This window comes from Phodopus roborovskii, unplaced genomic scaffold, assembly GCF_943737965.1.
Source record: "Phodopus roborovskii unplaced genomic scaffold, PHOROB, whole genome shotgun sequence".
Classification (NCBI taxonomy): domain Eukaryota; kingdom Metazoa; phylum Chordata; class Mammalia; order Rodentia; family Cricetidae; genus Phodopus; species Phodopus roborovskii.
This window is the reverse complement of record NW_026126418.1, coordinates 43,208,905-43,439,629: the sequence shown is the minus strand read 5'-3', so window position 1 is coordinate 43,439,629 and position 230,725 is coordinate 43,208,905. Positions and strand designations below refer to the sequence as shown.

The 230,725-nt window shown below is 41.1% G+C and overlaps 1 protein-coding gene across 9 annotated transcripts; it reads right to left on the bottom strand.

The window, feature by feature from the left end:
- Positions 1-6,363: 6,363 nt before the first annotated feature.
- On the bottom strand, positions 6,364-212,867 carry Rbms1 (RNA binding motif single stranded interacting protein 1). Of its 9 annotated transcripts, none has more exons than XM_051184588.1 (15): positions 212,652-212,867; positions 95,291-95,466; positions 51,419-51,477; positions 46,348-46,439; positions 36,114-36,271; positions 34,158-34,237; positions 19,403-19,518; positions 18,415-18,464; positions 18,200-18,293; positions 15,798-15,845; positions 14,869-14,919; positions 12,560-12,670; positions 11,430-11,510; positions 9,830-9,914; positions 6,364-9,123 (listed from the first exon to the last, which is right to left on the bottom strand). In XM_051184588.1, the coding sequence occupies exons 1-14, from the start codon at positions 212,724-212,726 to the stop codon at positions 9,837-9,839; spliced, it is 1,269 nt and encodes a 422-aa protein (XP_051040545.1). In that variant the 5' UTR covers positions 212,727-212,867; the 3' UTR covers positions 6,364-9,123; positions 9,830-9,836. The 9 variants fall into 9 exon arrangements, with proteins under 9 accessions (XP_051040545.1, XP_051040546.1, XP_051040553.1 ...); XM_051184589.1 differs by having other exon boundaries at positions 19,412-19,518; positions 212,652-212,865; XM_051184596.1 differs by lacking the exon at positions 212,652-212,867 and adding an exon at positions 140,087-140,108.
- Positions 212,868-230,725: the final 17,858 nt, after the last annotated feature.

Genomic DNA, 230,725 nt, shown 5'->3' with positions numbered 1-230,725 from the left:
TACTGTACACACATACCGGCATATTGTATACACACATGCATACTACAAACACATGTGCATACTGCACACACATATGCATACTGCATACATATATGTGCATACTGCATCTTTCATACATGCATACTGCATACACACAAGATAAAAACAAAAATAAATTATCAAGATTGGTTTTACTTTCATTCTTCCCCCCAGTTTAACGAGGTACAGTTAAAACATAAAAATCATAATATTCAAAAATAACAACTCAAGCTCAATGAAACAGTTCAAGTTGTAAGAATATCACCATGTGTTTCGAGGCTGGTTCAAGGTGGGAGGCATTGGAGAAGTCCTGGGAGGCTTGGGTCTTCCTGGAGGTCAGTGCAGACTTGGCTTTACAGTCTCAGAGACAGTAACTCCCTGCTGGTATCTTAGAAACACGGCTGTTCCTTTAATGGGACACACACCAAGGTTGGTGGCTAAGAGTTTATTTGCAAGGTCACAGTTCTGGGAGTGATGGGAAGCACAGCTCACTGCATCTTCTTTCTCTCCTGTACTTTTTCTTACATTTCCCAGCCTGCCCAGCACTTTGGCACCCTTCATCAGCTGGCATTTTTTCATTTCCATTCTCTCTCTCCTTTTTGCTCCTATTCTTTCTGTACATTTCCTCTCTGGGTTTCCTACTGTCACCTTTCCTGCTCACTAGCTGTTCTAATCTTTACCATGTTTTCCATGACAGAGATAAGCAGACTTCAGGGGACTAGCTTACGCCAGAGGGCACTCATGTGACATCGTAGGGTAGAGCCCCTCCCAGCTGCCTGCTCTGGGTACAAAGAGTTGCTTCCTTGCCAGCTTGGCCTCACAGGGGGAGGAATTGGAACCTGAGGGAGGGATCCGGGCTGAAAATTGCAGCTTGGGAAGTAACAGAGATGAGACAATGGTTAGAGGGGATTGATCAAGTGGGCAAGTTTATCAAGGATTCTAGGTTTCTGTGTTCAGAAAAAAAAAAAAAATGAAAATGAAGAGGGAAAGGGAATCTTGTGGTGCTGATTTGAAACCAGTGGGTACGAAGGTAGAAATTCGTGTTTTCTAACATGTCCAGTGAGACAGGTGTTAAACTGTGTGCATGTACTCCCTCTGCACTGTTCAGGGTCAAGGATTAGTGACATGTTGGGAACAAGCACTATAGGTCCAGATCTTAGCATCCAAAAGCTAGCCTCTACTGAAAAGAAGTTGAGAGAAACAGATGGTTCTAGCAGGGGCAGAAACAACCAAAATATACCACAAAGAGAGACAGTGCTTATACAATGACTGGGCATATCTGAAAATTTGGCTGCACTGGCCAAACTTTGGATAATTTGGCTACTAAAAGTCTGACTGCTTACAACCCATTGAATAAAATAAGAAAACCAGGATCCCTATTCCTACAGAGAAGGACATAAATAACAGGATGAGAGACTTTCCAAAGTACTTCCCACCAGATACTTTGTAACTGCCAAGTAGCAAAGAGTAACTTTCTAGTATAATGGCTGACAGATGTCACTGCATCTCAGTAAGAAGCAGGTATCTGGAAACAGAGCAAGTTGACATCATGCTTCCTTGATGGGACACAGCTTTACATGGTGGTAATCCTGCCAGTGGTGGATGACCCAGAAATGTCTTACACCGATCAGAGGCTATGACCCCAAATAACTGGTCTATAATCCTCGATTGGGTTGGTCAGGAAGTCAAGGACAGACAGATGAGCTACTTCAGACAGAGGGAAAAGAAAAATGGGACAACTGAGTGCGCTGTGTGACTTCCAACTGGATCTTTTGCAACAAAGAATGAAACCAGCACCACTTTGAAACTTGACTGTGGTCTGAGGGTTTATCCGAGGTAACATGGCTTTCCTTCTTTTCATAGTTGAATTGTGATCACACAGAGTGTCCTTTGTGTGGAGTCATAGGTCAGTAATTTGCTTTCAAATAAATCAGAGAAGGTCTTTGTACTGTATTTAGGACTTGAGTGTTTTTAAAAATCTTTAAATATTTACTACATCAAATGTCATCCCAAAGGAAAGATACACAGTGGCAACAGAAACCTCTCCTTGATTTAGGAGAAGGAATGAGAACTAGTTAACAGTGTTTGACAGCAGGCCCTCTGCTCTCTGTTCTCAGCTCTCAAGGGTCTGCTGGACACTAAAGCAGAGATACACCAACACTTATGAGACTCCTAGGAAATGTGAAGTTTGACATAACAGAAGGTGCAATTCACTTGTTCTCCAGTGCACTGGTTGCAGGAAGGGCCACTTACTCAAACGTGCAGTCTAGTGACAGCTTTGGGTTGCTGCTTCAGGTGAAGAGAAACTAGACAGCGTCCTCAGAGTAGAGCAGGAAATGCTTTGTAAGCTCTAGAAGTATTGTGAGCCCATGCACACTTTTACTGTGTGTGTTGTGTGTGTGTGTAAGAGTAGAACATAGACATGAATGAAGGTGCTGAACATTTGTGCTGTTGTAGAAGAGTCTGTCCTTCAAAGTGAGAGCAGTGGGTGCTAAGCAGGATGAAGTAATGGCCTAAGAGCCTTTAGCTAGAACTTGTAATTCAGCACACTGATCTGAAGCTACAGCCTCCTAGAATCACTTGCAGTGAATAGTCCTTTGCCATGCCCCTTAAGAAATAGCCTACTCAATAAATAGGCATTCAAGAACTATCACAAGTACTTGCTGATCCACAATCTAGCAATTGGGGGCAAATGACTGGCAGTTAAAAGAACACTGTGTGGCAAGTATCCCATATGCTGCTTGACTAGATACAAAAACAGACAACACAATGCCTTCTTGCTATGTCGGTATCTTCAGAGCAGGAGTGGCAAAGAGATGCAAACTCTTTGAACATTTGCTTCAAGACTTGTTTGGGCAAGAGCAGAGCTACTGAACTGTTTGGCCATGTCACAAGGTCCAGGAAGCATGAGTGTTATGGGCTAATTCTAATCAGTGATGAGAAATGCTTTGGTGTGTACGAGCCCCCACTGCTTACATGATCGGAGTCCCTCAGGGCTCTCACACTTACTTTGTTACATTTATCTTGATGTTGCACTTCAAGACAACAAACTTGTATTTCTCCTCAATTGTCCCTTGAGGTATATGGCCACATCCAATGTGTTGTACAGTATCTTAAACTTTTATTTTTTATGCACCTACTCTGGTGCCTGCAGAGGCTGAAAGAGGGTGTCATATCTCCTGGAGCTGGAGTTACAGGTGCTCGGGAGCTGCCTGACCTGGGTACTGGGAACCAAAGCTGGGCCCTCTGCAAGAGTTGTCACAGTCTGAACCACTGAGCCATCTCTCCAGCCCTGGGGTAGTTGTAATGTTAGGGGCCTAGTGGCTTGCATAGTTTCAAAGTGATCTGAAAGTATCTTTTTGTTTATAAAATATATTTTTTTAAAATTCAGAAATGTATCAAAAGTCCCACCACCTTTGCCACAGTCCTCGCCAACCAGTAGGCACCCTGAATACTTTCTCTTCAGCTTTCATACTTAAATGTCTCATACTCAGGGTCATACAGGATCTATAATGCTGTACTTGCCACTTTGGCATGAGCACTTCTCTTGTCATCAAAGTTCACTTCAAAATGACTTCACAGTACTCCCTTGCATGTTTTTAATTATAAATAACTATGGATATTAACAAATCATAACCAAACACAGATTTTTTATGAGCTACAAATTTTAACTCTACGATGTCCTGGGGAAGTCAGGAAGGATCAAGCAAGGCAGGTGAAGCCCAAGGCCACTCCCCGAGGTCCAGTGAGTGATGTCAGCTGAGGTACACGTGGAAGATGGGCTGCTGTCGTTGAGTGTGGAGTCAGCAGTGAGGGCAAGAGGTTAGCTGAGAGGAAATGTTCAATGCAGAGAAGAACAGTGCTGTTGAATGATGGCTGGACACGCCAGAATGACTGACTTCTGGAACAGAATTCTGGCTCATTCTAGTTGGCAGAACCAAAGCTAGGAGCTGAAATGGCAAGAGTTTTAACTTGGCAAACAGGTTTGAGAACTATTACTAGGAGATAGATACTCTGTGAGGTGTGGGGAAGCATCGATAGAGGTGTTCAAGGGGAACAGCTTTAGGTGTAGCAGAGTGTGTGTGGGGAAATGTCCGTTCTCCTTTATGATCTGTGTCTGTATAAATGATGGAATGCCCTAGATCCTATCTTCACCTTGAGTATTTTAGAAGAGCAAATAGCACTGGAGTTTGTGTTTAAGTCACCATCACCTGCTTTTAATTCAGAGCAGCTCAGGGAGACCTGATGGTACTCTTATGCCCAGTTATGTGGCGTGGCCAGGCTGGAGGCGTCCTCTTCTGTCTCTTGGCTTCCTTGAGCCTTACAAGTCCCACCAAAGTCACTCTGCAGTCTAAGCAACACAGCTCACAATGTGTGTTCTTATCCCCATCTCCACAACCGATAAACTTGTGTTTAGACTCTTATAGTGAAGCCCAAATTCAGGCTGTAGCAGTATGTGCTGTGGGGTATTAAACATTCACTGGCAGTTGGCCTGCAACTGTGTCTGGTCTCTTTCTGGGCTCACACTGAAGGTTGAGTAATAAAATCCTCCCTCTAGTGGCTCCAGCTCAAACGGGATCTTACCCTATGGAGATCAAGCTTGAGTGCCTGAGACACTCTGGAGCCTGAGTAGGACTGAAATTCCACTGCTGAGCAGTTGATCCCCTTGAAGGCTAAGCATGCACACCTCCCAGATGGGCCAGTGCGACCCCAGATAACCCCAGATCCTGACCAGGGCACCCACAGCCATAGAGCACATGATCACCATGGCTGAGGATGCTTCTTATTGCTTTGCTATTTGAGGGGAAGAAACTGCCTGCCTTTCCTCAGACCAAAGTTTTGGGTCCTCTGCTTTCTAGCTACATCCTAAGCTTTTTGTGGAGAGGAGGGAGAATGTGATAGGCTGATGCTCTTAAAAACATTAGTGCATCTTTCCCCTTTTGGCCCTACTGGTGGGGAGAGGCTACTGTAAGTTGGGTGTCAACATTAACATTGCCTTTCTCCCATTGATACTGCATGTAATTCAAGATGCAGAATTATAGTATTCACACTCCACTGGATGTAGAGTGCTTCTACTCATGAAGGGCATGGATGCTGGGGTGACCGGGACTCTAGCAGTCCCAATGCTACTACCAAAGGCAGCAATCAAAGATCAGAGAGCAACTGCTAAAAGTTTAACAAAGCCCAAGGTGCCAGGCAACTGAGTGTTTCCTCTAACCTCTGCCATTATTCATAGGGAAGGACACATAAGTATGTGGTTAGTATGCATGGCAGGGTCTACAGCTTACATTCTGAGATGCCCTTTATGTCTGAGGCCATGGTTTTCCAATGCTATGGCATCTGTGTCTTTGAAGCCCTGGTCAGCATCAAGGGGACATGCTTCTCCTCAAGGAGTCAGTCAAGTACCATTGCGTTCTCAGCTGTGGCAGGTAAAGGGATCTAAATGTTATCAGACTGCATTCCAGAGACTGCAGGAATCATTGAGAAATAGAGCCAGGGCCCACAAGATGTGCAGGGAGTAATGATGTACTTACAGTAGAGCCTCATGACCTGAGATCACATGGTAAAAACAAAGAGCTTACACAGATGCCCTCTGACCACCACGTGTGTGCTGTGGCTCATGAATAGCCTTCAACCAAATACACACGCAACAAATGTATAAATGAATATAAAAACATAGTGGAATTTCTTACGCCCTCCTTTAACCACTATGGTAGAGCCAATGGAAAGACGATACTATACAGACTACATTAAAACATTTAGTCCACTGTGGGTAGGAGTCAATTCTCTGTATTTTTGGTCTCCAATAAAGCAAGTCAGGGAGGGAAGAGAGAGCCCCTCACCCCTACTCCATGAATGCTACATGCGGTGCGGTGCCTATTGGGAACGGTAAAGCAAGGCCATTTTTTTTTTTAAAGCTGTGTTTTAAAGGGATGAGATCATGTTGGTATGTCTGGGTTGGCTGCAGATAGGAAAATGTCTGTTTTATATTCTAAACAACGGGCAGCAGTAAGGAAGGGGACCTGATTTTTCAGTCTTTTCTGGGGCTAAGGATACAGCTCAGTGCAAGAGCACCTGCTTAGGATGTCAGAGGCCCAGGGTTGACGCCATTACCAAAGAACATCCAGGAAACCCCCAAACAGACCAAGAGTGGGGTACTTTGGGCTGGACTTATGCCAAGGTGAGATGCGACATCTAAGTTCATAGCACAGCAGGAAGGTTTCTCAACCCCATGGAATCTGATGTAATTCTCAGCTTACTTCTGAACCAATCATCTACTGAGCTGGAGTGAAACCAAATGCTGACATGTGTTTAATCTACCTAAAAAAGACTGACAGGGAGAAATAAAGTTTCAGATGTTTTTATTCAAAGGTTTCTCAAAAGAAATAAAACAGAAAAAGCTAACAATCTGATCAAATGTACAGTTCAAAAATGTCTTTTGGCGTTTAACAAGTCCTAGGAAAGAAAACTACAGAGTCATCTTGAACCGGTAAATAAGTCACCGCTGGCAAGTATGTAGCACTAGTAGAACAAAAATAAAAAATTAACTCTCTTGATCATATAGATATCTCTATGAAAATCTTTTTTTTTCAATCTGTACAAAAGGTCTTTCTTCATAAATTAATTTTTTTTTATAATTTAATGGCTGTCTACTATGTGATGTTTAACTGACTTTTTTTTTTTTCCCCAGTATGTACAGAGGTTGTTTCCCAAATCTGACCCAGACGAGTATGGCACTTAGTTCAGACATACCTAGCAGCAGATTTCCCCTCCCCTACTGACTGAGCTATCATCTTTCTGTCTTAACTAATGGAAAAAATACCAAGTAGTGAGAGCCCCGGGCTGATAAACACACTAGGTACACGGAGGGAGGGGGCTGCATTCAGTCTGGATTTCCACAAAGCAGAACGTTGTTTTAGGGAGCATAGAACCAATAATACCACAACTTTGTTTAAAAACAAAATTAAAAAAAAAAAAAAAAAAAAAAAAAAAGGAAATAGGAACAAAACCAAGAACACATTCTCTTATGACTATGTAATTTTCACTAGAATCTACACTTCTCAGAGCAGCAAGGACGTTTGAAACTATGAAATGTCACTGACATCTATATCAAATACAAGCAATAAAATTTAAGAACTAAAAAATACTCAAAAGAAGTAACTGCTTAGCCCTAGCTCCCGAGCTAGGAGGATTTGGTCGGTGGAAACAGGGAGGGCCAGCAACCTGTCCCAGCACAAAAAAAAAGCCTCTGAGGTAGATAACTGATCATCCACAGCTGACCAGACAAGTACACAGTTTTGGAAGACAACTTAATTTACCATTGCTTTTAAAACGTATGCAATTGCCTTAATAAAAGAGCATTAATAACAATGAATTATCTCATATGTACTAAAGTAGAAATAACTGTATTTATGAATCAGGAATTTCATAGTTTCAAAGTTGGTTTTCTTTACACTTGAACACCTGTAGTGATGACATAGAGTGTGGCACTGCTTGGATTCAAATCTTCCTTCATGCTTTTTTTTTTTCCTTTTTTAAGTTTGTCTCTGTGAGTCCATACATCAGTTAAAATTATAAAACCTAATGCAAAGGTACAAAAAAGGCACATTCTCCTAACCGCAAACTGGTCCGGCAAAAATAAAGAGCAGAGGAAATGTGATGCTGAGACAAGGTGGAGTTACTGGCTACTGGCTCTTCGGTCTTTGGTGAAGTTACCTTTAAAAGTGCCGAGTCATTTTTAGTTTTCCAAATTTACCTACTAGAGAGCAAGTGAGCGAGCAAGAGAGAGCACTAGTAGCCAATCACTTTTCTTCTGTTTGTATCTCAGCTCAGGTCTGAAGAGAAATCCTTACTTTTTAGCTTTTGCCATTTAGTTTCAATAGCAACATCTTTCCCCCCCTCGGTTTGCCAGATCACAGGCATGGTTCTCATTCTAAAGCACTATTGTTAGTATAAAGGACAAAACATTCGGTGACTCCCCACCCCCACCCCCAGCCCCAAAGCTACCTACACTAAATCTAGAACATTGTTAAGTTTTTTTTTTTTTTGTTTTGTTTTGTTTTTTTTTTGTTTTTTTTTTTTCCTGAAAAAAAAAAAAAAAAAAAAAAAAAAAGGCAAAAAAGACTTTACATCACATCATACAGCAGATATCCTAAACTGGTCAAACTATCAGAAGAAACTGTCAGTGCACAGCTTCACAAACAATTTACTATATTAAAAGTCCCCCAGTCAGAAAATGTGTTTCACACAAAACAGATCTCCCTTCTTACACTTTACTACCTTACACGTTATGTGAAAAATCATTAAAAACACCTACTACATATTTAAAAAAGCCAAAATTTCAGCAACTTTTATTGACTACCTTTTAAAAGCCCTATGCTGCTGTTTTACAAGGCGTAATAGACCAGCCCATTTGGTCAAAGCATTCTACATCATTAGTTTGAACTAACTTTACTGAAACAGCTACAGCATCAAAAGAGTTAAGGCAAATTGGAATTCATAGAAAAGGATAAGACACTTCACACTACATTGAAAGAAAAATGGAAAGCTAAGAAAAGACATTGAGGGCAACATTGAGTTATAGCGACACTCGTACGGCAAGCACAGAACACCATGGGTGAAGTCAGACAATCAAAACTTCAGAAAGCCCATCCCATACAGTGGAAAAAAAAAAAAAAAAAAAAAAGACAAATTAAACACAAAATGAACAAAACCACAAAAATCCGGTCATGCACTTGGATAAGTCTTCGTGGTCTTTGTGCATACCCAGAAAATTGAAGTTTTCTTTTTCTCTCTTTTTTTTTTCTTTTTTGCATCATTATATTTGATAAAAATCTTTGTTTTTTTTTGTTTTTTTTTTGTTTTGTTTTTTGTTTTTTACTAAAATAAACCTGTTCAGGGGAACAGCTACTAGATGAATTTAAGGGTTTTATGCACCTTATAGAACTTATAGCAAAAATAGTTTTAGTTGATTTCATTATAAATAACGTTTTTCAAGAACCTGTGCAAAACTGTCAATAATTTCCTAAAGCACAATTGATCAGAAAAATCCATGATTGTTCAGCCTTCACACCCTTCTTCATGTAAGAACTCCCTTCGGTACATCTGGAAGAGAAAGATAAAAGACCAATGTTCTTGCTGATTTAACAAACACAACACAGGGCTTTGTCATCTTTTGTTTAAAAGAGATAAATGGCTGAACAAGATTGTGCTCATCCTTGGTCAGCTAGGGATGTGAGGGTCACTTTCAGTTCCTTGAGTTTGCCTTTCAAATTTGGGATGCAGGATAGTTTTGTCTTTAAGGCAGCCCAGAGCCAACTTGCCATGGGTTTCAAATGAAGAGTGGCTTGATGAGATCAACAGCACATACTGTTTCAAGACAATCCAGAAACTGGATTCCATGTATGGTCATTTTACTGAAATACACATGGTGAAATTTGAATTGGACTCCAGTGAGAGCTGGTGATATAATCTTTTGTTCGAAGGATGCTAACAATCTGAATTCACAGGTGAGATGCTGCTGGCTTTATGAGACTTGATTAAGCAGCATCTTGAGCTGTATCTCCTTAGCTACTATTTAAGCAATAGAAATAGGATGTTCCCGCTACAGGACAGTTTTGGAAATCAATGTTCTATGCTTTATATTTATGTCTTTCTGGGTAGAGGAAATATATATTTGATTTCAATAAAAAGCACTGTCCCTGCAAATTCATAAACGCATTTAACTGGAGGTTTTCTAAGCCTCATTTGATAACAGTACACTAGATGTCTTCATATGAACCCGGAAGTTAGGGAGACTTTTCCCTCATACCTCACAGTTACTTATTGGGTTGAAAGGAATATGGAGAATGGTCATTAGATGTCTCCACAGCCACCTGCTGCTGGCCACTTGCTTCCTACAACAAAGCAGAATGCATGACACATGTTAGCAATGAAACTGTTAACTCTGCTGCTAAGGCCCGAGTCCAAGAACATATACCTTAATACAAACACTCTTTAAAGTGAATTTCAAGTCAAATAGAGCTTCTAAGGCTAATCACTGCCCCAATGCAGCTGAAATATGATAAACCTCCAGTCTAAATGTTTAATTTAAATATTAATCAGAAAAATTTCTTGTCTTCATCTCCTTGGAGCCAGATATAGTTTATAATTCAGTATTTTCAGATTTTAGAGTCTGAGACAGTATGCAAATGTTTCATGTCATAGCTCCCCCTGCCCCTGAAGGCATCAATTGTATGGACAATCAAACTTTCTAATACTTACCTGCTGTAAAGTGTGAATCTACTCAGTAAATGGAAGCAGGGCCTATAACCTTAGCTACTTGTGAGGTAAGGCAGAAAGGGCTAAGTTTACAGCCTGCCTGGATTATAGAGTGACGTCTTGATTTTTAAATGAATGTGGACATAGCTCAATGGCAGTGCATTTTCCTGGCATGTAAGAGGCCCTGGCTGAACCTCTACTAAAATAAGAATAAATCAGTAATAAAACAAAGAGTATTTTGTCTTGTCTCAGTTCAAATTGTGTTTGAAAAATCACAGGTAGGCTTGCTGAAGTAGTTACAGAGAAATTTTTTGTTTTCCATTGTTATGGAGAATTGCACATAAAAACCCGTGGGTTCAGGGTGTTCAAAGTTGTATGATCATGAAAATACTACAACCACAGTTCTCAAGAACCTTTGGGATCTGCCTAGAAGGTAAGATAACTGAACTGATTAATTCCCTTTGAGTCTTGAGGATACACTGCAGGAAAATGTGCTTCCTGTGCAATCATAATTCAGATGTCAGAATCTATAAATGAAATATATATTCCAAGATAATAACCAAGGATAGTAGTTAGCTACAAAAACAGGGAGGGCTGGTCCTCATGCTTGATGCAATTTAGAAACACCAGTTTTTCTTCTGCCGTTTTCTGAATTATGACCGGTTTCTTTCTATAATCATTATCATTGATTTACTCTTTAGAACTAGAATTGTAAACTCCAATTTTATCTTAATATGCCTGTAAGTACCATTTTGGGGAGAATAAGACAGCCTTGCCCTGGTATGCAATATGCTGTAAGATTACAAAGTTATTTGGAGGAAGTTTGGAGATACAATGTATCTAGATGTTGCTATACTTTTGCATAGAAAGAGCGGTTTTTTTTTTTTTTTTTTTTTTTACAGTTGAAAAACAATATTAAGCACACACTCTTTCTATACCTATTTCTTTAGTTATACAGCCCAAGCTGGCCTGCACTCAGGCATCTTCTTGCCTCCATCTTTCTGGTGCTAGGACAACAGACATGTGCTACTATGCCTTGATAAAATATTTGACTCTTGATAGTTTTTTTTTTTCCCCTGTTATTCTATTTTAATGACTCAGATGTAAAACTACCCATCTCCACAAAAGCCACTAGGATGCTCTATACCAACCTCAACGGGAACCGCCGCTGTCTGCATGTGTGTGTACTGTGGCAAGTAGGCTCCTTGCATGGCTGATGTTGCAGGCATGTACTGAAAAGAGAAGGTGATCAGGGTATGCAGCAGCAAGCCATGCAAAATTCAGAGTACTGGAGGGGGTGTAGGGGCCAGGATCCGAGATGGCTATAAAGTACTTAGAAGTCTCAAAGAATAAATATATATGGGTTCTCCTCAAAGCTTAATTACTGCACACGAATATGTCACTTGGTTGGTCAAACTAAAAATGCCATGTTCTTTGAATTTATTAACAACAACAACAAAAAATGTGCCCATGTGAAGGTCATTAATGCTTCTCATTTGAGTAATTCAGTATCATCAGTGTGTCATAAAAAAAATCTGTTCTCAAGAAGCCATTTATTTTCTGATCATTCCCAGAGTGGAGGCCTCATACTATTTGTGTAGAGAGAGATCTGAAGGGACTATTAGCAGGCCCCTGCAGATGTAGCCAGGGAGCCCTACTTTGTCTATTTCAGCAGTCTCATTTCCAAAAGGCAGGTGGGATTTGCAGCCTATTTCTGGGCTGTGCCTTGTCCTGGATTCACTTTCATGAGAAGCTGTTGCTAGTTTTCAGCATAAGAGGACAAACACATTGCCCTTTATACTATTCAGCTACCACAAATACCAGCTGAACCGAATGCTACTGTCCATCTTTTACAGTTGGCCTAGTCCTTATTGAGCCTTAAAACCCAACAAGGCCCTTGGAGTGTAGGGAAACGAGTCACTATAAAAACTGCAATTCAGTGCTGCAACCCTGCATGAAGAACAAATGAGGAGACCATGCCTGCCCTCTGTGACCTGTACCTTGTAACATGGGTTATAAAAGCTAGACATGGGCATGTGCGGGTGTTATGTGGGTGAGAGGTATCCAGAGATGAACTTGTACAGGTCATCAACTGATAAAGAATTTTCTGAGTACCATTTTACTTTGTGGAAGCCGATGCCAGATGGGGAGGGGGCCAGACACAATCTTTGTTATCCTCCCACCCCTCCCAGGCCTATGCTCTCTCACTAGGGAAAGGCAGGGCTTCCTTAATTCACTTTCCTCTATTTGCAAAAACACAGGATATTAATTTGCCACCTACTGTTCCGGTGCTGCCTAGTGACAGATGACTCATTTGCTGGGCCAGAGGGCTGATCATAGAAGCAGGCTGTAGTGACATGGTGTGTTCCATTGAGGGAGTTAACACGGCACCCTGGGAAGGTGAGAAAAGGTGACAAACCCAGGGAGAATTGAGACTCTGTAGTTACAATTTGCAGAAAAAAGCCCTATGCTGAGGCGAAGGTAACCTCCCTCAAACTAAACAGTGGTATCCTCAACAACTACCCCAAATATCTCAGATTACGTTCCTGAAACTGTCATAAAAGAGCTGAGAGGAAATAGCAATTTTATTTCATCCCACTGAAATCCTTGTCTGACCTGACTGTAAAGCCAGATAGGCAGGCCAGTAGGAAGGGCTGCTACATGCTACAAACTAAGGATGACTGGCTGCCAGTGCGGCCAAATGTTGGGGGGGGGGGGAGGGAGAGAAATAGCTTTTGTTTTCTACAGCCATAAAACTAACAAACAAAAATGTGTGATCAACACAGCAGCTTGTTTAAACATGCTTTAGAGATAGCCATCTGGTTCAAGATTAAGTAGGTAGGACGTTCTTCATTTATGGGTATTTTTCAGAACTTCCTATCCCATGTCTGGGAAGCCAATCCAGTTCCATGTTCACTTATTTTGCTGGAAAATGTTTTGCCATAAAAAATCCAATTAAATGTGTGTAAGAAAACAGAGGGAAGGAAAAGATCACTCATCCTGTGATCCCTGTAACAGAACCAAGTTATTAGCAGCACCTAACTGAAAGCTAGATTCTGCATCAGAGAACATGAACAATAGCTTACTTTGGGCTCTTGTTTTTAACTTGGCTTTCTACTAGAAATGGTAACTGCCTTACTGCCATCAATTTTAATGGCTAGATCATGCTATACAGAGTAACCAACATTGAGTTGTTTGGACATGTGTCTAAATTTCTCTACATAATCAATGGATTTTTACCATTCCTCTCAGTTTTGCAATTACTTAATTGTTACAGCATGCTAGTATTGTGTCCTACTCCCTAATACAAACACGTGTTTTGGGATGGCTGAAGTTGACTGCCTTGAAACACACTGGTATTTACTAATCACCGGATAGCAGTTCAGGGCACGAGCAGGTGTTTCATATAGTTTAGATCTGGGTGGAGAATAGTAACACAGGTCTCCTCAAAGAGTTAAAATATATGCAGTAGTTGCCTCTAACTTCACCAAAAAGGAAAAAAAAAAAAAAGGCCATATCTCTTTTTTAGGATACATTATCAAAAAACATAGAACAACAATGATAAGCAGAGGTCTAGACTATGGGGAAGGGGTTTCCTGACCCTTTTTCCTCATATACAGGTACCTCCTATACACTAAGAGTGTACTGATGGCTCCAAACGAACCATCAAGAATCGGGACAAAGACTGCCATGGGTGTAGTATGTGTGGACTTATGTGTTTGTGTATGAGAACAGGTACAAGACACATGTTTTACTTGCGTCTGAATGGTTGCCTCAGCATTTCCTGTTCAGCACTTGCTATTGACAGCTATTTCATCCACATGGTCTCAGATTGCAGTGGTCCATGGTAGAAGGAACTCGAGAGAAATCCCTGTCTCATTTTAAGGCTGAGAGTTGAGTTCTTTTCTTAAACTGTGATGTATTTTGTACATGAAATGCCTAATTGGCTTTGGTAACTAGAAACCAAAGGGCCAATTCTGTGGCCCATTTGTGGCATATGTTTGGGTCACCATGGGCATTCTCAGTCTGGTTTGTGAGTTTGTTCTAAACACTTGTCTTTCACTTTTGTGCAAGAATGGGTTTTGTGCAAGTATAGTGTTTAAAAAAAAAAACCCATACATATTAAGATAACAAATGCTGAAATTGATGAAGACATCCTATTTGCTATATAGGAGGACTGTACTGCTGTCTTAGTGTGTATCCTTTCTCCAGATAGGCTAAGTGACACTGAGGCAAAGCCCTGCCTGGATCGGAATTTCATTTCTAAATCACAAAGAACATAAAAAAGAGCCATTTCTTTCCACACATTGCAAAATTATGTAGTTCCTCAACTAATGGCACCCTTCCAAACTGGCATGAGTAGAAAAAGAATACCTTGCCTCAAATAGGATATATTTTAAGTTCTTATTTAATAATTAATGTGTACCAATAATTCATTTTTAAGACAAGGGTGACCAGCACATTTTAATTTTCTATGTCTGAGGCTTTCCATCCCCTCCCCCACCATCTTTGGTAGAGTGGTTTTAACTCAACAGGCTTCACACATTAGCTTACTTAGATAACACAAAGTCATTAACATGAGAAACTTACAGGATGCTGTAGGATGTATGGTTGAGGTTGCATCCAAGAAGGACTTTGCACCTAGAAAAGGGAGGATTTTGAAAGGAACATTGATTTATACTGCAACAATCTTCTAACACTCTACATTTTTTTTTTTTTTTAATCGTGTTAAAAATCTACAGAAAGAAGATAAGGAGACAATACTATCAATGATTACAAAGGTTAAGGCAGTTAGAGTTCCTGACAAACTGGTCCCTCTAAATGAGATGAAACGATCATTTAGAACCAATGTCAGTTTGCCCACTCAGTACGTAGGTACTGAACATTAGGGACCAAGGAGCAGAAGGCATGGATGGGCTTCACACTTGAGAAAGATACTGTCTGTCTAAGCAAAGGAAATAAACATACACAATCCGAATTAGTGAAGTGTTATAATCAAGATATGAACTACATTTTAGGAATACTGATGAATGAGGATTAATTGTAGAACATTTCATTAGAAACTAACCCTCCAAGCACATACTATTTATTAGGAATAATTGAATGCAATCTCTTTGATAATCGGGAAAACAGGTGTGGATTTTGTGTAGTCAACAATTTCTAGTTAGTGAGGAAAAGAATGTCTGAAATGCAGACCTAGGACAGTAAATGGGAGGTATGCAGATCTTGCCATCAACAGTTAAGTTAAAAGGGCATCCACACAGTAACCCTCCGAACTGAGAAATCAGATGCGAGGGTCAGGTCTGTAGCAGGAAGGAAATGAGCATCCTGCCTGGGAAGAGAGGATGAGTCTGCTTCTTGATGCCCACGGCTTTTCAAGGTCTATGGAATTGTAAGATACATTTCGTTTCCCAGTTCTTATCAGAACCCTCCTGCGTCCTGTCCCTGAGTGTTAACGTCAGAGATTCTACAGAGAGAATACGGGAAGAGTCATGGGGAAAGAATGTAGTGCGATTTACCTTGATAGCAGAGCCCCGATACTTGTTTTCTCTGGTTTCCTTTGCCACCTAAGGCAGACCAAAGTTAAGTGCTTCTGCCTTGTTAACATTGCAGTTATCTGGACTGCAGCCTTTCCCACTGGGGTACTGGTGGTTTCTTGCAGATGCCACTTTCTCAAATCCAACTGCATGAGCATATGGTGGTTTAGTGGAGATGGCCAACTCCGGCATGAGTGTGGGCCCTTACAGACACATCATGAGAGGCAAAGCAGCTCCCTGTAAACCCCGATTTGGGCCAGATACCCCCCACTTTTATATGCTTCTGTGGTCATAATTGCCTAAGCACTTATAGTATTATAGGGTTAGGGAGCTATGATATCTAATTTCATGTTTTTTATCTCAGCAGCAAAGCAGCCATTCTGTTTCCAATCCTCAACAGTCCTTAATTATAAAATGGGAATAATAATCTATCAACCTTTTTACCATTGGTTCTTTGAAAACCTGAAACAAAAAACCCCATCCCAAACTAATTGTACATAAACATTTTTGCTAACACCTTAAAGGGGTCTCTGATTACCTGGGGGCACATCCACTGACTCCGCTTGGCACTGCTATATAAGGATAGGCACCGCCTGAAAGATTATGCTGCCGAGCATCAGGCAAATGGAATGAATTCCACATGGGCCTTACAAAAACCAGAATTCCCCAAGGAGGAAACGAGGCCTTGGAATGGTGGGCTGTCTGCAGCTAGCCTTGTCCAGTTGGGGTTCCCAACACTGATCCAACTTTTCATTCTATAAAACAACTGACAGTTTAACCGCTTCAAAGGGGAAAATCAGTGGTAGAAAGATGGATTAAGAGCTGAAATGTCTACAGCAACATAACTGATATGGTCTTTAGAGTGAGCTCACACTTGCCCTTCTTTGTATCAATACAGACAGGGCAGATCGCCATGTTCAGGGCATCGAAGACTACATTTTAGGATCAGCTGTAGATGTTGCTTATGAAGGGGGACGTACTATATCCACTGGCTCTCACTGAGAGACAAGGAAGACACTGGATCTTAACTTCTCAACAGCTGAAGAGAATAAGTGAGTAAGTGACTATTATGTCCAGAAGACTGACACATCAGTTAAGTAACAACCCAGGGAGGATAAGGGAAAGAAAAGGTGCAGAGATTGGGAGTGGAGGAGGCTAAAGGTGGCAGGCACTGCTGTGACACTCTGCTTTCAGTACACAATCTTTTCCTTTTCATACTGATATTGCCTTATACTGAGCATTATTTAAAAAAAAGTGCTGCTGCTGCTAGCTGACATTATAGTGTATTAATGATATGCCAGTACTCCGTGGAGGCTCTTTACATTCTCTCCCTTTCTTTTTCTTTCTTTTCTTTTCTTTTTTTTTTTTTTTTTTTTTTTTTTGCTTTTCCAGACAGGGTTTCTCTGTATTGTTTTGGAACCTGCCTGGAACTGGATCTATAGACCAGGCTGGCCTCAAACTCACAGAGATCCTCCTGCCTCTGCCTCCCGAGTGCTGGGATTAAAGGTGTGCGCCACTACTTCCCGGCAAGCTCTTTACATTTTCATTCAGTGCTCAGAGAGCTCTCAAGATAATAAGGTGGAAACTATTATTATCCCCATTTTAAAGACGAGGAAACTGAGACTTATAGCTATCATACAGCATAGCTGTTAGATAAGATGCTGTAGTCCCCAATCCCAGATGTCAGGACTACAACATCTAATTCGGTTTCAAAAACAAGAACACAAGATTCCAGCAGTCAATGGAAGAAGAGGTCAGTAACTGAACTCAGACAGTGCTGTCTGGGCCCAGGCAGTACACCTGCTGTGGGGAAGACTACTACAGGAAGACAGAGGCACACGTGCCTCGCTCATCCTGTAATCCCATCAGATCAGTGCCGGACAAAGGAGCTTCATGAGGGTTCACTCCTCAGCTGGCAATATAGTTAAGGTAAAGCCTCTTCACAAAACAATGAAACGGGAGTTAATGGTGGGGGAAGGACTTCAAACCTCAACCACATCGGTTAACATCACCTAATAGAGGCAGTCTGTGTGCTAGAGTTCTGTCTTATCTCCTCCTGCTAGTGAATAAACGCAGGCAGGAGCATGCATTCGCTCTCCAGTTTGTTTCCGTTTCTGGGATACACGATGGAGGGAATACACAGGTTTACCCCAATTCAAGAGCCATCTGTTGATTCCAACCACTTCCCTGACGCTACACTCTCCTCTACAGAAGAGCAAACTGCTACACCAAATAAAAGGCAGCTTGTTCCAAACTAGGTATGCAAGCTGCATCTAATTTGACTTAGATTTCATCATTTTAAAACTGTTCAGAGTTTGAAGACACATTTTAAAAAATGCAGCAGAGATGCATGGTGCACTGCTGTCGGGTCCTGAGGTACAAACCTGGTAGGTAGACACAGGAGATGCAATATAGGGTGTAAGAGAAGTTTGACTGATCATTCGGTTTGTGGCAATACTGTATGGTGAAGGGTAAAATCTAGAACAAACACAAAAGCCTTTATTAAGTAACCCTTTCAACGAATCATTCCGGGACAATGTCTGATGCTTTCCACCATCACTGTCCCTCAAGCCGTGATGCATGTATCCTAGTGACATACCCGTTATGGAGAGCAGCTGTAGTCGGGTCGTAAGTGAGTGTCATTCCAGCCTACAGGAAGCAGAAGGAAACATGAAAATCCACCCAGAAAGGCACTAATTGAAAACTGTATTTTGTAGAGTCTCTGTAGCATATGGTAATAGTCACAGTTGATAAAATTGGAAGTTTCTGTTAGCCAAGCACGATCACAAACTCTTGAGAGTTGAGCTCCATCGTGCCACCCCACACAGCAGCCATTACCACAAGGAGCTATTGAAAACTAAACAGAAACCAATCCTTCCAGTAAAATAGCCAGACATCACATGCTCAGAGGGCTACATGTGGCTATCACTGGACAGCGTAGGTTCAAAACATTTTCTCTCACACATTCTGGGTTCTTTACAATCTTTTAAAATATAAATATTTATTGAAATAAATACAAGGAAGAGGAAGCCCAACAATGCATTAAGAAATTGAAGTTTCTTTTTAAAGAAAGCTTCAAAAGATTGTTTGCCTATTTGTTTGAGAGAGAGAGAGGGAGAGAGAGAGGGAATATATCAGTGGCGGACAGAAAAAAGCATGAAAGCATGATCAGAATATATTGCATGGCACATTTTTGCAGTAAGAAAAAGAATCTAATACAAAAGTAAATAAATAATGACATATACTATTTATTTTAAATGTTAAGGACAGATTCTGAATACTGTTAATGTAAACCTATTAAAAGCTGAACACTCCACACTCAAATGCCTTCATAGTCATCCTTTTACCGACGTGCAGTGTAGCTATTCCCATGGTCTACCTGTCCTCCTGGGGATTGCACACTCAGCAACTCCTGCACTGGAGACAGCTGCAGTCAGATGGCCTTGAGTGACAAGGCCCCAGTAGGAGGATTTAGTCTGGACTGTTTCAGAAGTGTGGCAGTCCAGACCAGATGCCCTTGTAGAGCTTTTCATTATGAGAATATTCAGGATGACACACCCACCCTGAAGTTTCAAGAAAGGACTTACAAGCCTCACCTCTCCTTCTCTGTGCCATGGCCGCCCATTAGGGATGTACTTGTTTGGGTTCTGTCTCTTCTTCTGTCCTCCATCCGCAAACTTGCACAGTAATGGTTCTGTAGGAGCTATGGACATGGGAATATGATGTGAGTACACAGCCATAGGTATGTCTGACAATATGGGAAAGGGCTTCGATTTCAATAGGAGAGAGCTGTTCATGTCAAGGAGGATCTCAGGCCTTGTGACTCCCATGGATGTCAGTGCTGGCCGATGTCCCGAAACTGGAGAGCCAAGGAGAAGCCACCCCTCCACACTGCAGCACCGTGACTCTCTCCACAGTTCCACCATTGGACAGTAAACCCCAAAGAAGCCCGAGCACCCCTCCAGCTTCCCAGACAGCACTCTGCTCCCAGAAGAAAGTAAGCCGGAGTCATGTCAATCACACCCTGCTTCTCTTTACCACTTTTATAGCTGCTTGTGAGTGTGCTGACCACCTGTCTTCTTTCCCTGTCTGTCTTGTTTTGACCAGGGTCCCCAGTCCTATGGTATGACCACCCTGTAGGCATTTATTACATGCTGGTTACATCAATGGGTAAATACGGATGGATCTCATTTGTACTAAAGAAAGCTGTGAGGCGGGAGAGACAATTGTTGCTCTTGCAGAAAAAGACAACCTGAGTTTGGTTGCCGGTAGCATAGGTGGCTTAAAACCACCTATATGTAACTCCAGCTATAGGGGAGCCAATGCCCTTTTCCGGCCTGTGAGCACATGAACGTGCACATAAACAAGAATGAAAAGTTAAGTAACATATATACCCTGTCCTTCTTGTTTAAAGGTTCTCCCATCTCTCAAATCCTCCCATTTAGTTGTTTTACCATCCATTCACCAGGATCCAAAGAAACACCCAAGAAATGAACATTCAAACAAACAAAAACAAAAAAATACACTCACTGAAAATGAGATGCAGGTGGCAGAACAGGCCATCCTTGGCTTTCCCTTCACTCTGCTCTCTGTGATACACAAACCAGCATGTTTTTGGAGTCGTGTGTTTTCCTGCATGTTTCTAGTTACTGCACTAACGGCTCTCACACCTTCCTGTCTGGCTCCCACACTCAGTCCTTTGTCTCTTATGGAACCATGATTATTCCTTTCAAGTTCTCTTTCAAAGTTAAATAACCATGAAGAGAAAAACATTACTTGTGGAGAATTTACTCCTTTCTCCTTTGCCTCTCATTATCCTAATTCATCTCTTATTTTATATCACCATTTCCCACCCACTAATGACAGGGTAGCAACAAGAATGTCTCTTACCACTTACAACACAACACAAGCCGTAAGCCCTTCCCAGTGTCTGGCACTCTGTGTGTATCTCTGGGCTGCCCTAGAAGTAAAGCACTTCTAAGTGGGTGCATTATGGTGTAGATGTGGTTCATGTTTAGTCTATAGCGTAGTAATGTTAGAAGGTAGGGCCTGGCAGGAAGCCCTTAGGGTCACTGGGGCCACACCCTCAGCAGCAGAGACAGTGGTTCTCATGAGCTCTCAAGGTTCTTGTAGAACCTTATCCTGACTGTATGCCATCCTCACTGGAGATGAGCTGATGCTGACACCAGGCCCTTCAATTTCCTGAACTATGACTTAAGAAACCCCTTGTTTATAAAGCCACTCAGCTTCAGATATTTTGTTACGGTAATGAAAAATGGACTGATATAGGATAGGAAGGGCTCATAGTAAAAGTGCTTGACGTGAAAATACCATGCACCCTCTTGTTTCCCTTCCAACTCTAACTCTTCCACCCCAGGCTTTCATGAATGAGGAATCTTATTTAGTGAAAACTGAGCATGATAGAAGATGGATGGGCAGAGGTCAACTGATACAAGGTGATGGTTTTTGAGAAATTCTACAGAAGGTCAACACTTTGATGCAATGAAGCAGGACTTTGTAGTAATCATCAATGGTCCTTTTAACTCCCCAATCGGACTACCATCCAATGGATGGGAACCAGGGCTGAGAATGTGGCATCTGAGCAAAAGTGGCAGATAGAAGACACACCCTCACCACATCTGACATCCCTTTAAGTTACTCTCCTTTGCAGACAGTTAAAAAAACAGCTACTTAAACACCAATACTAAAATCACCCCCTCCCAGGTCCCTACGTGAGTGAGCTTGTGTGCATGACTGGAAGGGGCTGTGGTGGTGGTAGATGACCCAGCTGATGAATAAGGACAAAACAAGAACTCAGTGGAGCCGCGCAAGATCCCTCGTGCTAAGTCCAGTGCCGTTTCAGGTTGTAAGACTTAGTTTCATTTGTGCCCACATTCGTGAGGGTGAGCCTTAGATACCCCGAGGAGCTGGACCTCTGCCCATGCTTACAGTGAGGAGATGCTGCCAGCAGAGGCTTTAGAAAACTAACTCTGGGCTTACTTGGCTTGTCAGAAATGCAAACTATTTTCTTTCATTAGCATAAAGTTCTCCCACAGACAGAACTCATCCTGAAGTTCATCTCTAATCACATAGCCAAGCAGCAAGACCCTTAACACACACTCAGTGTCCACTGTTCTATCTGGGGATAACCTGGTTCTCATGCATGTTTGTTTATGTGGATTCTGCCCTGTCAGAAGGAAATCCTTCTGTGGAGGTGAAGTCCAGAGAGTGATGGCATGTTTGTACATACCTCATTTAGCATGGATGACCTGAATGGAAGGAGCTCTTTTTCAAAGTGAATTATATTTACTACGTTCTTCTGTGCTGTCATTACGATTTTTCCCTCTAAAAGCAAGTAGTTAAAGCAGTGGGCACTGGTGGTGTTCATCTTAAGCAAAGAGTTCCCTACTTTAAAGACCTGTGAGCAGTTAGACGCGGCATGTTTGTCAGACAATGGCCAGCTACTCACTCAGCAAAATCAGGGTACCTCATACTCCATGGGAAAACAACAAAAATCCCAGCAGCTTCCTTCCTCCACCAAATTCTCTTTTTTTTGCTTAGCTCAGTGTCTGCTACGTGACAGATCCACAAAAGCAGGGTGCACAGTAGTCCACAGATCTGTACAGAGCTGTAGCCTCCTCAGGGTTCCAGTTCACTGCAGATGAGGATGTGCCTATCTTAGGAAAGCCCGCTTAGTCATGAATAGGACAGAACACTGAGGGTAGACATATGTGCTTTAATAAAAATGTTCCTTTGAAACAAATACAGCTGCAGGAACAGCTGTCATTCTTTCCTGACACTGCTCCATTGACTTGGGGGGGCACTGTTAAGAAAGAGCCCATGCTTACAAGCTCTTAATGCCTTCCTGACCATAAAGACCACCCACTTGCTTTAGGAAAAGCAAGCCACACAAGGTTGGGGAGTTTCATGGTGTCTTTAGCCACAAAGGGTTTAATTCATTGTAACTGACAGTTGTCTTGACACTGTGCAGCAGTTGGAAGAGTTTGGTTAGAATTTTTTTTTTTTTTTTTTGGGTGGGAAAATAAAACAATGGGCCAGATTGTGTGTGTGTGTGTGTGTGCATGCATGCGCACTCGTGTGTGTGCAAGACTGCTAACAGACTGACGGCCTCACTTCCTCTGCCTCTCTGGTGCTTCCACTATACTGGACTGCAGGTCCTTGGCTTGCCCCTGGGAGCCTACAGTACAGGTTCCAGGCTATAGAATCAGGAGATCCTGTGTGATGGCGGCTTGCTCTACAGCACAGACTCTTAAGGCGGCCTCCTTACCATCCTTCAGGGAGAAGATTCAGGGACACAAGTAACATGCTAGAAGGGCTAGCAATGTGGCCTGGTCAACATGGCTGAGCTTTATAGAATAAGCATGTAACAATCTTTAATGTGGTTATTTTTCTAGAATAACAGTTCTTCATAATTTTCCTTATTTTTAACTATATGCATGTGCCCATGGAGGCCAGAGACCAGTGAGGTGTTGGGTCCCCTGGAGCTGGAGTCACAACAGTGGTGAGCTAGTTAACATGCATTCTGGGATCTTAAGTCCTCTCTCTGTAAAGTACTCTTAACTGCTGAGCATCTTTCCAGCCTTTTGAATAGTAATGCTTCACCTCAGAATGCAGAAGGGTTACTATGGAGTTCTGATGAATGGCGGAATTCTGATGAATGGCTTCAGTGTGTGTTGTTGACATGTGCACACAAGTCTACCTGGTGATGTCGGTTATCTTCTTCCACCTTATTTTCGTAGCCCCAGGGATCCTCATGTCTCTGCCTCCTCAGGGCTGGAACTACAGGCAGATGCTTGCCCATGGCTTTCCTTTTATGTGGGTGCTAAGAATATGAACCCAGGTCCTGAGGTTTATGGGGCAAGGAGTTTATTTATTGAGTCGTTTCCCTACCCCTTGATACACTGTTATTTATCTATTTCACATAAAGACAGCATACCAATAGCCTTTCCCAAGTATGCAAATACTCTTAGGCTGAATTTACTTGAATAAGGTTGAGCTCTGACATCTTGTGTGACTTCTCAGGTCAGATCTCTTATTACCCAACCCAGGGAAGTTATTTTCTTATGCACTGGAATCAACAGGAACATGCATCTTTCAAATTCTGATGGCTGTAGTGTTACCTTGAACACTGCTAAGGGCCATAGGCAGGACAACATGTAGACACTGAGCTCCCATTTCCTGGCCCCTCTAGAGAGCCATCAAAGGTAATGGCAGTATTGGTTTTTCCAATGTTTCAACAGAGGTGGAGCTCTTTATACATGCCAGCTTCTGTGGTGCTGAAACTCCCAAGAGTGTGGCTACACTCACAATGCCTTGTTGCAGTGTCCATCATGTATTAATCAGGTTCCCAAAGCTCAGACTGTGACGGTCTGGGCACAGTTGTCTTTCCTCGACATTTGTACTAAATAACACTGATTGACACCTGTAGTGAGCACTATGGTACAGAACCGGATCTTTGCCAGTTACTGTGTTCACCTAGCTACCTGGCCTCCTGGGGTCAGTTGTGCAGTTCACCAGAGAGGAGACCCTTCCCTCAGTGCATCCTAAATGAGGTTTTCTTACTGTGTACATGCTTGGACGCTGACAGCAATAGCAGCTGGAATGCCCACTCCTTCCATACCCCCCATTTTTTTCTACTCAGTATTTGATCTTAGCCATCGTATTGCAAAATGTAAACTGTCCTTGACAAGCTTCTTCACCCAATCTGGAAGACCAGTATTAGCCACCTTAATTGGTTCTCATAATGATGTCTACTTGAAAAATGCCCCATCATAGGGAGCTGACTCCAGTGGAGAGAAAAAATGGAAGTTTCCAGAAGCTACAGGAATCATTTTTTTTTTTTTAAACTACAGAGCTTTCCCCATCTTTCTACCTCAACTGGCATCAGCTGCCTTCAAATTAAAAAGAAAAGAACAATTTTTTAAAACCTCTGTTTCATTGTGAAACAGAAAAAAAATGAGTCTGGACTTGGTTAAGGGTTCTCCAGAAAATCTGACCCCTGGTTTTTAGAACAATAATCAGAATTATGCTCTGCTTGACAGCAGCTGTCCCCCATCCCCTTTGAACTCTTACAATTCAGAAAGCACCACGGGGCTGCTAACGTTAAGACACACCCTAACCCAGCCATCAGTATTTGGAGGAAGTTCCTAGATCATTTCCACTCTGTTGGGAGTTCATGGCTGAGAACGGAGCGATTTCTAAAATACTTGTTTTGATCTGAAGTTGTAACCTTAGTGTTCCTTGTGTGGAAGTCATTGGCTATGCTGTTCAAGTATTACTGAATGCAGTGAAGTAGAAGAGAATGGTTTTAGCAGTTTATCACATGGCGAACTGTGGAGACACTGTTGGAGCTTTTGCAGAGACACTGACAATAGTCTGGTATTCTCAGTTAGGTTTTTTGTCAACTCGACACACACTAAGTCAATTAAGAGGGGATGTCAAACGAGAAAATGCTTCTATCAGACTGGCCCATGGGCAAGCCAATGGGGCATTTTCTTGATTGATGCCTGGTGTGTGAGGGGCCAGCTCATGGGAGAGAGGAGACAGTGCCACTCCTGAGCCTGTGGTCAAGCCACAGGGAACAATTCAGGTGAGCAGCACCCCTCCATGGCCTCTGCCTCAGCTCCTTTCTTGAGTTCTCACAGTGATACAGTGTGACCTGAGAGTTGTAAGATGAAATCAAGCCTTTCTTCACCAAGTTGCTTTTGGTCATGGTGCCTCATCACAACTAAACCCTAACCAGGACATCTGGTGCGAATTACAGGAGAGAGGAGAAATATTTTCACTAAACCTTCTTTACTGATGTACAAACAGAGCCAAAGTTGTTGACTGTAATTCTAGCCTTTACACTCTTATAATTCAAAGACATAAAATGAATGTGGAAAAACGCTTCATAAGAGAAGAATCCCTATGTATGCTTTCCCTTTTTCATAGAAAGATCTGCAACATTCATATCAATTTCAAGACCTTAGCCACATTGAGTTTTGAGATAAGATAATAAGGAAGAAATTAAAATAGGATGGATATTGTTGGCATTCCTTATTATGGTGAGACTACACAAAAACTGTTACGGCCAGCCATGCATACATGAAGTGTTCTTTTATGATCAACTTTTAAAATAGGATTTTTATTAAAAATTTAAAAATATATTTATTACAAGTTAAAAATATGTCTCAACTAAGAATATGCCAGAAACCACCTAGGCTTTGCTCCTAAAATGTTCCTCGTGAGCAACCATAAATAATTACTCAGCTTTTACATGCATACTGCTTCCTGTCTGTCCTATTTCTAGCCAACCAAGGGGCACAGCTGTGGCTTTCCCCGCAGAAGCTCTCCTTCCCAGGGCTGATGCGGTGGGACCTGATGGCCCACCTGCCTTTTCTCTTCTTACACAGGTGTGAGGAAAGGGGTATTCACGTATTCACAATTGTCTCTGTTCTACTGGGCTTTTTGATTTTTTTAAATTAATTAACTTTATTCATTCACTTCATATCCTGACTGAAGTTTCTCTCCCCTCCTCCTTCCATTCCCTCCCTCAATGTAGAGGATGCTTTTCACCAGGTCTAAAAGCAGCAGTGGTGTGGCTTTCTTGCACCATGATAATGCTTTCTTATCACAGGTTAAATACAACAGACTGAAACATCTCCAATCATGAGTCAAAATAAACCTTCCCTCCTCTATAGGGTCTCTCCAAGGTATTTGTCACAGTGACCCAAGGTCTCACAGGGAAACCCTTGCTCCAGTGGCCATCCACAATCATCCCAGCACAGCAACAATACCTAGTAAGAGCAACTCCAAGGAGAGCACTTAAAACCACGTTCCTGTAGCAAGTGGGAGAGGGAGCATTTTCATAGGTAAGATCATGCCATCTAATGCTACTATGTTCTTGTAGCAGTGGGAGGGAGCAGCGTACCCCAATAGTTATGTATGATCACACCATCCTAACACTACTAGAGCATCACACACACTGCCAGGTATGCTTACCCTGTGGTACCCACTAGACTGGCTCCAGGACACACCGATGCTATCCAAGCCACAGTATATGAGACTGTTTGCACAGAGCCCTTACTTGCCCTTCTGTATATAGCTCTGGATTACTTAACTTACATGACGATGTAAATGCTATACAAGCATTGACACTATATTATTATATCAGGTAGGGACTAGTGAAAATGTTCAGTATATGTGCAATTTTTCCTGAATATTTCCATCCATGGTTGGAAATGATGGAAGTAGAGTCTATGGATATGGAGAACTAGTGTATTTCATTCTAGACCTGTCAAAACATTCTCCTTTTCACAAAGTAAGTACGGCTAAGAAAAACCATGTTTATAAAGGCAATAGAACTCTTCGGGAAGTTCTCTCACATTTATTCCTCCTGTCTCTTGATTTTGGACAATGCCCTAGTGATACCACTGACCTCAGAGCTATGGAATGTGGATGAAGATGGGTTTTTAAGCATTTCTGGGTATAGATCCATGCTGACGAGTCAGAGGCCACAGGAGCAGACACAGAGCAGGCTTGCTGCTGGCTGCACCTAGTGTGGTCACACCCACAGTTCTACTCCAACCTGACATGAACCTGCTGCCTGAGACATGGCCGTGATGGCAGCACAATGTAGACAATAGCACGCACGCACCCACCCACCCACCCACCCACCCACACACACACACACACACACACACACACACACACACCCCTTGCCACCAAACTGCACCAGCAAAGCCATTCTTCCTTAGCACACATGGACTTATTCTACATTCTTCAGAGGTCCAGAAAAATGGGTAGGCATAGCTTCTGCAGTACCATACACACTGTTGTCCTTGGGGAGGAGTGTGCAGTGGCAAGTGGCAGCAGGAGGGGGACAGGGTGTGCACAGTTCCAGCAGTTTTCCAGATAATGCCACAAGCATATTCTTCCCAGACAACATGCCCTCTTCCAGGAAGATAGCAGAAGAGGTTTTGAGACAAATCCCCAAGTGTCGATTATGGCCAGTGTGCATGAAGTACAGGTCCTACTTTGGACACAAATGCTATGTAACTTACTCAAGTTTCCTAGCCTGGTTCCAATGTTCATTAAATAGAAAACCACTACTACATAGTTTCTCCATAATAGGATTTTTAGCTATCAGTACCAAGTAGTGAAAAGCTCTACAAAATTCAATGTTCTCCTACCCGGGAACTTCCCAAGCAAATCTGACCCACTTCAAACCTGCCAACACCCAAACTCAAGGGAAATCTTAAAAAAAAAAAAACAACACCTGGCATTTTCAAGGGAAAAATGGGTGAGGGTGAGGAAGGGTGGAAGAAGAGAACTTACAATTTATAAGCAATTTAAAGAAGCTATTTAAGAAAGAACAAAAAGCATCCTCAAAATATGGTAATAGCAGGAAACTGTGTTAAAAAACAAAAGCATTCAGAAAACAGTTATAATATGCTACCTCAGATTTTTTTTTTTTTTACAAAGTTATGAACATGTTCTGTTATGTCATGGCCCCAGCACAGCTGGCATGGGGAATCCCAATGTCACCTCAGTATAAAAACACTAGTTGGCAGAAGGATGGGTGACATAGAACTGAGAGCTGAGTATTCAAAGATGGACTTTTTTCTTTTTTGTTTTTTTTTTTAAAGCAGGGTCTCACCATGTAGCCTTTGGATGGCTTGAAACTTGCTATGTAGGCTAGAATGGTCTCAATCTCAGATCCATTTGTCTCTGCCTCAAGGACAGGTACCAACATACCTGGTTTGACCTCCTCCATTTAGCCTTCTAGAAATTAGTCTGTTATGTGTTACAGCTAAGATGACTTCACTATTCACTTAGGACTAATCTTTGGGAACTTTACTACTTTTTTAGTTTTCCTTCTACCAGACAGAATGCAACCTACGCACTAACTGGTTCTGCCAATGACTCAAGGCCAGCAGATTCCCTTTGAGGATCCAGAACACCAGGATGAAGGCTGTGTCCGCGTGGGATTCTAGCTGAAGTACGTTTCTTTTCTGAACTTGGCTCCAGTGTCAATGGGCAAACTGCCAACCGTGTGAGAATCCAAGTACTCTGACAGGAACCATACTGGATAATTCTGCTTACGCCAGCTAAACAATGCGTCATCAAATAAGCCACCCTCTGACTGTATTTATGAGATGTTATGTCTACATAGCCATGAGCCTGCAGTATTTAAACATTCAAGAAGGCAAATTTAATGTAACCTCTGACATTTTATTTTCTACCCAATCTGATGGATAATCTCAGGTGCTCCCCGGATGAGGAGAGAGCTGCCCCTGAGACACTGGCTTGCATTCAAATCTCCTCTCAGAATGTGTACAAAAGTAACAAGTCCAGAGAAGCTGAACACCACTCAGATTATTTGTGGGTTCCAACTTGTACTGGGGACTTGTTCTGGGAAAAAGTTGAGTTCACTACAAGAGTGTGCTTCCAAATACCCAAGTCAGCCTGGAGGCAGTCCAGCTTCATTTATATGTCAGAAGCCTGCAAGCAGCTCTGGGATTCGAATGGAGTTCCACATGACAAATGCTCAGAGAAACCACTCAGTGACCCCAGCAGGTACAGGGTGGTATACAGAAATAAGGAAAACAAACGCTCCTGCCCACAATCAATTTGCAACTCAGTCCTGAACCCAGATCAGCACACAGAGAGCTTACCAAGCACTTGCAAATGAAGGAGCAGTAAGCATGACAGGGAACACAGAGGATGCAACCCTGCAGCCATGCTCGAAATATAGATGGGACTCATCGGTCTCTTGTACTCCCTTGGTACAGCTTGGAAGAAACTATTTTCTATCAGCTGCAATGTTGCCCAGGCTCCCACAACCATCCATATGTGGTTTGGAAATCACCGGGTTTTCTCTTGAATGAGTGCGACCTGCAGTTTGTGAACCCACTTCAAAGGAAACAGTCTAATGACAACCAAGAAGTCCTTTAGAGAACAAAGGAAACTGTTACTCAATCTGTGAGACTCTGTGAAGTCTCTTTCACGGAGGGAATTGGAAGATTTTATCTTAAGCTGATAAAAATGGCCCTGAATGTGTTTCCTTTTTCAAGCAACCTTGCTGCTGCATGAAGAATGAACCCAGAAAAGAGGTCACAAGTAGGTACAGATCAATCTCTAGAAGGAACATGAGCCTGGATGGGGGTGTGGGAGCCTGAATATGCAGAGGACACTCAAATTGGCACTGTGCTAAACTCACAGGGCAGGCTTCAACTAGTTTGAGGTTAAAACATTCTCCTTCCTTTCCTTTCATCCAAGTGTTGTTGATGGAAAAAAGAAAACTAACTCAGAGAACAAAAGAAACCTCTTCCACTAGGCTGAGTTCCCCAGACACACTGTCCTTCTAGGACCTAGATTTTATGTTTCAACTGTGTGCCTACGGGCAGTTCACCTTCAACAGTGGCTTCAGAAGTGATGTGCTGTCAGGGTTTAATATTACAAGATCAAGTGTGGCCTGTGGTACTACACACATATAAATTAGTTCCTCTATAAAATGAAATGAAACTGAATATAGAAAATTAAAGTGATTCTCTACTCATCTTCATCAGTTATCCAGTTAAAGATGGAACCTGGGAGCTCTGGGAGCATAAATACCCAACACCAGTTCCCCATGCACAGCCTAAGAGCAGCTGCTTACTACAGTGACTCCTGAATGGAATGAATCTAACTTCAACATACCTTGGAGCTTTCTAGCTGTGTTCTGTGTGACAACCTAAGATACATGTATCTCTTTCTTGTCACTTAGAGATGGGGTCTGACCAACGTTCTATGTTACTCATATTGAATTCACAGGATCTACAGCTCGATTAAAGATTTTTGAATATGAAAGGGGCTTGATAGACTCCATGACAAAGAAGCATTTGGCCAAATGGCACACTTCCCTCCTTTTTTTTGGTTCCTGCATGGTTGTTTACTACAGTTACCCTGGTGTGGGGTAAATTCAAGGACCTGACTCTCTCTACAGGAGCTTTGGGGTTAATTCTTCCTGATGAAGCCAATCTATTGCAGACACTAGTGATCAGAGGGCTGAAGGAATGCCTTGACGTCTACTCCAGACTTCTACTGCTGCAAGAGTAGTTTGGCAAGGCATGGGTATGTAGAGGCAGACGATGATGCTGTAAGAACACTTGTTGCTCCAGCCCCCCAAGCAAACAGATGTTTCTATGCCTTCTGAGCAAGAAGCCTGAGAGTACAGTGGGGGTAGGATATGAAGCAACAGGTGCTTGTCTCCTCTCCTATTCTAACAGCCCCTCTTTAAAAGCAACACGAAGCTGGTTTTGAATTCTGCATGCTGGCAGGGAGCACGCTGGGGACTGACTGCAAACCAGAAGGTCCTTGGGTCTTTCCCATGTGCTACCCTGTTAGGAGCCAGTGTGGTCTTGGTGCTATGATGTAATGCAATTTATTCAAAACTAACAAACACTGCTTATTGCTTAGTATAGCTCAATCACTGCAAAGCACGGACATAGATGAGGAAACTGCTTCTAGGAGCTTGCAGCATAGGAGGCAATGTGAATACATTCCCAGGGGGAATGTGACGCAGCTGAGTCAGAAGATACCTGCAGGGAGAAGACAGGCTCTGAACAGTCCAGAAAGGTAAGGAAAAGATATCCATTTTAATGGGAAGCAAAGACATCAAGGTATAGGAGCCACGGCAGAGTACACAGGGAGAAATGCCAGAGAATGACTCATTATTGAGGACACAGGCCAGAAGGTAGGAATGGAGCAACAGCATTGAGGAGCAAGGTCTCTAGTCACTATGGCCTTTGGGGTCATTCTGGGAATCCTCAGTCTTTTCTTGAGTGGTGATGGGTGTGGAAGCATGGTGAAACAGAAGGATGCATTTTGTCTAAAATTCTCTGGATATATAGGAAGTAATGTGAGAGAGGTCAGGCCAGACAGGAAAAGCCATTGGCAGGCTGCTCTAATGAGGGACAGGGGCATAGCAGGCATAGATAGAAGAAACAGAAATAATTAGGAAGAAACATCAAGGATTTGAGTGATTATTTGAATGGGAAAGAGGAAGGTTAGAGGTGGACAGGAGAATCTAGTCCTGGGTCTCTCTGACTCCACTAACTGAGGTTAAAAAAAAAAAAAAAGGCAAGAACACTAGTAGTGAGGGCAAAAGGCTTAGTTCTGGAGAATAGAAAATTTAGAAAGAGATGAATGAGTGAGACTCACTGCAGGCAGGGTCTGAAATCTCAAGACTTGGGTAAAATCTACCAGAAATCGGGGAAAGTGGCCTGTGTCGCGTCGTCACAGATGACGACGCGACACAGATGACATCAGTCCTTTATAAGGACAAGTTAGAGCTCTAACTCTAAGTCATTGCACCCTAGAATGTGACTCTGATTATAGACAGGAACTTAAAAGCTACTGTCAAAGTTTAAAATAAAAGACATTGCTAGGGTAGGCGATTCATCAGTCATGACTGGTGTTCTCATAAATGAAAGGATGTGCAAAAGGTAGGTGATGTGAAGGGACCCAGGAAGAGGATGGCCTACTGCAAGCCAATGGGAAGTGTGGAACAGCTCCTCCCCTCACAGCCCTCAGAAGGAATCTACCTTGTATTCTTACAGCTTAGACTTTTGGCCCTCAGCATAAAGAGTCACTAATCTATTTTGTTAGAGTTGCCCTAGCAACCAGAATGCTTGCCCAAAGGAATTTAAACTACATGCTAGGAGAAGATGCCAACTTGGAGAGAACTGAGGAATGATGGGAAGTAAGGCTACCCTTTAAAATTGTCCTTGGGAAAAGATGGACTTAGCTTCAAGATCACCAAAGACCAAGATGATTCTAAACATAAATGGATCATCTTCTTGTGGAAAAATCTTGGCATAGAGTAGTTTATATTTCTAGTCACTAAATTCTGTGACTAAAAACATCCATGATAGCTACATTCCCAATTGTTTTGTTTTTAATTGTGATCATTTTGTTAATTTGACAGGATGACTGTGGGCATGTCTGGGGGCAGTCTTAAGTTAAATGATGTGGAGGAGCCAGCCCATTGCGGGTGGCACCATTCATTAGACAATGGTTTCTAAGCTACAGAAAATAGAGAAATCAAGCCAAGCACAAACAAGCAGGCAGGAATTCATCCATTCTCTCCCTGCTCTTGACTGTGGATATGATTCGTGTCCCCGCCACCTTGACTTTCCCATAGCAACAGACTGCAACCTGGAATACTGAGCTAAAATAAGCCCGCTGCTGGTTGCTCTCTATAAGGGTATGATTTTATATATCCAAAATGAAAGTTTTTCATTTTGTTGGAAAAAAAAAGGATATAAGGAAAAAGTAGATACAGTTATAGGAAAGGAAGGCACAGCAAGACCCCAATGGAACAGGATTGCAAACAGCATTAATATCCTTCTGGAAGGAGAAAGGAAAGAGTATAGCACAGGCATATGTCCTCCAACAGAGGATGCAGGAATCAAGGAGGTTATGGTCATCTGTTTTGAGCTGTTAGAGGACTGTATGGGTTGGGGAGAAGGGAGGATGCCGGGGAGCCTGAACTGTAGGAGAGTCTGGTTAATCTTTGTGTGCTACAGAGAAAGAGAAAGTGGTCTACAGCAGGACCATTCCAGTCTCCGCATTTTTCCAGTAGGCTCAACCAACAGTGAATGTACAGGGAAGCCGAGGCTGCCACTAAAGAAAGGACTGTGGCATAAACAGACCCCAGATTAACAAGTCAGTTCTCAGCAACAACAGGAGGAACCCCTTATATTTCAGAACAGGCCAACCAGGAGTCTGGGTATTACCTTGGGGTGTGGTGGTTTTGATTAAAGTCAACACAGGCAGGATGATGCCGGGGAATGACTGAAGTTGAGTGTACATAAAGACCATAGGAGGTGAGGACAGAACGATGCTGAGCTCTCAGGATGTGCCCAGTCCTGGGGAGGCTACTGAGGATGGTTGCAGATCAAAAGAGTCAATTCTATGAGGTTTTGCAAGTCAGTGCATTACTACAAAAGTTGACACTCCAGCTCTTCCTGGCTGGTACACATGTAAATCTTATTTGCCAATACAAGCAAATGTTAAAATGAGAAGTTGCCAGGCAATGTTGGTACACACCAATCCCCCTACTCGGGAGACAGAGCCAGGCAGATCTACAAGTTTGAGACCAGCCTGGTCTACAAGAGCTAGTTCCAGGATAGGTTCTAAAGCTACACAGAGAAACCCTGTCTCAAAAAACAAAACAAAATAAAACAAACAAACAAAAAAAAAAGTGAGAGGTTTTAGATCTGAAGAACCATTGTGTGCTAAAGTTATATACATGCTATAGAAATGATTGACAAATACTTTAAGCAAACAACATACCAGAAACTCCTGGAGGGGTCTTAATGAATTTTCCATTAAAATGACCAATTACAGCTTCGCATTTTTCTGTTGATTCCATCCTAGTCATAGAAAAATAAGACATAGATAAGTAGTACATTCCTTATTGGCATTAACAGACTTTGGATAACTATTGCTTTAGGTTTAGGAAACAAAGGAAATGTAGCAGAAAGCCATGGATATGACAACGAAAAGAAGGCTCACTCCTTCATTAGCTGTTACTTTGGCATCTCTACAGTAAAATAACTGATTCCAGAGTTGTTATAGTAGACAAAGTATTCTGAGTTATAAAAGACATTAAATTACATGAAGAGTGTTTAATAGCAGTAATAAGATATGATTTTTCTAGTGGTTGAGAACTTAAAGATAAATTTATAGCAATTCATAATTCAAAAAGTAATTCATAATTTTCTTAGTCACAATTTTGTGCTACAAACAGCCAGTAAGAATTCTTGTTTTCAAGATGGTATTTCCTTTTATGAACTCTCACGGTAATGGCTTGTGTCAATCAGAGAATGTGCCTTACATGTTTTTAACTTTCACTCCAGGTGGGCTTAAAATTAAATTAGTGAACTTAATTATGTACTCTGTCATCCTGACTTTGGAGGAGGAACTAAAGGCTGGAGCCTAATTTTACAGTTTATTTCACATTTACAGGTGACTAAAAACATTTGAGAAGCACTTCTGGGGACTTAATGACTATGCCTTGCTTTTCTTCAGTGGAGACATTCAATCACCTACTCAAAATTCATTACGCTTTCCTTCACTCAGCCACACCTTAGTCTAGCTAGCAGTGATGGGTCTCTGTAGGTTGGTGCCACTCTATAGGGGTGGCATACTTATCCGTATTCAGAAGAGCACCAAGGAAGGATGACGTGGGACTGGACCACCAAATGTCTTGCCTGGGCCCTTTTCACTAAAGGAGTAGTAAGTGTGTACTACTACCACCAACACAGTTGGAAGGACATTTGAGTTTCATTCCTGGCTGTCTGGCACAATGGAACCAAGCTGATGTCTAAAAGCCATCAGAACCAAGTTGCAGCCCTTGCCTTTGTGACTTAATGGTGAGGCGACAATGTAATGAATGCTTGAACAATCAAATGCTTTCTTGACACCACGAGTTTGTGCTAAGATGTGAATGTCCCTTCCACAGTTAAGTAAATGTCAGCATTTTCCCTCCAAAAATCAGTTAATAATTTAGTGCATAGTGATACTATCTGTTAGTGTCCATTGCTAATAACTTTTTAAATAATTCTCTGTAAAACTCAGCTTTTGTGTAGGGGCTTTAATATTATAAATCTGCCATGAATCAAAGATATTTCCATCTAATTTAATTCTCTAGAAACCAATTTAGCCACTAAAGCATACTTTCTAGGACAGCACAAAGATTCCACAGGAGGGGCAGGGGTGCTTCAGTTAGAACAGTCATTTAAAAACAAACAAACAAACAAAAAACTGAAGAATTATAAACTGTTAATAGCTTCTGAGTTGATGAAATGGTTAGGAATTATATCCCCCCTCTTTTTTTTTTTCTGAATGTCTGAAGTATTTACCTATGAGTATGAATCAGATTTCTATCTGAGAAAAGAATACTGGTTTATCAATGAACCTTGGGAGACTGTTTGTGGATGGTTACAAGCACCTTGAAAAAGGAGTCAAGCTGTCAGGACCATGTGTCCAGGGCCACTGTTCTTATGACAGCTCCAGCCATGAGCCATCGAGTACTTAGTGTGCTCTGGGGAGGGGGGCATCCAGAACTTCCCAAGGCTTGGAAAATCTGACGTGTAAATCTGATGTGTAAAGTAACATGCAACCCAATTCCACAGTCCAACTGGCTCCCATGACCCTGGCTCAGGTGTTCTCTGTCTGGTCATTTTCACTTTCTAGAATGACTTAGCAGGGCTACAACTGTTCATAAGGAGATGGCAGCACACTTACCTGGCAAAGCCAACACCACGGCTGGTACCACTGGAATCACGCAGGACCCTTGTAGAAATAACTTGTCCAAAGGGCTTGAGCATATTTTCAAGTTCTTGCTCATCCATGGACAGCGGCAGGTTAGAAATGTACAGGTTGGTAGGATCTTGTTCCTGTTGCTAAGGTAGAACAGAAAGTCAGCTGTCACATTCCAGCAGAAAGGAGATGTGCATGTTAGCACATGTTCATTCAGCCCCTGGCTCTATGAGTCCTGAGTCCTTTAAGTACTACATAGTGAGACTGTGGTGTGTATGGAATACTACGTCACCTTGGACACTTGACAATTGTGTGTGCTGAATCTCATACAAGCTGCACAGGCCAGGCATGGTCCACAGTGTCATTCTTAGTAGATACGGTATTGGTATCACTGGTCTGCACTGAATTGGAGAGGATGTTCTCACCAAACAATGTCAGCAGCTTGCAGTGACTCCAAGATTAACTATATACTGTTTTCACAAGTCCAGGTCAAGCTCACTGCTATACGGGAAGCTATTGCTGCTAATAATTCAACTTAGAGGTCTGTGAAGAAAGATTCTGGACAGGCTGGGTTTAACTTCCCCTCCACTGCTCCATGGTAGAATCCACACTGTTTTACTGTTCTTCTTTTTCTTGATACACAGTCTCACTACATCACAATTCCCTAGCCTCAGCTTCCTGAGTGCTGGGATTAGAGATGTCTGTGGCATCACACTTGGCTCCATTCTATTTTAAACAGTGATCACTAGAGGAAAAAGGATAGATTCCAACTTAAACTAGAAACTGGAAGCCATAGCAATCGACACAGCACTATGAGACCAAATCTTAGAATCCAGAATAGATGGGGAGGGCAGGTTGGGTCAGTCTTTGTTCCACAAGGGTCATCTGTTATCCACAGGGTATCTGCACCTGCCAGGTACCAGATTAGAAATGTAGAACCTCAGGACCATACTGCATGGGCAGAACAGGAAGCTGCGTATTAACAGGATGCGCAGCTAATTAACAAGCACATCAAGTTTGAGAAGAGACACTCTCATCAGATCATTTCCCATTCAGCCTTCCTTTGTTAAGAGTGGGATCAGCTGGAACCAAAGACAGACACGTGGCTGCACTGTGAGATGACAAGTGACTACAACATGCACATATGAAGAGTATGCTATTTAAGCCACTAGGGGAAGCCCTGCCCGACAACAGGCATATTTTCTGACTAAGTCACCTATGCAACTGAGGTTGGCACAACCTCCATTTCAGATTTTCCTTTGATCTTACATTCCCCTTGCTTCCAGTTTTGAAAATGAACCCAGGGCCTTGAGCTTTCTAGGCAAGTGTCCTAACAAAGAACTGTATTCCCAGGTCTCCAATTTTATCTTTACACATTGAGGCACATGAGCTGACTTCTCTTTAATAAGCACTATTGGTGAAGTCATTAATTGATGTCTTAGCCTTCGGCAACAGAATAATATCCTCATTACGACTTCCTCGATTTTGGAAGTACACTGTTCTAAAATATATGTGAAATATTATGCATGTTTGTATTTGTACCTTAGCATTAAACAAACCTGAAGTTAAATGTCTCCTTTCATATTATTTTCAAGTAATAACAAACACTGACCCTTTATGCCCTGATTGCCTGTTTTTTTATTTTTTTTGAGGGGGGGGGTTCCAGCTCACTGTTAGAGCTCTTGTCTGGCATGAAGCCCTGGGCTTGACTTAAATGTCTTGGTATTCCCAAGAATTAAAGTTAAGAGAAGTATGGACAACGAAGATTGCCCTTAGAACTACCTGATCTAGCTGGACAATGAAGATTGCCCTTAGAACTACCTGATCTAGCTAAGAAAGAAGGAATAGAGTATTTGTTCTGTGCCCTGATGATCCAGGTTCTAGGGTATGTTATGGGCAGGTCCAATAAAAAAATGAAAAATTTCAAAATGTTCAATAGCAACCAACTGAACAATCTCCTTCATGAACCATTCACAGGCCAATCAAAACAGCACCTATGTAGCTGAGATTAGAAGGGTTTAGCGTGGTACCACTGAACAAAACATCCTATTGTCAGCTAGATAAAGTATATCTAATATTGAAAATATGCCAAGTTATTCAAGCAGATGTAGGGCAATAGCACTTGCAGTGTTTCAAAATACAAGGAAAGACAATAAAAAGCTGTTTTCACGTGTTAAAAGTTCTTAAGTTCTCCTAAGGTGGGTCAAGAGAAGGAGCCTTGTCCCCTTATTTTCACTTCACTTGCTGCCTCTACCAACTTCACCAAGTAATCACACAGTTCCTCCAAGAGCCATCTCACTTTGGGTTTAACCTCCCAAGTCTCTGAAGCTTTCTTTGTTCCTGTGAAAACCTACACAAGCAGAGTTACTGCTCCTCGAAAATAGCTTCATAGGAAAAGGGCTCTTCCACTGAACCTCAGGCTTCCCAGACTCTCACTATAAAAGAATGATAACCCCAGTCCCATCTTCCAGCAGCTTACAGATCAAAAGAGGGGGGAAAAACATGTGTGTTGAAGGCTTGGCATGTACAAATCACTTTGGGAGGATGGCTGGGGGCTCTCTCTCTTAAAGATGAGAGAGTTAAGTTTGTTGAGAGAACATGGGACATAGAGAACAAGCTAAGTCAAGAGGCTGAAACAGACTGTGCAGTGGTACCTAGGGAGGTGGCCTGCTTTGTCAGTTTCAGCGTTAGATTTTCTCCTACTCCAGGAGTGCTAACATTGAAGAAAATGACCACATAGCCCTGTCCTAGCGACAAACTTCCTTGAAACCCTGTGCTCTGCCTTAGAGTTCATGCCTATGAGAGTAATACTTGAACAGGCTGAGACAGAGAATTGCTGTAAGTTGAAGGCCAGCCTGGGCTACACAGACCAGCCTAGGCAATAGTGTTAAGATCCCATCTGGGCATCTATTCCCATCTAATATGAGTGCTTCCTTCCACAGCAATTCCAATTAGGAGAGAGATGTGGAACCTGATACAAAGCACCATGTTTTGGGAAGTATTCTCTGGAGGTGTGCTGGGAGAGGTGCAGAGCCACACTCTGCAAAATGAGGCAACAGAGGCACCAAAGTAGGGGAGGGACATGACTAAGATTCCTAAATCATGCTTAGGTACAGAATAAAGCAGGAACTGGCTAATGAAAGGTCATGAAAACACTTTTTAGACAAAGATATACTGCAATGGCCTTAGAGTGTTATGTAAGAAATGCACACAAAATTCTTTAGACTTTTGAAATTATGATTATGAAGATTTCAATGACTTTCTATTCAAGCATGCTCATAGAATTCTTTACACATTCAAGTCTTTTAAAAAGGGGAGTTGACAAGGTCCACCTGAATACTTCCTAATGTGTCTTAGTTGCTTCTGGAATAAATATTAATGAAAGCAATATATACTTTATAGAGTTTTAATTTAACTTGACGGCTCATCATTAGTGGGGGAGACCTCACAAATATTGAAATGGTTAAAAACCTGAAGGGATCTGTGTTTGTGTTTGGCAGGTGGGATGGGGGGGTGTCAATCACTCTGATAAGAGTGACATACAATGGATTAAATATATCTAAATATTTCCTGTGACTAAAAAAATATCCTGGGCATTTGAACTCAGGTGCTAGGCAGGTACTGTAATGCTGAGCCACGTCCCAGGCTTTTGAAGAGTTCTGGTAACAACTTTATCAGTTAAGTTTCCCCATTTGGGATTATCACAACAGCTAGTATTATGTATTCTTTCTTTCCATGTTCAACCCGTCCTGCAAACACTGCCCACAATGTTGCAGTAATTTAAAACTTAGAACACAGAAGAATGGGATGAAACCCCAGGCTGGTTGTACCAGCCACCCACACACCTCAATCAAATTCTCTAAATGTCCATGAAGTCTCATTACTGTATATATTCATAGGAAATGGGACATAAAGTATTTATAGTAATTGGTAGGGTTTTGAATGGAGATTAATTTAGTCTCTTTAAAATCTTTAAACAACCCTGTTTCATTATGTCTAAATAATAAATTGCCGTGTCTAAAAACGTTATTTTGTGAATTACAGGTAGCCAATGGGCCTCTTCTGTCCCCAGGCATAGACTGGGTTCAGGAGCTTTTCTAACACATGGAGAAAGAAGTCTCCCACTGGCTGTGAGAGGGCTAACTGGCACTAATGCTCACTTGAGTAGAAAAGCCAGGCTTTGGAGGTCCCCACATGGTGTACGGCACTCAGTCATCATCTGAAAGAAATTAACAAAACCCTCCCTGTGCTTGTGGAATGGTTCCTAAAATGCAAGAAAGGGACTTGGCAGGAGGAGCAGACATCTGTTTTTGTCTGTTTTCTCTGGTACAGAATAAGTTCACCCACGAGCAGATCGCCGCTGATGGGTGTGTGCCTGCAGACTGCTCAGAGTGTGGTGGGCCTCCGGGTAAGGGGAACTGAATTCCTGCTCATTTGCCTGCTGATTTGTTGAGAAAAATGTGCAAACTTAACTATCCTTGATTGTCTGCTGACCCCCAGCCAGCCTTAGAAGGGGACAAAGAAAGGCCTATAGGAGTCATTCTGTGTCAGTCATGCCTTGCATCTTTTTAGTCAGTTATCTGTCTTTCTTTTAATAGAATCTGCCTTTTCTTTCTTTCTTCCTTTCTTTCTTTCTTTCTTCCTTCCTTCCTTCCTTTCTTCCTTCCTTCCTTCCTTCCTTCCTTCCTTCCTTCCTTCCTTCCTTCCTTCCTTCCTTCCTTTTCCCTTTTGGAAGCAGGGTCTCACATCTGTTTAGCCTAAGCTAAACTATGTAGTTCAGGCTGGCCTCAAACTCATAGCAATTCTCCTGCCTCAACTTCCCACATCCTGTGACTACAGGCATGAGCCATCACATCTGACTTAGAATGGCGCCTTTTATGTGAAAAGAAGACACACATTTGAAACATCTGCTATGTTTCACATACATTGGCTTTCCAAAAAGTCCAAGGCCATTTCTGTTTAAGTTTTGTTAGGGTACTACTCCATGGATGTAATCTCTAAGCACCCCTTTTCCGAATCCTCAGTGTTTATTCAACCATGGGATAAAGCCTTTTCTCTTAATTAGTTAATACTTTTAATCAATAAAGCAAAGACCACATGGCAAGTACTGAGCAAGGCTGTGTAGATTAGAGCATGAATGAGAACTAGTCCCTTTAATGTTCTGTTTACAGTTTGGAAATTAGGTTTTAAGTATCTGTGGGCTCATACCCTAGCCCAGGTACCCAGTGTGTCAAGCAACATTCTAGCTCTGCCTCCCCTCATCTAAGTGCCCCTTTGATGTTTCAGATTACACAAGGGGGAACAACTTTAATATATATATATATATTTTATTTATATAATAAATATATTATATATATTTATATATATATTTATTTTAACACAATGCAGCATCCTAATTAATTCACTAGAAGAAAGTGAACAGTGACTGGCCCCTTATAGTGTGACCATACAAATCACACTTAAACTTCCTTTAGAAAAATTCTTTCCTCAAAAGATGTGTATCAGATAATCCTTGAGTTCATCAGTGTAAGAGAATGAAGTTAAGACCAGGTATTCAAACCCATGATTTTATGGTAGAGAACAAGACATCTGCTTGTACTTAAAAAGCAGTTTCTAACTTTAACGATTAAAAAATCAAAACAAACAAAAGAAACCAGCTCTTAAAAAATATATTCTGCACAATAGTCAGCATCCCTGGACATTGGTCCTCTGTGCGGATGATGGAGAATCATGTCCCCTGTAGAGTGGGGCTTGTTCTTAACCCTCCTGGAAGCTGGCATTCAGAGTGTGTCACTGATATTACCTATAGAGTCAACCTATACCTAAGCCTGGTTTGAATAAATGCATTGTAAAGATTTCTTTCAAACAGAGCCTCTAATACACTATGCTCCTCAATACTAAAGCTGCTAGGACAGTATTCAGGGGCAACCCTAGAAAGGCCCCTGCCTTTTTCTACATGCTGATAAATCAGACTTCTAACTCAGTTTTGACAGTGGGTGTTGGTGTTCCCAGGTTCCACAGCGAGAAAGTAGACAACCTAGTGAACGCCTGCAAGAATCTGGCTACGGTTGGATTAGGATGAGTGGCTGATCATCCAGCTCTTATCTGTCTGGAGGAGACACAGAGGCTGAGAATGACATTTATGTGGAGAGAAAGGCAGCCATGTTCTGGGCCCCCACATGTGGTCTTTTACCCACTCATTAGCAGCTGAGCAACAGGGCTGTCAGCAGGCCTGACAGAAAGCTTGATCTGTACCCCACCAGCTCACAGCATACAATGGGTCGAGATGTATGATTCAAAAGCAGAACAATAGAAAGGGAGAAAGCTGACTGAAGGGGCCTACCAGAGCGGCTGGGAAGTAATTACTCTTTTACTAATGGTTGGCAAAGGTAGATGAGAATGAAGATTCATTGGATGCTGGCTTGGTGATACATTGAATAATCCCAGCATTCATGAGGAAGAATCACCATTCAAAGTCACTCTGGGCTATGTGGTAAGTCCTCTCTCAAAAACCCAAAAGAAGTGGAAGACACTGAGCAGCCTTGGAGTGAGTTAGACTCCCCATAGGAAGGCTTGCCTAGGAGGGCAGGCACAGACAGCTCATCAGAGAAAGGCTGACAGTTAGCTTGGGGGATGGGTAGAGAGCTCAGAAAAATGGTCATCATAATTTAGGAGAAACAACATCTGTGTGCTGCCCGTGAGAGAATGTCAGCCAGACCACATCACTGTTAGGCTGATAGACCTTCCCATCCTCCGCTAGTGCTCCAACTCCCAAGGGTAAGAAAACACAGCTAGGGAGCCGAGACTGGTTAAGAACACACACTGTGAGGGACAGACCTGACTCGGGAAGTGAAATGTCACCACTGTTACCTGATACTCAGAATTTCAGTGAAACAGGACTGTGTATTTAAATTACAAGCACTGCATATCATACATTAATAATCTCTTCTTCAAGTGTTTAGCTTCAAAATATTAATCAAATGTTAAAATATTTTGCATTATTTTAGTATGAAAAAATTATAATACATTACATACCAGTCACAACCCCAACCAATCTTCTAAAACATAATTAGATTTAGCTACAATGTAACTAAGCTCATCCATCATGTCATTCTACAAGTGCACATAATAAATGATCATCGGGATGGAAACCTTCAAAATGCTGCTTCCAGATCACCAAATAATCAATACTGTTGCCAGCAGATAATTGCAATGTAGTCTGTGATGCCCCCCTTGGAACCAGCAACAGCCAAGCCTCACATATTTTGTAGAGCTCTGGGTAGTCTGAAACGTCTATCCATGACCCACATTCTACATGCTGCATATGAAATGTAAGGATGCCCCCCACCTAGAATCTTACTTAAACACTGTGTTGAATGAGGTTGGACAACAGGAATACTGACAGGGATGGCTGTAGATATACTGAAAGAGATGCTGTATTTTATGGCATTTAGGGGAGAAAAATCAAGAGAAGGGACTTTCTGAAAAGGGAAGTTGTTATGGGAGCCATGGGACCTCTCCTGGATATTACTGAAAGAGAAGGGTGGAGCTTTGCAGAGTGAGTTAGGATGCATAGAGGGAAGGACAGAATTGTGGTTTTCTGGTTAAGTCCTGCTTATCTATGTCCAGTCACATGCCAATTAAGGGACAGGGCAAATGTGCCACAAATTGGGATACAGAGCAGACTACCTGTGTTCACAATGTGCTTACAATCTCATAGCTGGTCAACACCCAACTGGGCATGGCTCATATGATAGGCAATCATCTGAAAACAAGATGCTTCCTAGTCAGCTTCTATTTGTTTTAACTCATATTCTGGAGGTGAAGAACACCCAAAGGCCAAATCCATGCCAAGATTATAGAGAATGATTACTTTAGGAAGGGGATCATTTTTATGAGTTCCTGAAACCTTTATCTGTGTCGATTCTTACGCTCAAAGTATGTCTCTATCCTGGCAGCTGTAGAACTGTGAACAGCTAACTTATCTAACTTATCAGGTCTTCTCAGGTGGTACATGTCTTCCTATAGTCCTTGAACTTCCATAAGCCTTCTTTTCTGGACATGTGAATGTTCCTCAGGGAGTGACTGTGTGATACTATTCAGAAGGAGCCAAGGACAGTAACCAATTATTTCCCTCTGTACTTCATAAAGCCCGGTAATAGATAGAAAACTACTGCTCTTTTGAAAAGAAGACTGGAAATAACATACTGCCAAATTTTAGGCTTGAATATTTGCCACAGAAACTGATGCAGAAAAAAAACAAACAAAACAAACCAAAAAACAAACCATAATTATCTTTGTAAATATACTGTAGGTACTATGTACGTATAAGGATAGCTATCATTCAAGCTTACATTTGCTTTATAAAAACCAGGACAGTTAATGTGTCTTTGAGATGTGTTTAGTATATAATGTAAGAGATGCACGGTCCTTCAAGAGTTGCCTCTTTCTTATTCTTACTTATTTTTTTAAATAAAAATATGCACAGTTGGAAGCTACATATGGTAGGTCATGTCTGTAATCCCAGCAGTCAGGTGGTGGAGGTAGATCAGAAGTTCAAGGTCATCCTCAGCTACACAGGGAGTACAAGGGCAACCTGGGATATGGGAGACCCAGACTCAAAGAAAAACAAAACTCACTGAAAGAAAGTTGGAGAACAACCTGAAGTCTCTTTAGTTTTAGGATTATGACTACTGGGTCAGTAATTTTCATCATGCTAAACTAACTTTTCTAAGTTCATCAAATAACTTAAGGCTTTAAGCATTTTATACATTTGGAGGTATTGGTGAACATATGCTACAGTGTACTTATTGATATCAGAGAGGCTGTAGGAGCCAGTGCCCCCTTTCTACTATATTGGTCCCAGGGACTGAACTCAGGTTATCAGGCGTGGCAGCGAGTATGTTTACAAACTGAGCCATCTCTAGCAGTATCTGGCTTTGATGATGACTGTGATATGACACGGAGTAGTCAGTCAATCCATTCACATTTGTAAGTGACATTCCTGGATTCTAGGTTTCTAACCTTGCAAGATAACTAGCAAAAGAGAATAAAACTCGGGGAAAGCATTATGTCTTACAGTAATTAAAACCCAGGCATACTGTGCTAGAATGCTTGTGAAGCATGAAACATATGGTCTCCGTTTTATAGTCCTTGAGTACTTAGGCATATGTCTCACAAGGAGAAATATTTCAACAATATTTCTCACCTAGAATGCTTAGAGTTCACCAGAAATACATCTTGAATAAAGTTCACATAAAACTACATAAACAACCAGCATGTAAAAATCATTTGGCTATTATACAGGTAAAACCGCATCTATGGCGTTCATTTACATCCAACCTCCAATTTGCATAAATCCACGTGTGAGCCAGTTATATATCCCTTCAAATTATGGCATTCTATGCACAATTACCTTTTCTACCTTAGTTGTGTGCATCTGTGTGAGGAGGCCAGACGTTCACATTAGACAACTTTCTCAATAGCTCTCTCCACCTTATTTTTTTGGCAGGGTCTCTCACTGAACCTGGAGTTCACCAATTCAGCTAGACTGGCTGGCAAGCAAGCCTGTGATACCCTCCTATCCCCTGTTCAGCACAGAGATTCCTGAAATATTCCACTGAGCCTGGCTTTTTACATGCCTGCCAGGGATCTGAACTCAAGTCCTTGTGTTTGCATGGTAATCACTTTACCAACCCCCACCTTCCAGTTTCCTCCCCCAGTTACCTTACCAAATGAATCTTCTGATAATCATGCAAAGGAATGGGTTTCACTGTGACATTTCTATACATACATACACACATTCATATAGTATTTTGTTATTTACCCTCCCCACTCCTTATCTCTCTCTGCTGGTCTCTCTCCACTACCCAAACACTTCTCATTCTGCTTTGGAGACATATATATCCCATTACCTTCTCTTAGAGCTGTGCTTTGATGGATTACTTCTTTGGGCAATGAATTATAAAGCACTATTTTTTTTTCAAGAGAACAGTATAGAGATTAAAGCCTTCTGGAATTCTGATTATCCAAGAAAATCAGTTGCTATTTCTGGATTTACTAATGGGGTTATATAAGTTACTATGTAAATATATGCATTTGTCAGCCCTCCTTTAGAATATGAGGAAGAAAGACTTTGCATAATTTCTATTGCTGAGGATGCCTGGGTGCTAAGTGTTAGGAGGGTCAGAGGGGCAGCAACCTTTAGGCGTCCACTCACCTTTGCCATCTGAGCTTGGACTCCACTGGCCTTCAGAGCAGAGACAGCTTTCTGGGCTGCTGCAGGACTATCAAAGTCAACAAAACCATAACCTGAAATGCAAAGACATTCTTCTTAAGACATTACCTTTTGATTATATAATGTGATTTAAAAAAAAAAAAAAGACTTTTGGTTCTGATTTAGGCAACAGAAGTAGATGCCTCCATGGTACAGTGGCTTCAAAGCATCCTTTAAAAGTGTGTGTGTGTGTGTGTGTGTGTGTGTGTGTGTGTGCAGGGGTGTGTGTATATATATGTATGGGTGTGTGTATATATGTGTATGTATGGGTGTGTCTGTAGGTATTGATGGGGACATGAGATTTGTCTTCTTACAGATCTTCTCAGGAGTTCTATAGCTGAGTTGGAAAACACCTGACATTTAAGTTGCTCATCAAGGTAAAATAAAGGGACATTAGGGAGTGTCATGAGAGACAACTTCAGACAAACTTTTAAAGGATATAATAAAAAAGATGGAGCTATATGACTGAGCCCAAAAGTGACAGAAACAAAAATTATGTATGCTATACAATATCCCATAGTATCCTAAGCTAAAGTAAACATGAGCATTTGATACTAAAATACCTAGTGAAAAGTGCTCATTAAAGGAGAAGGTGGACATGCTTCCAGATACCTGAAACAGTTATTTCATCCATCTCTGTGTGAAGACTAAAGACAGCAGCAGCAGGCAAGACACCCCTAAGACAGGCCACTCCTCAGGCTCATTTACCCATGCTTTCACAAGGACTCTTAATGAGCTCAGCATCTATGTTCCAGGCCACAGTGAATCAAAACGGGAGATGAGGAGGTGGAGGGCTGAGGCGGGTATCACTGGAAATATACACATGGATGGCACCTAGCAGGGCAGACTAGCAAGGACTGTCACAGGATAGAGCAAAGAACCCATGACCCTTGTAGATCCATCAGAAACCACTGTGTGAAAGCAGACAATCAGTTTTCATTGCAATAGCTCTTTATACTGAGGAATGGGCAAGCATACTTAGTGAAATTTAAAAGACTAGCTAGAAGCCTAGCCCAAATACTAGCTTTTCTCTGAACTTCAGTCATACGAAATTTTTATATAGGCATATATCTCTATGATACTTGTGTGCATACATGTGTGTACACAGATGTATCCGTATTTCAATTTTTAAAATCTTTGTTTGAGGCAAGGTCTCACTACATAGCACAGGCTACCTGGGACCTGCACTCCTCCTCAGTCCTCATGAGTACATGCACGGCCACACCTGGCTCTCCAATTAATTTAAGTAAGTATCACTGGAAAAAGAAAGGCACAATTTAGTAAAGCAGAGGAGCCAAGCCTACTATTGATCTTTAGAATTTAAGAAGAAATGGTAATTTTGAGAGTGTTGTGCTCAAGTGTCAGGGGGACCAAGCATATAGCAATGAAGTTAAACATAAAAACACAACTGCCGTGACTTAACACCAGCCTCAAAACTTGCTTCTTCGCAAAGTAAGTTGTAACGGAACAGACCATTGGTTATAGAAGTTGACAATTTAGGGAAATTCAGGAGAGATGGATGCAGAAGCTGAAGCAAGCAGCAGCTTCTTTCTTGTACTTAGCATTGGATCGAGAGACTTGATTTGATTGAACCAGTATAGAAATAGCCAGGATGAGAAGAAAAGGGAGGCAGCTGATCCCATCCCAAGCAGACCAGGCTCCTCAACTGCCAGGGTTGGAGACAGGTTGAACATATTTGGGGCTCATGCTAATATGCACCACGCTCAGGATTCTCAGGCAAATTCTGCCTCAGTCTTTCTCATACAACTCCACAATTTCTGGAGATCACAAACAAACACTCCGCTACTACTGATGTACACTTCCTTTTACCAACTCTGCCACCACCAGTAAATTACAATAAGCAGAGCATCTCCACTAGGATGCTATCTGTTGTACTTGAAGTTGCGGTGTGCCTATGTAATAGGACCGTTCTTTGTTTTTATCGTCTTAATAAGAGAAACACACAATTGTCTCATTCAGTCATTGTTAGCATGTGTTTCTGGCCTTTGTCGAATCCTACTCTAGGAATTCATAACCATTTATTGATGGTAAAATAGGTAAACATGCAACCGTGTGCTATCCATTTATCTGTGCTACTTTCAAGTAAAGGCAAGACCTGTAAAATTTTATGAAGAATCTATAGAATTAATTAGATCTCACTGCATAAACAGGGGTGCAGCTGTCTTTGAAGGGGGGCCGCACTAAATTACAGGCAGGTTTGATCACTGATGACCCTAGGAGATTAAATCATCAGGTCCCAGTCATATTCATTTTGCTTACTGAAGTCTGGCCCCATTGTGAGATGACTGAACACGGGCTTTACATTTCTTATTTGGCTTCTATCAAACACAGGTTTGTTCTGCGATAAATTTCTCTGTCTTCTCTTTATTGGCCTGATTTATACTCACCCACGTTATTCTTATATTTAATGTACATTCATGCCCCATCTATAACTCAGTTTCTCAGTGAAGCCTTTGGGGGTTTTCTGTCCTAACCTATTGTATGACATTACTGGTAAAAACCTTTTTTTTTTTTTTTTGCTAAATTTTAACAAAACTTGAAATATAAAATACCAACTGAATTTTCAACAACTAATGCACCTTATCTAGATTTAACATTTTCTTCAGCTTCCCCCCAAATAAGTGACCTTCTACGATCTCTTGGTGTCATGTGTGAACTACTTAAATATATTTAATCTCTAAAAATTGTATTCAAGGTGGTGGTGGCAGAGTGAGGTACTCTCTGTGAGTTTGAGACCAGCCTGGTCAACAAAGCCAAGTTCCAGGACAGGTTCCCAAGCGACAGAGAAACTCTATTTCAAAACAACAACAAATAATATAGTGTTTCTCATTTATAATAATTCTCTATAACCTCTTATGTACTAACTTATCTGTATTCACCCAAACTATCATATGTGAAAGACCTTATACACATGCACATATCATGACCACAGCAAGTTACTATAGGTGGCATGTTATCTGGCTTTCTTATGAAACAAACTGTTACTTCTCATTTGTCTCAACATTAGTTCCGCGTCCGGCAAACTCGTTCTGGCCCGCGTAACTTTATAAACCCACTCTTAATCATCTTCTTCCCTTACTCATATTCCACACTCTACACAGCCACTGATGCACACTACCCAGACACTAGCAAAACTGAGAATCTTGGAAAGAACCTGGCCCCACCCACAGGGTAGTGTTGCCTAAGACCTGCTTGATAAGGAAGGTGTCTAGGAGACTTGCTGGATGGAACATGAGCTCTGAACCACCCATACTTCCGTTTAGAAGCCTCATTAATCTCTCCACTTTATCTGTGAACTTTCCAATCATGCAGCTTTGCATATGGTAGTGGGAGATTAGCTGTCCTTTCTTTTTACTCACACCCTTGCCTAGACTACACTGAACACATGTAGAATTCTGGTTTCTAGGAAATAGGCAGCCATTGGAGAAGAGCACACAGGAGTGGCTTTCAATCTGGCACTAGAGATCAGAGGGGAGGACAGGTCTCTCCTACTCAGTCGGCTCTGCCTTTTCAGCATTATGAACTGCCACATCAGATTCCTCTGGAATGAGAAAGAAAGGAGGAAGGTATGACAGACTAAAACCATTTATCCACTGTGATTTCTCTCCCAGTTTGAAGTATACTTTTAAGATCAGCTTCCTGCTTTGTGCTTGGCAAGAGCCTATTTTTCCTTCATAAAACCAAAAGACGTGTGTGTGTGTGTGTGTGTGTGTGTGTGTGTGTGTGTGTGTGTGTGTGTGTGTGTCTGATCTCCCAAATCATTTATTGATGCTAAATAAGACTAATCTTGGCAACTAAGTGCATGCATTTCTTCATGCATTTGGCTCTCTCTGGTTTAATTTGTTTTAAATATTTATTGGGTACCATTCTACATAAAGCACACTCTATTCACTGTCCTAAGGCAAAACTGCCTTAATATGCCATGTTGATTAAACATGGGCTTAGATATTTGCCACAATAGCTCTTTTAAATCTAGGCACTTTGAAGAGGAGCGAATACAATGAACCACTTCAAGTCTAGATTAAAGGAAAGGACTGGCTTACAAGGGGAGGCCTCACCCTAGGCTTCATTTATGTTCTCTGCCTTTTTCATTGCTAAGCCAATGCCCCATCACTATTACTTGAAAAACTGGGGTCTAATTAATGAGGAGATTTGCCTTCTCTGCCTATTCCTGTCAACCCTGCTTCAATTCCTGGGGTCAGTAGTTAGATTCAAAGTCAGCTGACTCCATTCTTCCATTTTCCTAGAAATCACATGCCTTTTGTTAAGATGCAGGATCATTAAAAGTCAGATGCCCAGAGCATCTGCGCTGCCTGGTTCTGGACGCTTTCACTTGCAGCTCAAGGAGCTGGATGAGCTCATCCTAATTGCATGGAAAACTGAAGGTCAGTGCATCAAATTAATGCAGCAGCATATTTCAAAGGGGCGCGTGACCTCCCTTCCCTGGTACAATTTGGTCAGTGAAAATGGTTCTCTCCTCCCTGCCGCCAATATTGTCAACAGGCATTCAGCAGAGAACAATTGGGAGTATTGAAACATGTAATTAAGTACTGCTTAAAACTACTCTATTCTAATTAATAGAGCCAATTTACACAATATGTAATCTTTTCAGTTCTTTGGTACAGTCCAATGGTCTCCAGTAAGTAGCTCTAATCTCCCCGGGCTCAGGAAAGAAAAGCTATTCTCTAGCTTTACTATCCCCCCCCCCCCCTTTTAGAGGCAGGGGCTAAATGCCAACTTGTATTTTACATGTTAACTCTACTGGCGCCAAATCCAGATTTCTGGCAGATTTCTGGCAAACTGCTAGTTGTGGGGTTTCCAGCCAAAACTCTACGAGGGACAAAACAAACGTAAGCAATATGCTGACTTTGTGCAAGACAGAAACTGGGTGACACATAAGACTTGCTTTTTAACACCGTGAGGTTAATTGTGAAACCTAAGACCGCTCCATCATAAGCTATGACTGAGGAAATGACTGCCCACAGACACGTACCTTTGCACTTGTTGGTCGTCTTATCCAAAATTGCCTTTGTGGAGACGATTTTCCCATATCTAAATGAAAAGGGAACAAGAAGACGCCATAAGGAACTCTTATTCATGTCGAAGTCCAAAGAACACACTTATTTTTTTCCCCCAACATCTGCAAACTTTAAAGCACAAAATGTTCTCTACTAAGGGGCACACAATGAGAATTCTGAACTTAACTAAAATGGAATAGCCAGGCTTCCCCTTTGAAGCTCTGTATTAAGTTTGATGTCTAGCTTTGAAGAACAGGTACTTTCCTGACAATCTTCAGGGAAATAAAAATGCACTATACACTCTATACAATTTTTTTTTTCCTTCTGGTAACATTATGTCTGTGGTCAACTACAAAGCCAAACACAAGGCCACAGATCTATTAAAAGTTCTATGACCCACACAGCTTTTATGATATACAGACAGAGAAAAGCTGTTATATTATTCTGTTCACTGTAGCTCAGCGAACAGTGTGCTGTGTGGTCACAGGCTGGGTGGCAGATGTAGATGTATTATGCTTAACAAACTTAAAAGATAGTGGTAAGAGAAAGGGTTATTTCTTTTTCCTTTGCCAAAGACTTTATAAATGTTACGAATATCAAGTTCTAGCTCAGTAATAACTATTAGTATAGCGAGAATGAATATGCATATGTGTATAAGAGGGACGGTTGAGACATTAAAACATTACTCACTAATTTAATGATTGTGTGCATGAGAAATGGAGTTAAATTCCTTATGGTGTCATAGAAGTTGGGAAGAGGGAAAATGTGGGCTCCTCTGATTTAGTACACTGCTGCTAAAGGTTAAATGTAATTTACGTACACAGGCGGACACTAAACTCACACCCTCTTGGTGTAGACCGCGAGGAGAAGCACTGTTACGAATGCTTGTTTCTAACAACCCAGGGAAGTTTGCAAAACAATATTTACATATTTTAAAATCAAAGTAAACTCGAGAGAAATATGCAGGGCACATTTCCTCACGTATACATAGATAAGTTCTAAAATTGCACTTTCCTGATGGTTAATTTACAAGTTTTCAAACATGTTCTCTTATGCCCTTCTCATGATTGACTTTTGAGGATTAAAAGATGGAATGAGTCTTATTGCTGGGTGGTTGAGCACTTGTCCAGCATGTCACAAACACTCTGAGGCACTGGGGAGGGAGATAAAAGAAACTCAAGTGTCTTAGGTATGATAGGCAGTCTAAGAAATCTGCATCCTGTTTTACACTACTCTGAGTATTACATACTTATACTTGTATGTTAAAAGCAGCTGAAATACATTTGTCTGGAAGAAACAAATGGTCTGAGCTACCTCTCTTGTCCATTCTGTATAATCACGTAGTCAAATGAATTCTAACTGGGCATGAAAGTAAAGATAATTTAAGGTTCCAATGATAATTACATCCAAGAGGCATAATGCAGCACAAACACCTCCAATTCCCTGAAGAAGCACTGAGCATCTGTAAGAGCATCAACTTGGATCACTACGTTTACAAAAAGAGACGTAAAGAAGCACAAATGTCAAAAACAAGGAAAGAGAAGACGAAGATGACCCTTTAGCATCTACTCAACTTCCAAGGTCACATGCTTTGTGATTCCCAGAATTCTCCCATTTGCAGTCTTCAATAAACCATTTCTTAGATTCTGTCACCCACAAGTTTCCAAAAGCATATTGAAGTTGGTATGACTCCAGCTCAGAATTAAGGAGACTGACAGTCACTGAAGTTATGCTACTATGCCCGAGGTCTCAGAGCACTGGCTTTTTGTCAAATAGTAGGAGATTTAGGAGCAGGTCAGGAGTTGGCATTATCCCCTCTGCTGCTGCTGCCTTGAACACATCATGATGGCAAAGACACAGAGATGCAGGGGAATGTGAAGAGGACGACACTCAGGCCACACCTCTGTATGACACTGTCACTCACACACCTACACACCGTGCACTTCTCTTCACCCATGGGAATCAGTACCCACAGGGGTGGCTCTCATTTCATTTCAAGGGCCCATTTGGGGCTTCCATGTCCATTCTACTTCCTTGCCTCCCTCTTTCATTTAGGCTTTGATCCTCGGCCCTTATTTGGACATTTATCCAGAGATGTAGCTAATTAACTTTTTATGATGCCATTTCTCTTTCCTGACTTTAATACGCGCGTGCATGCACGCGCGCGCGCGCGCACACACACACACACACACACACACACACACACACACATTCTGCAAAAGCTTTTGTTTATGTCTTTACTTCTTCTTTTTACTTAAATGGTCTAATATTTTGTTAAGATAGCCAGTTGAGTTAAAAATTGCCTCTTCTAAATTCTATTCTGGAAGCATCTCTAACACACACTCCATCTCCTTCCCATAACTTTATTCAATTACACTTTCGCTCCCCCAGTCTTCCACCGAGCTCAGGTTACCCTGAACTGAACCAATGCAGCCATTCCTGAATGAAGACCTTAACCATGCTGACTTTCTCTGATGCTTCCAAACTCCCCTCCTTCCCTACGCTATCTAGACTTACTTAAAAAACACCAACCAGTTCCCCTGCCTCCACCAGTCCTCCTAAGAGGACCTGTCTGTGTAAATTTACCTCAAATACCACTTTAGACATGTCCATCCCATCTGTCCATTATCCCAGCTTACCCATCTTGATTCCGAAGGACCTGTGCAAATCTTCCTTTCCCAGAAGCCAGTCTTAATTGTCTGACTCACTGAAGAACTAATAAAGGGGATTACAGTTACCTACTATGCCCTTAAAGCTATGCCAAGAACAACGATGAGGTTATGTGTGGTGTTATGTACATGTTATATATTTTATTTATCTTCATAATCTATTATTACTTCCCATTATTGTAAATGCTCAAAAAACAAAACAAAAAATCCTAACAAAACAAAAATTACGGTTTGAACCTAAGACTTTGCCTAAAATTCCAAAGTTCAAAGAAGGTATGGTATTTAAATTTTCATGGCAACCTATTTATGAAGTCATTGTGAGAAGCAGTTGGCCCGTCATTAGCTCAGCTATGAAAGGAGGTTGGGGTGGGGAAGGAGCACATGGATGGACTGGATGGTCACTTCCATTCTGATACTGGCATGGATTTCTCTTTCCCAGGCCAGCAGCTTTTGTTTGTTTCCACATGGAACGGTCACATGGTTCAAGATTGACAAAGAGGAAAGGAGTAGAAGAAGCACTTCTGAAATTTATCAGTTTGACTTTCCATTGTGGTTTTCATCAGCTCGTGGGCCAGGACTGAAAGACAGATTTCACAGAGAGGTAGACGGGTTTCCACTCTCTGTCTTGGGAGTTACGGTCTGCTGGCATCGTGCACACAGCAATGTGATTATTTGGAGTCACTGAGGGGTGCTAAGGGGTTTCCCTTTCATTAAACATCTTCGTGTTGTTCACTCAGAGCATAATGCAAAATGGTCACTGTTGCCCTGATAACTTTACTTGCAGGTAGTTATAACTCAATCTACATTTACTGTCAATCACCAGTGTCCACAAGATTAACAGATGGTTGGGTACAAGTTTATAAAGAAACCCCAACCTTTCAAACTTTCAGCTTCCCTTGTTCCCATTTGCAGCTTTTTTTTTTAGTCATTAAGGGAAAGAGAGATAAAATGTACCAGGTAAATGAGGGCTCCTGATTGGAGAATGCACACTCTAAGAACACCGAGGAGGGACACACCCAAAGAATGCAAAGCCTATGCTGTGTGAATGTCACCGTGTCTATGTTGATTCTTTAGGTTTTAGCCAACTTCAAAGTAGTGAAGCTAAGACCACAACCCTCTCTACCCTCATTATGATGCTGTTTGCTAAGAGTAGCTAATCCACTCTAGATGAAGCACCAGCAGTAAAAGGATGAAGAGTAATTAAGAGGCACGACTGGAGAATGATTAGAATTTCAAAGGGCTAGGGTAACAAGTGAACATTCACATTTAGACCTATTTGCTCATGGGGGCAAGGCTGAAAAACTGCTCAGAATGTACTAAAACTTCTTTAGTTTGCATTTTATCTTTGTTTCTTTCTCTCCCATTTCCATTTACAACTCAAATCAAATATGTTTTAGTTCTAATTTAAAAAAAAAATGATCTGCTGTTGCCATAGCATTCTAATCACAAAAGCAATACATACTACCGGATTTAGAACACAGATATTAGGTTGACAAGATTAAAATCACCCAAAGTCCTAGATCTGAATAGTGGTGCACTTCCTTATAGGTTGCAAGGACACATGTGCAAATGTGTGCACACATACTCTCTTTCCCTCCCCACATTCCATCCCCTCTTCCCCTCCCATGTTAGGGCTTGGGAGACATGTGTCAACACCAACCACCACCAACAGATGGCGATCGTGGTTGATATGTTACCTTAACACTGGTCATTTAAAGTTTAAGGGACTACTTACTGTATTAGTGCCAGACTTGGAATATACTATGATATTGCTAGAGCTGTAAAAGCAATGAGCATATTAAACAATAGTAAAAAGTACTGTGTGCTTATAATGCTAACCAAAAAAGATACATCTGAGAAAGACAAATATTGCTCATGAATATAGGAGGATAGCTTATGTTTACTTTAAACTCATGAAGGCTCCTTAAGAACAAAATGAAAGGTGATGAGACTATATAGATAACATAACATGAAGTATGGAAAATGAGAGAAAATTAAAAACATTGGAAGCTGATGACTTAGTTAATTTAGGGGGAATCAAAGACACTACTTTATACCGATACAGCTCTTATTTTGTGGCATAGACTGTTGAGTGACTGTCTCATAATTTCATTTTCACAACTGTTTTCTCTTGAATAGGTGGTATATGATTTCTACTTTGTATGGTAAAACAGGAGCAGAGTGAGTCTACTCACAACTAATAAGTAGCAAATATACAGGGCAGAAGTTTGCTTTAGAGCTTAAAGGCCATGCATGTTGACAATTACAGAAACTTGGGTCACTAACCACAGATAGGTTCAAAGCAATTTCATTTTGAGTTGCATGCTTTAGATGAGGAAAGGGTAGAATGTCACTGCTAATGTCTCTAGGACGGATGCTGATGACATTCAGAAAGAGGTCACATTGGCCTACCTTGGGATAAGATATTCCCAAAAAATGTATCAGTGAGAGGAGGCACAACTAGTCTTAAAGTTTATAAGGAATAAAGTCATGGATCTACTTCATGGCAAATCTGGGGGCTGTCACCATATCTCTTCTTGTTATTTTGGAGTTGTTAGGGAAAAAGAAAAAGACCTCATATACAAATATACATTTACTGCACTCGGGAGGTAGAAGTAGGTGGATCCCTGAGTTCAAAGCCAGATTACAAAGTGAGTGGCAGGACAGTCAGGGCGACACAGAGAAATCCTGTCTCCACCAAAACAAAACAAAAAGCCCCCAAACTTACCTTTACCTCAGACCTCCCACGTGTACACCTAGAGCTATCGCCTCACCCCCCTCAACCATAACCTCAGTCCTACCCCAATAGGCACAGAGATGATGCTCAAGATGCGAGTTTTCTAGCTCACCCTTTCTGTTGTTCTGTTTTGTCAAGGGCCTCTCAGAAAAAGGGGATTTCCTAAAATCTGCTTTAGCTCATCAAACTGGGCGCTTGGGCAGACGAAGGGAAACAGCACAAATGGCATCCGTTTAACTGAAAAGTTTGTCAGCAAGCAAGGAGGAAAGATTTACCTGCACTATTCTGAATCTCCACTAGCTTAAATAACATTGAGTTGGTAGTATTTTCTTTATTTATTTAGTAAAGGAAGTGGTAGGAGTTGAAGATGAGGTACAAGATGTGAAAATTTTCAATTAGGCAATCACGTTCAAGCAGATTTTCTAAGACTTTGTTTCATGCTGACAATTTTCACGGTTTCCAGAAAATTGGTCTAGGACATGAAAATATTAAGCATCTATAGACATTTCAGTTGTTTCAGCCAAACTCCGATGACCATCTGTGTGTGCTATATGGCTGCTAGGGGTGGTATACATGCAGTACAGAGAACTGTCTTATGCACCCAGAGACAACCCAGCCTTTCCTCAAAGAAAATGTTTGGCAAGAAAAGCAACTTCATACCTGAAGGTCACACAGCTGACGCCCTGGTGGGGAAGGCCAGCCGATCACAGGCAAGACTAGCATAGCTCGGAAGGAGAGATCAAATCAAGAAGGCAACTCACCGATATTCATGGCATGCCCCAGTGCGACCTTCACCACACAAGACCTATGAAAAATGTATAAGATGCCAGATCTACTAGGAAGGGGACAGTGCTTTGAGGGATGTGAGGAATTTTCTGTACAAAACCACCTTGGTACCAAAATAAAAACACAAGGTCTTGTCTGCAGAATCCTGAACAAAGAAGGCACAGATACCGAAGGACTGTCAGGCCAAGCAGGATGGCCTTTGGTGAGCACAGAGATCCACGAAGAACCATGAGCACAGAAAAAGTTTCATGCAAGCCTGTCAGAGAACAACAGAAATCAAAGGTAGGAAGGTCCTGGAATGGCCTGCCTTCCAGAAAAAGGGAACAGATCTTGGCTGCAATTTTTTTTTTTTTTCAACCGTAGAATTAAGTGGCAAAAGCAAGATTTTAGCGAGATTCATCAAAAACTTTATGCCCAAGATCAGCAAAGACAAGTCACGTCTTTTAGTTCACTTTGTATGCCTAGAAATTAGTATGGATGACTGAAGAGAGCAGGGGGTGGGGTGGAGGTGGGGGAAAAGGCCAGCAGAGATTTTAAGACAAATCGCTTCACTGGCGGGGCCTTAAGTGCTCAATTAAACTTCTGAGAAAAACAGTCCCAGGTATCTGCTATGGAGAGTCAGGGGCCTGTTGTGAAGTCAGAAGACAGAGAAGGAGACCCTCAAGTTCACATTTCTGAGCTGTGGAGGTCAGTGATTACAGTCCAGAGCCTGCAGACTGGGATATACTGCAGAACTCAACTCAGCATCATGTGATCTCAGGGGCAGTTAGCCTGCTGCCTTGCGGCAGGTGAGATGATGGAGACATCAGAGTTTCTGGGACAAAGTGCCCCACCACACTTCTTTTTCAAGAGGAAACATACACCTACACACTTGTTTCTTCTCAGCACCAAAAGATAAATACATTCTTCAAACTGAAATGAAATCATCCCTTTACCTACAGAGTTTTGAACTAATAAACAATGGAAACCATTCTCATCAACTTCCCTACACGAAACCAGTATTGTTCATACAATATTCGGCTAGAAAGGAGAAGTGCAGAGAGAACAAACATTAAACTATCTCACAAAAAACAAAACAAAGCAAACAAACAAAAACACACAGTAAAAATGCCCACAGGTGGAGGGGGATAGTCTGTGAAAAATGTATAGCCTGTCTTCTAATAAAAACATTATAGAGAGACATGGATTTATTGCATGGATTTATGATTACAGTTGAGAAGCAATTCTATCACAATCACAATCAAGCAAGCTCACACAGCTTCAGAAGGTCTCAGAGCACACTGATGTTCACATCCATTCCAGTACTATTTTCACAAGTCACTATACAGCTCTTCACAGTGGCAGGTGCTTGCACCCGAATTACTTTTCCCAAATACTAGGTTAGAGAGAACTAATACAATGCTAGAACACAAGGATGTTTTTATATCACACTACTGATCTAAAGTCTCATACACTGATTAATATACAAGTCATAACTTGACTTTTAGGAAGTAGTCTTTTAGGTCTGGATTGATGAAGCCATCAAGATTATTTTTTTAAACTGTTTTCCTCTTCCACTAAAATCCACAATGCATTTCTTCTGCTGCCTTGATAATCTCATCTTATGTAGTAATTTACCATAAGGAAAACTTGGTTGTAACAGACAGAAGGCAGTTACAGCTGCAGAGATGTGGCCTCAAGTTCTAAGACAGCCAATGACCGGCTCTGGGACATTCTTGGTATCCTCATTTATAAAAAAGCCAGGAATACCTACCTCATAGAAGACAGTACAGTTTGGTCCATAATGGCATTTTCCTCCACTCTCTCTCCAAATAAGGATACCAATGATAACAACCTGGACTACTTTCTTAACAAAATAGTCATGTGACCCTATTTTGTAAAATGTTGAGAAAGAACAGACCCACTATTTTTGCATATTTTCAGCACAGTTTTCTTTCCACATCGCATATAAATACTCAACATATATTGGTTACATACATAAAAAAATAAACAGGAAATACAATTTTTTTCCCAGTGAAAGTATTTGGTGAGAGAAAAAAGTGTGTGTGTGTGGGGGGGGAGGACTGGGGGGGGGAGTTGGTAAAACTAGAAGACAACCACTATATGTTGTCTTAGAAAATAGATATGGATAGAATTTTATCCTAATTTAGCTTATAGGATCATAGGAAGGAAAGTACTTTAGGAGTCTAACATGAAATAAAAAACTAGCAGCACAAAGAAAATTACAGAGTGGGGCATGGGAGAAGTCCAAGCAAGTCCTCTTAAATGGCTCTAATATGTTGCACTTAAGAGAAATAAAGCAAGATAGAAAATCTTAGATACAGATAGACACCCAGACACCCAGACACACACACACACACACATACACACACACACACACAAGTCAACCTGTAGAAACTGAAGGTGCTTGCACAACTCCAGCACTGAAAGTCATAAATGACTACTTTTGTTCCTTGTAGGGCAGAATGACAGAGGGCTAAAGCAGGCATGTTTTCTGAAACACTTAGAACAGAATGAAAAATGACCTCAGTGTTATTGATTCTGCCACAAGTCAAGAGCATAGGAGTCAAACTGGATGTTTCTTGGACTTACACTAAAGCTGATACAAAATATGGCATCAGTATATTGATTACCAAGCACACTTCATCCTTTTGGAGGACAGCAATGCTCCATGCCCACAGTCCAGGGAAGCCAGGCTGAGAAGAGACTGAGGAGGGAAACTATCTATCTTCCTTATTTCATGTCTTACAAATCTAAAGATATGGAATAAATGCATCACAGTGAAGGACACACTTGGTCTACATAAGTAAGGAACGCCAGCCAGCAGCTTGACATCTTTAAATTTACTTAGCTCAAAAGGTCACTTGTGACAATAGTTGCGGCTCCAGAGCTGAGCTGAAGGTGAGGGATAAATAAGGCTCCCATATTGATTACCCGCAGGGTTTGTCCCTGAACCACACTGTCCTTCGATACTGCAGATAAAGAGGAGCAAGCACTTCAAAGGCACAAGAGTGGAGACACAGGGGCTCAGAATCTTCTACCACAAGAAAGGCAGAGAGAAATTATCTCTGAATAAAAGCTGAAGTGAAGCAAATACTCTAAAATTACTTCGGTGTCAGTTTCACTCAATTGCCACATCCTAAGTGAAGGTGCCATGCTCACTTTCACTGTATAACTCAGATTCAATGCATTTTCTGGTGTGTGTTCTGTTGTATATGGCAAGGGAGAGGGCTGTGGATAGCAAGGATTTGCTAAGTGCTTATCTACTGTATGACTCAGTCAGTAAGAATTTCCCCAGTCTTGGTTGTTTTGCAAAATCTTGCTCAACAGGACAGGTAATCATGGATTGCAAAATGCTAGATTCTTTGAAAGAACAAAAAAACTCCAGAGATGCTAGAAATGAAGAACTAGGAAAGTAAAAACTAACCGAAAGCCAAGTTCTGGAGCAGCCTTGGAAGAGGAAAACTGGAGAGGCTTGGGGAAATTGTGTATGGCTGTTTCCTCCAAATGGGAATGCTCCCTCCTGGAAGGAGGAGACAGCCCCTCAGACTCAAAGCTATGGGAACTCAGGGCACTCACAGGGCTACCCCACAAAGCTGTATAGGCACCCCTGAAGCAACTTTCCATGCTTTGTCACCCTTATTGGGGTGCGATTTTTGATGATGCTTCTATAACTGACCTTGGTAAACACAACGCCCTCTCCTGGGTAGACAGATACTCATGTCTCCCTGGAAAACTCAACAAAACCAGTGGATTCCTTAACAGCATTAGATTCTGGTTCCATTTGGGAAGTGTTGAGAAAGAGAGGGCTGCTTTATTTGCACTAAATTAAGTTATTTACTCGTAAGTCACATGATGAGATCAGGAGAGATGAAATCTGGTTTGGATAAGTGGTTAACTCACAGAACCAGTGCAGTGTTCAGTTAACACAGAGCAAAGCCTCTAGTGACATCCCATAAGGCTCAGTCCTCAGCCAGCATGTTAAAACAACAAAAAGCCAAAAACAATGACCTTTATCAAGGGATTGGTGGCATGTTCTCAGATTCATAAATGTTCCAGAGCTAGATGGGATGGGGAAGATGTCAGAATACTCCAAAATCTCTTTAACAAACTAGGATTAATACCTCGTTAATGCTGACACCATAACACTCAACAGAGAAAAATAATTCATCCTCAAGCTGTGAAGCGGAACAAATCAACTGTCAAAGGCTTGGTTTACGCACACAGACCACCCTGGGCTTTCTGATGGGGATATGTCATGTTCTCTAAATAGCTACCATTTAGGTTTCATGGACTCTGATTATAAAAGTAGATGATGTTCTGTCCTCTTGCTCAGTGTTCCTCAACCCAGTTACCGAATGATGTTAGCACCAAAAGCTATGCCAAAGTCCTAAACCCTCTGCATGTAATCTCTTGAAACAGGGTCCTCTTTGCAGAAGTAATCAAGATATGTCCTTCTCCCAGGGAGCTGTAGTCCAGTAAGACTGGTACCCCTTTAGGAGGAGAACTGTTGCATGAAAAAGCAGGGGTGTCCAGGTGACGGATGCAGGCCGCAGAGGGTGGGATGTTGCTTTAGCCAGCAGCACTGACAACTGCCTATCACCATGTGCCACGACTAGCAAAAGACAAGGGAGGCTTCTCCTGCGCATGGCCCTCTTGACACATCAAATGTGGACTTCTATCTTTCAGAATTGGAGGATAATGGGTATTTGTGGTTTTAAGTCCCGCCCCCTCCCCTCGTTTGTGGCGCCTGGTGATGGCAGCTGAACAGAAAAAATTTAGCTTTAGTCCAACTGTGTACTTCTCTATAGGTCTTTGAACCTGCTATGCTCAATCCCCACTCTCTGCTCTGTAACACAACCCCTGTGTGGTAAGTGCACTGTCATTCTCCAGGATTCAGCAGCACTTCCCAGAGCAGCAAGCCTCTCCCAATCTTTGCAGGATGAGGTAGGAGTTGCCTCTGCACCATGCCCAGGAGAGCCCATCAAAACACTGCCATGGAGCAGCATCCTCAAACCCATCACACTTGCTCCCTGAGTGGCTCTGTCCTAACTAGGCTTGCATCCTTGGACTATTTGTTTAACTCTTTGAACATGGGGCCTCAGCATGGTGTCCGGTAAATGACAAACATTCGACATTCTGGAGAAAAGAGTGGAGAAACAGTACCCACAGCCTTTCCTTCCTTTCTGAAGATACTCACTGTAGAGGCTCCCATGAATCCAGTTGTGGTCCGAATGTCAAGTGGCCCCACAGAATCTGAGTTTGAACATGTGGACCCCAGTTGGCAGCGCTGTTATGGGAGGTTGAAGAACCTTCAGGAAGCAAAGCCCCTCTGGAGGAAGTGAGCCATTAGGATGGGCCTTTTAAGTGTTATCGTTTGGCCTACTTCAAGTCTACTCTCTGTTTCCTGATCTACCCAGCGATGAGCAAGCAGCCTCTTGCTCCTGCCACTACAGTAGAGAGCTGTTCTGCTATCATGCCTGCCCTCCCTCCATGGTGACCTACCTGTATTCTCACAGGGTGAGCCACAGCAACAAGGAGGGTAATCTTACAAGCTCTTGCAAAAAAGGGTAGGCATATAGGAAGGTCTTATCCTAGAGCAAGCCACAGATGAAGGCCTTATAGGTACTAACCTGGAAGAGGGGACTATAGGGAAGCCATTTTCCATGGGAAACACTGGGAAGTCTGGGGGTAGAGTTTCTAGGGTAAGCCAGGTTACTGCCTGGCAGGGTGGCGTGGAGCACAGGGCAGTCCTTTACAAACTGATTTAAAAGGGGTTACCTGGTCACTGCAGGGCGCCAGCAGTTACCAAAAAGGTTTGTACACTACAGTTACCCAAAAGGTAAATTTATTCTGTGATTTTTTTTTTAACCTTTCTCGAAAGTTCTCACAAGCCTCAGTTTGTTCTTTTCTAACAGAAAACTTTAAATCTAGCTGAGGCTAACTATTTTTGTTTACCTTATTAACAGATAAGTTTTTTTTTTTTTTTTTTTTTAAATCTGGACATGTTCTGTGTTGGATAGCAGGAGCTGAGTTTTCCTGCTTTGAGTGGACCTAGAAAGATCAACAGAATCAATGTCAACAAGAGATAGATAGATAGATACATACATACATACATACACACATACATACATACATGTGAGACCGAATGAAAAAGGCTGGCTCAAAATACCCCTTACAAATCACACTTGGCTTTGTGTAAATTTCACCTTTAAATCGAAACAACATTGTCTATGAACTGAGCAGGCCATAAACAACCAAAGAATTCATACGTGAAAATCCAGAGAGCAGCAAGAAAGCTTGACACTTTCCTGTCCCTGCAGATCAGGCTGCAGTGCAGTGGGCACTTATCAGCAATGGTGTTTCCTTGCACTTCCTGCCACCACCCTGCTGAGGAGCAGAGCAACAGCAGCTCCTCAGCTTCCTGCTTCCTTAGCTGTTTAAACTTTATGCTTAAAAAAGGTCAAGGGCAGAGCCTGGAAAGATGGCTCACTGGGTAAAGCACTGCCCTGCATTCTAATGAAACGAGTTTCATTCCTGGAATCCACAGAAGGGTGACAGGAAAGCACTGGGCCCCACAAAGATGTCTTCTGAAATGTGTCATGGCCTGAGTGTGCTAACACACACACACATGCACAAATGCAATAACAACAAATAAAGAAAATGTAAATGAAAAATAAAACGAGACCTGAATATGAGGGAAGTGTTTCACAAACTTTAGAAGGCCCCTTAGACCCTGGAAGAAATGACTACTTTTCAAAAGGGAGCTAAAATACTAGTGCTGTAAGAAAATCTGAAAGCATGACGTCTATTAATGTGTCACCACGAGCAGCTCTATACAAATACACTATATGTACACATGACACCAACAGTTCTTGTCAAGTGTAAAGTGTCCTTTAATGTTTAAGTGTCCTATCTCTGGAGGGGACTGGCTACAGCACAACTGAGATGGAGGTGAATATATTGTTTGCAGACCCAATCCGAGGTGCTGCTGGGTAATGATGTGATTGGGAAGCAAGCATGGTATACTTTATAAATATATAGGCATGGAACACTTTATACACATATTGTGTGCCATATACAAACATAGGTGAGCTTTCTTTATGAAAGCGTGCACACACGTTCATGTGTGTGGAGAAGTGTGCAGTGGAGGATAGAGGACAAACTCAGGAGTCATTTTCTGGGACATCATCTATGTTCTTTGAGACAAGGTATCTCACTGGCCTTGAATGCACTCATTAGGCTAGACTAAGCTGACTAGTGAGCTCTAGGGCTTCTCCTGTCTCTACCTATCCAGCACTGGGATTACAAGAGTATATGTTACACCCTTACTTTTCCACAGGGTTCTGGTGACCAAATTCAGGTCCTTATATTCACAAGGCAAGCGCTTTATCAACTATTTCTCTAGGACCCCTGAGTCATCTCCCTAGTCCCTGGGGGAGAGGGGAGGTTCTTTTAACTAGAATCAAAAAGAAGGGGTATAACAAGAATATCTCTCTCCTGTTCATTTGAAAAACCACAAATTATACATAATCTCCATTCTGACCCTGATACTACAACCCATTCTCTTAAAAAGTATATGGTTATCTGTCTTGGAACTGAGGTAGAATACCAGTGAAAGCCCTAAACAAAAATCAAGTGCCTTCCTAACTATTCAATGGTTAGGAGTTCAGCTTATCAAAAAAGTTTTCCTTTCCCCTGACCAGGCCCAGCAGGACAGCCTGAAACCTCCCATCAGGCCTGTTCCAAACCACATTCAAAAGGAAGGTGATGGCTGACCCCTTAACATCCTGGCGAGGACTGGCTCATTAATCTATGTGTTTCCTTTCAAAATGCTTGGCTTTGAAAAGAAGGCAGAGGATGCCCATAAGCTGCAGAATCGCTGCCTAGACCTGACTCCCAACTCTTCCACAAGCCTGGATTTCATCACACAGGCAGCAGGATAGAACCGAAAGGCACAGGGAGTGGACAAGAAGAGGCCCCTTTGGGTTTATTAAATGAAAGTGAGGATTTCCTAACCAAGAGACCCTCAACCACAGAGGAATCGGAAACAACTGTGCTGCAAATTTGGAAGGCAGTGAGTGACAAAGCAGTCTTTCTAAAACCAACAAGCACTTCAGAGAGATGAAGTCACAGGACTCTCCCACCTGGATGCTAGATAAAGACGATACAGGGCAGTTCACTTGAAAGGCATCAAATCTAGAACCATGTGTCACATCCCAAGATGCCTACACCTGTTAGTCCATGTAATGATGACTAGTTTGAGAACTCAATTCTAGGAATATTTTTGGTTTTTAATGAGGGCATACCGTGTTACTACCCATAGGACATTCATCTACAGCACCTAGAGACTTCCATTTCTCTGATGTAATGTTCTATAAGGAGATTTTGTATTGTGTGTTTAGGATTACAAATAAAACATGGAGTAAACGAATGGACAATGAGAGATTTGTAATTGTGCTATGTTTATAATGAATGTGTGGGCATTTAGAGTAAGAGTCAGGAAGAAGCTATGCCAAGTGTTTCTGTGATGAACTCTGAGACAGCGGTGACAGTCAACCCGGGAAGGTTTCCACATGGAATCTTGTCTGGACCTTTGGCAGCCAGGAAAGCAGATACTTGTGCTAGTCCACAGGAAGCAGAATAATGCCCAGGGAAATGTTCCAACATACCAAATCTTTCCACTTGCCGGCAGTAGAACCCAGTCAGGCAGACATCATTTGTAGAAAGAATGGGCTTGTGTCCGGCTTCTTCTGGAATTTACTTAGCAGCCAAACTTTAGTGACAGTGTATGTTAAGGAAACAGTTAGCTAAAACAGAACAGGCCATTACTAAGATCAAGACGGGACTCTTGCCACAGAAAGTGCCCGCCAAGGAAATCATGCAATACAACCCTCTGCTTCAGGAAGAATGAAGGCTAACATCCAATCCCTTAGTTATACCATTACAGGGTATGGAATTTATATAAAAACAAGTAGAGACTTGAAGAGATTGTGAGGGAAAGCCACCTCAAAAATAGTCTCTGAATAAAAAACTAAATTCCCAAGATTTATACTGAAATGGAGGGAATAACCCCAGAAAAGGAGGCTAAAAATCCTTTAGCTCACCAAGTAACAAGAGCAAAACAGTGAGGAATAACAACTATGCCACAACAGAAAGAGGCCTAGCCTTACAAATCTGAGAAATGTGATGTGTACACATAAGCACAGCAAAGACAGACAATTACTCCAGGCTAAATGGTTATCTGACTGTCCTGTATATTGCTTAAAAAGGCAAAAGTGTGTGTGTGTGTGTGTGTGTGTGTGTGTGTGTGTTTTCTTTTTGTGTGTGTGTGTGGGGGGGGGGAGTATTCCCTTAATGTAATTTACTATGAAAGTAATGAGCCATCTTTTGATAATGCAGACGTGATGACTTCCAGCTCCATCAAATCCTACTCAGGGGAAGGAAAGCAGCAAAGCAGGGGCTGGGAGCATTCAAGGTGTCCACTGGCTGAGCTGCCGTTGTTGTCACAGTGACACAGCCAACCAAGAGACAGTAATAGGACAGTGAGTTCTAAGGTGGTGTTCAAATGGCTGTGAGAAGAATGCTGGGCTCCTTGAGGCCACAGCAACCATCAATTCCTCCGTGTAAACTCTTACTACCCTTGCTAAACAGAAAGGAGAGCTAAAGTGTGCTCTGAGTTTCTTTTTCATGTGCTCTTCTGATTTCAGAAAGCACAGGGAAGATTTTTTGGAAACTCTTGGCTAATTGGATGTGCAATCCTGATGTAACTAGATCCCAAGTAGCCATGCCAATTAAAAACTTCCCAGTTGAGAAGAGCTCTTTCCCTCAGGGTCGTCATTATGTACTTTTAAAACTACATGTGATGTAGTTTCTAGGTCATATCTATGGATTGGTTCCCACAAGATTCACCTTGCTAGGATCCTATGCATTTTAAGTTATTATTTCTTATATCTTTGTGGTTGACAAAGAGGACAAGTCATTCACTACAAGTATATCTTGGAATAATTGCTAAGTCTGATGTATTTCTGCAAGGACTACAAGTGAATTTAACCTCCATCCAATTAGGGTTATGACAAGGTACAGTCTCCCATTATTTTACACCGAGGAGCTCCCATCACAGTATAAATTCAGTTGAAATTGCTTTTGAAACAGAGACAACATACATCTTAGCCAACTGGCAAAGATGTATTAACTACAAAAAAAAGTCTTCAGGCAGGAGATATGACCATATGATTCTACCAGAGCCATTGAAACACAACCTGCAAACATGCAGCAAAAGCTTTACATCATTTTACCTAAGAAAACCACTACAAATGTGCACAAGCAACTGATGCAAAGATTGCATGGAAAAGTTGTAAAGGATCCAAATACTGGGTAAACCACAGGATAGCTCCTGAATGGGAAGAACATGTCGCTGGTGATGCTGTATGTCCTTGTTTGAGTGAGGGAATAGCCAACACTAAGAAACAAAAGGCCAATTAACCAAACAATAAAAACCAAAAACTCTCTTAGATATAGTGATACACTGTGAAGAACTCATACACACCCCTCCCACAAACCGAGATCACTGCTTTCCACAATATTAGAACCACAGATATAACCATATGTATAATTTAAAATTTCCGAATAGCCACATTTAAAATAAAAAAACCATATAAATTAATTTTAATAATTGTTTCCTTACCAATATACTCCAAATGGCCCCGTTTCAACCTGCATGACTATAAAATGGCAACAAGTAGGGTATCATTTCCCACAAACACTTGAGATCTAATGTGCGTCTCACCAAGGCATCTCTACTTGGACCAGCCACATCGCCACACTAAAGAGCCACATGTGGGGGCTGGCTGCTGCTGTATGTGAAGATCCAGATGTGTTTTGGGCTGGTGACTCTTTCCTGGTTTAATATTTTCCTTACTGTGGAAGGCAGTAGCTTGGCACCATTTCAACCATGGATGTGAGTTTACTGTTATCTTATGTTGATGGCAATTGCTTTAAATTGGGCACAAATCATTAACTTAATCTGACTTCTACACTTGTTATGTTTGTTTTTAATGTTGCGAATATGGATGATAATCACTCACCTTTTGGGACTGATCTTTGAGATCATCTGAATAGCAGTATCTACCTGAAAAGTCCTAGTAGTGTTCCAATTCACTTACTGGGTAAGGTTCTGTATTCATTCACTCTCGGCACTTAGGCTGAATCTTGTGGACAGTCAAGTACTCCCTAGTTCTTTCTTGGTCATCCCAATCCCGGGCCTTTGGTCAGACACTAAAAGTTTACAACTTTTCTGTATAATCTTTTCAGTAATCACCTTGTGCATGAATAGCATATATGATGTGAAATCCTATGTCAGAATGATACATTTTTTTTCTTTTTCTTTTTTTATGGTTGTGAGCCTAGCCTTTAATGGCTGAGCTATCTCTATAGCCCTAGAATGGTATATTTTTAAGAAAGCCTCACTGGACTGAGGTGCCTGCCCGCCCTAAACTGTCTCGTCTATAAGTTTGCCATGACAGACAGACAGACAGATACACACAGACACACACACACACAAATACTTTATAGAAAATATTTAAGAGGAAAGAGACCAAAATACTGGAAAAGTATCCATATTTACTATCTAAAATTAATAATAATTTTTAAAAACCCTAGTTAAGTCTGATACTAGCCAGCCTTTCACATTTGAACCCCATGACACTAGTGGAACAACCTGGCAGCCACTGTCCCTTAAAGCACCTTTCTTGCAAATCAGAAGAGGGCATCCTGTAGGGGATGAGCCAGAACCTCAGATATAGGGCTTGGTGAAGGAAGCTAGGCAGGACTGAACCTCATGTAACTCTAGAAAGCTGTCGTCTGTAGGTGCCAATTTCCTCAGTTGTACAGAGTCCCAGGAGCAATGCCTCATCTGGCACCTAGCAACAGACAGGATTAAAAGCCATGGAGACAGTAGTCAGTCTATAAGTTACAAGTATTCTTCAAACACCTCAGTATCTGAAACTAGCTAATAGTCCTTATTATAAATGAATCACAATTTTATACATATTTATGAAGTACATAAAAAAAATTATTCCAAGAGAGACCATGGGATGAGACAACTGGGAGAGTTGGAGCTTGTGGACCATGCAATTTTGAATTCTTCTGTTACTATATAATGACCACAGCAGAACAAAGAATATAGAATGGGGCACTTAACTTAATATGCTTCATACTAAAAAGTTACATCATAATCAATGATCGACTTAAATATGGTCAAAATGAAAATGCTTATTAAACTCACCTCAAAACAAATCTGGTATTTCTGCATATCAGAATAACAACAATTCAACCCCATCCATCTACCCACCCACCCACCCACCCATCCTTCCACCTACCCATCTATCCACTTATGCTGCTTTTCCCCTCAAATTTAATCTTGTTAGGGATAGGAACTATATCATATGCTTTTTTAAAAATTTTATCTACTATTATTACAATGCCTTTTAAACTACAGGTGATAAGTAAATGGCAGTCGATTTGATTTTTTTTTTTAAATTTAAAAATAGTTAAACTAGAAAGAAAAGCAATAGTTCTAAGAGATGGAAGGGCAAGTACTCCAGGAAACCTGCTGAGCACTCACTGTCAGTAGAGAAGAAGGGAAGAAAACAGCCTTTGTTACATTCCCTGTTTATGCTGGGTGGGCACTGTCCAGGAACTTTATACACATCATCCCATTTAATCTTCATGGCAGTCTGTATGATTCCCATCTTATCTACCAAGAGCACAGGGGCCAGACAGCAAAATCAGCATGCCCAGCCATCTCAATCGGCTGTACAGACAGCCAAAATTTACCCGGGTCTCACCATCAGATCATACTCCTTGCCTCTCATCCTAGACAGTCATCCTAGACAGAAAATGGTCCAAGAGAAAGCCAAGATGCTGGCTTTATGCTATCCAGGCTGTATGCTATCCAGGTCAATGGTCATACTTCCACACTCTCCATGGTCTGTTAACACATCTCTTTTCTTACAGTCTTGACTGGAATTCTAAATTGATGACCAAGTCATTTTAATATTGTTCAGTAAAAAATTTTCAGGCAAATATGAATACTTCAAGCTCTAATTCCTTTGGTTGTTGAAAACAAGAGTTCGGATGCAAATTCTTCTTGTGTTTCTGATGTAGCTGGAAATATACATGTCAAAGCTATGTTGATGCTTTGGGGTAAAATACAAGTTCTGGGAACAGCATTTATCAATGAGTTTTTGCTCCATCTGTAATTGGACATAATGTCACCATACATTGGACACAATGGTGTGTTTATTACATACTATGGGGTGTCTTTTCAAAGAGGTCCTCACTGGAGGTTCTAAATTGGCAAAATGAATATATGTAGAAGCCCAGTGGTCATCATTTTAAATACATACAAGAGATGAAATTTTTAAACGGTGTCTCTACATTCACAAGTATACAATAGCCATCGTGATTGAAACCGATTAAAATAAGGTATAATTATTGAAAGTCAGGCTATATTTTAGTTTATAGGGTTTTATTATTATAGAAAATATATTTTAAACACATACATGTCTTTATATACATGTGAATGATATTTGGATCATCAGTGCTCACTGAACATATACAATATTTAAAACACTAAGAAGCATTGTTTGTCCTTCCCTTTAGAAACCCCTTGGGTTTAGATTCTGATGTGTTAGTCATTCTCACTCATAGACAGGAACAGATAAATATTCAGGGGGAAATGTGGTACACTGTCCTACACAGCTCCAAATAAATCAGCTTCTGGTGACTAAATACACACATACATTTTAAGTGTCAACCAAAAAGAGAAGCTAGTTCATTAGTAACAGGATAATTTTGATTTTTTTCAGCCTCTTGTTCATCTTTAATTTCTCATGCACATTTACTGCTTTTGAGAATACATGTGTCATATGAAACCATAAGAACACGCCATTTCCTTTGCTATAATTTATTACTATATCCACACTATTCAAAGAATACTGAGCAAAATATTTTAAAACAGCAAGACAACTATTTGAACACCTGTCTGATTCTGTACAAGCTCACTGGCAGCTTTTACAAGAGCTAACATTGAGCTCATGTTCTCATGGTAAATATGAGGTTATCGTATTAGAGGGAAGAGTTTCTCAAAGCGCATGCCCGGGAGGCTCGCATTTGTGGTGTCAGTTGGTAAGAGCAGACACACAGCAGCTGACCTCTGAGTACTGGAAGGAAAAGGAAGAAAAGAGGGGCCCTTTAGGAAGCCTTGGAAGAAATCTCAGGAGGCTGAAGCTGGGAGGCACCAGCAGTGCCCAGCATACTGAGGCTTGTGAAATCCAACAGAATACAAAAGGATGAAAACCAAAATCCTGATGCGCTATAGAAAAAGAAAACAGAAACAGCTCTTGGGTCCTGATTCCTGTGTCGAGATTTTTTGTTTTTTGTTTTGTTTTGTTTTTTAATCATACAAAGATTTCTAGGTTAGGTATAGCAGGAATATAGTGATGACAGTAGAAAACGTTTCTTAGAAAAAACTTCTTTTAAAATGGCCAATATTCCCTTCCAAACTGCTCTTAGGGACTCTGGTGTGAGCACATGGAGTGAGGCTTCAGAGTGAGAGAAGTATGTATGACCTGTGATATACGCCGCGTTCTGCCTCAATGCTGACGGAACACTCTTAGAGGAGAAATGGGCTGCACATTTAAATAGTCAGTGGTGCTCAAAGATGATTCTGCTACAGAGACACATCTCTCCAAAGATTATTTTGTCCCTGGTGTTTCATGCCACTTAGTAACAGTAGCCCCCCCCCCTTTTTTTGAGAAAGATTCAGATTTTTAAGATAAATTTCAGTAACTGACAGTAACGGAAAGTTATTCAGAATCCATGCAATCTCAATTAATCTTTTAGAAACAAGTTACTGATTTCATATGCAATTTTGGTAGATTTTTAAGATGGGACTTTTCTGTCAATGGTAAACAGACCAATGACTTAGGCACAATGACTTGCCACACTTACGGAACTTATCTTTGGGAGAGTTTGAGTTGATTCCTTCAGTGTCATTAGAAAGCTACACAAACTCCTTTGATTTAGCTGCAAATGTCTGAAAATACATGACTAGATTAGATGTAAGAAATCTCGCCTTAGATGTTGCTTCACAATGACTTGCCCACACCCATATTTAATGTGACACATGAAGTGAAAGAGAAATCAAAATGTGGCATAAAATTCTAAGGCCATTTTAGAGTACCTTCTGGTTCAGTTTATGACAGAAAACAGATGGTAGCACAGCTCGAATGCCCTAGTCCTCCCTCATTAAGCACACTCCTTTCTAGATGTCCCTATAAACCAGGAAAGAGTCCTCAGATAATACCTAATTAGCATGTCTATTTCTGTGGCAGTGTAATGGGATTTAGTCCTCCTCTCTTCAATTCTGCTTTCTTTGTAGACTCTGAACTCACTACCTCACAGGGACAGGGTTCCCTTGACTCTTTGAGTGTGCTAAGGGAGGATTCTTGCCTCAGAAGCTGATCCAGGGATCAGCTTCCGTTTGGGGACTGGGCTGGGCCTGCACACTTTTTCTTGCTGCAGGAACGGAACGGTGGGTGTCCAGGAAAGAGGAAGTGGCTGAAGGGAGGAGACCAGGCAGAAACATGTGCAATGATTAGAAAAACAAAACAAAACAAAAAACAACTGGAAATAACCTGACTACATAGAAATCATTAAGAAGCCCATAGTGCCCACTCAAATAAAATTATTATAGTTTTTGAAGGATATTTAATGGCATGAATAGTTTGACTATATTATTAAGTAAAAAAAAAAAACACCTATGTTCAATATAGTTCTATTCTGATATTACTATCATCCATCCACTTATACGTGTACATATTAAGACTATGCCTCACTTTGTAGTCCACACTGGTCTTCAACTCTTGTTCATTCTTAAGTGCAGGGTTAACAGATGTGTGCATATGAACATCCACCTACTCACACACACAAACATACACACACTCCCCTTGACCTCAGGAAAACTAGTGACTTTACCATTTTATAAGAGCAAGGTTATCATCTAAAGTAAGAGATCATTTTACAAAAGGGAAGAAACAGCATTGTGAAATGAGACTAAACTAAGTATGTACTTAGTTAGCCACTGGAACAAGGATCATGATTTCAAATATAACATCCCATTAAGTGGTCACTGAGGTCCATTTAACACTATTCGTCACTCCTCTAAGACATGACTTTATTTCAAAGCTTTAAAAGAATCCATGTATGTATGAACATTCTTATGAATCTTCCAGTTTTCTGAAAACTTAACTTGGAAGTTTTGCCTTTTCATGAAGCAGTAGGCATGTATTGATTTCTTTAGTTTGGAACCCAGCATGAATACTTCCTTAGGGTCCAAACCACAATGCCAGGCCATGCCAGGAAGAAAGCTACTGGCAGCTGAATGGGGAAAAAAATATTCACTTCAAACTATCCAGAGAGGGGTAAAGCTGGACTCAAGAATTCTTTTGTAGGGAAGCAGATTTCCAGTGAACATTCCTAGCAAAAATCAGTGTGACCATCAAAGGAACTGCCAAAACAGTTGCTCTGCATTTCCAAAATTCTCTGAATGTCATTACAGAGAGAGAAAAGGTTAAATTTACACTATAAGGGAAAACTGGCTTTGTTAGCATGAGACCACATTTTGCAGTCTCACCATAGCCAATGACAGCAATGGCTTTGTTTTAAGTCTGCACCCGGGACCTGAATCAGAGTAATGGGCCTGCAAGTTCTGTTACTAAACCATTGGACTACTGGTTCTAATTAATAACACACAGAGCTATTAATGTGCATTACTGCCATTGTGGGAAGTTCTGACCTCTGCTCTGCATCACCTGGAGTAAAACTCAATTATCATAGGGAGAAAATGGGAGTGAAGATGATAGGAGATGGCTTCTTGTGAGGCACTGTGATTGTAAAGTACTTCTTGATAACATTGGCTCTGCCATTAGCACAGTAATTACAGAAAACCCCTTACTAAAATCTAAAAATAATTCACCCAGAACTCGAGACCACAATGTATCCTTTCATGTGTTATTAATTCAGCAAATTATATGGCATAGTTTTCAAAGCTTTAGAACATGAGTTATAAGAAACTTGAGTGAAATTAGGTAATGTTTATAACAACATTACAGGACCTGCAATTGTATGTTTAAAACTGTATATGAAATTTTCTATCCTATCACTTGTTATCCAAATCTGCATCCATATATTTTGGGGATACTACTGGCTATTTCTGATTGTCTCATGATATAAACTTTGATAAAAGTAATTAGTTAGGAATCCAAAGATCTTGGAACTAAGGTAATGGCTTATTTTTTTTTTTTTTTTAATTTGAAAGCTGTATTTTTAAAGTCAACACAAGATCAATGAATTGATTCGGTTTGATACTTTAATTTCGAGACTACTCATCATCTTACAGTCCTTACAGCAGCTAGTGAGTAAAAACAGGTGAGCAGTAAGTAGGACACTGGGGACGCGGCAGCAGGTGTCCCCACCAAAAGAAAACAGTTTGTCCTGCAGGAATTGCAACCTCAGACTAAGCATTTCCCTCTCTGGATTCTTTCAGGTTGGCTGCAGTCAAGGGCAGAGGCAAGAGACACACTTCTTCATGTCCTCCCGTTTCTAGGATGCTTCTGATGAGCACAGTAATCTATTATTCTAATACATGGAGATACTCAGGTGTTCTACAAAAATGCAAGCTACTTTAAAGGAGGCTATCAAATTTTAGTTTTTGAGAAGTGTATTGAAATGGCAAAACATTTCTCAACTAAATCATTTAATAACTATATATTTGGAGCCTACTGTGTGTCAACAATCAGTGTAGATGCCAGCTAGGACAGAAAAGAAAACCCATCATTACAACACAATTGGGTCAATGTCAGATACAATGGCCAAACCCAAGCTTCTCAAGCATGCTTTCATGAAATAAGTCTCCTCTTGATACACTGCCATATTTTGTGTCTCTATTTAAAGACCATTTTAATCTCATTTTGTTATCTATACTTCAAACATTCGTGAAATGTTGAATAGGCTCAAGAGACTGACTTTCCCTGTTGAGCCTATTACCAACATAAACGATAGCGTCATTTGGTGCAATGCTTGATGAACAGTTAGATGCTCAAAAAATCAAACCAGACAGGTGACCCATCATTTCCTGTTAAAGTACTATGGCATGAATAATATTTTACTAAAGCATCCAGCTATGTGTGCTGTGAGGCTGGTGGTTTATACGGCAGCTAGCTAAATACACATACAGTTGCTAAATACAAAATAGAACATTCTTTCCCTATCTTACTAAAATGGCCACTGAGCCTCAGGAACACAAAGTCACATGGTAATTTCAGCAGGAGTGAAAAGTAAACCGTGTTCCTCCCCATTGGGAAGCCCATGCTAAGCTGAACACCCTCTAGGACAGGCAGGCTCTGAATCCTGCTCCTAATAGTCAGAAACAAGAACGCAGCTGCAGCTCAGGAAAGGGGCCAGCGCAGACATTTCCACACCATAATTTCCTGGTTCATTAAGAGTAACTGGAAACGTTGGAGGTGAAGGAAAAACTAGCTATCAGCATTTAAAGGCAGAAGGAGTTAGCCCACAGGCAGGGTGTTAGTGTCCCCCCACTACTGTGACAAGTTCCTCCAAGGGGAACTGAAACTACCTACTTCCAAGAAAATTAAGAGACTTGAAGTCGGGGACATAAATTCATATTCCACAGAACATAACCCCACTTCCGCTTAAGAAGCGGAAATTATTACTTGGTGTGATGTTCTGGGCTCATCTATCCAAGCCTTGGAAGTAACTGGCAGATCCCAGGCCTGCAATCAGGTACTCTGCTTCTAAACTAATTTCGAATCATATGCTGTTTTTTTTTTTTTTTACTTATTCTTGGAACAGACATAATGTACAGGTAAGTTACATCCCCACCCCTTCAAGATAGGGATTCTTTGTGTAGCCTTGGCTGTTCTTGAACCTGCTCTAGAGAGTAGGCTGGCTTCAAACTTCAGATTCTGCCTCTGAGTGCTGAGATTAAAGGCATGCATCACTATCACCCGGCTGAAAGTTACATTCTTAAAAACTCCACTCAGGGATCAGAGGTGCCTGTCACCCTGCCCTGGTCAGATGCTATGTATTTTCTCAGTTCTAGATCTCTGTGTGTTCCTTTTTTTTTTTTTTTTTTTACAGTTCTTATCAAAGACAGGTACAATACTAGTCACCATCTCAATTCTACTCTTTAGCATGGACATTCTAGTCCAGATGTGAGTCTAAGTGTACCCAGTGTCTGGCAAGATACAGAAATGGTAGGCAGTAGCCAGCGAGCCTGCCTGATGTTGTATGCAAGCCTAAATAAAGAGCCTGATCATTCTTCCAAATGAGTGGTCTACTTTGCTATTTTCCTAAGATGGGCATTTGTTTACCAAAACTACAAAAAAAAAAGAATCTGAGCACAATACACAATTACCACAGAGAATAGGTCAATCGCCTTCATATGTAGTCAGCCTGTGCCTAACCTCCAGTGCTGTCAAGCTGACTCACATCTCTACCCTGCTCACCCTCTTACAGCACATCTCACCAACATGGGAATGGGGTAGAAGTGGCCACCAGGCTAGAGACTGAGTGCTGTCTTAAGACTCACATCATGACTGGATCCTCCATTTGTTTTAAGCTGCTCTTCAAAGTGCAGAGTTTCAAAGCAAGAAAAGGTATGGAGAAGCTGTCGTTCTTATTTTACACACTAACAAAATCTCTTGAATATTATAGGATTGCAAACAAAACGTCTTAAAGCTACCTTCCAAAAACCAACAAAAGCAACACATATTTGTTCAATTAGGTTACTTAAATTTAAACACAACATAAATATTATATTGAAGTATGCTTTAAAAAATATTGCAAGATGACAAAACAAGATTGTTTCCTAGAAATACTCAAAAGGAAATCCCTTTGCTATTAGCAAATCAAGCAAGCAACAAACAATCCCCTGCCCCCACAAAATCAGTGCAAAAACAAAGTAAGAGAGTACTCATTTGTGCTTTACATTAAATATCAGGGCTAGCATGTAGTACAGCCCGTGGACTGCTTGCCTAGCATGGATACCCTAAGATGAGCCCCACTGTCTCATAAACTGGGTAGAGTGAGACATGCCTCTAGTCTCAGTACTCAGCAGATGAAGGTCAAGACAACAGGACCGAGGCCCCCTCAGATACACAGTGACTGTGAGGCTAGTTCAGGCTACATGAGAGTCTGTTTGAAGGAAGAAAAAAGAAATGAGTCCCACAGAAAATCTCAATGACTGAACTGCAGGGAGAAAATTGTTTTTCCTGTCAATGCAGAAGGGAGACCAGGGAGGTCTTTTCCTTTCCAAGGGCCAGCGATTAATCACGTGGAGTACAAGAGCAATATTCTATTGTCCCTGAAGATCTAGTAATTCATAAGGTTTAAAGTTTCACTGAAAACCCCAACATCATTGCTCACAAGGTACTTTGAACCATATAACAAACCCAAGTAAATCTAACTTTGTCCAAACACAAGGCCCTCAAACATGCTTTTATACAGCAAGTGTTCCTACCACACACTATGCTTCTTTGTTGAAAAGCTATTTTGACCTTATTTTTATCCCTTCGTAACATCCATGTGCTATCCAGTGATGCAAGAGTATCACCACAATAATGGACTTCATTGATAGGAAAGATCAAATGAGATTGTCAAACTAGAAAATTATTCTAAGCAAAATGGTGGTGAAGACAAGACCATAGCAAGACTAATTAGTTCCTTCTTAGAGGTCAACAAAGACTAGACACACCCCCACTCAGAATGGTATGGATGAAAACTACTTCCATGTCTATACAACAATTTCTAGTCACAGAATGTATAATTTCCAGGTATAATTTTACTGATCTATAAAGCCATATGAAAGCATTCTCTCCTGTACTGTGACATGAATTATGTTTCCAAACTAAGCAGCTCTGTTGCAATCCATGGTCAATTCTTCTAACGCAAAGCATACCAGAGAGGCTGTGACACTCTTGGCCTATTTGGAAGGCATATTTATGTTTCATAAATCCCTTTCACATTCACTATCTCAATCTTAATTTAAAGCTCATGGTTGAGAAAGAGGCTAAAATAATCAGTAAAAATAACCAGACATTTTCCATTGCAGAGAGAATGGGGGTTGAGCAGGGGTGACTATATCTGGGCTTTGACCCTTTGAGAACAGAACAACAGCCAGCATAGTAATTATCTCTAATGTTATTACTTAAAACAAGTTTTTTTAAAAAAATTGTTACTCAATTAAAGATCATTATTGTATCTACTGCACTTAGCATGCAGAGAGAAAGGAAGCTATTATAATGACCTATACTGCCTAATACTTTAACAACAAACGTTTGATGGCCCAATGTTCTCTGTAACATATTTCAAAAAGCTGACCCACTTAAAAAATACCCTATTAATAAGAGTAACACACATATTTCTAGATGACACTTCTCATTAATTTCTTTAGGAAAAAAATGTATGCATTCTACTTAGGGTTTCTATTGCTGTGATGAAACACAAGGATCAAAAACAAGTTGGGGAGGAAAGGGTTTATTGGGTTTACACATCCACATTGCAGTCCATCACTGAAGGAAGTCAGGGCAGGAACTCAAACAGGGCAGGCTCCTGGAAGCAGGAGATGATGTGCAGGCCATGGAGGGGTGCTGCTTGCTAGGTTGTTCATCCTGCTTTCTTACAGAACCAAGGATCACCAGCCGAGGGATGGTACCATCCATGAAAGTCTATGCCCTCCCACACCAATCACTAAAGAAAATGCCTTACGGTTGGATCTTAATGGAGCCATTTTTCCAACTGAGGCTCTCTCCTTTCAGATAATTCTAGCTTGTGTCAAGTTGACATAAAACTAGCTTGCACAGCATGTATCTAACTTACATTCACACATACAAATGTGTGCACATACACATGACACACAGTTATCAGTACGTGAATGTCAGTTTGCCTATGCACGTACACAGTCTCAATTAGCTTATAAAGCAACACATAGTGAAAGGTAAAGATCTAAAGAACCCATGACAAGGATATATAACACAAGACAAAAGCAAGGCGGGAATGAAATGATTTCTGCAAAAGCCTGTTGTTTCAGGTGTAAGGTTTCTCCCTGTGGTAGCCGAGTCTGAGGAGTTTGTTTATCTAATGACTAGCAACTGGAGCTGATCAAATACAGGAAAATGACCTGGAGACAGAAAATGCCCGATTGACAAGAAGTCTATCCCAAGCTGTTTTACAGCACACATATAATTTGATGATGACTGGCCCTGATAATGACTTTCAAGAACAAGTGTTAACTGAATCACATAGAAAGAAAATGGATTTTAAAGTATCCTGTTGCCTTGAGAAAACCAACAGTAAGGTAAAATGCCACAACCAGAAAACCAGGCTAATTAATACCATGTGTATTTATTTCTTGGTGATACTGGAAGATAGTCCAGTTAAGGATTAGTTGGGGTTACGCATGTTTCATGAAGGGAGGAGGATTTAATATGTATATACACAAAACCTGAAACTAGTGGTCCTGTGGGGGAGGGGAGGGCTGAAGCCAAGCAGGAACAGTGTCCTCATCAGCATGTTAGCAGCTCCACTGAAGAGAGGAAAGGAGCTAGCATGTGGTCTCTTTACTGTTGTTTCCTGATCTCTGCTGATGTCACCAAGGAAGTACCAGCAGCTAACAGTGACCAGTTCCTTGTTTACCATCCTTTAATCTATTTAGTGACTGGTGACTTGCCTTAGAACAAAAATTAAATGATGCTACAGAAACACGAGTAACAAGATAACAGTAAGCAGATGGGAAAAACAGGATGGGGTACAAAAACAGAGTTAAGTCTTCCTTCACCATATCTGTAGCAGTCTAGCAAGGGGAATTGACGGATTCTATTTGGCCATCAAGATATACTTCCATATAATTTGGGCTCTAATCTCACACCCAAATCTTCCTTAGTGACATATATAGAGTCATTCCATCCATTACTGATACTTGCTTATAATTCCCCCAACAATTTGTACAGCATGACTCTTAATATTCACGTTTGTGTTCCGTGTTCATGGGCGTCCATGAGTACATGCTTGTATGTGTGTGTGTGTGTATACTGGTATGTGTGTGTGTATACTGGAGGACAACCTTGAGTGTGGTTCTCAGGAACAGTATCTGCCTCCTTAGAGATGGAGTCTATCATCACCAGTTAGGCTAGACTGGCCGGCCACCAAGTCCTAAGAACCACCTTTCTCCACTTCCCCAGTAATGGGATTAGAAGGGTACAAGCACAGCAGGCGTTTTTATGAAGCACTGGAGACTGCATTCCTTCTAATAGTCAGATGCTTTACTAAGCCATCCCCCAGCCTCTGCACAGTACAAATATTACAGAGTGGCATCTTGATGAGTGAGCAAGAGGGAAGTACCAGGAGAGGAGGAGTGTGAGGCCCAAGGGAGTCAGCTTAGTTCCTTTACCAGGTGGCTAAGGCAGGCTGCTCAGCAGGTGACCCAAGCAGAGCCTTAAAGAGCGGATGGAGGGAGTCAGGGGCCAAGCAGAGAATACCAGTCCAAGAACTGGAAGGCAAAAACGGATCTGGTATGTGGATAAACACAAGGAGTTCTCTATGGCTGATGTGAGAGAGTAGAATAGAGGCCAGAAAAGTCATGGGGAATGGACAAAGGGCAGGCAGGGCCTATAGCCACACGAGTCTTTGTGGAAGTCTCAATGGAGACAAGCAAAAAGGAAATGGAGACAAGGAAAAAGCCATGTGGAAGACACCAAGATGCTGCTTGGTCATGACACCATTCAGACCCAAAGCCTACCCATTCATTTGTGCAGGCAGGGACAGCAGTGGAGCACAGAGATTTCAGGCACATGCCCAGAGAGGTTTAGCTCCATTGCTCATCGTGGTAAAGAACATGCAAAGACATGTTCGGATTGGGACAAGTCTACAACTGTTACACTGTGGCCCCAGCATGCCTAAGATTGCACTGCTGGGATGTTTACGAGTGATGAGCGACACCTGTGCAGAGGGGACGGCCTCTACTGTGCTGCGGTCTGAGATGCCTGGAGAAGTGTGAACTTGTTCTTCAACATGGCCTGAAAATTCTGCTCTCAAACTCCGCATGGTGGGCTCCATGCAGCAGCCCCTACTCAAATCGTACCAGAGGTCAGAAAACCATCCAATCTGTGGGAAAATTCAAGGGCAAGGGCTCTGTGAAGGTACATGAAAAATCCTGGAATACAGATGATTTACCATTATTGGGACTGTAGGTCAGGAATGGCACACTACCACAACAGTCACCCAAACAGAAAGGCAATGTGTAGGACCAGCTATTTCCAGGAGATGCCCCTTCATGGAATGCAGAATCCCAGCCCACTGTAATTCACAGGCTGGAACCAAGGATTCTAAACTGTGATTTTTTTTTTTTTTTTTTTTTTGGGGGGGGGGGCGTCCTGCTCTGCAGCCCAGCTGGCCTTGAATGCAGAGAGGTACCTCTGCCTCTGCCTTCTGAGTGCTGGGATTAAAGGTGTGTGCCACCACATCCTGTACCATTGTGTGTGTGTGTGTGTGTGTGTGTGTTCTTTTTTTTTTTTTTTTTTTTTTTTTTTAAGGTAACTAAAATACATGTGAAATAAACCTCTGGGGCTGGCTACAAGTCCTAGCTGGGTTGTTTCCTGCCTTTAAAGTTAAGAAGAAAAGCAATGAAGTGAGTCTCAAGTGAGGATGAGCAAAATCACACACCATATGCACAGACAGACACACACTTTTCTTCCTTTCACTAAAGATGTCAATCAAGCAGTGAGCTGCTGTGAGTAACAGTTTTGAGTATTTGCTGATTTTAATGATTACGACAGTATCCAGGGAATGGCTGTGCATCTACTCTTTTCTTTGAAGGACTCTTAAGAGAAGGAATCAGATTTCCTTTCCCGAGGAATGGCTGGCCATCAGATGTTTGAAATAGCAGCAGTATTCCCAAGAAGCCACTCTGATAAGAGTAATGACTGCTATACAAGCTGACAAAAGGTGATGACCAAGCAATGTTCCTTCTCCTACAGCTTTAGAGCAAAGAGTCAGAGAGCATGGGGAATATTTATGTATATCTCTTCCCCTCAAAAGGTCAAGGCTTCTGGAAAATATATGTGCAGTTTATGTGCAGGACAGAAATAGACACAAAGCTAAAGGTGAACAGAAGTAAAGCAAGGACCACATTATTCCCCAGATACAAGATCCAGATAGTGATTTCTTTGGGACTGGCAACACTGGCTTCATCTCAACTTAGAATGTCTTAGTAGTCAAAATAAGACTGGGAAATAATTAGGAAATTGAGTGTTCATTAGAGTGAAGCCCTGAGCCAAAGGGGGCTTTTATTATCTCAGCTCTGTAGAAAGTACATAATTCCTCAGCGTAGGCAGGTGGTGGGTGTGTCTTTCTGGTGGCAATACCCTGTATACAATGCCAGTTAAATGACTAGGACCTGAGCCACATGCAGGTAGTGTTAGGGTTAACATATAAAGCTATGATGACTTTGAATCCCCCAGTGAAATCTATGGTCCCTGGACTGATTATCAAAATAGCCTCTGGGCAGGTACTATATCATCAATTTTTTTTGCGTTACTATTACCTCTTAACCTTTAAATGTGACAGAGGATAGGAAATGTGAACAAATGAATGACACACTTTAACACGCTGATGACTGTGTCTCTATTAAGTTGCTTCATGTGCTGATACTGGGTGAACATGTTTCTTGTCATCTCTTTGGTACATTTGAACTTATACATGAGTCACTAAGAAAGTTTACTTTGCCTTACTATTTTTTTTTTTCAATTTGGTGAGTTCAAGCCTGTGCATGTCCATTCATATAAAACTGTACCAACGACCTACATACACATCACTCTCAAACAAATACCAGGCCAGAAAGCAGGTACAACTGGTTGGCACAAATCCTCCCAGCATCCAGGGACCAGTTGTGTAACAGAGAACGGCCTTCCAGTTGAATCAGGATGAAGTGACATCATGGGCTGGCATGGGTTCTAAGTTTTAGGTGCTCCTGTCTCACGTTTACGCCTACTATGAAGCATGTGGACAGCTCTGTTACTAGGAATTCATAGGAACAAAATGTTCTCATTGTGTCTACCTTCTGGACCAAATTAATTCAAAAGTCTACTAAGAAAATGAGATTAATAACTGTCAATTGTCCTATTTTAAAACTGCTCATGCACGTGATTAATAAATCCCCCAAAGCTGTACAACCAAAATCAGAAAAGTTAGTTAAGACATTGTACACTCAATCTGTCATTACTCTTGTTAAGTCAGTGTCACCCAGGAGCCCTTATCTCAGACCTATGAGTTGGCCTCACTGCTAAGTTTATAAATGTCACACATTTCCACTTACAAAATATGACAAAACCACTACCTTTAAACATTTTAATGTGAGCTTTTGCTTAATATTTCATTTTACCTGGGGGAGGGGGGTTCCTGGTCAAGACATTGCTGTTGTAGGCATAAGAGGCCATGAGCTGGGTGCGCCTCCCCCCCCCCCATGACATGCACTGGCAGTAGAGAGGACACAGTTATCTCCTAAGGAAGAAGTGGAGGTGCAGTTGTTTCACACTTACAAGCAAGGGCTCAGTTGAGTTTTTGGTTACTCAGCCAATGTAAAGCATCAAATCAAGATCGAGTGTTACAGAAGACACAGAATTTGTTCTGACCTGGTCAGCTCCTCATCAGTTATATTCCAGGAGAGGCCCCAGTCAGAACCTGTTCCTGGGAGGCTTTAAAAACCAATCAAACAAACAAACAAACAAACAAACAGATGGGATAGCACTAACCGGAGCCCCAAAATAGTCTGAAAGCACTGGGTGCTGCAGACACTATTAAAAGACATACTAGTTAATTTTGATCCTGGCTTTACAGGGGAGAAACCTTCGGCACACAGAGTTGAGCAATTTGCTCAAGCAAGGGGCGTGGTCAGGTAGAAAGCTGCACAGTGTGGGGCACTGCCTCTCTCTACCCTGACTCAGAAGCTAAAGGAGAGTCTGGGCATGCAAGGCTTCCTTCTCCCAAGCACTCCTTCTTTTTCTTCTTTCGTTAAAGGTCTGAAGGGGTTGGGACAAACACAGAAGTCATCCAGAGGGTGTTTCATAATCTAATCAAGGGGTAGACATAGTAAGCACTCCTTCTTAACAGCAAGATGACTAGGAGATACAGAGTTCTTGGTTCTAACTAGAAGGGGCAAGGGTCCAATACATTTTTAAATCAAATGCTCAAACTCTTTGGCCTCAAACACCTGAGTGAAAATTAACTAGTATGTCTTTTAATAGTTAATTGTATAGTATCAAATGTCAGTTAAAACTAATGAATAAAAGGATGGCATGGGGAAAGTCTTAAACACAACAGTCCTCCTTTGTAGTGAGGGCTCACTAATCCCATCATACCCCCTCTGATACCATGGTCTGCAGGTACTTAAGATCAAATGTACAATATGCAAATGACTTCCACACTTCATCTCCTGATGACTGACCATGCCTAATGCAATGTAAATGCTCAGTTATTAGTTGCTAACACCACATTTCTCAGACAAGAAAAAGTGTACACATTTGACACATTTAACTTTTCCTTCACATATTTTCAACCTGCTCTTGGCCAAATGCATGCAGTGCTGATGCCACATGTATGGAGGGCAGACTACATTATTTAGTGAGCTACGTCCATGGAGAGAAAGCTACATATGAAGGGTTAGTGATGAGCTCATCATTTGTGTTATGAATCTGGAGATGACCATGAAACATGTGGGAGACTCCTACCTATGCAAAATTTGAACAGGTTTCATTTGCTTCCAGGACCAGAAATGACTGTTTCCTCTGTTCATTAAAAAAAAAAAAAAAAAAAAAAAAAACAAACAAAAACAAAAACAAAAAGCAAAAAACAAAACAGTCATTGTGCCCTAACAAAGTATTTTTGGAATTGTGCAAATCTAAAAGTATGAGTATAAACATTAATGTTTTGACAAGGGGTTCCCCATGCAGAGGCACATTACACTCTATGATAGAGATGGGCAGATGCTACAACATAAACAGAAAACAAGAAAGATGCTGATTTGGGCCACATAAGCAGTTTAGGTCAACCTCAGTCTGGCATAGCCCAGGGGAGTGAGAGAGCAGACAATCAAGGAGAGGAAATCTGTATCCCCTGGCAGAGCCACACACATGGCCAGGGTTCTTTGTGCTCTGAGTCTACTTCCTTGCTAATTCTAGATATTCCATCAATGTTCTAGGTAGCTCATCAATGATCTAGGTATCCCATCAATGTCCAGGTACCTCATTTATGGAGCTGCATCCACACTTCTCCCATCTAGGTTCTCTCAAAAATTTTTCTTTCAAAAGCCTCCAGTTTGAAGCCAAATGATCACACCCAAGGAAAGCTGCCAGGCTTCTGGTACTCAAAAGCCAAAGTTCAACAACTTAATCCATTGAAACTCTACTACAGTATTTTGGTTTGGAGTTTTCCTTGGTTATTTCTGAGTCAGGCTCTGCTATGTAGGACAGGCCCAGGAATATATTTGCTATGTAACCTAGGCTGGCCTCAAACTTGTACCAGTTCTCCTGTGTCAGCCTCCCAAACCCTAGATTACAGACATACCCTATCAGGTCTGGCTCTACTATAAAATTTTAAGAATAACTTCTGGAGAAACATAAATCTTATTGTTACCAGTCTCTTGGCTGAAGTTCTAACACACGAAGTGGTCAGTGAGCAGTTTAGGGACAGGTCACTTATTCCAGAAGGCAATCATGATGTTTAATTATGAGGCTCTTTTCTGCACTGAAGATTCACCCATGGCTTACCTCTTTGCATTTAGTTGCCACAGTTCAATGACACAAAAACATGAAGCAAATGGGCACCCAAAAGTTTTGCTCAAGAGTGGGCAAGTATTGCCAACAACAATAAAAGTGCTTTCCCTTGATTCCCGTATTTGTTAATGACACCAAACTGATTTCTAGCCTAGAATCTTAGTTATCTTCCTCCTCCTTTCACCCTCTATTCCACATTAGGTCAAGGGAAGCTCTGAGGCTGTCTGTATCACCTCCCTTCTCTTCACCACAGTGTTCAAGACCATTCACCACATGGCCCCCACTCCCCAACAAACATGAGACAGAGCAGGCAGATGAGGAGGTACCCTCTTCAGTCTTGGGCCTGGAAAGCCCATTGCATTAGGATCATGCAAACCTTAGCTTTCCTCGGTCATGCCTATTACATGAAATCCTGGTAGCAGCTACAACTCTCCATTCTGTTATACATTATTCAGTAAGACCCTCCTGAAAGGCAAGCGAACGTGTCCAGCAAAATCACCAGCACGGTGCTTATGCATATTTGCTAAGTTTGCTAAGAAAGGAGATGCATCCCTTACTTCTGCTGAAGAGTGACTTAATCTGCTCCAATCAAACATATTATTCATTCACAAGAAAATTATAATGTTCTTACAAAGTCCATTATTTCCTCATGCAGTGTCATGATTTGTCAGACAATAATCCCTAAAAGAATGTTTCTTTTTATCTAACTCTCCCAGGCATCAAGCAAATAACATGACGTACCTTCTCTGGGCTGTGTAATATCAGGGTGTTGCACATTAGCTAACCAAGAGCCATGTCTCAGTGACCAGCTATGCACAAGGGGGTCAATCTGGTAGATGTCAGGAAAGACAGATACTACCTCTTTTCTCAGGCTCTGCTCTGAGCTTTGATTCTGCTGTTTAAGTGGCCTTCAGGAGGCCTGGTTTTTCTAAACATCTTGCTAAATCTATCACAGCTCTTTCAAGGGACTTCAGTAACGAGTCTCTGTAGGTGGTGGCAAATGGAAAAACATAGGCCCGGAGGATTAGAGCAAACAGATAGATCAGGAATGTATTCGGAGCACAGCCTTAGAGTACATGGTTTGGAGTCAGACTAGTCAAAGTTCAAGTTTTGGGTCAACCATGTTAGCTGTATGACCCTGATCAGTTAAGTCTCCAACTTCTCAAAACTTAGGCAGTATTACCAAATGCAGAATGTCTCTAAGGATTAAATAAGTCAATTTGCATACAAGCACTGATCAGCAAGACTTAGATAAACCCTGGCAGCTAGGATCATTTAGGCATTTCTCTATAACACGTGGATTTTCCACATATTTTAAGTTTATTTCTGATTGACCCTTAATAATTAAGCATATCTACTAGGTACCATGTGATATTTCAATGTCTTTACATGGTGATCTACTGAGTGTAATTAGCATATCTAGCACTTTAAGCATTCAACATGCCTTTGTGATAGAAATGGCCAAATTTCTTGAGAATATATATTTTAAAAGACACCACACTGTCAACGCTAGTCACCCTTGTGTGTGTTCTAGCAGACCTTACACCAGCTCTGTCCCCACAGAACACACCCGCACCTCATTTGCCTCTCTCCCTTTTAAGTTTATATGAATTGAAGATGGGGAAAGGGTCAAGAGATTCGCGTGGCAACTCAATAAGGAAGCTCTAAATAAGACCCAGTATAACTGCCAAATAGAGATTTTAAAGGCTTCTACTCCAGATGATAATACATTTACCTTCATATACTAGTTAAACACCTCCAAGGCACTGCTACCGAAATCCAAGGTTCACATAAATAAACAAGGAATAGGTGCATAGCAAATACTATTTATGCTCACAGAGAAGGACAGGCTGTTTACACATCTGTGTGCTTATGACTGTTTTGTTCAGGGCTGCCCAGGTATGTTCTGCTAAGCTAATGCTGTAGTTGAAGTGCCAGATGCATATGCAGTTTGAACATTACAGGGGAGGATGGCTATTTATTATCCTAAGAAGTACCCCATTCCCAAAGCCAACTGATAAAACAAAGAGTAGGTGCCCAGGTTTACCAATTATTTGACAGAGGATAAATGAGAAAATAACACAACAGATTTCTGCCAAATGTCAAATACACGCACATAGTAGGTACTTGGCAAACACAAGCATCTGAGGCTTCAGCTTCTCATGAGGACACTGAAACTCTATGGGCTACTAGAATTTCTAAACTGCTGCAGCATGTACTTGAACTGCAGGCAGTATTAGCAGAGGAGGCAACTCATGTAGCCAGAAAATGGCCAGGCCATCGCCCAAAACCTGTATCTCAGTAAGGTTTTACTCTGTATTTATACAAGGCTAATCTCAAGGATTAAATGCCATGTTAGCTTTAGAGAACTGCCTATATCCTAAAAATAAACAGTTTTAATTATAAAATAAAAAACATGGTAATAGAGGTCGAAGCAAGATAGTTTTCTATTGGAAAACATGTCTTTATATTTCCTGCGGATATTTCCCCCCCTAATAACAGCTATTTTTGTGAACTCCAACTCTCTTTAGAGCGTATTAGTAAAGCATCTGTTGTACACAGAGTGTTTCTTCCATTTCCAGGGTTCTCCCACAGAAAGAGGGCAAGGTGATTAAGAACATGGCTGACCTAGAGATGAATGGGGGGGGGGGAAGAGTCAACTAAACATAATACTGTATCCAATTTCCTAACTATGCTTTCCCTAGGGGGGGAAAATGACAAAGATTATCTATTTTTTCCAGTCTCAAATATAGTGTTTGTTCAATTCAACTACTAGGAATCTCAGATGTACTGGCCAGGAGGACATAGTTAAGTTACAATTCTTAACTCAACATGCTGGCTTGGCACATTGGCATTTCTTCATAAAATGAAGAGATAAAGTTGAAACAACTGCAGGCTGCTCAGGTACCTTGGTGCAAGCTTTTGCTCTGTGTGTGTGTGTGTGTGTGTGTGTGCTTTGTATTGAGAATCTTCTAAATAAACCAAGCACTCTTAAGAGGCTGAAGATAATGTTGAAGGGACACATTTAATGAGAACTATCTTCCTAATATTTTCTGGTTCTCCCCCGCCCCCTGCTCTTCAAAGCAATATAAGAAATGAAAATTAAGGGTTTGGCTTTCTGTAGACTTCTGACAAACATGTAAGCCTGAAAAACCCCAAGACATGAATGGTGACAACATGGTCATTTGTTTTTATTAATGATGCCACAAAGCAGTGGCTGTAGCAGAAACCTACTCATTTTGGGATAAAGCCACTTACTCCCAGGGTAGAGGAGAAGTAATTGAATAGAAAGCTTAAGAAATTCTCTAGTTGGAGGTGATGGAGAGCCAGAGAGAGTGTGACTACTCCAGGCCCCCATTTTGTCTAGTTAGCTTCCTTTATGTAGTAGATAAAAGAACAACTTGTAACCTTCTGCATCTAAACTGGTTTTAAATTTTTTTTCATTACATTTGTGCGTGTACATGTGTGCAGGGAAAAGGACAACATTCAGGATTGGATGCTTTTCTACAACTATGTAGATCCTGGGGATCAAACTCTGGTCATCAGGCTTGGCGGCAAGTGTCCTTACGCACTGAGTTATCTGCCAGGCCCACCTTACCCTATTTTTTTTTTTTTTTTTTTTAAATCAGTGCTTGACAAACCAGTGGTTTTAGAACAGTGGTTTATTTGACGTATTTGTGGGTCCTACAACAGAGAAAGTATGGTTACCATGGGAACATAGTGGGGTGCTGAAGCTTGGGTTCCAAAATGCAGCCCTTCAAAGTGAGCACTTTTTTGTGCTCTCAGTACATCTCAAGCTTTTTCTGTACCAAGAGCTGAGTTCTTTCTTGCAGTCACTTGCAGTCAGACTAAAATCTCAATGTTTCCACTGACAAGACATGGCCACATTCCTTACTGTTCTATGCCACAGTCTCTGGACATACTCTGTCATACTCCCTGCTGTCCTATGTCACAACAGGTGGACATTTTCTGACATACTCCCTACTGCCCTAGGCCACAGCCTCTGGAATCCCTTCCACAGCTCTCATGGAGGCCAAGTCCTCATACCTGAGCATCCTCTCTTTAAGCAAGCCTTTCTGTGTTCAGACCCACCATCTGGGAGACAGGGAAAATGGAGGAATTATGCTTCTCCTTCAGTCCAACAGAAGCTAAATCCTCTCTGAAGAATCAACTCTGATCCAAGTTCCCACCAGTGTGTCATCTTTTTTCTTGGTACTCACTCACCAGGAGCCCTGGGTAAAGAAGGAAAACTGCAAGATATCCAGCTGTGAGCCTGTAAACCTCCCTTTCCTTCTTCCTCTGCATTTTAAACACTCAGCATTCTCCCACCTCTAGAACTCTTCATGGAGCCTGAGGGGTACCAGCAGTTAATCCTTCCTGATGTGTTCCATGTTTCTTTGAGGCCCAAATACTGTCTCATTCCTGGAAGCTACTACTCCATGCCCTCATATCATGTTAACCTGAGTTTTCCTCTGGTTTTCTCATGCAGTGCCACAGGAAAAAATGTTTACTTAATTCTTTCTCAAATGGTAATTGCTGTTTCTGTTTACTTCTGTTGACCTGTCTTGCTTTCCTAATTCACTTTCAAAGAACTGTACTGTCTGTATTCAGGTAACCAGGAAAACTTGCAGGAACCAAAAGTAAAGAGAGAGGAAGTCAAAGTGCATTGGGTATGAGGACCAGTGAAATCGGTTATATTTCACATGCCCCTTTCAATTAGTAACAGATTGGCAAATCAGAAGACAGATTTAGTCCCATGCTTAAGATAAAACATGCTGTTTTACTACATTTGAAACAAATTAGAGTGCCACTGAATGAAGGAAAGAGACAGGCAAGTTTAGGAAGAAGAAAAGCAAAGTGTCCATCAGCTCAAATGGCTTCTTCAGACAGTGAGCTCCCTGGACCTTGCAACAGAAACCAGGGCTGCAACAATCTCTCAGCCAGTTGGCTTTGGCCTCTACCGGAAATCAGGATGCACGCACTATGGAACAAACTGTGCACACTAATACTGTTTATATTTGTTTAGTTGGCTTGAGACAATCTCATGGTAGCCCAGGCTGGCCTTGAAGCCCTGCTGCTGCTGCTTCACACCTTCACCTCCCAAGATGCTGGGCTGACAGGGGCAGACCACCATACCCCACTTCAAATACAGTTTGTAAATCTTCTAAATAAGAGTGTGGACAAAATGGAAAAATTTCCCATGCCGTCGTAAAAATAATAACCAGGAAGGAATGAGGAAGGATGCGTGACCCTGAAACTAGCCATCTACAAGTACCCCAACAAAAGCCTGAAGGAAGAGGAAGCTTAAGTTATGTTTATTTAAAAACTATTTCCTTGGCTCCTCCAGCTTTCAAAGTCACAATCTGGTGGGGTTTTCGTCTACTCTTTATTACTGAATATAAGATTACATATACCTAAATCTTTCCAAATAGCATTTTGACAAAAAAAAAAAAAAAAAAAAAAAAAAAAAAAAAGAAAGAAAGAAAGAAAGAAAGAAAAAAAGAAAAAAGACTAATATTTGCTTGGTGATACCAGTGCTCCAGGGACTGGATCAGCTGTCTTCCTGGTATAGGTCCTTTCGTTACTCCAAAGAATGCAAACTCCAAAGTGAGCCAAAATCAATCAGTCACTCACTCACTCACTCACTCACTCAATCAATCAATCAATCAATCAATCAATCAATCTTCCTTCCTTTCTCTTTCTTTTCTTGCAATGGACATTACACCACAGTAGAAGATCCCACATCTAATGGTATGTTAGGTAGGTCATAGCCAAAATGCAGAAAACACTGTATAAAGTTACTTTCATGGTGTGTGTATATCAACAGGAAACATAACTATATGCTGTATATAGACTTGTGGCCCTTTCCTGAGATATCTCATTGCACAAATAAAGATATTCCAAAAGCCCGAAACACAACATACTTCTTGTCCCAATCACACTAACAGAAGAGATAGATATTACTTGGATTTCAATTGTCTTTTATAACAACTTTGTAATGAAAGCACGATTTGACCTACTTTTCATGCTATGGACTGAAACACTAGATATCTGCCTAGCCCTGTAGTAGTAAATGGCATTGTGGTTTCAAAAGCTTGCAGCCCTGACTATGTTTTCACAAGCTAGGCAAGGCATCTGTAGAGATAAGACACTATTAGTGTGAGACATGCTGTTGAATTATACAACAGGCATGTGGACAGCAGGGTTTTACGGCAGTAATGCAGATAGTGAGTGGTGATATACAGTAAGTAAAGAAGGTGCAGAGTTCTTAGCATGGTCCAAGCATGAAGGAGGCAGAGAAAACCTGACCACGGACAGGTAGGATTGAGGGGGAAAGTGGAGAGAAACTTTATAGGTGAGGTGGCATTCACAGCAAATGTTCTCTCCTGTCATACTATAGGAAGAAAGGAAGGAAATGCCCAATGTTACCTAATGAGAAGGGAGAAGTTGCTTGAAGGCCAAGGGACAATAAGAGGTGGTGGTCGGGAACAACTTCAGAGCTTTGTGGGGGAGAAAGTCAACTGGACAAGTCATAGTGTCGAGGTGAAGAACAGTGAATTTGGGGCTCAAATAAGACACTCAAGTAGAAGATCTATAGTAAGTTGAAAGTGTGGAGAGTAACCAGCAGAGGACACAAAAATGAGAGGGTCAAGACTTAAACATGACACAGGAAACAAGGGCAAGGCAGGCACAGCCAAGGACCTGAACACGTGAGGAGAGGAACCCCTAGAATTCTATTAATTAGCTCAGGTCTAGGAGATGAAAGAACTATCTTATTGATATGTATCAGAACACTTGAACTGGTATTTGGTTGGTTTGGTTTCAGAATATGGGGAGAATTAAGACTATCTGTAGCTCAGGTGTAACAGAGTGGTCCTTTCTCTACCTGGGTCACTTCGTCTCCTGAACACGATGGGCCTCTGCATTGATGGAGTCTTTTTTGAGTAGAGATGGAGGAAACTTGCAACAGCCTGGAACACTTATAAGCTCCCTGAATCTCCACCCATGCTTCACAATCTAGAGGTTATCTAGAGCTTGTTGCCATCTTTCCTAAAGGACTCCTTTAGGTGTATCTACTCACAGTTCACATCACTTGACCATGACTGCCATGCCCAGAGTCTAGTCCTCCTGGCTGGTCTTTAGGTGCCTAAACTCACTGCCTTCCCAGACAAAGTGCTACACATGGCCCATGCCCTCTTCCCTTCTGAGCAAGGTGGTCTACATCACCCAGAGTCACACGTTCTCAGTTCAGGAGGCTGACTTTTAGCAGCCTATTTTTTCAAGTATATTTCCGGTTTATAAAGCATGGCATATAGATCTATTATTTTATGGCTCCTGGGCTGTCTCCTCGACATCAAATCTTACATAACTTAAAACCAGCTGAGGAACAGTTTCCTTCTGAATTCCTCTCCTTTTATGCCTCAAGACAGATTTGCTTCACCCCTTGTTCCTACAGCATATTTTTTAGCTTTTTAGACTCCATGGCACTCCATCTACATGTAATTACGCTGCAGAAGTATCAGAAGACGCCAATGAAAGGCCAGGCACAGACAAGCTAGCAAAAGGCCTATCCGTGGCCACGATGGCTACAGCAGGCAGAGCATGCCTGGCAGGGTTCCCTCTGTCTCCAGCCAGGCCCAGCAAACTCAAAAGAGCTGGACTTCCTTTCAGATCAGACCCAAGTGCGGGACATGACTGGGCAGGAAGGGCGATGAGGAAAAGGCATGAGATGCTCAGCATGGTGGAGATGGCCTTGTACACACCCCTGAGAGCCTGGAAGAATAGCACCTATTGCTCCGCCCTGCTTCTCAAAAAGCAGCGTTAGTCTCAGTTTGGAAATATTGCTCATTATTTTTTTATATTGTTCCCCTTCCAAAAAAAAAAAAGTTATGATCTGAGCTTTATCCATGACTAGAGAAATGTCAAGCAAGACATTATGAGGGGAACAGCAACATTCTCTAGCTGAATGCAATTATGCACAATTTCCTTTTGTAAAAGACCATTACTGTCCCAAGATAAATACAAAGTGCTGTTATGTGTAAGCATTTACTGCTCAATGCCATCTGATGTTTTTACTCTTTCCACAATGAGCTGTGCTCTCAAAGGTACTTCTGGCTCCTGAGTTTAAATTAGTACTTTGTTACTTAGCTATGACAATGTAATCTAGACAAAATAAGACATTTGTATTCTATTCATTACCATTTGCAGGAAATGCAAATTTACTATGAACCTGATGCACATGCATTCTTCTCTTAAGATGCAGGGAGTGGAGGTGTTCTTATTCCAAAGGGAAACAGGTAAATGATTTGCGCCTCAGAGATTCAGGTACTGGGACACAATCCCAAGCAGGAACCCAGAGTCGACACACACTCAAGATGAGGTTAGCTTGTTAATTACTTTCTGACAAACAGTGTCAGCTGGTTTCTCTTACAGGATTGATGGCTCCCTCTCAGGCTTCCATGAGAGATGAGTACTCTTAAAAAGAATCTAGCCATCAATTTTTCTTAAATTCGTATTTTACTTCTCCAATGCCAAGTCAAATTGAATCAAGAGAATGCTTTAACTTCATCTCTATGTAAGCATTCTAGAAGCACACGTGAATACTAAGAAAATGCCCAAGCATTTAGCACTTAGAGTTCTTATGTATTTATCTTATGCCCATCTCCTGTAACACAGCTTATATCCTCTATGGCTATGATCAAGGAAGTCTTCAGTGGCTAAGGAACTCAGAGTAATTATACTCACGGTTGACAGAGCTTCACCAGGTCTTGATCAGTGGTGTTGGGGGGCAGGCCTCGGATGTAGAGATTTGTCTTGCTCAGTTGATCCCATCCTGAGTTGCTACTGCTGCTGCTGTTGTTATTACTGCTGGTGGTGCTGGGACTGGGAGGGGCCATGGGGTGCGCTGGGACCAGAGACTGCTGCAAAGCAAAAACCAGAGTGTGTCAGAGCAGAGGTAAGGGATCAAGCACCACTCAGAGACTATGTGATGGGGGAAGGAGGGAGGGAAAAAGGGAGGGACGGATGGAGGGACAAGGGACAGAGGGAGGGACAGAGGGAGACACTGAGATTAAACAAAGACTATCCTGAACTACTGTGATGTAGAATTTAACTGGAAGGTGAAAAAAAGATCTATTCATTTTAAGACCTGAACAAATCCCAGAAAAACCTTCTTTCAACATGAAATTAAAGAATTTTACTCAGCAGTACTTGAAATGTGGATAAGTTTATGGATGATCCATTTATTTACATATTTTAAGGAACACATCTCCTGAGACTCAAAATTAACTTGCATGAAGTCACATGATATTATTATCTTAATATGCAGTAATTTAGAAATTTCTAAGCTTTTGAAAAGGCTTCCAGATCCTTGAAGAATATCTGAAAATAGCCGATTCTTTTTTTTTTTTTTTAAATAAAACTCTTTAATAAGGGACCACTCTTAATATACAAGAACGTTAGAGCACCACACACAGCCTCAAACTTCTAAGCTAGATCTAGGGCTTCATGGAGACATCTGGATGAGACTCACCACTAGCTGCCTTTCACCCTGGCTGACCTTGTGAACTTTAACCCCTGTGAGGATGCTATAGCAGCTGGAAACCTTTCCAGGAGCTATCATGCAAAGCCTACAGTCAGGGGCTTCTCAGGCTTGGTTCCCCAGTCAGCAGCCACCTAGGAAGGGCGTCTAAATACACACACCACATACGGCTGCTCTGTGAGTCTGTGAAAGGAAACCCCAGCTCTCTGCCCCATGCAAGACCTTTTGAGGAAGTTAAAGGGCTCAGCCTGAGGACAGTGAGTAGGACCCAAGCTGTTCTCACAGCCAACGTGCAGCAGGGCAGGAATAGTCTCCTTTATATTTTCTAAGTGATAAACATACTAAGCCAAGAGCAGCACTTACAGAGAAAGCTGGGATGCGCAAACTTAAATACTTGCTAGACACTCAACAAAGATTTCAAATATTGATGTCAGGCATTTACTACTACAGACAAAAATGTAAGGTATGTAGAAGAAATACTAAACTCCACAGCCGAAAATGTTAATGGTAGACATACACAATAAATATACTCTTGTTTATCTTGCCAGCAATTTCAGATGCTCCCTGTAGACTCGAGTTCTGACCTAGTTTCTGCTAATTCGACATCTTAAGCTGAAACTTAGTGACTCTTCTGGTCCTGTACCTTCCTCCCTCTGTTCAGGGTCCCCATTAAGTTGTCATGAAAATACTACTTCATCTAAAGAGTCTCCTTTTAGAAAGGGAGTACCTAGAAGAATAAACAAACAGTGAGGAAATTCTACTTCCTAAAATCTGAACCTGAACTAGGACTATTGGTATTGCTTAATCCAAATCCCAAACTGCCCTGCCTGAGATCATACCTGTCCAACCTGTGTGATTCATGCCTTTCATGGGCAAATGAACTCACCTCACACACTGTATGTACAGCGCTGGCTTTCCTCTAAAGATTAAAACACCAGTTTCTAGGTTTAACAAAACTACTCAGCCCTGTCCCTGCTCTGCCACTGGCGTCACACAAAGGTCTGCCTTTCTTCTCCCTAATCTCTCAGTATTCCCACTTACCTACTCTCTCTTCTTCTCAGAGCTGTAGTGAGGTTATTAGAAAAGTGAACTCATTAGCCCTCATCTCCCAAGCCTCTGACTGACAAAACAGCCTGTAATCTCATACAGAAGCAGGTAAGCCTGAATTTTCTCTTAAATGTCATGTGGTCAGTGCCTAAGGCACCATCCCAGGACACGAGGTTACTGGTATTAACCACAGGAAAGAGGACGTTGGCTACTTAATGACATCAGGAACGTTGTGGGGTATTTGTACATTGTGTGAAGAAGGTGTATTGCTGATTGCTAAACAGCTTGGTGGGGAGAACAGGCAGGTCTTCTGGGCAAAGAGATGAACTAGGGGTAAACCTAGGCCCACAGAGCAGATGCCAGGAGACATCAAGGAAGCAATGGTACATGAAAGAACATAGATTAACAGAAATGGGTTAATATAATAGCTAGTGGAAAACAAGCCTAAGATAAGGCAGGGCCTTCATAATATGTCTCCATGTCATTATTTATATTCTGGCAGCCCAAAATCTGTCTACGGGGATGAAGGGCCAGGCTGCAGTTCAGAGGTAGAACAGTTGCCTAACACGCAGAGTCCTGGGTAAAATAATTATGTGTCACCCCAGGGATGACACCTGGAGAAGTAGGAAAGAGCTGTGGTCTGGTCCTCTCCCAGCTCCTAGTGAGGCAAGCATATGTCCTAACAAACATTCTATAGACTGCATCCCAACACTGCGTCTATGCTACCCCTGACCTTGTCTTCTCAGGGGGCATGCTGGGTGTGAGCTTGTTCTGATTAGAAGAAACATCTGGGTTATCACTAACTAGGGGACTCTCTGGAACTAAAAGTAGGTTTTCCTTATGTATTTACTGTTGATAGAGGGAAGAAACCCATGGTCTGAACTAAATTTCTAACTGATTTACCTATGGTGTCTGATCCTCATCCATATTTATTGTAACAATCCTTTCCCAGCGAGGGAAGCAGGTGAGGAACTGAGGCTTCCAGTTGGGCTGACTATTAGGGTGCAGGACCTCCCAGAATTCACATTCCAGGAAGGACAAGAGGGTCCCAAATTCACATGAGGAGGTCCACCACAAGGCTGAGGGCTCCTCCACAGCACAAAGTTCAAGTTAAATTTTACCTAAATATCAACACTTCTCAGAGCTAGCTGAAGACAGAGACAAACTCCTAAGATAGAACAAAAGGATTTTAGTTAAAAAAAAAAAAGTATAGAGAATTTGAGATTAAAGATTAACTGTTTAGAACTCATTGTTTCTGGACTGGGAATACAGTTTAGCAGTAGGCATGGGCAAGGGTCTGTGTTCAATCCCTGGTCCCATTAAAAAAAAAAAAAAAAGTTCCCTGAACCTAAAAATGTCACCTGCAATGAGACTGGTACACATGTTTAAGGCCCCAAATACAAATACAATAGACCTTACCCTTAAATATTCAGAAAGGATTGATACTGGTCTGAACAATATGGGTAAATAGCATAAAGAAGTGTCCATTTGCCAAGGGTGCATGTGGCATCCTGCTTTCAATTGAACTCACTAGACAAACAGGTGCAACACTGTTTTCTCATCATACAGATTAGGAAACTGAGTCTGAGAAGCAGGTAAATATTGTGCAGTGACACACAGCAAGTAGGTGGCAGGGTTTCATTCTGAACTGAGATCCGCCAGATGGCAAAGTCAGAGGCTCCAAACACTTTAAGTAGCCTCCAAACACATTCATCTCTTTGATGTATCATAGTGCTTCCTTTGAGTTTGTGTCCATCCTCTTGCAATTTAATTACTAAATTCTTGCTAGTTTGCAGTGTGACTCTGCTATGCCAGAGTAAAAGGTGCCTGTGGGTTACTCTAATTAGCACACAGTGAACTAGTGGAGGTAAAAACCCCATTAGCTTGAAAAAGAAGGATTAAATAAATCCTGCTTTATAAATTGTTCCCCTAAAGAATGGATTCTGGGGTGGGGGATACAAGCTTAGAGACAGCTTGGCATGCACATGACCTTAGACTCAACTCTATACTGTACAAGAAATGATGAACAGGGATGAATCTTTCTTTTTGTGAAATGGGGTCTCACTACGTAGGCCCTGGCCATCCTCAAACTCATGATCACTGTGTCTCTTGGACACTGGGATTGGAGGTGTACACCCAGCAAAAAGAGGGAACTTTGACAGCACAACGGAAAATATTATGGGGGTTCTTTTAAAAGTTGAAAGTAAGAGTCTAGCATGGTAATCACATCAGTAATTCCTACTTGGGAACCTGAGGCAGGAAGTTTGAGGACAGCCTGGGCTACTGAGTGAGATTCAATAACAGCAATTAAAAGAAAAAAATAAACAAAAACAGACATATCATGTGACCCAATAATCACACTACAGCTAAAGGAAATGGAACCAGTGTGTCAAAGCAATGCCTACACTTCCTTGATTACATCACCAACTATTCATACAAGCCAACGAAGGAAACAAGCGAACTGCTCATTAAGTGATGAATGGGTGAAGAAAATGGTTTACACAGTGGAATACTATTTAGCTACTAAAAATAACACTGTGTTACTTACAACATCACGGATGGAACTACAGGTTCTATGTTAAGTGAAATAAATAAGACGCAGAAGTGATGCTAATCATAAGTAAAATCAGTAACAGTGGATGTCGCAGAAGTTAAGAGTAGAATAATGACTACAGAGGACAAGGAGAGCAGGGAGGAGGCAGCCGGGGAAAGGTTTATCACACAATGCTAAGTCAGAGTTAAACAGGAGGAAGAGGTTCTGATGTGATATTCCATAGCAACATGGCACTGCTAATAAGAATGGACTGCACATTTCAAAGAGCAGAATAGGTTTTGCAAATTTTCAACATGAAGATATAATTTTTGAGGAGAGACGGTTATCCTGATTTAAGCATTATACAATGGACAATATATCAGAACATTACATTACTCCACTAATAGGCACCAGCTAAAACAATTTAACTGATAGTTTAATAGAATGAGAGAATGGATTCTGCAGGGGCCTTCTGAAAGCTAACATGGAGTCATGCTGAAAACTGGAGTCAGAATTTTAAGAATTCTTGACGTGAAATTTGGCAAAATTAAACTTTAGCTTATAGATTGAAATACAAATAAAACACTGATGATTCTTTCTTTTACTATGGCTTCAGAACTTGATAAACTCCCAAGAAGCTATACTTGTAGTCAGAGTATATATCTTGATGGCACAAAGTTGTAATTTACTAAAATAAAATAAACTTAAAAGGGATAAATTTCGCCTGATTGTTTTGTCACTGATGTCCTTCAACCTTTGCCTAGGAAAATGCCTTGCCTGTCTTGCAGTTTGAAAAGACACCCTGTGCATGAAGCTCACAGTAATTTAAACACAGTCTAATTAGGGATCCCTGTGGGTGGCTAGATGGCCACAGTTAGTGCTCATTCAGCCCCAAAGAGCCCAATGTCTATCGCAGCTTTCTCTAGTTTTTCACTGGCTAAGGTTCTATAACAGGTTACAATTCGTGTCTCTCTGGAGGTAGAGAAAATAAGGTAATAGAGTTTTCATGGTAACATTTATCTGGGCTTAATTTGTATCTTAGGGTTTCTATTGCTGTGATAGGCACCATGACCAAAGGCAACCTGGGCAGGAAAGGGTTTAATTTCATCTTTTACCTTGAAATCCATTATCCAGGGAAGGCAGAAACTGATGCACAGACCACAGAACAATGGTTCTTAACCTGTGGATCACACCCCCTTTGGGAAGTTACATAACCCTTTCACAGAGATTCCCTAAGATCATCAGAAAACCCAGACCTTTACATTATACTATATAGTAGCAAAATTACAGTTATGAAGCTGCAATGAAAATAGTATTATGATTGGGGTCACCACAACATGAGGATGTTGTTATTAAAGGGCTGCAGCACTGCTGCCATGGAGCAGCATTGCTTACTGGTTTGTTCTTCCTGGCTTGCTCAGCTTTCTTTCTTCTACACCCCCAGGAGCACCTGCTCAGGGGTGGCATGGTCCACAATGGGCTGGGACGTCTCATATCAATCAACAATTAAGAAAATGTCCTATAGACTTGCCTATAGGCATTTTCTCAATTAAGATGCCCTCTTCAAAGATATGCTTAGGTTTGTGTTAAGTTGACAAAACCAACTCCAACGATTTGCATGCCAAAAACTGATAGAAAACTAAATCAGTAGAGAAAAAAAATAGGTGGTTGTAATAGCAGATGGCTTTCTCTGCCTGCATGAATAGATGATATCAGCAGAATTTCTTGCTAGCACTCAGGACGGCTTCCTATGTGGACAGCATTCTGGGAGAACTTTCTGTAAAGGCAGTGATGCCCATCTTGCCAGGAAGACCCTCTAGGAATTCTTCTCTCACACAGGATTGGCAGCTGGCCAAAGATAACTAAGGTTCTGTCCTGGCATTCTGTGCCCTGCAAACAACACCAGATGTGTTCTATATTGATGCAAGGTGAAAAGACCTTTAGAGAAGCAACATTAACTGTATTTGAATTAAAAGCAATTAGTTACCATGTAACTGTTACACAGGGCAATTCAGCCAAGACCATTAAAAACTAAAGACCTGCCATTTGAACTGTCTCATTTCCTTCCTATCACTAATAAGTCAGAGAATGCCTGTCCCCCTCCATGGCCTTTACTTAGGAACCTCCCTAAGAATTCTAGTGTATTTTAAAGGAAAAGGAAACCTAGTGTTTACCTTTGACATTGCCTTCAATTTCTTTTAAGATTTAATCTAAGTCAGACTATCCACCCTAATTTAAGGTTATCATCTACCCCTTCTGCATCCCTACACCTACACACACACACACACACACACACACACACACACACACACACACACACACCTACACCTCCAAAATACTCATACTGTTCCTCCCACCCAAACGCCAACTACTTCCCTTTCCTCTACTGTTGCTCAGAGCAGAGAGACGCTATGGAACACGGGAGAATGGTACACTATCATGCCTTCATGAAAAAGAAATACGTAAGGACACTACATATGATGCTAATGGTCATATACTGCTTTATTTCCTAATCTTTCTGGATACAAAAGAAAGTCAACCTTAAGGGAACTACAAACAGGAGTGGGGGAGGGCACCCCAGCAGGCTGATTCCATTCCACTTGGGATGTTGCCTTCCTCGGGGCTGGAATAGAGGCTGGAAAACAAAGTGCTGGCAGAGGCCAGTGGAGAAGGAAAAATAAGGAGAATAAAACGGAGTGCTAAGAATGTGCCCAGCAAGTTGCCATTCTTACATGCAGATCAGAGCAGGATGACTCAAAGCACCAGGCAACGGACAGTGTCCCACTGGCCTGTGTCCAGGAAGTGAGGAAGTATATAATAATCCTTCTCAACACATGGATATTATAGCTGTAAATCACCCCCCCCAAAAAAAAATTAGGTGATGAAACTGGGTTCTTCTATCTTTGCTGTCCTTTGTTTGGAAATAAAGCTGGCAGCAGTCCCTCAGGATTATGAAAATAGGCAACAGATTATTAAGTATTTTTTTTTGGGTTGGATTGATTGGATGCAAGCTTTCCAAAGCAGAAGGGCATGTGTTACAATAGCCATGCAAATAAAATCTACAAATAAAAATTATCCACTGGAGGATGGGAAGATGGTTCCGAGGTTAAGAGCCTTTGCTGCTCTAGCAGAGGACTGGTTGTTTCCAGAACCCACATGGTTGATTACAATTGTCAGTAATTCCCGGGGATCTGACAACACCCTCTGTTGGCCTTGGTATGCACTAGGTATGCATGTACTTCAAATAAATACACACAGGCAAGATACACACACAAAATAAAAATTAACACATCTGTAAAAAAATTATCCAATGAGCTTCACAATTAGTTCTCCAAGACACTTACCAAAGCCAATCCCTGCAGATAAACTTTATCTCTACCTTAAAACCTCTTTACTTCAAGGTCAACAGTAAAGTATTGTGTTCTTGGGACTCAGAAAACTAAAATTAAGGGTTGCACTGTTAAATACAACATGACTGGATAAATACACAGACTTTGTGGCAGATATGAGAAGCAGATTAAACAACAGAGGGAAGTCCTTAAGGACTAAACAACTAGACAATCATGAGGTGGTACCTGGGAAGGGGATAAAAAGAACGGAGAGTACACATCAATAGTCTATGGTAGGAAACACACATTACCCACAATGCACTGTTCTGGAGGTCAAGTCTGCTTGGATCCATACAAGAAACTACATTCTCTGGTCATGTAGTCTACACTAGGTCTACAGTCCTGCAAACAAATAGCCCAATAGTTCTGCTCTTTCCAATGGATCTCCCAAGGACTGCCACATCGGCCAGGTGGCTCACCAAGAACTTCAGGCCAGTAAATATGGCACATCTCTTGTACTGTGTGTTCTTCCTGGCTTCTGTTAGCATATGTGTAAGTGTGTGTGAGAGAAGGAGCAATACAAGAGTTAAAGACCAATGTGAAGATAGCTGCAAGCAGATGCTAAATTTTAGGCAATCACAGAAAACAGAAGGACCCAGAAAGAAAGTGGTGCTTAAGACCACAATTTCAAAAACATCTTTGCCAGAGGAAAACCAATTAGTAAGGAAAGCTTCTTAATAGGGGGCCCCCAGCCTTACCTCCCTCCCCTTAACGGCACCACAAGCCACGGTGCAGGATGTGTTACTAAAAACAGAGTTCAATCAAGGAAGGACAAGGGAGGAGAAAGCATGACAGTGAAATCGTCACAGAGAGGGTGGGTAAATAAGTAAGCTGCATATATGGTACCAGTAACAGCACCTTAGATGTGTGGCTGTAGGAGATGGCCCTGGCCAGTGTCAAGCTGACAAAAACTAAATAGGTCAACATCCAATCTGTTTGGTTTGCAAGAGGCTTTGGCAGCACAATGGGAAGGGAGAACAAAGGCTGAAGAAGAATCTAGGAAGCAAGGAGGAGTCCATGATATCCCAAAGTCTCACAGGAATACCATATTGGCATTAGATTAAGAGGGTCGCTTGTGGGGAATATCAAACCACACACACACACACACACACACACACACACACCCCTACCTTCCCAATGGTGCCCTAGCCAGGAAGGAAAGTGAGCATGTCTTTGGACAGCCTAGTGGCTCTTCCAGCTTGACAATTCTACAGCTGGCTCACATACCTTGCTGTCTCAGCTAAAGCACAATGAGACAGAAGGCAGCAAACTGCTGCCAGACCAACAAACACACAAATGGAGCAACAGAGTGGAAGGGTAGACCCCTATCACAGTATCTGCCCAACCTGGGCAGCTAAGTGGAGCAGACACCACAGAGCAGCCATGGCTGCCCACATCCTAGGGCAAGCATTACAGCACTACGCTTCTAGGTGATCACCAAGGTAGAGGAAATGGCCCCAGATACAAGCTAAACTTGAGTGAGAATGGGCTGAAAGGAGCAAGCTGAAATTCAGAGTCTGGAAACTGGTGTGAGGGCACAGAGCAAACAGCACTTACAACCCAAAACACCTGGCCATCTCAGCTACAGTGGGACTTCACGCTCCTTAGCAGAGTTGGGGCATATACATAGAAATATATAAAAGTGACACTTTGAGTTATGTTCACTCGCAACAGCTCTAAGACCACCTTAAAAGAAAGCTGAACACACAGCAAATGTCACCCACAAGCAAACCACTCCTAGTACATGGTAAACAAACCCTTGCTCAACTCAGGTGCCAGAGTAAGTACACAGCGGGCGGCATTCTGAACACAGGTGTGCAGTGTTTGCCTCCTTCTGAATCCTAATGTGGGATTTCCAGGCCAAGCTAATTCTCTGTGAGTGACACAAGAGCAAAGAAAGGCTCCCTTCCTCTGGTTTAAAAAAAAAAAAAAAAACATAAACAAAAAAACTGACAAGACTTCTGGGGAAGCGAAATTGCTGCTTCTGCTGCAAAGGTTCTGAGTGTCCCTGCTGCTCTTTGGGGAGTCAGGGATTTCAGGACTAAACACCCCCCCACCCACCCCCGTTCTTCCTCCAGGTTAACACACACCACAGTCTGGCCTTTGCTTTAGACTTTCCTCTATGAGAAGAAATCTTGCTGATGCTGCAAAATACTCAGGAGTGGAAATTACACATTCTGAAATTCTGCTAAACAATACTCAGGGAAAACACTGCAAAATGTCTAGGCAAGCATTAAGTCAGAAAAACTAGAATCGAACTTTAAAAAACAAAACAAAACCCTGAATGACTTGATTCCAGTCACTCTGAGTTTTAGAGGCACCGAACAGAGGGACACCTGTGAGTGAGCAGGTCTTATCTGTGGTTTCACAAATTAACCCCTAGGGACAAGGCATTCTGAGTACTTTGAGGAAGCTGAGTAAGTAATGTCTGAACTCTTAAGAACCCACACAAAATGCTGTCCTTTGATGTTGTGATTTGTGTACTACAAACTACAGGGATCTTTCTCATTAACAGAACTCAAAATACAATGTTTCCTTTTCCTTGCTCTTTTACCGAACCCAGGGCTGAGACGGTGGGCACTTGTGACCATGCCGGGATTAAGTTTGTACTTGTTTCTTCCTCACTGGAATGACCTGGCAGTTTCAATGTGATACAAGACTGGCAGTTTCAATGTGATACAAGAGTATGACCGCACAGAGAGCCTGATTGGGATGGCACTGCCTTGTGTAGACTTTCAAAGGATGTAAGGAGGGGGCAGTATCTCTCAGCTAACACTGCCTAGAATTATGGGTTTAATAGTAATAAAATGTTTTCCGTCCAGGATCTGCCTTAGAAGTTGATTTCTTGCCAGAGCGCCACCCTGTATACACACACAGGTACAGACACTCAAAACCAAAACAGTTTGGATGAGATAATATATGCTTTCACAGTATGTATTACACCCTGAGTATTTCCTAGTTTATTTATTAATCAGAAAAATGTGCTGGTAGTGACTCACCGAGGCTATTAACAGCCACCAGCAGGGTCAAAAACAAAGGTTTGTAAGCATACCTCAAACTTATGTACCTATAACTCAGGAGCAGGTGGAACACAAAATCTGACTCAGTCATTTCCCATGGGGCATCCTGACAAGCTTCTGCCTTTGCCCATGGTTTGTGTGGACAAATCAGGAAGATCCCTGCCAGCTTGAAGGCAGAGGAAGCTGCAGCTACGAGTAAAACCTCTGACACATGGTGGGTTAGAACACCAGATATTACAAATACATTCACTGGGAAAACAGGAACCCTGAAGGATAAGAGCTAACATGTTGGGATGAATTTTTTAAAATTTTAATAATTTTTTCCAGAAGATATATTTTAATTGTACTTTCCCTTCCCTCAATTCTTCCTCACTTCCTGCCCTCCCAACTTTATGTTCCTCTCCTCCCTCTCTGAAAAACCATGGGGTTCACTGTGTATGGCCATCTATTCTTGGGCATGGGGCTTGACCTGGAGTGTGGTTGATATGCTCATTGGCAGGCTACTGGAGGAAACCCATTTTTGCTTTCCCAGCAGGTCTCAAATGCAAACACCTTTGGGTTAGAGGTGGAACTTTGTGTCCAGTTCCCCCTTTCAAAACATGGGATTTTTGTCTGGTTAGAACCTGTGCAGATCTTGTGTGTGCTGTCACAATCTCTGGGATATGTGTAACAGTCTGATTGTGTCTGGACACGCTGTTTCTTAGGAGTCATTCACCACCTCTGGACCTTACATTCTTTCTTCTTAACAGAACCTCTGAGCCTTGGGAGGTGCTTAATAAAGACATCCCCTTTAGGAATGAGAAGAATAGGATTCCCACCCCCAAGCAAGCTTGACTTTAAGAAGTTGAGAAGCACAAATTTGAGCCTAACTTTTCACTGCTTGGAGTTCCTGAGTCAAACAGTGCATCCGATGTCACCCAGAAAATTAGAGGGAAAGTCAGGTCTGTGTTCTCAACACAGCTTTCATAAAGTGATTATTGGGACAGTGACAAGATGACAGACAATAGTGTACAACCTTCCTCATGGAACTTTTCCAAAATCAGTAGACTTGACATTCTACTTCTGCTAAGACACTGGAGATAGAGTGTATCTTTAGCGCGGTTCTTGGTACACATCATAATCATCCCATATTTATGTCAATTTTTAGGTCACTTCATCTGGATTCCCATATCTAAGCTAGAAATCTGGTTTCTTGCTTTACAAAAAAAGAAACTTGCATCCCTAAAGCATGCCTGGCAGCTCCATTCATTTCCATTTTGTAATTTTTTTTTAGTAGTAAAACTTGGTAAGTAACAAACTTATCCTCAATAGTACAATCTCCAAGAATATACAAGAATCAAATGGACTAATTATGGCAGTCTGATGTCTTTCTGTTTAAGGAGTATACTCAAGGTTAACTGCCACTTTAATTGACTTGGACTTGGAACCCTTGAAGAGCCACACACTCTCTAGTGTCCCTGCATGTCATAAGTCCATATACTTTTAAAGATAACATGAACTGTTTAGTTTTCTTTTTAAAGACTTATTTATTGTTTATTTGTTATGAACACAGTATTCTGCCTGTATGTATGCTTGCATGCCAGAGGAGGACACCAGATCTCTTTACAGATGGTTGTGAGCCACTATGTGGTTGCTGGGAATAGAACTCAGGAGCTCTGGGAGAGCAGCCAGTGCTCTTAACCTCGGAGCCATCTCTCCAGCCCGTTTAGTTTTCTTAAATGATTTTTTTTAAAATAAGACTTTTCTTTTGTGTACTTTATATTTCCTTTTTATCCACAGTTCATAAATGTGTAATCCCGTGTAACTTTCTAGGCAAATAGGTTTCCTTCAGAGTCCAAGAATCAGCACAGATCCTATTCCCAGCAGCCCCAAGGGCATTCTGGAGAACTGCTTTTCAGTAGACTAGACCGGGCATTTTCCATTTTCCTATGCGTATTGTTTCTTACATGTCAAATTCTGACTACCTGGGTAAACAAATATCTATACTAACAATCACTGCAAGACTCTCCTGTGGTCCACAGAGTCAGCCCCATGCACAGCAGTCCATTAGCACAGTGGTCTGTTCATCAGCAGGATGGTCCATCAGCATGGCGATCACGCTTAGAAATACAGGTGCCTTGGGAACTAAAGTTATGTGCTGCCTCAGCTATTCTTTTTATCTTTACTGAAGCAGACTGAAGGAGAACCTCATTCTGTAAAGCAGAATCCTGGAAAAGGCTTAATGTTTTACTTAATTCAACTGGGTGGTGGCTGCTTGCATGCACCTTTAATCCCAGCACTGGGGAGTCAGGAGAAGGCCCATCTCTGAGTTTGAGGCTGGCATAGTCTGCAGAGTGAGTTCTAGGCCAGACAGAATGACACAGTGAGATTAACTACACAGTGAGATCCCATCTCAAAAGGGGAAAGAGAAATCCAAGTTTTATAATTCAGTCACGGCTTTTCTTCCTTAGATTGCAAAACTATATAACAGTATTCTGTATTAAAAATCTATCATTCAACAATAGAAAAGCAAAAATATAAAGCCTGCTGAACACCTTTCCCTTTTCCTTTTACTACAGTTACAAATCATGGGCTCATCCTCTCCCAGGACACACTGTTTCTGCACAGCAAGGTGTTCTGTGCAATGTACAGTTTCGGCTCTCCGGCCCCTGTGTTCAGGGCTTTGAAGTGAAACCTGTTTCCTGTGTTTGTATCTTCCCATCCTTTCAGTAAGTTATTTTACTGTTGCTGCACATAACAGAACACACAGTCTTTCACTGTCTACTGCTATGCCACATGAATCCAAAACAACAGGTCTCACAAATCCCCGTTCTTCTGAGTTGAAGAAAAGAAGGAGACACCATCACTACTCCTTCCTCATCCACCACAGGAAAGGGGAAGCAAGTTAGAGATGAGGGGAGACTGCCTTTCAGGGACTCCACACTTGCCAAGCATTCCCCAAGAGGAAAGAGGAACCCGGGCCAGAGCATGGTACAGCATGGTCTTAACACGGAGAGAGCAGATAGGAATGAAGGTGGCATGGCTGGCTCATACTGACAGTCTCAGAGCTAAGTGACAGACTGGGTCCAAGTGGTATACATGACAAAACCAATTCAAAGGACAAGAAATCAGGGATGGGCCAGTATTTCTTCATAAAGGCAACTTCATAGATTCACAAAACTTAAGTCTTTGGATATTCCTTAAGAAAAGTTTTTTAGTTTTTTTTGTTTGTTTGTTTGGTTGGTTGGTTGGTTAGTTTTTAAAACTAGATTTCATCTCAAAATAGTAGCATCTGCCAGGCTTAAAAACTAGGACATAGCACAAAAGGAATGACTTCAGAGGAAAGGTGGACTGGTTCATTCTTTTGGGACCTGAGGTAGCCAAGAAAAACTTCTAATATTGAAAACTATTCAGGAAGGAAAAGACAAGGTTCCATGTCTATACCATGGCCACGAGACCAGAGATATCCATCACCTACATGTGACAAAGAGTTCTTCCCTGCAGGACACATGATTTCTTAAGTACCTTCACCACAAATCCAATAAAGAAGATTCAAACCTAGAGGTTCTAAGATCACACCATCCTGCCTGGCTGGTTTTAAAAATGAATTATAAATGCCAGGGCCAGAACTTGCCCCTTCAATAGGCTAGCTATCATGGTGATCTCCCTAGGACTTCTGACAGCCCTGTCTGCATATACATGTTCCTTCCATGCCTTTGTCCATTACTGCAAATGCCCATCTTAACTCTCTTAACAACAGCTAATAATGCAAATCTCAGCCATCAATCACCCTAGAAATGATGGAAACACAAGACTAGGAGTTGCTTCTGAACAGACAGATAGGTTCACTTCTTGGTTTACCCACATTAGTTGGCTATGTCTGTACTAGTTTCTTTTTCTTACTGTCAAAGTAATCTAGGCAGTCTTTAAAAATAGCAAATTAAACACAGAGCACACAGCTAAACAACATAGTGCTGTCTAGTTCACACAAAGCCCAGTGTTTTATCCCCAGCATTACTCAACCTGCAAAACTCAAAAGGTTCAAGTATTCTCTTCCATGGCAGTTTATGCAAAACATTTTATTTACAAAGAACTGTTATTCATAGTGTCAATGGCTAATATTACTGAGGACGGTTTTGTTTTTCAAACCAAGATAAGTGCTTTGTGTCAATTTTCTCATTTAGTAACAATAAAGTCTATTTACTGCCATTTTATAGATAACAGAAGGGCCTATGGATTTCCCCATAGGGGAAGACATGACCGTCATTTATAAAATCATTGCAACTACCTATCCAGGAGCCATTCAGAAGAGAGATGAAGTGGGAGGGTGTCACAGGACAGAAATGGAAAGGAGGGTGACACTTAGTTTAATGGAATTGGGGGCCTTACCTGATACACAATACTGTTTTACCAACCAAGGTTTTGTAAGAATTCAGCTTGGTGTGAAAGCACTTCTAAGAACAACTATTAAAGCCTGGATAAAACACAACCAAAAGTCTTGGCTCAAGAAACTGATGTGAAACTGAATAGCATGTCCTCCTTTCCAGCATACCAACAGCACAGCTAAGAGGGAAGGATTATAGCTACAAAAACATTTAAGTCACACATTTCTTGTCAATTCTCCCAACTTATGATACTTATCTCAACAAAAGATTATCAGTTTTGAATTGAATAACAAATCAACCATACTGTCCTATAAGCCCCATAAGGACCAGAGGCCATGCCTAGTGTCATATTTCCCTATTGCCCAGAGTCTGTAAGAGAACCTCAGACATCAAGTGAAGACCACAGACTAACACATTTGGAGCCTTTAAGTTACTGCCTTGTTTCAAAGGCTGAATGCTTAATAGCCCCAGGGTGTAAAGAGGTGGGTGACATCAGCCAGGGCTGGATCGTGGTAGCGCCCACGTACTTGGGGAAGGAGGCTGACATCTGGAAATGAGATCTTCCTGTCATTGGAAAGTTCTATATTTCTTCTACAGACTGGAGCATCCCTCCACAAGAGGGAAACTTTAAAACTTCAAAACACTAAAGATGCTAAACAAATGACAGATAGCGAGAATGGTAATTTAAAAGCAATATAAAAACAAAATCATAAAACAGCCCCCAGTCTTAATAATCTTACTGGCTTTGGATGCATGGACTATGTGGGAGATCTGCCTTCTCAGCACACATTAATCAGAATCACTATAAGCCCTTCAGAAGATGGAGCCACTCTGGGCTGTTCTGGCCTCTAGTAATGGCCACATCTGGCCAGAGAGGTGGCACTCATGCAGGAGCCACTCTAGTATACATTCAACTGGAAAATTACACCTTCACTCCAATCCTCTTAATCAGTTTTAACCTTTGTTAAGCATGAGATGAGGGTTTTATTGAGTTATTGGTTTTGCTTGCCTTAGTTTTGTTTCTGCTGTGATACAATAACCTGACAGAGGTGACCTATGGGAGAATGGGTTTACTGGGGTTAACAGTTCTAAAATGGATACAGTGACTGAAGGAGGGTGGGTGAGGGTGGCCTGTCACAATGTACTGGCAGTCCAGCAGGAGAGCAGACAGGAAGTGGGGCCAGGCTATGAAACCTTAAAGCCTGGCCTGTGACATTGTTCCCTAAGAAAACACACATTTATTACAATGTCTGTAACCTTCCCAAACAGTGCAGCCAGCTAGGAACCAAATGTCCAAACACATGAGTCTATGGGAGACATTTCCCTTTCAAAACACAACTGTCCCCAACTTAAATCTAGTCTGATTTTAGTTCAAGATATTGGCAATTACCTTATTAAAAAAAAAAAAAAAAGTCATATTCTAAGGCTCTAGTTGAATGAATTTTGTGGGTACTATTTAAGCCCCGGCAATGGTTTTCTCCAAAGTAGCAGTTCTCATCCTGGGAGTCTCTACCTCTTTGGGGGTTGATGGGCTCTTTCACAGAGATCTCCTATCAGTTATCCTCAATGATCCTGCACGTTAGATATGCAGTTAGTTACAGGAGCAGAAATGACTCAAGACACCCAGCATGGGTGACTTCTCACAAAAACCAAGAACCTGGAACAAACAGCATACCCTGCAGGTACATCAACAGGTTGGAGAGCATCCTGTCCAGGTGCTTCAGGTGGTCTAAAAGTTTTTTCCAGACAGCTGGGCTGGTTCCTGCTTCTTCCAGGTTGCTGGTCTGAATTTGGAGCTTTTGCAGCTTTACTTCCCTTTGTCTGAGAATGACTATCAGCTTTTTTTGTTTAATTTAGCCTGAAGGGGCCTAGTGAATCTAGTCAGTTTCAGGGACTTCCTGAAGCTATTTTGAGTTGTTTACCTTCCTGCTTTTAAGAATTTCCCTGCAGAATGGAGTGTTTCTATCTTGAAGCAAACTGTTACACAATACTCCACCTTCTCCCTGTACTTATTTTGCCCACTCTTTCACAATGATCCTTGAGCCTTGGATGGGGGTGGGGCTGGTGACTATAGTTGTCCACCTGTGATGAAGAATTTGGTTTGGCCACTGAGCTACAGCATCACTGTGCCCCAAGTTTTCCAGACATGTGTTTCCAAATCATGTATAGTGATTGTGGGTTTGAGGTTGACAACAGTGGTCATCTCTGGGCGTAACTGGGTATAAACACACGTTTAGAAGAAACTTGACAGACGTATCACATCCATCTAGTAAAACAATAAAAGTTGAGAACAGCAGAAAGGGGTAGATTGTTGGCTAATAATTTCTTGTAAAATTGAAACATTCCATCCTGCAGGGCTGGTCTGTAAGTAGGAAGGTAAATATTCAAAGAAGCAACAAGAAGTCCCTAAACTGAGCATATTCCTAGCCCCCATCCCACCCCAGAATACACAATAAAAGCTGAGCTTACCTTTGAGCCTAACCTCACCTTCAAAGACAACTAACAGTTCAACCAATCTTCAAAGAAGACTCTTTAAGATCAGACCAGCTACCTGGAAGAAGAAACCAGCCGAGCAGTCTGGAAAAGCTTTAGATCAGATTCACCAGGAAAGGAGGCTCTCCAACTGCCTGAGCTGTCTGCAGGCTATGTGGTGTGCTCCAAGTTTCCCTATTTTGTGAGCTGTCACCCATGCTGGGTGTTGGTAATGCAGCTGTCTTTGAGTCATTTTTGTTCCTGTAAGAAACCCCAATAAAACTCATTGGTTCACCAAGTTGAACTTTGGTGGTATCCATACTTTGGTTTGCTGTGGGATCCCTATTTAGGGTGTGTGTGTGTGTGTGTGTGTGTGTGTGTGTGTGTGGTATCAAAAGTGATGGGGAAAATACAATATCACTAGAAAATAGCAGATGCCTCAATCTATTTCAAGTATTGCTACTTGCTATAGAACAAGTCTAGACTCCCCTTCTTTCAGGCAAATCTAAATCTCTGCTAAGAAGTCATCCCCAAGTGGTACTGCTCAAAACCTAGAGGATGGCCTTGAAGGGAGGGGGAGTGGAACATCACTGGGGAGGAGCAGGTGGATTCTGAGAGCAGACTGCCAAGAGTTTCGATGTCACTGTGGCCACCCTCTTATTTGCCCTTAGCTAACTAACTTCTCCCAGTCTTGATGTGTAACATGAGGGCTATGCCACTCATTCCATTCCAGCCCAGAAGCTGATCAAGAGACACTGTATAAGTACAAACTACAGAGCCCTCAAGAAAATGCCATACTTGTAGGAAGTTCTCAGCCAGTGTTGCCTGAGCCAAGCCCACCTTAACCAGGCCTCTCCCTAAATATGCCACAGCCAGCCGGTTCTAATATTAAAACTGACCTATACAAAGTGTAGATCCAGTCTCCCACCTCCTACTCTCAATAAAGACAGTGAAACAAATCACACTGTGAGTTCAAATGGCAAGATATAAAAGGCAGGTGGGCGGGAGGGAGCTAGTTCCCTAGAAAAGGCTTTCTGCTCAAAACCTCCAGATTGCCTGCACTTTTTCACTGGTTAGTGTAATGACTGGGAAGTTCTAACTGCACATGCATTCAGGCTAGAGCCCCTCTCTGCAGCCCTGGAATCCCAGCCCTTAAGTGGAGGTAAGAATGGGTGGAGGGATGAGGTGGCATGTATTCTCATGGGGACTGCTTCCTGTGTGCTCTTCTCAAGCTTGAAGAAGGACAGGCAGTATAATTTACATCTTTCACTATCACTAAGGAGATTTCCCTCTGCCCAATGTATTGTATAATCTATCTTGACTCACAGAGTCTAAAAACTGAAGCTGGTATTGTCAGTCCTAACATCCCCCATTAAAAGACCGTGTTTCTGAACTAACTAACCTGGGGATTTGACCACTATCAACATTTCAGTAGGGAAATCTGGAAGCCAAACTATTGAATACCATGTTCCAGGAGGTAGGTAGGTAGGTAGATAGGTGTGTGTGTGTGTGTGTGTGTGTGTGTGTGTGTGTGTGTGTATGTTCTAACTGTAAAAATCCCAGCTTAGAAAGCATTTTTAGATGAGAACTGTCTATGCAGTAGGAAGATTGATGTTTTATGAAAAGGTATAGCTAGCCCAGGCTAGCTGGGAATTCCCTATGTAATCCAGGCTGGACTCAAACTATTGACCCTCCTATATTAGCCTCACCAATGCTATAATTACGCATGCATATAACCACACCCAATGATTTTGTTAATGTAATAATCTAACAGCTATTAAGAAATCAGTTTGTTGGCTAGTGTTTGTTTATAATCAAACCAATTGTTACTAATTGACTTGTGTGTCCCTTCCAAATTATCTCTCTCCCAAATACATTGAAATTATGATTCTTGCTTAATGTGACAGTATTAAGAGACTGGATCTTTGGGAGGAAATTAAATCAGGAGGGTGGGGCCCTAAGGAATGAGATTGGTGCCCTTAGAAAACAGCCTCCTGGACATCTGTATTCAGGCTCTATTCACCATCACGATACTGCAGATGACAGTGAGCAATCAGAAAGCAGCCCCCAGCAGAGCCAGCCATGCCAGCACCCATTCTTGACATCTACCTTTGGGCATCGGGAGAAATAAATTCCTGGCGTCTCCTCTATTAGAGCTGCCCAATTACACACATCTTTTCACTCGTTACATTCAGTTTCTCTCAGTATTTTTCACTGAATGAAGGGTTTCCCAATTATTTATAATTATTACAGTCTCTTTTGTTAGCTGGTGTTCGTCTCTGGTGTACTAATGAAGTAAATTGTTACTCCACATAGCCCAGCATTCTTCCTAGCTGGTTGGCATCTGAAGAAGTGACAAGCATGCTTTCTACATGGTTGCAAAAGTGGCCGTTTTCAATAAACTTGATCATGAGCTATTCAGTGTGTTTGTCAAATCTAACAGCTCTAACTCCTGATGTTTCTACCTGTTTTTCTTGCTAGCTACCCAAAAGCCATATATAGTATGTGACGTGTACAGAAGTTAAAACTTTCAAAACAGTGTTATGAACTGTGTGAATTGGGGTGGTTATAATGATGAAGAAGGGTGGGGGGAGGGGAGATTATATTACAGTAACAATTCTTTATATAGGAGAGGTGGATAAGATGTAGGCAAACCTCTACATTCTGAATCTCTCAACATTTTCCCCTAGAATGAACATTACTGAGTTTTATGGGAAAGTTATGTGAACAGAGACCTAGCTTCTGGGGATGGTGATAGCAGCTGCACACCATGGCCTGGTAGTCTGTGCCTGCGCTTTCAGCCTGCTCGTTGATGGTAGAAGGTTCTGTGTGATGGTGCAAACCCTGAAACTGTTCCTGTACCTACTGCCAGAGAAAGCCTTGCCCTACCTGGGGTAATGGCAAAGACGAGGAGGAGAAGGGCCAACTATCCCTGTATTTGGTCTCTGACATGCTCCAGGGTCTCTCCTCCTCACTGTGTCTTCCCAACAAGGCCCTCAGTTTTTCGACTCTATCCCCTTCCACGCATATACCAGGGGGTTGAAAATGACAGGGTACAAATGTGGCAAGAAAGAAAACAAGAAAAGCAGCAGCTTCCCCTCTTCCCGGGTTTCCAAGTTTCAGCCAAGCCCTGGAATTCCAGCGGCCCTGGAGGTTCTGCTGGCTCAGCGCCTATGAGCCCTGAAGCCCTTTCCTGCAAACACTCAGGTGGCTCTAGTGCATGACTTCAGCTTCCAGGGCTCAGGCTGATAAAGGTTCCCAGGAACACATGCTGTCAGCTTTTCTTACATCGGCTTTAAGTGAAGCATCCCTCTTCTTCTGTAGAGTCATTTCTGACTCATTACTCATGAACTTGTCATTCTCCACCAACCACCATGTACACTTCCTGCCTATATCACCATGTACACTTCCTGCCTGTATCACCTGTTATGAGACAGTTCATTCTACCACTGATTAGACACACAACTCTCTAAGGAACTCCTCAGATTTCTGCAAGTTTCTAAATCACCCACAGAAGCTCCGAAGTCCCCGCCATGCTGGGAATGCATGGCACAGACAGAGACAATCATTTTTTTTATTATTATTTATTTTTTTTTTTTTTTTAGATTCTGACTAAGACACATTTAAGAAATAGCAAAGCAGGTGATAGTAGAGTCTCTGGTACCTCTTATGCAAGCTCAGTCTCATTCATGGTCTCTACAATGGATTTGCATACTTGGGGTATTGCGGCTGTGTCTACATCTATTTCAAAGCAGCCACCACCCAGTCCCCCATTCCCCACAGGCTCTGTCTTCTGACTCTTCAGATGACACCGGAGGGCCAACAGGAAAAGGCGTCTCCTGATTCTAAAACTGCACCCTCTCTGGACGCACCCTCCAGATCCTCTTTGAGACCAGCTGAGCCAAGCGATTTCTGTGTCCCTACTCTGACACTGCAAAGCCACCATACAAGTGAGAGGTTCCACAGTTCCCCTTGAACTGACATGTCATGAGTTCAATGTCCAGCTCTCTAGGTTACAACTCTGCGTGCTTCCCTAGGTCAAAACAAACACAAGCGGCTGCTTTGAAAATCCCAATGACCCCATTTTGCACAGAAAGTGCAGAGCACCTGAGGTGTCCTTCCCCATACCCAGAGCTGCCCAACAAGGACCCAAGCTTTCTGAAATAATGCCAATTACACATGCCTAACTTCACACACACACTGGATGTGGTTTTTGAAAATTAGGCCTGGGTAAATTCCTGGTTTAAATAGAGTAAGAAAAGGGATTCTGAAATACACTATGACTAAAATCAGCCATTGCCATGCACTTAAAATACTCGCAAATTACATAAACACAATGCTACAAAGGAAGAGGCAGCAGAGCTCACACATATTTAGCCATCTAATACCCAAGCAGAAGGTTAAAGGACAATTCAAGCAGTCATTGCCCACAGGAAGAATCCTTTGTATAAAGAAATGACTAATTTAGCTGATTTCCTTAAAAATCAACACCATTAGAAATGTGTTTTGTCACAAAAGGGATTTTGTCACAACAGGCCAAGACCAACAAAAACAAAACACCTGTGAGTTAAGTTCCTTACTACCACTTTCTCACACAACTACTCTCTATCCTAACAATCTTCCCTGATAATTATAATAATCACTCTCTTCCCCCTGAGGGCAACCTGGTGTCTCCAAATCGGTGGCCCAGGAATCCCCTTCTCAGTATAGAGAGGGTGGCTGGGTTTTTCCACTGCCCTCACACCACCTCTAAGGTGTGGTAGATGGAAACCACAGCATCAGGGCTAAGTTCTGGCAGAAGTTTCAGGCAGACCTTAAGGCCAAGAGGGAAGGCAGAGTTCTGCTGCCCTTTCTAATGGTCTAAACAAAAGCTTAGGGGATAGGAGTGAAAAAGAATCTTTTTAGCACTGGGAGGAACTTCTGGCCACAAGGGTGGGAATGGGCCTTGCTGAAACAGAGCAGGAATTCTCAAGCTCCTCGAAAGTTACATTGCAAACAGATGCTTCTGGAATCTTTTATACACTTGAACCATCTGTAAATAAAACAAACGTATTTTCTAACTTACAAGTTAAAAATCAACCCCCAGAGAGAATAGGCCCTTATAAATGATGTACAATGGGTCTGCAGTCTAATACTTCCATTATAGAAGTTATTGTAACTATGACTGTGTCATTAGTGTTCTGGCCTTACTCACAGGCCCAACTGTTGAGTCTTGCTTGGAGCGAGGCTGTTAGGAATGAAATGTATCCCCTGAGCAGACTGGAACTCTGACCTCCCAGTATCCTAGAATGTGACCTCTTTATAGTCCATGTCCAAACACCACGACTGGTATAGATCACAAAGAGAAAATCTAGGCACAGGGAGTCACAGTGAGAATGTCATATAAATGCTGGAGTTACGATGTCATGTCAGGTAACAGCAAAAAGCAAGGGACAAGTCTTCAGCACAGCTCTCTTGGGTCCAGCAGAGGCAGCATGGCCCCCTCTAGCACCCTCATCAGAGTCTAACCACCAGAATAGGAAACTACTTTAGTGAACCATGCTTCAACATAGCAACCCTAACATATTACTGCACAGTGCTTCAGTACAAACACATGTCACCAAAAGGAAGTTTAAAGGAAAATGTTGGCATTTTATTCCAGGTAGCCTTTTGTGTTATACCACATCTTCCTCATCATTTCAGAATTATGACCAGTTGGGCTGGGGAGATGGCTCAGTTTGTAAAGTGTTTGCTGTGGAAACATGTGGACCTGAGTTCACATCCTACCACAGAGAGGGAGGGAGGGGAGAAGGGAGGAAGTAGGGAAACAGAGAGGGAAGGAAGGGGAGGAGGAGGTAGGGAAGAAGAAAGGGGGAAGGGAGGAGGAGGGAAGGAAGGAAGATGAGAAGACATAGATAGTCTGGCCAAACCGGTGAACTAGTTCAATTGGGACCTGTCTCAACAATAAGGAAGAGGGCGGTAGAGTAAGACACCTGACATCAGCTTCTGGCCTCCATATGCATGGACACACACACACACACACACACACACACACACACACACACACACACACACGCCTCCCATATATAACCAAACACACACACACACACACACACACACACACACACACACACACATATACATACACACACGCACGCCTCCCATATATAACCAAAGTTACCTAACACTGAAGTTTTAAATTTGAAACCAAGCTATGATTCAAACCCATTTTCATACCTTTTCACTTGGTGTGCATCTTACACAGGCAGTGTTGCTGCTGTCTGCTTTGACTTGTTTTCTCTCTATTGCTTTTGAACACCCTCTTGGTAAAAAGATTCCACAAACAAAGAAGGAGCCACCTATGAGGAGTAAGCAAATTCTGTTGTGCAGAACAAACACAGCCCACACTGGCTCTTATACTCAGGTTTTACAGCAGCCCTGTATCACATCATCCACAGCCACTTCCAAAGTTGCTGCTGGGTAACTGAGCACAGACTTAGAGCAACAATGCTTGACCACCTGTCAGTCAAGTACTAGGTGAGCCATGAAATGTTCCCCCTTGACCATCAATAATCCCAGTGCCACTAGGTACTGTTTCCAAGCCTACTTCACATGTCTGACTAGATAACAACAAGAAGGAACCTTCCAGAATTTGAAATACTTTCTTGATTTCCCTTAGTACTCTCCAGTTTTTCCACGTCACTCTGATGTTTTTGAGACCAAGCCTTGCTAGGCATCTATGGCCTAGAACTCAGAACCTTCCTGCATCTCATTCTCTAGCTTGAGAGTTTCAGGTGTACATTACCACTACAGTGGCTTTCTACCTCTTCTCCTTAGTCACTGCGAGTGCTAAAACCAATATCACACACGAGCAGTTCGTGTCCCCAATATCTCTGTGATAAGCGAGATGGGTAAAAGGCCCCTCAGAACACATGGCAGACATCTCTGATGGGCTCTTGGCACAGTGGGATTGCAAAGCCTCAGCTGTGGTCTCCCTGACACAGGAACTTACACCTAGAAACCACAGAGCAAACCCTGCATGATAGAGTACGGGAGGCAGGAAGAGGCTAACATCATGCAAATTTGCCTACCCACAGCCAATTATATGGAAAAGACACAACTAATTTGGAGAACAAAAGAGTATTCATTAATAATTGTGTGTGGGTTTTCCAGATGACTGGTACTTTAAACTGGGTTGATTTCCCAAGTCACAGTTATCCTGATTTGGCAGATGCTTGAAAAAGTAGTAAAAGAGGTGGGGAAACTAGCCTTTAAAGAAAAGAAATTAAAAGCAGAGAGAGAGAGGGAGAGAGAGAGAGAGAGAGAGAGAGAGAGAGAGAGAGAGAGAGAGAGAGAGAGGAAAGTTTAATTCAACACACCACTGCCAAAGGTCTACTTAGAGAGTGGCTGTCAAGCATATAGCAAAATTCTGAAGCCCCATCAATCATTTTTTAAACGATACATTCTTTACTAATTATTCATTAGGGTGTGGTATATTTGGAAAAGTGAAAATGGTGAAGGTAGGATGTGGCAGTGCTAAGTCAAATGCTGAGCTTTGCAAGCTGGGACACCTGACCATTTCTAGCTGGCTTTGGATGTCAATTCCTGCTGAGGAAATTAAAATTGGCAGCCAGTCAGATAATCTCTATTGCCAATCCCAAACTCAAAGTTAGCCTTCCTCAAACCATTTCAAAACATATTGTTAATAATGTAGGGCTATGGAATTTCATGATTAAACAATTCCAGAAAACGAATGCAATACATACAATTGGACAAATGCTTCACTGCAGAACTTCAAAACTTCTCTGAGATTTGAAACTGTTACTCTCCTAGGCAATACTACACAGCATGTGATATCAACAACCTTCTTTAATTCCTGGAACACTTTCAACATTTAATACAATCTGAGCATCACAGTGAACACAACTGAGAAACAGATTTAAACAAACAACTTCAGGAACTGAAAACCAGATACGGAGAGAAGCAAAATGTCTACCAGTAGAGTCAGTCCACTCAAGACCCCTCAAGCTTCTCTGTACTGTTTCCAGATCTGTGCAGTCCTAGCAGGACAGGTACACCCACTGTATCAGCTTTCTCTAGTGAGCGCAAAAGCGAAGCTTTAGATATTTCTCATCACATTTTCAGCTAATGAATTTCCAACTATTAGAATTGCATAATTTCCTTGACCCATACTCTTTTATGTAAACGGACTTGTGAGGGAACACTTCAAGGGAGGCAGGGACAAGTGAGGGCAGCTGTGTCAGATGTCACATGTGACTCCCATCTTCCATCTCAAAAAACATCAAGTGGCCATTATCTAAATTTGTGTGTGTGTGTTGAAAAAAAGATTTAGAAAACATAAGAAATGTGCTCGCCACCATAAAACTAATGAATTAGTTGAAATCCATGCCTATTTCCACTTACGATGCTTTTAAATAGTGTCAGCGATATTTCTTAAAGTGGCTGGTTTAGCTTATAGGTCAGGCAGGAAAAAGGAAAAAACCAAAACTACATATTCTGTTTGTGGCTCACGGTTGGTTGAAATCTCCATGAAACAAGATTTGATGTTGGGGTTGATGGTACAGGCCTCTAATCCCTGAACCTGGGAGGCTGGGGGAGGAAAATTATGATTCCAAGGCTAACCTGAGCAATAAGGGAGATTTTAATACAGGACATTTTTAAAAAGCTTACAACAGAAACTTCAGGGAAGCATAACTATGCAAGTATTTGAGAGCTGCTTCTTAATAGCAATGGCCACCCAAGTCCTTGTCACACACCAGGAAGGCAGCCACTGTCTTTTCCTTACCTACCCCAACAATGCCATAAGGTATGGTCATAGTTTCTGCCCCTGTTCCTAAGCTGGGGATCTTGGGTGACAGTTTACAATTATTCAACTTTCACGATTTTGACCCTGCATATTAACCAGGGCAGGTCTCATGTCTAGAAGTAGTTGGCCAACACACAAGGGACTCTGGTTTTATCTATTTTTTTTTAAATGTGTGCTTTTTCTTATGTTTTAGTATTGTCTTATTTTCTTCTTGTTTTAATTTTAGTTTTTCTGGGTTTTTTTTGTGAGAGTAAGAGAAACAACATGAAGTTGAGTCAGTAGGCAGGCAGGTGGGAAGGATCTAGGAGGAGTTGGGGGAGGGATAAGAATATGGTTAAAATATGTTGTATTTAAAAAAAAAACTGACCTTGAAATAAATAACAAAGCTTTTTCTTTCTTTCTTTCTTTTCCCCCTGAGACAAAGTTTCTCTATAGTATAGTCCTGGCTGGAAGGCTGGAACTCACTCTGTAGACCAGGTTGGTCTTGAACTCACAGAGATCTGCCTGCCTGTCTCCTGAGTGCTGGGATTAAAGGCCTGTACACCACCCCAACCTACCAACCAGCACCTTTTTTTTTTTTTTTTTTTTTTTTTTTTTTAATCACCTCACTCTCCCTCCATGTCTGAAGAGAATGGCTACCACACTTAGGAACAGGCACGGCATCCCTTGAGACCAGTAGGTCTCCTCAGCATTTCTCACAAGGGTCTCAAGTTTGGTACAGATCTCCCTTGACCAATGACAAACACCACAAACCCACCTGAGTACCGCTGAGGAAAATTCGGAGTATCACACCTACACAGGCTGCCCAGCTCTGGCCACCTCTAGCTCACCCCCATTTCAGTGCTCACCAGCTCCCCAAGAACTCCAAAACCTCTTGTCAAACTCCTTCAAACTGCAGCCTCTTTCAGGCTTCCCTGTCTAGTCTCTGAACAGAAGACCTAACGCCTCTCTCTGGTCTGGTCATTTTCCCCCTCAGTCTCACACCTAACTCAAGCCTATCACTGACTTCTGACACAACATTCCTGTAGGGCTAATACTTACCTCAGTCGCTCCTAAAAGTAAAGCCTACTTCCACCGACTCTTCCAAGTGCCTTCTAAAAAGATTTGTGCAGGCTGTCACTCTTGAACTGGGAGGGGCTTTCTTTTTTTTTTTCTTTTTGGTGCCTGGCTTTCCAAAAGGCACACCCTCCTCACTCATCTATTCTTTAAACCTTCTGGAATGTGCTTCCTCCTGCTCCCCCTTCCTGCCCCATTGCACACATAGGGCTCTGTGGAAACTTCAGATCTACAGACATACAACATGACCTCCCAACAGACAATTCTAACTGCCATTCACCAGCCTTTGTCTTCTATGACCTCTGGGCATCATTTACTGGAGCCAGCAATCTCTCTCCTTGAAAGGGCAGAATTCCAAGACTCTGCATTCTCTCAGAGTTCTGATACTTCTGTCACCTACTGTGTCAAAGGCCCAGCCCTGCTCCTTCCCGGTTAGAACTCACCTCCCCAAGGTTTGATGTCATCTCTTTCTTTGACAGCTCGGCTCCCGGGAGTGTGTTCAGTGACTCCCAAAGCTCTTTTCCCCAAGCCCCACTTCTAGATTCTAACTGTCTTCTGAACAAACTTGGGATCATAAGAAGGGAGAATAATGAGCAATTGGTCAGGCTAAGTTAAAATGGTCAGGACAAACTCATTGCCCTCCCATAGGTAGGTAGCAATTAACATACATTGATTGATTGATTGATTTTGAGGCAAGGTTGCTCTATGTAGCCCTGGTTCTCCTGGAACTCTCTCTCTGTGCATAGACAGCAAACTCAACAGATCCACCTGCCTTCTAAGTGCTGGGATTGAAGGCGTCCACACTATGGCCTTTTATTTCACAGATTCAATAGATGGCTCTATAGTTATAGGTGGTCTAGATGATCAAAACAAACACCAACCCCCCCCAAAAAAAACCAACACAACAACAACGAAAAACACATCTGAGGCTTTTGAAATGGCCTAATGGGAAAGGGTGCTTGCTGTCAAATCTGATTACCTGAGTTTTATCTCTGGCACACACAGTGGAAGGAGATCTCTGAATGTCAGGCTGACCATGAAAAGAAAAAAAGTCTATGCACCTATGTGAGGCAGTCTCCACACTGACCTGAAGGCAACTCCCAAACTGACTTGAAGGCAGCAAAATGTCTACAGCCCACTGTGACTCTCACCTGGAAATATAATGTCCCATTAATGGCTGGACACTTCCCTTTGAGAAACTGCTGTGAACTCTACAGGCCACTTGGCATTTCTGGTGTCTGGACAGAATGCCAGCAGCAGAATTTAGCAATCCTAACCCCTCCTTATTATAACATCTAAAAAATGCAGAAAATCTCTATAACAAAGTCCAAACTCTCCTATCACTGCTCCCAGTGTCAGGCAAACAAGCTACAGTAGCTTTTCAACTTCTGAACCAAGACTAAAACCTTCTTTACTTGAAATCCTTTCCTTGTCAAAGCAGTATGTCAGTAGCCACTCAGGCAGACCACCATTCCTCCATTCAACATCTATAGTTGACTGTAACACCTTCTAAGCCCAGGCTCTGCTCTCATCTATTTTAGTGATCATGATCTCATTGCTCACTACCCTTCAACCTCTGCCCTGAGTCCTGCTAACCTCAACTGCTCACTAGTTCCCCCAGTAAAAACTGCCTTCCCATCTTCAAAGCCTCTGTTGTAATTCAGCATCCACTTGAAAAGAAAGGCATGCACGATGATGCAGCCAATGTCCCATCTCTTGAGTTAGAAGCCCTGGCACTGACTGCCTTAGAGCCAGCTTTCACATCAGCCACAAAAAGCTTTTGGAGGAAACTGCCAATAAACACAGCATTTTAAGTACCAACTTGAGGGGCCCATGTAATGTAACTCCTCCTATGAAAAAACTGAATTACTTCCCTTTGTGTCCTCACTACCCCTTAGCTATTTCAATAGGCAGGACACTTAGCTTTCTGGGTGCCTCTCTCTCCCTGACCAGCTTTTTACTTCCTTATGACTTGTGACTGTTCAGAAAAATCACTTAACTTGCTCTCCACATTCAGTAACTAATACAACATTTCTGAGTTGCAGTTAAACGTTCCCTAAACTTTTGAAAAAACTACCTGCTTGAGTTGGTGGAGAACTTGACCTGTAAAACAGAATATGAAATGGATATGAAGTACTCTGCCAACTATGTAAACAGAAATGGTTAGGCTGATCATAAGAGATCTTAAACCGAAACGATGTGATTGTTTAGTTTTGGCTGTCCTAGAACTAGCTCTGTAGACGAGGCTGGTGGCCTTCAAACTCTCAGAGATCCACCTACCTCTGCCTCCCAAGTGCTGGAATTAAAGGCATGCACCTGGCCAAAATGATGCTTTATAGCCTGTTTCTACAAAGAACATGGGACCTAATTGTTAATGATGGGACTAAAATGATTGGGAAGGGAGGACATAAGAATCTGGATTAATGTGAAATAATGAGGCTATGTATTATTCCCTAACTACACAGCACCAAATGAACACAACTTACAAAGATACAGGCAACTGACCTATTGATGAACATGGATGGGCAAAATAAAACGCTAGCATGGTAACAAGTCTTTCTCTTACCCTATCCATTTGGCCTGGCCCTTTATCTGTCCTCTTCTGACCCCTCAAGCCTTGGATCCTCTGCAGCACATACCATCAACGTTCCATAGCCACTCAAACTCTGCTAGGTTGCATATTGAGAAGTGTTTCTATAGTGCTGTATTGATTTGTCTTCTAATGCTTACAGAAATCCTCTCTGCTTCGTTATACATTAAACACACCTCTTTGAAGTTACACCTCCCACCATACTGCACTTTGAAAAAGCTGTAAAAGAAGTTTCTGATGAACATAATCATGACTAGTCAAAATAAATTATAACCAGAGGAGAACATGCCAGAAGCAGAACAGTCTGCGTTTGTCACCTGCAATGCAGCAATGAAAATGGGGGTGGGGGAGTGGTAAATCTGTCCATAAACGGTTGTATTTATATGCAACTTTCAGTCTAAGAAAATGGACAGCTTTAAGAGTTTCTGAACACTCACAACAGCTACTCTTTAAAGTAAATATACTGGTTGATTTTGTCAACTTGATACAAACTAACTATAGTTTTCAGAAAGAGGTAGCCTCTGTTGAGGAACTGTCTCTGTTAAGACTGGCTGGTAGGCATGTCTGATGGCCATTTTCCACTGATGACAGATGTGGGAGGGCCCAGTGCACTGTGGGTAGTGTCACCCCTGAGCAAGGGTGAGTAAGCTAAGTAAGCCATGGAAAGCAAGTCAGTAAGCAGGGTTTCCCCCATGGTCTTTGTTGCAATTCCCACCTCTAGATTCCTAGTTTGAGTTCTGCCCTGACTTCCCTGACTAATGGGCAGTGACATGAAATTGTAAGCCAAATATATGTTTTCCTCCCCCAAGCTGTTTCTAGTCCCGGTGTTTAACACAGCAACAGAAACCAAACTAGAACAGCAACCTAGAATATGAAATTTCACATATTTGACTGCATCATGTCCACACTAGTTCATGTTTGTAAATCAATGCCTTAAAATTGTTTCTTTAAAAGAGTTTTGGTGGTCTGTTCAAAATAAGAAAATCTAATGTTGTTAAATGTAAAAAAAAAAAAAAAAGTACCAAAAAAAAATAATTTCCAAAAGGGTGGCATAGAATTTTTTAAAGAGAGAAAACCAGAAATAACAAGAAAAAAAAAAATCACAGGCTCAAGAAGATAAACAAGCAGTGGTGTGTGTGTGTGGGGGGGGCACATGCATGTACATGAGAAATAAGCAGTGGTGTGTGTGTATTTGTGTATAAGGGTATGAGGGGTCCTTCTATTTTTTTTTATGATAAATTCTTGTTTTCCTGCCTACTCTGACCTTGAATATCCATCCTCCCATCTGGATCTTCACAGTAGTTAGGACACAGGTATGTACCTGGAGGCCAGCCCTATGCTGGGTCTCCACAGTAGTTAGGACACAGGTATGTACCTGGAGGCCAGCCCTATGCTGGGTCTCCACAGTAGTTAGGACACAGGTATGTACCTGGAGGCCAGCCCTATGCTGGGTCTCCACAGTAGTTAGGACACAGGTATGTACCCTGGAGGCCAGCCCTATGCTATTCTTTGACAACGTCAACATGAAAGAATTCTTTAGTATGTCACCACAATTTTGAGAGACTAAAGATAACTATCCTTTCAAGATTTTTTACTTAAAAAAAAAAAATAATCCAAGAACTACATGCTTGTATTTTAGGTGGCAGGAGTGAATAGAATATTTAACTAACAGAGGAAGCCATGAACATTTTAGAACATTTCCTCCTGGTTTTGTTTTACTTTGTTAATTATTTATTTACTGAAACAAGTGCTCACTAAGTAGCTCAGGCTAGCCTCAAACTTGGAATCCCCCTGCTTTAGCCTCCTGACAGTTATAACTATCACACTCAGCTCCAATACTTTAAACTTTAAACATTATATTGGTGCTGGGTAGTGTCGCACATGCCTTTGATCCCAGCATTCAAGAGGCAGAGGAAGTTGGATCTCTGTGAGTTTGAGGGCAGCCTGATGTACATAGTGAGTTCCAGAACACCCAGGGCTGTTTCACAGAGAAACTCTGCCTTGGGGGGGTGGGGTGGGGGGATTATATTGGTTATGAAATTAACAAACACAAGCTAGTGTTCCCTACTTTACATTCCATTGTTTTCGGATTCCCTGTGCTTACAGTGGGGCACACATAGATTTTTCTCCAGGTCACAGAAATCTGAATAAGGTGTCATTTGTTCTCACCGTGACTTAAAAAGTGTTAAATACCAATAGCTGCACTGATTCATTAGTTTAACCCAGAATTGGGTTCCCCTATTTACTTATTAACCTGATCCTAACTCCAGAAAACCTGGTTTTCCTTGTCTACCATGTATCTGCCCGATTTTAAACTCCAGGGGGCTTTGGAATGCAGCAAGCCAAGCACACTGTATAAATGCAAGGTGAAAAACAAACAGACACCCATACAGACACTAGAGGACAAAAAGAAAAAATGTTTCTATTTCTGTGTAAGGTAAAGATGACATCTTTGAAAAATCAAACATACAAACAGCACAAAGGACAGGCTCCAGGAAACCAAGCTTGCCTGCGCTTAATGATCAAACCTGTCAGTTTTACAGCAAATTTAAACATGGCTAAAGAATGATCAGTGCCTTTTGCTTCCTGCTTTCAAATACCTGCACGAAGTAAAAACTAGAGTTGGGAGGGCTTGCTTCTACCAAGAGGATGCAAACACAGGAGCAACTGTTTAAAGGCAGAGATCCATGTTTCTGCTCACTAGTTCTTTTTTAAAAATGGATTGAGAACTCAAGAGCTTATACCCTCCTCTGAGGCTGCCCACAGCCTAAACACAGTCCCTTCTTAAGAGGCTGTAAACAGGGTCATTCTTTAGAGACCATGTCAAGGTCTCCTAGGACCTCACAGTGTCTCCAGGGACCACTTGATGCTACCCGCTCTGTGGGGACATTAATAATAATAACACCTTACGAGGACTAGCAACCACCACCTTGTGAGTGTGCATATATCTTTACTAGGCAGAACCCCAGGCTCAGGGAAGTGAAAAGGTCTGGGAAAGGTAGAGCCAAAGTTTGGAGAACTTGAGCCAAGGTCTTGCTGGGCAGGAGGAAGCACTGACCACAATGGCTAAGAAGGTAAAGGGTGAGATCTACATTTTCATCAGGCCTTAAGGGATGTGCTAAGAGGCAAAGTCTTAAATGGAAAAACAAGAACAGGATGTTTTATAATCATGTTTTATAACTAGTTTTTCAAAAGTGAATTGGGTTCCCCAAGATAGAATTGCTGGATTTAGCAAATAAAAACACGCAGCAAAACATTTCTGAGACATGTATTAAAAAAAAAAATGCTATCTGAGATTCTAATTTTACTGAACATCCAATATGCTGGCTGACAATTCTGGAGCAAAGGTTTTTGGGAACAAACAAAATGATTACAGTGCCTCAACTCCCCCATGTTAAACCCAGGCCACCCCATGCACTGCATGTCTTTCAGAGACTAAGTAAAGGGAAGTGCAGAAGGCTTAGCTGCTCTGGACAGGGCATCTTTCTTTTTTTCTGGTTGCAGACACAGCCTTTGACCCCAAAGACCTGGCTTTCACTAACCAGGCCATTTAATTTCACTGCCCATTTAATTTCCAGTGCCTTTTCCATATAGTGGGGATGAAACATAACTGAGGTGAAGGGAGGGTATATACCTCGATACCTCGAGTATTTCCTGCTTGATGAGATGTTAGAAACATTATCCACAGGATCTGGATCCCCCTCTCCCACTGAGAAATACATCACAAAGTTACAATAATTTTAACAATTTATGGTGCATGCTCATGACAACTGTCTATCTCATAAAGGAAGGAAAAAATGAAATCCACAAATGTGTTCAAAACATAATGTAAACTATGGAAAATACAGTGAGATGTCAAAAAGGCACACCTAGCTGAAAGGGGTCTACACTTCGAAAAGGCCTACGAGCAGGTGCCTAAACCCCATTACTTTGAATCACAAATACTACTGAATCACAAACACACAGAGAAAATACAAAATAAAAAGAGAAAGAACTTTTTTACACATACCAAACAAACCTCCAATCTCTGCCTAAATGTTTGCCTTTGTCTAACAAAAGTATGTAGGGATTGGCTTAGGCACCATTCCCCAAAATATCTTCCACATACAACTTTAATCTACAAACTTTACAAAACACGGATACCAAACACAAATTGCCGTGAAGAGAAACTGCTTGGCGAGGAGTAATCAACAGCCTTCCATGTCTTCTAAACAAGGCCAAACATTGAATCACTATGGAATTCCTCACGTGCAGCTACACCCAGTTAATCTTCAAGAAAGCAGCAAACTGTGTAAATCTACTTAAACTGGGGTGATAAGTACTTAGTCGAGCAAGGTTTGCTAAAGCACGCCTCTTGGAAGGCAAGCCCATTGGTTAAAGAGAGATAAACACACCCAAAGTCTTAACATTTACTCACCTACTTCCAAAACCCTATGACAAACCACTAGGGCAACACACTCAGCCAAAAAAGGCTTTGCTACATGTCATGATCTGCAAAACTAATACTACCTGACATCACTGAGTCTACTATCTCAAGGAAGAAGCTGCATGAAAGAAGTAAGGAAACATAAAAAAAAAAAAGCTTTAAAAAATTTCAAGAAACATAACCCGAAATACAACTGGAAATACCCACTTTCAGTTTATAAAGGCTTTTCAACTATGAAACACTTTCTTTTCCTTTCAAGCCACAATGAAATATCTTCACAATTACAGAAGTCCTGATCAATGTTTTCACTTCCCTTGAGGGACACTGGTTTCACATAATCATACTATCTACTTAAGGAATAGCATGTCTGCAAGTCACGACCTACAGAGATAGGATGTACCTATGTCTTCAGAAACTTAAACCTTTATCTGGGCACTGAGGAGCAGGTAGTCTTGAGAGTACTCTTACTACTATCCTACTGGCCTCAGCTGAGCAGGTGTATGTGCCTACAGGCCTGTGATGCAGGAAAATCCTGTTTATCCCAGGTGCCCTGGCTGCAGCACTTGGGGAGAGAAGGATAAGTCAGGCCCACCTCTGCTTCCACTGAAACTAGGTGGCTCCTACATATGTAAAATGCATAGTGGAGTAACAATCGTTCCGCAGAGCAAAATGCGGGCATCAATGCTCCTACCAAACACCTTGAACTCATCAAATTTTGCTCCACCCTTCACTTTCTGTCTCACAACATACACCCACAGTCACATGAGGGCGGATAGGGGACTAGGGAGCCATGGGTACTGACACCGAGAAACTTTACATGGGTGTTTCCTGGGATATACATGGCAGCAGGCACTTGTAGTGTGAGCTCTTAAAGCCAAGTGGCCAGGATTTTCCCTGGCTCTGCTCACTGGGTGGTATGGACTCTGGCAAGTTATTTAATCCATTAATCCTCAGTGTTCACTGTTAAGTAAGGACCAACATTACCTGCCCCACAGGGCTGCTGCCAACATGATGCAACCAGCTAATACACAGAAAGCATCCAGAATACGTACCATCAAGTAGTGAGGCTCTACTATTCCATGTGCCCAATGAGAGTGATTCCAGCTTGTATGTGCTCCAAAGGTGACTTAAGTATCCCTTACATTCCTTTTTCACTCCTCAAGGAAGTTAGCTGAAATCAGCTCTAACAGCTGATTATGTATTTCTAGATTAAAATCAACCGGCATTATAGGCCTGAAAATTACCAATTCTGTCACCATACTGAAGGAAGCATTACGGACTGAAAGGTGTGAGCTTAACATCACAAAATCTTATATATAAAAAAGGTATTAATTAGATTTCCCATTCAGGATCAGCCAGGATGAGATCATGAAGTCACTCTTGGTAAGCAGGTCCCTGAGCTGGAAGTGTGCTTTTCCCATGAATGGCAAAATACTAACAAAAGAGACCTTTGACTCAAATACCACTGGTACCCGAGGTCTTGTGCCTGTATAATGCCTACACATTCATTTCTTTCTTTGCCTATAGAAAAAGGAAAGTCTGTTTGTTTTTTCTGATTCAGTCAGCCCTTTTCGTCTTTGAATCTAAGGAGAGTCCTGAAAAGACCGCATCTTATCAGCATGCGCCAGCCAGCAGGCTGTCCCCCCTCCACACACAAGCCGCCAGGCTCTCTCAGCAAAAGGCCTCACCCTCAGAGCCTTTTCCCATTTCAGAGCTAACACCCCGCTGGGTTTTGACAACAAATAAATGAATACACAAGGCCCTAACATAATTAGCCATCCTTTCAGGTAGAGAGAGGTGGTGGGGGAGGAGGGGTTGGGGGAATACTTAGTGTAAATTGGCTTCCCTTCTGAAGTTAATGCTAGCACACAGCATCAGAGGGCACTTATTTTAAATAAAGCCACATGAAGTGAGTTTTCGTGATGTGATGCCTGTGGGTGAACCCTGACAATGTGGGTGGACGCTGATGTCAGCCAAGTCATCAGTACAGATTTTAATCTTCTAATCCACAGATTGGACTCCTTAATCCAGGTGAAAAGTGGCTGTGCCTGGGACCCAGTGGGCACGATCACCAGGGACATTTCCCTCCTTGAAAGGCAAATTTAACAACACAAAAAAAGGCCAAAGAAGAAAATAGAAAATTGTACTTTTTGACACTGTGGACACATTTCAGGTGGACTGATGTTGGGAAGGAGTTGTTTTTTGTTGTTGTTGTTGTTTTTGTTTTTTTTAAACCATTTAGACAGCCACACAATAATCCTGTAGGCATCACTGCCCCGAATATGGATCTGAGTGCAACCACAGTTTGCATGGAGGGATACGGTTTGCTGGTGTCATTACTGGGATAACTTAATTGATTTGTCTCTGTGGCTGAGGATGTAGACTTGGGATTTATTATGGAGGGAAAAGATCTGCAATGCTGTTTACTGTTTTTTTTTTTATTTTATTTTTCAACAAGCTTTCTGCCACTGACCTCTAAATGAGTTTAACCTTTTCTAAACAGACCTCCACATTTTTAACATAATTTAGAGCTAGGTTTTGTTATTGCTGCTGCTGAGGCTGTAGGATTTATCACAACATGGCTTCAGTAACCTTCTTTCAAAAACAAAGATGAACCACAAAACAAAAGACCGAAACTAAAACCTGCCAGTTGTACTCCTTTTCCAGACAGGGGATTCGGATCTAACCTTTTAAGTGCCGCTGGCATTCAATCTGTTAGAAAATGTATGAAACAAAATTAGCATAGGAAAAGGCATGTGTATGACTCAGGCATATCCCAGTATCTCTGTCACAGGATTTCCCGATGTTTCTGAAAACCTTGAGAAAGTGACAGAAGTTCCTGGTTTTTCGTTTTGTTTTTTCCTTCTTTAAAAAAAAAAAAAAAAAATAAGGGGCGCGCGCGAATACACCCCCCCAACACACACACACACACACACACACTCACACTCACACACATATGCGCGCGTCTTCCGGGTTTCCTATGAATCAGACAGGTTTCTTGGAGGTCCCCAGTGCAATGCCAAACGGCGTCCCGACTTATTCCGGGCTCCCCTGCACACAAAGGTCTCCAGGAAAACCCCAAACTTGTTTCGGACCGGCTGGGGCCCTGGTCGCGCGCCCGTCCGTCCCACCTCTCCGCCCGTCCCGGTCCCGGTCTCCGGGGCATCTCCCCGCCCGCCATCTCCTTCCGAGACTCGGTCACCGCCCCGCGCGGTCGCCGCAGGCCCGGGGAGCGCGGCAGCCTCACCTGCTTGCGGTAGGGTGTCCTGCAGCCGCCGGCGGCGCCGGGGTGGCCACTGCCGCTGGGGAAGATCATCGCAGGGCGCGGGGCGCTGGGGAAAGGCGGGCCGCGGCTCTCCCGGGAACTCCCTCTTGTCTGTCCGGGCCGGCGGAGGCTAAGGCCGGGAACTGACTCGCGGCTCCCGCCCTAAAAGTGCGGCGCGGCGCGCGCGGCCGGCGACTCTCGAGCAGCTCCGGGGGCCGCCGCCCTGCGTGCCATGGACCGGAGTTCGCGCGCGGAGCCGGCGGCAGCGGACGAGCAGCGCCGCCGCGTCCCCACCTCCCGCCGCCTCAACCACCGCCCCGAGAGCGCGCCGACCGGGGGCGGGGAAGCGGCCGCGCACCGCCTAGTGCCGCGCCCAGCCCTCCCGCCCGCCGTCGGGCGCGCCTGCTCCCCCGGCCTCGGCCCCCGCGCTCAGCCTCCCTGGCTGGGGCGGCAACCCGGACTGCGCGGCGCCCCCATCCCGCGCAATGGTTGGGTCTGGCGCCCCGCGTGCCGCACATTCCTGGGAGCAGCCACCCCAGGCCCTTCGGAGGCGACACATCGCCTGGGCTTCGCGCCCCACTTGGTAGCCCCTTTTAAGGGCATCGCTTGGGGAACGCTGGAACACCTGGATAGGAAGCCAACTGGCCGCCTTTTCTTTCATCTTCCACATCAGTCCTCCCGCCCGGCCCCCCCCCCCCATTCCCGAAAAGGCGCGGATAATTAGTCCCACTTCCCGGTACAAATCAGCCTTCCAGCACACCTCTTCGCCCCCCAATTCGCATGCTACATTTTTGTAAAGCAAACGGGTTTTCTCTCCAGTCCCTCACGCAAAAACACCCGGGAAAGTTTTCAATTTCATTCTTGTGCCACAGAGGAAGAGTTTTCTTTCAAAACGACAGTTTCAAATAGGCAGTGAAAAGCATATAAGCCATCTGAGTGGGGGATGTGTCCTTCCTGAACGCAACAGAAGTGAAATAGGAATGCGTCCTCAACTTAGTTACTAAATACGACAGGGCAAGAAAGGGACAAAGACAGAAGTAATTTCCTTTGTTCCCAGATGGAAAAAATAAAAACTGCTTCTCTGGCAGCCCCTTTTCACAGTCCCTTCTCTGAATGTGGAAACCTCAAAAGCTGGTGGTCATGGCATGCATGCCATTTCTGGATAGGGTACTAGGGCTGGTTGCCATCTTTAAATTGGCGGGCTCCCTAGCTAGTATTCCAGTATTCCGGGATTACAGCCACGGTACACATACACAGGTCTTCCTTGGCTTCTAACATCTTCCTGGAAAGGCCCATCTGCTATGGTAATGAAAAATCCCAGCTTGTCTAACAAGTGAAGGGGCTCAACTTCTGGCTGCCATAAAGAAAGCAGTGAATGTCAACAGAGGCTTTTCTGACAACAGCAAGTTGAAAAATATTCTTCCCAGATATTCTGCTGGTAACTTGGTAAACTGCTTCCATATTAGCCAAAGATCCAGCAAAAGTAACAAGAAATAGTAAGTCTTTCTTTGAGCGCGCGCGCGCACACGCACACACACACACACACACACACACACACACACACACACACACACACACAATCCTTGGTGCGTAATGGGCAAGTAAGAACTCTCTCCATAAAATTTACAGGATATCTGCCCCTTAAAGGGTTTAAAGACAACAGTACAGCTAGTCTGTGAAATAGAGGGGATACCAGAACTATATTTCACTACTCTATGCATGCTGCCTAGTGTCTCTTCTCTTTATGACCCCGCACAAATATTGAAAGGACAGTTTTAGTTCCAACAGTCTAAGTTGAAGATGCCTTTTTCTGAGGACTGTCCCCTGAACCAACACCACGATTCTGACCAGTCATCTATAGAAAAGGCCCATGCACAACCTCAGTTGTCATGACTGGTCTCTTAGGAAACCACAATCAAACCACAGAAGAAACAGCATTAATATTTTTTTTTATGGCTTTCCTCTCAAGTCAGGATGTATTTGCTGGGTCATGACCCATTGAATGCTGTTCTATTCCAAAATGTTAACACTCCATTGGACAGTAGTTCTCTAGAGATAAGGAAATTGTAGCTGATAATAAAAATTTGACCAAAAAAAAAATGACACTAGTAAAATGTGCAAACATACTGAAAAAACAAGGATTGACTTTAAGAAAAAAAAAATCTAGGGATTAACAACTTGTAGTTTATAGTGTCACACAAACTGCTTAAAAAAAAGAGAAAACATAGCCATGTGTTTTTACAAAAGAAGTGACAACAAAAATATACATTTGGGTTCAAAAGTTCCAAATGTAAGTAGACCTAGAATCTTGTCTGCAAAGTATTAATACAAAGAAGAAAAGACTGACCTTCCTCAAAATGTATAAAAGGTAATGAGGTCACTCAAATACAAAATATCCAACTTAAGGGAAATAACAGGACTGTGAAACCATGTATATAACATACACAATCAATTATAGATAATCCATGAGCACATAGCTTTAAGAGCAATGACAGGGATGAAATCCAGGGAGGTTCATCTAGAAAGACTGACTTTATTATTATTATTTTTTTCTTTTTAAGAGATGCATTTTAAAACAGAAAGTGAAGAAACAGACCAGAGAGACTGCAAGCTGCTAGGGTAAGGTGGCAATCCCTGCTGTGGAGTCTGTCCTCTTTGCAGGGAAAGTGAGACTACAGTGGCCTGCCCTGTATACATCCCCCTTCTTCCCCCTCAGCCCTAGGTAAAGCTGTGGGAACCTGACCCAAGGGGCAGGCAATCCACAGCCTGGCCAGTGACCTATGATCTGGGTGGGATTGAAAGCATGAGCTCGCCAATCTGACTCTCACTCGTGGGAATTCGATTCAGAAAACTCCTAGGGCTAAACCAGTTAGTAGAGGGGCAGAAACAACACGAGTGCCTGGGGGTAGAGAGGAGGCCACAACAAGCCAAAACCATATGCAAGCCAAGGTTATGAGGAAGCAGAAACTATGAGTAAACAGGAAGCTGACTGGCAGCAGACTGGAGACTAGCAGAGCAGACACCAGGAGCCCTGAGATAGATGATGGAGGCAGCTGTTGTCCCTGGAGATGTTTGGGCTCTTCAGAGCAGCAGCTCCCTCAAACACCTGGTATATATACTTAAACCACACTCCTGTTTAGATGAGGTGAAAGGATTTCTTATCTTTGTGACACAAGAGACAAAATTAAAATCAGAGCAAATCTGACTCCATATTTCAGTTTCCCCAATTACTAGACACACAATGTAGGGCAAGTTAGTTGGCATCTCTGCATCTCAGATTGCCTTGGTTACAGGACAGCTTTAAGTACAATGTTACATCAAAAGGTTCCAGGCTTAATAAATGGCAGCTGCTAGCATTGTCTTCCTGGTTTTATAGCATTGGAGGGTGGTAAACTATCTCCTGCTTGCATAGCAAGCCTGGAAGACCATCAAAGAACAGAAGTGAGGGTACATTGGTATTCCATGGTAAGTAACAGGCACATTTAGCTAAGGGGAAGCTGTTCCAATACCTGCTTATTGGATGGCTGAATGAAAATGTCTTCTCAGGCTATCTGACCACAGATAATATCAACAAGAAAAGAAAACAGTTTGATGAAGTGTCTTAAGAGCCTATATCCACTGGAGATTTTTCTCTATCTACTGTTCTCCAGTCTCCTTTTTAAGAAACTGTATGTTAGAATAAAGGCATTTCATGAGTAGGGAGACTGAGTATTGTCAAAGATCACACTGTGGGGTAGGTGAGGTATACACACAAGGATAATGACAATGGAGCAACCAGAACAAGCAGAAGCCTGTGTGCTAGGAGGGGAGATGAGACATGGGTAATGATGCCTTCCGTGATAGCAAAGAGCTTGCACAACTGGAATGTGAGGACAGCATTAGAAGACATTCATCCTACAGGAACAATTTTAAAACAAGACTTTGGTTTTTCATGTTCCACTTTCAGAAGGACCCCAGGAGGGTAGAGGGGTTATAAAGCTTATTGTGCAGAGGAACAAGGGAAAGGTAAGGAAAACTGGCTCGCCTTCCTGTTGAGGTCCTAAGTAATACCAAGAGCAGTGTTAAAAATTGAGGCCTTGGTAGCGTTCAAAAGACTGAGCCCTGAACTCTCTCAAGATGTGTAATGTTGCAGCAGTAGTGAGAGAGAGGGAGAGAGAGAGAGAGAGAGAGAGAGAGAGAGAGAGAGAGAGAGAGAGAGAGAAAGCTCAAATTCCTAGGTAAGCATCTGTCACCCCTGCAGCAGTAATGGAAGGCCTTTAAGTGGTAAGTGCTAGGCAAGTGGTCTAGACTGTGATGTGCAGTGAGTGTCCACAGCAGAGGAGATTGATACAGGATGTAACATGGGTGTGGAATTCGAGGCTACATAAATGTTTTGTTTGGAAGCATGTTCAGAAGGAAGCAGTGTGCAGAAGACCAGGAAAAACAGACCTGGACATAGTCTGTGGGGTCGTCAAAGCTGAGACCATTGCTGGAGAAGAGTCAAAGCCCCAAGGATTTCTACCGGGAAACATACTAGCATCCATACTATTGAATCCCTTTTAGGAGAGCAACCTTTGATGGAGTGACTAAAAGTAAAAACAAACAAAAGCAATGGGCTGAGGGACAGCTCAGTTGGTAAAGTGAGTTTGGTCCCCAGCAGGCATGGAGACACTAAGTGTGGTGGAGCACAGTTACGACCACGAAGCAGAGCCGGAAACAAGAGCAGATCCTTGGGCTTGTTGACCACCCAGTCTAGCTTAATTGGTAAGCTTCAGGCAAATGGAAGACCCTGTCTCAAAGGAGGTGAATGGTACTCTAGCATGACTCCCAAGGTCATCTTCTGAACTCCACACACAAGAGTACACACATGCACAAGTACACATATGCACACTTGCATTAACAAAGACAGTCCACGTAAAGTGTGGCGATGGAGCTAACTTCTGATAGCCTGTCCAACAAGAGCAAAACAGCACACCTCTGAGAGGAAAGAGCAGGTCCACAGAGAGTCCTGTCCTTCTATCACACACGGAGCGCTGGAAGGACTCTGTTTCACTTGAGTCAAATTGAAAACTGAAAGGAAAAACAAAAGTTCATTCAACTTTGTTCCAAACCATTAATGCATGAAACGTAACAGTACAGCATTGGTTAGTGTAAGTTGTTCAGGTGAAAAAAAAAAAAAATTCACATGTAAGAGTGTGTTTAAAAGCTCACAAAACTTCTGACTGACTGCTAGCAAAATAGAAGTAAAAATATGAGGTCAACAAATTCCCTATATTTCCGTTTTTATACAAAATAGAGTTAGGAAGTACCCTAATTCTGAAATAGAACAATGTTTTTTAGAATGTACTGTTTTGCTTTTTACTAAAACAAAATGTTGCAAATCATTTTCCAGACTTAAAGGCCCCTAGGTATGTACAAAATCACATCTATAAAAATGAAACTGCTATAATAAAATAAAACTGTAGCTGTCAACCTAGAACCCATACAGGGCAACATGAAAGTAGCCATATGCTGATGACTCTTAGGAGAAGCCATGCTTGGATTACTCTTAAATCTCTCCTAGTGAGCAAACCAAAAACAGGAGTTTTGCCCAAGTGCAGCTTGTCTGCATGGATGATTAACTGATAATAGCTGTTATTTACTGTGTCATTTCACACTTAACATGTTGGAATGCCTGTCTCTTTTTACCCTAAGTCACAGATCCAATTCATAGTGCAAGTGGAGAGTAAACTCAAATTTCTTCACTCCCAAACAAATTCTGATGTATATTACCACTATTAATGGTGGGGGAGTGTGTGTGTGTGTGTGTGTGTGTGTGTGTGTGTGTGTGTGTGTGTGTGTGTGTGTACTTTATAGTACTCTCTTACAATGTTGGGAAGTGGCCTTAGCTCCCATCAGCCACAGATCCAATCCTCTGCAGTGCACTGCAATGCATTGTCAAACCATATTGTTCACTAGATTAAGCCAATGACATACATTTTCAATTTAGGACACATTTGAATGACACCGGACTTATTGGAATGAACCCTATTTTAGGTTGAGGAGATCTGAACACTGACTTGGCAAAACTTCCACTATTAGAATATATATTGAATGGTCCATATATAAATTCTGGCTTCAACCTAGTACTTAGATCTCACTATACTAATTGTTGCTAAGGTGGACTATCTTGCAACCCATTTTATTTTGGGGAGACAAATGGAGATATGTGACAGACGTGTGAAGGACTATCTTCTACAGGATAGCATGATATTAAGAAACTTATAGAATTCTGATATACTTTCCCTCAAAAAGTCATAGAAGACCTATTTAAGATTAGTTAAATTATAAAATGATACATCAACCAAAACCGTAACTACCATTTAGGACATTCAATTCTATGAAAAAAGCATGATATATATATATATATATATATATATATATATATATATATTAAAGTTACAAATAATTTGGGGCATAGTTACTACTCTTTTCTTGAAAGGGTTAATAACAATTAAAAGCTTACTTAAATTCCAGGCATAAAAACTCAAAAAGACGCATTTCCCCCTACATTTTTAAATAAAAAACAGACCTCTTAGTCTTTCTAAGACAAAACAACAAAACCTTTCAAATGAACAAGTTAAAAATTGAATATTTTGTATTGTTTTGGTTTGTATTACAATGAATTTGTACCTGCAGCTCACATGCTATAGAAACAATGTTTGAGAAACCGAGGAAAGGTGAAGGTCATTCCCACAAACTGTGAGTTACTGTTTCCGTGAATTACCCGGATGGACTGTCTATCTTCTGCCCTCTTCACAATGGAAACCCAATACCAGAGTGGCTGGACTATGGGCAGGCCTATCAAAATATGAGGGCTATTTTGGGAGCTATTTCAGATCACTCAGGGAAGTTTGCACAAATTGTAGTTAAACTCAAAAGTTCTGAAGGAAAGCTATTATTACAGGGTAATCTCTGAAATTAGTTTACCTGGAGAGCTCGAGGTAAGATAACCATCTATGCACATGATTGAACTGGAGCAAGAGAGGGGCAGGGATTGCTAATTGCACCCACCTCTCTGCTAAAGCATCTTCGAAGAGACAGAACAGAGTTTGTCAAAGCTAGAGCCAAAATCTTTAAATCATGGAAAACAAAATGAGTTCAAACCTGGAATAACCACCGCCTTTTCATGAGTAAAATTCAATTAGATGTCTGACAACTCTGACAGTGCACAGCAAACTGAACCTGGGACAAACAAACCCCATGTCAGCTGAGAATGGTAAAAAGGGTGTTAGAACGCTAAGTATCAGGGCAGGTCCCTAGGGGGAGTTCAGGTCAAAGCATTCCAAACATGGAAGAAAAGCAATGAAAAGTTTGCTCTTCTCTTCATTAGTAAATTAGGTCTATTTCACCTGAAGAGGAAGATGCTGGAATAATTAATGGTATCCTTAGAGGAAATGAGAATGAGGAAAAGCTTTTCATTCTCCATTGAATTATACAGTTCAATCCAGAATATATAGGACTACAAGTGGATTTCTATTCAGTTGAATATGTATGAAGGCAAACTTTCCAACATTAGGATATGTAACTTAGGATCCTAAAATAGGGCACCCAAGGAGCTTACACAAACTCCCCACCCTAAGTGTTTGTAAGAATGACAAGTTCTGGGTTATCTAACACTCTTAACACATGGGGTATACTGACGACAGACCTGTGGCAAATTGATACTCCCAAGGCGAAGAGAAGGCAAATGAGGAAATTCTGGGGTTGTCATGACAATATGACTGATCATGACATCAGCAATTCCTAATTCCAAACTGTAAGGACACTCCTAGAACACTCAAGCCATATTAAGCACATACTCCCTGAACCATCTTCTGTCCAACCCTCAACCTAACATTAAGTACGGTGGCAGAGAAAATGATTTGCTAACCACAGGATTATAATAAAAATCCAGAATCTTCTCAGAGAGAGAGAGGCAGAAGGAAGCAGATAACTTCTGAAGACTTTAGAATGTTTTAGACACAAACACACACGTATTCATAGTTGTAGGCATAATACATGCATTAACATGTTAGTGTTCATAAAAATATTTCATGATCCCACTCAAGACTCAGAGATGTAGGCAGGGAAGATGTCTCCATGTTTCTCTGTGAACAGGTAAGTTAGGCAACTTGCCAAAAGTCATAAAGGCCAAAAATACAGTATTTCAAAGCCAGAGAGAATTGTATAAGGGCCAATCCCTGACCAGCATACATTAATCGTTCAACAAATATTTTTAAAAGTAGTTGCTTTTTAAAATATAGTTGCTTCATTTTATTTACCTCATCACTTTTCTTCCTCCTCCCTCTCTTTTCTAATAAAACTTCTCAAGTTCTGTCTGCCTGACATGTTTGTCCTTCTGCCTGGGTCACCCTCGCCTGACATGGTTATGTGCCAAGGTCCCCTTCGAGATTTATCATAACACCATGAATATCTGCGAAAAAGCTAAATGTCAGAGAAGTGACCCAATCCTAAGGAATATATTCTACAACTGTTATAATAAATCGTCACTTAGTCTGTAGATTTTGCTGGGATTTTAAGAGAGATTACAGCACACGCTGCATTTTGTATCAGCATGTGTCTTTTTGAAAAAGGATTTTCATTTGTAATTATGTGCACATGAAAGCGGGTTCCCAGGGGATCCAGAAGAGGTTGTTGGACCCCGTGAAGCTGGAGTTATAGGAGTGAAATGCGGGTCCTCCAGAACAATCCATCAGGGCCCTCCCTGCATGTGATGTTTAAGGAAATGAAATTCCATGACAAAATGGCTTCTCTTGACCTCAACTGTTAGAGTAAAACAAACAAACAAAATCTTCTTGCTTTCTGTTTTGGATAAAAAAGAAGTGTCTTCCTCGTCTCTACCACCAGTGTCCTATAAATATGTAGATATAAACTCTACATCATGCAATCTAAAACATTACTGATTATAAGTGCCCAAAGTTACTGAGACGCTACCATTAAAAAAATGTGGATGACAGTAATTATAAGACATCATAAATTATAATGCATACTAATTTCAAAGAGCTTGGTATTTGAAGAGTGAGTCTTAGTGTCAACAACATACAGTACACAGGTGCAAAGCACACTGCATGCAAACAGACATGTGTCTCTTTCATTCATAACTTGCATTCTGGAAGCATATTTTGTCAGGTACTTATTTTAAATCTTCCTAGCAACTAAGACACAGAGGAAATGAATCACAAATTCAATCCTACCAAGGAGTAAGACAATAGCAGGAGCAGACAGAGGGCATCAAAATGAGAATGCTTCTCCTACTCTCCCAGAAACATGTACCACAAGGAGCAAGTTAAGCTGTGTTTCCTTCCTTGGCCATTTCCTCACCGTCATATCCAGTGATCTCTGCAGTATTTATATATTACAGACATTTGTATAACAAGAAAGATTGGAGGGAGATAACTGAAATCTGTTTAAGTCTTTGTCCATCTCTTCTCCATTTACTGCTATTAGTGCTTCGGAAAGCATGGACTGCAGGTAGAGGCGGTGACACACCTACCCCTTTCCTAGTGCACGGTAGGATTCAGTCTTCCTAGAAAAGTAACTGTTGTGAAATCAGGTTAAGTCAGAGAAAAGACATGAGTGAAATGGCTATCACAGTCCTTAAAACTGAGAGAACCCAGGCACACACCTTTAATCCCAGCACTTTCGAGGAAGAGGCATGAGGATCTCTGTGAGTTTGAGGCCAGCCTGGTCTTCAGAGCTAGTTCCAGGACAGGCTCCAAAGCTACACAGAGAAACCCTGTCTCAAAAAAATTAATTAATTAATTAATTAATTAAAAAAAAAACAGAGAAAATGACAATGTGGATGAAAAGCAATCACATCACAAGCAATGCGAGCCAGTTATAGGCAGGGCAGCGACTGTGCCTGCTTTGTCCTTGGAGCAACACCTACTATGTCAGGACTCATGCATTCAGGAACTGACTGGTCTTAGGGTAGTTCCTCCCTGGCCTTGCACAGCTCTCCTTATCATTCACTGCTGTGAATGATAGCATAGGATAAGCATAGGATAGCATAGGAAAAGCAAAACAAACTGGTTTTAACCAAAGCTTTGTGATTAGCTATAAATGTCACTTGCCCATAAACATTCCCCCTGTTACAAGTGAAAATTATCATTGTTCTACCATGAAAATCATCTTAAGAAATTAGTAACATACCTAACAAAAGATATATACCAAACACTTAACTAAGGTCTTGGTACACATGAAGTATTCAAATTTAATTTCATAAATATGTAAATTTATGACCAAACAGTATCTCATAAAAAAGTACAAGTACAGGCTGATGATGTGGTTCGGTAGTGGAGGCTTGTCTAGTACTCACAAGGCCCTGAGCTCAACCGCAGGACTGCAAAAACAAAACAAAGAGTATGTAAGTACTATCCAAATATGGGCCATTATTCCATTAAAAACAAAGCTGCTTATTGAGGTACATGTTAAATCAATAACAAGTTAAAACTTCTAGTCTATTAGACAAAATTTCTCAGTATTAATAAAGAGCATCACTTCAGAGTCTCTAATTTACAATCTCTGAAGTGATTTGAAAATATGTTCTATTTTGGAGGCTTTCATAAGAACTTAGAATCCATACACACCGTGTGCCATGGAAATCATTAAATATAACCCACTACAAAATACCATGAACACTGCAAGAGTTGTATTTCCTCCTTATCTATGTCTGTCAGTGGCACTTGTTTTGGAAAATCATAGTTTACGTTTCTGGTGACTAGTAGATCATTTAGAGTAGGCATTCAAATCCTAGTAACAGAAAATTAGATGATTCATTTCACTCTATCACATAACATTCAAAACATTCCTACCCACAAATGAGAATGGTCAAATTGCTGATGACCACTGAAACTGTTCATTGTTTCCACTCTGGTATATGCTTGGAATCTTTCACAATTAAAGCATCTTTGGATGATGGGAGTTTACAAACAGCTGAAGGGAGTACAAAAATGTCTTGTGCTGTTGACTCTCCAGGAGTTCCAGGCAATTCAGGTGAATTTATTCATAGTGCTGTTTTATATAGGAAGTAACCACACTGTGGGTGGTTTCTTTTAACTGCCCATTTTCCCTTTTCTCAACCGAATTGTCTCATAACAAAGAAGGAAAGAAAAAGAGACAAGCCATTTAAAAAGTTGAGATATGTAATTGTATAAGAGCCAACAGTGACTCCATTTGGAAATGCCATAAATCTAGGGGATGAAATAGAGAGGATTCAGCTAATTTCCATAATTGATGGCAACCCCTCCCCCTATTTCTAAATTGGAGCTCTACGATTCTTACTGACTCTCTTTTCCGTCTCCACCTCTTTTATGCATTAGATTCTCCAAGCTATACCTACTAGCCTCTTCAGTTTTCTTATTTATTGTGTTCCCACCAACCAGTCCTTATTCATTCTAAATGTTATGGTTTTCAAAACAGCTTTTTATTGCCCCAGACTGTTTCATTCTACTTCTAAAACACTCACCTCAAACTCAAGGCACTCCACTATGACTCCTCTGCCCCTTTACCTCTATTTCAGCTACTCCTCATGCCTTGGCTGCTCCATGGATATTTCAGCTACTCCCCATGCTTTGGCTGCTCTTTCCTGGTTCTGAGCTTTGCCAAGAAACAGCCTCTCTTCTTCCATCCACCAGATCACACTCACACATCCCTTTGTTTACTCTGTTGAAATCACAGCTCATGGTCTGTCCTCTCTCAGCTTTTCCTGCTCTCATTTCCCGAGACTTCTTGCTTTACTTCCTAAGGGCTATCTTAATGCATAAATTAGGCCATCTTACTACACACAACACATTGTACATTATGAACTCCCTTGTGGAAACTATGCCAAGATACAGCATGCACTCCGTACTATTTACTCTGTGGAAAGGCATCTGCCAAGAGATCAGTACATGCCCAATGACCTGGCTGCACCATAAATCAGTCCCTCCCCATCTCCTTGACAGTCCAGCACTCTTAAAAGTCTCTGTAAACTCCCACTAGACCCTGTGGCTCAATTCTTAATGATTTAGGACCAGAACTGATAAGGACACACACAGTCATCCTAACTTGAAGACAGTCATTATAGAGAATGAACCAGAAAGTGGTTACAAGGACATAAAAGATAGGAGCGGTTAACCTCCGTGCTCTTTCTATCTGTCTGTCTGTCTGTCTGTCCATCCATCCATCCATCATCCACCCAACCATATACCTACCTTCACTTATTATTTAAAAAAAAAAAACTCTTTGCTATAAGGTATGAATAAAACACAGCTTCTTGAACTAACAGGTTTAGAAATAACTAAATATCTTTTTCTCTTGAATGAACATTACTTATTAAAATACAAAAGTTCCAAAATGTATTTTTAGAATGACTGACATAACCAAGAATTTCCCTTGAAACTCCAATGGTGATTTTTTTTCTCAAAGCATCTGCTTCTTCCTTCTACCTCTTCAATACAAGACAGTACAGCTCTCTAAGAACCACTGTATATCACTGCACCATCTACAAACTGCCACCACCATTTGCAACATAGCATAAGAACTACAATTTTAAAAAAAGAGAGAAGTACATGCCTATTCACTTAGCAACCTTCATCTAAATCTACAGTTGTTCAAAAGGAAAAGATAACATCTACTTTATCATTTTTGTGAAAAAATTATGAAAATCATAATTTTCTTAAAATATAAACTATCATCTTTTATCATTACTAAAGTCAATCTTCTTCAGATAACTTCAGCACACAGCTAAGATGTTTTCATGAGTGATATTATTTCACCTAAAATTCCAGTCTTATCCCTGCATCATATCTATAATCCCAGCATCCAGGAGGCTGAGGCAAGGGGTCACCATCAGTTTAAAAAGCCAGCTTGGACTATACAGAACAGACCTTGTTTCAAAAGAAGAAAAAAAGGGGGAAAAAACTAGATCACATAAAAAATATTTACTATGATCAAGTTGGCTTTATTCCAGAAATGTAAGGCTGGTTCAACTTACTCAAATTGATAAATGTAATAAATCACATAAATGGACTTCAGCGACACAAATCACATGATGATTTCAATAGACACAGAAAAAGCCTTTGGGAAAAAAATCCAAAACCAAAAACAACAAAAACCAGAATACCTTCATGATAAAAGCCCTAGGAAGAATAATGTTAGGAAGAACATACATCACCATAATAAAGGCTCTATTTGCCAAAGCCACAGTCAACATTATGCTAAATAGAGAAAAAAACCAAAGCAATCCCATTAAAATCAGGAATAAGACTTCATTCTCTCCACTCCTACTCAAAACAGTGCTCTACTATCTTAGCTCCAGCAATAAGACAAAGGAAGAAAATAAAATTAGTTCAAATAGGAAAAGAAGTAGTTAAACTATTCATTATTAGATGGCGTGATTCTACTTATGAGACACTCTAAAATCTCCACAATCCACCACTCCCAACAACTTATACTTTCAGCAAAGTATTAGGATACAAAATTAACACGCACAAATCAGCAGTCTTGGTATATACCAATGAAGAAACCATGAGAGATAAATAACTCCATTCACAATAGTCTCAGAAATGTATATCTTGAAATAGCCTTAGCTTAGAAGCTGAAGGGCCTCTACAAGGAAAACTTAAAACTCTGATGGAAGAAATCCATGAAGACACTAGCAGATGAAAATACCTCCTGTGCTCATGGATTAAAAGAATTAATTTTCTGAAATGACCCTCCTACCAAAAGCAATTTATGGATTCAATGTACTCCCAATCAAAGCTCCCATGCTATTCTTTAAAGAAACAGAAAAATAACCTTAAAATTCACCTGAACGTTGAAGACCCTAGATAGCCAAAGCTATTCTACTAGAAGGAATATCATAGCCTATCTCATGTCATACTACATTGCCATAGTGATAAAAAGCATGGTATTGGCATAAAACAGACACATAGATCAAAAGAACAGACTAGAACACTCAGAAGGCCCAGATATATGTCCAAAATTACAGCCACATTTACAAAAAAAAAAAAAAAAAAAAAAAGATGCCAAAAAACAAAACAAAACAGAAAAACCCAAAAAACAAAAAACACTATAGAAAAGATGGAATCTTTAGCAAACTGTTGGTACAGTGGATGTCTCCATGTAGAAAAATGACACTTGATCCTTATCTACTACTGTGTGAGACCTCAGCATACAACCTGAAACTCTGAAAAGGCAGGAAATATGCTACAAGATAAGATACAAGGACTTTCTAAACATGACACAAGTCACCCAGGAAGGTCAACAGTTGACAAGTGATACCTCTGAAATATAAAAGCACTGAAGGAGATGGCTGATCGAATCAATAGGCATGATACAATATCTTTGCCATGATACATTCAACAGAGGACTAGACTACACAAAGAACTTAAATATAAGATCAAGAAAAGAAAAAATCCAATCAAAAATGGGGGTTGGGGGCTGTAGCAATATCTAGGTGGTTAAGAGCACTGGCTGCTCTTCCAAGGGGATCAGGGTTCAATTCCAAGCACCCACAGGACAGCACCCCACTATCTGTAATTTCAGTTCCAGGGAACCTGATGCCTTCTTCTGACCTCCCAGGCACTAGGCATACATGTGGTACACAAACATACACATAGGTGTAATACCCATACACGGAAAAACAAATAAAATAAATGGGCTACAGATATGGACAGGGTGTTCTCAAAAGAAGAATTACAAATGGATAAACAAACATGTTAATAAAAGCATTTGCTGTCCTTAGCCATCAGGGTCATACAAATTAAAACTACATGGAGATTCCATTTTACCCCAGTCAGAATGGCTATCACATGACAAACGAATGATGAAGATGTAGTGAAAGAATTTCTTATTTCCTGTTGGTGGGAGTATAAACTGGTACAATCACTATGGAAATCAGTGTGGAGGCTCTCCCAAAAGCTAGAACTACAGCTACCATATTACCCAGTACACCACTCCTGGATATACATCCAAAGAACTCTCCCTTCTACTATGGAGATACATGCTCACCAGTGTTTATTGCTGCTCTTTTCATAGTAGCCAGGAAATGTAATCAGCCTAGAGAATCATCAGCTGAGGAACAGATACTGAAAATGTGGTATATATATACACAACAAAATTTTTGTTAGTCTGTGAGGGAAAATCAAAATATGAGATTTATAGGTGAATGGATAGAACTGCCCCCCCCCAAAAAAAACCAACACTGAGTGATGTTGCTAGCCCAAACAAATGCTGCATGTACTCTTTCATTTATAGATCCTAGCTCCAAAACTAGAGATTTGTGTGTTTACTGTGGAGTACCTACAGAAGCCAGGAATCTAGGGTATGAAGAATACCTTAAGGGAAGAGGGGATAATATAGCATAGCTAATGTAAAAAATAGAGAATACTGGGATGGGAGTGTTTAAACACAGGGGTGGGAAATGAGGAGGATGATGAAAGGAGAGAGGTTTGACCAAAAGGGGAGGGGGTATATGAAGAAAAAAAAAAAAATGAAAAACTACTAGTTTGTAAGCCAAAAAAAGGTTATAAAATATCCTGCATGGCAAGATATTACTTTCCTGTGCCGGGTGTGGGAGGCCCCTGACACAACACTGACTACTGCCATTCCTCTCAGTTATTTAACAAAACCTTCTGAAATACCACACACCTTGGTTTCAAGGTATGGACAAATCAAGCTAGAACTGATCCAGAAGCTTCCTTTTTACCGGCTAGCTTTTGTAGTGTCAGAAGGCATTGCACAGAGTATCAGAGAAATAGCATACTCAATTTTGAGCCCTATGAACTGTGAATGCCAACCTTCCTGTTAAGATGTGCTTAACTGTGGGACAGTGGCACAGCTGTTATGGGGTAATTAACTTCTCTGACAGAATCTGAAGCCTGCTCCCCATACTGTAAACCTGGCCTAAACCTCATGGCTGAGGTCTTAGGCCTTAGGAAAAACGTATTACTACTGTTTACTTAAATTGACATTATGTCAAACTCTCTTCTAAATATTTGTGTCTCTACTAATATAATAATAGATTAAGGCTCTCTCAGCCTTAATCAGAGAGGCTTCTGTTTGCAATGAGCAGCAGTGAGTGCTGAGATTGTTGCTGCTAAAAGTACTGAGAATAAGAAACGGTTGAGTGCTCAACCCTAGTCACAAGGTTTATACAACCGTCTCTAAGGATCAGGTGAGAGCAGCTGGAGAAGGAGGAGGACTGTGAAAGGCTGTCTTCTGAGCATGACACAACCATTGCAATCTCATAGCACCTGCCCATGGCCACTGTGCTGAGCCTGTACAGCCTGGGCATACCAACAGTCAACCCTCGATCAAGGAGGGACTCACAGAGCCTTCTTGGCCCTGCTAAACTATTAGTTACTGATAACTACCTAAATTAATTGGGAAAAAACACCAAACACCTCTAGTTTTACAGTTTAATTTCAAGAAAACCTTCAGTATCCACTTCCTCTTAGTGATTGACAACACCATGGCATCAAGTTCTCCCATTCTTTTCTGTTCTAGCTGGGCCTAGAGGCACAGGCTTGTAATCCTAGCTATTTCAGAGACTGAGGCAGAAGAATTTTGAGTTCATGACCTGCTGAGGAGTAGAATGAGCTCTTGACAAGACTGGGCAATTCAGTGTGACCTTGTCTCAAAAAAGCAAAACACAGTTTGCTTCGATTAGTACTAGCCTACCACGAGGCCCTAGGTTCCATTCACAGTGCTGAAAAATAAATAAATAAAGAATGATAGTATTAGATATTATCATTTTAGTGCTTAATATCTGACTAACTTATCCACTACCATGGAGCCCTCATCTAGTAGCTGGTGGAAACACAAGCAAACACCCACAGCTAAACACTGAGTTGAACTGAAATCCAGATGCTGAATACGTTGGTAGTCATTACTGATGAAGAATTTTAGAGTCTTCATTTCATGTGTTCTGATACTGTATTTTCCAATTCTTTTGATCCATGAGGTCACACCATCTACCATTTCATTTCACTTCATCTAAAGCAACAACAGACCACTCAAAGGTGCTGTTTCTAAAAGGTGGTGTCCACAGCACATCCACTCCTATCTTGAAGGAGCATTTAAGACAAGCACTTTCTCCTTCTCTGGGATTGAGAACAACTTCCTATGTAATTCACAGCCATAACCACTTAGAATTTCACTAAACATTTGCACCCTCAGTGCTGTGAAATATCCGATTTACTCATTCCAAGTGTTCTTGGCCCAAACCCTCGTGAATTAATTGAAACCCTCAGTTCTCCCTTCATTGCCAAATAATGAGACATCACCTGAAACAATTCATAGGAAATGCCTTCAGTTCTTTTTTTCAAATACACCTCTATATTTTCCCATATTGTCTTGGCATTTCTCTCTATGGCAGTAGTTTTGCAATTTCTCTGGTTTTTACAAGATATAGATGTTTGCCTTGTATCCCTTCCTTTAAATGAAGTTCCCCTCTAACTGCTCCCTATCCCTACCCTCATCCAAACCCTTCCACATCAAGTACTGCTTTGTTTGTTTTCAATAGTGAGTCCTTCCCCCCTACCCCCACCCCCACACAGGATTGAAGAGATAGCTCAGGTGAGAAAGTGCCTGTTTCACAAACACAAGGACCTGAGTGAGCTTCACCCTCAGAAGCCCTGTAAAAATGCCAGGTACGGTGACACCCACTTGTAATACCAGTGCTCGGAAGGAAGAGTCTGCAGCATCCCTGAGGCCTGCTGGCCAGCCCATCTAGCCTAATTTGGCAGCTTCCAGGTCAATGAGAATCCCTTTCACAAAGAAGGTCAAAGGCATTCCTTAGGATGTCACCAAAATTGTCCTCTGACCACTATAAGCATATACCCATGTTCCCACGAATATTGAACACATGTACGAAATAAAGTATTACATTAATATGTCTTCCTTTTAGAAATAAGGAAAGAATATGTAGTGGTTTCCCTGGACTATTTACTTGCTCAAGTTTTCTCTGCCCTAAGACAAGGAATGCAGGCATTTCTTGTTAGTTAAGATGTTATACGCCTTTTTTCCCTCACAGCCAGAGTCATTGAGTGATCACTCGGCAATGGCAGCTTGCACAGAGGCAGCTCACATTCTAGTTACAGACTAATCTACTCTTTCCTCAACGTCTCCCTATCCATTCAGCATTACTATATCCATGCCACCCACCTGCTTCATGGAAACCCAAGTTGTCTTCTTTTGGTTGTCCTCCTTTGTCCCTTCTCTTCTCTGTTCCAGATCTCTTCAGTACATGACCTCACCCACAGCAATCATAATAATCCACACTGGTCCAAAGAAGCCAGTGTATATGGTTCTAAGCTCGGCTTTTTGACTGGGAGCCAAACTCATCAAGGCATTACTCTCTGGAGTTTTCGTGTCCCCCACATCATCAGCGCACTCCCATTAACAATCCCCCCCCACTCCCATCCCCCAAATGCTCTTCAATATAGCCACCTGTATCATAGGCTGCTGCACTCTGGTATCAAAAGTGGTTTTTTAATTTGCCTTAGGCATCTAAGAAAAGGGTATAATTTTGTAAAATTAAGAACAAAATCCTTCCTCACCTCATATGGCACTCTTATTGCCCATTTTGTTTTGTTTTCACACAGAAAGTCTTCAGAGAAGGCTCTGAGAAAAACTGGTTCTCTAATGAGTGGAAATACTCCTAGTGCATTTGGGAATGCTGGCTGCTTCCAAAGTGCAAGGGAATGAAAGCCCCATTAACCGGCAACTGTCGGATCTACGTGTGCTAAGAGCTGAGTAGCTGAATTTTAAATTGAATTTCAATGCAACTTTTGGTTGAAAACTTTCAAATCAAAAGAAAAATCACACACTTGGGTGTAATTATATCTACTGTCTACTCACTCAGAAGTGACTATACATGTAACAGAAACTAAAAAAAATGATTCTGCATAATGAATTTCAGAACCTCTGTTCATATTTTTTAAGAGTGAAAGGATGCAAAAGGGATGAATAATTGAGGACACCTCCCCGGTATTTATTTTGATTTCCTGAGCAACTAAAATGTAAAAGGTAGGCAGTGACAGGAAGGGAAGGAATCTTAAAGGCAAATGCAAAGAGGATGTTTGCTGCTCTGGAAGGTACAGTTCAGTGGTAGAGAGCACATGCATAGCATTCTTAAAGGCCCAAGTTCAATTCCTGGCACCAATATGTAAAAAAACGGTGTCTTCCTTACAGTAATTAGGGATTGCTATTCTTTTATAAATGATTAATATGAGGAGGGCTTAACAAAAGTACTCTTCAGATCTTATGAGAACTGAGAATGGTCCGTCCTACCTGGCATGTAGAGTTAACTCAGCATTGCCATGCCTGAAGATACAGCTGCTTAAATGGGACAGCATGGAGTGGGAGGATTTTAAAGCAATACTATTTTGAGTGGGAGAGCCTAGATTCTCAAGCTTGCATGGCAATCACTTTACCCACTGAAGCGTCTCCTTAGTCCCTACATTGAATTCTTTTTTTAGGGGCAGGGGGTTCAAGATAGGGTTGCTCTTCATAGTATGTCTTTCCTGGACCTCACGTTGGCCTCGAACTCTCGGAGGTCTGCCTGCCTGTGCCTCCCTAGTGCTGGGACTAAAGGCATGCACCACCAAAGTGTGGGCTCAGTGAATTCTTTTTAACCTAAAGGACGAGTAGGTCTCTTAAATTTTTTTTCAAAAGTCCTTTTCCTGTACAGTTGCTTTTCAGTTACTTTATCTTATTAGCACTTTCTGAAGATTGAGTAAAAGAGATCCTAAAACATTTTTCATCTCTTAACCAGTTGTTCCTCAATTCATCCAACCATTGTTGATGAGTGACTATGGTTGAGCCACTGGATACCAAGTACAAAGGAGTAGTAAGCTGATGTTAAGAAAGAGAAGCAGTGACACAAGATTGACTCATGGGATTTCAACACAGACTCCGGAAGAAAGAGAAGCCCGTGGATACCAGGAAGCCATGGAGCCAGCCCCTGAAACCTGCTAAGCCAAGAGCAACCGGATGACAGGAATGGTAGGCGTTCAGGAGGCCACTGTTAAACTCTTCCCTTGGAAACCATGCCCGAACCATGCAGTTATCCAGTTGGTACCCACAGGGCCTGTGCTTACTACAGTGCTTACTACTGAGATGTAGGAAGGCAGTGTGGTGAGGCTCTGCTTTCCTAACCTGGGTTTTGATTCCCCTGTGTATCTGTGGCACAGCCTTACTCCACGGCTTAAGATAAACAGCAATGAGTATTGCAATCAGAATGTCTCCTTAATAAACAGCAATGAGTATTGCTCCTTAAATAAATACTAACAAGTTTTGTGAGAAAGAGAAACCGAGTCTTACAGGTTAATTAATTTTAATTAATTAATTTTTGCAGAGCTGGGATCGAATTCGGGCTTTGGGCTCAATGGGCACACACACTACTAATGAGCCCTCAGCTTTATAGTGCTTATCAATCCTAAGTTATTTTAAAAGGGGAGGAATTTAACATCAGTTTACTCCACCTACTTACTTAAGATGTTACTTTGTTTCTTTCTAAACACTGACTACTAAAGATGGTTAGTACTTTTATGTACATCAGTGTCAGGCACCACATTGATTTTATTTCAATTAAAGGTTTTGGAAAAAACAAAGAGCCTCAGATTCTTGCACAGGAATATCTAGAAACATCACCCCTATCTACAGGATTAAAAAAAAAAAAAAAAAAAAAAAAAAAAAAAAAAAAAAAAACAAGAAAAGAAAAGAAAGAAAAAGAAAAATCATATAAATTAACTATCCTTCCTCAACTTTAAAATACATCTTTAATGTTTACACATTTCAATGCCTTTAAAATATATTAATTTGGTAGCTACAAGTTAATGCCAATGGTGGCAAATTTTTGCAAAACTATGACTCAGGAGCTCTTTTGGTTGGAAACATACATGCTTTCTGTCAGAGGAAATATTTTTCTTGCTTATTAGAAGCCAGCAGACTTGTGATGAGATGGTTTTAAAAACTGTTATATTTTGGGGATGAGTGCTTCCTGTCCAGATTTGTGCTGCTGCCTCATTCTAGGTGACTTCTAAACAACCTAGGGTCATAGTGGTTCCTCTTTAATTAGTATCTCACTGCTGGAGGGAGGGCTGCTCCTCAAGAGGAAAAGAATGCAAAAGAAATTATAAACAAAGGTCTTCAAGGCAACTTAGTAGTTCAGTCAAGGGAGGGGAAAAAAAACGCCTGGCTTTGTCATCAGAATGAGGCCGGAAATAGTTTTGCTTCCTGCAAATTGAGAAGGCTGGAATCTTTTTTGTATGTTTGTTAATTCTGGCTTGCTGTGTTAAGACTGCTTCAGCCTGATAATCTGTGACTGAAAACTGCACACTCGCTGCTTAGATGGCAAAATGATCCAGAAAAGACATGCAACTTGTTACATTCTTTTCACGGAAGACCTTATACATTAAGGTTTGGCAAAAACTAAGTTACAGTAATGCAGCATTCCCTTTTGAAAACAAAGAAATACAATATGTAGGAAAGAGGAAGTCAGCAATGCCTACCCAACAGATTTTTTTTTAAACCTATATTAAATATCTAAGATAGCTGGGCAGTGGTGGTGCACGCCTTTAATCCCAGCACTAGGCAGGCAGAGGCAGGCAGATCTCTGAGTTCCAGACCAGCCTGGTCTACAGAATTCAGAGTTCTTGGACAGCCAGGGATATACAGAGAAACCCTGTCTTGAACCCCACCCCCTCCCCCCCCAAAAAAAAAACAGTCTAAGATGACACTATATATAAATATATGTGGAAAATCATCTAATCTTATAAAGCCAAGAAAAAAAAGATAACCGAAATGCACTCACCCCACAATAAAGGAATGCATGAGAGACTAAAACTGAAAGGAAATAAAATTGCCTGAAAATAATGACATTTTTAAATTCCAAAAAGCTTGACTACATACACATTTGCTTATATCTGAATGATTATGTACACACATGCAGTGATATAGAGTCTATATGAATATAATCCCCAAAGGGGATTGCATCTTTAAAATGCAATTTTAAAACAGTGAGGGAAGCTCTTAATAATAACATAGTACCATGTGTAAATATTGTTCTAGAACACTGCATCTTCAGTTAGAAATATTGACACTGCCTAGCAGTGCCTGTTGGGTACTATTTGTAAGAACTCGCCCCGGCAGGGCACCTGTGTCCAGTTTCCTGATCACACAGCACACTCACCCTACAAGACTGTGTCCCAGGCAAGTTCAAACTGTTAAGTTAAATTTCATTCTTGTCTGAAGTAATGTTTACTCAATTGAATGCAGCTGTGAGCAAAGACTACCGTTCCAAGAAACTTTTCTATGAGAGCACCATTTTAAGAAATGTAAGTTTGCTCCCATTATTTCAAGTCTGTACAACTAGTCTCTCTTAGTCAAATTGGATTTTTATACATATTCAAGAGAAAACATGCAGGGTGTTTCTGAGTTGGGCAGCACGACTTGTGTGCTTCTGTCCCCTATTTATTTTAATAACTGTCTCAAAAGGTCATTCATAACAAATACAGTGATTTTGTTTTGGGTTTTTTTTTTTTTTTGTTTTGTTTTGGTTTCAATAAAATCAAAGTTATACTTAAACTCAGCTCTTTCTAAAAGTCACTCTCTACTACAACTCAGCTTCCTATCTCTGTATTCACAGAAATGTAGTCTGGCAAATAATGGGACTATCTCCACAGAGGAAATGCTGCCAGTTCACAACACCGGATGTAATTAAGACCACAAGAGACACACACTTGGTTATAAATGCTGAACTTAGAGGTACTGGAAAGAAAAAAGTCTGAATTTTGATTGGTAGATTAATTGTTTTAGTCCACCATGTACTCCCAAACAAAAGCTCTGGAAATTATTTGGGTAACCCCAGATTCTACTTTCTGGAGATTTAAAAACAAACAGCAAACCCCCTATGGATTCTTACCAGCCCTGGCCATTTCCCTGCCTCTGAGGCCAGGGGAACAGAGGGATGTGGTTGTCAACCTGCCTGGAGTGCAGGATAAGCTGGATTAGCTAACACAAATAGTTGGGAGTGCTATTCAGTAAGAAAATCTTTTCCAGTAGCAGGAGAAGACCAGATCTGTTCACACACGGGCAGATAATGCAGTAAGCTAAGGAGCATCATGAGCCAACTTGAGCAGTGGGATGGGCAAGGTTAATCTGATCCCATGGAGAGTGGTTCTCCCATGCCCACCCTTAGCACTGGAGCTGTATTTTGTGCAGATTGATGGTGATAGCATCTACTGGCTCTGAAAAACCCAAATTCAAGCTTTGTTTTTAAATATGAAAGTTTTAAGTTTTGGCACCTGTATCTGTTTAAGTTTGGCTATGGGTGTGCTGCAAGCTTCACATTCAAGCAGTACCTATTGCTCTCCAGTTGAAGACTTACGCTTTTAATACAGCAAACTACTAAAAACAAACAAAATAAACAAACCAAGAAACGAAAAGGAAAAGCCCAATTCCTCAGCTCAGTTAAAATCAGATACCAGAATAGTTTCAGTTTTGGTTAAAACATTTTTTTTTTAATTTGAGAGCATGAACTAAAAGAAGTAGCTAGCAGTTTTTAGTTTTTGAAAGTTAACAGGAAGTCTTTTGTTTTGAAATATGTGATTAATATTGCTTAGGAAGCTGAACATTTGTCATAAGAGATTGAAAACCTTCTGTAATATACAGATTGTGGACACTGTGGTAAGAACCATGCATCTTTGAAACTATGTTTTGTTTTATGTTAGTCAGCCATCTTACTAATTCAAAAAGTCTTTGGGAAAAAAATACAAAAAAAAATTTGCCACTAGAGGGCAAATACAGAGTCTTAACAGTGAAGTTAACATCTGGAGCAATACCAAGCATACACTTCTTCATTACTCAGTGGGGATAAGTTAAAACTGAGGTTTTGGTGAGGGGAAACCAGAAAACCCACAGTAAGTATGTGACAGTTATTTGTGCCACTTAACAGAGAATTTCTAATCTCTGAAAGTGCTATAAACTAAGTTTGCTTCTAATTGCTCCTTCATTGGGAATGGAATCTTTTAGTTTCTCAAACTTTCCTGTGTTTTGTTTTTGAGACAGAGTCTCATATTGCCCAGGCTGGCCTCAGCCTTACTATGTAGGTCAGGTTGACTTGGAACTTTTGATCCTTCTGCCTTAATCTTCTACTGCTGGCTAGCAGATGGGTGTCATTTCATTAAGCTTTGACACTCTTTGGTGCTAGAGCTCAAGCTCAGTGCTTCATGTGGGCTAGGCAGACATTCTCAACTGAAATGACATCTGTGCCCTCAAACTTGAACAATGCTGCAAAAGTGCATCCCTGTTGCCATGATGCAGTTTAGGGAAGTCTACACTAGTCTCCTATCCAGTTGGAGCCCACATAGAGTGGTGTCTTGCAAAATGACAAATCACATAGAGAACCAAGGCACTCCAGTTATAGCTGGACAACTCAAGGATGTGTGAGCCCACTGTGGGCCTTCCACCCCTAGCTGAGTTTCAAACTGCATCCACCTGCACTAGTGACCTAGCCAAAGTCACACAGAACACCAAGCTAATTCAATCCTACCAAAGGAATCATGCAAAATAGTAACTCATTGCTTTGTTTGGGGTAGCATGCTAATCAGCAAAGGATAATAAAAATAACATTAGCTGACATAGTTGTAGGTTTTTTTTAATTTTTAAATTATATTGTTTATTTGTGTTGGGGTGAGAGCATGGTGTGCTTAAGATGGTCAGAGAACAACTTGCAAGAGACAATTTTCTCCTACCACCTTGTGGGTCCCAGGGATGGATAACAAGGTACTTAGCTTTGCAGCATGCACATTTACTGCTGAGCCATCTCACAGACCCATGTTTGGTATCTTTTATTTATTTGTTTTTGGCTTTTCAAGACAGGGTTGCTCTGTGTAGCTTTGGAGCCTGACCTGGAACTCGCTCTGTAGACAAGGCTGGCATCGTACTCACGGAGATCCGTCTGCCTCTGCCTCCCAAGTGCTGGGACTAAGGGTATGTGCCACCACTGACTGCCCAGCCATGTTCCATATTTTTAAAGGCTTTTTCACACCCATTATCTCCCACAGTTATGCCATACAGAAGGAAACCAGGTCATAGTTAAATTCTCTATCTAGCTAGGTGGTGGTGGCTCGTGCTTTTGATCCCAGCACTCTGGAGAGGCAGAGGCAGGAGGGTGTCTGTGAATTCGAAGCCAGCCTGGTCTACACAGTGAGTTCCAGGACATCAAGGGCTATACACATAGATACTCTGTCTCAAAAAACAAAATGAAACAGAACAACCAAAAAAAAACTAAAAACAAAAACAAAAACAAAAAACAAACAAAAAAACATTAAAACAGTTCTTTTTAACTGAATACCTTGTTCTTCATTGTGTATTTTGTAACAAGTATAATAACTGTCAAATAATCAGTTATTGACTAGGAACTATTCTCTTTAATTTTGTTTTCAATTAAAATTGACCCTCTGAATAACTGTATTAGTTTTTTTTTGTCCTGTGGATTAAGAAGGAAAATCGCCTTTCTGAACCTGTGACTTTGATCTTATTTACACCTCTTGCTTTGTTGGTGCTTAATACATGGTAACCTAAAAGTTCCATGGACTGAGCTGGGTGGTGGCCCATGCCTGCAATCCCAGCACTTGAGAGCCAGAGGCAGGCAGACCTCTCTTAGTTTGAGGCTAGCCTGGTCTAGAGCCATTACACAGAGAAACCCTGTCTCCAAAAATAAAATAAAATAAAATAAAATAAAATAAAATAAAATAAAATAAAATAAAAAAGGAACTAGATTTTTGAATTTGTAATGACCCTTTAAAATACATTTCTTGCTTATGTTCATTGTAGTCACTTTCAACTTTCTTTTCCCGATGAGTTCCAGTTCATCAAAAACAAAACAAAATAAAACAAAAAAAAAACAAAACAAAACAAAAAAAACAAAACAAACAAACAAACAAAAAAACTAATGCCTGGAGCACCAAGCATAGTTCCCTATGGCATAGACCATAGTTTTGGTCCTTTCCCTTTCTTCTTCTAGGTTACCTAGGAGGGAGATTTCAGGTGATTGACATGGGATGGGCATACAGCTCAAGCAAGGAAAAAACACTGAAATTTCTGCATGGCTAGTTGAGTTCTCTTGGGGAGGAATTGTGTATGGTGAGTAGGATGGTCTCTTGGAATTCAAAAGCAGTTTTTCTGCATCTAGACAATAACACAACAGTGAACTGAGGGAAGCAAATGCTAGACCAGATTTTCATATTAAACTAGGTGGTTGGTTTATCTCCAAGACATAACAGATCCAAGGTGAAAAGCTTGAATCCAGCCAGTGGGTCATCAGTATACATCAGTTCCTTTAGGAAACAGCTAGTAGTAGAAAGGTTTTGAAGATTTCTTCGATAGTCTCTTCAATAGTCCCAGTGAAAATAAGGACAAGAATGCACCTGTAAGTTCCAGAAGAAGCAAGATAGGAATGCCTGGGTTGCAGGCAGCGCCCCCCCCCCGGGGGGGGGGTGCAACAGCTGGTGGTGACCCTCACAGAGGACTGTTGGGTATTCTAGATCCACTCTTTCAAAGGCTAAGACTCAATCTTATGTAGAATACTCGAGTCCCTGGCATAACCTACAAGTCTCTCAAAGACTTGACTCTTCCCTTCTAATGCAACACCACCTGCACCATTCTGTGCATGTCTGTAGAGACACAGATATTCTGGTCTTCCAGCTCCGTACAGTCACAGGGCAGGGCAACGGAAGCAGCATCTCCTTCACTCTTGTGGTTCTCCCAGGGGATTCTCTTCCTCTGTCCCTTGGCTAGGTTGATCCTTCAAGACTCAGCTTCAATCACTTCTGCCAAAAGCCTTTCCACTCCCCGGTTTAAAGTAGCAGCTAACTGTATGTGCAGTGTGGTGTGTGTGATGTGCTGTGTGTGTATTATGGTCTAGGTACTTGCTAATATGTAAATGAATGTGTGTGCGCGCGCGCATGCATGTGTGGGCACATAGATATGGGGGCTAGAGGTAGATGTTGAATGTCTTCCCTCTATTGCTGTCCACCTTGTATTATCATTGCACCCAAAGCTCACTGATTTGATTAGGGTGACTGGCCAACTGGCTCCAGGGAGATCTGTTTATCTTCTTCCCTTTTCCCGTGCATAACCATACCTGGCTTTTTACATGGATCCTGGGAATTTAAACTTAAATCCTCATGCTTACAGTCTTGCTATAACATATGTTATATATACTCTTCTGGATATCATTAAAGTTATTATTTACTGTCTATCTGTTCCTGAAGAGAGGCAATTATATCAATTGTGATTTCGTTGCTGTTATTCTATGGGCATCTTGTACAAAACAGATAGGTGTACTTATAGCTACACTTTGAGTATGAGTCTATTTTATTTCAGAAATTCAAACTGTATATCTTTATGATTTTTTTATATTATGCAAGTATTGTTTTAAGACATAAAGACAAAAAATATATAGAAGACGACAAACACAAAGCAAGACTGGCCAGTGATAAGGCAAAGATATAAATAACACCAGGGGAATAACAGGATATACTTGTTTGAATGACATGTCTCTCATAGTCTCGGCAATTGAATACTTGATCACCAATTAATGGCACTGTTTGTGGGGAGGAAACTGAGGATGGGTTGCCTTGTTGGAGGAGGTATGTCATTAAAGTTGGACTTTGGTAGTTTAAAGCCTCTTGACGTTGTTTAGTTAGCTCTCTTTGCTTCATGTTGATGGTTCAAAAATGTCAGGCCTCAGCTTCATGCTCCTGTCTCCATGCCTTCTCTCCACCACCAGGCTCTAACCTTCTGGAACTCTAAGCCTAAATAAACTCTTCCTTCTGTATGTTGCACTGGTCATGTGCTTTGTCACAGCAATAGGAAAGTAACGGATACATGGGGAGACCGAGACTGAAAGTGATGATCAGGGAAAACTTTGGTGGAAGAGAATCTACAAGTGCCTGCTTCAACAGGCAAGACTGACGTACTCATGAGTGTCATTACCCATCTGCCATTTTCCTGACATCCACTTTTGCTTTTCACCTAGCATCCCAAAGTCTTCCTGACCTCAGGGAAAGAGTGCTGTGGTTTAAGGCAGCACTAGCAGTTTCCTCGAGGCAGTGGCACTATAATGACAAACTCTAAGATGGGTGCAAATTCTCAACCCCCAGCAGTAATCAATAACTGCTTGGTGTCTTTGGAGAGATCCAGATTAGAAGCCACAAGCCAATCTGGGCTAAGGAATGGCCTTCCATAACTTCATGTACAATATATAAAGTGTTTGGGGAGAAAGTGTGTAGGTAGCCTGGGTAATGAGGAGCTGGAACTTTGGGACAGGAGAGGCTGGCTACCACACTGAAGCTTCGAATATAGTGGTGTGCCCTACTTAACTCAGGTATAAGGAAACAATGGTGTCAAAGGTTTCACTTAAAGACTTGGCATTTGTGAGCAGACACAAGTAGCCTGCCCAATTACCTAGAGCCAAGCAGAATTAAGTCAGGGAGCTTGCCCTGGCAGCCAAGTCTTCACATGGCTTTCTTTCTTCAAGATCCAGGTCGGTGAGCCATCTCCAACCGCCAGATTTCATAGGTACACAGCTATTCTTGACGAGATTGGAAAACAACGCCTTCTTGTGGAATGTAAGTTTTCAGTCACAAATGTTCACTTTTAATTTCACAATTAAAAAATCACTAAACTTTGGCCAGTGACAAGCAGTAAGTAATAGTGCAGTAAAATTTGGTTTCCTGGCTTTGCATAAATTATGTCTGTATTAAAGTGGAAGGCAGACTTCCGTTAAGGAAGGCATGTCTGGTGAACCACGATGCTTACACTAAATTTTCTGATTCTGATCCTGAGAACTGTGGCTTGGCTTTGGGGACTGTCCTTTCTCATGCCAAAGCTTCGTGGTACTATCTAAATGCCTTTCAGCAACCCTTCAACACAATTTTTGTTCCCTGTTCCCAAGCATTAAAAAAAATATCCGTCTCTTAGCAGAAAGTGCCATGATTTAAACCTGGTTTAGGATTTCTAGGAGCATGTCTGAACCATATGGCTTCTTAGACATGGGCACTGTGCTATCTCCATTTACTTTGGTTTGTGTGATAATGACTCAGTGCTGTATCATTTTAATCTCACATTTTTATGACCTCTCTATTTAAAGTCAATATTTTAACTGGCATGTATCAAGATCCGCAAAGATCTTGGATTAGAAATTTTGTTTAAACTGAGAAAAGGGCACATAGCACTTCAACTAACTTTGATAAGAGCAAAGTTGCCCAATTAGCTATGGGAAAGAAATCTGTCATAAAGCTTTTAGAAATCATGAAACACTCAACGAAGATGCAGAGTCACTAGCTCACAAGAAGGTTTAACTGTCACGTGATTCTAGTCTGTTTAAGAGCCAAAGCAAGCAAAAAATCAAACAAACCAGCAAACGGGGCCTGACAGATGGCTTGGCAGGTAAGAGTACTTGTTGCTTGGTAAGAGTGCTTGCTGCTCTTGCAGACCTGGGTTTGGTTCCTAACACTCACACGATGGTTCATAACTACCCTAACTCCAGTTTGAGGACATTCTGGCCTCCAAGGGCACCAGGAATGAATGTGGCGCATGCGTATAATGCAATCAAACACTCGTACACATACAGTAAGATAAATAAATCTAAAAGAACAAGCAAATAACTTTACAACCATCACTAAAAGACACACCATATAAATTAAATTTTTAAGTATTTAAAAGTCTCATTCTAGTGGGCAGACTCATCCATTTAATTGCCAACAACTTTCTTAACACAGTTAAAAAACTGTAAATGTTTGCACACTCCCTTCACCCTTTTGCTTAACGCAAAACAGATGAGAAGGAAAAGGAGACTTTGAGGAAATAAACTGTACCAACTGGGTTGGAAAATGTCCTGTGGTATTGCTGTCCATTAGAATTTTTCGGTGAGACTGGACACATGCATATACAAGCCCTGGATAATAGTTAACATGACTGGAGGCCTGTGTATTTTATTTCAATTATTTCAATTTCAACAGAAACAAGTAGCTCATCTAAACCTTGAAAAATGTAGAAGCAATCATTATACAGAATTAAATATAGCTACTATTTTTATGACCACCAGAAGTCTTGATTTATTTCTATTTTAAAATTATCTTCGAAAAGCCTTATCAAATCTGTCATGAAAAGGAATTTCAATCACAAAGAATGAAGGACTGCCAATAAGGGGAAGCAATGGTCCTAAGGAGGATCTCAGTCGCGAGTCCTCTGACCACTCTGTCCTATTAATACCTGTCCCAGAAAGCAGACATTGGAAGGGGCTGAACTTTAGCCAAAGTGGTTCAGCCTGACCGGCACTTTCTATAGCATCAGGAGAACCAAGCAGAGCTGAAAAAAAATAGGCATTGTCAACCACCTCTCGAAATGAGTGGGAATGTTTTAAACCAGTGCTGTGGCTTGGTTAATAACCTGGTACACAGACCAGGCTGGCTTTGAACTCAAAGAGATGTGGCTGCCTCTGCTTCCCAAAGTGCTACCATGAAAGGTGCACACCACCACATCTGGCTACTACTGGAAATGTTATAATGAGATTGAGCCCCTTGAAAGGGAGATAATCTCTGTCTGCCTATCTCTCCATTTATCTGTTTATTTATCATCTATCTAAATACATTATTTCTCAGTTTTTGTGTATCAATATTTTGGTTACAAAGTTATAACTTATGCATGGTCATTTAGGCTTTACACATACCATATGAGGTAGGCAGAGAATGAATTATTCTCATTTTATTAAAAAGAAGTCTTGACGTTAAACAGATGACTAAAGGTGCCCAGAACATCAATATACTGACTTATTCTGTCTCTGCTTCTTCAGAGAACTAAGTGCTTATGAGCTATAAAACACATTTTGTAATCTGGATGCAACAGGAATATCAGGTATTTGTACTGGTCAAGCTTTAGAGTAGTCTTTGTATTTTTTCATGTTTGGATTCTAGCTTTACTTATTTATTTACTTTGGTTTCTGGAGATAGGATCTCTCTGTGTAGTCCTAGTTGTTCTGGAACTTTCTAAGACAGCCTTCTTTTCTTTTGCTTTTCTTTTGTTTGTTTGTTTTTTCTGTCCAAAAATACACTTGTTTCTAAGACAATCCCTGGATATGTGAAAATGAGCTCGTATCATTCCTCCAGAAAATAGGAGGACACGCAACAAGAGGCTGACCAGGACAAGATGCTGCAATGCCAGAAGTAGGTCCTGGTCTAGACTAAATTAATTTTCTCTAAATTAGCTCCCAATTAAGAATGCATTCATCAAATTATCCAGAAGACTTAGTTACAATACATAAATCAACATTCCATCACAGAGGCAAGCTATTATTTAATAAGTATAAATAACTGTAAGCCAGTTTGGGGGAGGAGTTTTGATCAACATTGGATTTATAAGTCCCCTGTGCAGCCCACCCACTAAGAAGAGTTGTGTAATCGTCACGAATCGAGTTGAAATTAGCAGTTCTCTACAATAGTTAGGCAACACATGAAAATAACTAGTAGGTAGTCTGCAAGTGCCACCGTGGATTCCTTCCTGTCACCCACTGGCAGACCACTGTTCCCGCATCAGCTTGAAACTGGCTGGCATGGTGGCCTACTTTGACCAGCAGACAGAGTAAGTCACATGCACCTGACAACTTTAACTCTTCCTCTTGGAAGCTAGTAAGAAGAGAAGTTGCCAAAAGTGACACACAACAGACTATCTGTGTGAAGAGAAAAAAGATAACAGCACAAACCACGATTAAACCTGCTGTCAGTGGTGATACTTTACACCTTCCTAGCACACTTCAAGCTCTTCCTTGTAGCTGTGTGTTTGTTTGCCTGCTTGTGACAAGCAACTGCAATATTGACCAGGCTGGCAGTGAACTCATGGACACCAGCAATTCTCCTACTTCAACATCCCAGGTAGCTGGAAGTACAGGAGTATACCACAATCACATGAGCTCTGAACTGCCAGTTTTATATAGCTGAGTAAACAGGCTGAATGTGGCTCGCTATCGTAGCCCAGCGCACTGCATTCAGAACAGCCAGATGTTGTCTAAATTTCTGACCATCAGAAATAATAAATTACAACTGTCTCAAGCCACAAAGCTTTCAGATGATGTGTTGCCCTGGTCTTTCTAAACTTCACTGCCCAACTTGCTATGAACATTTAGTTCTGAATGAAAGAAGCAACTAGGAAAATTTTGTGGACCCATTTCATTCAAGTTTACATGGAGCTGAACACATCTCTGAGTGTCACAGTCACACAAAGCTTGCCCTCCAGGTTTCTTGCTACATTGCTCTCATTCTTATTGTCACCAGCAACTAAAATAAATAAGATGAGAGCTAATGGGGTAATGGCTTCCTGGAAAAGAAGAGTGCATTCTTTCTACCACTTAGGATGTCTTCAGCAAAAGATTCCTAATGGAGGCTGGGATTTTAAGGTGGGGGGTGGTAGCCAGATAAACCTAGCAGCCAGGATTCCTATCCCTGCAACCTGTCCCAGAACTCACCCTTGCCCGGCCCACATGCTATCTGCTACCTTTTCTTTTCATGCCATGCATATTAATTCAGCAGTGGGAGGATTTTCAACTATTGTAAGCCTAGGTAGGTCAGGGCTACATTTACACCTCCATCTTGTTTGCCGTGGAGGAGATGGCTTTGTTTCTCTGCCATGAAATTATGCTGGAAACAAATATTGAAACAGTCAAAATTAATGCATAATTATTATTTCTAAAGCTGTGGTTTACATGGAGGTATTCTTTAAGCTGAAACTCACATTCAAGTTCTCAGTCTGCTTAGAATGAAGCTAAAGCAACAGAGTACATCCACATTAAAAACAAAACAAAACAAATCAGAAAATTGGCAGTTGGTGTCCTAAAGGCTACCACCCAGAGTTTCACTGTATGCCATGACACCCGGCTTCTCTCATTCCCCCTGCTACCTTCTTCATTTCTTACATAGCTTGCAGCTCCAACTGAGCCCCTCTAAAGGTTCCTTACAGGCTGAACTCACCCTCCTGCCGCCTCTCCCAGTTTAACACAATTAGCAAGACTAGTATCTAATCCATAAGACACTGAAGTATAATCCATAAAGCGAAGGCAGCCTGACGCCTCACTCAATTCGAAAATTGCCAGTTCTGTCAAAAATGCCAACGTTCCAATCCAGTATTCACCACACACAATCTCCGGCTCTTCATCTTCCATCAGTAACAGTGCAGAGGTAACAGAGGTTGAAATGTGACCAATTTTGTAGCTGACAAACGAATCCTGAAATGTCCACAGCAATATCAACACAGGCAGCTTGCAGATGAGGCTTCAGTCAGTTTTGCAAGGGTCTGATGGGCATTGCTCAGATGTGTAACACAGGAAATGCCCCACATTGTGAAGGCTGCAGGTATACAGAATGGTCTACAGCACCGGCAACACCAACAGCTGCTGCCATAAAAACAATTGGGGTGGGGCGGGGGGGGGGGCCTGAAGAGATGGCTCAGCGGTTAAGAACATTGGCTGTTTTTCCAGAGGACCTGGGTTCAATTCCCAGCACCCACATGACAGCTCACAACTGTCTGTAACTCCAGTTCCAAGGGATCCAACACCCTCACACCAGTCAATGCTCATAAACACCAGTCAATGCTCATAAAACAATCAGATGCCAAACCAGCCTAGGACCCAAGAGATACACTGAAGCCATGTTAGATACTTCCTTATTTAAGGGATTTAGGACATAGAAGGGAAATACAATAGGTTCACACTGATTGTTCCACTATTATTCCTGTGATGTGAGGGGCACACTCACTGAGTTCTGAGAGAATCTGGGCAAGAAACAGGAAATACCTCAGGGCCCTGCAGCTCCACCAAGGGAGGAGGCCGCTTTGAAGCTGACACGCCCTCTGCCCTCTGTCTTGTCCTTTTCAGTTTTCAGCAGCATTGAAAGAATCAGAAGTCGAGAGTACTCCGTGCTCCTCATAAGAGACTCTGGGGGGAATCCAGTTATAGAAACCCATTGTTCACGCAGGCGAAAGGCAATCTATAAAAGATCAATGCTTTCCCATAACTGGGAACATAAAGGACTCTCTTCTCAGGAAGCCTTCTTCTCAAGGTTCCAGCTCCTGAAGGAAGACAGATTGGACATCCCTAGCCTCATACAAGAGGAACAATGCTAACAGCTAAACTAATCCAGGACCCCTGACTTCAGGAGGCTCCTACCTCAGCTCTACCATCAATCATGTGTTCTAACTGATCTTCCGGATGTCAACTCCCAAGCAAGGGAATGAGAAGCCTCTCAGGAAGGATCTCTGTATACCACCTTCTCCTCCAGGTGAAGCATGAAAGGTGCCATCTTTACTGCTGGCAACGCGTCCCTTGTCCTCTCCCCTTCCCCAAAATCAGTTCACACTAAAATGACCTCTCAGTGTTGCCCTAGATCTCTTGATACTGAAGCCATATTGTTCATTTCCTTATAGGTTGGGGATTCTAGGTTCCCCTCACCAAGAATCTTTTGAGTTCTCCTAGTACCACAGGAAGCCATTTCCTTCTTCTATGAAGTCATATGCAGAACACATTCTCATATTCCCTACTGTCCCTCTGTATTTACCAGTCCGCAGTTGTTGCAGTAGGGGAAGAGAGATTCCGTTAAGATTTTTAAGAACACTGGCATAAAATTAACACAGAAGAAGACACAGATGAAGTGTTCAGCTGTCATTGTCATGTCAACACCAAGGCACGGGGCATTTTAATCCACAAGATGCCCCTTCATTTTCACTTCTTGCCAACTCCTTCTCCAACCTTTATGTGACATCTACCATCAGAGATAGTTTTGCCTGTCTCTGGCTTCATGTAAGTAACATTACATACCAAGGATTTATTTTTCGTAACTGACCGTTTTTACTCAGACATCTTCCTGATCCATCGATGTTGTTGCTTCCTTATTCCTTTTTACTGTTGTATATAATATTCCATTCCCCAGTTAAATGAATATTCAAACCAGACCATTCTCAGCTGTGGCTTGAAAACATTTCAATAAACTGCAAGTTTATTTTATAAATGTATATTATAATCTCAGTAGAGATTATACTCAGTAGAGATTAGAAAGCCCTTGAACAAATCCATAGTGAGAAGGACAAATTACACTCCCACACGATTGAATGATGACAACTCTAGGTGCCAAACGACATTGGGCACTGTGTTTGTGTTTGTTTGTTGGCTCAGTGGCCACTTACATGTTTTCTTTCGGTCAATTATTGTTCAGGTCTTTGACTTGAACTTTTTCTTTATCTGTATGCAACAGAGTCTTATTTGGTAGCCTAGGCTGACCTTGAACTTGAATTCCTTCTAAGTATGTCTTGATTGTGGTGGGATTCCAAGCATGTGCCACCCCACAAAGCAATTCTCTTTCTTAAGCTATTTGTCCACAGTGTAGGGACCACTGGCATCCAGTATCCATACATCTCAGCGTACAAGTAAGTAGCACATGCCCACATGCGCTGACTTTATTTTCTATTGTCGTCAACAGTCTAGTAGAACCAACCGCCCTAATGCTGAGAAGTATCATAAGGAGAGGTCTTTAAGCTGTGTGCTACAGCAGCTAGAGACTCGGCTGTACAGAAATACTCCGCTTTGGTTTTATTTTTAAAGCAAGAGCTCAGATATAAAAAGACTTTCAGTCTTCTAATTTTAGTAAAAGTTTTATAATTTGACTCACAAGTATTTAGAATGAAATGTTTTTAAGTGTAAAATATCCATGATTGGCTCATGTACCAAAATGAACTAGAGAGGCAGCCGATTCAGAAGGCAGGAAGGACAGCTGCTGGCTAGGATGAGAGCTGGCAGACCTCATGGGCAGTCCTTCCTTCATCTTCTTCCATTAAAAAAAAAAAAAAAAAAAAAAAAAAAAAAAAAAATTTTTTTTTTTTTTAAAAATCCTGCCTGCAAAATAGATGTGACCTTGATTTAGGCTGAAAAAGAACACCGCTACTCTTTCAGCCTTGGAGGATTCCAGAAAGGCTGGAGACTCGCTGACAGTGTGTGGTGCAAATCAGGAAATGAGAATTCACTGTTGGAGAATCAGTTAAGTATGCTTCTCCTACCTTTCCAATACAGTTCAGATTATATTCTGTATGCAGTTCAATGGGAGAAACTGAACACTGGACGATGAACTAGGCCACTACTGCTTACATGCAGAGTTTCTAAGGCACTGTCAACTGATTCCTAGTGTGCTTTGCAAGACACTAAATGGAGGGAACTTAACCTTGTCCTTCCTACCACAGTCCGAAGATGACTGGATTTCTTAATCTGTTTGGGATACTTGGAATTCTATTGTAGCCTCGTTACTTGTTCACTGCCATTTGTTCTGTTTGATTGTACAAGTATGAAAGTGTGCGTGCATGCGTGTGTGTGTGTGTGTGTGTGTGTGTGTGTGTAAGATATAAGGGGAAAGACAGGAAAAGTAGGGATTTTTTTTTCTGCTAGGAAAGCTATGTCCTGATTATTTTTGTAGGATGTGCACAGTGTGATCCTAAATTCTTTAGGACAGAGGAAGTTTTGAAACTGCCTGGAGAGCAACCATTTTCCAGGGTCACAGGCTGACTAGATCAGCACTGGTGGGAACAAATTCTTTGTAAGAATGTAATACAATCAAGTACACTTGCTTCTTTTATACTTAACACATTTATCAAGGTTCAGGGGAAAATTTCAAACACATGTAAATTTGATATGGAAACCAAGTACTTAAAGGTGATCATCACAAAAATATCTCAGCTAAATGCTTCATCATCAAGTCAGATATTTAGTAACTCCAAACATTTACTATGTAATTAATAAATACCATATACCAGTCTGAATATCACTGCATGACTTAATTCATTTATTCAACATAAAAAAAAATCTTTATTTTCAGTGTGCAGGAAACTGAGGAACAGAGACAGCAAAGGACTTGTCCCAAGTTACTTCCAACTCTGGCAGTCTGACTCCAGATTGCTAACTTTCTTGCTATGCACTGAATGGTCTCTCCCAGCATTCACAATCTGAAGCCCTTATCTTCACTGTGGCTGTGTTTAGAAATCAGCCTGTAAAGATGCAAAGAGGTCAGACGAGGTCATAAGACTTGTATCTTGATCCTGAAGGATCAGGAGACTTTTAGGAGGTAGAGGGTAGAGAAAATCCCTTGCCTCTTTTTCTCTCTCTCCCTACAAACACATAGCTAGCAGGAGCCATCTGCAAGCCAGGAAGACAGCTCTCAACAGCCCCCCTGTCACCATGATCTTGAACTTTTAGTTTCAGAACTTGTAGAAAATAAACTTCTGTTGCTTAAGCAACACAATCTATAACAGACTGAGCCAATATAACAGATTGAGACCAGTCTACCCAGTACCCCCCAATCAGGGAGAACATAAACATGCATCTTTGTTTTACCCACACTTCCTCCTTATCTTCACAAACTTTCCCTTTGTACCCCTTGGTGCAGCCAAGAACCTGGAATCTTACTGGATTTTAGCATTATAAATATTCATAGATATTTTCAATATTCATCCCAAGATATAGAGGTTAAGACATGTTTGCTGCATTGATCTTTGCAAAAGAAACATAAAAGCTTCTGATCAATATGAATGCAAAAGTTTCTGGCCATATTTTTAGCATAACTAGATTTTCAAGCAATGGCCATGGGACTAAAATGGAATAAGAATGAAGAACTTAAATGGTGGTTCCTTGAGTGGTCCCATTTATTAAAAATAATCACAAAGCATACTAGTGATGCCAAGTACCCAGCATTCTGAGCTTGTGAAACGAATTATCAGTGTCTAAAAGGTCTTTGTCAACTCTAACATCTGTAAACATTTAAGTGGTATTGAGCAGATACCATAATCGGATCTGCTTTTAACTGTGGAAATCAATGCAGTTATTAAGAAGCTATTTGAATAATTCATGTTGCAAAAGGAGGCCTCCAGAGTAGCTGTAATGTGGTTGCCTCTTAATGGTATTTTAAATAAAGTTGTGTCTTGCTACAATGCAAGGCCGATTCCCCATCCATCAGTTCAGAGGTGTTGATGTGAAATTCTGACAGCTGCAGAGGAATGGCTGAGCTATCTGGCTTTGATAAAGAGGGGAGTTAAAAGAGAGATTACTCCTCCAGATCTCAGAGGAAGATACTATCTGCCTTTCACTCACCCACTGCCTGGCTCTTGAGATCTGACACTTCCCGAGATGCTCATCAGTGGTACCATTGCAAGGTCATTCAGCCAAGTTAACCAGACTAAATACACATTTATCACTTCTAGCTAAAATGAATAAAGAACCAAATGGTTAAAGATTTGGGTAAATATAATCTTTTTTCTTTTTTTGGGGGGGGGTGGTATCTTTCAACCTTATATGAAACATTTTCTTCATACTAAAATCAAAAGTAACACCAACCTTCAAAAAGCTTTAAGCTTTGGACAAGTATCACAGAATGTGAGACTTATAAGCAACAGTCCCCTAAGTTATTCCAATTCCTTATCTTATTCATTGCTTGAAGTACCTCCTTGGCTGTGAAAGAGGTTCATCTGAATTCCTCTTAATAGGGCTGATGGCTACCTTCTCCAAGATAGACCAAATGCACTTTGGGCAATTAGCAACTTGGGCTGAGCCCAATTCTGTCAGGCCACCCTTCAACAAATTTGTTGACCTTTGGGGACACTCAATCAAGCAGAGCCCTTGCTGTCATTCCAGTGGCTGGATGAAGGCAATGATCATAGCTTTTACGAGTTTTTCTGTTCAATTAATCCCAGCACTCAGGAAGCAGAGACAGGCAGATCTCTCAGTTTGAGGCCAGCCTGGTCTATAGAATGAGTTCAAGGACAGCCAGGTTTACATAGAAAAACACAGTCTCCAAACAACCAACCAAAAAACGAAAAAATAGAAATAAGATGCCTCCATCAGTTAAACTGTTTCTAATATAAAATGAATTGCCAGAGTGCAGTCAGCTACTTAAAATCATCCTTCTACCCCCTTCTCCCAGGTCTCACAATTTTTCTCCTGGCGCTCAAATCCCTGGATTTCCCTCTTCAGTCCCATCCATAAGTGTGCCCTCACTCCCACTGCACACTCAGATACTTACCGTAGGTGGACTATTTCTAAGCTTTCTCCCTCTCCTATGATCCTCTCAGCCTGGAACATCTTCCTTCCCTCTCTTAAAACAACCAATGCTTCCTGTGGGCAGACAGCCTGAGAGCCAAGAGAGGATGTTCTCTGTATAGGCTAACCGCTACAAAAATGACCTTCCAAGCTGAGTGACACCACAATCTTGGTTCACTTGTACTACACTCCAATATTGTTTGGGTGCCAAGACATTTTTAGAGGTGTGTTGGTAAGTGGTTCGTGATTCTCTAAGAACTCAGCCTCCTCCAATCTGAGAAGGTTGCCCGCTTTCGGCCTTCAGGATCAATTTAGAAAAGTTGATGATCAGAAATGATCGCGTAGACACTTCCCTGCCCAGAATGAGGTGGATATTACTTCTGCTCATACTCTATCACACAGAGCCCCAAACCCACTGCAAAGGAGGCTGGGAAAGAAAGCTGCAGGAGGAAAATCTAACAAGGTTGCAGCTCCACAGGGGTTTTCCATGAAAGTACTCCCCCCAACTGATCTCATTAGGGCTGGTATTATAAAGAGGGGGTAAGAAAACACTACCCCACTCCATTATAAAAAGCACAAAACCACTTGCTATACTGGATAGTAAAGTCCTACTTATTCTTGCTCCTAGTTGAAATGTAAGCTCCTGGCAGGCAGCATTGTGACTCCTTTCTTCTTTTCCTTGTTCCTCGAGCTAGGATCTAATTACTTAGCCAGGCTGACTTTGAATTCATAATCTTCCTGCCCCGACCTTATAAGTGCTGGGATTAGCAGATACATACCACCACAACTTAGCTGGCAATGATTTTACTTTTCATATTATTCACATGTAGCACAGGATATTCCTACCACAAAGTCAGTTTGTGTTTGAGCACAAATGGGTTGATGAATGGTCTCGGTGTAGATGCCTAGCTAGCCTGCCAAAACAGTACTGAAAGATCTGAAGTTCAAGCTGTGCTTGAGGATGGCTCCTCTGAGCACTGGGAAGGGGGAGAGGGGTAGCTAGAGATTCTGCAGGATCTCTCACTGTGGACTAAACGATGCCTAGAACAAACAATCTCTTTTTGGAGATTGTGTGCTGTATCTCCCTCCACCACCGAGTCCTTAGCACCCAGCACTCTGAGAAAAGCGTCTGTTGGATGAATAATTGTAGATACTCATAGATATTTTCATAAGTCAGTAAATGAGATCATAGCACTAGTAATTTAACTTCAGGCCAAAAGCAACAACATTTAATAGAAAGACCAGCAAAATAATGTAAGGAGATCCTTTCACTGTGGCTTACAATAATTACCTTTACAGGCCTTTACAAATTATCAGCACACAACATTATTCCCATAGTATCAACGCCAATAAACTTTAGGCTAAGAAGATTTTAGAAAGTTTTGTGATTTTTAAATAAAGTGAGATGGCTTAAGTTCCTTAACTGGTTGCATCTAATGACACTAGTTGAACAGGTGCAGAAAGCTTGTCCTTTGAACTGAATCTGGGCGAGCTGAGATATCATCAGGAAACTGAAAAGGCAGGAAAAGCTGTCTTCCTTTCCTGGTCTTAAAATAAACAAGAAGGCAAGGATAAGACTGAACTGTTCCCGAGCTAATGTTTTGCAGCTTGTGTCGGGGACTTTTCTAAATTCTGTGCCTGGGTTATTTTGTTAAGGGTGGAGAACCCTCAAATGCCTAAAACTACAAAAGCAATCATAATAAGATTCTTCTCTGGATACTCTGTATTAACTGTTAAACGATCCTTCGAATATTTTTGCTTATGTTAGACCAACTGAAGGGTTTGCTCTCTGGATTCTGATGGTGGTAGTCAGTGCATCCTGATGCAGAAAAGCATAGTGTTCGCCTTCTAGTGCTTCAGGTTTTGTTTTTGGTTTTTTGTTTTGTTTTGTTTTGTTTTAATCTCCTTCAGTAAATGGAATAAAGAAGCATCAGGTTCTGAGCTAATCCAAACAGCATTGGCTTTAGAGCTTAAATTTGAATTATAATATCAACATCAATAATTTTTCATTTCAGTGCTTTTTTTATTAATAACTTCCAAATCTATCTTAACTGAACTGCATCAGACAAAATAAGAGAATGAAACTTTAATACACCAATATCTCATAAAATTACTTTTCTATGATTTTCATCTAATTTGCCCTCAATTTACAAGCACTCAGTTCAAACTAGATGGATGAAACCTAAGTGTAAAACACACCTGAACCCCATAAAGGAGACTGCTTGTAGAACCTGAGCATAAATGTGTACTGGCCAAGAGGCCCTGTCTTCTAGAGATATGTAGGGATGTAATCAATGCCCACAAAGTCAGGTGGCTTCTGAGAAGGCTCCATGGTTGATCTGGAGGTCTCCTTGCCCCTAGGAAATACCATTGTCCTTATCTCAGAGTCTCCTTGCTGTCTGTCCCATTGTGACTATTGAGTCCCTTCTAGTGCATGTTTTGTCAGATCACTGTGTGATGGGCATAGACTGACCTTCTGATAGGGATAGTGACCATGAACATACTATGTGCCAGAAGTTACCAAGCTAAGCACTGGCCAGATTAACAGGGAAGAGCAGACAGATGGCCTGTGCCATGGGACTCAGTATCTCTGATGTTGATGAACAATTACTCATAAAAGTTTCTCAATTAAAAAAAAAAGAAAGAAAGAAAGAAAAGGAATAGGAATAGGAACTGTGAGATGATATTACAGGGGTTCCTAATTTGGAAGGAGGAACACAGTTTCCTAAGGAAGTATTATTCTTACATTTGCTCAAATCATTTACTTTATAAAAACTTTAGTATCTTTACCTGTAGAATGGAGAAATAGTTCCTATTTTGTGGAATTTATGTGAGGATTATATTAGATGACAAATCTTGAATGACAGTGATAAGCACTGTATAAATGATTCATATATGTTTTTACAATTATCTTACAGTTCCTATGATGACTGTGGTTCTTTTAATTATTAATATGGGTGGAAAAACAAAAGTTGGCTGGTAAAAAGATAGGAGAGAGATGGCATTAAGAACTATTCAAGACAGAGACAAAATTAAATGAAATCACATAATTTGTACACAAACTATATTCAAAGTTTCTGGTGTCCTAGGTGGATAGAATTAGGATCTAAAAACTAAATAAAAAGGGAATAAACTTTAAAAATGTTCTGGATCCTTCTAAAAGTCCTCTTCTTACTCTTCTACCCTAAGAATATTCTCCTCTTGTAATCTTTATTCACTTTTTTACATTTAAGTTTTCTCTATTAAGCATATATTACCTTCATAATTTTTTAAAAAGGAAATATTTTTAAAGTGACACTCCCATCATTTCTTTACCTGTAACAAACTCATTCAGGGTATGGCTTTTGCCGTGGCATCTGTCACTTCCCACTCCCTAACTACCCATTCTGAAGCTGCCTCAGCAAGGCTGTCACAGAGAGCTTATCATGTTGTCTCCTCAACTCAGATCTGCTCACTCTCAGGATTAGAGCATGTGAAGGCTTCCTCTCAACTACAGCATCATACCCATGATCCTTAGCAAAAACCACCCCAAACAGGTCACGACCAAAGTCTATTATTCCAAGGTCATTTCCTGACACTATCTGTGTGAACCCTCAAACCCACCCCAGCCTCACAGAACTTCCCGCAATTTTCCAAACATACCACACACTCTGATGCCCCTCTGTCTTGGCTCATTTTCCTTTTTGTGTCAAAAGTAATCTTTCAACCTCAGCATGCAGCAAAATTATACTGTTCCTTTCCCAACCCACTGGGCTTTAGCGTCATCTTTACCCCAGCCAACTCTCCACAAAACAGCCCCTGGGAGCCTTCTGGGGTACAAAACTTCCCATGTTGTCCTCCAGCTTGTTAGATAAATGCTTAACTCAGCTTATGAGTCCTATCAAGACAGAATCTACATCTACATAAACTTTGTTTGTTGTTCCATCTAGCTCATAAATCATACTTGTGTATGTTGTTGCTATTCAAATGAAGAGAATACTATAATGGAAGCTGAGAATTTTGGTTTGTGACTGTAATCCCAGCACTTGGAAAGTTAAGGCAAGAGGATGCTATGGTAGAAGCCACCTTGGGTTACACAGGGAGATCTTGCCTTAAAACAAACATAAAGGGGGAGGGAGACTAGAGGAGTTTCATTGAGGAAGATCTCCAAGGCATAGATTGTTCAGGTTAAGACACCAAAAGTGTGCAAGAACAACCTACTATTCTCGTTGCTTTGCTTTTCTTAGACTGTTGTACATGGGTATTTATGAACTTAATACTTAGTTTTTGGTTGCTCATTATTTTCTAGGCACTTACTGTGAATGAGATTTTTAAAAAAAATACATGCAATTATAAACTGTGGTAAATGCTATAGAGGAAAAGAACAGGAAATGAGGTAAGAGAGGATGGTTGAGGAAGCAACTGCAGTAATGGGAAGTAATGAGCAAGGAGCAATTGGCCACATAAAGAATAGGAGAAAGTGCATCCAAAAAGGAGGAGAAAGTACAGAAAGGTCCTGAGGGAGGCAGGAGGGAGGGAGGAGCTGACTTGTTTGTTCACTTGAGAAAGTGAAAGATGGCCAGCCTGCCTAGAACCTAACCTTGACAGCAAAGGCATCTTCAGGCAGTGGGAGCTCCTCTAAAATAAATATGCTGGTTCTGTGACAGACACTGGGCTTCTTCTGAGGGCATCTACAAGTCACTCAAGATTTTATGTAGGGGGTAGAGGAGGAGACTGGATTTATAGTGTGTGTGTGTGTGTGTGTGTGTGTGTGTATGCATGTGTGCGTGTGTGCACTTATGGACAGACACATGTGTAAGCATGCCTGCAGAGGCCAAAGGTTGATGTCAGATGTCTTCCTCAATCTTTCCCCATTATTTTTTGAGACAGGGTCTCGCTGAACCTGGAACTCACCAATTCACATAAACTGGCTGGCAGGCAAACTTCAAGGGCTTTCCTGTCTCTGCCTCCTTAGCACTGAGACTACCCAGTTTTTCATGTGGGCTCTGGGGGACCAAATTCAGGTCTTCATGCTTATGTGGCATGTTCTTTACCTACAGAGCCATCTTTCCCACCAGCTGACTCATATTTCAAAAATATATAACCTTAAGTGAAAACTAAAAATTAGGTAGATTACTAGTGAAATGGGCAAAGTTCTCTGTTTTGGGGTTTTTTTTTTTAACTTATGCAGATTACTAGTCACTGACACCTGTCAATCAAAGTACTCATCAGTGAAATTTTTGTCTCCAGTCACTCTCAGTAGTTAAAGTCAACCCCACTCTGTACCCTTGTTTTTCTGAACAGCACAGTCCATACAGCACAGACCTTGGCTCCTAGAAGGCCACTTTGAACGTGTCATGGAATTTTAATTGCACCAACATCTCCAAAGCCTCCTGTCAAGAGACAGACTGGCATCTGATGTTGGCTGAAACTCGGCATTTTCATTTTGACTTCAGTTGAAAACTCTGCCTTTCTCACCTGAGTGGACGCTCTGCGAGTGGCAGGCACGACCCAGTGAAAGTTGCTATTTTTGTTTGTTTAGAAATGTCACAAGCCGTCTCTCTGCTGAGAACAAATTCATTCAACTCACAGTTATGTCACAAAAAGAGATAGAAATGCAGCATGGTTGCTAGAATGTTCTGGTGACATTTTCTTAAGCCAAAAGACAGGTGACAGCTAGAAAAGGCAGGAGAAGGGGAGAGAGAAGGAGCAGAGACACTTAGACCTAAGACTTCAGTGCACAGACAGTGGATGCCAAACAGTGATGATGCATGAGATTAGTGCTGTGGAAGGAACACTGTCCACGCATGGAGAGGGCAGCCAAGTACCCAACAGGCAGCCAAGAGAAGGACAGCTGAGAACAACTCAGGGCCAACACATACACCGCCATGAAAACTTTGTTCCCAATTGTTTTATAAGCAGTGGTTTAGCTGTGTTAAAAACAATGTTTGGAAAAATCAACAGAAGAGGAAAGACCAAAGAACAGAATAAAGAGCATGCAAGGTACCTTAAAGGAATGTGGGGGTGGGGGGAGGGAGATTCAAAAGAGGGAAGATACCAGTTACACCTCAGATAATAACTGCCAAGAATAAAAGCTAGAATATTTAACACATGCTGGTTTGGTCCTGTACTGAATACCTTCTGTGGTTCATCTGATTTAAACTTCTTACCAACTCTTCAGAGGTGAATAAGGCTATTTCTGTTTGGATGATAAGGAAATTAGTGTTAAATTCAGGATCTGGAAATTAGCAGAATGTGGGAGCAGCTTCATCAGATTGCTGCAACATTTGCAAGTAAATTAATTCCAAATACATTTCCCTGTTTTGTTTTGTTGGTTGGGTGGTTTTTCAAGAAATCACTTCTGTGTGCAATCCTTGATGTCCTGAAACTCATTCACTAGACCAGGCTGGCCTCCAACTCAGAGATCTGCCTGCTTCTGCTTCCTGAATGCTGGGATTAAAGGTATGTGGCACTATCGCCCAGCTTTTTTTTTTTTTTTTTTTTTTTAATCTAGGTAATGGAGACATAAATTTAAAATGATACAGATGGTTAACTTAATCTTTCCAAAGTTTCCTAAGTCATATTTTAGATTTCCCTTCTGTCCTAAGTATACTATCCTCAGTGGAACTCGAATTTCACTTCTAAGATCCATAGGTCTGTTTGGTTCCTATCTTTCACTGGAAGCAGAATGCTCTGAGTTAGTTGCTCCTGGTTTGTCTATTTGGCTGTTTACACTGCCAGGTCCCCAGCTTGCACTGACTGTCATGATCCTTAGCTCAAGAAAGAGCCTGCCTTTCCCTTTCTCCAAACTGCCTGCTTGTCCACACCCCCTCTGCATCATCTATTGTCTATCAACTTCCAACCAATTCAATTCAACACACTTTTATTTTGTTGGTCCTTCTCCCCAGGCTACTGCATCAGCAAAAATAGTAGGCATCCTAAGCCGGATCCAGCAGCCATGCACTACTCTCCAGCAAATCTCAGGCGGCCAGAGTTGAGGGGTTTGCACAGCTTAGCACAGATGAAGAAGACTGGCCATTCCAGGAATTGACACTGTTACCATTTCACAGCAGAGTAAACTGAGGCTCATAACTACCACTTGGAAGTGTAGCTCAGTATATGTTTGGTACATAGGAAACTATGGGTTTGATCTCCAGTACAAAAAAGATCTCCAGCAGAGAAAGAACATGGTCTTTCGGCCCTTCTACTTCCTGCCATGATGGGTTTGGAAGAACAAGACAGTCTTTTGTTGCGACAGTAACTGCTGCAAGAAATAGCCAGAATTCACTCAGCACAAAGTTTGAACTGGTACCAGCCAGATAACTGAAGGTCATTCTGCCACGTGTCAAGAGATCCCCTTGGTGGTTGGTTTCCTGGCATTCAAGCTTATCTCTTGCAATGTCTATTACTACACAGGTATAAACAAACACACAATGAAATATATGTTTCTCTAACGCAAGTTAGATATCTTTTGAAATAAAGACATTGCTCACATCAACTTTTTCATTTCATTCCTCAAAGCTTTCATGATCGTGTCATTGAAAAATCCTGTTTTGTTTCCCGGATATGGCCTGGTTGTCTGCGTTCCTCCATTGGTTTATTCAATTTATGTTAAGTAACTCCTTAGTGCTAAAGAAAGTGCTAGGCAGGAGGAGTCTAGATAGTGGACTAATGTGAATCTGCATTTATTCCAATAGCCGTTAACGTTATCAATTCTTTAAAAGCAGATTCAGAGGGCTGAAGACATAGATCAGCCATAAGACATGCCTAGCATGCACCCTGAGTGCTATCCTCAATAACCCAAAAGACAAAACAGGACTCAAAACCTTGCTTCATTCTTTCAAAAATCAAATTATTAAAATTCATTTAATTCAAATGTTCTCGGACTTAAAATAGCTTTCTATGTAAATCACCCCCCGGGTAACAGAAAACTTTCTATAACCTATAATAAGAATCACTGACCACATTTTGGACTCCAGGGTCTCAGAAAACTATAGAGAAACATTTTAAACACAGAGGCCTACCATGTACACTACATGAACAAAGCTGGGGGAGGAGGGATGAGATCCTGTCACGACATTCACTTTACACTCTTCTTTAATCCTTTCCTTGCTGTTGTGACTTTGCTTAAGTCAAAAAAAAATTCATAAATGTCAAACAAAGCCATCCTTCCTGAGGCAGCAACATCCTTAGGACCCTGCTCTGCAGAAAGACACGTAGACATTGTTTTTGTCGTTGTTTTGTTTGGTTGGTTTGTGGCACACCATGTAGAGATCCTTTGGCCTAGGGTTGGCCCCTATTTATGCTCTAAGTGGCTCTGTTAGTGGAGTGCTGTGGTACTTCAGGTTCTTTCCTTTCATGGGGACTGAAGCTTTCTTTGTCTGGTTCCTGACAATGACACGTGCATTCCAAGTCCCCTAAGTACCCTCTCCTTCTCAGTGCTTCTAGGTTATTTTCCTCCTTGGAGGAAAAGTCTGATTGGTCCCTCAAAGAGATGAGATTTAATTACATTTTAGAAAAATAAACAGGAAGTGACACAAAACAATGCCATTGTCTTCGGCTCCCAAGCTTTCCATTTAAAACGCTTTCCCCTGATCTTCCATGATCTTCTTAATGGCATAAATGCTTAAAAGATTAGATAGATTCAAGAGAAATTTCCTAAATCCTTAAGTCTCAATGGCGTATTCCAATAACTGAAAAGAAATATACACACTAATCTTAGAAATTTCAAATGGATGTCAGTTGACATGGCCATTGTGTTTCTGACCTGTTTGGGAAAAAAAAAAATGTTTTCTGCTTTCTTTCCTCATGCATCATTATTAACTGTGAACCCTAATTGTATATTATCTCACATTCTATATGGCTAATCTCATTGCCTCTAGTGACCAGTGGATATTTTATGACCAAAGTTCTTAATAAATAATTTATTTCTCTTTTCCATTACCAAGAAAGCAATGTTTCAGAAGACTAACACTCCCAGCTCCTCCACTGCCTCACGCACAAATGAGCTGAGGCCTAATGCACATAACTTCTTTCTATGAGATCAGTTTGTCAATATTGATTTAACTGCTGTGCACAGAAACATGTAGTAGAACCCAGGCACCTCCTCGCAGCAGCCTTTCGCTCTAAGACCGAGCTTGCCAAGCCCTGAGAGTATTTACAGCTTTTCCTACATCAGAACATTATTGGGAAGAATTCTTAATTGCAGGCTAACACACAATTAAGTCCATTAACTTTGTAGATAAGTTAAAATTTCTGGGCCCACAGAAGGCAGATGCTCCCCGAAGCAAGGCATGACTTCAGGCCTCACTCAGCCACTCCATCTTAACTGACCTGACGCACTGGGAGCCAGTGCCCTGTTTCTGGTCATCAACTGTGTGAGCATCTGCTTTCCTGTGACGAAGAAGTTGAAATCACTTAATGATGAGTCTGAGGAGCAGGAGGAAGAGGTGCACGATTTCCTCACAGGGCACATCACCAAGGCTAAGTGAATCTACAGTAGACATGTACACACCTCCAACAATTGCAAATGGCCATTTAGTCAATGTCAGCAGCAGCTGTTCTAGGTAGGCAGCCTCCTCAGCTTTGCAGATAAGTGCACAGGGATGGGGGGGGGGGCGGTAAGAAACTACTACTCTCTCTAAGGTCACAGGAGAACTACTGGCAATTGGCCAGAGGTCAGTGGGGTGTGGTCACTTTCCAAAAAGGTTATCTAGTAACTAGTCACCAGGGAAGAGAATTCTGAAACTGATTCTGCACAACTGGGCCCACTCCTTATACTACCACAGGCTATCCCAACAGTCCTGGCTGTCCTGGAACTCACTCTGTAGACCAGGCTGGTTCAATCTCACAGATCCTCCTGCCTCTGCCTTGCAAGCACTGGGATTAAAGGCATGTGAACCACTGCCCGGCTGGATTTGTTCTTTTTAATATTGCACTTAAAACTCGGGACTAGTGTAACAATCCCTTTGAGTGCACATGAAGCAGAGAGGAAGGAAATGGCTTTTATTCTGCTGAGTAGCTCTGTTCTTCTGCCCTTTGCCCATGACCTTGTCTATCTTCATGGAGACATACAGTGTCTTCTTGTCTGCTCAGTTCTTTCCCACAGATCCTATAAGCAGTAAAGCTTCACTGTAGTCTCAGCAGACTATGTGCTCTTGAAAAAGAAAAGCTGCTAACAATAACAAGAACAAAGAGCACCTGGTGGCATGACAGGCATCGGAGTGAAGCAGGATAGCGGTGATCTTCTCACATGTTCTAGAATTTTCCTCATTCCGATGGAAGAAAGCAAAGGGACAGATGTTGACTTCTGGCCCCTCTAACTTTATTTCTGTGGAGTCAGCACTGTGCTTGCTGAGGGACCAGACCCTAGACACTCATCACTCTGGATGGACTGCTGGTGGCTGGTTCTGCCCACCTGCTCCATGAGCCGTGTAGGGCTGTACGTGCTACGACTGTGGCAACTGTGGAAGACATCCCTACCTGGCCTGGCCCAGGATGTAACTTGTAGGGAAGGGCACTGAAACAGCCCAGTATTATGCTCTGTTGTGAGAAAACTCAATCAGTTCTGAGTCACTGATTACAGGGAAGTGGCAAGTAGATACACTGGAGTTTGTATATTTACTGAGTTTGAGAATGCAGTAACAACTACAGAGACCTGGTGAAGACATATTCGGTTGGGCTAGGATTTCGAGGTAGCAGCCATGAGGAGATCTCCAGTGCACAGCACTGATCAGGGTAAAGGAAGAAAGGAAGAAGTTGGAGCCAATGACGAAAAGGGGACATTCTGATGACAAGGGTAATGAGCAGGTTTTAAAGCTCTACCACTGGGTAATGACAACCTCAAAGATAAGAATATTTGGCAGGAGGAATAGAGACCATGGGCAAAAGATAACGAACATTCTATCAGCTGTTTTCATTTCTAGATTGAGACAGGCATTCCAGTTTAAGAAAAAAATCCCAAGATGAATACAAGAGATGAAAGGTTGAGATGGGTCACATTTGCCATCCAGGGTCACACTTACTATTACATTAAAGGAGATACATTAAAGGAGAAACTGGGCATGGGAATGGGTTTTCCTACCTACAAGAAGAAATGGAATAATGTGGCTATCAGGACACACAACAAGACAAACATGAAAGGTGTAAAAAGACATTAACAGTTATCAAGAAGGTAGTCAAGCCAATAACTATAGAAGCTGATTCTAATTTGATTGATTTAATACAGAAACTTTCAATGCTATTTCTTCTTTCATTTTACAATACATCTCCTATTTAAAAAAACAAAAACAAAAACAAAAAACCTCTAGTTCAGACCCATACAAGACTAGGAATTCAGGACTGAAAAACTGATTATTATGTGGACATTTCAGCCAGGGCTGTTTCTGAGAGATTCACGGATGTCTCTTTCATGAGATAGGATCGAACTCAATAGAGACATCTCCGCAGGGCAATGAAAGTTGTTTTAACTTAATGTTTCTTACATTGCCCTGTTTGTTTTGTTTTTGTTCTTGTTTTGCCCCACTCACCAGCATGTTTATTATGCTGTCTGCTTTTCTTTGAGGTTATGAAAGGGATCTGAATGTCAAGAAATTAAATACCACATTAACTTTTGTTTAAGGCCACTATTTTACTAACTGAACACCAGAGCCTATTTGAAATGCAGAGTTAAAGTATTCTCTTGCCTGCTAGCATTAGGATAATTCGGGCCAGCCACTGCAGAAAGCACACGCGGCATCATAACCCTACACTCCACTTCCTGATTCACTGAGAGCCACTGCACATGCACAGACAGACAGGTAGGATGCCTGAGGACCTGGGAACCAATCTGTGAAGAGAGAGAAAACGAAAGCCCACAAATTGTCCTCTACCCCCCACATATGTGCCTTGGCACACACATATTCAAACACACAAAGAAACAGATAAATAAATAAATGTAAAGCAGATAAAGTCAGTGCTGTAGTTCACAATTACCGATGGCTGGGAGCAGAGGGGCACAAAATTTTCTGTTTTCTCAGGTCCCTCTCATGAGCATATTCATCAAGAGTTAATCAGATTACAAGACTGATTAACATAATCCAAGCCTGTGGTTGGCCTACAAATCAAACAAGAATGAAGAGGCTAGTTGAAGAAAGTACATTTTTCAGTACAGTTGGTTCTCAACCTTCATAATAGTGTGACTCTTAATACAATTCCTCATGTTGTGGTGACCCTCAACCATAAAATTACTTTTGTTGTTAGTGCATAACTGTAACTTTGCTACTGTTATGAATTCTAATGTAAATACCTGATGGTCTTAGGTAACCCTGGTGAAATAGTTATTTAACTGCCAAAAGGGTTGTGACCCACAGGTTGAGAATAGCTGCTTTAATCCCTTAATATTCTCAGGCTAATAAGTATTTTAAATGATTCTCTATGGCTCTCTTGTTGTTGTCTAACAACATAGTTTGTTTTTATTTAGTATGGCCGTATTTTTTTTTCTTTTCATTTAACTGCCCATTTCCTCATGTACTCAACAAATATTCTTTGAACCTGCCCTTAATTCTGAGCCACTGAGTAAGTAAATACCCTCTCTTGCAAAGTACACACTAAAATATACTCATTCCCATTGGGGCATCTTGTCATACTGTGCAATATTGGTTTTTGTATACAGTAAGAAAGGATTTCTATTTTTGAAGTCATCTAAGAATAGCAATGATGAGTTTCTTTACAGAATACCATGCTAATGTATTTCCAAAAATATAATTGTCAGTGTTTAACTATCTTCTTGCAAAGAGATTTTAAAGGTCATTTAAGAAAATGAGTTCTGAAATTGTTCAAACAGACAGTCATAACAACAAAGTTGAATAAGTTGATCTTTCTTTGAAGGTTTTCCAAAGACATAGATTAACTGGCCAGCCTGTCACTATTAATGACAATGGCATGTGATAGGACAGAACCTGAATGTAGCATGGGCACTACAAAAGCATTTCAACATCTTACAGCTGAATTTTTCATAAGTTCAACACTGAAAGCCTTGTCTGGCCTATCTTTCTCTGGGTTAGCCGTGTGTGTTCTTTACAAGAACAAATATGCACACTGAAAAAAAAAAAAAAATCAGGCCCAATATTGTTGGCTAAGTTCAACATTATTGTTCCTGCCTAATGTATTTCTACATTTTCCCCTCAACTTATGGGTTTGATAACAATGGCAGAAGTGTACTTTTAGGTTATTAAATATCAGTCCTCAGTTCTGATAGCAGGCTGCCCTGCATGTCACCCACAAAGAATAGTGTATAGATAAGAAAAAAGTCACTCACAACCATTCAGGAGCAAGTAATTATTATAGTGGCTTAGCCCAGGAAACAATATTGATGGCTGGGAGCAGAGGGACACAAAATTTTCTGCTTTTCATGAGTATATTCATCAATAGTTAATCAGATTACAAGGATGATTAACATAATCCAAGTTTGGCCTAATCGAACAACAACAAAGAGGCAAGCTAAAGAAAATATGTCTCTCTTCTCCTCTTTATCTCTTTCACACACAGAGAGAGCTTTATATACCTAGATTTCTAATCTTCATCTGGTAATTATGTCATCAAGATTCTACAAGCTTAAAAAACATCCAACACTTACCAGAACGCAGCTATTAGCTTCAAGTGTCTTATCATGTGGTATGTATGCACTCAGCATCCTTTATTACACTTTTATTGCACTTTATTGCCATCCCAAAAGAGTTACACCACGCCTGTCAATCACGCCCATAAAAACAAATGCTTCCTCACATTATTTTCTTTTATGGCATCAAATGTATCCAATAAGCTATACTGTAGTGACACATTCTAAGGATTCTTCAGAACATAACTAAATGTAAATATAAAATATTGTTTACTTTCAATTGTTATCTTGCCAAATCATAGTAGAAAAGGAAAATCAAAAACAACAACCCTCTGGATTAGGTGTTCATGGGAAAACGAGACACCAAAGAGGATGTCATATTAAATATAAAAATTTTTATTTGAGAAATAAAACAGAAAGGTTCTCAGCATTTTTTTTTAAATTTGAAGCAATCATTTGTCAATTGTGAAAAACATCAGCCAACAGCTATCATGTATACACACACAGAAACACAAACCAAAGCAGAATTCAACCCGTATCTCAATCCTCAGAGCCTGCACCTAAGTGCCACCAGACACATTAGTCTCTGTTCGACTTCTCCATGTGTTTTGAGTTTTTATTATGAACAAATAACTTAGATGGGCATATAAGAACTTTTAAAAAGCAGGGAAAGAGAAAAAAAAAAAAAAAAACCCTCCAGGGAAGCAGTGAGGTAAAGTGAAGCCACATTTGAAGTTGGCTGTGTTCCTCAGTCACTGAGTGGGTCTGGGCAGGTGCTTCACACACACACACACACACACACACACACACACACACACACACACACACACACACGCATGTGGCCCAAATCTCAGTTTCCTCTTAATGAAAGTGGGGTAACAATTATTGTCCTCTATAGCTGGATGTGTGGGTTAAACAATTTTATAAAGTGTCTTGCCTTATAAATGCAGGAAATAAAGGTTAATTCTCTTCCTCAAGGGAAATGTGACAATCATCAACAGATGGAGCAATAACAAAAGGCTGACAGTGCTTTGACCAAGACACAAAGGAAATGAAAAGATGTTGAGTAAGGCGCAAGGAGATTGATTAACCAAGGCCACCCCTTATCTATCACCTATGCTCCATCTCAAGCTCACCTTAGAAAGGATGGAACAGCAGTGGGAGGAAATACACACTTACTCCCCCAGCCTCACTGCTAAGATAGTGCCAATCAAACAGGCATACTCCTAATTTTAAATTTTCAAGGGCGTCATAACCATCTCTTCTATAAAAATATGCCTTCTGGTCGACTCATCTAGGAGGCCATTCAGATGCTTCAGATTCCCCAAGTGATGACAACCTGAACAAGGGTAGTATTTCATCAAAACTAAAATGACACCAGCAGTAGTATATACTATTATTCTATTTAGCACTAGTAAATTTAAAAAAAAAAATGTTTCCAAAGAAATAAAAGGCCACCACAAACACTAAGCTAGTAAAAGGTCCTATTTTCTGGGAAGAGTAAACAAGAAGTTGACTTACCACACCAAAAAAGGCAAGGAAATGTACATGTCTCAAACCAGCTGACAAACGTTTTTAAAAATCTCTCCTAAAAATCTGACTGAGAAGCTGGTACTAAGACTGCACATCCAGTGTGGACTCAGGAAGTCATAAGCAGAAGATTCAGTTTTTTGGTAGTATCAGATGGGATGTGTTCCTAGTGGGGAGTCCAAGCAAACACAAATCCTTAGGTCTACAGACGATGTTGGCTTCATTCATGCTAATAAGCCATTAAACATGCTGTCGATCATAAGACATACCTAGACTTCAGGGGTGATGAAGATAGGGACCGTGTATAAACTGGAATTAAAGAAACACAGTACCCCGATTTTACAAAGATTGAGGTGGTATGATACATGGGTCTGGACTAGGCTGCAAGTGTTGGTTAGTGATATGCACATGTTAGCATCAGGAATTCTGAAGCAAGTTTGACTCATGGGTACCCTTGGAATGGGGAAGTTTGCCTCAGGCATACCCTTGGGATGGGGCTTCATGCCCATGTTGTTTTCATTTCAGACTGTTCTGCCCAAACCCTAGTGGCACTGATACAGATTGTAAGTAACAAACTGTCCCTACCCAGACCTCAGGTCAGATCTTTGGTCTAATATGGAAAGGGAATCCATCAAAAGTCAGCTTTGGTAGAAAGGAATGCTTTTCATTCTTCCAATTTTAACAGGACCATGTAAGGTACTTTTTAATTATTCTAATTAGCTTCCGTCAAACATAGTATGACTATGTATGTACCAGGCTTTTTCTTTTAGGACACCAACTAAGTGTGACAGAGTAAAGACAGAGAGAGTTATGAATGCTGGGCCTAGCTTAGGCTCGTTTCTGGCTAGCTCTTTTAAGTTAAATTAATGTGTTTCTTTCTATCTACCTTTTGTCTAAAGGCCTTTTACCTTTCTTTCCTTCTGTTCATCTTACTTTCATTGCTTTTCATGTCTGCTGGTTGGTGGCTGCCTGGCTTCTTGCCCTGGTCATGTCCCCATTTTTCTTCCCAGTCTCTTCCTTTTGTCTTTTCCCCCCATGCCTAAATTTCTCCTTCTACTTATCCTTTCTGCCTGCCAGCCCCACCTATCCTTTTCTGCCTAGCTATTGGCCATTCAACTTTTTATTAGACCAAACAGCTGCCTTAGGTAGGTAAGGTAAAACAAATTTGACCCATCTTTACATAATTAAACAAGTGCAGCATGAACAAAGGTAACACATCTTTGCAAAATTAAAATAATATTTCATAGCATAAACAAATATAACAATCCTTACATTGTTAAATAAATGCAGCATAAACAAAAGTAACACATCTTTACACAGATAAAGTATTATTCCGCAGGATAAATAAATGTAACACATCTTTGCCAAATTAAAATAATATTCCACAACATATACACACTGTGTAACACAGGCAACCCCTTTTGCTCAAATATACAGATTATGGGACATGATTAATTGCTATTAAGGGCAGGAAATTTTTATGGCATTTTCTTATAGATGCCTTGTAACTAGGTATCATTACAGCTTTTTATTAAAATCCATTTGAGAAAACTTCAGCCTTATTTGGATTCAGGTCTTTTTCCTTTTTGTTTGTTTGTTTATATATTTATTTATTGTTTTTTGAGACAGAGTTTCCCTGTGTAGACCAGGTTGGTCTCAAACTCACAGAGAACAGCCTGCCTCTCTGCCTCTCAAATGCTGGGATTAAAGGCACAAACCCAGACTGGTCTTTTTTCTTATAGTAACATCTTCATTCCCCACCTTGGATCCTTCAGCTCTACAAGTCATTTCAGAAGATCATTTGTGATGTTAAAAAAAATTTCTGACTGACTTAATACTTGTAAATAAACACAAAAAGAACAGGGAAGGAGAGGATACAACTTAGACATATTATAGATAAACAGCCCTCAAATTTCTTGTGGCCCAGTTATTGCTTCAAGTTCACCCTCATACCCAACTCCAAGCAACCTCTTCTCTATCTCAAGAGTGGCAGAATCCAGAGCTTCTTGTGGGACTATTCCTTATGCCCAAGGCTCCTCTGGCCATCAGAGTCTCACCCCAAGTCTCTGTCCACACAGAGCCTCTGGACAGGCATGGGGCCACTTTCTAGGCTCATCGAGACAGCAGGCTGTAGTTTCTTCATAGGTGGACAGTATTTCATTTGAGATCAAACCAGGGCTCTGGAAGTGCCCATCTGATCACCACCTTCCTAGAGACCCTGTGTCTTCAAAGTGTCATTCATTTTAGAATCTATACAAGCACCTGTTTTCTTTCATGCTCTTAATGACAAGCCTATAACTAGGTCTCACACAACATACAGATTCAGGAATGGCTCTTCGGAGACACCAGTTACTATAAGATAACAGGTGTAATTATAGGACACACATGTCTAAGTGTAACACTGCAAGGAATTAACACCTCTCAAAAAATAAAATCAAAGAGATGCCAAGTTGACCGCTCTTAGTACATAGAACAATGAAAACTGGGCTGCAGGCAAACTTCACATTTCTGAAAAGGGAGAATGCTAAAGGAGATTCTTAACAAAAGCTGTTTGGCCTGCACTGGCTGTACCGGAAGCTGAACGATGAAATGATGACAACTATGATTTCATTTGAGTGTAGAACTCACTCCAGAGTCAAGACGGGAAACGCACACAAACACGGCTGTTGTGCGGGTGTAGATGAAGACTCAAGCTGGTGTTCTGCTTGGAATAGCTTCACATCACACTCCCCAAATATTATTCTCTCAACCCAGTTTATTTTTACTTTCTAGCATATGTTAATCAACAATTTCAAATTGTCAGTATAAAACAGTAACATCATTGCCTACATTGCAGAGTACATATGTATTTTCCTGATTACATGAAATGGAGAATATTTATAGATGGAATTTATTCTGTTTAACAACTACATCGACTTGTCACTGTTCTTTTTTCTTATTGTTTATTCTACCAGAAAACACACTTATGCCTAGATATATAATTTAACAGTGATTTGCATACATACAAATTCCTGGATTGGAACCTGATACATATAAATATTTAATAAATATTAAATATTTGTTGTTAATAATAATTTCCTTTACATTAATTTTAATTGTACTGGGAAGTTCCTACTGCTGTGTAGGATTTATTTCTAGTGTTCCATCTTATAAACTGGATTTTTTTTTCTTTTTGGATTTTTTTGAGACAGAGTTTCTCTGTGCAGCCCTGGCACTTTCTCTGTAGACCAGGCTGGTCTCAAACTCAGAGATCCATCTCCACTGCTGGGATTAAAGGCATGTACCTCCATGACCCACAAACTGGAATTCTAAATTCATAAATTCCAAAGTAAAGAAAAAGAGATTACAATCACTTTGGTTCACTTGAATGGGTCTGAAGACTGTGTATCCCATCAAAACCAATTGAGGATGCTTAGTTCTCAATACGAAGTACTGGGAAGTGACGCCAAGTGGGACACATCATGGTCACAGGGACAAAGTCTCATGAGTGGAACTGATGCCTTCCTCTGAAGAACGGGCTAGCCACTGCAGGGATTATGACTGTTTCCCTCTTCCACATATTGACCCTACTAATACCTTGACCAAGGACTTCTAGCCTGTAGAATTGTGAGAAAGCATTTCTGATGTCCATGCCACCCAGCCAGTGATTCCCCCCCCCCCAACCCCCGTGGCAGTCTGGCAGACTAAGACATACAGCACCTGCCCTGCTTCTGCTCCCACTCCCAAACTAACATCACTCCCCACCTCAGATGTCTTTCAGAACTGATTACAAATATCACCTCACCTATAGAGGATGTTTTATTTCCCCCCAGACAAAAAATGAGGGTTACTGTCCAATTTCCCCAAAGTCATCTCTCCTGAAGCCATTCTTGAATCTCACCTTGTTTTTACTGATGTTGGTAGCTTTGTTCTATTTCCTCTCTCTCTCTCTCTCTCTCTCTCTCTCTCTCTCTCTCTCTCTCTCTCTCTCTCTCTCTCTTTGGGCCTATGTTTTCCCAACTCTGAAATATCTATCAGTCTCATTAAAAGTACCTATACAAACAGCTTTATCCTAAGTTTATTATGATGTGATTGCTATGTTCAGTCCCAAGAATAGTCTGCATAAGTATAGCCTTAGAAAGAAGAGGTCTACAGTGATCTCAATATATGCATAGAAGCTGATGCGGAGAAGCAATAGGAAAATGAATATAAAGGTGACAGATGGTATTTTGTATATGGAAAGTTATGACTGACAGATCATGACATTATCAATGCCAACTGGCTCATTAGCTGGGCGATTCAGAACCACTCTTAAAAAGTAGCAGCCCAACCTGAGCTGTTACTCAAAAGAGAAATACTAACTATGAAGAAATAGTTACTTAATGCAAAAAGTTGCAAACACGATGTTACCAGATGTAAAATTCAGATGCATATAAACTGATCACTGTAATTAGTGCCGGCTAAAAATAACAAAAGAAGGACCAAAAAGAGAGATTTCTATGAAAGTATCAATTTTTAAATTAGGATTTTTCAGTCAAGGAAAAAATACGAAGGTGGATATTATTAAAATTTGTAAAAATCACAATCAGCTTTCTTCCATATCATTAAAAAATACTAGAAAACGGTGTTTGATATGCTTATTTTCCTAGGAAAAAGCAAGCCATTAGAAATTCAGGTTCAAGCCTGGTTCAGGCACACTTAAAGACTTAAAGTTTACCCAATGTTTACTTAAAGAATATTTGGAGCAACTGGTTGATCTATTTTAGCTGACAAATGGTACTCCAAAATCCCTCCTTCATGTTCACAAAGACCTACAAACTCTTGTCTAGGAAATCCTTTGTCTAATTCAATACAGACTTTCACATCATTTGATGAAAAGTGGTGGCCTATTAGCTATTTTGAGAAATGGGGAGAAGAACTTATTATATTGTAGAGAAATTGAAGAACAAAACATTGTTTATAATACAGATTCTAAATTGTGAGTTTCAGGGCAGGGATAGAGGGAGGCAAACACTCCACTTTATACTGAGAAGTTACACACAAAGGAGAATCTTTTAATAGTTTGAGGTGCTCTGACATGTGACAAGCAAAAATACCCCAAATTCCCCATTTCAGAGCAGTGGTCATTTGTTTTATATACACCACAGGCAAACTTTGTATTTAGCAGCTCAAACTTCAGCATGCTTAACAAATTCCTAATTTCAGACAACAAACTAGAAACCAGAGGCAGAAACAGCTGAAGCCACTGGCTCCAGAGGCCTAGAGTGAGCACAGATCACACTGGTACCCAGTCATGCTTTTTCCTTTTTGTGTCAGCAACAGACACGCTTCATTTAGGTGCCAATATGAACTATTTTTCAGAATTACAAAGCCAAGCATCCCTGAGAAACTGACAGGAAAAATATTTCAGGGAAAACACAATAGGTACATTAAAATATATATATTTATTTTCTATATGACAGAACTATAAATCAATCCCTGATGTATTTCCATTTTCCTAAAAAACATAAATAAATCACCCTCATTGTAATTTTCTCTCCTATCATTGCCATCAATGCCAAGAAATCAACCCATCTAGGCTAGCTTTAACTCTAAAGCCGGTCTAATCTAACTTCTTATATATGGCAGGGACTGAAACCGGCCAGGGTTTCGCTTCATTTTTATCTATAACAGTCAACCAGCTCTCTTTAAAGAACTGTGGAAGGAGTACACAGTTTAAGTGTTCTTTAGTATTATTTTCCAGCATTGTTTTCAAACTAAATTCATTTTGTAATTAATTAAATATAGTCTCCTATGTTGATCTCAGCTTAAACAAAAATCCAGGGAGCTGAATGATTAGGCTCAGTTGCAAACAAAAGTATTACATTCTTTGAAAGTCAAAGAAATAAGTCTCTTTTGGTGATCCCTTTATTATTGCTATCTTTAGCTTCCATGGGGGTTTATGTGAATAAAATAAAATCCTGCGTGCGCTTAGAATTACAAATCAGTGTTCCACATTCTTGTTTATGTTAGGAGTTCCAAGGATAATCACGTGGTAAGCATGCTGGCAGTCTTCTGGCAGGGCTAGCATAAAGGGCTGTTCAACCATGTTGTTTAATTGTATATAGCCCAATGCTAGGCAACTCTCCAAATCTTATTGTAAACACTGTATGAGGTCTGGAAGTTCTGCAAAATAATGGAGTTCAGGCTTTTTACAGTTAACTTCAAGTGACAGTTCACTTTTCTTTAGGGTTTTATACAGTGTTTGCCATGATTAGTGCACATTGCTTTGTCCCATAAAACAAGCTGGCATTTAGAAAGTCAGTCTAATGCCATGCTCTAAGGGAGTCATTCCCGCCCCCTGTCCCCCTCCCCACACACACAAGTGCACCGACTTGGTGCAGTGTTTTGTCTCAAAGCTATGGAGGAAGGTAATCTATTACAGATCCTTGTGTTAAGGTTGGAAACAGAACAGAACCAATGAGGATCTCTGAGCATTGGCTGTACAAAATGGAATTAAGTGTACCAGCTATTATGTTAGAGCAACCTCAAGATTTTGTTAATTTGATGGAATTTATTATTTAAAGTATTTGAAGAAAAATTCCTGTGCCTATACACTCTTGAACTCCACACTGGCTTCTGAGCTTTTGATTAAGGGGTGGGGGGAGAACCACAGGATAAGAGGTAGTACATTCCTACCCTTGAGTTTAGAAGAATGTGGCTCATTTACTGTTCAAAGGACACTGTTTATACATTCCAGACTTCCATCTTATAATTGCACCAGGGTTTGTAAAAAGGAAATCTCAGCAGGGCAGCAAAATTATTCAAAGCAATAGCTGCACATAATTGGTATAAAATACCCGAACAGCCTGCTTAGAAAACCCTTTTTCAGCAACGCAGAATTACACCCCTCAGCTCTCTTGCAATATTCAAACAGTTTGACTACTTCTCTTCTGGAGCCTGCATCTTTTCTTTCTTTCTTTTTTATAATGGCTTTTTAACTTTTTAAAAAATTAGAATATATTTACATCCTTCACTTCCCCCTTCTTTTTTCTCCCTTCCATGCACCCCTCTTGCTCTTTCTCAAATCCATGGCCTCTTTTTCTTTAGTTGTTAATATGTAGGCATACATACATATTTACTTGTATGTATATGATCTGGGAGCTGACCATTCAGCATTGGATAACCAGTTGGGAGGACCTTCCATAAGGAAGATCATTTCCACATTCTCATCACTCCCTGCTTACCCTTAGCTGTCTAGGGTTGAGGCCTCCTGAGCTTTTCCCCCTCCCACATCAGCATGACTGTTGTGTTGCCATCATTGTTTAGGTCTTGTTTAGGCAACTATATTGATAAGACGTCACAGGTGTAGCCTTTCTGACATTTCTAGGAGAAAATCTTCCGGTTCCTCTGGCTCTTAAAATCTTTCTATCCCTTCTCCGAAATCTAAGTGCTGGTTTTTGGTGGGTGTTGTTTGTCTTGTTTTTAATTAAAGTAGCCTTTCAAATGATGAGAAACTCGGATACAGTGATCTAATTATATTTCAGCATAAATAAATATACCTGTCCTTATTAAGTATGTACTACCTACATGAAAGACTTCTCATACTTTTTGCCTGTGCGTTGAGTAGACAATGGCTTAGGATCATTCTCATCTTGATTGGTTTTGTTTTCTTTCACCTTTGCATGTTGTTGGTCACCAGCATGTTCAGGGCTCTTAATGATTGGAAAACCTGAAACTGCAAGATCCATCTCCTGATTTCGAAATGGGTTCACAAAAATTAAATCTGGGAGTCCTGGTTTACATGAGTTTACTCTAGTCCCATGCAAGAGCCAAATGTGGCTAAAACTTAAAGCTTTCATCCCTGGATCAAACTAGTCCAACTTCAAATGCTTAATAGTCTCCAAAGGTTAGTGGCAGACAAAGAATGTTCTTATCACTCCGAAGCTCTGCTAGAGAGAATTGCACAGACTCTATGACTAATTACATAAGAAGTTCTCCAATGCGGCTTTACAATGTCACCTCAAAATGCCAACATTTGTTTGGTGTTTTAATATGGGAAACAAGGCACAGCTCCACTTACAGATAATTTCCTTCCTTGATTGTGACATGCCCATCAAATGCTTTGTGAATAGTAGGTATCCACTAAACACGTTATGATCATTGAGTAATAACAGACTCTTAAGAAGGTAATACATAGCACTGTTAAGGAAAAGAAGCAAAACTGTCCATCGAGAAAAGTAGTAATAAATAAATTTAATTTTCTTTACATATTCTTTACACAATATGCCTTTACTTGTTTTGGATTGCCTAAGTTTTGCCAGAATGCTTTGTAGATAGTCTTCAGTAACCAATCCTTTCACACCAAGCGTGAGTACAGCCTATGCTTCCTAAACTTAACTCACAGTGTCACTTACTCTTGTCATGCATGGATCTAGCTTAGCAGCCTATAGTTGATTCTAAGAGACAGACTTTGGAAATGCCTTTATTCTTTTTTTAAACTTTTAAAATAATTATTTAAAATTTTAAATAATAATGCCTCATATATGTTGCTAGAAAAATTATACTAAACGCTTTTCATTTTAACGCCCCTCTATTGCTAAATACAAAAGCTACACAGTTGGCTATCTGTATCTGAGGGTCCCAGATCCTCAGACTCAATCAACCATAACTAAGAGTATTTAGAGAGAAAAACAGCGTAACAATATAATAAAAATACAAATTAAAAAACAAATAACAAACAAAGACTTACATATCATCCATATATTGGGTAGTATAAGTAAACAGAGATGATTTAAATACTATGGGAAGAAGTGTGTAGATCATATGCAGATACAGTGTATTCCACTCAAGCAGCCCAAGCAGCCACAGACGTGGGTATTTTGGGGGAGAGGTGCCTGGAACCCACTCCTGTGGAAGCTCTACAGAGATCTGTGGGTGCTTCCTGTGTCTCTTAAGTAACCCAATAAAGCTTATTAAATACCAAAGCATTACAGTAGGTGCAAAATAGTTCTTATCTTTAAGACTCTTACAGTCTTGGTGGACACTGGTGGCATACCTATAACCCCAGCACTCAGGAGGATCAAGAGGTCTAGATTAACATCAGCTGCCTAACAAGGCCCTGTTACAATAAAAGGAAAAGAAACAACTTTTAAGTATAAAAATGCTGTATTAAACCCATCAAATATATATGTAACTTCATAATGTTTATTTCTAAGTATTTTCCCAATGTAAACAAATTTATTATACATATGATCCTAATGAAATACCACTCAAAGTGAAAATAAAGAAAAAGAATCCAATGAATCAACCCTATGTCCCAAGTTTTTCCATTTCATACAAATGAAGTTTCATTCTGCTGGAGTGTTTAGTCACCCATGGAGAACTGCTGTGAGGAGAAAGTACTGGAACTTGCAAGCTAGGAGGTCAACTGGTTGAGAAAGGAAGCATCCTGTAATTCATGGGAGGAGCTGGAAAGATGGTCAACAGCTAAAAGCACCAGCTGTTCTGACAGAGGACCTGGGTTTGAGTTCCAGCATCCACATGGTTGCTCACTACCCTTGTAACTCACTCCAGATGACTCGTCCACCCTCTTACAGCCTGTGTGGGTGCTGCATGCACTTGGTACACAGAAAAACAAATAGGCAAAAACCAAAACACATAAAATAAGAATAAATTAAATCTCATAAAAAACATTAGTTCAAAGGAATGCCCATCTATTGATCTGAACTTCCACTTTGCTTGCAGACTTTAATTCCCTCTTTGATTATGTACATTTCTAACTCAGACAATTACTCAACTTCTAAGGTGGCAAGCATGACTATCCTTCACAAAGGGAGATTAAATAAAGAAATCCACATACAAGGCTACTGCTGTGTTTGGGAAAGACTCAGGAAAAAAATTATTTACACATGAATACAATTAACAGCAAAATCTTTTGATTCCACATGTTAACAATAATTTCCTCTATTTTAACTAAGAGGACCCTCAACCCAGGCAGTCAGTGACTACACAATAAAAGGTTCTCTCAACTGTCTACGCGGGTGTGCTTCTCCATACCCTTTAAATACTGCCGTCTGCCTGCTCATGATACGTGTCAAATAACAGTGGTCTGCACAGCTTGGCTCTATTACAGATAACGGGATTTGAAATTGCCCCACAGTCCTTTCTGACAGTTCCTGGAGCTTCCAGAGTTTGCTGGTTATTATTGTTGCATATACTCCGAGGATGATGGCAAGGTTTGAGGCAGAAGATACTCAAAACTGAAAAATAAGCAAGTGAAAGTAGTCAGAATACACACAGCTGACTCAATCATGTCATCCTTCGAAGATGAGGGTCAGTCAAATATAATAAACTCATCCGTTCCAATGGACTTCAATTATTGCAGAAGAATTGCCCATTTTTATTCATCTCCAATTAGCCTTTACTAACCATGCCTCCTGATGGTCCAACTTTTAAATTATACATTTTGCCAAAGTGTCAGTGGCCTGTAATAATCTTTGAGGCATGGATACAAACTAAGGAGGCCTCGGTGGATCTTTTGGTCATTGTGGAAATGGTGTTGCCTCCTGTCTACTTAATATAACCCAAATTCTGTATCTGATGCCCCTACTGCACAGCACACAACCAGTTTGGCATATGGAGGACTTATATCCAAAGAGCAAAGAGAAAAGCTGTATGGATGGTACTGGGGGCCAGCTGCCTTTGTCTCTCCACAGTTAGTCATATGCCTAGCTAAAACAGTTCCTGAAGTCCGATTGTAAGATGGAGTGTCTCGGTCATCTTCCTCCCAACCAAATACCCATATCTTGTGAAAAAACTAGAGACTACCATGTAGTAGTTGACTTAAGAACATGTTTTCCATTAATAAGATGAGAAAGGAAACTTAAGAAATAGAGGAGGGATTGAACCAAAGCGCCAATGGGTTTGTGGTTGTTGTGGACCACGTGAGTGAAAGTAAGTCATTGATAGCAGTGGAGAGTTTGGGATGAGGCAGTTTGGGGTCTAAGACAGTCCAGGACCTATAGAGAGGAAGAGCAGGCCCCACTGTGAGATCTTAAGTTACTCTGTAACAGGACAGAAACCCTTAAGAAAACCAGAGCTGGCCCAGAGCCTGGCTCTGGCAAAGTAGGAGAAGTGGCCGCCATGCTGATAGACAGATGTGAGGCAATCCAGCCAGCTGTCTCTGCACGATGACGTCAGAAATCAACAACTACTGATTCCTGTTGACACCAGCTCAGGACACTTGTCCCATCCAACCTTGTGATCGGTTTCCTGGAGTGATTCCTGAAGCTCACATAAGGTCTCCTTCTTCCTACCTGGCCATGGCACTGAACAGCATGTGAGATCAGACCCATCCCCGAACTCTGGCTCTCCTGCCACCCCTATCCTATGGCCCTATAGCTTCTCCACTCTGTACAGCCATCCTTGTCTGCAGAAGTAAGCCTTGGACCAGATGGTCCTCAAGTTCCTTCCAATTCTAGCACTCCGTAGTTCTTGGATGTTACAAATTCCCAGAATCATAAATCTTAAAGTTGAAAGGAACTTCAGAAATCATCTATTCAACCACCCGCTCGACCTAGGCCAGCCTAGCCAGAACTAATACGCTTTGAAGGTTCTACATGGTTGTTTTTGGCTGGCTGACGATGGCAATAATCAAAGCTTAAAACTTTATAAGGCAAGAAAAACAAGAATGTAAAGTTTTCAGAACATCTAAGGAAAGTTTTGAAGGAGGTGAAGCCCAGAGAGTAGCATGATCTATTGTTCAGAAGTTACTTTACTACTGAAGTAGAAACCCTAGAGTTTGTTTTCACTCTATCAAACACCAATTTAAAAGAATCATAAAGGATGTCAAAAATTCTCCAAACAAAAATACTTAAGTTATATGTGTCACTATATCCATACATACATGCATAAGATGAGGCAGCAGAGTTTCAGGACCAGATCAAATGAAAGCTTCCAAGAGAAATCAAAACAAAAGGAGAATGTGTCATGAGTGGAACAGATGAACGATTCAGAGGATGCCATTTGTTCTTAAAGGGTAAGGTCCATGGCAAGCTGCCCTTCAGGTTTAATCCTGACTCTCAGCAATAAATATTACTCATTCTCTCTTCAAAGAAATTATTTTTGTTACAGTTTATGCCAACAACTATCATACTATACATTTTAAATAAATCAGTGGATACGTTTAGTAAACAAAACTGTTAACAATAGCTTGCTCTTGCTCTTAATTACTTCAAGAGAAAAGCCACCACACCTGCAGTTTGAAAAAGTCAGCAGTATTGATCGATTTTCCCCCTTTTTAAAAGGATTTCACATCATTTTAATTTTTTAAATTCTAGCACATTTATTTTTGAAGGGACACTGACAAACTGATACTGGTAAGGAAATGTAAAAGGCTTGGTCTGGTTCAGTGTAACACAGTATCCATGTCCTATAAGGCTACAGTAATTGAGACAATGAAGTGTGGGCACAAGGCTAAATGTGGAAACAAACAAAAATGCAGACAAACCCCACACAAAGGCGGCCACTTGACTTAAAAAGCAACAGCAACATTCACAAAGGGAAAACTTTTTTTTTTTTTCCAACAAATCGTGCCCAGTCATTATTCACCCAGATGGGAAAAATCTTGAGCTTATACATATGATATACAGAAACTAATTAGAAATGGATTGCAGACCTGAATTTGGGGAACAAAGTACTGCTTCTAGTCAGGAGGAAACTACCCCCATGACCTCAAAGCAGCGGAGACTAACTTGAGACACCAAAGGCAATGATCATAGAAGAGTGACAAATGGACAGTCATTAAGATGAGGAACTTCCATTTATTAAAGGATGTCAGGTAGACAGACAGAACAGGAAAGTGGAAAATTAAGAGATATCCTCATATATATGTCTGATGGAAGATGACTTCCAGAATATATTTTTAAAGCCCACAAAGCAATAAAAGGGCAACCCAGTAATAAAGGAAGTGAAAAATGGTTGTATGCTGTATGTGTATCATAGCCCAAGAAAACTGTTATTTTTAAAAAGTGAACAGAAAACTTTTGAAACAGACTTTACAAGAGGACACTAACTGGTCAATACATTTTATGACAAGCTAGGAAAGGTGACTTGTGCTTGAACCTAGGAGTTCAAAGCCATCTTTAAAAAGCAGAAGACAGAGGAGGAAAAAAGAGGAGGGAGGAGGGGGAGGAGGAAGGGAAGTAGAGAGGAAGGAAGAAGCAGGGGACTACTAGCCAGCAGGACGGAATACAAAGATAGGCAGCACCAAGCATTACTGAAGGTGCAGAGCAGCTAGTTTTCTTGTGCGTTGCCGGCAGAAGCTGAAGCTGCTAATATCTACTAAAGCTGAACACACATTCCCCACAACCTGTAATGACATTATTAGAAGTAATGCATTGAAGGCATGATATGAACAACAATAATTATAGCAATTTTATGCAAAATAGCCCCAAATTGAAATAACCCAAACACCCATAAATAATAGAATGGATAAATACAATACGGTCTATCTGTGATAGACTACAACCCAGAATAAAACCACTTAACGTATAATAACACCAATGAGTCAAACCAAAACAATGATGAACTAGAGAGGGCAAACTTAAGAGGAGACAGATGTTGAATTTCAGTTTTAGGAAGTATAAGAATAGGTAAACAATCTTCAAAGGCAGAAGATGAATGATGGAGTATGGGTGGAATGAGAATATTTTGGAGAGTTACAAATGTTATGCTGTCAACTAGGGTTCTGTCACGTGACTGTATAAACCTACTTGATATATATATAAAATTACACTGCACATTATATTCTATCTCAATGCAAATCTTTAACTAATCATGTTGTCTCACTGTGTTGCATAGTGGTACAAATCATGTCTTCATTACATATTCACATTTTTCAGGGTATAACACAATACCTGCTCTGTAGGTATTTGTTCAGTTTAATTAAACTAGCCAGGTAGTTCCATATATATATATATATATATATATATATATATATATATATATAATTTCAACTAGATGATTTTTATATAATATGCTTGAGTTGTGAGGAAGAGCTGTAGCTCCAGTATATCTAGTATATATATTTAATTAACTGGCTGTAATTCCCCCATAAAGGGGGATACTGAAAAACAAACTAGATTTGTATCTAAGAGGCAAAAAAAAACAGGAAACAAAGAAAGGTGCTGTGCAGCCCTGGAAAGCTGATGCTCATCAGGGCCCAGACACAGATCACTATCACAGTGCACTTATCTCACACTGGACTCTCAGCCCCAGTCAAATCAAATTTTACAGCCTTAAAGGACGCTCCTTGGAACACTCAGGGCAGCTGAATTCTGTGACAGACACAGACAAGGACTAAGTGTTACCTAACATCATCTCCAACTCTTTAAGAGAGAGAGACAGACAGACAGAAACATCTTGCTGGGCAGTGTTAGCACCTGCCTTTAATCCCAGCACTCAGGAGGCAGGGGCAGGTGGACCTCCATGAGTTTAAGGTCAGACTGGTCTCCCAAGAGAGTTTCAGGACAGCCAGGACTACACAGGGAAACTCTGTCTCAAAAAAGCAGAACAAGCAAAAATCAAAATCAACGTCTAAATTTCTATTAAAATTTAAATCTGGGAAACTGCTACCAAATAAGAAACACATTGTTTTAAGTATTTTCAAAATTAAAATGGGTAGAATTCTTTTGTAATTATGTGTTCAGAAAATACTGAAATACTTAAGAAATACAAAATGGTTATATGTGACTTTAAATTTTACTGTTCATTAAGAAAACCCTGTAAACCCACCATTTGATTATGCATATGCACTTAAGTTATAATCTCATTAAGAATTTACATTTTTCATCAAAATAGTTCATAGTATGATAATTACATGCCTTTTTCAAAGTTTGACCTCCCATCACCACTTCTGTAACACTTACATATTACCAATTAAAATTGTATTTTAAATTTCTACATAAAGTCGGATAAGAAGTCAAAAGAAAACTATAATTCAAAAAGGTAACTGTAGCTAGCAAATTCTTAGTCATAATCTGTATGTAGCATTAAAAGGTAATCAAACCTTTTTTTAGTCAAAGTAAGTGGGACACACTTGGTCCCAGATCTGGACAGATCAAGAGAAAGCAGCTTCCCTGTGCCATCACTGTGGGGTCTACCCAGAACACCACACCTGTCAGTGCTCAGAAGTCAGGCCATACTGGCTCAACTCTTAGTACAGGAAGGAAAGCTGAGGGCAGGGGTTGAGGGGAAGGCAGGAAGGGAACACCTCAAGACTGCGGAACACTGGTTTGTCCAGCTCTTCACACTAGAAGCTGGTGGGAACCACAGTACACAAACAAACTGCCAAGGAGTCTTCTGAAGCACCAGCTCTGTCACTCATCCTTCTCCTTTCAGGGTGGGATTCTTGATCTGTGCTCCTAAGGGAGATGCTAGGTTAAAAAAAAACAAAAACAACTAAGGGAACTAGAAATGCATACTGTCTCAAGAAAGTCAAGGCCCTCCAAGGACCAAGATGAAGACAAAAGAAACTATGGAACTACACTGGGCTTGGTGTGTTTGTTTCCTTGTTACCAGCTGTGACAGATTTGCTTGGTTTGGGATTGAAGAGCACTAAAGGATGAATGGGGAACTTTAATAAGGAATCGGTGTGAGCTGGGGATGGAAAGGACTATGGGTGCAGTGGCTTGGCTGCTACTCTTTTTTTGTTTGTTTTTGTTTTTAAACTGGGAAGAAGAGGTTAGCAAACCTGAGATTATTTTAGTCTAGAACAAGAAAAGAAAAGTGGAGCCTAGGAGTGATGAGAGCCCCCAGGGCTTGAGCACAGCTGGAAAGTCCAGCTGTTCTTGGAAATGTCTTACTTATCTGATGTCATGAGCCACATCTCTCATCTTCTAGAAGCCCATTCCCCAGCCCTAAAAGCTCAAAGCCCTATTCTGGAATTCTAAACCAAGTTCTCCACTCCTAAAATAGGCAAAGATGAACCCCAGAAATTCCAGCTCTTAACACTCATCCTGTTCTCCAAGAAGCATCCTCAGGCGGGAGGTTGGATTCTATGATGGAAGTGGTATAGGCCGGTTAGTGACATAATGTAGATTACTTGCACAGGTTCACATGGGTTGGGTGGGAACTCTATGTTTAAGAATGAGCATCTGTGCAGGAAGTGAGTTTCCAGTTTGGGGGTCACCAATTGACAAGTGTACTATAAATAAAACTGATTGGATGGCTGGAGAAAGAGTTCAGTTAGCACTTGGTACACAAAGGCAAAGACCTAAGTTTAATCTGCAGAACACAATAAAGAGCTGGGCATGGTAGCATGTACTTGTAATCTCAGGGCTGGAGAGGAAGACACAGGTGGATCGCTGGGGCTTCCTGGTCAGGCAGTGACCCTAATCAGCAAGCCCAAGTCAAATGACAAAAAACAGTACTGTTACAAAAAACAGTATCTGAGGTCATCTTCTGACTTTGGTGCACACACACACACACACAAACAAGAAATCCAACTCACAGCTGAGCAGTGATGGCACACACCTTAATCCCAGCACTCAGGAGGCAGATGAAAGCAGATCTCTGTCACTTGGAGGCCAACCTGGTCAACAGAGCAACTTCCAGTACAGGCTCCATAACTCCTAAGAAACCTTGTCTCAAAAAAAGAAAGAGAGAAAGAAAGAAAGAAAGAAAGAAAGAAAGAAAGAAAGAAAGAAAGAAAGAAAGAAAGAAAAGAAGGAAGGAAGGAAGGAAGGAAGGAAGGAAGGAAGGAAGAAGGAAAGGAAGAAATCCAACTCACTTTTAAATTAAGGTATATCTAATCACCAAACAAATCAAATAGAGAATGAGAATGATATCCATCAATTGTCTAGGAGCAAATGCTTTCTATTTTTTTTTTAATTAAAAGTATGCATGTGATCACATGGACTTTTTTTTTTTTTAAAGATGTTCATGTTTAAAACAAGGCAATTAATCAAAGCTGTGCTATATAGGAAGCCAAGAGGCTTTTGGGAGTACTGTGGTTAATAACTTGAAAATAGCTTTTTCTTGAAAGTGTTTATCTTCATAATATTCTTTATTTTCTTTTGATGACAAACCCAAAACACTATTGAGAAGAGTAAGCTTGATAGTATTACATATTTCTGTATAATCAAACATTTTACATGACTCCCTATAGCATAAACTATGAAAATATTTCCTATTGTTCAATGGGTAAGCAAAGGCTTACCAGAAGACCTCCTTTGCAAATGTGCAAAATCATTACAATTGGGGAAAAAAAAAACCCTAGCAGGGGACATGGCATATTGTTACTTGAGGCTAATATAGATGCAAGCTTATGACATGAAATTTATCTTTGGTAATTTTTGTTTTTCCCTCAGGAACCTCGGGTTAAAGACAGTCTTTGGTGAAGGCATCTACCCATTTGTGTCATTCCAAACATTCAACTTTTCAACTCCTAGAAAATAAAACAGGTATTTTGTAAAAATATGCCCACTCTAGCAGAGCTGGAAAACTAGTCCTTCAGAAACAGTGAAATGACTTATGGCATCTATGCAATGATCTCATTTTGTTGCATAAAAACATTTCCCTGAAATCCCTTTGTCTAGGGCCCAGGGGCCCAACTGTATAACACATGTCCAGGGAGCAGCCAGAGGAAGGATGGATTCTAGATCCCATGCAGAGGCAAGCAGAAGACCATATGACTCGACAGCATTTGGTTCTATTTACAGAGGTGAATAACGGCTCGTTTTAAATAAAGTTAGATAGATAATGACCCCATAAATGGCTGCTCACAAAAGATCAAGAAAAATCTTTCAACGGTAGACTTTATTGGTGCCCACAGTGTAGGCAAAGATCTAGTTAGGAACATCTAAAACCCCAAATTTGTTTTCTTCCTTTTTCCCTAAGTCTGGCTAATGGATTAAGAGAAATAAACAGTACTTTAAATAAAATATAGCAATACAAATAACATTTCTGTATATCTATTATGTCATCATTTAGAGATTACATTACCAGCTTGCCACAGCACTAATAAGTTGGTTGGCTTAGCCACACATTTATAAGCATAAAACTGGAAATAATGTAAAATAAAGTAATTGAGTATGGAATTTTAAGGAAAATGTTAACATAAAGTACAACAAAATGCAATTCTTTTAAAATTGAAAATGCCCTCAAGAGAATTATAAAGCAAGAGAATAAAATAAGATAAAGCTGATTATTAACTCAAGAAATTTCCATTCATTTATTTAAAGTCCAATTTCTTTCCAAAATTCTCAGATTAGTTGTAGCTTCTTCTAGAACTCTACTTTTGTTCACAAAATGCATGTAACTTTTTAATCCTATCTTCCTTCTCTGTCACTCAGACCACTGGCCGGAATGCTGCTGTTCAAGTGTACTGTTTTACAACTATCCTTTTTTTATTCTTTCCAGTATTAAATCTGTGTGTGTCTGTGTTTGTGTGCCTACGTGTGTGTCTATGTATCTGTGCCTATTCTGTCTTCCCTGGTGTCTTGCAGCATACTAGAATCACAGAGCAGACAGCTCACTCCTCATGTCAAGTGTAGAGGATGAACACTGGGTTCACTCAGGAACACAATAGAAAAGCAAAGTGTTTTATTCTGTTGTGAGCCTCACAATTTACCAACAGGCAACCAGCTGAAAACTTAACCTAATTTTAGGATGATTTTACATGCTTACATGCCAGTTAACTGCGTGTTAGCATTCAATCTCTCTTTGAGAACCCATATTTTTAGCCATTATCCAAAGGGTTCTCCTTCCTTGTCATCTTCTAAAATGTCAGACGCATCCATTTAAGAATTTGCTGAAATATAACACAGGGGAATTTGCCAAGATGTCAAAAGACCAGTGTCTCCTTTTTCTAATCCCTTTTTGTTTCTCTCTCATCATTTCTGCATGCTTCTTGTGATTGGTCAAAAAATTAAAAATTATCCATATGATTATGGTAAGGAGACTAGCTACATTAAGATTTGGATTATGATTGGTTGGTTGTCTGCATGGCAATTAGATTTGGGGTATATTCATTTGGTTGTTGGCATGGCTACCACATCCCCTTTCCATTATCCCTCTCAGACCTACTAGAATCAGGCATGTTTAGTTTCCAATATCAAATCTGTGCGTGTATGTGTGTGTACACATATGTATGTATCTGTGTTTGTGTGCATATGTGTGTTTGTGTGCTTATGTGTGTGTGTCTGTGTATATGTGTCTGTGTGCATATGTGTGTGCATGTGTGTGTGCATGCATGTGTGTGTGTGGCACATGTGGTTCTAAGAGACTATGTTCTGTGTATCACATGGTGAAACTCCCAGTTGTATCATCTACAGAATGTTCTCATGAAGCATCGCCAAGTTCTACATCTTCCACTATTTATTCATTAAAATGAGATAGCAAAGAAACAAGGGTACTTCAATCTACCCCTCACAACATCCCTAAGTCCAATGTTCAGCTTTTGAATATTTACCTTGATGTTACACCAAATATTATGGTGCTGCATTTAAATAACTGACATCATTCTCTGTGTTTAAATAAGCTAGTTTTCGCTGAACAAAGTTCTCTCACTTGAAGACAAGTTGATATATTCTCTAGTTATTTTTATTTAACTAGCACAATGAATGAGATAAAAACTATACTCTCTGGATGTAAGAGCTGAATAGACAAATGCCAAGTTTAGGGTTACACAGTGAGAAACAACTATGACTCTCGGTATTCAACCTTAATTTATGTTAGCTAGTTGTTATTACTAGATGAGTAAATGCTGTCATTGAGGCTGAAATGTACTTCAAAAAGGAATTTTCTGGAAGATTAAGCAAAAACCATTCAAGCAGGGTTGGTAAAAGGGGTGGGCTGATGACAGAAGCCTAGTAGGCTGTACTGCCAATTCACTGAGTGAGAGTTCCTTAATGTACCACAGTGGCATTTTTGCTAGCATCCATACTCTGTGTTGCAGATCGCCCATGCACACACCCAGAGAAAGAGAGGGGGGAGGGGGCTTTCAAGACAAGGATTCTCTGTATTGCTTTGGAGCCTGCCCTGGAACGAGCTCTGTAGACCAGGCTGGCCTCAAACTCACAGAGATCCACATGCCTCTGCCTCCTGAGTGCTGGGATTAAAGGCATGTGCCACCAACGCCCAGCAAGAAAGAAGACTTTTGATTGAATAAATTATGGACCTATCAATATATAATTCTTTTTAGACTTCTTACTAAATCACAAATCATTTCAAAACTTTCACTGCAGAAACAAAGTAAAGAACAAAAGAACCATACAAAGCACACTGTACTCTGATTGGATTAGAAAATCAGGCTGAATTGTTATATTTGTAGATTTGTGTCTACTAAATTTCTCTTGCCTAAAATAACTTTGCATCCACACACACATACACACACACTCACACCATGAATGAATGGCCCTAGTTCCATGAATGGCCCTAGTTTATTCAGCACCTATTGTTTGGGGAATCAGGCATGGAACCAGGGGAGCACTGGCACATGGGTACACAGGCTTCTAGAGGGGTTGGGACACTGTGCATGGGGCAAATAGACCAGTTAAACTGTGGACACCCAGTGGAAAACAAACTAGATAACAAAGCCCTCTTCTTCTTGATGAGAATGAACAAACTCTTAGCTGTTCATGACATTTTCATAGAACACTAACTCCTTCATTCGAGATAGACCTTTTCCATGTAGCTTTATTAGATAATGTGATGCAGAAGAAAAGAAAAAGTACGATTTGCTTCCTTGGAAATCTGTTCTTACATAAAAAGGAAGGGGACATTTCCTACTTAGCGAGAAGATCTGTAACTTTAAATTGTATTACCCATCAGGTCAGATGGAATAACTTCAGAGTTCCAATAAGCCATTAAGCAAACCACAGTAGCATATTAGTTAAAGTTCCCCCCAACACATACTGCAAATGTACTACATAGACATTCTCTGTATTTGAATTTGAACCCCAAACCAACACTGCCAAAAATTAGAGGTATATCCAGAGTAGTGATGCAAAAAGATATACTCCTCCTTCAGACATCTTCCCCTATTCTCATATAGTAGCTTAAGGTTTCATTCTCAACAGAGATAATATGTGCATTCTATAAAACTCTAAAGATCCCTAAAAGAAAGGTGCTTTAACATTTCTATAACCTTGAGTCTTTCTTGCCATATCTGATACTCAAAATATCCTACTGAGGAAATCAAATTAATGTATCAGTGTGAAATGCTGCATTATTAAACTGATACATTTAAGCAACTTTTACTTAAAGGCAGGGTTTTTGTTGTTGTTGGTGGTGGTTTTTGTTTGTTTGTTTTTTGAGACAGGTTTCTCTGTGTAGCTCTAGCTTTACTGGAACTTGCTTTGTAAGCCAGGCTGGCCTTGCTTTGTAGACCAGGCTGGCCTCGAACTTACAGAGATCCACCTGCCTCTGCCTTCTGAGTGCTGGGATTAAAGGCGTGGGCCACCATGCCCAGCTAACGTAGGTACATCTTAAGGTGCAAAGCACCCATGACTTGTGCATTCCAACTACTTTGTTATAGCTGCTACTTACACATGTAAGAATCATGATCTTAATTTCTAGAAGAATCAGGTTGTTTGGCACAGTATTTGTTGACTACAGACAAATGACTATTTAAGAGTCCAGTGAAGTGGTTAAGCATGTGAAAGAGGTTGAGTTCAGAACTTTTTGGTCCTTGCCGCCTTTATTAGTGTAATTTCAAATTACTTTATTAGCTCTCAGATTTTGATGCTGAGTTCAGGTGTATCCATTTATTCAAAAATCATCTTAAAACAAAATTATGTTTTCCTTCAGAAACAAACATTTCAATATAAAATATTTCTTTAGTACAGAAAACAATATTATACACACAAAATATACCAAAGGCATATTAAAAAGGATTATATATGTCACGTTGCCTTCAACTGGTACAAAATATCCAGAAAGCAATGTAAGTAAAGAAAAACCTGTGCCTCTCCTTCTTCAAAAGAGGATTACATATTGTATTCCCATAAACATTCAAACACATACACCAGCACTAATGTTTGCTATGGTGTTCCTAAAGTACACTAGCCTGTGCAGACATGAAATTCCAATAGACATGGGATGACCACCTGTACATACACATCTTTGAATTAAATTGTTAATTAATTTTTTTTCCTTTTACTGAACAGCTACACACTGAAGCATGAGTTTTACTTTTCATAATATCACCTAAGTCACTTAACATCTGGAATGGTCTTTAGAACAATGTGTGCTTGTGTTTACAAAGACCCATCAATGCTATTTCTGCATACATGTGCCAGGGGATAAAGCAGACCTGCCAGAATAAGACAGTACTGCCTGAGGGGAAAGAAAAAAAAAAAAACACACAACAGCGAAAACAAAAGCACCCCACATGGGGTAAAATATGGGTGCTTGAGTTCCACGTCCCGGTAGGCTAAGACAAGATGAAAACTCCATCTCATCCATCCATGCCCCAGCTCTTCTTAGTTGCCTCACGTGTATCTGATGCTCCATGTAGATGTTACATTTTCTTTCTGTCAAAGCATGATGTACAACAAAGCTGCTGTTGGCTCGAAATGTTATTTTGAAGTGTTATTTTCTTAATTGCAAAATGAAGAATTGGTGTGTTTTATGGGAACATCTTTCAAAATAAATTTGTCCAAACAGGCTGTGATTAGATTAACACAAGCAGCACTCGACACATGCAACTTTTGAAAGTATGGTAATAAAACTCATTTTAAAGTATTTTTTAAAAAATCACCTATTCCTCTGATGAAATACATCAGATCCATCTATTCCTTCCTGATCCAACGAAACCATATCAACTTCATAATCACGGTTTAAAGTCACTTTTTAAATGACTAAACCACTCCTTAATTTTTGACCCAGCTTTCAAACAGAAGTTGACAACAGCTGGTACTAGCTAGCCAAACATGTCAGTGTACTTTACCGAGACTGACGTATTCTATCTCAGGAAGGTCAGAACACACTCAGGCAAGCACCAGCCCTGTTGTAGACAACAGACTCTCACTGAGCTTATTAACTCTTCGGGAGATAGTGCTTTTTATTAAACGAAGTCTCCATGTCTTAACGACTTTCACTACCACCATCTTACCAATGACTACAGAAGGAGAAAGGAAAGTGCATGTCCCTGCCTCTGACTCTTGTTACCTAAAATCTGCATCTGGTCCCTTTGTATTTTTGGAGAAGTTCCTTTCTGAACTAATTATGACACCTTTACAATAGGGAGTTTAGATTTAATTGCCAAACTTTTAAAACATCACATTATATAGGTCAAGTGAGAATGCACCTTTCTCCTGAAACAAAGGGACTCAGAGTAATAGGATTTCAGATTTCATAGGAGAAACAGCAAAATATGTTTTGAGACTGTCATTTACTGTAACACAAATCAATATTAAATGCTTTATGCAGGAAGCACACTTTCAGAAAATGGGCCCTAAAGCTTCCTGGGATCCAGCCCTAATTACTCCAGCAGGCTCTTGCCGTTTGTCTCTCTCTTCAATTATTTACGGGGCAAAAAAAGCCAAATGGCATTGCATTAGCTATATTAAATGCTATGTACTTGGTTTCTAACTTACTAATGGTACATAAAAATTACTAAGGTAAATGTTGCATAGAAACATGACTTTTTTTTTCTTCTTCACCTGAATGTGTGTATTTATTATTCATGAAGTTAAGTGTTGAATAGGCTGTCCTTCAGGCACCCAAATGCTGCATAATTTAAATAAGTGCATTAAATATATAACACACTTAAAAGGTAGCACATTGATTATGTTACAAAAATTTCTTCAAACAGCTTCAGTGCAGCAAGCATCTCAAGTTCTTAAAACAATGACATGACAACCACACAGCAACTGTGGTGTTCTCCTAGTTGCCAGTACCTTACCATCCTTAGTGACCTAAGGTAAGAGGAAATTACCAGAGAGCAGCAAGGAGGCCTTTGAGTGCTGAGAAATTTCTGGTCTCTGCTGACAAGTCCTTTTCACATGGACAAACACTACGGTATGCTGTAGGTACAGGACATCATGGACCACACACACTGACAGGAAGAAAGCTTTCAAGGTTGAATCATAGACTCTTGGTACCAGGTCAGAAATGCCCATCTGCCTGCAAGTAATTCCCTTAAAAAAAAAAAAAAAAAAAAAAAAAAAAAGTGCAAACACCACATCCATACCTGATTCCTTTGTGATCTGGAAGGGCATGCTAGCTAGGTGTTAGCTGCTGAAGAAGGCTGGTGTGCCCACCAACACCTTCTGCCTTCCCTAATTGTGGCAGATGTTTCCATGGCGGTAAAATGCACTTTCTGTGAACCCAGATAATTTTTAAAACTAGTTTGGCAGGCACCGAACTGTTGTGGTAAAATAAGCATAGGCCCATCAGCAAAGTACCCGGGGTCCCTGGAGAGTAGGCCATAATTTCAATGGCTACATGTCATCAGCTGTCCTTACCCCAGAGTGTGCCGAGGCCACTTTTGGGCAGAATTGGAAATCACTCTGCGGTAAACATATAAGGCAATTTAAAAACAACAACAACAACAACAACAACAACAACAAAAGAAAGAAAGAAAGAAAGAAAGAAAGAAAGAAAGAAAGAAAGAAAGAAAGAAAGAAAAGTAAATACAAAGTCCTTCTTTCTACGCGTCAAAATCTGCCCATTGTCCCTCCTACGTAAAAGCTACAGAAAAGATTAAAAGGGATATCAATGAATGCGGAATGAACTTTGGCCACTTTTCTACCCAAAACACCAGCGTAAAAGTGGAAATCAGTAACCAGGTGAAGTGCCACACCGCACAAAGATCAGAGGCGAGGGGCGGGCGCGCAGGGCCCGAGGCGGGGAGGAGACCGTCCCGGCCCCCTCCGGCCACATTCGTCGCGCGCGCGGGAGCTGGAGGGGAATCCCGCGGGGCGGAGCGGGGCGGGGCAGGGCGGGGGGTGGGTGGGCTGCGCGCCACTCCCGAGGACCCCGGAGTTATCGCCCATAGGGCGAGGCCCTGGAGAGGTCGGAAAGCCGTGCCATCAGCAGGTCCTGCCGCGGGCCCCAAGCGCCGGCCGGCCGCCAGCCCTAGCTGGACGAGGGGCGCCTTGAAGCCGAGAGACCCTCCCCTCCTCGCTGGCCAGGAAGGGGCCGGCGGTTCTTTCCTGTCTAGTCGCTCCCCCACCCCACCCCCGTGACTCTGTAACCCGATCGCCGGGATCGGCTCCCCGGGAAGCCGCCGCCCCGCGCGCAGCCCGGCTCTGCCCAGGCCAGCGCTATAGTTAGCAACCCCAGCAATTGCGCCGGGGGGCGGCGGGGTCGCCGCGCGCCCCTCCCCGGCCCGGCCCGGTGTGCGCCTCCGCGGTCCCCTCCTCCGGAGACCCTTCCCCATTCCTCCTTACCTTGGCTTGCAGATACTGGGGGTAATAGTAGGTGGCGTACTGAGGGTACATCTGCTGTTTCCACACTTTGCCCATGAAGCTGGAAGGAAGCCTGCTGTGCAGGGTCGCCGACACTTTGGGGTTTCCAAGTCCCGATCTCTCTCCTGCCTCTCCCTTTCCGGAGGCGGCGGCGGCGGCTGCCTCGGCGGCTGCTGCTGCCGCTGCTCCACCTCCCAACCGGGACCAGACGACGTCCTCCTCCTCCACGACCTCCTCCTTCTGCTCTTCCTCCTCCTCCTTCTCCTCCTCCTCTTTCCAGGCAGTCAGAAAGACACTGCAGAGCGCAAAGGACACCCCGGACAGGGCGCTCCCAAGGAGTTTCCTCTGGGAGCCCGACTGTGCCCAAGCTGCCAAGGTGCTGGCGCGCTGGTCCCGCTGCGCACCGGGAGCAGGCTGAGCCGAGCTAGGAGTGATCAATACAAGTGGAAAGTACGGCGGCGGCGGCTGCGCTCGGTGCCAGGCGGCATCTGGGGTGGGTGCGCCCGACAGCGAGAGGGGAGAGGGGCTGGCTGCCGAGGCCGCGGGGGAAGGGCGGTCGGGGGCGGGGCTTGGGCGCAACCGAGCCCGGGACCCGCTGGAGGTGAAGGGCTGACTTTCCAACCCCTCCTCACCTCCCAGGCTCTCAAGAAGACGCACAGAATCCTTGGGAGCGGTGATCGCTTTGTGTAGGGGATGGGAGTCGGTTTGGTGGATCCTGCTTAAGAACTGCCTAGAAGGCACCTCTGGCTTTCCCGAGTTTTTAATTTTCGTAAGAAGGAAGGGAGAATCAGATTAATCTCTAACTTCCCCCAAATCCCCGGACCGGTTATTTTCCCCCTACAAAGGAAAATGCCTTTACGCCCAACCACAACCCTGGAGCCAGGGCACCTGGGTTCTATTCCACCCACACACCAGATCACAGCACTGATTTTCTAAGTGACCTTGGGGAGGTTAGTGTCCTTGGGTTTAGTTCTCCCAGATGTGATATCATGCTCTTTGCGTAGAGAAGACCACACACACACACACACACACACACACACACACACACACACACACACACACACACACCACAGTCTCACGACAAACTGGCGGGTCCTTCTAAAGGGAAGACGCCGAAAAGAGGCAGAGTGTTATTAGAGGACACAATATAGACATCAGCTTCTCCATGCCTTTTCTAATGCTGCCAGACAGTCTGTCAACTCCCACTCAAGAGCAAGGAAACTCCCTGAGTTTGGAATATTTTAAGGCCATTTTGAAAGTCACGCTGGCATATTGTTGCAGTGTGCTTCGGTGACACATAAAATCAATCTCTCTGCTTCTCTCCATCTCCTAATTGTCTCAGCTCTAGACAGCCCCAGACGAGCAGCGGTTCAGTTCACTACATAACTGGATATAATTTAATGGAGTTAATTAGTCCCTGAAGTTGTCTGCAGAAGACTTTTATATTCTAGCTCAAAAAGAGACAATACAAAATGTACAGCAGGATGGGGAAGAAAATGTCCCTAAGTTGGTGTCCTTGCAAAGCTGATAAAAGGTAAAGAGAAAAACATTTATTGAACAGAACTCAATTGCTTTGATTTGTCTTTTTCTCTCTCTTTTTATTCACTTCTCAGCACACGGTAAATCCAGCAGAACAGGGGTGCATGTTTGTTTGTTTGTTTCAATAGTTGTATCTTTATATGACTACTTTTTAAGACAGGCTTCAAAACTGGTAAAACAACGAGCTGGAACCCTTATCTTTATATGATTTAGACAAGTTTCTAGGCCATACATTTTTTTTGACAAAAAATGAAATAGATGCAGTTCATGTGAACACAATTCCGACATGTCAGGAGGCAGCTCATGTACATCCTCATTCATCCATATAAAATCTCACAAAGAAATTAGATTTACTTCATTTCTGTCACATGCTGGGCACTGTGGAGATTAATGCCAACCTGCAGGTTAAAGTGGTCCACACACAGTCTAACTGGGTGAACTAAAAATGTTCTCATATTGTTTCAATGAGAGTGCTTTGATTTTTAAGTTAAAAACGCACTGCCCTGATGTGTTAGGGGCCCAGAGACACTAGGAATAATGGTTTTGGATAGGTAACTGACTGAAGAGAAATAAGTTGAGAAAGAACTCAGTAGGTTTTAGTTTGAAAGACACAGGAAATTGCCAAAGTTAGACTGTTCTACTTACTATTTTTTTCCCCTCCTGGATGATGAAAATCCAGTCCATTTTCAAGAGCCCAAAAGCAAACCCAGACTTATATAGATGTTTGATTTATGACTGAGCCAGTATTACAGGGCAGTGGGCAAAGAATGAACCTTTCAATAAATGATTCTGGGTCAATTGGCTATCCACATGGGAAACAGGAAATCAAAATCCTAGCTTGAAATTATCAAAATAGGGAGACTCCAGCTGCATTGAACATTACTTGTGAAAACCAGACTTGCAAAGCTATTAGGAGGCAACACAGAGGAATAGCTACTGAGGCCTGATGTGGGGAAAGGTTCACAGGGGGAAGGAGAATGCAGGGGGTTATTGAGATCCTTGTTTTGTAGAATGATCAAGAATAGGAGCCATGAAATATTAATTACTTTTATAAATAACCACAAAAGGTTAATATGCATAATATGTGGAGAGCTTCTCAAGATCAATATGAAAAAGAAATAACTTGTTATAATATGTATTTTAAAGAATATGTGTTCACAGAGGAAGAACAACAAATGTTCAACCAATAAATGAAAAGATACTAAGGTTCAATTCATAATATGGTAATTACAATAAGATGCCATTTTATTCTTTTGCTGGGCTGGTAAAAGAACGATGAAAATAAGATCTGGTGAAGGAGGGAGAAGGGAAATACTCAAGAGTATTGGTTATTGGGAGAAGCATAAATTGGTACAGCCATCAATGCAGAACATAGTTTGCTATTATCCAACTTTGTTTGCAGGTATTCCTACAATACAGTTGCAGGTGCACATGGATTATAAAATCTTCCGTAAGTGCACCAGCAGATGTGCACAGGGATATCCATACAATACTAAAAATAACTCAAATGTCCACCAACCATATCATAATTAAAAAGTCCTTGGTATATAGGCACAAAGGGATGCTACAATGAAAAAGTAAATAACAACAGCTGACAGCATCAGAACATAATATTTCAAGTTTAAAGCTTTGCAAAGAAGCAAGTAGATGGCAGGAGAGTTGGCTCAGTGGTTAAGAGTGCACAAATTCGGTTCCCAGAATCTAAATTCTGGCCCCCAACCACCTATAACTCTAACTCTAAGCGATGCATTGCCCTCTTCTGGCCTCAGGGACTCCTGCACTCAACACACACACACACACACACACACACACACACACACACACACATTTTTAAATCTATTTTAAAAGGAGCAGCAAGTTAACAACATATAAGACATTATTCCATTTTTATGAGCTTCAAAAGCAAAACAAAATAACATTATATAAGAATAAGCATATGAATAATTTTAAAGCATCAATAAAAATAGGTAATATTAACATATAATTCAGAATAATGATTCTCTCCAGGAGAACAGAAGGTTGGGAGTACTCAGGAAGGGACCAACGGTGAACCTGGACTGTAGATGTATAGGAATATATTTCAATAGATTTCCTTTGAGTGCTCCGTAGACCTTTTGTGTGTGTGTACATATGTATGTATGCATACATATGCCACATTTCAGCCTAAGACATTTCTAAAACAAAAATCAGCTAAATATAATTGCTTCCAAGTAAATGCAAAAGCACAGACAGCAGAATAAATAGCGTTTCTTTTCCTAACACCTCCTTTTAACTTATATTACTTTGCAATCTTGCATGCATGCTGGTTTGCACACACACACACACAAACACACACACACACACACACACACACACTTAACTTCCTGGAATAATTTAAAGGTTCGGAAGTAATTTTAAAGAACAAACATTAGCAAATAAAAATAGTCTCTAATTTTATCACATCCAATAAATTTAACAATAATTTGTTAACATCAGTTAATTCCCAGTGACTGCTCATCTTCCTCCTATTGTCAAAAATCCCTTTTGTAGTTCACTCATTTAAGTCTCAGTGAAACAACATTGCATCTTATATTTAGTTTACATGCTCCTGAGTGTCTTACTATCTAAAATCTCACCCCCACTTATATTTTAAATTGATGGTTATTTGTTGAAGGAATTGGAACATTTGGCTATAGAATGTCCCATCTGGCTGACTGCAACATCACAGCAGTATGTCAAGTGATAGTTAAACTCCAAAAGTTTGAATAAATGCATAATCAAGTTGGAGGAATTAACCAGTGTGGTGATATATTGTTTATGATTTATTAAAGCCACTGGAGATTAAAATAACAAAGCAGCCATACTAGTTAGCCATAGAAGTCAGACACACACCTTAATCCCAGAACTCAGGAGACAAAGGCAGATGGATCTCTCTGAGTTCAACATTACCCACGGCTACATGAGATTGAATAAGTCTAAAAGAGTAACAGAGCTCACACCTTTAATCCCAGCACTAGAGAGCTATAAAATATAGGAGCAGGGTCTTCAGTAGTCAGTCTCGGGATTATTCTCCAGCCACACTGAGGAGAGTCAGCAGTCTGAGGCTTGGAGAGAGCTCATGGAGACAGGATCAGCCCTCTCAGTCAAAGATAGAAGTGGTTTGGCTGCTTTGCTTCTCTGATCTTCAGCTTGAAGCTTGAATACCAATATCAGTTTCTGAGTTTTAATTTTTCCTGCTACAAACCAGACATACGGTGTGTGCCCTGAGTGGCAATCAAAGACATGATGTCTGACCATTTCGCTCTTAGTGATGGTATTAAGGTTTATTAGAGGTGTGCTTGCTATCAGACTGACTCATCCACTGTAAAGACACCCATCAGCTATTTGTAGGTTAGTTTTAATATTCAGAAGTCAACCAACAAAACCTATTATTTCAGTAGGAGCTGCAAATTGGGGTTTTCTAATTGTAGTATTCTGCCTATGCTTATTTGGAAAGTATCTATGGAGGAGTTATTTCTCCAACTCTTTGGTTAACTTCAATAATTTTTCCTCAGGTGACAAGTTAGAATAGTTTTTGTTTTTGTTTCCATAAGAAACTCTAAAGGTTATCATTTTGAACTTGTTGATTTCATAGACTTGGGTTTCTTCAGACCTTGACCATCATCATTTTTATAGATGCTCAAACTGTCCCTTATTTGATAAGTGGGAGCCCTTTGAATTAGTTCCTGGCCACATTTATTAAACCCAAATAGTCTTCTATAGTTATTGTTGTTTTTTTTCTTTTCTTTTTTTTTTAAGTATGTTAAAGTTGTACCAGGTTCTCATGCATCATTTTGTTCAGATTTTTGTTTTGTTTTGTTTTGTTTTTTTGAGACAGGGTTTCTCTGTATTGTTTTGGAACCTGTCCTGGAACTCGCTCTGTAGACCAGGCTGGCCTTGAACTCACAGAGATCCTCCTGCCTCTTCCTCCCAAGTGCTGGGATTAAAGGTGTGTGCCACCAATGCCCAGCTTGCATTTTGTTCAGATTTTAAGTAATCATTTGTGAATATAATCATTCTATTGTGCTTCTCACATTTGGATCAAAGAGCCTTTGAAAGCTTCCAGATGGAATTTGGCGTCTAGATGACTTCCAGGAAGGACTAAACTAAACCATGGAGGTGCTTTTCCCTGAGGGTTTGTATTTACATCTTAGTGTTGAAGAAGCATTTTCTATGACCAGGACATTTGGGAGACAGTGGAATTGGCCTGTGTTCATGAGACTTAGGGTCAAGGGTAGTGATAGAGATGAGATAATGGCAAAGCTCAGTTCAAATCTATGAAGAAAGCAAGAGACTAGAGAAGAGACTGGAACCTGCTTAGGAATTTTAAGTCATGGAGGGAAAGTCCCACAGAGGTGTATAGTAAGAATGGGTCAGCAGCAAGGAGTTTACATGGGTGCTAAGTTGAAGGTTCTGTTCCTGCATAAGACAGCCTGGAGGCAGAAACTGGTTTTACTGGGCTCTTTTATAAACAAAGGTAAGCATGTTTATTATAGTAAAATATAAGCAGTCTAAACAAATTATTTTCGATTAATGCTTTTTTACTAATGCCATTTGTCTGAGGGTATTGAAATAGTGAAGGATAAAATTATTCAAAAGGCCCTGTTCTCTAGTGTAAGTGAGTTGTCTGTGGGATTTAGGCTCATGAGTAGAAAAAAGGAAACTTTATGCAAAAAGTAGAAACTACTGATTGATTGGCTGTCTTCCTTCCATACTCCATGATGAGGTATATGTGCAAAACATTTAAAAAGAAATGCCATGAAGTTTCTATATGACAAAATATGCCAGTCACATATAGATGCCAGAGTTCTTAGAGAGCTGAACAAACAATAATACAGAGTAAAGAAAGAAACCCCTGCATCAATGCAGGGGTTCCATCATGAATAGGGAGCATTTGTTTTTGTTTTTGTTTTTTTTTTTTAACAGACTTTATGTTTGCATATGCTTATACTCAGACTTCATTTTGTGGAGCCCTGAGTCAGAGATGGCAACCTTGAGTGTCACCAGGGTGATTTCTGTGCCTACAATCCTTGCACCTTAGACTTAAGGGCAGGAGGATGGCTTTCTTGAAGCCACTAACACTATGTAACAAGACTCTGTGTTACAACAAAAACACCTGCCAAATCTAAACATCAAAAGATTCCCCTGGACACATGTTGCTGCTAAAGAAGAGTAGTTTGTTTATACATACCAATGTATATTCTAGACAATCATAAAGAGAGATGTAAAACTTCTTATAGTGTTCATGTCTCACCAGACTCTCAGAAGCACTGGTGGTTCACACTTCTTAACACAACTCATGACTCATGTCTTTCCTGGCCCTTCCATGCCTAGGATTGCACAGTTACTTTCTGGTTTTGAGTTCTCTTTTCTCATCCAACCTGGTTTCTTCCAACCTTTATACTGTACAACTACAAACAGCTCTGGACCTCTTTGTGCCTTTCAAACTTCTTCACCTGGATCACTTTTACTCTGTCCTTAACCTGTAACTCCCTCAGACTTCCCTCGGGTCAGGGCTTGTACCCCTCCCACTGCATCCAGTACGACCTGTTCTCTGAACTTGAATCATATGAACCTGCCTAGAAGATAGGGGGATGATTGATTGACACACAGTGGGTGTAGAATTAAAGTTGGAGAATTCTGGGCAAAAAGATTGGGCTGTGTGCATGTTATATATTCCTATAAGTGTAATTTAAAATTACAAATAGTTTCATTATGACTTAGAATGGCAAGCATCTGCTGCTATGATCTGAGTGTTTCTCAGATTCATGTATTGAAACTTAATCCCATTTGTGGTGGTGTAAAGAGGTTGAATCTTTAGAATGTAATAAAATCATAAGGGATATATCCTAATTGTATCAATTATCAATTGCTATTAATTACTTCCTGAGTTCAGCCACTCAGCCACTCAACTTGCATTCCTTCATATGGTTTTTGAGGGCCAAGAATGTAGGGGTGCCTTAGCTGATTCAGAATCTCTCATGAGATCAAGAGATCCCTTGGAGGAAAGTTTGCCTGGAGCTGAAGTATCCAGTTCCAGGCTGTTTGCTGATATCCTGCTTGATGTGTTCATATTTGTGGAAATACTCACAAGATAGATAGCTGCTTCAAAGGTGAGTGATGAATGGGGAAAGTGCCTAAGTACATGACTAACCAAGACAGAAGCTATTGGATCTCTGGTAGCCTTACCTCAGAAGTGAAATACACTCAGTTCTGCCTTATTCTATGAGAAATGCTGTGGTGAGGGACTACATACAAAGGAGGTAGAATATTAGATGCTGTGTTGGAGGTTGCCTGCCACAACAGCGTGCACTAAGTATGTTTCTATTAACTGCTTTACTCACTCTACCCCTTCATGCAGTAAACACCATATGCCACATGGATGCTAATTCAGAAGGTTACTCATTAAACACTTGTTCCCATTCCCCTGTTCTCCTAGCCTCTGGAAACCAGCAGTCTGCTTTCCATTTTTGATTTACTAATTGTGGATATTTCATTTAAACACAACCATATATCACATGGCCTTTGTGTCAGTCTCTTTGCACTTTGCATTCTATCTTGCTGGTTCATCCACAATACGGTGTCAGCACTTTCTTCCTTTTAATGGCTGGATAGAATTCTGTTATATATACATACATATATCATGTTTCATCTAAGCATTCATCTATTGACAGATATTTAAGTTGATTGCATCTCTGGCTACTGTGAATAGTGCATATGCACTTGTTCCTAGTTATTTGTTTTGTAGGAACACTGATTTTGAGATACGAGTAGACATCTTAGTGACCGTGTATAGTAGGCAATGCTATCTGTGAGCCTGTAGTTAAGAGGAAAGAACAGAGATGGATTGAGACTTGGGAGTGAGCAATGGTGTATGAGTTGTAGTAAAAATTAAGAGAGGGGATGTGATCTTCTCAGGAGAAAATGCACACAAAAAAACAATGGATCAGAGGAGGAAGGAAAGTTGCAGTGTTGATAGTACACAGGAATTGGGTTAAACATCTATGTATGCTCTAATTTAACATCTAATAATCACACAAGGCAGAGGTCCTCAATTGACATTAACCTCTAGACGTTGTAAAATCATGCTTTCCTTAAAACTATTTTATTATCAAGAAATCACTCCCTTCTATGGACTCAGAATGTAATCATTGGCATAAAGAACATACTTCAGTTCTGTAGAACATGGATAATATTTAGTCTGTTCCATGGAACAAGTAACTCCTTAGACATAATTTCTATTGACTAAATAACCCAGGGCATTCACCTTTCAAGTATTTTCTAATAGTGAGATGTATTCTCTAGGTCTCTTGACTGCCTAGGTCTCTAGGCAATTATTGACTGCATGGTGACTCAGTTGGAGAATCCCAGGTGTTGAATGTGTTGTGTTATCTCATATGCTCTGCCAAGGTCCTCTACCTTCCTTTGCAGGACTACCCTGTTGTATTACTATTTAAAAAAGGGAGTCCCTATTGATGCATCAGTATCTTTCAACAAGCCCATTTATTTGTGCTTGTATTTGTCTTATCATTCCTCCTACTGTGTCACCAGAGACTGTTTTAATTTCTGAACATAAGTTGATGTTGCCTTCTTTTTCTATTAAAATGCTTTGTTTCACACGTATCTCTAAAAACACTTTAAATTTCCTCTCTGTATTTTTAAGTGTTAATAATCATGTCATATTTTCTATCTTCCCAGAATTGAGAATTTTTCCAATTTCATTTTGTCACTAAAAAGAGATAGAGAACAACACTCGGGGATCTAAAATTCACCCTAGTGTGGTGGCTTTCAATTAGATTGACACTAAGCTGTTCCTCTGCACTGGGAGATATTACTCTCCATCAAATTATGTTCCTAGGATTGCATGAACCCTTCTATGTCTGTAGCCCTCTCCCTCTAATGGATATTGGAGCATAAGCAAGACTGTAAATCTGTCTAGAGGGCTAAATTCCATCTCATATGAACCTCAATTGTTTCCATTTCCTGTATGCTCGATTCAGAATGCAGTGGTTATAAAACATCCAATCTTTGTCAGGACTTTCTCTGTACTGGGTGTATACTGTGATTCACACAGCAGTAATAATGAAATGTAAGTAATCCTGCACTCTCAAGATGCTTGTGGTGGAACTTTTTGGACATGGAGGACGCTTGGCCCAAGGAGGAGGAAATCTAACCAGCACTCAGAAGAACAATCCCTGCATCCTAATGCTTAGAGTGAAGTAGGTTCGATACTTGGGTAATAAAATTCCATGGTTATAGTGTGTGCATCGTGCAGTGATTATGGTATCCCCTCTCTTTGGAAGGCTGGTCTTTATTGTTCTGAGAGGAAAGAGCTGGCACTTCTTTGTGCTGTGCAAGAAGACTAGAGTAGATGAAAAATTCTGGGTTACCAGCTTATTTGGTCACTTACTAAGCCCTTGGGTAATTGATGCTGGCAGAGAACAGGCAAAGTATGGCCATCCAGTTCCTTTTCAGTCATTTCCTAGTTGATTCACATCTGACTTCCATGTCTTACACTTGGTGTTTCTCACACAATGTCAGCCACTTACAAAATCTTATCTCACTTAATCCCTACAATCACCCTGCTATGTAGGTTACTATGTTTGAATTTGGAGATGACAAGACAAATCTGTGTAAGGTTACATCTTGCCAAAGCTTCGTGGCAGAGAAATCAGGACTGGAATTGAATTCATACTCTGTGCATAATGCCTTATTTCACTATAAACAGAGAGCCACAGGAAGACATGACTATTCAGTTTAAATTCATAATTACTTTGGCAGTTAGTGAGCACACTTAAATAAACTTTCTGTGACATTGCCTTTTTAGCCATCCTTATCTTTACAAAGCTTTCCCTGATAGCATTATATTGTTGAAATTATATTAAAAAAAGTACACAATTAGCTTCAGGCTCCATCATTCTCCTGTAATATTTCTTTCATTGTATCTTTTCCTTCTTTCTTTTTCATTTCTTTCTTATTTATTTATTTTTTGGTGCTAGTCAAATGCAGACACTACCGCTAAACCATGCTCCCAGCCCATTTATTCTTTTAAATTTGCTTGTCCCATATGGTAGAAGTTTTACAGCTATGATTTTGGTAGTGGTATAACAGATATGCTTGTTCAATCATTGAAAAAAATTCTTAAACTTGTCAATGAGGTTTGAATAGCAAAACCATACCTTGCTTTTGAAAATTAGCATATAATCAAATAAAGAAAGCAAAGGAAAAGCTAACTGATTTTTCAAAGATGAAGAACCCCCCTAAAAAGCAATAGTCCCCTTAGATCTTCAGAAGATTCACTTTCTCAAAATTAAGTTACTCACACATGTATGTGGAGATCTGCAGTCCTTTGTAGCATGATCATGACTGTTATAATGACATGCTAGTCATCTGTTCTGGGTATTGTTCAGTTACAGAAATTCACAGGAGGGAAGAGTGGGTTACTTTGTACATTCTGATAGCTAGTAACATTTCAGAAGGAGTTTTCTCTCATCCACTGGCACGTGTCCTAGTCCAAACACTACTAGAGTCATAGTTTCCTCAGAAGTCAGGAGTGTGTGCAGTCATCTGTTCTAGTTCATCCCACTTCCTCTAGCTGAGGCCACACCCAAGCCAAGCCAGACAGATGAGACTATATTGAACAAGATGCAGAGCCTGGGAGTGTCCCTTATTTGTTCAGCAACTCCATTTCAGAAAGTAGCCACACATCTAGTTAATTTTTTTTGTGTGTGCTATGAATGGAGAGCCTCTGCACATCCTTTAAAATTTCCATTTAAAATTGTAGACATCCTTCATGATTTTAATTTAAAGAAATAGTAAATAGACAAATGTATTTCCCATTTTCTATAGCATTAGCATCATAGCATAACGTCATGTCATAGCATTACAGCATACACCATCAATGCTTTCTATGAATAATCTCAAAAATTTAAAGTGTAAAGTCAGATGTTATGTGTCTGGAGACATTTGACTAAAGACAAATAAATGCTTAAGAGGAATGATAATTACATGCCTTTATTCACCCAAATGGTTTCTTTCTTGCTCTAGTAGGATTAGGTTATATCTAAGGTACACAGTAGTGACAACCTCCTACCTCTTCCAAACACAGAGTTCAGTTTTATTGTTGTCCAGTGAGGTCAGATGGCTTTTGAGAGAAAACAAACCACTGTCTATCATTCTGCTCATTTTCTGCTAATTGCTTCCCACGGGCTTTTATTTTAGTTCCTTCAAATATAAGAAGTTGGGCTGGAGGGATAGCTCAGTTGATAAAGTGCTTGCCTTGCAAGTAAGAGGGTCAGAGTTTGATCCCCAGAACCCTTGCTTGTTTTCTGTTGTTGCTTATTTATTTGTTTGTATTTAAGCCAATTGTGGTGAGTGAGGCATTTAATCCTGACATTGAAAAGCATGGAAAATGACAGCCAAAGTTGACTGATGGTCTCTACATGTGTACACACACACACACACACACACACACACACACACACACACACACACAGAGAGAGAGAGAGAGAGATCCTAGATAGATAAATAGATAGATAGATAAGTAGATAGATAGATACACAGATAGGTGGATAGAAAGATAGATTCACACATACATACATATATACATAGATATTTATATAGGTAGATACATAGGTTGGTGGACAGATAGGTAGACAGATTGGTAGGTAGGTAGGTAGGTAGATAGATAGATGGATGGATGGATGGATGGATAGTCATAAAGCTAAAAATTAGAGGTGGCTTAAAAGAATGAAGATGAGTCAGGATGGAAGTAGTGATTTAATCTACACTGATGTCCCTCACTGTCATCAGCCTGTGCCCAGGCCACAGTCCAAGTGCTTCTCTGGCAAGGCTGTCACCAACATGCCTTCTCACAGCACCTTGCATCAATTGCTTTCATTTAGACTTGATAAATCAACCTGCAAGACAGATACTTTTCCTCTAGTATCAACGTTCTCATAGGCCTGATTTTCTCATTTCTTTTTCTCATCAGATTTCTGTCTTAAAGGCTGAGAATAAAAACGTTGACATCCCCTTCATTCCTGCCTTTCCCGTCTGTTTGTTTCTGTACTGAAACTGATACGCAGTCACAGGTACTAGATAAGAAACGTCAATGCAATCGAACCATTCTGCACATGATTAATTTTGTTGTGAGCAAAACAAAATCTGTTTTCCAGGCTCTTCTGGCAGTCACAGAAGGAAGTGCTCCCTGCTCTGAAATCATCTGTTTCTGTGTAATAAAGTATGCCTGCCTTCGTCAGAACAATTGGTTTCTCCATTCATGCCATAGCACCTTCTGAGCTTTCCAGAATGATCTCCTAGTTCTAAAGGAAACAGAACCACATTAACTTATATTGTTCTAGGCCCTTGACTTATAAAATCTTTGTAACAGCCAGACCTTAGGTTGCATGTTCTAACAAATTTTTGAAAGGTAACAGTGAGACAGAGCAAAGGAAGGTAAGATTCCCAGTCAGATGGCACAAAAAAAAAAAAAAAAAAAAAAAAAAAAAAAAAAAAAAGATAACACAGAAAATAGATCTTGCTCATTCCATTAGGCTCTGGGTAAAATACCTACAAACTCCCCAAGGACAATGAAATCCTGTATTTCATGAGTGCTCAGGAGCCAAATGATCTACAAATACTACTAAGTGGTTAATAGGTCTGAAAACTCGGCACATTTAACAAAAGATGAATTTGCTGATCACATGAAATTATAGTACAGTCTCTTGACATTGCATATACACCTGCTTTTAGTGGGTTCTGGTCTGGAGTCAGACTTACTCTGGTTCTGTTCTTAACTAGTTACTTAATTTTTCTGGCTTTATTGAGGTGCATTGGGCAAATGGCAATGACGTGCATCTTAGGTATGATACGTGACTTTTATCTTCCTTGTGCAATGATTACCAAAGTTGTGTTAACTAGAACACTTATCGTGGCAAGTGTTACCTTTGTGTTACTGAGTCTGCACTAAACTGCTACATAGTCACAGGGTAAAGCTATTTAATTTCTCTTGTGGCTGTTTCCTCACTACAAAGTTAGGAGAATGATAACCATTCCTCCTCATAATTTGTTAAATCCATGTATATGTAAAACTCACTTAGAAGAGTGACAAGACACCCTATCCTAGCTATGATAATTTTAAGAAGCTAGATCTCAACACTTTGGCTACCACCTCAATCTTGGACAATAGGAAGAACTGTGGTGCTTGAAAATAATCGTCAAGAGAATAAGCAACCTTCCAATAGTATCTGTATTCTAGGTAGTAGGTAGTACAGATAGTATAGACGTGTTCACATGTCTAGGGTGACATGTGGACAAGAGGGATTTACCCTTTATTGATCCAAGTTCCTATGTCAGGTTCAGTTACCCATCATGAAGTGTCTCAGAAGCCATTCTGATTCTTCTTGAAGTGGAAAGAACTAGTCAGGTTCAGTTACCCATCATGAAGTGTCTCAGAAGCCATTCTGATTCTTCTTGAAGTGGTTGACCAGATCATCCTTTATGTCATGGCCCTTCTGGGGTTGAACAACACTTTCACAGGGGTTACCTAAGAGCATCGGAAAACACAGGTAGTTTCATTATGACTCATAACAGCAGTACAGTTACGGTTATAAAGTAGCAACAAAAATAAGTTTATGACTGAAGGTCACCACAACATGAGGAACTATATTAAAGGGCCACAGCTTTAGAAAGGTTGACAACCACTGCTCTAGACTCTCTTGAGCAAAAGCCAATCTGCATTCTGCCTGCCTTTCATTTGTCATTTTCCACTCACTTCTGGAGTGTCTTCTGTGTCTTAACACTTGTTCGTACATTGCTGCATTGAATAAACTTCTTTGGATAGCATGAAGAGGTCCACAAAAATCTCTAGTGCCTGGCCTAGAGAGATGGCTCAGCAGTCATGAGCATTTGTTTGTCTTGCAGAGGATCCAAGTTCAGTTCCCAATACCCACATACTGGCTTATGCCTATCTGTAATTCCAATTCCAGGGGATCTGATGCCCACCTCTAGTCTCGAAGGCAGCAGGCACACACATGGTGTGTAAACATATGTGCAGGCTGCCATACCCATCAAATAAAAATAATACCTCTTTAAAAATCACTACCAAATGTGCTATGAGTAAGAACTTGATAAGTAGACTCTGATGGTTTAGTGTTAAGACTCCTCCATCTCCACTATCAGTTAATTTACTCCAAGCTGCTCTGTTGTTCCCAAATCAACATGTGTGGCACTTTTGCACCATTTGCAGACACCTGAAGTGTTAGTGCTGAAGGCTACACTCATAGCAGAGTTGTTTGTAATAGCCAGAACCTGGAAGCAACCTAGATGCCCTTCAACTGAAGAATGGATGGAGAAGATGTGGTACATTTACTCAGTGGAGTACTACTCAGAGGAAAAGCACAATGGAATCCTGAAATTTGTAGGGAAATGGATGGAACTAGAAGAAACCTGAGTGAGGTAAACCAGTCACAAAAAGACAAACATGGTATGTACTCACTCATATGTAGATTTTAGACATAGAGCAAAGGATTAACACTCTACAATCTACACTGCCAGAGAAGCTAGGAAACAAGGAGGGCCCTAAGAGAGACATACATGGTCCTCCGGAGAAGGGAAAAAGGACAAGGGCTCCTGAACAAATTGGGAGTACAGGGTGGTGGGGTGAAGGTAGGAGAAAGGAGGAGAGGAGAAGAGGGGACAGGAGAACATAAGGGGTCAGGAAGATTGAGTTGGGGAAAGAATAGAGGAGAACAAGAAAAGAGATACCTCAATAGAGGGAGCCATTATAGATCTAAAGAGAAATCTGGCATCATAGAAATGTCCAGGGATCCACAAGTATGAACCCAATTAAGAATCTAAGCAATTGTGGAAAAGCTACCTTAAATGCCCTTTCCCTATAATGAGATTGATGACTACCTCGTATGCCATCCTAGAGCCTTCATCTAGTAGCTGATGGAAGCAGAAGCAGACACCCACAGCTGAACACTGAGTCGAATTCCTAGAATCCAGAGAGGGAGGAGTGATAAGCAAAGGGGTGAAGACCAGGCTGGAGAAACTCACAGAAACAGCTGACCTGAGCAAGTGGGAGCTCACAGACCACAATCTGACAGCTGGGGAACCAGCATAGAACCGAACCAGAACCCCTGAATGTGGGAATGGGGCCTCTGACAGTAGAACCAGTATTTATCCCTAGGTCACAAATGGACTTTGGGAGCTTATTCCCTCATGGAGGGATACTCTCTCAGCCTAGACACGGGGTGGGGGGTGGGGTGGAGGGAGGGCCTAGGCCCTGCCTCAAATGATATGTCAGACTTTGATGATCCCCCATGGAAGGCCTCACCCTCCCTGGGGAGTGGATGGGGGTGGGATGGGATGTGGGGTGTCTGTGGAGGGCATGGGAGGGTGGGAAGGAGAAGGAACTGGGACTGATATATAAAATAAGATCGTTTCTAATTTAAACGAAAATTTATATAAAGACAAAGTGCTGAAGGACTTGAGTCCCCTGTCACTAATATTTTCAGTCAACAAAGCATAGCTCTGCCTGCTTGCTTCACACTATGGATGCTACCCTCTTCACAGCCTCTTTATTGCCTTTTTAACTTCTTTCTTTCACTTTTCTGTTGATTTTCAGTCTGTGCTTTTAATTGGTGACATTAATATTCAAAATGACCCCAAAGCATGGTGCTCAAGGCTGTCTAGTGTTTCTAGTGGCAAGAAAAGTGTGTTTTGCGGTATGGAGAAAACCCACATATGACAGGCTTCATCCAAGCATGCCTTGTACACGGCCAGCAATGAGTGCAGTGCTAATGAATCAATGGCATTACATTTTTGGAAGAAACGAAGAGGAAATGCCCAGCCTGCACATGAGACTATGCTAAGAGGGGCTCAAGCAACACCCCTAGTGAGTGATGAAGCTATGGAAAATGGGTGAATGTGTGTGCTCAGTAGTAATAAGCTGTGAGGCTAGCAATCAAAGACATCTATAGTCATGCTTGGCTGGGTAAGGAAAATGTTAATCTTCTCTAGACTAATGTGTCATGATAAGGAAATGCTGTATCTAATTCTTTTAAAGAAATGCATGTTGAATATAGTAACTTTCAGTGATATAGAAGCAGGACTGTAAACTGATCCATTAAGGAACGTGTGGAGATGAGGGATGTAGTGACACTGTATATCCCTTAGGAGCCATGGCCCAATGTTCACTAATCTGTGTGACTCTAGAACTATCTACCAAGGACAACAAGAAGTGACTGTCCATTTATTCATTCAGTATCATATAGTGTGTTTCTCTATTGGGGTCATTTGTACACCATGCGATATTTGGCATTTTCATTATCAACCCTAGGTGTAAGGCGGTGCTACTGGCATTTAGTGCAAAGGATAAGAATGCAATTAAGTGCCTTAAAAAGTACAAGACAGCTTCCAACTATAAAGGCTTATTCCATTAAAAAAAAAAAAAAACATCGAAAGCAGTGAGCTAAGTAGCAGTGACTCTCTCCATTGTGAGTTGGGGAACTAACTAGAGAGGGCCAGAGACTTACTGTATTCATCTGTGTGAGTCACCCTGGTCTTCAGCAGGGACTCAGCCCAGCTGCTGTAACTTGAGCATCCTGGCTGGTGAGTGGGTGCCACTGTTTCCCAGGAAGCTCTTTTTGTGAAAACAGTGTTGGATTTGGACCGAGGCTGAGTTGGTGGACCCCTCCACAATGACTCTCGGTTGTGCATTAGAAAAATTTAGGAACATTTTAACATTGGTGTTGCCTGAACTCCATTCCTGCAAACCCCGACCTCCTTGGTCTGGGATGGCCCTTCCTGTGCTGGCAACATTTAAAAGCTCCCAGGAGTTAAACTGCAGAGCCAGCACCAAGGCCACTGCTCTGAAAAAAGGCAGTGTTTGTGCATTAGGAAGTTGACCCAGCACCCTAGACCCTTATCAGTAGTCAGCAGACCCTCCTGAGCTGGCTTGTGTCCCAGGCACTCTTCTGAAAGTCCCCAGGCCTATGCTCTTTTATTAGTATCACTGCTCTGAGCTCTGTAGTTCTTGTTTTAAAACCTGTGCTTTCAATAACAAGAAACCACTCACCTGGCCCTCCTTATACTGCTCACTGCTTCCTGCTTTTTCTCCCACAATCCCGGTGCCCCCAGGAAGGGTCTTAATGCGCTGGCTCTTTCTGAATATAATAGTCATGCCACTGTTGTTAGGACCTCTCTAGTGATGATTGTTTTAGAAGGCCACCTAGTGATTGTATTCTTTATGAGAACCACTGTGGTGGAAATTAGCAATAAAAATTATTATTCACCAAACTGACAGTTTTATTTTAAAATATCGACTCCCACTGTGCAATAACTTTCACAGAATATTTTTAAAATGGTAATTCTTTACTATGGAGCTCTCCCCATGATCCCCCAAGATCAGGTTGCTGCTTATTTTATTCATTTAGACCTAATGCATGCTGAGAAGAAAGTCATTAACATATATAAAGTTAAAGGCTATTTAA

Bases quoted from the DNA above. Each gene is read 5' to 3' on its own strand.
- Rbms1 (XM_051184588.1), bottom strand. From the start codon at position 212,726: ATGGGCAAAGTGTGGAAACAGCAGATGTACCCTCAGTACGCCACCTAC. The intron at 46,440-51,418 runs GTACGTGTCTGT...TTTGCATTTCAG, and splicing joins GACGACCAACAAGTGCAAAG to GTTATGGTTTTGTTGACTTT. The intron at 11,511-12,559 runs GTAGGTGGCAAA...TTCTCTTTTCAG, and splicing joins CACTAGGCAGCACCGGAACA to TACATGCCTGCAACATCAGC.